Source organism: Eptesicus fuscus, chromosome 2, assembly GCF_027574615.1.
Source record: "Eptesicus fuscus isolate TK198812 chromosome 2, DD_ASM_mEF_20220401, whole genome shotgun sequence".
Classification (NCBI taxonomy): Eukaryota; Metazoa; Chordata; class Mammalia; order Chiroptera; family Vespertilionidae; genus Eptesicus; species Eptesicus fuscus.
In genome coordinates this window covers 84,124,565-84,412,922 of record NC_072474.1, presented here as the reverse complement: position 1 = coordinate 84,412,922, position 288,358 = coordinate 84,124,565, and the positions used below count along the sequence as shown (strand labels likewise).

At 40.2% G+C, this 288,358-nt stretch overlaps 6 protein-coding genes and 1 pseudogene across 6 annotated transcripts; 4 read left to right on the top strand and 3 right to left on the bottom strand.

Moving 5' to 3' along the window:
• The first annotated feature begins 11,275 nt into the window (after positions 1-11,275).
• On the top strand, positions 11,276-12,306 carry LOC103284975 (ER membrane protein complex subunit 3-like; annotated as a pseudogene).
• Positions 12,307-17,338: 5,032 nt separating this feature from the next.
• SRD5A3 (steroid 5 alpha-reductase 3) lies at positions 17,339-33,241 on the top strand. Its single transcript, XM_054728960.1, has 5 exons — positions 17,339-17,642; positions 24,490-24,632; positions 26,247-26,444; positions 29,965-30,099; positions 32,294-33,241. The coding sequence occupies exons 1-5, from the start codon at positions 17,422-17,424 to the stop codon at positions 32,551-32,553; spliced, it is 957 nt and encodes a 318-aa protein (XP_054584935.1). The 5' UTR covers positions 17,339-17,421; the 3' UTR covers positions 32,554-33,241.
• On the bottom strand, positions 31,481-31,806 carry LOC103284998 (10 kDa heat shock protein, mitochondrial-like). Its single transcript, XM_054724529.1, has one exon. It carries the CDS (start codon positions 31,784-31,786, stop codon positions 31,481-31,483), a length of 306 nt encoding a protein of 101 aa, XP_054580504.1. The 5' UTR covers positions 31,787-31,806.
• A 21,149-nt stretch (positions 33,242-54,390) lies between the features above and the next one.
• TMEM165 (transmembrane protein 165) lies at positions 54,391-77,158 on the top strand. The gene is made up of 6 exons (XM_054728950.1): positions 54,391-54,814; positions 63,126-63,351; positions 70,428-70,603; positions 71,135-71,314; positions 74,767-74,872; positions 76,043-77,158. Exons 1-6 carry the CDS (start codon positions 54,614-54,616, stop codon positions 76,117-76,119), a joined length of 966 nt encoding a protein of 321 aa, XP_054584925.1. The 5' UTR covers positions 54,391-54,613; the 3' UTR covers positions 76,120-77,158.
• A 3,791-nt stretch (positions 77,159-80,949) lies between these two features.
• CLOCK (clock circadian regulator) lies at positions 80,950-233,039 on the bottom strand. The gene is made up of 27 exons (XM_054728943.1): positions 232,971-233,039; positions 231,970-232,065; positions 193,789-193,916; positions 167,176-167,268; positions 160,969-161,058; positions 160,590-160,637; positions 159,391-159,447; positions 158,596-158,655; positions 153,791-153,939; positions 150,657-150,748; positions 144,002-144,091; positions 136,755-136,875; positions 132,945-133,058; positions 132,687-132,805; positions 130,656-130,738; positions 130,343-130,449; positions 120,292-120,439; positions 119,363-119,438; positions 114,668-114,809; positions 112,138-112,238; positions 111,669-111,758; positions 106,113-106,265; positions 91,748-91,957; positions 90,634-90,839; positions 88,495-88,759; positions 85,861-86,025; positions 80,950-85,310 (listed from the first exon to the last, which is right to left on the bottom strand). Exons 5-27 carry the CDS (start codon positions 161,013-161,015, stop codon positions 85,302-85,304), a joined length of 2,652 nt encoding a protein of 883 aa, XP_054584918.1. The 5' UTR covers positions 161,016-161,058; positions 167,176-167,268; positions 193,789-193,916; positions 231,970-232,065; positions 232,971-233,039; the 3' UTR covers positions 80,950-85,301.
• Positions 180,583-181,518, top strand: LOC129152018 (MOB-like protein phocein). The gene has a single exon (XM_054728945.1). The coding sequence runs from the start codon at positions 180,662-180,664 to the stop codon at positions 181,241-181,243; it is 582 nt and encodes a 193-aa protein (XP_054584920.1). The 5' UTR covers positions 180,583-180,661; the 3' UTR covers positions 181,244-181,518.
• Positions 233,040-244,278: 11,239 nt separating the features above from the next.
• PDCL2 (phosducin like 2) lies at positions 244,279-268,819 on the bottom strand. Its single transcript, XM_028143820.2, has 6 exons — positions 268,729-268,819; positions 263,099-263,219; positions 262,431-262,521; positions 257,637-257,780; positions 248,172-248,380; positions 244,279-244,471 (listed from the first exon to the last, which is right to left on the bottom strand). Exons 1-6 carry the CDS (start codon positions 268,732-268,734, stop codon positions 244,314-244,316), a joined length of 729 nt encoding a protein of 242 aa, XP_027999621.2. The 5' UTR covers positions 268,735-268,819; the 3' UTR covers positions 244,279-244,313.
• Between the last annotated feature and the right edge of the window lie 19,539 nt (positions 268,820-288,358).

Sequence of the window (288,358 nt, the reverse complement as noted above, 5' to 3'; positions counted from 1 at the left end):
ACTGTTGTTCATATGGAAAATAATACAATAATTAATAAATAATAATACAAAAATAAACTCTGTTTTGTATACTCACAACTATAAACCTACTTTAGTCCCACCCTGTGTAGCTATGTATATGTAATATATATTTTATTTTTATATATATACTAGGGGCCCCGTGCACGAATTCGTGCACCTTGAAAGGAACTGTGGGCAGCGAGGCTGCAGTGGGCACAGGGGTGGGTCTCGGCCCATCCTCCACACCTCTGCCCTGCCTCTCCCGCCATGGCCCCTAGTCCCCTGTCTGCTGGCAGCCCTGCTCCGCCGCCACCGCTCCCACATGCTGACAGCACCAGCCCCGCTCGCACCTGCTGACAGTGGGAGCGATTGGGGCCTGAGGGCATGGAGCAATTGGGGCCAGTGCCACAGCGGGTGCAAGGGGGGCTGGTGCCATCAGCAGGGAGCAAGCAGCAGCTGCTGCCCTGATCGCCCCTCAGGAGGAGGGGGAGGTGGAGAAGCCCTCAGGGGCGATCAGGGCTGGCAGCCGCTGCTCATATCCTCTGATGGCACAGAGCGATCGGGACTGGTGCTGGACTGGTGCTGGGCACCGGCAGCGGGTGCGAGCGGCAGTTCTGGCACTGGCTGCAGGTGCGAGCGGGGCCAGCATTGGCAGTAGAAGCCAGCAGCAGCTCCAGCTCCAGCAGCAAGTGCAAATGGGGCCATCGCCAGCAGGGGGTGCAAGAGGCAGCTGCCGGCCCCCATTGCCGGTCCGGAGTAGAGGGAGGTGGAGAAGCCCTGAGGGCTATCCGGCGGGCAGTCACCACTCACACCCGTTGACAGAGCCGAACGATCAGGGCCAGCGCTGGCAGCAGGTGCGAGCACCGGGCGGGACCACAGCACAGGAGCAAAGGATTTTCATTAACCACCAGAGGCTCGCCCCGATGACAGCAACCAGCTCCCCGCCTTGGTCTGGCGCCCCAGCTCACCTGCTCCACCATCCCACGGTGGCCAACACCCGCCATGGTGGTCAGCACACGTCATAGCAACTGGTTGTTCAGTTGTTCCGCCATTCAGTCTATTTGTATATCAGAGTTTTATATATACATATAGATCCTATTTATATACACATCTATTATATATATATGTGTATATATATATATGTATATATATATATCCTATTTACATATATACATCTTCTATTATATGTCAGGGTATAAAGGATAAATCAAATAAGGTAAAAATTACCCAAAGAAATACCTTGCATTGCCTTAATGTACAGTATATAATAAAGTACATATGCAAAATATAATTTTAAAATATAGTTGCTATTTCATTCATATCCTTAAATTTCTGTATATATATTTATATTCACTTCCATATACCATATATGTGTGTGTGTGTGTGTATATATATATACGTGTGTGTATATATATCTATATACACACATATACATATACCTATATACATTTGCATGTGCGTGTATACATCCATACAGTTTTTAGTACAGGGCAATCTGCTGCTAGCAACATCTCTAAAATTTTCATTTTCTTGCAATGAGAATGAGGCTGAGAAAGTTTAAGGAACTCACCCAGCCCCCACTACTAGAAAATATTAGCTCTGGCGTCTGAACCAAAATATTCTACAGCCAGAAGATCCTTGGACAGGTTGAAGGGAAGTGCTGATCCAAGGAAACAGAACATGATACTTCCCTTTTAAAGGGTTCTCTTGATATCACCTCAAGTAGAACAACCATTAATATGAGTTTCACACATACTTGTGTGACACTCTCCAGTCCCACAAAGGAGCTCAGCAATGAAGCCAAGTATAGTCTGTTTTCAAGGGCCTTCATTGCTCATTCCTCCAGGGTTGCACTAGTCTAAATGACACCTTACTGAGAATTAGAAAAGCTCTTGGGGACTTGAGGTGCTCCTGTGTCTTAGTGAGTTGGTGAGTGAAAACAGGGTGACCTCAGGGCCCACTTGCCACAAACCAGAGGCCTTTGCTAGTGCTAGGCAGACACTGACATTAAACTCACCACCCTCACCCCATTTCTTTCTCTTCCTCCTCCCTTTCAGATCATTTCCCCCTTTCTCTTCTCTCATTGTTTCTCCTCCTACACCCCCATCAGCTTTACAGTGGCCCTTCCAAGACCACGATCAGGCATGACATCTAGTTGGCTGGCTGATCATTATCCTGCCATGCTCACCCCCAGAATTTAGAGCTCCCTTCTGAGGCTATAATCCAGCACAAGCATCTTAGCCTCAAACATTGAGTCCTCCCATGAAAACACTGCAAAATTATAAGCAAAATAAGAATTTTTACCAGCTCTCCCAAAAGCAAGCCCCTGGCCTGTGCAACCAACCTCTATTCTTGATGCAATGCTTGGGTCCAGCTCAGCCAAGGAACCACTGCTTTCAGCCAATCAATCCAGAGATATAATGACATTTGTAAACAAAACCAATATTGGGAAATGAGTCTTTATGGTTAAAATAACTTCTGCCAGAAATCACAGGCCCAGCTCATCAAGCAGAGGGTTTAAGAAAGCACTTCCTATATAACAGCGCGAAGCCATCTGTTCTGAAGCAAACCATTTCCATCACCACTTAATGTTCAGAGTCAATTAAATAAGCTGTGGATTAAGATAGGAAAAAAAGTGGCAGCCAACAAATAATTTTCACAATAGAACTGAGATGAATCAGAGCATTTAATTCAACATTTATCCTAATCAACTGTGAAAAAATGATGCAGCCTCATACATTTATCTTAGCCATAATTAAGAATATTCTCTTGTGCTGCTAGAAGAATTTGGTGTGCCAAACAGCCAACTAACGCTCCCTTTGGCTGCACTGGGTAGTCGGAAGCAAGACGGTATCTGTGTCTCCCCAGCTGGCACCAATTAGGAGGTCCATAAAAGAGCCAGGGCACTGGGCAGGCACAGGCTCAGAGTAAACTTGGACACACTGTTCTCCAGCATTCAACCTCCCCACGAGGCTAGCCTTCTTCCCAGGCGTCTCGGGCCTCTCCTTAGGCCTGTGCTTTCTGACACCAGTTGTGGAGAGGGTTTGTGCTTCTACCAGTTGAGATTCTTGGGCCTTGTATCAATTAGGGGGTGTTCCTGAGCATGCTGGGAGACAATTATGCAAGTATGTGTAACACTCAATTGTGATACCCTATCACAATCTCTAGGGTAACCTTTTTTTATTTTTTTGTTTTTGGGTATGTGTTTTTAAAAATTTAAAAAGGGAACTTCCATTTGACCCAGTGATCCCACTTCTAGGACTATATCCCAAGAACACAGAAACACCAATCAGAAAGGATATATGCACCCCTATGTTCATAGCAGCACAATTCACCATAGCTAAGATTTGGAAACAGCCTAAGTGCCCATCAGCAGATGAGTGGATTAGAAAACTGTGGCACATCTACACAATGGAATACTACACTGCGGTAAAAAGGAAGGAATTCTTGCCATCTGCCACAGCATGGATGGAACTGGAGAGCATTATGCTAAGCGAAATAAGCCAGTCGGAGAAAGATAAATATCACATGATCTCACTCATTTGTGGAATATAATGAACATCATAAACTGATGAACAAAAATAGATACAGAGACAAAGAGGCATGGAACAGACTGTCAAACTTCAGCGCGAAGGCAGGGGAGGGTTGATGGGTGGGGGTAAGTGATCAACCAAAGGACTTGTATGCATGCCAATGGACACAGATACTAGGGGGGTGAGGGCATGTGCCGGGGAGTGGGGGAGGTTGGAGGGAGGTCAATGGGGCGGGAAAGGTGACATATGTACTACTATTTGTAATACTTTAAACAATAATAAAATAAATAAATATTAAATTCAAATAATTTTAGACGTAGAAATTATATTAAGTATTTTAATACAAATATAAAAAGTACTTTAATACAAATATGAAAGCATTAGGTTATGCCTCTCCTAATTATGATATGCATGCTCCACTCAAGCTTAGTTTAAGAACCTGTCTACCCTGAGGACACACAGCACTCATAGTCTGAAGTCCCACTCGGCCAAGATAGCCTCATAGGTTAATGAGCTTTTATAGACATGTAAAGAAGTGACCATCTAGACTAGGTTTAAACAATAGGACAAGTATAAAGATACCTTATATTCGAGATGAGCAACACAAGAACACAGTCATAAAATAATAGAGGAAATAAAGAGAAAATTATCTCTCAGAGTAGCTAGAAAATTAGATTGCAGACATTTGTAAAATCTGCATAAAATATAAATATGCTTATATCTGAAAACTTATTTTCTTTGAAACATACATTTTCACCTTATTAATAATGGTTGCCTCTGACTAGAAGATAGTTTTCTACATCTTTAAAACTTCTTCAAGTTTTAAATAATGCACCTATAGGGTTTTCCTAATCAAAAACACATATGGACTATTAAAATTCCACAGTGAAGATCCTTATATTTAAAAACAATTGACATATTAGGAATAAAATACATCTACAACAGGGAAATAAACAAGGGGAAAGTGAGCATGTGACCATTTTTCCAGCATCTCTGAAAGGGCTTCTAAATAGAGCGTAATATTGCAGAGGTGGGTCATGGATTGAGACACTATAAGAATGTCCAATGTAGGATCCAGAGCACTGGGAGAGTGAGTCTGCGTGTGGAACTCGGGACCTCACCACTATTCCAGGCCTTTCCTCCAGCCTGTATCTAGGGGTGCTGGGATGGAACAGTTCAGGGGAAGGGACTCCGCATTGTTTAACGAGAACATAAGAACTCCCTAAGGAGGCCACTTCTGCCATAAGAAGGAAGGTAGGGTAGAAATACAAATTAGAACAACAATGAAATGCCATTTTCCCCACCCCATCAGATTGGCAAAATGTTTAATGTTTGAAAATAATGAAGAAAATAATGGGTGTTGGTGAGGATTTAAAGAAATAGGTTTTCTTGTACAGTGCTGGCAGGAATGTAAGTTGGTGTACCCATTTGAGAGGGTAATTTGGATTACTGTACTTTCAATCCATTAACTATACACACATACACACACAACTCAACCATGTCAAGTACAGGGTTGATTATTGCAAGAGTCATATAAACAATACTTTTTACTCAACCTGTGATATCACAAAATCACAAAGATAAAGATCATGAAAATTACATTGTACACAACTGATAATCTGCCGGAATGAAGGAAGCCCAAGTAATTACATAAGAGAACTTTAGCTAGCTGCCTTTTGAGAACAGGCGTTTGGTGGAGGAGGGAAGCCAACCAACCAATTTTGTTATATCCAGAGTCATAATATTATAGTATCTACCCTAGAGAAACACTCACATCTAAGTACAAGATTGCCCATTGGAGCACCATTTGCAATAGGATGGAAACCACATGAAAGTCCATCAGTAGAAGAGTGTTTAAATTATAATGGCTTCATACCATGACGCAGTAAAAGAATGAGTCTGCTGTACGCGTCCAGACATGGGAATACCTCCAAGGTATGTTATTAAATACAAATTTTAAAAACAAGCTATAGAATGATAAACATAACTGATACCACTCATATAAAAATTAAATATATGTCCCTAGCCAGTTGCTCAGTGGTTAGAGTATTGGCCCTCGGACCAAATGGTTCTCAGGTTCGATTCCCAGTCAAGGGCATGTACGTTGGTTACAGGTTTGATCCCCAGCCCCTGTTGGGGCTTTTTCGGGAGGCAACCAATCAATGACTATTTCTCTTTCTCCCTCCCTCCCTCCCTTGCACTCTCTAAAAATCAATGAAAAATATATCTCAATAAATGTACATAAATTAATTTTTAAAGTTATTTTTAAAAGTGTCAGGTGCCACTTAACAATGGGGATACAGTCTGAAAAATGCATCACTAAGCAAATTTTTTATTGTGCAATCATGGAGTGTACTTATACAAACCTAGGTGGTATCAAGTCCACTGTACACCGAGGCTACATAGTATATAGCCGGCTGCTCTCAGACTACAAGCCTGTACATCATATTACTATACAAAACACCACAAGAGTAAATCAAGTACAAGAGAAATGATGCAATCAAGAAACACGGTAAACACAAGATACAGCATACTTATAAGTAGGAAAAGTACAGTCTAAAATAACTACAAAATGTATAGCCAATACATAAACCAGCCATTTATTATCATTAAAAAGTATCCTGTAGTGTATATAGTTGTATGTGTATATCTCTTCATATGCCTGGCAGCGCAGAATGTTTACCCCAGCATCACCTCAAACACATGAGTAATGCGTTGCTTTATGACATTACGACTTCACAACATGACTACAATGTCACTAGGTGACAGGAATTTTTCAGCTCCATTGCAATGTTACCGGACCACTCTCATCTATGCAGTCTATCATTGACCAACACCTCATTATACCGTGCATGTCTGTGTGCACTACAGTAATTGCAGTTACATCTGAGGCAGGGAATGGGATAAAGGGGATCAGATGAGCCTTTAACGTAACCTGTAATGTTCAATTTTTAGAACTTACAATGAAAATGTGTTTGTGTATAGCAGGTCCTCGCTTTATGTCATTTCATTCAGTGTGGTTTCATTATAACGTTTCTTGAGAGAGAAAAAAGATTCAATTCCCAGCCAAAGCCACTGTGTGTGTGGAATATGCATATTCTCCCATGTCTGCGTGGGCTTTCTCTCTGGGGACTCGGGTGTCTAAGCCCTTTCCCAAAGCTGCTCAAGTGAGGTGAGCTGGCGTGTCTGCGCTATCCCAGTCTGAGTGTGGGTGTGGGTGGCCCAGCGACGGAAGGGCGCCCTGTCCAGGGTTGGGTCTCACCCTGTGCCCTGAGCTGTAGGGATAGGCTCCAGCCACCTGCCACCCTGAACTGGAATAAATGGGTTGGGAAATAATCATTTTACTTGTTTCTATTAATCTTTTTGAAATACATGTGTAGATCACATTTATTTCAATGTTTAATATTAGAAGTGTTGGGGATCTTTATTTAGAAGTTTGGTGATGTTTTTTGTGACCAGAAATATACCCTAAGAACTTTACTCTTATTTATGCCAATCGGTCTATGGTAAAATTGATTTTGTTATATGTCATTTCACTTAAAGCTGCGGTTTCCAAGGACCTAATGAGGATGTTAAGTGAGGACTTACTGTATTTCTTATGCTATTAACATACACAATATTTTTAAGAGAAAGAGACTCTTAAGGAGGCAGGTACAAACCCACGCCGGCTGTGCTCACCCAGGAAACGCCATGATGTGCTCATGGGTTTACTTCTTTGGTGCTTTCCCTGAGGACTCTGGAAGAAGCCACATTTAGCAAAGAGTTCCCACTCTTGCTCCCCTGTGTTTTCATTTCCTTATAAATTTCTCCTGGTTGTTTAGTAAAGAAACCTTCATATCTCAAGAAAGAACAGAAGCGGGGGGGGGGGGTGGGGAGGGGAAGAGAGGGAGCAGGAGAGGAGGGTGAAGAGGAGGAGCATGAGGAAAGTAAGATGGGGAAAACTAGAGCGAAGACTCACCCCCACACCCTGTGAGAATAAAGGGCTCCTGCCTTGGAATCCTGCCCTGCCATGGACCAGCTGAGTGAACTTGAGCACATGTTTTCTTTTTCGGACTCTGGGTGCTCTCTTCTGCAGATGAGAGCATCAGGAAGAAAGCCTAGGTAAGCGGTCTAGCTTGGCGTCTGGTGCATAGCAGGGAGTAAGGAAATAGTGCTTCTGAAGGACTACCGGGAGCTGAGGCCGTGAGGGCAGGTGCCGGCCCTTCTACGCTGGAATATATTAACCCATCTGATGGAGGCCGGCCAAGTCCTCCCATCTGTTATGACAACGAGAAGGAGGGAAGGAGATTTCATCAGCGAACCTGAACCTGAGATCTGCAGAAATCCAGACATAACACTCCTCCGTTCCTTAGGTTATCGTTATCCCTGGACTTTGCATTTGCAGCACTCGATAACTTACACAGCACTTTCCTTTCCATTCCCTCATGCGATTCTCACAACAACTCGGTTAGGTTATCAGGGCAGATAGTGTTTGCATTTCCAGAGGAGGAAATGAAGATTCAGAGAAGCTAAGGGACTTGCCATGGTCCCTTAGGAGGAGGGCAGGGATGTAAACTCAGTTTCATCCTATCTAATAAAGAGGGAATATGCAAATTGACCATCATGCTGTCAAAGATGGCGACGCCCATAGCCACAAGATGGCGGCGCTCAGCCCCCCCCCCCCACCCCCCCCCCCCAGTCTTTTCAGCCCTGTGTGGGAGGGGGGGGTGGCAGGTGCGTGGTGTGGCCGGACCCACCCTCAGCCACCCAGGGCCGGCCTGAGGCACAGACAAGTCTCAGATGGCAACTGCCCAGCTGCCCAGAGCCACCCGAGGCTCAGGTAACCAGGGCCGGCCGAGGCTTGTGCTGCCGGCAGTGGCAGCAGCAGAGGTGTGATGGGGGCATCACCTTCCCCTGATTGCTGGGTCACCTCCTGCCCCGGAGGGCTCCCAGACTGTGAGAGGGGGCAGGCCGGGCTGAGGGACGCCCCCCTCCAGTGCATGAATTTTCATGCACTGGGCCTCTAGTGTGGTTATAAAGCCGGTACTATGTTCACTTCACCTCTGTACATCACTATTGGCCGCTCAGTAATATGAGCAAGGTGTGCAGAAATAGTGGGCCAGGGAGAGTGTCGGGGAATGGGGGAGGGGGCTGAAGGACCATCATTTCTTCATTGTCTCCCACCACCAGTTTACCACACATCACTATCTACTTTGAACCACTTCATAGAAAGGACAGCAGACACCAGCTTTCTCTGTGGGAAAACTCCCTGTCAGTTGAACCTTGTGTATAATCCAAAACCATCATGCTTAGATCTCCCTTATCTGCTTTGAGATACCATTCATGCCAGGCCATTGTCTGCCTTTCTCCTTGATAACGTTTTCCCTCTTTCTGCAAGTCTCCACTCTTTTTTCCAAACCTACGACACAGGGCAGAAGTTATACTCCATATTTGTTTGGGCACCGCTGTGTCCTTGGAGGATATTCTGAGATCATGTTCCATCATGAATCGTTTATCCACACACACACCCCCCTCCCCGCCAGATCCCCTTTTAGTGTCAGAAGCAGACTGTCCCTTAATCCTTGGAGGATTAAAATAGATTTTCCTTCTCCTTGTGTGTGAACTGTGACCACTTGGCTTAGAGGGCTCTGTTCCCAGCCAACAAGAAAAGAGGAATTTGATGAGGAAAAAATATTTGGGCTGGTTTTCAAGAACCCAGTGAAAAGTTTTAAGATTTGTACGTTCTCAGCTGCAGTCACATACCATCAAAGATAAAAAAAAAAAAAAAAAGACAAGAAAGGTCAGAAAAGATAAAGAGAAGAAGGGAAGGGAAGGGAAGGGAAGGGAAGGGAAGGGAAGGGAAGGGAAGGGAAGGGAAGGGAAGGGAAGGGAAGGGAAGGGAAGGGAAGGGAAGGGAAGGGAAGGGAAGGGAAGGGAAGGGAAGGGAAGGGAAGGGGAAAAGAACTCCTTTTATATCAGAAAATTCTGACATTTTAAAAACAATATATTTTGCAGGCTCGATCCTCAGTAGGGGGCGTGCAGGAAGCAGCCAATCAATTATTCTCTCTCATCATTGATGTTTCTATACCTCTCTCCCTCTCCTTTAATCTCTGAAGTCAATAAAAATAAATTTAAAAATAAATAAATAAACAAACAAAATAAAAAATAAAAACAATGTATTTTTTCCGCCTGTGCTGCCCATCCAAAACGGGGCCTATAAAAGTCAGCCTGGAGTCACGTTTCCGCACTGTCTCTGCTTCAATAATATGCTAAAGGAGTTATAAATCCTTTGTCTGAAGCAGGGGAAGGAAAGACAAATTTTTCATCCAGGCGACTTGGATAAGATAGGGAGCCAAATACCATAATGTCTTCATAAGCCCTTCAACAAGATTACTTAAGAGACTGGTTTTCACTGCCAAAGCAAAGTGGAGAACTAAAGCAGTTTGCTGCATAAATTAGATGAAGTTGGCCCAATTTCATTTTTAAAAATTGAGAATTTGGGGAGTTGGGGAAGTAGACTTTCTTTGCCTGGGGAGTAGCCTCGGTCTTCTGCTCCATTTATCACTGGATATCAAGTTCCTTTAAAAACTAAAATAAGCAGGTAGGGATAGCTTATTGATATTTCTATTTTATTGTTCAACAAAATTAACACTGCGTATTAACTATGTGCTAGAGACTTAATATATATCATCTCATTTAATTCTTGTGACACATCCTCAGAGGAAAAAAAAAACAACCCTTATTTTTATTTGAGGAAACAATCCAGGAGAGATTTACTAAATTACTCCAGATAATAGAGCCAGTGGTTAGCAGGAGAAAAAAAAAAAAAGAATTTGAACTCAATTCTACCTCTCTCTCATACACATGCACTATTTTGTATTGTATGCATCAAAAAGAGAGCACATAAAAACTGCTGGAAAATCCATGTGTGATACAATACAATGAATATACTTTTACAATGGTTATGTGCAAGGAATCTGTTATGCAAGTTGTCATGAAATCATGTCATGTATTCAACCTATACTTCCATGAAAAATATTCCCATTTCACTCTGTTCCATAGACGTATAAAATGGAATGTGGGTGACTTGGCTTAGGATGTCACTAGTCAAATGATAAGTCAGACCAAAAGTACCTGAGCTTTGGGCTCTCTGACCTTGTTTTAAATATGTTATGGCTTATCATTATTAAAAAACAACCCTGCCCTTGCCGGTTTGGCTCAGTGGATAGAGCATGGGCCTTTGGACCAAAGGGTCCCGGATCAATTCCAGTCAAGGGCATGTACCTTGGTTGCAGGCTCCTCCCCGGCCCAGGCCCTGGTTGAGCTCCTGCAGGGGGCAAACCAATCGATGTGTTTCTCTCACATCGATGTTTCTCTCTGCCTTTCCCTCTCTTTTCTACTCTCCCTAAAAATCAGTGGAAAAATATCCTCGGATGAGGGTTAACAAAAAAATAAAAATATATAAAATATATAAGACAACCCCCTCCTCCATCATGGATATTCTACACTTAGATATCACAGATCATAGTTTTTGTTGACTATTTTGTTGACTGACCAGCAAATTTTGCTTAAAGCAAAGGAAGGGTGATTAATCAATGCATTGTAATAGCTAAGGGAATGAACTTGAGGGCCCAACAGACTGGATGTGAATTCCCACTCTACCTCTTAATGGTCCTGTGCCCAGGACAAGTTCTTTAATATCTCAAGCATCCATTTCCTCACTTGAAATGTAGGGATAATAAAAGTATCTACCTGGGGTCAGTACGCCGGGCCTGAACCTGCAGTAGGGTCCCGCGCCAACCAGGCTGAGGGCGTGAGAAGGCTCGGAGGCGAACTCGAGTGGGAGCCCGGCACCCGTGGGAAGAGAAACCCAGCCACCCCTGGTCAGGAGCTGGCGCTTTGTGGAGATGGCGGGGCCGGAGCTGCTGCTGGACTCCAACATCCGCCTCTGGGTGGTCCCGCCCATGGTGACCACCACCTTCTTCGTGGGCATGATCCGCCACTACGTGTCCATCCTGCTGCAGAGCGACAAAAAGCTCACCCAGGAACAAGTCTCCGGCAGTCAAGTCCTACTTCGAAGCAGAGTCCTCAGGGAAAATGGAAAATACATTCCCAAACAGTCTTTCCTGACATGAACATATTACTTCAACAACCCGGAGGATGGATTTTTCAAAAAAAAACTAAAAGGAAGGTGGTGCCTCCTTCTCCCGTGACTGATCCCACTATGCTAACGGACACGATGAAAGGCAATGTAACAAACGCTCTCCCTGTGATTCCATTGGCGGTTGGATCAACATGACATTCTCAGGCTTTGTCACAACCAAGGTCCCGTGTCCACTGACCCTCCGTTTTAAGCCGGTGCTACAGCAAGGAATCGAACTACTCCCGTTAGATGCATCCCGGGTGAGTTCTGCATCCTGGTATTTCCTCAAGGTCTTTGGGCTTCGGAGCATTTACTCTCTGATTTTGGGCCAAGATCATGCCGCTGACCAATCACGGATGATGCAGGAGCCGATGACTGGAGCGGCCATGGCCACGCCCGCAGACACCAACAAAGCTTTCAAGACAGAGTGGGAAGCCTTGCAGCTGACAGATCACCAGTGGGCCCTAGATGATGTCGAAGAGGAACTCATGGCCAAAGACCTCCACTTCGAAGGCATGTTCAAAAAGGAACTACAGACCTCTATTTTTTGAAGACCAAGCAGGAATTAGCTGTCAGGAACTCGGAGTAGCGCTTAACCTTGTAACTTTCGTTTGAGCAGGAGCCTCTCGGAATAAAAAGGAGGATGCATGAGCTGGCGGATGTGCAGCAAGGATCAAAAAAAATGAAAAATAATAAAAGTATCTACCTCATCCGTTTACTGTGACGATAAGTGAACACATGCAAACACCTTGTTCATGATTCCTGACATATTTTAGTTATCATTAGAAGGCACACTCTGACAAAAGAAATCATATCAAGCTTTTTAAAGTTTGGTCAGTGCTCACACCTTAAAGCTAAGAAGAGTATTAAAATTATTCCTCCAGAAACCATAATCTCTAAGGAATAGTATGCCTGGAGTAGAGACAAAATTACAGAGATGAAACTGAGGTTTATTTTTATATTCATTTCTTTCAGAAAATTCAACACATAAACCACCAATACAAAGTACCAGTCATAAAACAATGTCTCACAAAGTGATTATTTGAGTCTGATATATACTGGTCAGCAATTTTCCTGTTTCCACTTTTGCTCTGCTGAATAACTAGTCACTATCCTGTGTCTAAAATTATTATATAATCAGAGATCAATATTATATAGCTTCTCCTTCCAAGAGTGGATAACAATGACTTTGTTCCTTCTATAATTTAATAATAATAATTTTGTTGGGCTTTAGTTATTGAACAAAGTTACAGAGAATATAATATACTTAACATTATTACATCCTGAAATCATAAACTAAGGGAGGGATGAATTAATAAAAGGAACTAAATGAAAAAAAAATAATGCTAAATGGCCTTTTGTACGGCTCTCACCCAAGCAAAAAATAAATTTTCAAGGATGAAACAAAGAACACTAGCGCCACCTGGAGGCAGGAGTCTATCTGAAATGTAAGCTATGAATTGGAGAATGTTATTAGCACTGAAATGAGCTGCAGAGATGGTGTATAAGTGGTAGGTAGCACCCATGTGGCTGCTGAGTATTTGAAATGTGGCTAGTCCAAATGGAGATGTGTGGCAAGTGTAAAACAGACCAGATTTCAAAGGCCTAATATGAAAAAATAATGTAAAATATCTTATTCATAATTTTTACATTGATGACATATTAAAATAATATTTTTATTATGAGGTTACATAAAATATATTATCCCAATTATTTTTAACTTTTTATCTTGATCTTTTCAATGTGGCTTTTGGAAATTTAAAGTTACATATGCAGCTCATATTTCCTTCCTATTGGGCAATGCTGATCTCGCCCTTGTCACTCACAGCCTGGGCCATGGACCAGCAGCCTGGGTTGCATTCACCACCTGAGAGCTTGTTAGAAATGCAGAATCTCAGGCCCCATCCCCAACCTACTGAATAGGAATCTGCATTTTAACAAAATCCCCAGGTGACTGATATATATATATATATTAAGTTTGAGATTTGCTGTGTCATCCAACCCCCTCATTTAACAAATCAATAAACTGAGGCCCAGAGTGGTAACTTGGCTTGTTCATGGTTATCTAGTTGGTTGCCCTAAAGCCTGATTCCCCAGTGGTCTTGAAACTTCCACATACCCCACCCTCTACTGCAGACCCTTCCATCTCGTGGAGTAAAAATAAAACAGACTGCTGCTTCACTAGCACGGAAATAAAACATGTTATTGTAAATAGATAAGAAAATAGTGTCCTCAGGGATACCTATAACAGAATTCTAGGGTATTCCTTAGCACTTGTGCAACCAAGTTACTCCACAAGAATGGAGAAAGCCTGTGCTTTCTAAACTATTCCTACAAATAACCTCCTTTGGTGGTTTAAAAAAAAAAAAAAAAAGGCAGGGTTTGATTCCTGGAATCAATAATGTGTCAATTGCTGAGTCAGTAAAAACAAGTTAGAGACTGATTCCTTCGGGATAAGTAAGAAGGTGAAAGAAGGAATTTCAGTTTTGTAACTCAGCTCCTTGTGGGTGGGTCTGATTCATTCTTTGCATGTCCAGCTCCTCACAATGTGTTTAGCACATAGAAGGCTTTGAATAAGTGTGTTGAATGCACAGATTAGTTTCCATAGATTAGGTTCTAAACCTCAGGAAATGTTCCCCCCTTTACATTGTGTGGTAACAATGTTAAGAAATTCAGGAAAACACTTAAGTATTTAACTATAGCTAAAATTAGTACTGCTTTAATGTTAAAATTTCTTTGGAATTAAGCACATTATTACGAAAAAATTCAAATAGATACTAATTTTGCTCATGAAAATAAAATCCATCACATAGAAAGAGGAGGTTCCAAGTAAATTAATATTGACAAAGAATTCCAAGGAGCAGAGGTTGTTAAAATAGTTTCACTCATTTTTGTAAAGATTTTTACTAAGACAGATTAAATCAAGCCTAATCAATTTCCAGTACACTGTACATATGGCCCAAATGTTTTCTCTCATAAAAAAAAATCACTTTTTTGTGTGCCAACTGAAAAATGTAGATTTAACGTAGGAAATTAATTTCTGTGTTATACGAATTGAATATACTAAGTAGACTAGGAAGCACATTATTGGAATTACTTTAAATGATGTAAGTCATATAGGAAGGAAAGTTTAACTCCCACTCTCTTCCTTTCAATTGTCCTATTTCCTCATGTTTTATCCATTACTCATTTCAGGTTTTGTTATTAACCTAAATAAAATAATAGGACATCAATCCTGCTTGTCATATGTAATATTGAACAATGACTGTTGCACATAATTATTAGAATGGTAATAATAAAAATAATAAGCCAGAATATTAACTTATATATCATTAATTTGGCAATGACATTATGTACTGCCTTACAACATTTCTTCTACTGATATCTTAAATAGATATGGAATGATTCACTCATTCAACAATATTTGTTGAGCACCTATATGCCAGGCACTGACAAAGGTACTAGAAAAACAATAACCAATAAACCAATCCCTGCCCTCCTGCCACATTCATTCTCATGGAAGAAACAAACAAGAAACACATAAATGATGAAATATATGGTACATCCGGTTCTGATGAGTGATGTGGAGAATATTAAGGAAGGAAATGCAAAGGAAGGCAAGACTATTTTATATAGGGTGGTCTCTCTTAATTCTGAGTGGGAGCCTGAAAAAAGGCAAGGGAGGAGGCCGTGCATATATCTGGGAGAGGGCTGCCTGGTCAAATGGAACGAAAGTACTCAGGCCCTCAGGCAGGGGCATGCTTAGCAGGTTGAAGAACACCACGGAGGCCAGTGTGCATGTGGGGAGTGGCGTGAACACAGGCAAGAGCAGGAGATGAAGTCTGAGAGGTAGAGGGGCCAGACCAGATAGGACCATGTACAACTTGGAATGGGCCTTTCAGTACAAGGAAAAGCCACTAGAGGGTTTAGCAGAGACGTGATACGATCTGACTTCTCCTTTGGAAGGAATCACTGTGGCTGCTGTGTTGGAAACAGACCGTGGGGACCAAGGCAGAAAGCAGGAGTTAGAAGGTTATTATAACAATCAAGACAGGTCATGGTGGCTTGGACCAGGATGATATGTTGGAGATAATGAAATGGTATCAAATTTAGACATATTTTGAAGGTAAAACTAGCAGGATTTGCAGGTGGGTGAGAAGCAGTGTCTGGGAAGACTTTGAGTTTTTTGAGCAATGGAGATATCAGTTCCTGGTGAAACTGAGACATGAGTAGATTTGGTTGAAGGGAGGAGCAAGAGAAGAAAGATCTGAGATTTCTTTTAGAGATGAATTTAAGATGGTTTTAAAGTATTCATTCTTGAAAAATTAGATAGAGTAGGACAGAGTTCAAGGGAAAGGTTGAGGTTGGCATCCTTATTTCAGTCCTTGAGACATGAGATCACCAGAGAAGTGAGTGGACATGGAGCCAAAAGGAGTTCAGGACACAACACTGAAAGCAGCTGACTGTGGTTTAACTGTTCAGATGCTTAGCGTTGTCATCCCCCAACCAAAACGTTAGTTCTCTGAGGCCATCCAACCCAGTCTATATAGTCCTCACGATACACTTTGCCAATGGTGGGTGTTCAATAAATATTTGGTAAATTAGTGAATAGAGACAGTACTTTAGTGGCAAGCCATGTTTGGAGGGATTACCAAGATAAAGAAAAAGCATGGAATGGCCATGTCTGGCACCTTTTCCAGTCCCCATCACTCACTCCTCCCTGTGGGAGAGAGAATGACTCACCTGCTCCATGAATTTGGGAAACAAAACTGAGTCTGGGAGGCTCAGCAGATTCTGGGCTCTAGCTTTTCCCAGAGGATAGGTCTGAAGTTCTAAGTAAGATTGCCATTTGGGCACTAGGAGAGGAAGAGGGGAGTATAAATTATCCCCCTTCAGATCTCAATGTGTTGTTATATGGTCTTTTATGACTGCTTTCTTATACTTGTACTGTTTTCAAGGGTCATCCATATTGCAGCATGCATCAGTCCTCCATTCCCTCTTATGACCAAATATTTTCCATTGTGAGGATATACCACATTTTGATTATAGACATTTGGGTTGTATCCACCTCTGGCTATTATGAATAATGCTGCTATGAACACCCATGGTCAAGCTTTTCTATGGACATATGTTTTCAATTCTTGTGGTTATATACCTGGGAGTGACATTATTCAATGGTACCGGTAGGTTCAACTTTCTGAGGAAATTCCTATTTTTCAAGATGGATGCTCCATTTTTATATTCCAACCAGAGATATATGAAGGTTCTGATTTCTCCACAACACTTGTTATGGACTATAGCCATCCTGCTGGCTGCGAAGTTGTATCTCATTGAAGTACAGATTTTTATTTTTCGGATGGGTCATGTTTGAGACTTTCTGATGTGTCTATGGACCATTTGTATCTCTTTCTTTATTCCTTCCACACAGACTGGCGTAGGTCCCATTCCAATTGTACTGGAGTGTTTCTGTGTTTTCCATGGAAAATAAAGCGGCGGCGAAGACTTGCCGGCACGTGGCCTAGTTAGTTTCGCTTACTCGGGTCGTATTCTGGCGTGGCATTCGGGCATCCCTGAGTCAGATGAGAGACAAACCCCGGGCTCCCGCGCGGCGGCGCAGGCACGTCCCGGAGGGTCAAAGCGCGTCCCCGCCTCGCGCCGCGTCACCGAAGTCCCGCCCGCCCGCCCGAGACCGGCGCGCGGCGCGCGAGGGGCCGGTCCCGCGCCCGCTGGAGGCGGGGGCCCTGGGAGCGCGGAAGCGGCCGGGCCATGGCTCCCTGGGCTGGGGCGGCGCTCTGGATGCTGAACCCCCTTCGCGTGGTGTGGCTCGCGCTGGCCGCCGCTTTCCTGCTGACGCTGCTGCTGCAGCTCGTGCCGCCTCGCCTGCTCCCCAGCTGCGCGCTCTTCCAGGACCTGATCCGCTACGGGAAGACCAAAGCGGGAGCGCCGCCACGCCCGGCCCTCTGCCGGAGCTTTGATGTCCCCAAGAGGTAACGGCGCGCCGGGCCTGAGTCCGGGGGGCCGGGGCGCGATCCCGGGGCGCCCGGCTCGCGCAGCCGGCAGGGGGCAGCAGAGGCGGGCGCGGGGCGGCGCGGCCCAGGCGCGGCCGGCCCCGGCTGGTGCTCCCACGCGGCGCCTTCGCCGGGTCTCCCCGCTGGCGCGCGCGTCCGCTTCGGGGCCCCGGGGGGCGAAACGTCCCCAACGTCCGCCGACGCCGGAGAGCTGAGCCACGTGCACTCTCAGGGGCGCAGGAACGTGAACTGGTGACCGCACGGAGTCCTTCCCTTGGGAGAAATGGCAACGCTTCTGCATTGAGGCCTGGCCACCAAGAGGCAAATGAAAGTCTTCTTTGTCTCCCGATTCCCCCCTTCCCGCTCCCCTGCACTCACTCCAGGGGCTTACAGTCTACTGGGGGTCCCCAGAACTCACCCGAAATGAAGGCAGGCCCGCCCTTTGCGCCTCTGTTTCCATTTTCTCCTCCGCCCTCGACCCTGGTAGCCTGGAGGAAGGGCGAGATGCTGGTCCCCACGCCTGGCGCCACCTGCTTCGGCTGCACCGACCCTCCTAACCCGCACCTGGGCAGGCGCCCCTGGAGACCATTGTCTGTGAGGGTACATGTTAGGCAAGCCCGATCCCGAAGCTCCGTTTGGCTTTTAATAGGTTTCCTAACCAAAATCAATGAAAGATTACAGGGTTAGGACTTCAATAGAATTCTTTCAGAAACTGCAAGAGTTATTATACTTTGATTTTTTTGGTTTGGGGTTTGTTTTTCTTTTTACTTTGAATTCAGGACATAGCTGGTAAGAGTCAGCCAAACATTTCTAGATGGTAGAGATTTAGAAGTTTTTTATATTACATTAAAAATATTGGAGGCCTCAAAACATTATTTTTCATCACTGCAAGGATGCTGTAGTTATTTCCCACTAGATCTTGTTATTTGTTACGTTAGTTGAGAAACACAATTGTTACTATATCAAAGACTTGTCTATTAGTAGTTGTGTTACCTATGTTTCCGTACATTTGGTTTCCTTGGTAACCCCCACGTATTTTATGCTTGTCATAACATTTTGAAAGGGGGCCTAGAGCCTTCATCATACTGCCAACGGAGCCAGTTCATGGAAGAAAAATGTTAAGAACCCCTGCTCTAGACTCTACACTTTCCATGCGTTAAATTTGTCTTGTCTGTAACCATATCCCTGATTCAACGCCTGAGAAATAATAAGGTCCTTGATCAATATCTTTTGAAAGATTTTTTTAAAAAAGGTTTTAGGTTGAATCGGATTATTAGTTAACTTGGGTGCTTGCTCTGAGAGTTACTTTAGATGAGAGAGATTTCTTCTCTTTCATTCATTTTTTTTTAAATATGTATTTTATTGATTTTTTACTGAGAGGAAGGGAGAAGGATAGAGAGTTAGAAACATCGATGAGTGAGAAACATCGATCAGCTGCCTCCTGCACACCCTCTACTGGGGATGTGCCCGAAACCAAGGTACATGCCCTTGACCGGAATCGAACCTGGGACCCTTCAGTCCGCAGGCCGACGCTCTATCCTCTGAGCCAAACCGGTTAGGGCTTTCATTCATTTTTGACTAGTATTTATAGAGAGCTACTATAGGCCAGGAGCTATTCTAGGCCCCTTGGAGCTTTTGTTCTTGTAAGACATACAGTAAATATGTAAACAAATCTTGTAAAACAAGCAAAATAATTTCAGGTGTTAATACTAGTAAGTGCTTCAGAGGAATCCAGCAGGGTTACTTGATCCAGAGCTGGACTGGTGGGGGCGGCAGCGACAAGGAGGGGTGGGGCAGGAGATGAGTTCACTGCTCAACAGAGCCTTACAGGCCTCCAAGGAGATTAGCTTTTATGCGGAGTGTACGGAAAGCTGGAAAGCCGCTTATGGCTTTAGGGTGAGGAAGGGAGCATGGCTTTGTGTGATTCATGTTTGTTTTTTCTTAATCCCTTCACCTTTCTCACCCAGTCCCCTAAACCCCCTCCCCTCTGACAGCTGTCAGTCTATTCTATGTCTCTATGAGTCTGTTTCTATTTTGTTAGTATATTTTGTTCATTAGATTCCACATATGAGTGAAATCATATGGTACTGTGCTTGTCTTTCTCTGACTGGCTTATTTCACTAGCATAATACTCTCCAAGTGTTAGAGAGTGGGAATTTTTGAGCATTCCAGAGAGGCCGTGGACTATGCCCCAGATAGAGATGTCACTGCTGACACCAGGCCAAGCCTTGAGATATGGTCTCATGGCCCCTTCCCAGCACATAGGCCTTCTTTCACAGAACACTGTCAGCTTTCTGGAGAACAGGATGACCCTGTGAATAACATGGTCGTCATTGGCATGATCCTGACGTTGCTTGGGAAAAACTGTTTTGTCTTGGGTTACTTGTTCTGCAAAAACCGGATGTGGTTAATGTGCTTAAAAGCGGTCCTACACAAAGAGTCGCTGCTGCTCTCTGGTCTCCCTGCGTGGAGAATGGCAGAGCAGTCACCAGGTCGTCTGGCCGCCCGGCTAATAAAGGCTCCCTAAATTTTAATTTGGTCTGGGCTCCAGTGGTCGTTTACTCGCATCCGCTCCACAACACAAGTCCATCCATGCTATCGCAAAAGGTTAAGATTTCCTTCTTTTCTACCGCTGGGTAGTAAATATTCCATTGTGTAAATGTACCACAGTTTTTTTATCCACTCATCTACTGATGGAAACTTGGGCTGCTTCCATGTCTTGTTTATTGTAAATAACGCTGCTACGAACATCAGGGTACATATATTCTTTTGAATTAGTGTTTCCAGTTTCTTCAGACATATTCCCAGAAGTGATCTATGTTTTGAAAGGATGACTAGCTGTTGTGTGGGAAAGACTGCATAAGAGGGTATTCGGGGTCCAGTCAAGAGATGGTATATGGATTGGAGTGTCAGCATAAATAGCTCCTGCTTGTCATGTAGGTGGAGATGACATTAAAGCACTTAGCCCAGAGCAGGGCCTTAGCCAGAGGAACATTAGTTTCCTTTCTTAGTCAATCCCTTAACCCCTCTCTGGGCCTGGCCTCAGTGCTGGCAGTCAGCAAATGTGTATTAAGTCAGATCATGTCTCCTAGCCCAAAACCATTCAGTGGCTTCCAACTCACAGGACGAGCCCAAGACCCTTGTCCCCACCACCTCACTGACTTTGTTTCTTGTAGTCTCTCCCCCCTCTCCCCGCTCCCCTCTTCCCGCCCCCGCCCCCGCCCCGTGGCTCCAGTCCAGTTTTATGGGCCTCTCTGCTAGTCCTCTCTCCACCTCAGGGCCTTTGCACTGCCTGTTTGCTCTAGCTGGGAAGCTTTGCCCCCAGATAGCGACATGGTTTATGCTCTCACTTCCTATAATTCTGCTCAAATACCTTTTCAATGAGGTGTGCCCTGCCCGTCCTGTTTAAACGTATATTCTATCATCCTAGCATCCCTTCTTCTCTTCCCGGCTTTAGTCTGTTCAGTAATAATTACCGCCTCCTGACATGCTGTAAAATTTACTTTGTGTGAGAGTATAAGCTCCATAGAGGCAGGAATTGTTGTCTCTTGTTTTCGTTGTTGTATCCCCAGAGCCTAGAGCAGCCCCTGGCTTATAATAAGCACGAAAATATGTGCTAAATCAAAGGAGTGCTTGCTCAGTGTTAAGCCCTGGGTTTACCATACGGATCCATGTTCCCAAGGGCTAGGAAAACAGTGCTTCCGTTAAGCAAAGTGCCAAGGGAGGAAAAAGAGGCTAGAGCTGGGTCTTTTACTAGTAAAAAAGCAAGACATACAACCTTATCAAAAGTAGAACATGTTTTCTCTAGAGGGACATCAGGCAAGCAAAACAAGCACTGGCGTGTACAAAATGCAGGGGTAAGAACAAGAGGCTGCCTGTGCATCGGGAACACCATGGCAGAAGTAGGGCACAGCAAGATGTGGCTTAGCAGCTTACACCAAACATGCTCGAGTGACTTGGTTGGCTTTAGACGAGGTTTGGATGGGTACGTGTAACGCAGGGCCAGGAGAGCGGGCTCAGGCCGGTCGGAACGGCATGAGTAGGAGTACAGCCGTGTGACTTCAGCTCCAGTCAGCAGGGCTGAGTCTGAGCAAACACTGCCGCTCACGGTGTGACTGTGGCTAAGGACCTTAACCTTCCTGAGCCGTAGTTTTCTCATCAGCCACATACACTGTATAGGATTGTTGTGAGGATGAAGTGAAATCATCGTAACGGGTGTCCCCCAGGCTAGACTATTCTCTGCCTGGTTTCCAGAGGGACGTTCTTTGGTTTTGTTTCCTAAACTTAAAGAATCGTGAAATGAGTGAGTGGTGCTCTTTCTTATTACGGTAAAATGTACTCGACATAATACTTTCCGTTTTAATCCCTGTTGAGAGTATGCCTTAGTGGCTTTAAACACATTCACATGTTTGTGCAACCATCACCACTATCAGTTTCCAGAACTTTTCTGTCAGCCAGAGGGATTTTTAAAAACACAAATTACTACTTCAGGTCACTCTACTCAAATTCGCTCACCCCTCCCCCCCCACACACACACTCTTAATGAAAGTCAGGGTCCTTACAAGACCCTGTAGCGTGCGTGCCCTCCCCCTCACCGTCTAGCCCTCTCCACACAGGTGTCCTTCACTGCTCCCCGGGGCCTGGATGGTTGTCATTTCCGCTGCCTAGAAAGTTCTTCCCCCTCAAATTCACAAGGGTTACTCATTCTAGCCAAGTGCCACTTTGAGAGAGGCCATCCCTGACCACCTGTCCAGGATGACCTCCCCTCGGTGCCACAGCCCGGCATTACCCAGATGTCCACAGGCTCATGTGTGGACTGACCACTGAAAGGTAAACTTCAAGGCAGGGACCTGGGCTGATCGCTCCCTGCTGCGTCCCCAGCTCCAGCAACGGTCCCTGGCATGTTTTAAGTGCTCGGTCAGTACTTGTGAAACAATGAAATAGGTAAAGCGGCTCTTCGGGAGCAGATCCCTCACCTTCAGGTGCTGCTGCCATCTGCTCTGCTCCTGCCTCAGACCAGACCTGGCCTCACTTCTAGGAAGTGTGTCTTTTTTCTTTTTTTTTTTTAATTTTTAGAGAGAAAGAGGAAGAGAGATAAAGAGAGGAAAACATCGATGTACTGTTCCACTCATGTATGCATTCGTCGGTTGCTTCTTTTATGTGCCCTGATTAGAGATTGAACCTGCAACCTTGATGTATTAGGACGACGACTAGGAAGTGTGTCTTAAGGAAAACACGGGAAGGCAACCAAAGGCCAGTGGCCTGCAGGGTGGAGGGGGTTGTGAAATTAACACTGATGCATGAACATTTGAAGAAACTAAGCTCATGAGCCTGGAGAAGACCCGAATTAGGAATAGGACGGCTCAGAGAGGGCAGATCCAGTGATATAGAATCTGTAACAGTCGTTGGGAGAATTAAGAGGGTTACTGTGGAATGATCGTATTAGGTCATTGTTCGTCAGACGGGGTCGTGGGCATGGTCTGGGTGCACTGTGAGTTCTGGTGCACAGAATATTCTGGATCATCTGGAAGAGGAGTCCCTGGGTTTATACTTAATCCTCCTGACTCCAGGTCATCTTACTTTGTCACAGTCTAATGAGACAAGAGGGAAGGGGGCTTACTATATACATGAGGCACTGAATACCAGGGAAGGCCAAATGACCTCCAGGCACCTTGCAAAGTCAGAATGATTCTGAATTGGTTTGGATAGAGAAAAATAGTAAGTGGACCGCCAAAGAAACCGTTAGGTCCTTGTGCCATATTAGGTGATTTCATTTCGGCAAACCAGCATCATCTTTCACATCCAATTAACATTGCTAATTGCAATTTTTATTGGTTTTGTGGTTTTATTTGTATTTCATGTGTAACTGTGTTGAGTGCAAAATAAGCGCTGTAGTTATAGGAGAGCTGTAACCCTCAGGAGTTGATACCTAGTTTTATGAGTTAATATTTATCATCTAAGTACTTTAGGTCAGCACAATTTAGAAGACTGAATCGGAAGACCTCTAAGGTTTCTTACAGCCCTGAGCGCCTGTAATTGTGTAAATCTTGTGTAACAGTTGTATGGCTATGGCAGTAACATTGCTCCAGATTTAGAAATCTCACAGATTTGGCTCGCATTTAGCACAGTCCAGGTTCTCTCTGCCAGGGCCTGGGACCCACTGGTTTGGAACTTGAGCCCAATCCAGTTACCCAGAGGTAAGAGAGCTTACTAACTGAACCTCAGTCTAAGCTTAACAGCGTCAATCATATTCTTGTTAACCTCAGGAGGCCTCTTTTTTCCTATGAGTTAACCAGTCCCATCCTTTGAAAGAAGTTTTGAGATCTGAACACCTGTAGGATTCAGGCTCTATTAAAAAGAGTAACTAGGCCGAAACCGGTTTGGCTCAGTGGATAGAGCGTCGGCCTGCGTACTCAAGGGTCCCAGGTTCGATTCTGGTCAAGGGCATGTACCTTGGTTGCGGGCACATCCCCAGTAGGGGGTGTGCAGGAGGCAGCTGATCGATGTTTCTCTCTCATCGATGTTTCTGACTCTCTATCCCTCTCTCTTCCTTTCTGTAAAAAATCAATAAAATATATTTAAAAAAAAAAGAGGAACTAGACTTTGAGGATGGGGGGAAAGAAGAGAAGGACACTAAAAAATAGTCTTACCAATGGACACAGACACTGGGATGGTGGGGGCTTGTTCGGGGTGGGAATGGCTCGGGGGTGGGGGGGCATCAGTGGGGGAAAAGGAGACATGTAAAACTTTAGACAATAACAATAGTCTTTCTGCGTAATAAAGGGGCTCTGTCCTGACAATTGCCTAACTTGTGTTCCCTCTGCAGGTACTTTTCTCACTTCTATGTCATCTCAGTGCTGTGGAACGGCTTCCTGCTTTGGTGCCTTACTCAATGCCTGTTCCTGGGAGCGCCTTTTCCAGACTGGCTGTACACTTTACTCAGAATCCTTGGGGCTGTGCAGTTCCGAGGTAATCACAGCCATTGCATCCTGTTCCTACCTTTCCTGCCTGCGGGAAGCTGTTCTTGGTATTTCACAGCCACTGAGAGCAAAAAGAGTTCTGCCTCCTTCCTACCCATCCCCGTGGGGATCCCCCCCCCCCCCCCCCCAGTCTTTCATTGAGATCTTGGCAGAGCTGAGTGTTAGCTCTTCATCCCTGACTCCACAGCCATTGCTGGCTGCTCTCCCTCTGATACTGTTTGTCCTGTTGGTAAATTTACATAGACGTCTTTAGACTTAGGAGAAAAGCTTTTAGGATTCCCTTGTGCTTGCCTGGAAACATTTATCATTTATACCGTCCAACCAAAACCGTGTCTCGGAACTCCAGAAACGTGCTAGAAAATTACTTTTTGATCACCGGTTACAAATGTTACAGCATACGGCTTTGGTTTCCTGATAAAATTGACTGTACATAGTTATTGGCCAAATGATTACAAAAAACAGACATTAAATTTGCCTCAGATAAAGAACAATTTTAAAATAAAGAGTTGAAGGTGAGAACAAAGTGGCGTCCGTGAATGTCAGGCCGAGGGGGAGGGGCAGGATTGGAAACATGGTTCTGGTGCCGTCTCTGCTCCGCAGCCACGCCACTGGCTCCCCGGGAACAATCCCTTTCTGTGTAACCAGAGGAACTTGTTGTCAGAAGGAAAAGCACATGCAGATCCTATTGGGGAGGGGAGCATACCTCACTGAATCCCGCTCCACACATTCAAACTCATCTCCTTGTTTTGTTTTGTTTTTCTGGTGGTATTTTTAAAACATATTTTTATTGATTTCAGAGAGGAAGGGAGAGGGAGAGAGAGAGATAGAAACATCAATGATGATAGAGAATCATTGATCGGCTGCCTCCTACACACCCCCAACTGGGGATCGAGCCCTCAACTTGGACACGTGCTCTGACCAGGAATCAAACCGTGACCTCCTGGTTCATAGGTTGACACTCAACCACTGAGCCACACCGGCTGGGTTTATGTCATTTTTAAAACCAGCATTTCTTCTGACTTCTTTTGGGGTAGAGGAGTGAAAGGCAGGTGGGAAGATAGATCTCAGGGACGACGGTCTCCTAAAAGTATAATTTCTTTTTTTTTTTTTAATATGGAAAGGAATGCGTAATGCTTCCTGTCTCAGTTCCTGTCCTCCTTTCTGCCTCTGCGGGTGCCTGGGTCTCTTGTCTCCCCGAGCCCCAGGGATCCCACCAGGTGGGGTTGCTCAGAGGTCACCCAGGAACTCTTCCTATCTTCATTACTATTAGTGCCTGGGACCCGAGACCCGCAGACCCTGTTTCTGAGCATAGGCCGGTGCCATCTCAAAGGCTTTCACAGGATGAAGCTGAGTCAAGAGACCTGAGTTTGCCCAGCTCTGTCACTAGCTTACTGTGTAACCGTGAGCCAAATATTTTGACTTCATATGGCCCACTTCCCCACTGCTAAAAAAAAAAAAAAAGAAGGGAAGTGTTAGCCTGGATGATTTCTAGGCCCTTTCCTAGCTCTACTTTTGTGTAACACTATGTGTAACCGTAGGAAAATATAATACTGGATTAACTCTGCAAAGAGAAATGCTGAATGTGTTGCTCTCTGAATTGTAGGGGGTGAGCTGGCGCTGTCTGCATTCTTAGTGCTAGTGTTTCTGTGGCTACACAGCTTGCGGAGACTCTTCGAGTGCCTCTATGTCAGTGTCTTTTCCAATGCTGTGATGCACATCGTGCAGTACTGCTTTGGACTCGTCTACTACGTCCTCGTCGGCCTAACTGTGCTGAGCCAAGTGCCGATGGACGGCAGGAACGGTGAGTGGTCCCTGGGCACTGTCACCTGAGTCACCGGGGGCCTGAGGTTCTCTTCAGGCACCATGGAGGTTTGAGGGCAGGAGACCTGCCCCATCCACAAGGTCTTCAGTAAAGACGGTGAAGGGCAACATCTTCAGGAGGGTCAGAAGAAATGGGACGTGAGGCAGTGAACTCAGGTGGAGTAAGTCTGGGGAGAGAGGAGGAGAGTGGTCCAGAGAGGAAGAGGGAGCAGGACCACCCACAAACAGGAGAAAGGGTCAGCAAAGACAGTTGCTTCCCCAGAGCCTCCGCCTCCCTGTTTGTGTGGGAAGGTAAGGGGTGAGGCTGGGGAAGGGGAAGTTGTGGCGTGGCGCAGGATTTAACCATAGAAAACCAGAGGAGGAGCGGGTGGCCTGACTCAGGGTGGATAGTGGTGATGTGAAGAGGGAGCAGGGAGCCATTTTTTTTGCCGTTGAGGTCTTGGGACTGTGCCATCACGCACAGCTTTTCTGTAAGCGAGGCCGCCGTGGGACAAGGACAGAAGAGTGCTGTGGTAAATCACAACTGCGTCTTAACAAGTCTGACCTCTTACTAACCAGGAAGAGGGAACCAAAACCATGACTTTTGTTTATGAGGAGGAAATGAAGCGGGTTTTATTTTGTGGGGAGGAGGTGAATATCTAACATATATGACTGTCATTTTTGTGAAAACAATACATGCTTACTATAAAGAATCAAGTTATTTGTGGTAACTGAAATGAATTTTTACTGAGGTTAAACTTCACCTTGCAGCCCAGGCACTGTAGGGTAGATCGCTCATGACTCTTGTCTCTCCGTCCAAGGCTTCATACCTTCATCCTCGTAAACTGAGACCAAGATCGAGACGTTTCCGATCCTCAGGGAGGGAGCTTTCTCCTCAGGTTTGATTTCAGTATCAGCGTGCCCCTCTCTCTTGCTGGAGTACAAGTCAAGGCCTCTATGGCTTGAGGAATGGTTTTCAAGTACATCTTATTGATGCTAGTTCTCAATTCATGAATTATTTATTGGCTTCAGCTCCTCAGCTAGCGTCTCTCCATCTAAGTCCTCTGAACGGAAGTATGTTCTTCCTCCCTGAGCTTTCTGTCGTGGGTATTCTTGTGCAGCCCGGTATCAAGGCTTGAGCTGTCATTCCTGGTGTACAGTATGGGTTTTCCACCCCAAGGAACTTGCCTGAGGACTTTGGTAACTCACCAGCCCTCAGTCTCTTAGTTCCCATTGGCAGCACCTATCTCTTCTGGAGTTTTCTCTGCTGGCTGGGCCCCACCTTCTGCCCTCCTGTGTAACTGGTGAAGAAAAGGCAGCCTGGCACCCACAAAAAGCTTTCCTGATACTCCCTTCTGCAGCAGTGTTTTGTTTCATCTATTGTCCTTCATATGGGACAATATGGGGAGAACCGATTTCAGGAATTCATTGAGAGAGAATACACTGGGGCATTTGCCAGCTGCGGGGTCCAATAGAAATGGGCTTGGGGTTAGATGGACCTGAATCTGAACCTGGCTTATTTAACTTCTCTTAGACTCGAAGCTTCATCTGTAATCAGGGATATTTACAGATTTCAGAGGGTTGGTGTGAAAGTGAAAAGAAAGAACATCTAAACTACCCAGATCTTCACACCTCCTTGTCTTCAAGTCTAGAGAATCTCCCCCAGTCACTCTCCCATCACACAGCTCTATTTTCCTTTCTTCAGAGTACCATCTCTACCTGAAATTACCTGGGCTATTGATTTGTTTACTCGATTCTAGAGGCAGCTGCCACTGGAATGTGAATTTATGAGGACTGGGATCTTGCCTGATGTATTCACTGTTTTATGCCTCACATCTACAACAGATCCAGGCTCAATCAACACTCAATAAGTAACTAATAAATAAACAAACGAATGATTAAATACTACACAGATAAGATGCTCAGTAAATATGAGCCTTCTACCTGCTTCCCCTTACCTGCATGATAATTCCAGCTTACTCTTACAAATCTCTTTTCCCTCACAGGCAGTTTCTCTGCATTTAGAATAGGTGACTGGATAGTGATGTGAATTCCCAGACACTTGCTTCAACGTTTAATTCTGTAGTGACTTGTTCTTAAAGCCCTTTTGATTAAAAACTGAATTTTTCAAATTTTGCTTACTTTTTACTTATAAAAAAATAACTTTTTAGTTATATGGCTAAACCTAGTGAATATTAAAAGACTCTAAGTAGATTGTGTATATAGAGCAAGGTTTAAAAAGAAATCAGCTCTAACCGGTTTGGCTCAGTGGTTAGAGCGTCAGCCTGCGGACTCAAGGGTCCCAGGTTTGATTCCGGTCAAGGGCATGTACCTTGGTTGCAGGCACATACTCAGTAGGGGGTGTGCAGGAGGCAGCTGATCGATGTTTCTCTCTCGTCGATGTTTCTAACTCTTTATCCCTCTCCCTTCCTCCCTGTAAAAAAATCAATAAAACATATTTTTAAAAAAGAAATCAACACAGGTAGACTTTGGTGGGCTTTCATTAGTCATTAGCTGTCATCTCTGAGTCCTACTTCCAGGTACCCACATGGAATAGCATGATCCTTGCTTCTCTTCCAGGTACCCACATGGAATAGCATGATCCTTGCTTCTCTTCCAGGTACCCACATGGAATAGCACGATCCTTGCTTCTCTTACCTGAATCAGCTTTGTAGGGGCTCCCTCTTGGCTCCAGAGCCTCAGGCGGGTTGGTCCCTGTTACCGATGGACAACTTTGTTTCTTGAGCCAGGTCCCTGACTAGCCCGACTGCTTCCTGCTGATCGTAGGGAAGTCCTTAATTTGTTGTTCTGCTGTCAGTACTTAAAGAGATCTACATTCTTCTCTTCTTCCACATAGCTGGAGAAGAAAGAAGAAGATAATGCTTGGAGTATTTCTTTTCCTAAAATGAAATCTCTCTGACTAGGTTCTGTCTAATCAGAAAGGGATGCTGTTTTGTTTTCCATCTTGGAGTTGACTTTTCTCCTCTTTGTGAGAAGCCCCCACCCTTAGCCTTCACTTGCAGTCGTTTTCTTGATTGACTGGAGCCCATCAAGTCAGCATTCTGCCTTCAGGATCTCCCTAAGGGCTTGGGATAGTAGCTAAGGGCTTGGGATAGTAGCTCCGGGAGAGGTTTCAGAAAGTGTCTTTCTGACAGTAGAATATAAGAAAGAAGGCATAAATCCAGGCTTAGAAATTAGCAGGGTTGTCTCACCACACGAGAATACATCACAAGAGTAGGAGATAGAGCTGAACTCTGTGCTTAAAGCATTTGAAGAAGGAACAAGAGAATGTATTGTTACAGAATTTCCTGCCAGGTGCCACTGAAGCTGCCCCTGGCTGAGGAACAAGTCTGCTTTGGTGTTCTTCCTCCTGTACTTGGGAAATTCGATCAGCATAATTTTATAGCCATGAGAAACAGAATAAGTGGATGAGTGTGTTCTGCTGACGGTGTGATTTTTCAATTCCCCGAGCCTGTGAAATTTTGCAGCGCTGGCTAATAACACAGTTCTTATTTCTGCAGTCTATGTGGTCGGGAAAAATCTCTTGATGCAAACTCGGTGGTTCCATATCCTCGGTATGATGATGTTCATCTGGTCATCGGTCCATCAGTATAAGTGCCACGTCATTCTCGGCAATCTCAGGAAAAATAAAGCCGGTAAGACATCTTTTCCAGCCACTGCATGTGGATTTTAACACTCAGAAGTTAATTGTCCATGTACTTTCATCCTTTTCCTTCCTGCCCTAATTAGGTGACTAATGGATCAAATATTCATTTTTTTGGTAAGACACCTCTCTGGGTCTTGATCTTCCCATCTGTGAAATGAGAGCATTAGACTGAGAGCTCTCTCTCTGGCCCCACTAGTCCTGGTATTTATGATTCTACTAGAGGGCTGGTGCACGAAATTCGTGCATGGCGGAAGAGGGAGGGATGTCCCTCAGCCCGGCCTGCACCCTCTCGCAATCCTGGACCACTGCCTCCTAACTGCTCGCCTGTCTGCCTGCCTCATCGCCCCTAACCACTCTGCCTTCCTGCCTCATTGCCCCTAACCCCTCTGCCTGATCGCTCCTAACCACTCGCCTGCCTGCGTGATCATCCCTAACCACCTCTGCCTGTCTGCCTCGTCGCCCTTAACCACTCACCTGTCTGCCTGATCGCTCCTAACTACTCTGCCTGCCTGCCTGATCGCCCCTAATCACTCTGCCTGCCTGCCTGATCACCCGTAACCCCTCTGCCTGCCTGCCTGATCACCCCTAACCATTCTGCCTGCCTGCCTGCCTGGTCACCCCTAACCTCCTCTGCCTTGGAGCCCACTGTGGTGGCTTCATCCAGAAGGACGTCCAGATGGTCATTTGGCTGTCTGGTCTAATTAACATATTATGCTTTTATTATTATAGATTCTGTGCCCACAATTTGGGGCCTGCACTGCATATATGTGTCTGACCAGTATGTGAGCACTAGTTTGACCATGATTGAGTTAGTATCATTCCAGTCAAAAAACTTGACTTTTTTATTAGCTTGTGTTGACTTATCACAGGTACAGTTTTTATTAGGCTTTTTGAAATATTAAAAATGGAATAGTATTATTCAGTGTTTACTGAGTGCTTATTTTGTGCTGGACCCTACTTGGAGTGTTTTACATATAGCTTCACATATGCTCACTTGAGGTGGGTACAGTCTTATCTTCATTTTACAGATGAGGAAACTGAGACACAGAGAGGTTAAGCAACTTATCTAAAGTCCCCCTGGCCATCACCTTGGGATTCCATAACATAACTTGGTGGCTGGTGGTAACATAGCCAGTAGCTGTAGAGCCAGGGTTTGGACTTGTGCAGTCTCACTCTGGAGTCTGAGCCCTTTTTTTTTTTTAATGTTTATGTCATTACAGTGAAACCAAATTTTAAGAGACACTGCATGCATTACTTTGGATATCATTAGTTAATTATAAAAGAGATACAGAAGTTATTTACGTGATGAAATATTTCAGAACGTCGGTGAAATGGGCAGCTTCACATGATACCATTTCAAGTGATTTATTTCAGGCTATGTACTTTCCAAGAATGTCACCATCTCTAAATAAGAAATAATCCTTGTTGTTTAGAACTACCGTGGTGCCTCCCCATTCTGGAAGAACTTTATCTCCAACTTTGACACAAACTGGTCGAATCTCTCCACCCTTTCTTTTGGAGCCTGATCCAATAGCCACTGCTGTTGCTTGCATTGCTTTTCCTTGAGATTTTTCTGGAAGCATAATGCCTCCTTTGGTTACAGTTTCTGCAGCACTCCTTTCAACTAATACTGGGTCAGAGCCGGGAAGAAACTCTCTGAATGCCTGGCCCGCCATGACTCCTGCTGCAGCAGTTCATACTCTGTGCAGGGCCCCAAGGAGACACCTACAGTCCGGCCCGCTGGACACTGAACTTGGGTAAAGGCTGCCCAGGTGCAGGCATGCGCCCCCACCACCAACTCCTCCCCGTGAGAGGAAGTCGGCGGCCACAGCTTCGGAGGGCTCTGCACAGGCTACTGACATGACGACTGGCAGGCAGAAGAGAAGAGGATCTTCCTCTAGGCTTTTTGGAGTCTGAGCTCTTAATTTCCAGCTTGGGGGGTTGTTGGCCTAACAGGTTCTCCTGTGCTTATTTACAGTTGATAGTGTGACCAGAGCATGTGGCTTTAATACATAGTAGATTGACAATGTAAGTGTGACAGGAGGGGGGTTTGCACGCAGGTCTGTCATACTCTTTTCTAATAGGAGTTTTTGTAAATGATTTGGGGGGGGGGGGCGGGTGATATGGTAAAACTTACTTTTCACGGCTTCAGACATTCAAGAAGTTTTCTTTTTTCATTTCAGGAGTGATCATTCACTGTAACCACCGGATCCCCTTTGGAGACTGGTTTGAATATGTTTCTTCCCCTAACTACTTAGCAGAGCTGATGATCTACATCTCCATGGCCGTCACCTTGGGATTCCATAACATAACTTGGTGGCTGGTGGTAACATATGTCTTCTTCAGCCAGGCTCTGGCTGCTTTCCTCAGCCACAAGTTTTACAAAAGCAAATTTGCCTCCTACCCGAAGCACAGGAAAGCTTTCCTTCCATTTCTGTTTTGAGTTAACGTCAGTCATGAAGAATGCAGGCCAGGTGACTGGTTCAATTCCTAAGGACAAGGACGTCTAGAGACCAAAGTGCAGTTTCGGCAGAACTGTTAGAAACTCTGTTTTTATACCCAGAGTCTTCACCGAATGAGCAAAGCAATATCCGTCAAGAAAATGAAACTTCAAAGAACTGCTTCTGGCAGACCCGGGTGTGCTGAGATGCTTTATAAAACCAACCAACTGCTAAAAACTGGATGAGGCTGCTTCAAAGCAAACTAACCCAGAATGTGCACACAGCTCCAAATATGCACCTACATCCGCAGAGAAAGAGATGAGGTCATCTGTGGCTTTGTCAGGGACAAATTAACTGGACATCATAATAAGTAATACAGTAAGTGCTCCGTGACTCCTGGTGGCATCTTAATAAAAGCGGAATAGCTTTTGAAAATAACAACAATGTACAATTCCACACCAAAAGATTCCAGGAACAATGAGTCCATTGTAGTTAATTTATACTTTCACATATTACCACAGAGATTTCCAGTATGGAATCATCACTAGTCATTTCCACTCCTCTCCTCCTCAAATCATAGCCCAACAGAAAGTCTGAAACCTCTCTTATTGAATACTTTTTGACATCCCTTTCAGGAGAATACCTTAAAAATGAAAGCATCTGAAAATAAAGTATTTTTGTATTCATGCATCAGAAGCCTTGAATGAAATTGAGTTACACTTCGGATTAGATAGTGCTGTAGCCTCATTCATATGTAGTTATTCAAATTGGATTAATGTCTGCCTGCGTTTATTTTAGCTAATAGAATGAATCTGAAGCTATTGAGGATTAAAGTTGACACTTAAAATAGCTTATGTTAAAATACCCACGGTTAAATCAAAGGGAAATAAATGCATTATGTGAAAGAAAAACAAACCTGAAAAATAATGCTGAGTGATGCAGCAAAATTTCACATTCATGCAACATAAGATGTACTGGCTTATTGACTGAGGTATTAACTTTATTCCTATTATGTAGATGTAATATTTCGGTCTACGCGGTACTAAAATTTTGCACTAATATACTAGTATACCTTGCTATGGAAGAAAGAACCTAATTAGGAATCAGGCACATTCCTAACATAGTCTACATATTTCCTCCCCTTACTTACCCCTCAAGTAGAAGACCAAAACTGTTAAACTGAGATTCTTTTGACTAAATTTTAACATATGCATGTCAAAGCATATTCTAAAGTTCTTACAATAATTCTGCTGTATATTTTTCCTCCCATCATTCAAATACCACTTCAATTAGTTGCTCAGTCTATTCGAATAAATGACATATTCATTTATTACTTAGATTTGCCATCTTCAGGACCAGGACTCAGGAACCAAACGTTCTACATTGGAAATGTAAAGCATGTTGTAGTTTGGCCTTAACGTCCACACCAATGGCATGGATAATTTTTAACAGCAAATGACTTGGGAGGAAATGTATTTTGATTTAGCATGCCATATTACACTAGGTCAGACTAGAATTTGGCCAAGGATCTGGAATTTCTCTGTACTTTTAACTAAAGTAATGAGCATCCCTGTGAAGAACCATTCTCGGGGCCTTGACTAAGTGTCCCCAGTCCCTGCCATCCTTGCTGTCCCTTGTACCCCCTTCCATGCCCCTTACTTTGCTTTTCCCTTTCTTGCTCAAACATTGCATTTCTGTGTGAAGACAAAAGAGGAAGTCATAATGTCCTCAGAGGGGTTCAAAACAAGCGTGGTCTTTGACAAAAGCTTAGCCACGGAGAATGATTGAGAATAGTGTGGCACTTGCAAGATCACAATCAGCACTGCTTTTTGTGTCAGTGAAAATTGTCCCTGTGCCTAAAGGGAGAGCACCAGAGAGCAGCAAATTCATCACACAGAGAATCCAGAAATCACTTGGGGGTGGGGACTCTTGATTTTCCTGCAAGCTTAGTTGAACAACCTCATTTCATTCTTTACTACGATTAAATTAGGGGGAAATGATACTGAACTACCTCATAACAGCATTCCCTGGGTTAACTACTGCCTATAAAAAGTGTGCAGAAAATAGCCTTTGTTAAGTCTCCAAGTTGTAGCTCATCCCCTATGCTAACACTTGCTTTCAGCAAGCAGGGATGATTTTATATCCACAAGACTGTTCTGTATTACTAGAGGCCCGGTACACGAAATTCGTGTGGGAGGTGGGGGGGTTGTTCCTCAGCCCAGCCTGCACCCTCTCCAATCTGGGATCCCTCTCACAATCCGGGACTGCTGGCTCCTAACCACTCACCTGCCTGCCTGCCTGGTCACTCCTAACCACTCCCCTCCCGGCCTGATTGACGCCTAACGGCTCCCCTGCCAGCCCGATTGCCCCCAACTGCCCTCCCCTGCTGGCCTATTCACCCCCCAAATGCCCTCCCATGCCAGCCTGATCACCCACAACTGCCCTCTCATTCCAGCCTGATCACCCACAACTGCCCTCCCATGCCAGCCTGATCACCCACAACTGCCCTCCCATGCCAGCCTGATCACCCACAACTGCCCTCCCCTGCCGGCCATCTTGTGGTGGCCATCTTCTGATGACGTCACGCAACGCCATCTAGGCTTTTATTATATAGGATGTAGGTGTTTTTTTTTTCAATTTATCTTTAATTATTGAAAATGTTACAGATGTCCCCTTTTTTCTCCATTGACCATCTCCCACCAGGCCTTCACCACACTGTTGTAAGTGTTCATGAGTTATGCATATATGCTTATAAGTTATTTGGTTAATCTCTCCCCATCCCCACCCTCGTATTATGTTTATAATTCAATGAGTGGTTATTGCTAGAATTCACCAAAGATAAAAGAGCTTTTGCAGAGCTTTAGCCAATTTTCTCAATGGTAAAGCGGCAGCCTGTGGACCGAGTTCAATTCCTGGTCAAGGGCATATTCCCCGGGTGCATGCAGGAGGCAACCAATCAATGTGTCTCTGTCACATCCATGTTTCTCTCTCTCTTCCCCTTCGCCCTCCCTTCCACTCTCTCTAGAAATCATTGGAGGAATATCCTCAGGTAAGGATTAAAAAGAAAAAAAAAAGAGCCTTTGCAGATATTTTATATGAAGCTTAATAGGTAGTCTAAAAATACTATAAACATTTGCATAATTAAAGTACCTGAAAACTCAAGAACCATTGATGAGTAATATAGCTCTAAATGAACTAATATGTTAAAGAATACCTTCAAATAGTAAAGGAGCTAGTAGACATTTTTTATACCTCTGTAAACAATTTCTGCCCAGTCTTTCACGTTACTTTTTGTACATTTCATGTCTCAGCTCTGGATTTTGTTTTGTGGTTGCCATTGCATATGTGTAAATGTCTCACACACACAAATAGTCCTTTCTCTTCTGATTGTCTTTTATCTTCATTCAACTGTACCTGTCCAGTCTTTTACTGCCTCCTCTTTTATGATTTTGTTAACATAAATTCTCTTTTTTATATTGTACATTCGCAACCAAATGGCAGTAGTTATTTTTTTAATATTTTTATTGATTCTTTTTTAGAGAGAGAGGAAGGGAGGGTGAGAGAGAGAAAATCGTTGATATGAGAGCAAAACATCCATTGGCTGCCTCCTACATACCTCCTACCTGCATATCTCCTACCTGCATACCTCCTACCAGGGATCCAGCCCGCAACTGTGTCATGTGCCCTGATAAAGAATTGAACAGACGACACCCAACCAACTGAGCAACACTGGCCAGGACTATAATTATAGTTATTTTTAATACATTTCCCCACCTTTAACCTTTATAACTGTTTAAAACCTTCTGAAGTAGAGTTGCAATTTCCTGCTTCTGTCAGTCATGGTACTCAAAGTTTTATATACTTTTTGTTTCTGGTAGATCAGCTCCTTTCAATATTTCTTATAGTGCAGGTCTTATGGTGGTAAGTTTTCTCAGCTTTTGTTTGTCTGGGAAAGCCTTTATTTCTCCATATCTAAAGGGTAACTTTGCTGGATATATTACCCATGGATGATGGCTCCTCTCCTATAAGAGTTTGAATATTTTCTTCCACTCTCTCTTGGCTTGTGATGTTTATATTGAAAAAATCTGATGAGAATCTAATAGGGCTTCCTTTGTAGGTTACAATCCCCACCCCCAACCCTCAGCTGCCTTGAGAATTCTTTGTCATTAATTTTTGACAGTTCGAATAAAATGTGTCTTGGGGAAAGTCTTTTTGTGTTGAAATTAGATGTCCAGTTAGCTTCCTCTGTCTTTCCATGGGTGTGGGAAGTTCTCATAGGTTCCCTGTTCCCTTCCTCTCTCTTCTTCTTCTGATATACCCTTATCCTTATGTTGCTGATTTTAATGGAGTCAGAGAGCTCTGGTAGAAGTCTTTCCTTTATTTTTCTTAACTCACTTCTTATTTTTTGCTTAACTCTCTTCTTCCTCTAGGTTTTGTTCTTAGAGCTCACTAATTCCTTCTCACATCTAGTCTGCTCTATTTCCAGTGCTCTCTAATGCATTTCTCATTTCATTTAATGAATTCTTAAACTCCAGGATTTAATTATTTTTTACATTTTCAGTCTCTTGGTAAAGTAATCCTTTTTGTTCATTAACTGAATTTCTGAGCTATTTGAGCTGCCCATCTGAGTTCTCTTATATCTCATTGAGCCTCTCCATAACTACAATTTTGAATTCTCTGTCATCTAAATCACAATATTCCAGGACTTTGGTTGCTGGAGACTTTTGCTTTTCTTCCTGTGCTCCCAAATGACCTTGGTTGTTCATGGTATCTGATGACTTGTTTCTCTGCCTGCACATTTGAGTTAATGATTTTTTTTTTCTTGTTTACTGTTTTGCTCTCAACAATGCAGCAACTTGATAGGTAGGGCACTTTCTTTTGTTTTCCAGTAGATGGTGTTATAGTGCAAGTTTTTGTTTTTTTCTTGGTTGTACTATTTGTGCCTGGAATCACAATGGATCTCTGCGTGGAACAGCTCATATCATGGTCCTCAAGTTCCATCTGAGCAAGCAAGTAAGGGTGTGCAAGACACATGACACAGTCTCTCCGTAACCTAATCTTGGAAGTGACATCTCATCCTTTGGCCATATTCTGTTTGTTATAAGGGAGTCAGTATGTTCAACCCATTAAAGCAAACTTTAGAGTTCAGGATTTTCATGCAATTCAGGATTACAGCAATTGGTATGGGACACAAAATAGGAATGGATATTCTTTCTTCTCTCCCAAATTCCAGAATCTACAATGCTGAAAGTAAAATTTGTTAGGAGATGAGTGTGTTCCATGAAATCAAACTCAAAAACTTAGAGATGGGAGAGACATTTTTTATCTTTTATAAATCTCCCTATTTCATTGTTCAATGGTTTTGTTTTTCCATTCCAGAATTCAAAAATGTATAGAATAAGTCCTATCCATAATGATTTTATATGCTTTACTATTTTCCCTTCTCAGAGCAGTTTTCCAGGTTGTCAATTTGTTAAATTGTGTTGTTCTTATTGTTGTTTTATATAAGAAGGACATAGGCTCTTAACTCAGATGAATGTTATTTGCATTTCCTGGATTGCATTCTCTGGAATGTCTATCAGGGTGTGGCAATTTAGTTGCAGAAGAGTGTGATACTATGAGGGTGTGTTGGAATGAATAAGTAAGATCTGAGTATGCCATTTTTTGGCATGCCTACTAATAATTTTTATTTATTCATAGGGTGTAGACTTCTCATCAAGATCAAAAGGCATTTTAGATATGGGTAGACCCTAAAACTGGCTAGTAGAGTTCACAAAGGGCATGGCTACCTACAGACTGAGCACTCACTGCAACTTGCCTTGCAATATCCAGGCCTACCTTTCATTTTCATGACTTGACAAGGACTGTGTCCTTTACCATAAAATTCAAACTTGTATATAGTAAGAATCAAGAAAGACCCCAAAGGAAAGTACTTAATGGCAACATAGCACCCTGATTTGCCTACTAAAGGAGACAGCTTTTAAGAAAATGTTATAGGCACTGTTATAAACCTTGATCCTTCCCTCATAATCTCTCACTTTCATACTGTATATTCTGATTAGATTTCCTAGTCAGCAGTCTTTCATAGTTTGGTCTTAGACAATATTTATAAAATTACCTTTGCAAACTCTTGGTGAAGAATAATGCCATCTCAATCTTAGATCTGGGAAAGAATTAAGTCCTCTTGGGAAACAAAGAGGGGGGGATGGAAATCAATCATGAGATTCTCTGTACATACAGGAAAGATTCCTACCGAACTCAGGAAGTTTACATACATGCACTCTTGTGGAGTGTACAGGAAATACAATGCTTACTCATGATGTTCCTCCCCCTGGTTCAGATGCTCAGATCAGATTTTTTTTTTTTTTTTGCACTGACTGAATCAGTTCAGTGCCTTATATTAGAAGAGCACCTACCTATTTCCAGCTGTGTACATGTTACTCCGCTGCAAACAGGAGAATAACTATCTATTCAAGCAAATTTACTTAACATCTACTATTTGCAAGCTCTGTGGTAAATGCAGGATTATGGAAGACAAGATTTTTGCTTTCAAGGAGCACACATTTAAGTATGAAGATAAGGCAGATTTCTCAAGAATCCATTGCCTTAATTTAAGATCATGGAAGGAATATATCAGTGCCATCATTTCCCCACCACCTCATGTCATGTAGATACAGCTCAAATCCTGATGCTTGATAGATTGTAGGACCACCCGCAGGGCCAGCTTCATGAGCACGCAACCTCTGCCCTTGCACAGGGCCCCACTCAGAAGGGCTCCATGCTTGATTTAATCCTATGCTGTTGCTGCCTTGGAAAATCTCAATAATTTTATTTTTGAATTTGTGTTTGGTAAGTGAAGTCCTGTGGGACCATGGAGCATGCATGTGAGCTGTGGGGACACAACGGGAGGTACCGCCTGCATGTGTGCAGAGGGCTTGGGCAGCACTGGTACCCCAGCATGCCCGCACATGCCTCAGAGCAGTTCAGGGTGCTGCTGGGCGGGCGCCTGGGCCACATTGCAGTGGTGATGGCGATGGCAGCAGTAGAAGCAGAGGCAGCAGCTATGGCAGTTCTAGCTCCAGAGACAGGAAGGGGCTCTGCCTGGGGACTGCCCAGCCCCTCAGTGGTGGGCCAGCTTGCCAATCCCTGTGTCATCTACACAAATATCAGCTCTCCAATCTGATGGGGACAGTAACTGCTGGCACTCAGGCAGCAAACTTTATAGGTAAATTAGAACAGAATAAGAATGTAAATATGAGCATTGCAATAAAACATTTGAAGGAGTTATTAGAATTTTCTTAAAAGGTTTAGGATCTCTAGTTTTGAAAACTGCTATAACCTTGCAACACAAATAACCACAGTTGTAAAAATAGAAATCAAATGTAATGATTATCGCATTCTATAGAAAATAACACTATTTTCATATGAAGATTTGAATTAACCAATTTTTTGTTGTTGTTGTTAATGAGGAAGATAATTAAAATTGTTTTCCCACTCTGGCTGGTGTGGCTCAGTTGGTTGAGCGTCATCCCGTGCACCAAAAGGTTGCCAGTTCAATTCCCGGTCACGGCACCTACACAGGTTGAGTGTTCGATCCCTGGTTGGGGTGTGTATGGAAGACAATGGATGGATGTTTCTCCCTCACTCGGGTTTTTCTCTCTCCCTCTTCCCCCGTCTCTCTCTCTCCCCATCTCCTTTTCTCTCTCTCTCTAAAAATCAACTAAAAACATTAAAATTTTTTTTTAATTGCTTTTCTTTGTAATTGAAGATACAATGACAGAAGGCATAAACAGGCCTTTTGAATTACACCCAAATCACGAAGCCACTTTCTGTTGACTGAGGAAAACACTAAAACACAATTGTATAAATTTATACTTAAAAATAAATTCAGATTTACATAAAACTAATTCATATGAAGAATTAAATCTGTTTAGAAAAATTAAAGTACTAAAGTTTGTATTTCAAAATAATGTATTAGAAATTGATCTTAGTATTGTCACAGCCTATAAAGATTCCTAACAATTGCATCAGCAGATTCTTTTCAAAATGAAAATGATCTAAATTTATTTGTGATTGTACATTTGCCACGAGTGACTGATGTAGCTTTCAGTCATATCTCCTGAAAAAGCAACTGCATGAAATGAATTTCTGATGTATTGAAAATTAAAATAAAATGAAATAAAATAATAAATCTTGATGAACTTTTAGACCAGTAAGCTAGAAAATTTTCATAATCAATCAAGATATCACATTAATAAACTATTATTGTTATTGTATCATGTAGAAGTAACAGCAAAGATATCATTTTTGCAATTTTTAAGTTCATTGAGTTACTCATGTATTACTATTATCCCTATTACATTGGTACCTCTGACTGCACTTTTTTTTCCTTCTTTATAAACATTTTCATTTTGTACTGGGCCCAGCAAATTATGTAGCCAGCCTGACCCACAGGTAAGAGTATTGACAAATTTCTGTCCTAAGGTATTATGGAAGACAACAGTTCATAGTTATGAATGCTTAACGAGTGTAGAAAAGGGCCCTAGCTGGTTTGGCTCAGTGGATAGAGCATGGGCCTATGGATAAAGGGTCCTGTGTTCGATTCCGGTCAAGGGTACATACCTGGGCTGTGGGCTTGATCCCCAGTAGAGGGCGTGCAGGAGGCAGCTGATCAATGATTCACTCTCATCATTGATGTTTCTATCTCCCTCTCCCTTCATCTCTGAAATCAATAAAAATATATTTTTTTAAAAAGTAAAAAAGAGCAAGAAAATGCATGTTCTTGGTGTGTTCCATTCAAAATGTTATAACTAGTAGGCATTTAATCTATGTGAAAACAGTGTAATAATATGGGTTCGAGTGCAGAATTTGGCATAAGGAAAAATCTGTATGTGATCCAAAATGGGTGTTATAAAAAAAGCACTTTGGGACAATGCCTCCACTGGGCTGGCATCTCATTAAAATTATGGTTTTTGCCATCTAAAGAACGAGTTTAACAGGAATAATTCAAATGAGGGTCAAACTCAGGTACATTATAAACAGTAAGCCTGTCAGACTGTCCTTCTATCAGCATTCTGTGACTTTCAAGTACGGAAAGCTATTTTTCCAAAGAAACAGCAGCACAATATGGACCCTGTTCTATTCTTAGTTCCTTCAGAACTGCCAACTCCCAATAAACTTTGCGCAGAAACAAAATCACAACAGAGATGACTGACGTTTGAAAATGAAACATCCAGGGAAAGCACTTAAACCCAATTTGCTTCCCATAAGGCTAAAAGAAATTCACTTAATTATAATTGTTTTTATTTTTGTATGATGATTATTATGTAAAACAAATGTATTGCAGGAATTGAGACACATAAAGAAGATGCATATTTATGCAAAAATAATTTTAGTTCTATCTTCTTGACTTAATGTAAGTATGGATTTCTAAGGGATATAATTTTGTGTCAGTGCTTTTAATGAGCCCACTTTAGCCACATTTCTAGTACTAATATTATTACAACAGATGGAGAAAAGTTACAAGCATGTACACAATTACAGTGAAAGACATCCTAAACAATGTTTTTAAAATTAGGAAAAACAACTGCAATACATGTAAGAATAGAATGAAAAAAATAAATATCCATAATATATAAAGCCCTCTTACAAATCAGTGACATTTTTGGCAACATGTCTCCGTTTTCTAGGCTGCCTGTATGTAATTTAACATTGAAAGAGAAAAACAAGTGAAGAGGAACTGAATGAGGAGAGAGTAGAAAGGCATTGCTCTGTCTGGGTGGTACTGGGTGAACGGAATGGAATGACTGGGGATTATAGGCTGGCAGAGCCATGAGCATTTATTAGCCCCAGCTCCCTCCCTTCCCAGCCAGTCCTCCCATCTGTGCCTCTCTGTATCACTACCTAGCACCAGAAGTTTGGGTTTTAAAGTGAAAATAACTTAATGAGTTAGAACAGGGTCAAAGAGAAAAGTGTCTTGTTTATCAGAGACTAGCTATTTATCCAGGTGCAGTATCCCAGGAAGGGTGGGACGTAGCATGTTTGCTGAAGCTTATTGTTCCCATGCACATGTGATTCCAGTTGTATGGAGGGTGTACGATTAGGGTATTCTTATATTGTAGATCTGTAAATAACTATGTATGCATGTGAAAGTTGGACAGCAAAGAAGGCTGACAGGAAAAAAATTGGTTCATTTGAAGTATGTTGTTGGAGGAGAGCTCTATGGATACCCAGACCGCAAGAAAGATGAAGTCAAGCCATGGCCAGTTTAGCTCAGTGGATAGAGCGTCGGCCTACAGACTGAAGGGTTTGATTCCGGTCAAGGGCACATGCCCAGGTTGCAGGCTCCATTCCCAGTAGGAGGCGTGTAGGATGCAGCCGATCAATGATTCCCTCTCATCATTGATGTTTCTCTCACTCTCTCTCCCTCTCCCTGCCTCTCTGAAATCAATAAAAATATATTTTAAAAAAAGATGAAGTTAATGGGGGGTGGCAATGGTAAGATATGTACACATATAATACCTTAATAAAAAAAATTGAAAAAAAAAAAAAAGATGAAGTTAAGCCTAAAACATCACTGGAGGCAAAAATGACAAAAGTGAAGCTATCCTACTTTGGGCACATGAAGAGAAAGCAGGGTTCTTTGAAAAAGACAATAATGCTGGGGAAATAGAAGGCAGCAGGGAAAGAGGAACACAGAATATGAGAAAGATTGGCTCCATAAAAGAGGCCATAGGCATGATTTTACAGGAGCTGGGTAAGATTTTTAAGGACAGGACATTGTGGACATCACTCATTCACATGGTTGCTAGGAGTCAGAGCTGACTCAATGGCATGTCACACACACACACACACACACACACACACACACACACTCACATTCATACTCACACACACACAGAGGTCTGAAAAGGACCAAGCTCCTTACTCCAGCACCTAGAGAAAGAATAGCAAACTGACAGACGGCAGGCCAGACCCAACTTGGGTAGGTGTTGTTTTACCAGCACAGTTTTATAAAATTTCGAAATAGAGACTATGATGGTTAACTTGATTTCTCAATTTTTCTAAGCTATGTTGCTTATTTGTTCAAATACTAATCTAGATGTTGCTGTGAAGATATTTATAGATGTGATTAACATCTATGATTAGTTTACTTTAAAGGAGATTACCTTCAATAATTTTGGTGGGCTTCATCCAATAAGTTGAAGGCCTTGAGAACAAAATCTGAGGTTTCCTGAGGAAGAAGGAATTCTACCCCAGGACTGTAATATAAAAATATTGCCTGAGTTTCTAGCCTGCTGGTCTGACTTGAAATAGACTTATCAGCCCTAACAATCACCTGAGCCAATTCCTTAAAATAACTCTATATATGTATTCACACATATACTTACATATGCACATATGTATATATGCACACACACACACACAAAATATATATATATATATCTCCATCCTGCAAGGGAAGTTGGGAAATGTCACAGCAGTTAGCTGTGGCCATGCAGCTAGGTTGTGGCCAATGTATATATATAAAAGCCCAGCAATCGGAACGGCGGAACGACCAGAACAACCAGAACAACCGGTGGCACTACGGCAGCCAACCAGCCTGATCTGGCCCTGATCGGCCCCCAACACCCTGATCGGGGGTGGGGCTGGCTGGCCAACCACCTGTGGTCCCTCCCCATGGCTGGCCCCGCCCCCGAATAACCCCCCCTCCCCCAATCGGGGTGGGGGGCTGGCTGGCCAATTGCCTGGGACCCTTCCCCTCCCCCCCCGCCAGCCTGGCCCAATGGGCCCCCATTGGGGTGGGCCAGCTGGACCCCACCCGTGTACGAATTCATGCACCATTCCTCTAGTATGAAATAAACAGATGTGTTTTGTGGACGTTTCCCTGTTCTTGTTTCAGCCAGTCCTGCCTGGAACAGGCTGTTAGAGCTCTCACAGCCTTATGTCGTGAAGATAAAGGCCACACCCTAAGAATGATAGAACAGAGAGCTGGAAGGAACCTGGATGCTTGATCACTGTGGAGCTGCAGGATTTGTTCTGAAATGCCTCTCTTGAAAGAAAAACATCTTATCAAATTTATGCTAGATGCTGTTTGGGATTTTCTGTTACATTTAGTGAAATATAGTCCTAATTTTAAAATTAGGAAAATTCACATAAAACTTTAGATCTCTTATTTCTTCCTTGACAATTTAGAATGTCTGGTAAACTTGGGGAGCACCCTGCAGCTGGGGCTGGGGTACCAGGGAGAAGCGGAAGGAGTGCAGATGCTGGGGATGGGGTGGGAGACCCAGTGCCCCGCCTCGTTCATGGCGGGGGAAGGGTAATGGGCAGCTTTTCTTCTTTTTCCCGAAACCCCTGGTGGGCCTCCCTGAGGAAAGGCCTCCACAACTCTAGTCTCAAGTTTAGGTCTGTGAAGACTGCCCCCTATTGGGGCTGCATGGTGGCTTCCCTCTCCTGACCCTCCCCCACGTGCCAGAATTGAGTTCCCATTCAGAAAAATCCCCTCCCACTTCCTGGAGACCCTCTCCTGCCACCCCTTTCCTTCCTCTCTCCAGCCCCTCCCCCAAAGTTCCCCAGGAGAAGATATTTGAAGGCACCTGCCTGGTGTTGGCCAGGCCTGTGGGGGAGCAGTGGGGAGCACACTGGTCTCTCCCAGCCCCACCAGAACTCACTCTGGGCTCTGGGAACCGGCCTCATATATCAGCCTCATTCTCCCCTGCCTGCCCAGACTAGCTATGGCCCCCTTCCCACTGACCCCTTCTCCCTTCCTAAGCCACCTCATCCACATCATCATGATGGCCAATCCTTCATAGAGGCCCCTTTGTTTGGGAGCAGGCCTAGGGACTTCCATACCAGTCTTCATCCCACCCCTTGCCAAAATGGGAGAGATTCCTCTGGGGGTGAGCACCATCAGCCCGGTCAGCTGGGAGGGATATGTGTACTTCCCCAGTGCTCTGCCAGCTGCAGGAAGCCCCCTGGAGTAGCCCTGCCAAGAATCGGCCCAGCGCCCAGCCCTCTGTGCACCTTTTTGGAAGACTGGGACACCAGCTGCCCGGTTCCATTCTCCAGCTCCTCAGAGGCTCCTGGCTTCTCCGGGATGGCAGAGGCCCTGCCCTGCTCAGGATGGACCACTTTTCTGCAGAACATGGGAAACTCCCCACCTCACCTGCCGTTCGGAGCCCCGCAGAGCTGCACCCCGCTTCCCATCTAACCTCATTCTGGGCAGAGACCGTCAGCATGGCCCCAGTGGTGTGCAACCCCACCTCTCAGACATCTCCGGAGGGCTCTCGGACTGCGAGAGGGCGCAGGCCAGGCTGAGGGACACCCCACCCCCCACCCCCCACTGAGTGCATGAATCTCATGCACCAGGCCTCTAGTAGATATATGAACAGATGCTCAACATCATTAATGATTAGAGAAATGCAAATTAAAACCACAATGAGACATCACCTCACACCTGTTAGAATGGCTACAATCAATAAATCAACAAACAACAAGTGTTGGCAAGGATGTGGAGAAAAGGGAACCTTCGTGCACTATTAGTGGGAATATAGATTGGTGCAGCACTGTTGGAACTGCCTTATGACCCAGCAATTCTACTTCTCTGCTCCTTTGCCGTCAAGGACCCTCAACTTTTGCTTGCTTTAGACTGGGCCAGAGACCCTAATCAGGTTGTTTTCTTTATGGAAATTCCTAGAGGCATTTGAGCTTCCATCCCTGACGTGGATGCTGGGTTGTTACATCTACAAACAGTGCGTGCGATAGGCCCTTGTGCAAATTTATTTCGTCCCCCTTAGGCTGTGTCTCTTCGGCGGCGGGGGGGGGGGGGGGGGGGGGGGGGGGGGGGGAGGGGGGGGGAGTGGGACAGAACGGGGAAAATCTCTTTGCATCATTCTCAGCAAGGGTATCTCCAGATTGGCGTAGTCTCCTAAGGAAGATGTTTCTGACACTGGTGGAGGCAGCGCTGTTCCTCTACCCTTTGAGACACCACGTCAGTCACAGGCCTGCAGCCTGCCTGTGGGAAGAGGGAGGGCAGATCTCAGTGTCCACAGACTTTTCATGGCGGGGAAGCTCTACCCCCAAGGCATGGGAGGAGGAAAACGGAGGGTCTCCCACACCAGAGCTGCAACTTTTCTCATTTTGTTACGTGGAGTTTGGGGCGAGCAGACTCTCCTTGTTGTGGGTTCTTGTCCTACGAAGTTGGAAGGATAAAATTTAAGGACTAAAAGATTTTAAATAAAAATGTGGAAGTTTATTACAAGCGTATACAAACTCCCCCTAGCGGGGAGAGGGGAGCAAATGGGAAAAACCTGCTCTCTCTCTACTGGGAAAAAATCAGTTCAGTTCCTGAGTTTCTTTGTCTATGGGTTTATAAAGGCTGGCTGTTCTTTGTCTCTTCATGACCCTTTCTAATGGGACCTTCCCTTAATTTATGTCCCCCGTCTCTCCTAATTGGTCACTCTCCTGCAGAATTTCTGTTTCAAAGTTCAAAGCCCACCCATGCCCCCACCCCCCTCTTTCCCTTATATTGTAACATTCCTCTATCCTTTGTGAATGTATGTCTTCATCCCTCATGGGCCCCCTTTCCCTGATATTGCCTTTCCTCTCTCTAAACTTTTCAATTTTAAAGACCTTCATCTATTTTAATGAATTTGTATTCCTCTAGTCCACATGATTTTGACCCAATTCCTCACTAATACTCAAGCCTTGCTTTAGTGAAAGAGCATCACTCCCTCCCAATTTCCAACCAGCTCTCTGCCCTGAATCACATCACCAGACTTCTTGCACTGATTTGATAATGGAGAGAATAGCCTAAGAGGGTTTCCTTTCATCTGTGGGAGGGGCTTAGAGGAGGTACTCTGAGTTGAAGGATTCTTGGTGAGTTAAAGACCAATTCTTGTCTTTGGCTACGAATGAACTCACTAGGATGTGAGCAAAAACAAAAATGAACTCTCTCTCTCAGAATTAGTTACATGACAAAGAAGGTGTAGAAAACCCTTCCAGCCCTGGCTGGTGTGGCTCAGTGGTTGAGCATCATCCGTGCATGAAAGGTCATCCATTCGATTCCCAGTCAAGATACAAGCCCAGGTTGTGGGTTCGATCCGATATTTCTCTCTCTCTCGTGGATTTTCTTTTCTCTTTCTCCCTCTTCCTTCCTCTCTAAAATCAATAAAAACATATTTTAAAAAAAATAAAAGAAAACCCTTCCAAGCTGCTCAGGCCTTTTGCGAGGAAGGTATGTGTGTGGAAAGAGGCTGACCCTAAAGGGGAAGGTATGACAAGATCTGAAACCTGTGTGTTTGAACCAGACTATCTCTATATCTAGATTCATCTTTGTCTTTTTTTTTTTAATTGAATTTTTTTTGGTGACATTGGTTAATAAAATTATATAGGCTTCAGGTATAAAATTCTATAATACATCATCTGTATACTGTATTGTATGCTCACCACCTCAAGTCTAGTTTTCTGCCATCACCATTTATCGCCCCTTTACTCTCTTCTAACCCCCCCCCAGTCCCCTTTCACTCTTGTAATCACCATACCGTTGTCTGTGTCTATGAAAATTCTCTAAAGAGGACATACAGATAGCCAATCCTATATAATAAAAGGGTAATATGCAAATTGACCGAAAGGCAGAACAACCGGTCGCTATGACGTGCACTGACCACCTGGGGGCAGATGCTCAATGCAGGAGCTGCCCCCTAGTGGTCAGTGTGCGCCCACAGGGGGAGTGCCACTCAGCCAGAAGCCCAGAAGCCGGGCTCATGGCTGGTGAGCACAGCAGCGGTGGTGGTGGCGGGAGCCTCTCCCACCTCTGCAGCAGCACTAAGGATGTCCAACTGAGGCTTAGGCCCATTCCCTAAGCCATCAGTCAGACATCTCCGGAGGGCTCTCGGACTGCGAGAGGGCACAGGCCAGACTGAGGGACGCCCCCAAGTGCACAAATCTCATGCACCAGGCCTCTAGTAGATATATGAAAAGATGCTCAACATCATTAATCAGGGGTCCTCAAACTTTTTAAACAGGGGGCCTGTTCACTGTCCCTCAGACTGTTGGAGGGCCGGACTATAGTTTAAAAAAAACCATGAACAAGTTCCTATGCACACTGCACATATCTTATTTTGAAATAAAAAAACAAAACGGCAAAAACACCCGCATGTGGCCCGCGGGCCGTAGTTTGAGGACGCCTGTCATTAATGATTAGAGAAATACAAATTAAAACCACAATGAGACATCACCTTACACCTGTTAGAATGGCTACAATCAATAAATCAACAAACAACAAGTGTTGGCAAGGATGTGGAGAAAAGGGAACCTTCGTGCACTATTAGTGGGAATATAGATTGGTGCAGCACTGTGGAAAGCAGTATGATATTACCTGAAAATATTAAAAATGGAACTGCCTTATGACCCAGCAATTCTACCTCTGGGAATATATCCAAAGAAACCCGAAACTCTAATTCAAAAGAATATATGCACCCCTATGTTCATTGAAGCATTATTTACAATAGTCCAAGTGTCCATCAGTAGATGAGTGGATAAAAAAGCTATGGTACATTTACACAATAAAATACTACTTGGTTGTAAGAAGCAAGGAAATCTTACCTTTTGTGACAGCATGGATGGACTTGTAGAGTATTATGCTAAGTGAAATAAGCCAGTCAGAGAAAGACAAGTATGATTTCACTTATATGTGGTATCTAATAAACAAAACAAACTAACAAACAAAACAGAAGCAGACTCATAGATGCAGAGAACAGTCTGACAACTGTCAGAGGGTTAGAGGGTTGGGGGCTGGGTGAAAAAGGTGAAGGGATTAAGCAAAGGGAAAAAAAACCAATTGTCTTTTCTTTTTATTCTCAAAATTTCATTAAACTAATGACTAGTATTTTCCATGGCTAGACACTGTTTTAAGCCTTGGGAATACAGTGAGCAAAACAGGTAATATTTCTGCCCTGAAGGAGCTTACATTTCAATTGCTGGATACAGATAATAAATATAACAAGTAAACAATTACATAATCAAGATAATTTCAGATAGTGATAAGTGTTATAAAAAAAAGCTTTAAAATGTTTTGTTTAAAAAGGTGAGATAGATAGTGACAAGGCGAGGAGGTCTACTTTATTTTTTTCTTTATTGATTAATGTATTACATATGTGTCCTTATCCCCCCATTGCACCCCCCCCCACCCGCCCAATCATGCCCTCACCCTCACCCTCACCTCCTGTTGTCTGCGTTCTGCTTATATGCATGCATACAAGTTCTTTGATTGATCTCTCTCCCTTACCCCCACTCTCCCCTGAGGGGGTCTACTTTAGATGGACGGGCAGGAAGATCTCTCTTAAGGAGGTGAAATTTACCCTCAATGATCAGAAGACCTGGAAAAGGAATGTTCTAAGAAGAGAAACAGAAGGTACAAAGGTCCTGAGGAAACAAGCTTGCTTGGGCCTGGCACGTGAGGTAGAGAAAACCAAGAGATGAAGTCACACGTAAGATGGAGGTTGGATCATACAGAACTTTAACCCAGAGATAGATAGGGACGTTGGACTTTAGTCTAAGGGCTTTTAGAAGCCATTAGATAATGTTAAGCAGGAGAATAAAATGGTTTACTTTAATTTTGAAAGCTCACACTGGCTGTTGGTTAGATTAGAGATTGGGAAGAGTGGAAGCAGGGAGGACCTTTAGGAGTCTATTTTAACAGTCCAGGTGAGAGATGACACCTAGCTTGGGTAAGGTGGTAACAGCAGAGATAGAGAGAGGTGAGCAGATTCAGGGTCTATCTTAAGAGGCTGAGCCAACAGAACCTGCTGGTGGATTGGATGTGGGGTAGGAGAAAATAAGAGGGATCGAATAGGGTTGCTAGTTCCATTCACTGAGATGGAAGCCTGAGGAAGGAACCAGTTTTTGGAGGGGAATCAGAGACCTATTTTGTTTGAAATGCCTGTGAGACATCCAGGTGGAAACGGCAAGCAAATAGTTGGACAAATGAGAATTCTTGGAGCCCAGATTTAGATTCCTTTTTGAATTTTCTTCCCACTGTAGATGCCCAGAAAAGTCCAAGAATGGGCCTGAGAGGGCAGATTCCCCCTTCCCCCTGGACCAGCAGAGGTCCTCTCCATGAGGCCAGGTGCCCACCATCTAAGGGTTTTAGTGCGCCTGTGGGTAGCGGTATGCTTCGGTGCACATAGCAGAAGTGCTTTAAGAGTTGAGAAGGTCAAGCAGGTTGCAAGTTGCTATTTGTCATTAACATACATTTCAATGTGCCAAGTGCCTTCTCTTTAATTATGAATGACCTTCAGTTGACTCTTAGTATATAAAGTTTCTGGTTTCTGCTTTCCCCTCTCCATTCTCATCATCCCTGTCCTGGCTTCTTTAACCAGCCTTTACTCTGCGGACTGTGTAAAGTGAAAAGCTTCAGTCCACCTTTTGATGTTTGGAGGGGAGAGAGGTGCAGGGAGAGGTCTCTAAGAAAGCTCAGGAAATAGCTTGCCTCTTTTCTCCTTCTGAGAAGTTGGGGAAGAGAATAGTGAGAGAGACAGGAAGCCAGGTTGGAAGGAATAACTTCAGTTGTATTTTAATAAAAATCAAAAGCAAGCTGCCCTGCGCTGGGAGCAGGCAGCCCCCAGGGAGAGCGGAGGAGACTGTTTTTCCCTGTGGGCTGCACCTCCTGAGAGGAAAGAGGCGGCACAGCCCAGCCTAGTATGCTCAGCTCCTCTACCCAGCTTCACTTGACATCACCAGAGGTGAAATGGTTAAGGCTCCGAGAGAGGACAGAAAGGACCCAGGAAGCGGAGACCGGGCCTTCTCCTCTACTTTAGAAAACGAAAATGTTCACCGTTAATTGGCTGGATTTAAATAATTGGATTTTCAGTAAGTAGGGCGCAGTTAAGTTCAACAAACAGATATCAAGCACAATTCTGCCACTTACTAGTTCTGTGATTTTGGGAAACTCACCTGACCTAAGTCTCAAATTTCTCATTTGTAAAGATGAGGATAACAGTACCTACCTTGTGAGATCATTCAGGTAACGCATTCGGTGCACTGCCTGGATCAGGACGGGCACTCAGTCAAGAGTGCCGGCTGCTATTCCTACTGTAATGGTGGCTATCACTATTTCCAGGTTAGGAAATCTAGGTGCTAGGGATATAAAGATAAAAGATATAATCTTACTACCTAAAAGCTTAAGACTCAGTCAAGAGGTAGGAATAATAAACATTAAAATACAATGTAATGCACATGTAGTAGGGTTTCTTACCAGAAGGGTGCCTGTAAGTGGTTACATTTTAGTGAGACTATGTATCTATGTAGGCCAGGACAAAAAAAAAAAAAAATCGTCTTGGAATTGTAGAGCCTTCCATAACCTTATTGGGTGGGGGTCAAGTGAGTAGTTGAAACTGTTCACCAAGAAAGGTATCAGGACATGCCTATGATTTTGTTTGTTTGTTTTTGGTGTTTTTTTGTTGTTGTTTTGTGTTTTTTGTTTGTTTTTGTTAATCCTCACCCAAGGACATTTTCCCATTGATTTTTAAAAAGAGTAGAAGGGAGGGGAAGAGACACAGAGAGAGACACATCAATTGTGTTGCCTTCCGCATGCAGCCTGCAACCAAGGGCCCTGACAGGAATCGAACCCGGGCTGAACCTCAGTCCTCGGGCCGATGCTCCATCCACTGAGCTAAACCAGCTAGGGCTGTTTTGTTTTGTTTTTTTAAAAGGAGTTAGTCACCAGGGAGGAATAGAATAATGATGGCTTCAAATCCTCAAAAGAGTGAAAGCTAGAACCAGCCCTGGTTTAGCACTTCTGAGCACAGAAAGAGCTGATCACTTTCGAATCTGACACCTGGAGCCTAGACTGGCAGCACCTGAGGGCCCTTGGATCAGGGTGACGTGGGGACAGACTGGAAAGACTCCACTCCTGACCTTGCACTGACCGCACTGGGCGGGTTCCCCGTGGGTACAATGCTTTATCTGTTTACATCTTCTGCTAAGCTGCCTTGCTGCCTTTTCCCGGAGCCACCTCACACGGCTGGCCAGTGCACAGGCAACCTATTCTTGTGGAAGTAACCAGGAGGCCTCTTACGCAGTTTGGGGGGCAACTGTCGTGCCTCCCAGTTCATCTCTCGAGTGCACATGTTTGGATCCTCGCAGACCAGTCATAGGAAACCCTAAGGTCCAGACTGTCCTCCCTCCAACTCCTTCTCTGTAACCCTATGCCCTTGCTGCCTCATCTGCTGAGGTGACGGGGAATTTGGCCAGGAGCACTTCCTGTTGGAGAGCTCTGGGGTGGGGGTGGACCATCCGCAGAAAAATATGCCAAGCATCTTCCAGGAATCAGGGACACATGGCCGATTTTGCCGCATCTACCCTTCTGCCTCAGCCATGAGACTGACCTACTAGATTCTCTTTCAGGTACCTCTTAAGCACAGCGAATCCTGTATGCGCAGAGGAGGAGGGGGAGGGAGGGCAGTCTGGACTTCAGGGTTTCCTATGACTGGTCTGTGAGGGCTCAAACATTTGCACTCTAGAGATGAACTGGGAGGCACGACAGTTGTCCCCCAAACCGTGTAAGAGGCATCCTGGTTACTTTCACAGTAACAGACGCAGGCATACGCCACAGGAGCAGGAAGCAACGAGTGATGAATTCTGCAAGAAGAGGCATGGGCCTGAACAGGGTTTGGAAGAATCAGTAGTTTACAGTGATAGAATGGAGGAAGTGCATTACAGATGGAAGAACAGCATGGACCAAGTTTTACTAACCCGCGACATAACATGGTTCCTCAGTGAACTCAAAGTACCTTTGTCCATTTTGCCACAGTTTTGGTGGATTCATTTTTTTCCTTCTTTTTTTTAAATTTTACTTTATTGTCTAAAGTATTACAATACATAGTAGTACATATATCTCCTTTTTTCCACCACCCCATTGACTTTCCCCCAGGTGGATTCATTTCTTGTTCCAGTATTTAGTGATAAGCTTCCTCAGTTCTTCACCAAGTACAAGTTTAATACATGTCAAGTATTTAGAAGAGTGCCTGGCACATGGTTAGCACTTTCTCAGTGAAACTTCTTATAACTACATAGCTCAACTTTTTAAAAGTATAAAATATATTAAAAAAAATTCTCCAGCCCAACCTACCATCCTTTCCTGTTTTCTACTCCTGTCCTCCTTCATCTCCATCCTTCAAACATCCCAAACAATTCCTGTCAAAAGCCAAACATTTTAAGAGGCCAGTCTAAAATAGGTGCAACACAAACCATCCAAAAACGGCAAGGCGTTGCAGGGCAAGGGCCACGTTCGATGTTTTGGGTCTGGGTGTGATTAACTGGCAAACAAATAGTATCTAAAACAAGGCTTGACATTTTTCGTCGGTTCCAGACGAAGTCCTATTTCAGAGGTTTGTATAAATAATCGCTTCCTGGCCCAAGTCGGAGGCGACCTCGGGAATCAGCGAGGGAGTGCGGAACCGGGCCAGGTGTGGCGGTTCTCCCAGCCAGTGCCACGTAACCAGGGCGCTGGGGCCGATGTGACATCTAGGAAAGGTAAAGAGAAAGGAAAGGCCGGCCTGGGTGTCGGGGCCGCAGACTCAGGAGCGGGCCGAGGTCAGGAGCCGCGCAGCCCCGGGTCGGTGGGCACCGAGGGAGGAAGAGGGTCTAGAGTGGGGCGCCAGGAGGATGCGAGGAGAGGACAGGAACGTGGCGAAGGTACCTGCCAGGGGCGCCGGGTCCAATGGGAAGAGCGCGCGAGCCGCACCTCAACCTGCCTGACGACGTCACGACGCCGAGGCGGACGCCGGGCCAATGGGAGGCCGTCACGGGCAGGGGGCGGGGCCCGGAGGAATCGGGGCCGGGGCGCCCTGAGACAGTTGGCGGAGTCGGGTGGCCACCGCCGGGAGAGGGAAGCGCGAGCGGGCGGCCGTGGACGCCACCGCCACCTCCCGCATGGTGCCGAGCCATCCCTAGGCGGCGGCGGCGGCGAGGCCTGCGGGGCGGCGCCGCGGAGGGGGTCGGGGTCGCGGCTTCCCGTCGCCCACACTTCCTCCTGCGGCGGCCGTCTCGGCGGGCGGGATGGCGGCGGCCCCGGGGAGCGGCCGCGCCTCTGCGCGCCGGCGGCTTCTGCTCCTGCTACTTCCGCTGCTGTGGGCCCCGGCCGGGGTCCGGGCTGCCCCGGACGAAGACAGCCTCCGGAACCAGGAGCCGCCGGCGCCCGCTCAGCAGCTGCAGCCCCAGCCCGTGGCCGCGCAGGGCCCCGAGCCGCCGCGGGCCGAGGTGAGCCGGACGGGCCGGGGCGGGCGAGGCTGCGGGTACCAGGCTCGCGGCCGCCGGGAGCGCCGCCCTCGGCCCGGGGCTGCCGGCGGGGGGGGAGGGGAGCCCGGCCTGGCTCCCGGGGGTGGGAGACGGCGGGGCGCCTTCCCGGGGTCAGGCCCGGGCCCCGCCCGGCTCCGTGTGCGGCGGGGGGAAGGGACGGAGCCCGCGGGGATCCCGTGGTTCGGGGGACCGGGATGCTGCTGAGGAGTGGGAGTCTGGTCGGTCCGCTGGCTTTTCCTTCTCGGAACCGCTGATCCCGAACGGCGGACCCCGGTTCAGCGCTGCAGGGCTTGTGCTTTTGTCTGTCTTTTGACACATGCACCTGGATTGTTGCGGCGGGACTCTCACTTTTTTAACGACGTGCTCTTGCTTGTGGGAAGGAGCCCTGAGGCTCGCGGCGGGATGAGCGGCGCTGGGCCGGAGCACCGAGCGCTGCAGCGGGGTGGGTGCCGCGGCTAGACGTGGACGTGTACCGGACTTGTCCTTGGGCCCTCCCCGAAGAGGTATTAATTAATGCCTTAATTTATGCTCCTAGACCCGCTTAGTCCCTTGTATTCACATTTAAAATTTCCTCCACACATCTGCCCTGGGCTTCCTCCTTCCTCCTTTCCCGTTTGAATTCCTGAATTCAGGTCTTCTGTCCTGTGACTGGCACTCAAACCCCCCACCCCCACCCCCACCCCTCTCACCCGAGGCTCTGTGGAGCCGGTCGTCGCCACCCAGCGACTCTTCCTAAACTTTGAGTTGTGTTTTACTTCTCGGAAAGCTTCCCCGCGTTGCCCCTGCCTGCCTGCTGATTGCAGTCCAGCCTCTTCAGCAGGATGTTCAGGTTTCTTCAGGATCTGGCTCCAGCCCCCCTCCGGGCTTTTTAGTCACCGCTCCCTGGCTCACGTGCTTGCCTCCAGCCCGAGACCTTGCCATGTGCGCTCGGTGGCAAGTCTCTCCAACAAAGGGTCTCTCTCCCTGGGCAGGCTGCGGTGAGCTTGTAGCCCACCGGTCAGCGCCTTTCCACCTTCCAGGAGCCAGCAGCTACCTCCTCTCTGGGAGGACTTCCCTGCCTCGTTCAAAGGGATGTCTCTCTTGCTCGTCACTCCTGGGCTTAGCTGACCCTGTTTGCCATTTCCAGTTCTGGAATGGAACTGAAATGCTGATTCATGACATTTATTCTTATAGAGTTTATCATTTAGCCTCCTGTCATTTAACTCATCGGGAGTTTCTTTTTTTTTTTTTCCCCCTCAAACATTAATTATTAAGTAGTAACTTTGCGAGTGAGATATTTTGAATGTAATTTTCTAGGCCTTTCATTAGTTTTAGTCAGACAATGTTTAGTCAAACATGTGTTCATTTGAACTCTAAATGACTAAATACAAGTTAAATTTGTATCTAATTATAAGAAGTCATACAATTTCTAATTATAATGAGATACAAAATAATACCCTTTAGACAATGTGGGTGAAAAATCTAGTCTTATAAAATAAAGTCATCAGTATCTAGTGAGCATATTTAAGTGGCCTTAAGGATCCTTGTCTTTAAAATTGTGGATGTGGAGGCAAGGGGCAGGCACAATATATGATTTTTGCCTTCAATATGTTGATATATTCTTAGTGGTTATTTTTTGATAGGAATATATTCTAATTTCTATATCATAGTAGAATCCAGTTGTTTTAATTATATTTTCATGTAATTTTTGATAGGCTCAACTATTTTCTCTACTTACAGTACTACAGCATGTTAGAAGACATTTTTTAAAGGTTGGCTATTTAAACTTACCCTTTTCATGCCACTGTGAGAGTGGATTTCTGAAAATGGAGGGGGGTGGGATCTCTCCTTTACTGGTCATCATTCAAGTGTAAGATGTATTATTAAAATGCAGTTATATCTTACAGGGTGCTTTGAAGCAAGATAACTGAATTTCTAACAGCTTTCTACTTTGGGTATTTTTTTTCCTCTGTGATCAGATAAAAGTTGGGGGAGTTCACTCTGAACTTAGAATTAAACCCCAATATACAAATGAAAAGAAGTACGGTTGATCATTTGTATTCACTTATGCAGTTAATGCTTCTAGGGACTTACTCAGTTTTTTCTTATTCCTTCCCTAGGCTGAGTACATAATATAAGAAGCATTAAGTCCTTTTAGTTGAGGGAGGTTAGATAGATTTAATAAAGGTAATTTTTAATTTGCTGCATATTCTGGAAGTCCCAAGAACTGTTCTGGTTAAGTAGCACTGTTGATAAAGCCTATTATCTGACCCAGTACAAATTCTTGATATTTACTGTTTTTTGGCATTTCTTTTATTATCTTTTAACTGTGAGAAAGCCTTCCATACAATATTTGAACTTTTTTTCATTTTCATTAAGTTAACAGTTCTGCTTCCTGCAGTCCAGTCTCCCATTTCTAGCCTCTTTATAGCTAAGATTGAGGCCATGAGATGTGAGAATGCTTTTCTTGCTCAGGATTGCTGTGTCAGTGTGAAGTGAACATTATGTTGCCAAATTCATTGCCTGGTGTTCTACCATCAAAGCAATTCATTAAAATCAGTGAAACACTTAATACCATTCAAATGTCCAAATTTATAAATCCATTAAAAACAATATTCATAAAAATAAAGTTGTTAAAACATTCATTAAAATAAAAATGTATTTGTTAAATCTATGTTATTCTAGTATGAATTAACAAGTAACATTAATAAAAAATAAAATATTTAAAAAACAGACTAAACCATCCATAAAAAGAAATGATAGTGAAAAATTATTTTTATTTTTAAAAATATATTTTTATTTATTTCAGAGAGAAGAAGGGAGAGGGGGAGAGAGATAGAAACATCAATATGAGAGAATCATTGATCTGCTACCTCCTGCACGCCTCCTACTGGGGATTGAGCCTGCAACCCCGCATGTGCCCTGACTGAGAATGGAACCCTGACCTCCTGGTTCATACGACATTCAACCAATGAGCCACACCAGCCAGACCAATAGTGAAAATTTATAATAAAATATAATCTTTATTGTAATGCAATTTTTTAAAACCAGGTTTATCCATGGTGTCCTTGTTGAAGTTGAGTGTATATTTTTGTGCACACTTTCGAACTTCTGAAAAAGGTTTTCTGGCTTCTTATAATGAAATACTAGTAATGGCTAGGAGACAGTTTTAAACCAATTCTAAGCATTTCCTTCTGACTCTTTTATCTTTAAATAATCTAACCTCTTGTGTGGTAACTTTTGTTGAGCACTTTTTGTTTTGTTTTTTTGCAGGGATATCATTCTTTTTTCTAAGAAAGTATCTTCATCTTCCCTAGTATTTTGTGTAGATGAAGATTCTGATGCAGGTATCTTGTTTTGTTTCAGTAGTCAAACGTGTTCATTTGAACTCTAGAACTAGAAGGAATTATTTTTTCATTGTTGACTGTCATTTTCTTCCTTAAGATCATGAAAGTAGAAAAGAATACTTTCTGAGTGAGCATATATTTTTCTTTTTACAGTTTTTCAATTTGGAACTGATTTTAACTTTGAGTAAAGACAAGTCAATTTCTAATTATAATTTGTTGACCCTGCTTTCAAGATGTAAATGTTTTGGGTTTCAGACCCAAATTAAAATAATGAAATAATGATATTTGTACTAAGGAAAACACTGTATTTCATTACTTACTATTTCATTACACTATAATGAAGAGTGGAGTATCAGAATTGAAATGATAGTCACTGCATCTGACTTGTACATATCTGTTATTTGCTTCTCTGCCCATACCTTCTGCCTTTAGACTGGACAGAACTATCATCCTTTCCACACCTTTTCTCTGTGTCCATGTGCCTATTCTCTGACCTCCAATATTTTTCTTCCTCAATATCTTTATCTTTTTATTGGTTCCTTTCCGTCTGCATACACATGCTCATAGGTTCTTTCCTACTTGGGGAAAGAAAGAAGGAGGCCATTAAGTCAGTGATGGGCAACCTTTTGAGCTTGGTGTGTCAAACTTCGCCAAAAAAACAAACATAACTCGGGTAGTGTGCCACTTTGAGGAAAAAACATTATTTCGCGATATTTATAGTTTAAATAACATAAATGTTTCATCCTCGGCATGCGGCCGCCTCAGCGGCCACGTGTCATCAGAAATGGCACTGACACGCGTGTCAGAGGTTCGCCATCACTGATTTAAGTCATCCTGACTGCATTATAAGCATACCTCGGTTCATTGCGCTTCGCTTTGTTGCGCTTCACAGGTGTTGCGTTCTTTACAAATTCGAGGCAAGACCCTCCACCAGCAGAAAAATTACGACTTGCTTTATTGCGAGGCTCGCTTTATTGTGGTAGTCTGGAACTGAACCCACAGTATCTCTGAGGTATGCCTGTAGTTTCTGTTCTTCAGTTTTATCAACCAAATTTCTATCTAGGATATTAGCTGCTTTTTTACTTTGCTTTAGTCTTCCATTATCTGGCTTGAGCCCCTGTCTTTTTATTCTTTTTTTTTTAGTCCTCACCTGAGGATATGTTTTTACTGATTTTAGAGGGGGAAAGGGAAGGGATAGAGAGAAAAAAAATCATCTATGTGAGAGAGAAACATTGATTGGTTGCCTCCCATACGTGCCCCATCCGGGGATCAAGTCCACAACCTGGGTATGTGCTCTGACCAGGAATCAAACCTGCAACCTTTTGGTGTATGAGACAGTGCTCCACAGCTGAGCCACCCAGCTAGGGCTGAGCCCCTGTCTTTTTAATGAAATTTCATTTTTGAAGTATAACTTTACCTTACCTAATTGCTAAATGCAGGGCTCTTTTTCAGTTCTAATTTTGACACTGTTCTCTCTCTACTTTTTGAAGAGTTGGACCCCATCTTTGCTGTGTGAACTTGGAAAAATTATTTAACACTATTGGTCCTCAGTTACTCCTCTTGTGTTAAGTTGGGATAACAGTTCTTAAGGTTTTTGAGTATTTGAATAATGTATATGAAAATACCTGGCATCTAATTAGTTAGTAGCTCAGTGAATGGTGTTTGTCCCTGTCTTGACCATCTGTGGCGATCTCTGGCCTGGCTTTCTAAATATCTAAGACAGTTTTTGTTTTCTGTCTCTTCTCCCCCCTCCTCTTACCCCCTTTTCCCTAAAAATAGACATTCCCTAAGGCTTTTCAACTTAATTTCTAGGCCTTTTCCCATGGGAATTTCATCTACTTGAAAAGCTCTAACTGATAAATTTAGGCTCCCAGATACATGCCCTGAGGCTAAACTCAGGGGTCCCAATTGTATGACTTCTTGGAAACCTTCATTTGAAATGCTTTTTTATCACCTCAAATTGAATGTGTCTGAAACCAAACCCCTTATTTTTATTCCTCTTTCCCACATACCTTGTAGGAATACTAGTATTTCTTAGTCAACCAGATAGAAAACCTTAACCATCATCTTTGATTCTCCCCTCTTTTTAAAGTTCTGTTGATTTTCTTTCCATAATGTAGAGAATTTTTTTTCTTTCCCTATTATTAACATTGGTTTTAAGCAGCTGACTTCCTAATTAATTGGTCTGGTGGCTGGTATTTTTAGCCCTGATGTATAAGTCACAGTGCTTTAATTATGTTTGTGTCTTCTACTCAACAACTTTTAAAAGCTTCTTGCTTGCCTCTAAGCTGGGCCACAACCATACAGGATTTTTAGTCTGGGCCCTATTTATCTTGTTACTCCAACCATTCATCTGATGGTTTGCTTCCTCTTCTCAGAACATGCCAGTATTCTTTCACATTGTCAGTCCAGTGAAGGAGGTAAATGCATGTACTCCGCTGCATTTTCAAGTTTGCCTTTGCATGAGTGATAGTACTGAATTCTGCTGAGACTTTGAAGGAGCCTTATAAAATGAACCTCAGAACCAACTTCCCTCATCAGTCAGAGATTGCCCCACAGTTGTTAACTCTATACTTGTGGGTAGTGAATGTGTAAGTGCAGAGCACTTTCTGGTTGGACCTATTTGAAGACTTAGAGCCTACAAGGAGTTGGTTTCTCTCTATATATAGATAATAGATAGATAGATAGATAGATAGATATAGATATAATCTTATTCTCTTCTCCCTTTGTAACCATCAGCTTGTTCTCAATCTATAGGTCTGTTTTCTGTTTTGTTTTGTTTTAGATTCCATAAGTAAGTGAAATCATACAGTATTTGTCTGACTTATTTCATTTAGCATAATATTGTCAAGGCCCATCCATGTGGTCACAAATGACAAGATTTCATAATGTGCCTGTGCATGTGCATGTGCATGCATGAATCATATCTTTGATTAATTTTTTAGCTTGTATCTGTCCAGTTTTCCCAGCACCACTTACTAAAGAGACTGTCTTTACCCCATTGTATATTATTGCCTCCCTTGTTATAGAATAAGTGAGGATTTATTTCTGGTTGATGCCATTGGTGTGTGTGTGTGTGTGTGTGTGTGTGTGTGTGTGTGATTATACCAGTACTATATTGTCTTGATTATTGTAGCTTCTTTGATTCTCCCCTCTTTTTAAAGTTTTGTTGATTTTCTTTCCATAATGTAGAGAATTTCTTTTCTTTCCCTATTATTAACATTGGTTTGATATCAAGAACTGTGATCCCTACTTTGTTCTTTCTCAAGATTCCTTTGGCTGTTCAGGGATTTTTGTGGTTTCATATAAATTTTTGGATTAGTTTTTCTTAAAATGTGGTGCCTCAGAACTGGTACTAGTATGAATTAACAAGTAAAATTAATAAAAAAATAAAATATTTAAAATGTGGTGCCCCCAAACCAGTACACAACTTTGGGTAAAGAATGAGCATCATAGAATGATGGACATGTCAGTAACTCTTTAAAGCAGCGGTCGCCAACCTTTTGGACCTCACAGACCACCAGTTGGCGACCGCTGCATTAAAGTGTTTAAAGTGCTTGTTGCCCTTTTGGAGCTTTGTCACATTTTCAACTTAAATGTCAATCAAAGCATTGTTTTGTCTTTTTATCAGGACATATTATCTCTTAGGATATTTTTAGCCATTAGTGTAGGACCATCGACATATCCAGCTATATTAGATCTCATCTTAGCTACAGTCAACTCTTGCTCCAGCCTATTGAGAGCTTTCTGAATCTTACTCTTTCCTCTAAAGTGTTAATGAAATTTATCTCAGCTTCCTGTTATTTGGATGTTTGATAAGCATACCTTGGTCTTTCACACCTGTTACAAATAAAAAGCTAAGAACTTAATCTCAGCTCACAAATTCTTAGAAAAGAAGGTAATTTCAATGTGTGGATATAGTTGGTCTACACTTATTTAAAAACTAGAGGCCCGGTGCATGAAATTTGTGTGTGGGTAAAGTCGCTAGGCCTGTCCTGCAATCAGGGCCATCTTCCCCAGCTGGCCCCAGCTGGCCCCGACCCCCGCCACCCACCCCGGTTCCCTGTTCATCATCTGCTGTTCTGTGCTTGGCGGCTGGGGGAAGGGACTGAGAGGTCGGCTGTTCCCTCCCGCTTGCTGGCCCTGCCCCGTCCCCGAAGCAGGTGGCCATCAGGCAATTGGAGCCTGCAGGCCAGGGAAAAGAACCAAGAGGTGGTCAGTGCACCTCATAGTGACTGGTCCAGCGGTTGTTCTGGTCGTTCTGCTGTTAGGGTCAATTTGCATATTATCCTTTTATTATATAGCAGTGATGGGCAACCTTTTGAGCTTGGTGTGTCAAAATTTGCCAAAAAACTGAGCATAACTCGGGTAATGTGTCACTTTGAGGAAAAAACTAACTCCAAGACTCTAGTCGCAAATGTTTCATCCTCAGGAGCAGCAAATGTTTCATCCTCAGCATGCGGCCGCTGTCATCAGAAATGGCTACGCGTGTCAGTGCTGACACACGTGTCATAGGTTCGCCATCACTATTATATAGGATAGAGGCCTGGTGCACAGGTGGGGGCTGGCTGGCCTGCCTTGAAGGGGGTCCCCGATAAGGGTGGGGGTCTCTGCTGGGGCGGGGCCAGCCTGGGTGACCGGCCGCCGGTGGTTTGCAGGCCAGCCAAGCCCCTGGCTTTGTCAGGAAGGACGTCTGGAAGACGTCTGTTCTAATTGGCATATTACCCTTTTATTAGTATAGATTGTTTTGTAGAATTGTACTTGGATCTGCATTGTAGCAATCATCAATTAGAGATTTCTGTTATTACTAATGGCTTTCAAAATGATTACACAGTAAATAAGTCTAATGACCATGACAGAAAAAATATCTTAATTCACATACAAAATAATTGTAAATAATGACTTCTTTAAAAAAATAGCTGATGTATATATTTTTTTTATTTCAGAAAGGACTCACACCAGCTGTCCCAGTTCATACCAATAAAGAAGATACAGACACCCAAACTAATTTGGGGTTTATCCATGCATTTGTTGCTGCCATATCAGTTATCATTGTATCTGAACTGGGTGATAAGACATTTTTTATAGCAGCCATTATGGCAATGCGCTATAACCGTTTGACAGTGTTGGCTGGTGCTATGCTTGCCTTGGGCTTAATGACGTGCTTATCAGGTAAGTAAGTGTGCTTTTCCTTCTAGTAAGTTTATTGGTTTTAAGCAACAGCATGGTGTTTGGTATTGAGTCACTGAATCATTCAATTAATCATGGAATTTGGTTCATATTCCAGAGTTGTATAAAAAGAAAATGGTTTTAGTTCCTAAATTCCTGAAAACTATACTGCATTTTTAAAATTAAATGTTCAGCTATTCAATTAAGATACATATTCCTCATTTATTCATTGGATTGGAATCCTTACTTTTGTTGTGTATTCTTGCTTTTTTTCCCCTTTTCAGTCCAGATAAGCTTATTTATGTCTAATATCTTACAAGTAGAACTCAAGCAGCCACAGAGAATTGCATATTCTCCTGTTGAAGGACATTTGATATCAATAACTGAGGAATCACTCTTGGTTTATTGTGTTCTATTAAGCTATTGTTACCCATTATAGTAAAGGAATGAAATGTTCTTAGATTCCTAGTTTGTGCTGCTATTACATAGGCTTGCTTTTCAAAGAATTAGCCCATGAGAAAGTAAGCTTACCATTCAATAATTAGACATAATTTAGTCTCTGATTCAGAAGCAACCTTGAGCCACGTAGTTGGGTAGAAATAGTAAGCTTCCTCCTTAGAGTCAGACTTGCGCCAGGGTCTGACTGTGCCATTTATTAGTGTAATGGTAAGTTACTGCACCTCTTTAAGTTTCAGGTTCCCCATCTGTAAAATGGAAATATCTACCTACCTTATAGGGTCACAAGTGCTCAGTCATTCACCCTGTTCTTTCTTCAGCAATTTCCATTTCTGGCTGCTTAGATGCTGGTAGTAGTTTACGTCTTTTAAAACATGAGTATTTTAATGATTAAATTAATTTGACTACTTTTCATATTTTAGAAATTAGCATTAGCGTTATTTGTATTTCACAATAAAAACAGTTTTCTCTTCCAAAGTAAATTTTGATTATAGGAAATAGGAAAAGTGGGGAGAGTTGTAAATGGTAAAGTTACTTGTTTGGAATGAGTTTCAATAAATTAGAGAATTTTATTTTTGAAGCTTTGAGCTTCGAGATAACTAGAAGGCTATCCTCTCTGCCCATTCCCTCATCGGAAGCTGGCTCCATCAATTCCCCCAACATCTTTGTGTTCATATCCATTTCCTCAGCTGTAAGTGGGGTTCGTCTCTCCTGTCCTGACCCTCGGCCCACCTCCCTCTAGCTGCTGGTGCTGTCTGACAGCTCTTCTTACCTGTACTATTGAAAGGATAGGTTTTATTTGTGGTCTTCAAACCTTTTCCTCGTTTATCTAAAATAATTTTGAAAAAGTATATACCTCCTGTCACATTGAAGTGATCTAAGACTTGTCATATTAAGCTTAAGGAGTTGCGGAGATCTAATTTCTGGTATAGTATACAAAAACTGTATGGCATTCTTTTAAAACGGGCTGAGGGATGTTATGTCTCCCCCCTCCCCCCACCCCACCCTGTGCATGAATTTTGTGCATCAGGCCTCTAGTGTATTTCACTTAGCATAATACTTTCCAGGTCCTTCCATGCTATCTCAAAGGATAAGAGATCCCTGTTTACAGCTGCATAGTATACCATGGTGTAAATGTACCACAGCTTTTGTATACTAATATATACCATATATATATTTTTATTGATTTCAGAAAGGAAGGGAGAGGGAGAGGAGAGAGAGATAGAAACATCAATGATGAGAGAGAATCATTGATTGGCTGCCTCCTGCACACGCCACTCTGGGGACTGAGCCCATAACCTGGGTATGTGCCCTGACCAGGAATCTAACCAGGACCTCCTGGTTCATAGGTCGATGCTCAACCATTGAGCCATGACGGCCGGGCACCACAGCTTTTTTATCCATTCATCTACTCATGGGCACTTGGGCTGTTTCTAAATCTTGGCTGTTGTAAATTGTGCTGCTATGAACATAGGGGTGCATATATTCTTTTTGATGGCCAAGAGACATATGAAAAAAAACGCTCAAAGTCATTAATCATCAGAGAGATGCAAATTAAATTGACAATAAGGTATCACCTCACACCTGTCAGAATGGCTACTATCAACAAATCAACAAATGACAAGTGCTGTGGAGGATGTGGAGAAAAGGGAACTGCTGGTGGGAATGCAGACTGGTGCAAGCTACTATGGAAGACAGTATGGAGTTTCCTCAAAAAATTAAAAATAGAACTGCCATTTGACACAGTGATCCAATTTCTATAAATATATCCTAAGAAACTCAAAACACCAATAAGAGATTATGCATTCTTGACTAGAACTCTACATAGCTGAGGTTTGACCCTATAAGAGCATCTTATCTGGCCCTCGTTATGTTAGTTTTATTCACTCAGTTAAGATTTCTTTATTTCTTCCTTTGCAACTAATATGTAATCTTTAGGGAAACATTTTAAGACTGCAACTACCTTATTCCCCTCAGTTTAGCATCAGTTGATGACTCCTTACATGATTTAAATCTTCCCCTGATGCTTGCAAAATGGGCTTTCTAACTCCAGTACCCCACCACACTTACCAGTGAGCCCTGCATACTACTTTACAAAGAGCTCTTCCTCCTCTCCCATTGGTTTGTCTTCAGTATAAACTCATGAATTTCTTTTTCCAGTGGTTTATAATTAACTAGAGGCCTGGTGCACAAATTTGTGCATGGCTGTGTGTGTCCCTCAGCCCAGCCTGCACCCTCTCCAATCTGGGACCCCTCTCACAATCCAGGACTGCTGGCTCCCAACCACTCGCCTGCCTGTCTTCCTGATTGCCCCTAACCGCTTCTGCCTGCCAGCCTGATCACCCCCTAACCACTCCCCTGCCAGCCTGATTGATGCCTAACTGCTCCCCTGCCAGCCTGATTGCCCCTAACTGCCCTCCCCTGCAGGCCTGGTCACCCCTAACTGCCCTCCCCTGCAGGCCTGATCCCTCCCAACTGCCCTCCCCTGCTGGCCATCTTGTGGCAGCCATCTTGTGACCACATGGGGGCAGCCATCTTGTGTGTTGGAGCGACGGTCAATTTGCATATTACTCTTATTAGATAGGATAGAGGTCTGGTGCACGGGTGGGGGCCAGCTGGTTTGCCCTGAAGGGTGTCCTGGATCAGGGTGGGGGTTCCTTTGGGGCGTGGGGCAGCCTGGGCAAGGGGCCTGTGGTGGTTTGCAGGCCGGTCACGCCCCCCGGAGACCCAAGCGGAGGCCCTGGTATCTGGGATTTATTTATCTTATATAATTGAAACTTTGTAGCCTTGAGCCGAGGCCTGGGCCGGCCAGGGTGTACAGGAAGCTTGGCTTCCTCCATTGCCGGGGAAACCCAAGCCTCCTATTTGCTCTGTGGCTGCAGCCATTATTTGGGGGATTTATTTATCTTCTACTAGAGGCCTGGTGCACAAAATTCGTGCACTGGGGGGGGAGTGTCCCTCAGCCCAACCTGCACCCTCTCCAATCTGGGACCCCTCTGGGGATGTCCGACTGCCTGTTTAGGCCCTTTCACAATTCAGGACTGCTGGCTCCCAACTGCTCGCCTGCCTGCCTGATTGCCCCTAACCACTTCTGCCTTCAAGCCTGATCACCCCCTAACCACTCCCCTGCAAGACTGATCGATGCCTAACTGTTCTCTTGTCAGCCCGATCATCCTCAGCTGCCCTCCCCTGACAACCCGGTCATCCCCAAATGCCCTCCCCTGCATATTCCCTCTTTATTAGATAGGGTTTTTTTCTTTAATATATTGGACAGCCCTAACTGGTTTGGCTAGGTGGATGGAGCATTGGCCTGCAGAATCAAGGGTCCTAGATTCGATTCCGGTCAAGGGCCTGTACCTTGGTTGGGGGCACATACCCATTGGGGAGTGTGCAGGAGGCAGCTGATCAATGTTTCTCTCTCATAGATGTTTCTAGCTCTATCCCTTTCCCTTCCTCTCTGTAAAAAATCAATAAAATATATTTTTTAAAAAAGAAACATTTAAGATTCCTCCATATCTGCCTGGCTGGTGTGACTCAGTGATTGAGACCCCAGGCTGCCGCCGCTGGGAGGGGATCATGCTGTGGGGGTGCACGCCCCTGCCAGGCTGAGACCCCAGCCCAGGCTGTCGCCCCTGGCAGGGGATTGCGCCGTGGGTAGTGAATTTGTTTTTGTTTTTTATGAAGGGTCAGGAGGGCCTCTGGGCAGCATTCCACCAGGCCGCTTACTCTGCAGGCTCTCAGCGGCAGCCCTCCCTGAGACTGGGGGACTCTGGCGGGGCTGAGAGGACTGGGCGCTGCCATCTTGTGGCTATGGGTGCCACCATTTTTGTGGAGTGATGGTTAATTTGCATACTGCTCTTATTAGATAGGATATTTGAAACTTTGTAGCCTTGAGCGGAGGCCTGGGCCAGCCAGGGTGTTCAGGAAGCTTGGCTTCCTCCATTGCCGAGGAAACCCAAGCCTCCTGTTCGCTCCGTGGCTGCAGCCATCTTGGTTGGGTTAATTTGCATACTCACTCCTGATTGGCTGGTCGGCATGGCTTGGTATAGCAGAGGTACAGTCAATTTGCATATTACTCTTTTATTAGATAGGCTTACTTAACTATATTGTTGCTTAAATCATCCCAGATTTGGTGGCTGAGGCCCCTCCAGGCGGGCTCCTGTGTCCTTATGACATGCTCCCATTGTTTATTTTGTTCTTACTTTCTAGTATAACACAATAGTGCAGGCTCATCTTGTATCTTCTCTGCCCAGTGTTGGAATTAGCCATTTCTCTGAGGAGCCTTTCAGTGGGGAATGGTATTAGAAACCAAGATCTGGGGGTAGCAGGGCCTGACAGCAGGGCTAGGACCTAACCCATGTCTGTTGGCTCCAGCTCCAGTGAGATCTTGAGGTATCTCCAGCAGTGAGGACAGGGTCCTGCCCCAAGAGAGAGGAGCTTGTCACTGACATTGTCCAAATTTGCCCGTGTATGGTGATAATAAAAAGGTTGACCTTTATTTGTCTATTTTATCATTGGTTTTGATTCTCAAAAGACAACGCTTCCCCATGGCCTGCATTAAGCAAACCGCTCCTACTGCTCCCCACCAGCCATGGGAAGCCACAGTGGGCAGACGTGTTCTGGCCACCTTCAGGCGCTGGTTGCTACAGGTGTTTTGTAAGGTCTGTGACTAGAGGGCCTAACTCATTCCCTTTCTCAGACAGCTCCAATATGTTTATGGCTTTAGTTACTTACCCCAAAGTCACCATTTATCAAGGTGGAGATGAGGCAGAGCTACACAGAATGCAAACCCAGGGATGAGATGCCAGTAAGAGGAGAGATTTAAAAAAACCCCACAAGATCTGGGTGAAAAATGGTTCTGTTACTGAGATGTCTTTGCTTCCTGGCCTTTTATTGGACAGAGCTAGAAAATACATCTCCGTGTGTGTGTACTAACACATACATAATTCAAATATAGATGTACACATCAGCATAGGTTTGCTACATTTCTAAACATGATTTAATTTTTTTTTCAATTTTGTAATATAATGAAATAGGGTCTAGTTCACCTATGACAGTGGTCGGCAAACCGCGGCTCGTGAACCACATGCGGCTCTTTGGCTCCTTGAGTGTGGCTCTTCCACAAAATACCATGTGCGGGCGCGCACGTACAGTGCGATTGAAACTTCATGGCCCATGCGCAGAAGTCTGTTTTCGGCCTGGGCGAGTCTATTTTGAAGAAGTGGCGTTAGAAGAAGTGGGGGTGTCGGTCGCATGTGGCTCGTGAGCCGCGGTCTGCTGACCACTGACCTATGTAGTTGTATACCTGTTGAGGCAAATTTGTAAGTGTTGTACCCATTTTATAAAGGAAGAGTAATTATATTTATTATATATATGGAAATGTCCTTTGGCCCTTGCATATTTTCTTTCCCCCCTTCCATATTTTTAAAATTTTAATTACTGAACTGATACTAATGTATTTCCCAGTTAGGATTTGGGTTAGTTTTTGTTTGTTCATTTGTTTTTTTAAATGGTTTGAAAGAGAGAGGAAGAGGAAGTGGGGGGTAGAGGGGTGGGAGGGTGGGGGAGAAACATCAACTTGCTGTTCCACCCATGTATGCATTCGTTGGTTGACGCCTGCATGTGCCCAGATTGGCAATCAAACCTGCAATCCTGGCGCATTGTGACAAGTCTTCAACCAACTGAACCACCCGTCCAGGGCAGGATTTGGGTTCTTGTAGGTCCAAGTATAGTTTTTGTATAACTTATATAATTGTCCTCTTAACAATGGAAAAGAATGGAACTGAATAAGTTTGAGTTTATTGTAAATGTTATTTTAATATAATGTATAAGGAATTCATTTTCTTTCATAAGATTTATTTTAAATAGCTACAAAGGAGCAGAGTTTAAATCATACCATATGAGAATCTTGTTATAGTTTTTCAATATATAAGTTTATAATTTAACCTTTTGCACTCGGAGTGTGACTCGACACCGTTAGCATTAGAATAAAGGAATAAAGAAAAAAGCAAGCGAGTGCAAAGGGTTAAAGATTTGCGATGAAGAAATATCACTTCCGTGGGAACTTGGTGTAGCTTCCAGGTTATAAGATTTTGGGATCCTTAGAGGACAGCAAAGTTAACCTTCTACCTAAAGTACTAAACATATCTAGAGAGTTCTGTGGAACATGTGCCATCTTCAGTTGAAATGCTGATTTCTTTTTTTTTTTTTAAATATATTGATTTCAGAGAGGAAAGGGGAGGGAGAAGATAGTAACATCAATGATGAGAGAATTGTTGATTGTCCGCCTCCTGCATGCCCCCTACTGAGGATCAAGCCCACAACCCCAGGCATGTTCCCTGACGGGGAATTGACCCCTGACCTCCTGGTTCATAGGTCGATGCTTAACCACTGATCCATGCTGGCTGGGCAAGGAACACTGATTTCTAGATAAACTATCTTAGGTCCCTGGCTAGACCTCAGGGTTCAATATTGGTGAAGGGAAAGAAGTGGATTTAAGGTTATTATGCATTAGATTAGCTTCTAATACAAACCACTATTCTTTTAAAGCAGGAGTAAATTATGGTTTCTGAAGGTTGTGATATTTGCTAATTAACCAGATATACCATGGTATTTTCTTCCAGTTTTGTTTGGCTATGCCACCACAGTCATCCCCAGGGTGTATACCTACTATGTTTCAACCGCATTATTTGCCATTTTTGGCATTCGAATGCTTCGGGAAGGCTTAAAGATGAGTCCAGATGAAGGTCAAGAGGAACTGGAAGAAGTTCAAGCAGAATTAAAGAAAAAAGATGAAGAAGTAAGTCGTAGCACTGTTAAATATCTGGACCAAAAAGGCACTCAACTAAGAAGAAACACTGTCCAGAGGTTTTCCAGTGGTCATCCATAGCTGTGTGATGTGTGGGTTTCACAAAAATAGCTTATTTTGCTTAGTTTTCATTCTTACACCTGGGTGTGATGAGACTCTCTCTGGGTTAGTGTGAATGTGGTAAAGAGAAGAGGTGGGGCTGAATACTAAACGTATGGAATCAGGTTCCTTAATTATAAACTTCCGAAAAAGCAGGAACTGCTTTTCCCTACAGTATCTAAGCTAGCAAAGGATCAGTAAACACTGTTTGATTTGTTGGGGGAGGAATGCAAGCATTGAAAATATGGTATTTGTTGCTGTGTGAGACAGTAATTCAAAAGATAAGTTTGGGGTCACATAACTTTAGTTTCTTGGAGAATATTCCATAGAATTTAAACACTTTTTAAAGAAAGATTAAGTAATTTTGTTCAGTTTTATTTGCTTCATGGGATCAACTTTTTTTGTGTGTGTTTTTTAATTTAGTTTCAACGAACTAAACTCTTAAATGGACCAGGAGATGTTGAAACCGGTACAAGCACGATACCTCAGAAAAAGTGGCTGCATTTTATTTCACCCATCTTTGTACAAGCACTTACATTAACATTCTTAGCAGAGTGGGGCGATCGCTCTCAACTAACTACCATTGTTTTGGCAGCTAGAGAGGTAAGTGAGCATAACTAATGTTATTTCACTCCAGAGGACACTGGACAGAGTCAGGGGTTATTTCATATGCTAGAGTATTTATTTTAGCCAGTAATCCTGCTGCTCTTTAAAAGTGACCTCCCAGTTTCTCCAGTCAGTGAGATGGTATTCTTATGTGCAAACTTAATTGCTCTCTTTTGATTCATCTTCAGTTTTGCCAGAATGATGCTGTGACAGTTGGCTTGGCTTGGCTTTCTTCTCTCAGAACTTTCCTTTGTATAGTAGCTGAGAATATAAGTTGATATAATTTTTGAAGGTCAGTTTGGCCTTAAATACCTAAAACTATAAAAGTGGGTATCTTTGGGTTCTTCCGTTCCTTGTGCAGAGATGACTTAGAAAATTTAAGTCTTAGTCCTAGGATGATAAGCCCAAAAAGACCTCAGATCATCTGTTTCTAGCCTTTGCTGTTGATGAACCACCTGAAGCCCAGAGATGGGGTGAGTTGTCAGAGGACATGCACTAGTGGGTAGCAGGGAAGCAGGGACAGGGTCTAGAGCCAAGGCAGGTCTGTCTTCTAGCCTTTCCTACCATGTCTTGTTCATTGTTATCAAAAGCTACTTACTTAAAAGATACCTGGTTTTAAAAAAATTTTAATCTCTCTTTTGAGGGTAATAGTAAAGTTTTACATGAAGTTAATACTAATATTCAGATTTATTATCAGCTGAGGAGATGGTTGTGGAATTTTCAGAATGTGCTCCTGCTACTTTTCAGGCTTTTCTTGTTATTAACTAATATTGTTTATCTGTTAAATTGCATTGCTTTGTCGGATTTTTGTGTGGTTTTCAAAAATGTTTTTATTGATTTTAGGGAAAGAGGAAGGGAGAGGGAGAGATAGAAACATCAATGAGAGAAAAACATCCATCAGTGCCTCCTGCATGGCCCTCACTGGGCAATCAAGCCCACAACCGGGGCATGTGCTCTGACGGAATCAAATGGGCGGCACTCAGACACTGGGTCACGCCAGCAGAGCTAAATTACATTATTTTTATCTGATGGTAGGATTTAGATAACTAGCTTGATTACAATGTTTTTCATTCCTAGGAAATACCATACAAGAACAGCTTCCTTAACAAAGACTGCAATTAAGATAGAGAACAGGAGTTGAAGGCCCGGACTGAGATAGTTGGGGCAGGGCCATTTTGTCAGAGGAGCTTCAAAAATGCTGTATTTGGGGGGAAATAATAGAATTTGGCTTTTCGTTTGATTCCTATATTTTAAAACAAACTTTCTTTAAAAATGTCACTTTATTGGCTTTGCCCTATCATTTTCTTGATTTCCAGCCTCTTTTATTGGCTTTCAGATCACAGAACTGGGACTTGAAAGTAAGTGACCACTTTGTTGTGGAGGTGGAAGTCCTGTGGGTGGGCTATCAGAGGACAGAATCATTGCATTTTTCTGAACACTACCATCTGAATGGCACAGTGGCTTGTGAAAGGCTAAGGATTCCGTCTGTATGAGTTACCTTGGTCTAGTGGTGTGGCACATGCTGACTGGGTTTGAGTCTCTTGCTGTAAGATCCCATTTCCACAGCACCTCCTTGTGACCTATTTTGTGGGTTGTTCTGTGAAACAGTATAATGCATGTAGGGTCCCCAACACAGTGAGCACTCAATATTAGCCACCTTCTACACTACCAGCACCATGGGGATACATGTTTTTGTCCCCTTAACTTTTTTTTTTTGGTAATTTTTTGTATAAACCATGTAGTCTAGTTCAGTCCATTTAAGTCTGAACTTCATTTCTGTTTCCAACATAATTTAGTGTTCCCACATTGGATTCCACAGAATCCTAGTGTCCTTTGATATGTTAATGGGTACTAAGCAAAAAATAAAAAATAAAAATGAGAAGGTTCCAGGGTCAACTAAATTTGGCAGTAATACATCCTGGTTTTTTGTTTTGAAGATTGAGTATACAAAATAACATACTGAAAAATCCTTTGTTAAAGGAACTATTTAATCCAGTGATTTTTCAAATATAATTTTTAAAAATATATTTTTACTGATTTCAGAGAGTACGGGAGAGGGACAGAGAGAGAGAAACATCAATGATGAGAATCACAGATTGGCTGCCTCCTGCACGCCCCACACTGGCGATTGAGCCCACAACCTGAGCATGTACCCTAACTGGGAATTGAACTGGGACCTCCTGGTTCATAGATCGACGCTCAACCACTGAGTCACGCCAGTTGGGCCAAATATCGCTTTCAAATAGAATGAAAGCGTCTTCTGGCTTACCAGTTTTAGAAGTTGTACTACACACTTTGGGAAATGCAGTCCCACTCTCCTGTTCTCAGTAGGTGTTTCAAAATGTCTCCATTTCCTTAGTTTCTGCACATACACTGCATACTCCTCAGCAGCCTCACTTTCCACTTCAGAGAGAAGCAGAAATCATTCTACTACATTCCCACCCATCCCCAGGCAGTCCTTTACCTCCTGGGATTCTAGCCCCCATGTCTCCACGTACAGTTTAAATCTTTGCCTTTCTCCCAACCAAATTTTTGAACATTTTAGCCTGCAGATGTTTTCTCATCTAAAAAAGTTTACCCCCTTCCTCAGTTCTACTTCTCTTCCAGATACCACCTTCTTCCTCTCTCCCCCCGTCTCAACGTGCTTGACTGATGGGAACAGGGTTTGGTTCTACTTCCTTACTTACAAAACCCAATGAACTCTAGTTGGGGCCTCACAGGTAATGTTGATATAGTGCTTGGAGTTCATTGTAGCACTCGACAGGCCCCACTTTGCTCATCTTCAGAGGCTATTTGCTTGGCCATCTTTTTCAGTGTCTTTTGAGTGCCTCTTCCTGTGTCATCCCTTCAGTCTTGCTAACATCCTCTGCATTCTCCCAGCGTTTTTACATTCAATCCCATAGCTTATTCACCATTGAACTTAACTGACTCTTGACATTCTCCACGTGTCATCCATAAACCCCTTCTCCATTGCTTCCCTACCTTTTTAATCACTTTGGTATTATTTATCCACAGAACTGTAACTGAGACACTTGGGTGCCATGCCTGAGGACACAGTGGAGAATAGGGCACAGGGTCTCTGTTCTTAGGAAGCATGGTCAGACTATACTGTAAAGGTTACCAAGTTTCCTCACAAACAGATGTTGCCTTCTGGAAGAGAAGTCTCCCTAACACTGAGCTAACTATTGCCTGTGAATTAAGTTTAACAACAGCTGAAAGGTTGGATTAGGGTTTTGATTTTGCACATTTTTTTTCTTTTACCTCTAGTCCTAGTATAATTGAAACATATTTCTTCAAGCAGCTATTACAGTTTCATGAATCTACATCATAATTCTTAGAATGGTTTTGTGCTTTTTTGAGTTGTTTTTGACCTCCATTTCAGTGCTTAGTTACCTTTCTCAGGTAACAGTTTCAACCCTGGTTTTAAATTAATGTTACTTTGCTTCCAGGACCCCTATGGTGTAGCTGTTGGAGGGACAGTGGGACACTGCTTATGCACTGGATTGGCTGTAATTGGAGGAAGAATGATAGCACAAAAAATCTCTGTCAGAACTGGTACGTTTTGTTTTTCTTTTAATTACAAAGAAAATGCCATGTCTTAATTCTTGGAATCACTGGGAGAGCTCAGAAAGGAAAGGGGCAGTTCATTTTAATTATTTAAATGTTTTTACTTCTGAAGTAGACTTGGTCTTTGTAATACAAATCTCTTAAGAGGTCCATTGTGTTGCCCCTACTTTTGCAAACATGGACTGTTTGTCACATGTGAAGATGTAAAATACAAATTCATCCATAAGCATTACTGGATTCTTGGTAGCTTTTTGTTAAGATTAATTTGCAGTAAAACAGTCATCATGTGGAAATAGGAGAACCTTTGGGCCTAAAAATATGTCTTACAAGATTGGGAGCCATAGGTAAAGACTGTATTTACTGATTGTGTTGAAAATTTCATACATACTTGGTAGGCCCAAAAGATGGTTCTTTGCTAGCCAGTTGTTGTTGGATGTGCTCTTTTATAACTGGGTTTTAAGATGAATTGTTGCTTGTCAATACAATTCTGGCATTTCTCAAAGCAGTGCTGGAGAAGACACTAATTCTTACTATTCAAAGTCAGGCATGTTAAGTGTTTCTTTGCTGTGGAAATGGGGTCTAAGCCAGTGGTTCCCAATGTGGGGCACACACCCCACAGGGGGGCAATTTGATTTTTAAGGGGGGCAATTCGAGAATGAGTTATTAACAGTGAATTTTTTTGCATTTCTTATGGTTCTAGGGGCCTCATATACAGTATATACATATATAGTGACATATTTATGCATTTCAGTTCTGTTTTGGAATTTTATTTGCTATTTTTTCATATCACTTCATATTATTTTTTTTTAACAATTTCTTAGTGATTTCTTCCTCAGTACTTCAGCTGTCCTTTTTTTTTCTCTTTCATGAATGCCATGTTCTTTGGAAGCATGTTTAGACCAAGTTAATGGCCTTTTAGGCTTCCTCCATGTGAATAGGAGTTCACTTTTTGAATAATAAGAATTATGTGTCACAGGGGGGCATCAGGATTTTAGAGATGCTTAGGTGGGGCATGGCCAAAAGAAGGTTGGGAACCACTGGTCTAAGCTTTCTAATTTGTTTTTAAGGTTAATATACTTGACTGGAAAAATAATGGGCAACATCTTTGCTTCCTCAGAGGAATTTTGCATTATTTAACTTTTTTCTCTTCTCTTACAGTGACAATCATAGGAGGCATCGTATTTTTGGCATTCGCATTTTCTGCACTATTTATAAGTCCTGATTCTGGTTTTTAACAAGCTCTTTATTCATGTAACTCTTGTGTTTATGTACATAGTGTACATTGAAACTAACAGTGATGGAAAATACTGTATTTTATAGCAATGAGTTATTATGATGTCCAAAAGAAATAATCATTGATTCTATTTGCAACATGGATTTTTAAAAAGAAACCTGACGTCTAAGTGTGGATTTTTCTTTTCTCTAGGATAATCATGTTAATATGGTCTTTGTTTTAAGGACTCTTTTTGCTTTTGGTGGGGGGCAGTATATACAGAACCATTGTGTAGTGGGGTCTATCATTTGATTTCCTTTTTCAGCACTGACTAGTTTGTAAGGAATATATACATTTTTTTCCTAAATCACTGAGGTGCTTTAAGATATTTATCTTAGAATTTTTCCTCCAAGCCAGTAAGCAGCCATTTAATCCTAAGTCTTTTCAAAATTAAGTTGTTTAAAGAAGAAAAAAAAAAGAGAGCAAGAAAAGTGTATTAATTAGCTCTTCCACAGGTTCCATATCCAGTGATTCAACCAACCACTGATCAAAAATACTTGAAAAAATGTTACATTGTTGCTGATGTATATTCTGTAGTTAGGCCTACAATGATAGGTTGTGTCTATACTGAATATGTACAGACTTTTCCTGTCATTATTCCCTAAATATAGTATATCAACTATTTACATAGCATTTATATTGTATGAGGTATTATAATCTAGAAATGATCTAAAGGAGATATGAGTAGGTTACATGAAAATACTCCACCATTTTGTATAAGAGACTTGAGCATCCCTGGGGTTGAGGGGAGGGGTCCTGGAACCAAATCCCTCAGACACCAAAGGACAACTGTACTGTTATTTCAATAATATGACAAGAATTGTTTGCCAGGCCATTCTTCCTTTTTTTAAAATTGGGTAGAAAACCCAATATAAAGGAGTCAATATTTGACAATGTGGAATTACCAAATTAAAGGAGAATACTATGAGTGTATTCATATTTTTTCTATATTGAATAAACAATGTAACAGATAAAATGTAAATAAAAGTGGTATGACCAGTGCTTGTTTTCCCTTTTGTTATACAAGTTTATAACTTTCTAGTTGATCTAAGTATTGGGAATTATAGACCAGTTTCAAAAGTTGATATAAAGTAACAGGCCACACATGGTTCTAAAGTACTCTTACTTAACCCTCACATAGTTCTATGAGATGAAAGGAGTTCACCCAAGGTTACATGATAGACTAGGGAGTCAAATCAGTTTAATTCTAGAACCCTTAATCATGGCTCTCTAATTGTCACGTATTTTCTAACTTGACTACTAACTCTGTTCCATCCAAGCAGCAGAACTGCTTTCTCCCAGCCTGATGTGTTATATTACTAGAGGCCCAGTGTATGAAAATTCATGCACGGGGGGGGGGGGGGGGGTCCCTCAGCCCGGCCTGCCCCCTCACAGTCTGGGAGCCCTCAGGGGTGGGAAGCGACCCAGCAATCAGGGGAAGGTGACGCCCCCATCACACCTCTGCTGCTGCCACTGCTGGCAGCGCAAGCCTTGGGTGGCCCTGGGAGGCTGGGGGACTGGGGGACTCTGGAGGCAGGCGCATGGAGTGGCCAGGCCTGCCTGTCTCTCCCCCCCCCCCCCCCATGGGGCTGAGGGGACTGTGTGCTACCATCTTTGAGGGTGGGGCAGTCAATTAGCATATTCCCTCTTTATTGGCTGTGGGCACTGCCATCTTTGTGATGGTGTGAGGGTCAATTAGCATATTCCCTCTTTATTAGTTAGGATATGCAATAACGTTGCCATTAATCGCCTCTTTAAACCCAAAGGACAGTTCTAGAGAAACTCCCACATATTCCTTGTGTGACTTGAGCTACTACAAAAGTCCACAGTAGATAGTACATTTGTAACTTGAAGAGATTTAGAAAGAATCTAATCTTGCATATAATAGAATCACCCAGCAGTAGCAGTGTCAATGCAGCAACCATTCTGCACTTGTAACTTTGTGGGGAAGACAGCTAACTGCTACTGGGAAGAGAGCTAAAAGTAGCTGCCAGCTAAAAAGTAGCAGTAGCACATACTGATGAAAAAGCCATGTTTTGAAACTTTATGGTAGGTAGAGAACTCCTTACAAAGGTAGAAAATAATGTCCGCTAATTAGACTAAAGTACTATAAAGGAATTTCAGGTTGTCCCTCGACAGTCCCATCATCCTCTGCAGTAGATACCCCTAATACTGCCTTAGATCATTATAAACAGAACAAGTGAGGAATTATGATCTTTTCTAAGAACAGAAAGATAATCCCTTGTTAGCTTGTATCATCATAGCCCAAATTTGGCAATGCAGGCAGCCTGGTTTTAGGATTAGCTTAACATGTGAATAACAGCATAGCTTTCTGAGGCACCACAATCTTGTAACAGGACATTACTGAATTTGGTAGCTCAGATCTAAGCTGCAAAGTAGAAATCAATGTAGGTAGACTCCATTGCTGAATAAAAGAAAAATTTCATTGGTAGTGATTTTAAAATATTTAATACTCTTCTCTTTAAAATCCAAAATAATGTAATTTTTACAAGTTAAGTGCCACATAAAGCAGGTGTTATTTTTTGAGAAATGCAGGTGATACTGAAAACAGTACTGAGGTATTTTTTTATTTTTAAGATTGAATAAGGAAACAAAGTCTGGACCTAATTTTTTTACATTTACAAAAAAAAAAAAAAAACCACAACAACAACAATGCTACTGCTTGGCTCTTTTGCTGTAATTTTCGGTTCTGAATACATTACAAGAATATGAGAAAGAGCATTATAATAGTACATGTAGTTTTAAAAACTGCACATCATAACCTGGAAAAATGATCATGTAGAGAGGCCTGAGTGAAGGTAGACTAGTAACACATTTTTACCTCTGAAAGGGTAGCTTTGAAAAATGAGTGTAAACAATTGTAACACCAAATTAAAATGGCAATATTAAATGGGTGACAGAATGATCCACATTTTATATAATATTTCCACAGATAGGTTCAGCACCGTTGAAACCATTCATTATCCCTTCTTGCTTCTGTGAAATTTAGGATTTGAGCTAAAGACAATACCTGGAAAATGTCAGTCTTGTTTTTTATAAATCAATTTGGATTTCAGTTCAATGTTTGCTGTAGGAAAAAGAGGTATTCTATGTCAATATCAGCCATTAATAGCTCCACCCTTTCAGAAGTAAGAATGTTAGGCTACAATCTAAATTGTATTTAAAACCAAGAACCAAGCAGTAAGGACAGCAATGTAGCACACAGAACATTAGAAAGAATTCGGTGTATGTTTTTACAGCTACCAACTGGTGTTAACAATTAAAAACTTACAAAGATAAAACTTTTTTGCACTAACTGGTTTCAATACAGCATTGAATTTAACTCATCTTTGGGCTTCAATCTTTACACAGTAAATATGCAAGTGCCATACAGAGATCCTTTCCCAACTTACACCACAGTAAGATAGTTTTCAAAATTATTTTAGAAAGGTCTAAGTTGCAGCTGTTCATAGCTATTGAAAAAGTGAAAGGACATTTCCTGGCCAATTTCTTTTTTTTGCTTGATGATGATTGTCTAGCTATATAATACATCAACTTGAAGATAATATAGCTTTTCCTACATATTTTAACACCAGTTCTGGCACAACCATTGCCAGCAGTGAATTTGTACCAGTACAGGCCAACTCAAAAACATCTATTATGAAACATCTGAATGTTTGTTTTTAAAGCGATGTCACAGTTTGTTTCCTCAGAAATTTAAAAGCATACATTTGAAAACATCACATCTTCAATTGAACTCTCGGAGTTAAGGAACATATTTTACATCATTAAGTCCAGCTTGCTTTAATGACCATTCATCTAAGGGATCCCAAAAGTTAGACAATATCTCCTGTACCTGACCTGTGGGAACCTAGGGAATTCTGTTCCAATACATTCCAGCCAGAAGTATCCTCAAATGTTCAAACACTGCTTTACTGAGCAGTGCTGTGCATGGAGGTTTTGTTAGTTTTCAAAGGACCAAGCAACATTACACTATAGACAGCAAACATTTTTTCGTAGAAGAGTTTGCAGTGTGGATACATTTTCCCACCCGTATTAGACTTTAAATGGACTTTCATATAGATATGATAGTAGGGGCCATTCGAAGATGCTGACAATTTTACTAACATTTCCCAAGTGGGCAAAACAGGCAATGTGTGCCATTGGTTCTGTCATACTGGCCTTTGGCTGTAATCATATAAAAAGTGTCCCCCAAATGGAAAAGGCAGGACGTAAAACTAGAAAAAGGTTGGAGCTCTATGAAGCAAATTTGAAAGGAGTTACCTTTCCTTTTCTCTTAAGTTGAGCACAGGAGGGCAGTGCGGAGGCACCTGGATGGGGGCCCTCCCACTGCTGTCCTGCAGTAGAACAGATTTGGATGCCCATGTAGAGTCCTCTGAGGGCTAGAGACTGTGCCCACATTAGAAGAGCCAGTTCTCTAGTATAAAGAGTACAAGGCAAAACAAAACAAACCACAAATTAAATACATGACAATGAAATCACTGATAGAAAACAGAACACACAGATATTTAAAAATATAAATAAATACGTTTAGCCATTTTTATTCAAGAAATCCAGAGAACTGCTTACAAAGCAATTTCTTCTTTAAAATCACTCTAAATTCTTCCGTAAATACTCACTATTTTGATTGTCACTTAACACAGCACCTCAGTGTTTGCTGGTGGTGGTGATGGAATTTCACTTAATCTCTTCATAAACTATATTCTATTTCTTAAAGGTCGTTTCCTTAGGAAAACCGAGGCAGCTTACAAAATATGTTAAATACTCAAAACAACCTGCAAAGTATTTTATTTAAGAAAAACAAGGAATGTAGTGTTAAATTATGACATGTGGGGGAAATATGCAAAACAATCACATGGGAAGAAAGTGTTTTAATCTTTAAATATCCACTTTTGTTTAATTTCTTGTGAGCTGTTCAATACTGTTAAATATCCTGAATTATAAACCAACAAAATTCATCCCCAGTGTTTCCACAGAAGTCATTAAAATAAGACCAAATTACACATTTTTCTTTTCTTCAACCAAAGTAGTCCTTTTTGTGCAAAAATATTACAAGAGCAATTCAAATGGGAACGCTGAAATGACATGCCAACATTTCAGAGCACATTGAAAACACCCAGAATAATTCTTGAAATGACTGTAGTCTAAAATATTACTAACAATCACTTTTAGGTTAGTTCTATACATTTATTCACACTGATGCAATTTTCCTAGACTTCTGAAAATAAACAGGCTCTTTTGGTGTCCACACAATAGGCAAGATAGGTTTACAATAGTGTCTAAATGGAACTAGCAACAATCTCAACTCCACCACATTCAAAACAAAAGTCAAGTACATTTGGCTACCTTGAAATCACTCCCATAAACCTACTACGGTTCACTGGATCTAAACATTTCTCAGAAATGGGTCATTTTAAAATTTCACCTAAGTGATGATTTGGGGATCCTTTAGAAATGGTAATGCCTAAGATAAACTTTATCAAAATGAATAATTGCAATAAAGTGCTTGTTATATTTAAAAATGATGCTTTTAGACTGTGGTATGTTGATTTAAGTGTGTGCTATTCCTACGTAAAGGATCCCCAGGCATGAGAGTGGGTCTTCTCACCTGTCTCAGAAAGCAGCAGCACTATCTTTTGGTAGGCTGACAGTAGGCACATTACCCATGCGGACGAGGCTATACTAGTGCTATGGCAAAGGGGGAGGAACTTAGAAAAGGTGGGAGGCATGTGGAGGGTGGTTCCTACTATATTCATAGTTATATATACAAATATATTAAATATGCTATAAAAATAGTCGACTCTTTTCCTTTGCAATTACTTCAGAAGCTCCTTTCAGAAGAATGCTCACCCAACCCAAACAAACTTAACAGGTTCTCTTTCTCGAATCACTATTAAAATGGCAGGAGCCGTTGTGCTGTTTCTTTTCCAATCGGTTTACTTCTGGCTAGACTCACTCAGCAATAGTAATATCCAGTGTTTACACCTTCCAACATTGACTCCCAAGGGGCTATGAACAGGGACACAGATATTGGAAAGGTTATAGATTTGAATGAGTTTAACACAAATGTTCATCAACAAACTTTCAATCACCAAAAAAACATAAAGAAAAAATGAATACTACCAGAGTAAAATGCTATTTGCATTCCACTTTTTAAAAAGTTTACCGCAATGTAGTGGAAACATTTTAAAATACGTTGAGTAATATCCAGTTAAAAAGTACTTTCACCTATCTGTAGGACCCCTATCTAAGGCTTCTTGAACAAGGATTCATCTCCCCTTCTTTACAGAGCTGCACTGCTTCAGTGCACTTAACTAACGGCAAGCAGACTGCTGTAAGGCAATGACCAGCAACTACAGCACTTCGGAAGAATCCAAATTACCATTTCACTCTTCCACACAGTATTCTATAACCTTTCAAAAACACTGGCATTGTCCTATTACTAGTACATTCCTAAGCCAGATTTAAGTGACAAAGCAGAGCACAGGACTCAAATTACCCCCGTAAGTCGAAGTTTGGAGACTGAACTGTAGGACTTACTGAATGCTACCCCCATCCGCTATATCTGCTTTTCTGCACATATTTTCCACTAAAAAAATAGAGTACTTTTGAGTGTAGACACTCGGGGTTGCCATACTCCAGCAGCAATTTTACTAGTCCTTGTAGTCTTCACTTGTTAAAACTATACTGACTCACGCAGTGCCTCAGCAAGCCAAAACAAGATAACAACTGCACAACAGCTAACAATTTGCCTGATCTTCAATAGTTTCTTATCTAAAAAGTGCCACCCAGAACAAAATGTGTTTTTTAAAAGAAAAAATGACTGAGAGTAAAGCAGGGGAAAGATGATTTTTAAGTAGTTAGAAGGTGTTCCTATTTTCTGTTTTTGTTTTTTTTATGACTTAGATTTAGTATTTTAATCAACAACTCTGGCTACAGAAATGAAGGAAGAACAGGCAACTGCTGAATCTTCATCAGAATGTCAAGTCTCCATTCATGGGGGAGGGGGCAGGGACAGGTCTGCAATCCAAGTCCAAGAGAAGCAGGAGGAACAGTTAAAGGAGCTAAGAGGCAGCTGGTGCTTACTAGCTCTTCTGACACAACAATGTCTGCTGACAGCAGAGGAAAGCAGCTAGTTGCTTCTTTAAATTTAGTAATCAATTCTAAGCAGAAAAAAGTGAACTGTCAGAAACAACAGTAATTATAAATGCAAAATAGTGCCTAGGCTTTGCTTTTGTTAATCTAAGTACACAGTACTCATGGTCCACCATCTTTCTTTTAAGTGTGATATTTGGAGGATATACCTTAATATAATAGTTTTTCATATATTTTATTAGCTAAATCCATTATCACTAGATATCACCAATGAATGAAAGAGGCACAACTCACTATATGGAATGGCATGATAAGGTTAACATAGGCAATTTGAAAGGGGAGATAATTAATACTGTTGCCATATTTACAACATCAATTTTGGTGTTGTATATAGGCTCAAGTACACACATATTCTGACAACTATCCTTGACATTCATGAGTCAGAAATCTCTTCTGGATGATCATTTAGCTAGGAGAGGAGCTCCTTGATATGTTAATTATTGATTGGTATCTAATGACACTTCTTTTATAGAAGGGTAGGTACCAACTTTCTTTGGTTGATTTTGTTTTCAACATTTTCTAATTTAAGTGTGGCCAGGTATAGTTTTCTACAGAAAAACAATATATCCCTTAAGGATAATAGCAAAGCTGAGGACAGAAAAGTCTGAAGAACTGTCTTAGAGTTCCTCTGACTCCTTTATCTAGCAATTCTGTATTAGGTTATTTTCATTGCTCAAAACCTTTTCTGTTGAACAACCTCAATTCTGTTATACATTTTCTTTTCAGGTCAATTTTTATTTATTACAGCTTGCTGTCTTCCCTTTCCACAGTAATAATTTTTGATATTCTAGTAAGATATTTTCCTTTGCTCTACAGTTGTAAATTTAATTATTAGTACCATAGAATATATAAAATGCTTTTATGAATATAATTTTTGTTGGAATTTATTACCTTTGGAATATGATATTGCCAAATGAAATCTTAGTTCATGTTTAGAAAGCATGTGAGTTCCAATATTCTAATGTAGTGAAGGCAAAGCAGATTCCTACACCTTTTTCTTTGTAAGAATCATACTGAGCAAATATTTACTGGTGATTCTTCAATGACTACTTATTTCAGTTTTAAAGGAAGATGCTGATTTAGGAAAAACAATTTGCAATTACACTGATGACTGATAGTGTTAGTATGTCATCTTTTATTTCTAAATTATTTGTATTTCCAGCCAAGAGATTCAAAGCAGTCTTCATAGGAACTTAGGAGAATAATGGCACGGACACTCACATGCTATTAAAAATGTACTAAGGTTTCAAAACTGCTACTGAAACCAGACAATGAGTTCAAGATGGTGAGTTATCACCTGAATCAAAATCAAGGCACTATGGGTTTCTTCCCCCTCAAATAACCCTGAATCATTTCTGACTAAAAGAAACATTGAAATTGTGAAGGATAATAAAAAGATTCCAACAAATCCTAAAGGTTAAAATTCCCACCAGTGAGAATGTTAAAAAGTGCCTAAAATGTTTTGCGTGCAAATTTTACTCCTATAACTGAAACATTCATGAAATTTCTTTCAGGCTTATTACAAACCATTTACTCAACTATTTCCAACTATGAACCATATCAAAATATGTGATCAAAACTCCCAACCTTCTAAAATAAAGCAGTGCAAATCCTATTTTCAAACATTATTGAAAAATAATGAAATGAAGGATACTTCTGAGTAACTTGAAAATCCTGTTATTTCAATCATTTAACCTGAAAAAAATCCATTCCCAGCAGCACATCATACCTCACTGAACAAACTGTGACATCACAGCCAAGTATGAACAAAAGACTTGTGCCCCGGAAAAGTGAATAGAACACTATCGTGTTGTAAACAAAAGGGAAAACAAAGGATGTATTAGTTTTGCACATGGCATCAGAATCTAAGGAAATGTATTCATACCTTTAAGGAGGAGATAATGCTTTCATGCAGCATACAAAATGTTTTGCTCTCTTTCCTTTTATCCAGACATATACATAATATTTTTACAGCATCTGTACATAGGATTTGAATCCACACAACATTCTGAAATTGCGATTCCATCATTATCTGAGAAGGGAGAGGGGCTTGGGAAGAGGGACTACTGGGTCGACTGCACTGTCTTCATGGCATCATTGTAAGCAAACCCCTGATGTGGCAGTGGTGTGTCCTCTGTAACACTTGAAAACAGGCACAGAACCACTAAAAGTTACTAACATTGTTAGTGCCTTTCTGATTCACTGGAGGTCATATTTCTTTAGCTGAGCTTCTACATTTGGCAATATACTCTTTTTTTCATCAAAAAATATCTGGGCAATTAAAACACTGTCAGAATTGGCTATGGCCCTATGGTCATTTCCTGCTGGCGGGTATTTAATGTACATCTGCAGCACTAGGCAGCATTTTCCCTGCTAACTAATTCGAGGAATTAGAATACTCAATACTGCATATCTCATGAATCTACTAGAACTTTTCCTCCTAATCCTCAGATCATCTGAGCAACTCTTTTGGGCCAACCCTTCCTCCCCTGAGTCAGAGAGGAGACGTGTGCTACTGCGGTTGAACCTTGGAAGGATCCGTCAAAGTGTCAGTCCTGTGCCGACTCAGTTGCTGTTGCTGCTGAGACTGGTGTTGCTGGTGATGTGATTGAGGGAAAGTGCTCTGTTGTAGTGGAAACGCAGCAGAGAGGATAAGCTGAGTTGAAGGGTTCCCGTGAAGCAACCTAGAAGTCTAACAACAAATGGATTATGCAACATTGCTTTACCCCCACTATTTTGTGTACATTAAGATTTCCTTAAGTTTTCCACTTTTCATTGGGACAATGAAAAGGCAGTCACCACCACTACAAATGAAGGACACTTGCAAGCATACGGATAGATCCTGAACCTTAAGAACCATTAAGCTTTGCCAAGGATCTGGACAATTTGCTTTCTGTCTTTGTCATTAAGAAACCTTTTTTTTTTTTTTTTTTTTTTTAAAGAGAGAAAAGAAATATCAATTTGTTGTTTTACTTATTTATGCATTCATTGGTTGATTCTTATATGTGCTCTGACCGGGAATTGAACCTACAACTTTGGGGTATTGGGACAACGCTCTAACCAATTGAGCTACCTGGCCAGAGCACATTAACAAAAGCTTTTGTAAGATAAAGAACCCAGTACATTCATGAGCCCTACAGGGTTACAACAGAGGTACATTTTAGAACTAGGTATTATATGTGAGAAAAGCCAAATTGTATAGTATTTACTATCTACATATGAGTGTATCTCTGAAGGGTATTGCTGATCTTACTTTGAAATGCTTTTTTCAGAAGTGGGGAATAAGAGAATGTTCATTCTTTTAAGGGCCCTCAATCTGATAGACTTAGAAGACCGAGGTCTTAAGGCAAGACCTCTCCTTTTTTAAGCTTTTACTTAATTCTCCTTGGTTATCTATCCCCATAATAATACTTTATAACTTGCTATAAATTCTAATTAATAATGTATTTACAACAGTAAGTGAGCAGTCATTAATAGCTGCAGTATAGGTTTAAGGAACTATGTATGACTTGAGAGAGACTTAGGTAACTATCTGTTTAGTTTCCACATCACAAGGTTAGGAATTTTATTTGAACTCCTAGGGTGAGAAGTTAAAAGTGTATTTATGCCTGAGTAGACAATATAATATTAAATCTTCTAATTATACCATATATTGTATAACTCTAAAATTGATTTGTGCCTGGCCTACATGGATTGGTCTCTAGCACAATCCTAGACTAGCCTATATTCAAAATGGATCCCCTCAGCCAGCAGAGAAAAGGCTGGACTTCCAGATGTTATCATCTGCTGTGCACCCCCCAGTGAGAGTGCTAGAAACTTTTCCTGATTTCCTTGCTGAGGATACTGCATCCTTTAGAGAAGTAGATCCTATCTAATACACCCCTATGAGATGTGTGTCTGCATTTTGGTCAGTGTGTTTATCACTGGTAGTCATACACAATAGCTAATTTATATGCCTTATGCTATGGTCAGTGATTTACATGCATCATCCATAGCACCTCCATATTCAGATGAGGAAAATGAAGTTTAGCAAGTTAAGTAACCTGCCAAAGGTCACGCAGTTAGTGCAGAAGTGACTGAATCCCAAGGCAGCAGGACTTAAGAGCCCAAGTTCTTAACTATGACATATACTGCTTCCATAATATTTCTCTTCTAATACTAATGTATAACCTAAAAATCATTATAAAACTTAATCTTAAAAAATAATTTAAGATAATGCCTAATTTTTTAAAAATCCGACTTGATGCCCCTGCCTGGTAAAGAGTAGTTTGATGGGCTGCTAAAGATAAGAGATGAAAGAAAGGTGCCTTTCCTTGAATTCCAGAAACTCTAGCCAGAGAGGGCGCTATATAAAGTGTCTTGATATGGGCAGGTAGTAGCCCCTTATTCTATCCAGCAGTTTAAATAATTGGGTATGTCCATGGCAGGGCTAAATCTTTGAAGGACTGAACAGGGAAAAACATATAGCCAACCAGACAAACTTTGTCTTACAGAAATTTAACTTGTACAGTTAGCTCCTATGCATTTTTTCAGATCACTTACAAAAGTGTTCACTTAACGCCTCATCCTATCTAATAATAGAGTAACATGTAAATTACCATCACTCCGCTACGCCCACGATTGGGTGGCGGGAGGCTGGGGGGCGGGACTCGGGGTGGCTTATCCGGCCATTGAGAGGCACGGATCCACTGCCACTGAGGGGGGCTACCCTGCTGTTGAGAGGTGCAGGGGGCGGGAGTCCCGCCCCCTGCGCCTCTCAACTGCCAGATCCGCGGCCGCTGAGGGGGCCTGCCGCAGACACCCAGCTGCGCCTCTCAACGGCAGGGTAGCCAGGTGTCCGCGGCAGCCCCCCTCAGCGGCCATTGAGAGGCGCAGGGGGCGGGAGTCCTGCCCCCTGCGCCTCTCAACAGCAGGGTAGCCCCCTCAGCAGCCGCGGACCATCAAAAGTGGGGGAGCTGGGTGCTTGTCTGCTCCGGCACCAGGCGTTTCAGAAGCCTCCGCTGAGCCGGAGGCTTCTTAAAGGCCTGGTGCACCAGTGGACAGGCACCAAGCTCCACCGCGAAAAGCGAAAGCGTGTAGGGGACCCTACACGTGCATGATTCAATCATGCACTGGGCCTCTAGTTTCATTATACAAAAGTAAGTAGGTTTGGGAGAATTACCTGTAAAAACTGCTGTGGTGGTTGGGTCAGCTGAGCCTGAGACGGTTGCTGAGCTGATGTGAGCTGCTGCTCCTGGGAACTCTGCTGCTGCTGCTGCTGCTGCTGCTGCGTGACTGACAATGTCTGTGACTGCTGCTGTTGTGCAGCAAAAGTAGGGTAGGCAGTCACCACCTGACCCATAAGCATAGTGCTAGGTACCATGACTGCCCCACAAGCTACGGGAGCGGTTACTAATTTGGTCACAAGTTGCTGACCTTGAGAAAATCTGTAAGAGGAAGAAAAGGGGAATTAGAAATACAAAAAACATGCATTACAAAAGGCAGTGGCTGAATACTTCTCTAAGATAATACCCAATGATATTGCCAACTTAGTTTTTTAAAGCTGTATGTTTCAATTTTGTTTCATGTTTTTACAGATCCGTTTTGAGATACCAGTAAAACAAAATGTGTATATAGCCTGGCCGGTGTTGCTTAGTGGTTGAGCTTTGACCTATGAACCAGGAGGTCACAGTTGATTCCCTGGCAGGGCACATGCCAGGGTTTCAGGCTCGACCCCCATTGGGGGCATCCAGGAGACAGCCGATCAATGATTCTCTCTCAACATTGATGTTTCTATCTCTCTCTCCCTCTCCCTTCTTCTCTCTGAAATCAATAAAAACATATTTTAAAAAAAGTTTTAAGACTACAGAGATTCTAATATTAAAAGCTTACAAATATAAGAAAATGGCATTTCTTCAAAAACTTTGTTTCTAAGTCAGCTATTGCCACTAAAAGATATCGTAGATTACTTTCTTGAATTGCCCACAAAAGTTTTGTGTAGTATATGTTTAAACACTTGAGGTTTGAAATCAAACATTGAGGCTTGAATTCAGAACACCTTCTTCATCTCCCCTTTAACTAGCTACAGGCTCTTGACCAAAGTATTATAAACTCACTTTTTTTCTTACCTACAAATTAAAATACCCTAAACACATTTTTAAAAAGTAAGAATTAAATGAAATAATGTTTTGAGCGCTTAGTATAGTACTAAACAAACTCAAGAAAGGCAAGCTACTTTTATTTCAAAACAAATTATGGTAGTATACACCCTAACCCTTATTACTATATGAAAACTCACCAGTATCTGTATTAAAATAATACAAGTTTCAGTGACACAAAGCCTGTCATAAAAGTCATATAAAAGTGTGCTGCAGAATTTGGCTTCTACAATATTTGGTAGCACATTTATGGACAGGAAACAAAATCTATTGCTACCTTTTTATTACAAAGTCCTTAAACAATGAATATATTATGTGTTATTTCAAATTCAAGAATATTGGCTGGCCCTGGCCAGTGTGGTTTGTTTGGTTGGAGCGCCATCCTGTACACCAAAAGGTGGTGGGTTCAATTTCCAGTCAGGGAACATACTTATGTTGTGGTTCAATGCCCACTGGGGGCATGTGCAGAAGGCAGCCGATTGATGTTTCTCTCTCTCTTTTTTTTTTTTCTTCTCTCTCCTCCTTCCCCCTTCCTCTCTCTGGAATCAATAAAAAAAAAAAAAAAAAGAGCCTGAACCGGTCTGGCTCAGTGGATAGAGCGTCGGCCTGCAGACTGAAGGGTTCCCAGGTTCGATTCCGGTCAAGGGCATGTACCTTGGTTGTGGGCACATACCCAGTAGGGAGTGTGCAGGAGGCAGCTGATCGATGTTTCTCATTGATGTTTCTAACTCTATCCCTCTCCCCTCCTCTCTGTAAAAAATCAATAATATAAAAATATATATATATATATATATATATAACTAAATATATAAATAAATAAAAGAATACTGTCTGGAATAACAAACTAAAATCATGTTTTTAAAAAGAAAATTATTGCCGAAACCGATTTGGCTCAGTGGATAGAGCATCGGCCTGCGGACTCAAGGGTCCCATGTTCGATTCAGGTCAAGGGCATGTACCTTGGTTGTGGGCACATCCCCGGTAGGGGGTGTGCAAGAGGCAACTGATCGATGTTTCTCTCTCATCGATGTTTCTAACTCTCTATCCCTCTCTCTTCCTCTCTGTAAAAAATCAATAAAACATATTTTTTTAAAAAGAAAAAAAAATTATTTTTAATCAATTAAGTTACAACTTTGGGATGACTAATGAACTCTGATAACTACCTTATCTGTCTGTCCTGAGTGAATGTAGTAACTGCAGCACTCTGGGTACTGTTTTGTGGCATACTAGACGGGATCTGGACCATGCTTCCGGCTGCCGGCTGAGAAATCACCATAGTGTTATACAGGGGGGCTGTAAGAGTGCTCTGGGTCTGACTCGGAAGAGATGTTTGTTGGCTATGCCCGCTTAAGACATTTTGTTGACTCTGCTGGAAAAGAAGAGATTATAATGACAGATTAACTGAAAAAATTTACATCAGGAAGTATGCTTCTAGATCAGTGGTTCTCAACCTTTCTAATGCCGCAACCCTTTAATACAGTTCCTCATGTTGTGGTGACCCCCAACCATAAAATTATTTTCGTTGCTACTTCATAACTGTAATTTTGCTACTGTTAATGAATCATAATGTAAATATCTGTTTTCCGATGGTCTTAGGCGACCCTGCTAGCGGTTCTCAACCTGTGGGTCGCGGCATTAGAAAGGTTGAGAACCACTGTTCTAGATCATCCTAGTAATAGTTGACATTACAGAAAAAGAAGTGGCAGGATATATTACTCTGAGAGAAATCTGACCACAAAGTAATGACTTATAGTAACTGAGAATGGATTAGTCTTCAATATCTTGCTGGAATGTAAGCTATGATCTTAGAAAAAGAGCATGATCTTAACAGGGATAATATAAAGTAAACATAAAGACTTTATATTAAATACTCCAAATGAATGATCAACATTAGACATTTTTCTATACTTTATTTGTAGCCCTGGGATTTACAGTTACAGATGTACATCAATTACCAAAATTTCCTGGAATACTGATTAAAGCATTACTGCCCCAACAATTTATTTTTCATGTATGGTAACATGTTTCCTGGTCAGTTTCCTTTGCAAGTCAAACCTTTTTAACCTACAAATTTTTAAATGTCAAAATAGTGCAAGTATTTAACAACCAACACTTTTTAACAAAATATTTTAATAATGACTTCTCAATATTATATTTTTTAATTATTATTAAATTCTAAATATAGTATTGTTCAAGATAGAGCTTTATTTTAGTTGCAGCATAATAAACATTTTAATTGTTGAACACTCCATAGCCTGTAGCAGTAGATAACATTACCTGACTTGATGAACTTTGTAAAGTCTGCTGTTGTATCATGTGCTGAGTTGTGCCAATGTGTCCAGTATTCATTCCACTTTGAATTTGGTTAGTTTGAACAACCTGGCTTTGCATATTTATAGGTGTGAGTTGCTGGATATTAGATGAATTTCCAGAAGAAAGTTGAACAGAACCAAAATTCAAACCAGGAGTTGACTGTTGTAAAAACATCTTAAAAAATAACGATTACATTAAAATGAGCTTTGCAGATTAAAAACAAAGATGAATGAACACATTAAAAAGAAAAAGGAAAAACAAGTTATGAATTAAAGTTTCAAAAGCAAGTAACAAGACTAAGACATTCTGAATGAACAATTAGCAATAAATAATTACCAAATAAAACATACCTCATAATCATTCCTCCAGTCATCCTAACCATATCATGTTTCAAATGGTTAGAATGCAGCTCTACATCACTTATTTATAATTTATGGCATTAGATGAAAGTAGTTTTCACTTAAAGTTTCCCTTTATCAAAGTCCCAGTCTCTGACAGAAATAACTTGAGAATGGCTAAACAAATCAGACTATGAAATTATTCCTACTGGAATTTTATTAAAACAATGATGGATGACTATAAGTTCTGTACCAACAAGTACCTAAATGTCTGTAAAACAATTTTTATATTATAAATTAAAGCTTATTAAAAACTGAACTGCTAAAGAGGACTCCAATCTGGAGAAACAAGGATGCTGATGGAAATACTCTTAGGAATGAATTTTTTAATGACTATAATAAGTGCAATCATACTGAATAGGTAACCAATGAGTATTTACTGAACTATACTGATGAAATGTATCTCTTGCATGTCTTTTAAAAAGATAATTTTCAGTTACAGCTATCATACAATATTATATTAGTTTCAGCTGTACAACATTTATATAACTTAAAAGTGATCACCCCAATAAGTCTAGTTCCCATCTGACACCATGCATAGTTATCACAATATTCTTATTATTTTTAATCCTCACCCAGGGATATGCTTGTTCGTTTTAATGAATTGATTTTAGAGAGGGAGAGAGAGAGAGAGAGGAACATCAGTGTGAGAGAGAAACACTGATTGGTTACCTTCTGTACTCACCCCAACCAGGTATCAAATCCGCCACCTGGGTATGTGCTCTGAACAGAAATCAAACCTGCGACCCTTTGGTACATAGGACAATGATCCAACCAACCACACTGTCCTGGGCTACAATATTATTGACTAAATTCCCTATGCAAAACTTTACATACCTATGACTATTCTATAACAACAAATCTGTACTTCTCAACTCCTTCACTTTTTTCACCCATACTCTCTAACTCCCTCCCATCTGGCAACCATCAAAATGTTCTCTGTATCTATAAGTTTGTTTCTGTTGTGTTTGGATATTTATTTAGGTTTATAGTTTCTACACATAAGTGAAATCATACTGATCTATCTCTGTCTGGCTTATTTTACTGGGCACAATACTCTCTAGGTCCATCCATGTTTTTTGCAGATGATAAGTTTCATTCTTTTCTTATGGCTGAGTCGTGTTCCATTGTATATATGTGCCACTTCTTCTTTATCCATTCACCTATGGATGGCCACTTAGGATGCATTCATATCGTGGCTATTTTAAACAACACTGCAGTGAACATATGGATGCAGATCTTTTCTATTTAGTGTTTTGGGTTTCCCCAATAAATACCCAGAAGCAGGTATTTATCCTTTTGTCCCTTGTTATAGCTTTTGTATCCAAGGCTGTTTTGTCTGGTGTAAGTATTTCTACTCCAACTTTTTATTTTTCCATTCCTATTTTCATGAAATATCTTTTTCCATCCCTTTACTTTCAGTCTGTGTGTCTTTTGATCTGAAGTGAGTCTCTTCTAGACAGCATATGTAAGGGTCCTGTTTTCTTATCCATTCAGCCACACTATGTCTTTTAATTGGAGCATTTAATCCATTTACATTTAGAGTATTATCTATCTATATAAAACCGTAATATGCAAATAGACCGAATGGTGGAACAACCGGTCTCTAGAATGTGCGCTGACCACCAGGGGGTGCACACAGAACATGGTGGGGATTGGCAGCAGGTGGCAGAGTGCAGAAAATGGTGGGTGTCAGCCGTGGTAGGATGGTGGAGGTGAATGGGGGCGCCAGACCAAGGCGGGCGCCGGTTGCTGTCATTGGGGCGAGTCTCTGGTGGTTACTGAAAATTCTTTGCTCCCTCATGCCACAGTCCCGCCCGGCACTCACACCCACTGTTGGCCCCTGCCCCAATCGCTCAGCACCATCAGCAGGTGCGAGCGGCAGCTGCCAGCCCCAATTGCCCCTCAGGGCTTTTCCACCTCCCCCTGCTCGTGAGGGGCAATCAGGGCAGCAGCCGCTGCTTGCACCTGCTGACGTCGACAGCCCCAATCGTTCTGCACTGTCAGTGGGTGCGAGCGGGACCAGCGCCATCAGCGCGTGGGAGCAACAGCAGCGGGAGCCAGGCTACTGGCAGACGGGGGATCGGGGGCTGTGGCGGGAGGGGCTAGGCGGGGGCGCAGAGGATTGGCTGAGACTTGCACCTGTGCCGACCACAGCCTCGCGGCCCACAGTTCCTTTCAAGGTGCACAAATTCATGCACTGGGCCCATAGTCCTATCTAATAAAGAGGGAATATGCTAATTGACCCTCACGCCATCGCAAAGATGGAGGCACCCATGGCCAATAAGGAGGGAATATGCTAATTGACTGCCCTTCCTTCAAAGATGGAGGCGCCCACAGCCACAAAATGGCGGCGCCCAGTCCCCTCAGTCCTACTGGGGCGCTTGCCTCCAGAGTCCACCAGTCCCCTCAGCCCCCTAGCCGCCCAGGGCTGGCCCGAAGCTCAGGCAAGCCTTGGATGGAGGCTGCCCAGCTGCCCAGGGCCGGCCCGAGGCTCAGGTAAGCAGGGCCGGCCGAGGCTTGTGCTGCCAGCAGTGGCAGCAGCAGAGGTGTGATGGGACGTCACCTTCCCCTGATCGCCAGGTTGCCTCCCACTCTTGAGGGCTCCCAGAATGTGAGAAAGGGCAGGCCGGGCTGAGGGACACCGCCCTCCAGTGAATGAATTTTCATACACTGGGCCTCTAGTTGATAAATGTAGTTATTGCCATTTTGTTATTCATATTTTTGATCTTTTTGCTTCTTTTTAAAGAAGTCTCTTTAACATTTCCTGTAATACTGTTTTGTTTTTTAACTATTTATTGTTGAAAGTATTACATATATGTCACCTTTTACCCCCATTGTCCTCTCCCAGCCTGCCCCTGACACCCAGCCCTGGCCTTCACCACCCCCCTACCATTGTCTGCATCTATTGGTTATACTTATATGCATACAAGTTCTTTGTTTGATCTCTTATCCCCTCTTCACCCCCTCCCCCACCATCCCTCTGAGGTTTGATGATCTATTGGATGGTTCTGTGTCTCTGGATCTATTCTTGTTCATCAGTTTATATTGTTCATTATATTCTACAAAGGACTGAGATTTGATACTTAATCTTTCTCTGACTGGCTTATTTTGCTTAGCATAATGCTCTCCAGGTCCATCCATGCTGTTGCAAATGGTAAGAGTTCTTATGTTTTTTATAGCAGCGTAGTATTCCATTGTGTAGATGTACCACAGCTTTTTAACCCACTCATCTGCTGATGGGCACTTAGGCTGTTTCCAAATCTTAGCTATTGTTAATTGTGCTGCTATGAAAATAGGAGTGCATATATCCTTTCTGGTTGGTGTTTCTGATTTTTGGGATATATTCCTAGGAGTGGGATTACTGGGTCAAATGGGAGTTTCATTTTTAATTTTTTTAGGAAACTCCATACGCTTTTCCACAGTGGCTGCACCAGTCTGCATTCCCACCAGCAGTGTACAACGGTTCCCTTTGCTCCCCATCCTCACCAGCACTTGTCATTTGTTGATGATAGCCATTCAGACAGGTGTGAAATGGTACCTCATTGTTGTTTTGATTTGCATCTCTTGGATAATTAGTGACTTTGAACGTATTTTTATATGTCTCTTGGCCTTCTGTATGTTCACTTTCGAAAAGTATCTACATAGGTCTTTTACCCATTTTTTGATTGGGTTGTTTGTCTTTTGTTAAGTTGCTAACTTTGGAGATTAAACCCTTATCAGATGTCACATTGGCAAATATGTCCTCCAATGCAGTGAGCTTTCTTGTTGTTTTGTTGATGGGTTCTTTTGCTGTGCAGAAGCATTTATTTTGATGTAGTACCATTTATTTTCTCCTTTGTTTCCATTGTCCTAGGAGACGTGTCAGTAAACATATTGCTATAATCTAAACCTGATATTTTGCTGTCTATGTATTCTTCTAAGATTTTTATGGTAGATTTTTATGGTTTCCCGTCTTATGTTTAAGTCCTTTACCATTTTGAGTTTGTTTTTGTATATGGTGCAAGTTGGTGGTCTAGTTTCATTTTTTTTACATGTATCTGTCCAATTTTCCCAACACCATTTATTGAAAAGACTGTCTTGACTCCATTGTATGCTCTTCCCTCTTTGTCAAATATATGTATTTTTTTAATTAAAAAATATTTTTATGGATTTCAGAGAGGAAGGGAGAGGGAGAGATAGAAACATCAATGATGAGAGAGAATCATTGATCGGCTGCCTCCTGCATATCCCCTACTGGGGATCGAGCCCACAAACTGGGCATGTGCCCTGACCGGGAATCAAACCCAGGACCCTTCAGTCCACAGGCCGACACTCTTATCCACTGAGCCAAACCAGCTAGGGCTTGTCAAATATTAATTGAGCATAATGGTTTGGGGGTTGATTTCTGGGTTCTCTGTTCTGCTCCATTGGTCTACATGTCTGTTCTTGTGCCAGTACCACGCAGTTTTGAGAATAGTGGCTTTGTAATATAACTTGATATCTGGTATGTGAACCCTCCAACTTTGTTCCTTTTTTTCTCAGGATTGCTGTGGCTATTCAGGGTCTTTTTTTTTATTCCATATAAATTTTTGGAGAGTTTGTCCTAGGTTTGTGAAATATGCCGTTGGTATTTTTAGGATATTAGGCTTTTATTATATAGGATGGCCATCATTTTTTACAACAGCCACAACACAAAAACAGGTTTCTTCCTCATAATTCATATGCTTATTAAGCAGCGTCTGTTCATCTCTAAAGATTCTGAGGAGAGGACAAGTTCTCATGAGTCCTAGAATGGCTAAAGAAAGTATACCTCCATTATCAATATATAAAGAGAGGATGCTAATGGATGGGCATTGTGATATTTAAACGAATCACAACCAAAATACAGAACCAGAGATGATGTTCAGATGAACATTTACTCATGAAAACAAGTGGAGGAAATAAGATAAATAAAATAAACTAGGTATCAACCAACAGTTTTGCTTGTCATTTTTGTCAGTCTTCAAACATTTCAGCAAAAGTGTGAAATAACATCTGCTGGAATGCCATTGGCATTTTAATGGAGATTGCATTGAAGCTATAGATTGCTTTAGGTAGTATGGACATTTTAATGATGTTGATTCTACCAATCCATGAACACGGTATATTCTTCCACTTGTTTATGTCTTCCTCTATCTCTTTTTTTTTTTTTTTTTACTATTTCTCTACTTCTTCCTGTTTCTTTTTTTTTTTTTTAATTTCTTTATTGATTAAGGTGTCACATATTTGTCCTCATCCCCCCATTCCCATCCCACCCCTCTCCCCACGCATGCCCCAATCCCCTGTTGAACTTAACCGTTGGATAGGCTTATATGCATGCATACAGGTCCTTTGGTTGAACTCTCCCCCTCCCCCCCACCCTCCCCCTACCCTCCCCTATCCTCCCTCTGAGGCCCGATAGTCCGATCGATGCCTACTTGCTTCTGGTTCTGTTCTTGTTCCTCAGTCTATGTTGTTCATCATTTCCCCTAGATGAGCGAGATCATATGTCACTAGATATATACTAATAAGAACTGAATGTGAGAAGAGCAATAATAGTTATGCTGACAGGCAAATGAATCAATCTGTAGCGAGCTTCCCCCTGGACCAACAGTTCTTTTGAGACCCAATTTCAATGTCCAGTAGTTCCTTATGTGTACATGTCAGCACTGACCCCTCAGCTCTGGATGGTGGACAAATGGTGGTAATGGAGGTCCGACTCCCTCTGGTTTGGTCTCGGCCGAACCCAGGGGCACGGCTTCACCCGGACTAAGGGGCACGTGGCCTCACCCATACCCAAGGGGCGCGTGGTCTCACCCGGGCCTGGGACCCAGCCTCACCCGGATGGATCCAGGGGCGCACGGCCTCACCCGGACCCAGGATCTGGCTTCACCCGTACCCAGGGACGCTTGGCCTCTCCCAGACCCAGGGGCACGTGGCCTCACCCGGGCCTAGGTGCACGAGGCCTCATCCGGATCCAGGGACACATGATCGCACCCGGACCCAGGGACTCTTGGCCTCTCCCAGACCCAGGGCCACTTGGGCTCACCCGGGCCTAGGTGCACGTGGCCTCACCCGGATCCAGGGACACATGGTCTCACCCGGACCCAGGGATGCTTGGCCTCTCCCAGACCCAGGGCCACTTGGGCTCACCCGGGCCTAGGTGCACGCGGCCTCACCCGGATCCAGGGACACATGGTCTCACCCGGACCGAGGGACGCTTGGCCTCTCCCAGACCCAGGGCCACTTGGGTTCACCCGGGCCTAGGTGCACGAGGCCTCATCCGGATCCAGGGACACATGGTCTCTCCCGGACCCAGGGACGCTTGGCCTCTCCCAGACCCAGGGCCACTTGGGCTCACCCGGGCCTAGGTGCACGAGGCCTCATCCGGATCCAGGGACGCAAGGTCTCACCCGGACCCAGGGACGCTTGGCCTCTCCCAGACCCAGGGGCACGTGGCCTCACCCGGGCCTAGGTGCACGAGGCCTCACCCGGATCCAGGGACACGTGGTCTCACCCGGACCCAGGGACGCTTGGCCTCTTCCAGACCCAGGGCCACTTGGGCTCACCCGGGCCTAGGTGCACGAGGCCTCACCCGGATCCAGGGACACATGGTCTCACCCGGACCCAGGGACGCTTGGCCTCTCCCAGACCCAGGGGCACGTGGCCTCACCCGGGCCTAGGTGCACGAGGCCTCATCCGGCTCCAGGGACACATGGTCGCACCCGGACCCAGGGACGCTTGGCCTCTCCCAGACCCAGGGCCACTTGGGCTCACCCGGGTCTAGGTGCACGCGGCCTCACCCGGATCCAGGGACACATGGTCTCACCCGGACCCTGGGACGCTTGGCCTCTCAGACCCCGGGGCACGTGACCTCACCCATGCCTAGGTGCACGAGGTCTCACCCGGATCAGGGACACACGTTCTCACCCGGACCCAGGGACGCCTGGCCTCCCCCAGACCCAGGGGCACGTGGCCTCACCTGGGCCTAGGCGCACGAGGCCTCACCCGGATCCAGGGACACATGGTCTCACCCGGACCCAGGGACGCTTGGCCTCTCCCAGACCCAGGGCCACTTGGGCTCACCGGGCCTAGGTGCACGAGGCCTCATCCGGATCCAGGGACGCATGGTCTCACCCGGACCCAGGGACGCTTGGCCTCTCCCAGACCCAGGGCCACTTGGGCTCACCTGGGCCTAGGTGCACGAGGCCTCATCCGGATCCAGGGACACATGGTCTCACCCGGACCCAGGGACGCTTGGCCTCTCCCAGACCCAGGGCCACTTGGGCTCACCCGGGCCCAGGTGCACGAGGCCTCACCCGGTTCCAGGGACACATGGTCTCACCCGGACCCAGGGACGCTTGGCCTCTCCCAGACCCAGGGCCACTTGGGCTCACCCGGGCCTAGGTGCACGAGGCCTCACCCGGATCCAGGGACACATGGTCTCACCCGGACCCAGGGACGCTTGGCCTCTCCCAGACCCAGGGCCACTTGGGCTCACCCGGGCCTAGGTGCACGAGGCCTCACCCGGATCCTGGGACACATGGTCTCACCCGGACCCAGGGACGCTTGGCCTCTCCCAGACCCAGGGCCACTTGGGCTCACCCGGGCCTAGGTGCACGAGGCCTCATCCGGATCCAGGGACGCATGGTCTCACCCGGACCCAGGGACGCTTGGCCTCTCCCAGACCCAGGGGCACGTGGCCTCACCCGGTCCTAGGTGCACGAGGCCTCACCCGGATCCAGGGACACATGGTCTCACCCGGACCCAGGGACGCTTGGCCTCTCCCAGACCCAGGGCCACTTGGGCTCACCCGGGCCTAGGTGCACGCGGCCTCACCCGGATCCAGGGACACATGGTCTCGCCTGGACCCAGGGGTGTGTGGGCTCTCCCAGACCCAGGGGCGCTTGGCCTCGCCTGTGCACGGGATCCAGCGTCATCCGGGTCCAGGGGCACTGGCCTCACCCGGACCCGGAGTCCGGCCTCACCTGGACCCAGGGGCATGTGGCCTCACCTAGACCCAGGGACGTGAGGCCTCACTTATACCCAGAGGCGTGTGACCACACCCGAGCCCAGAGGCGCGCAACACCCGGGTCTCAGCGGGGCCCCGTCTTCCCGATCCCAATTCCTGCCGGTCAATCCCCCCTTAGCACTTCCCCTGGCCATCCTTCCAGAGCTCCAATATGGCTGCTGCAGAACTCGTCGGGTGGCGGCTCGGCGAAGCTCCGGTGCACCCGGTGCATGGCGGTGGGCCAGTCTGGCGTCGCTGCGTCGGCCCTTGGGTCTGCATCGGTGGCCGGTCGCCGAGCATGCGCACCTGGCCGCTTCCGGGGCGTTGAGATTCTTGACGGACTCGGAGGTCAGCAAGCGCGGAGTCTCCCACCCCATGTCTCATAGGGGCTCGTCTGTCCGTGCTTGGCTGCCAGTGGAGCCGTCCCCTCAGCCGGAGACCGCCGGGGGAACTGCGCCGAGCACGTTCCAGGCCGCTGTTGTATCGCCTGAGCCATAGTTCTTTTGTGTCGCCTGAGCCGTAGTTCTTAAAGTGTGGTCTTTGGGTCACCGGCATCAGCATCATCCCACATACCCCTCTTTTATTCTAGTTGTAGAGCATCTACTCAGTCAGTCCTATGGTGGTCTTGGATGGTGTCTGCTCTGCTCTCTTGTCGTAGTCTCAAAGTTGTTGTGGTAGGCAACAATCAGGCTTCCGCCCTATGCCTCCATCTTGGTCCTCCTTTGTATAGTTAAGTCTTGATTGTTGTTGGTGTCACTGGGGGGGCTCTCTTTGTCTATAAAGGAAGAGTTGCTGTGCAGGAGACACGTTTATGGGCCGGGTCTTGGTGCAGCAAAGCTTTGGCGCTCACTGAATATTCCCGTTGAATGTGTCCCTTATGCACATGGTTGAAATCTGGTGTCATCTCCCACAGACCACTAGATGCCCTTGTTTCTGGGTCTCCAATGGGGTGTAGATCAGCTACTGCCTTAGGCACTCAGCAAGGATTACAGCAAAAACTGTAGTTTCTTCCTCCTGTCTGAGTGGCCCTGGAGCAGTCCGACTAGAACAGCAGTTCATCTGGTCCGCTGCCAGAGGGCAGGCCACCCACATGCATAAGCCGTTGCTTGGGGCGCAGGTGTGCCTGCAAGACTTGCGGGGCAGGTCTTCAAAACATGCGGGGCGGGTCCCAGGGCGGGGCGGGGTCTCAGGGCGCCAACAGGCCATGGTGCGGCGAGCCGCGATGGCTGTGAGTCTGGTCCTTCTGCCTTCCACGTATCTAAGTCCCCTCGTTCCGCACTCCAGCGCAGCAAACACTGATTGCTGGGCGCACCTCCGCAAGAGTCCCGCCTCTCCCCGCAGGCATCTGGGTCTCCCGGGGTTCGCCAGAAGATGGATTTCAGGGTGATGGAGAGCTAATCTCCCCTAGGTTTGGAACAAAAGCCCCTTTCCCCCGCCACCAGCCAGACCCACGCACCTCCACACCTCATCCCCTCCGATTTCGCTGGGTGCGAGGCAACAGAACAGCCTTTAACCTCCGCCGCCATCTTTTTCAAACTTCCCAATTTGTACTTCTTTTTTTTTTTTTTTTTTTTAAATATATATATATATATATATATATATATATATATATATATATATATTTTATTGATTTTTTTTTACAGAGAGGAAGGGAGAGGGATAGAGAGTCAGAAACATTGATGAGAGAGAAACACAGGTCAGCTGCTTCCTTTCACACCCCCTACTGGGGATGTGCCTGCAACCAAGGTACATGCCCTTGACCGGAATCGAACCTGGGACCCTTGAGTCCGCAGGCTGACGCTCTATCCACTGAGCCAAACCGGTTTTGGCCAATTTGTACTTCTTAATCCCTTCATTTCAGTCAACTCTACTGAAGTCTAGCGCCGCCAGGAGGTGCACGGAAAGGGCGCCCGGGCCTCCGTCCGGTGCGCGGTGCGCGCGTTCCGCGGAACTAGGCGCGCGAGGGCCGCGCGGCTGGGACGGGCGCTGGGCGGCCGATGAGCTCCAGGCGCCGCCATCGCCGCGTTCCGGACGTCGCCGCCGCGGCGTCCCCCCAATTTGTACTTCTTAATCTCTTGAATTCAGTCAACTCTACTGAAGTCTAGCGCCGCCGGGAGGTGCACGGAGAGGGCGCCCGGGCCTCCGTCCGGTGTGCGGGGCGCGCGGCCCGTGGCACCAGGCGCGCGGGGGCTGCGCGGCGGGGACGGGTGCTGGGAGGCTGCCGGGCTCCGGGCACCGCCGCTGCGGCGGCGTCCCCAGCGTCCCGGGCCGGGCGGCCTGCGGGGGCGGCGGAGTTGCGAAAGTGAGTGAGTTTCCCAGGGTTTCGCCCGGAATGGGGTTCAGTGCAATCGGAGCCGGTGCTCAGCGCACTCCGGAGCCTTTATCTCCTTCCTGCCAGTGAACTCCGGCCAGGTCATCAGCCGCCCCTTCCTCTCCGGTTCCATCCTCCCCGCAGGCGCGTGTGCTCGTGTCTCCGCCCGTTTCTCCATACCTCAGGCTTTTACGGCTTCCCCGACTGTCCCCGTGGCCTTCTCCTTTCCCCCAGCTGTGGGCATTTCAGTCCACCAACTTTCCTGTGGTTCTGGACGATGTCCGTTCTGACCTCTAGTTGTATTTTTGAAATTGTTGTGCCCGGCTGCAGGTTAGGTGTTTAACCTATGCCGCCATCTTGGTTTCTCCCTCTATCTCTTTTTTTCAACGTCCTGTAGTTTTCCGGGTACAGGTCTTTTACCTCCTTAGTTAAGTTTATTCTGAGGTATCTTAATTTTTTTGGTGCAATGGTAAATGGGATTGTTTTTTTAGTTTCTCTTTCTGTGAGTTCATTATTGGTGTATAAAAATGCCATAGATTTCTGGGTGATAATTTTGTATCCTGCTACATTGCCAAATTCATTTATTAAATCAAGTATTTTTTTGATGGAGTCTTTAGGGTTTTCTATGTACAATATGATGTCATCTGCAAATAATGACAGTTTTACTTCTTCTTTTCCAATTTGGATGCCTTTTATTTCTTCTTCTTGTCTAATTGCTATGGCTAAGTACTTACAGTATTATGTTGAACAGGAGTGGTGAAAGTGGGAATCCCTGTCTTGTTCCTGTTCTTAGGTGAAATGGTTTTTGTTTTTGTCCATTGAGTATGATATTATCTGTAGGTTTGTCATATAAGGCTTTTATTATGTTGAGGTATGATCCCTCCATTCCCACTTTGCTGAGATTTTTTTTATCAAGAAAGGGTGTTGGATTTTGTCGAATGCTTTTTCTGCATCCACTGATATGATTAAGTGATTTCTGTCTCTCAATTTGTTTATATGATGTATTACTTTTATTGATTTGTGGATATTTTACCAGGCTTGCATCCCCAGTAAAAATCCCATTTGGTCATGGTGTATGTGTAATTCTGGTTTTATTTTTAACATAGACTCCTTTAGCTTTCTCTTGTCTGAGAAGCTCTTTATGCTTCAATTCTAAATGATAACATTGCTGGGTAGAGTAACTGTGGTTGTAGGTCCTTGTTTATTCATCACTTTGCATATTTTGTGCCAACCCCTTCTCACTTTCAAAGACTCTGTTAAGAAATCATTTGATAGTCTTATGGGAGCTCCTTTCTAGATAAATACTTATCTCTTGCTACTTTTAAGATTCTCTCTTCAGCTTTAACCTTTGGCATTTTAATTATGATATGTCTTAGTGTAGGTAACTTTGAGTTCATTTTTTTTTTTAACTCTCTGCACTTCCTGGACTTGTATGTCTATTTCCTTCATCAGATTAGGGAAGTTTTTTTTCATATTAGTTTTCAATTCCTCTCTTTCTTCTCCTTTAGTTACACCTATGATGCGAATGTTAGGACACTTGATATTGTCCCAGAAGCCCCTTAAACTATCCTCATATTTTTGGATTCTTTTTTCTTTTTGTTCTGTTGCATGTCCTCTGTTAGCTTATCTTTCAAATCACTGACTCAATCCTCTGCTTCATCTTATCTGTTGATTCTCTCTAATGTATTCTTCATTCAGTCTTGTTTTCTATCTCCATTTATTTTAAAAAATCCTCACTGGAGGATATGTTTATTAATTTGAGAAATATTGATGTAAGAGAGAAAGATTGATCGGTTGCCTCCCATACATGCCCCTACTAGGGATTGAACTCCAACGTAGGTAAGTGCCCTGACCAAGAATCAAACTGGCAACCTTTTGGTATATGGAACGACACTCCAACCAACTGAGCCACCAATCCAGGGCTCTATCTCCATTTTTATATTTCCTGCCTCTATGTCGAAGTTCTCTCTGCAATCTTTGAGCACTTTTATAACTAGTGTTTCAGATTCTGCACCTAGTAAACTGCTAATCTCCATTTTGTTTAGTTCTTTTCCTGGAGTTTTGTTCTGTTCTTTCATTTGGGTCATTTGTCTCCTCATTCCAGCTGCCTCTTTGTGTTTGTTTCTAGGTATCAGGTAGAGCTGCTACATATCCTGGTCTTGGTTGAGGGGCCTTATGTAGTAGGTGTCCTGTGGGGCCCAATGGTGCACTCTCCCTAGTCACCTGAGCTGAGTGCTCCAGGTGTGTGGGCTGTGTGTGCCCTTCTGTTAATAGTTGAGTCTTGATTGCTGGTGGTACCTCAATGGACAAGACTAACCCTCAAGCTAATAAGACTGTGAGGACTGGCCATGACTACAGTGGAGGAGCTGTTGTGCAGGGGATGACCCTATGGTGTAGGACCCACTTTAGGAGGGCTCTGGTACCTGGTGAGTCTGCCCTTTGAGTTATTTGTGGAGGTGCTTGGGTGGTGCTCTGGTGTAGACTGACATGGCCACCAGGTATGTTGGTTCTGGGGCCTCTTTGCAGGTGCAGGCCAAGGTTAGCTGCTGTCTATCCCCTGCCCAGGGCCACGTGGTATCAGCTACAAAGTAATCTGCAGATGGCTACCACTTGTGCTGGGTTTGGAAGTGCTTGGGAGAGGCTAAGCTGCTAACTGAGGCCAGCTGCCACTAGTGCTGGGCTTGTGGCTACTTAGCAAGAAGTATGGGGCATGCTGAGGCAAGATGCTGCTTGTTTGGGGTTTGTCAACCTTAGAGAGATTTTAGGAAAATCTCTCCGCAGCATGAGCCATCTATATTGAAAAGCCACTGGAAACAGCTTGGGTGGGTAGGGGTCTCAGGGAATCACCAGGGCAGGGAGAACAGTGATAGGTTGAAGGAGGCTCAAGATATGGTGCGTGCTTGCACCTGCAGGGAGAGAGTTCAGCAAACAATGGCTTCTGCCAGCCCTTCTCTCTGGGAGAAAGCTGCCCCTCCAGTCCTCATCCTAACCTAAAGCCAGACATTTCAGTTCCTCTCTGTACATCCCTGGCATTTTTTGAGCTGCTGCCCCAGTGCTGAAGCTCAGAGGGCGTAAGACCCTGTGCGCGGACACTGTAAGAGGAAGGAGTGGGACTCCAACAGCTCTCTCTCTTACTCATCCATAATCTGTGCTGGTTTTCACAGTCAGAAGCTAGGGGGACTTCTCTTCCTAACAGTGAAACCCTGGGTTGGGGGGGCCTGGCATAAGGCTGGGACCCTTTGCTCCTCAGGGACATCTCTGCAACTGAGATATCCCTGCACATTCTCAACCACCAAACATGGATGTAGGACCAGCTCCTTTCACATCTCTGCCCCTCCTACCAATCTCAACATGGCTTCTTCTGTATATTCTTAGTTATAGAACTTCGGTTCAGCTAGACTTCAGGTAGTTTTCCATGATGGCTGTTCTGGAGTTTAGTTGTAATTTTGATGTGGTCATGGAAGGAGGTGAATACAGCATTTACCTATTCTGCCATCTTGACCAGAAGCCTCTCTTGCATATCATTTTTAATTAAGAATAGTCTATTTCCCTAAAATATTAAAATGTGATTGGCATGTTTTGTTTAAATCAAATATAGTAATATCTTACCTGCAGTCCTTGACCATGGACCATTTGAAGTTGTTCTTGAATTTTTCTTAGTTCTTCTTGTTGCCGATGAATATTTGCCTCTATCATTCGTGTCCGTTGTTCCAATTGGTCTTTCAGATGCTGCATGGCTCCTAATTGTGCTGAAAACTGAAACTGAAGTATCATAAATGAAGAAAGTGTAAGATATTTTAGAATTATTTATTCCTCATAACTGTGCAATGAGAAAAGCAAGCAGTATATCATGAGCTAAGAATGTCTTGCCAGTTATCAATGGATGCTAATTTACCCATCTTTGCTTGCCTTTGTCATACTGGAGCTGGACTCTACAAATAGTTCTCCTTTGCCAGCAGGCACAAACTGAGCGACACCAGTTTATGGTGCTGGAGGATACTACAAAGGAAGGTGCTTATCTTTCTGGTTCTGGTGCTCTTCGCTCTTGCTCTTCTGCCAGTGGATAGCTTCCTACTAGGTCTCATCCATGCTAGCAGGTGGTTCTCCAGCAAGTCTCACTAGGATCCAAGTGGTCAGCTCCTCAGTAAATTTTACTGGTACCCCAGCAGGTGGCTTCCTTTTCTCCAGCCCTAGCCTGTGGCACCTCAGTGAACTTCTCTACCATCCAGTGGCAACAGCCACACCTCCCCCAGTGGGATCTGAGTCTCAGCCTGGCCTGGAAGAGAAGTTTAGGGGGTGTTGAGGAAGTCTTCCAAGTTGTTCCTTCCTTGGGTACTCTCCATTTCACTATGGTTAGAATTGCTCTCAATATGTTATCTCTGTAGTCTTAAGAATTTAGTAGTTAATCCCTGTTACTAGTTAACAATCTCTCTCTCTTTCTTGCTATATTTATATATATCAAAGCCTAAGCGACTGAACAACTGGTCGCTATGATGCGCATTGACCACCAGGGGGCAGACGCTCAACACAGGAGCTGCCCCTTGGTGGTAAGTGTGCTCCCACAGTGGGAGCGCTGCTCAGCTGACAGACGGGCGCCACACACAGGGCTCATGGCTGGCCGCTGCAGCCCAGAGACCACAGCAGAGTGGCAGCGAGCCTACCGCTGACGCAGCGAGGTTGGGATAAGCAGGAGTGGCAAGAGGTGTTGGACTGCCAGTTTCTGCCCAATCCCTGCAGGCTATGCCGAGGGACCCCACCGGTGCAGGAATCCGTGCACTGGGCCCCTAGTGTTTTATATAATACCTGTTCATATTTTTGACTCCTGAATGCATCTTGACTGATTAAAAAGTACACAGTAACGTTAAAAAAACTGAGATCATATTGTCGATCCATCACTTGTTAGAACAAATTCCTTAACTTGATTTCTACCCTTTAACAATGGAAAAAGTAGCCTGCACCTAGAGTTATTCATATCAAATTCTGACATCCCCAGAATGTCCTCTTTGTGCACATCATTAGGAACTTACAAAAATCTGACAGGTAACCAACCATAATATTTTTCTCATATTTTCAACTGAAACTGTTCTCGAGTTAAGTACAAAACATAAGCTTTTAAAGACTGAACAATTATAAATTAATGAATACATACATGAATGAAAAAAAAGTTATTCTATTAACAGGGCTTTCAGTCTTATTTCTCTATGTTTTACCTGAGTCATAAGCAGTTTTTATTTACCACTGCTTGAAATATAGCCATATTTGGCGATTCACTACTTAAGTCTACGCTTAATTATTTTAATTACACTCATTTAATTTTTCCATGAAGATTCAGCACAGGATACAGTATAAGAGCAGGAAGAATTTTATTTTATTGGAAATCTGTCTGCGTCTTAAAATAGTCTTCCACAGTGAACTGCAACTAAAGGTGAGAAATGCCCCCAAAAGCTTGTAGTCAACTTCCAAAGTTTGCATTGAGGATACAGAATATTACTTTTCAAAGTATACAACCCTTAACTTCTGAAGTCAATAATAACCAGACCATATCAAATATTAGATTACATATGGTGTTAGAAAATACTACAAATGTAGTACCTCAACTCCCTCATTCCTTTATTTTTTTAAATATTATTCAAAATGTTATATACAAATATATCTTATCCTAAGTAAATTTATCTATACCTTTGGATAATTACATTGCACCACTTATAGAACTTCTATTAAGTACACATAAGAAAATAGAAACAAATAAAATCATAGAACTAAGAGGCAAAGTATCTTTATGAACAAAAAATATGAGATTTGAACACTTAACATATTTGACATAGCAAATATTCTTTACTTCATGAAAATATCCCTTTAAAATGTTAAATGCTTATTTAGTATCTTGAGATTAATGAACTAATTATATTGGAAGTATGTCTAAAGTTTTACATAAAAATTCTGTTAACCTTCAGAATAAAAAGCATTTGAGGACTCGATGTTAAAAACTGTGAGAAGTGCATATAATATTTAATAACACAGTGCTATTATAAACACCTTACACGATCATATGTTGCTAAAAGTCAAAATTATGATGTTTAGGAAATTTAATGCATTGTCAATATATATGTATAAGTATTAATCCTACATAAAAAAAGCCTAATATGCTAAGTGTCTGATCATCTGTTCAACCAATCAAAGCATAATATGCTAATGATATGCTAAGGCTGCTCAACAGCTCGCTATGATGTGCACTGACCACCAGGGGGAAAGACACTCTGACTGGTAGGATGGGGTCTGGCCGATAGGGACTGAGTGAGATGGGCCGGACACACTCTGGAGCCCTCCCGCAGTCCCTCCCTGGCTGGCCAACCTTCCGCGTCCCCTTCCTGGCCCTGATAGTGCACTGGTGGGGTCCCTTGGCCTGACCTGTACCCTCTCTCAATCTGGGACCCCTCAGGGGATGTCAGAGAGCCGGTTTCAGCCCTATCCTGCAGGCCAGGCTGAGGGACCCCACTGATGCATGAATTCGTTCATTGGGCCTCTAGTAAATAAATACCATATAAGGCAAAGGTATTTTTAAAAAAATACTGTTTTTATCTATCACTAGGAGCCCAGCACGCAGTGCCGCCCACCCTCGAGTCGCAGCAGCCACAGCCGCTGCCAGTCCCGCCCTGCCTTGCTCCCCGGTAACCACAGCAGCTGCTGCTGGTCCGGCCCTGCCTCCCTCTCCAGCCCTTGAAGCAGCCGCGGCCACTGCTGATCAGGCCCTCCCCCAACGCAGGCACGTGGAGGCCCCTGCTGCCCCGCCCCGATGCTGCGCACGCAACCTCCTCCTGTCTGGTCAACACATTACGGCGTCCTGGTTAATTAGCATATTTCTCTATTATATATATATATATATATGTATGCATATATATATATATGTATATATATGTATGTATGTATATATATATGTATGTATGTGTATGTATGTGTGTGTGTGTATGTATGTGTGTGTGTATGTATGTGTGTGTGTGTGTATATATATATATATATATATACATACATACATACACATATACACTAGAGGCCCAGTGCACGAAATTCGTGCACGGAGGGGGGTTGTCCCTCAGCCCAGCCTGTACCCTCTCCAATATGGGATCCCTCGAGGGATGTCCGACTGCCCGTTTAGGCCTGATCCCGGTGGGCAGTCGGATCCCTAAATTGGCAGTCGGACATCCCTCTCACAATCCAGGACTGCTGGCTCCCAACTGCTTGCCTGCCTGCCTTCCTGATTGCCCCTAACCGCTTCTGCCTGCCAGCCTGATCACCCCTAACCACTCTGCTGCCAGCCTGTTTGCCCCCAACTTCCCTCCCCTGCCGGCCTGGTCACCCCTAACTGCCCTCTCCTGCAGGGTTGATCACCTCCAACTGCCCTCCCTTGCAGGCTTGGTCCCTCTCAACTGCCCTCCCTTGCAGGCCGGGTGCCTCCCAACTGCCCTCTCCTGCTGGCCATCTTGTGGTGTCCATCTTGTGTCCACATGGGGGCAGGATCTTTGACCACATGGGGGCAGCTATATTGTGTGTTGCAGTGATGATCAATCTGCATATTACTCTTTTATTAGATAGGATAGAGGCCTGGTGCACGGGTGGGGGCCGGCTGGTTTGCCCTGAAGGGTGTCCCGGATCAGGGTGGGGGTTCCCTTGGGGCGTGGGGCAGCCTGAGCGAGGGGCCTGTGGTGGTTTGCAGGCCGGCCACACCCCCTGGCAACCCAAGCAGAGGCCCTGGTATCTGGAATTTATTTTCCTTCTACAATTGAAACTTTGTAGCCTGGAGCGGAGCCAAGCCTGGGTTCCCTCCGTGGCCGGCAGTCATTTCTGTTGGGGTTATAATTGAAACTTTGTTGCCTTAAGCGGGTGGGCCCGGCCAGGGTGTGCAGAAAGCTTTGCTTCCCCTGTTGCCGGCGGCAACCCTGGCCTGCTCTCTTAAGCTCTATTCTGCCGCCATTTGTTTGAATTTGTTTACATTCTATAATTGAAACTTTGTAGCTTGAGTGGAGGCTTAGGCCTGCAACAGCTCGCGAAAAGCTTGGCTTGCTCTGTTACCTGGGAAACCTTGCTCTCTGTGGCTGTAGCCATCTTGGTTTGGGTTAATTTGCATACTCACTCTGATTGGATGGTGGGCGTGGCTTGTGGGTGTGTTGGAGGTATGGTTAATTTGCATATTTGTCTATTATTAGATAGGATATATATTAATATCATACTTTCCGGTGTATAAGACGACTTTTTAACCCAGGAAAATCTTCTATACGCCCAGTCGTCTTATACGCCGGAAAATATGGTAGATTATTTGAAGTTAAGACATTGTTAAGCCAAGGTATATTTAATGCCAAACAAACCAGTTAAGAAAATTCTGGATTATTTTTACTACTAGTCAGTAATTTTTTTTAATATGTCTGAGGCACTGAATGAGTAAGGAATCATAAATTAGACTCTGGGAATTTATAATAAAAAGTAATTTCTTGTCACTTTTGTAATACTTCTCCTTTGTCTTGCTAACTTCTACTAGTATATTTAGGCCTCCTTCAGGACTCAGCTTAAGCAAAAATTCTTCCAGAATGTTTTCCTTTACTTCCTCAGGCTGCATTGTATCCATCTAATGTGCACACATATCAGGCTATATATCCTGAATACAGACTATGTATTGAACTGTAGTTCTCATCATTATAAAAAATTATTTTAGTATAGATATTACATATTTTTTACTGCCACCACCTGCAAAATGATACATATAAGAAATTCAATAAATGTTCTATTTGTGAACAAATGAATACATTAAAATTACTTGATTCTTCCAATATCCTTAGAAAGAACAAAATGTACAGCTATATTTAATCTGTAACACATTTCTGTCTGAAGTGTTTCTCAATGGAGGTGTTATAGCATATTAAGCAGGTAATTCTTTGTTGTACAAAACTGTCATGAATCTTGAAAGATAATTAGCATCCCTGGTCCTTGCTTACTAAACTAAGGGCCAGTGGTACCCCCCCCCCCAAAAAAAATGACAATCAATAATATCCCCAGATATTCTACATGCCCACAGTTGAGATTACTGCATCTGTAAGAATATTTTTAAAATCTATACTAACTTAAAAACAATTTATTATTTCAAAACACTCAACTGAAACAAACAAACAAAAATACCTGGGACATGCCTTGTGGAACTGGTAAATTTGTGGCTTGAGACATCACTGGCTGTGTTAATGATTGACCAATAGACTGGGAATTTATCGACTAGAAGCAAAATAGAAAACAACACTGGAGTGATGATCATTCCCATACATGAATATTTCCACCAGAAACATCACCATAGTATCTTTATAACTGAATTACAATTTGCCTCACACTTTTTTAGGTGAGTACAGGCATGCCTTCCCCTCTACATTGAAAATGCCTAATCCCTACTCATGTTTTTATCTTCCAAGGCATCTGCCACATTACTCTACATAGGCTCTCAATAAAAGCTGACTAGATTTAATTGAAAGTCATTATAGTATTTAACCTCAGATGAACTATTTTAATCTTTATAGAATGGGAAAATGAACCAATGAGTTTCTAAAGACTTCCCCTTTTAATAAACCTATATTCAGAAGAATACTAACAAAAGAGTTACCTGACTACTAAATGATGACCTCCTTTGTGCCATCTTTTCATGAGCTGGTAAATGCTGTCTGGGAGGAGTGCTAGTATCCGTTGGGATCTTTGTTGGTGTTGCTGAGATTAGTCAACAAAAACAGAAGAGTGTTAGTACTTTATAAAATACGATTCAAAAATGAATCTTAAAGTATACTTCAGTCAATAAAAATAAGGTTTTTGAGTTCCTTTTCTAAATTATTCAATAAAAGTGAAATCTATAACAATAAGATGATTCTTTTTAATTATTCCTTTTTTAAGGACAAAGAAAGGTTTGAAATAGAAAAACTTCAAATATAATAATGATTATGACTCCTACAACTCAATAGTAAAAAAAATGAATTCAACTGAAAAATGGCCTAAGAAATTGAATAGACATTTCTCTAAATAAGACATACAAAAGACCAACCAGTATATGAAAAAATGCTCAACATCACAATCATGAGAGAAATGCAAATCAAAACCATATAAGATATTACCTCACACCAGTCAGGATGGCTAGTAACTAAAAAAACAAAACACAAAAAGACAAGTGTTTGCAAGAATGTGAAGTAACTAGAATTCTTGCACACTGTTAGTAGGGATACAAAACAGTACAGCAATTGGAAAACAGGGTGGAGGTTTCGCAAAAACATTCAAAACAGAACTACCATATATGATCCACCAATCCCACTTGTGAGTATTTATCTAAAATAAGGAAAAAAAACTAGGATCTTAAAAAATATTAGCACTCCTATGTTCACTGCACATTACTCATAATAGTCAAGAAGTTGAAACAAGCTAAATGTCCATTTACAGATGAATGGATAAACAAAATGTCGTATATACAGCAGTGGGCAAAAGTAGGTTTACAGTTGTTCATATGGAAAATAATACAATAATTAATAAATAATAATCCTATATAATAAAGAGGTAATATGCAAACTGACCATCACTCCAACACACAAGATGGCCACCCCCATGTGGTCAAAGATGGTTGCCCCCATGTGGACACAAGATGGCCACCACAAAATGGCCAGCAGGAGTGGGCAGTTGTGGGCGATCAGGCCAGCAGGGGAGGGTAGTTGGGAGGGACCAGGCCTGCAAGGGAGGGCAGTTGGGGGCAATCAGGCCTGCAGGGGAGGGCCGTTAGGAGCGACCAGGCTGGCAAGGGAGGGCAGTGGGCAGTTAGGGGTGACCGGGCCAGCAGGGGAGAGCAGTTAGGGGTGACCAGGCCAGCAGGGGAAGGCAGTTAGGGGCAATCGGGCCGGCAGGGGAGCATTTAGGTGTTGATCAGGCTGGCACAGGAGTGTTTAGGGGCAATCAGGCAGGCAGGCAGGCAGGCAGGCAGGCGAGCGGTTAGGAGACAGCAGTCCTGGATTGTGAGAGGGATGTCTGACTGCCCATTTAGGCCTGATCCCAGTAGCCTGGTGAGAGGGATGTCCGACTGCCCATTTAGGATATCCCTCAAGGGGTCCCAGATTGGAGAGGGTGCAGGCTGGGCTGAGAGATACCCCCCATGCACGAATTTCATGCACCGGGCCTCTAGTACAAAAATAAACCTGTTTCACGTACTCACAACTGTAAACCTACTTTTTCCCACCACTGTATTATAAACAATGGAATACTATTTAATCTTAAAAAAGAAGGAAATTATATAATATGCAACAACTGAATGAACCTTGAGGACATTAGGCTAAGCGAAATAAGCAATGACAGAAAGATGAGGAGTGCATGACTCCATTATCTGAGATATTTAAAACAGTCAAATTTGTTGAATCAAAGAGAATGGTGATTGCCAAGAGCTGGGCACAGGGAAAGTGGGGAGTTACTAATCACGGAGCATAAAATTACAGTTAAGCATGATGAATAAGCTCTAGAGATCTGCAGTACAGCATTGTACCTATAGTCAACAGTAACATTGTACACTAAAAAATTTAACAGGGTAGATCTCATTTTAAGTGTTCTTACCACAATAAAATAATATTTTTTTAAAAGAAACAGCTATAGTGGGGAAATTTTTCCCCCTAAGATTTCAGAAATCCTATGTTTAACCTCTGATGTTCTACTGACAATTTTGAGTAGTTCACCACTACCCTCTTTTCTCCTTACTGGTATATATAGTTTTAATACCATGAGATATTAAAAATTACTCTTTAAAAAAAAGATTACCAATAATAATTATGCAAGTCTTCATAAAGACTCTTTAAAAAACTTCCAAAAATCAAATTTGAAGAATACTTACTGGCTTTACCAGTAAAACAAAAAAAAGGAATAAATAGTTTTGATTTCTTTTTGAGGGAATTAAAAACAACAATACCAACATTATTGTATATTATTTTACAGGTTACTTCATAAACTTAATTCTTTGTTAAATGTGAGCAATGTGCCTCTTACTCACTGGGAAGTTTAATATATTTCGAAATGTAAAAACTATTTTAAAGTACCATTTGATTAACAATACTGATACTAGTAACATAATTTAGAACACTCTCTTTAAAGGAAGTCTGCTTTCAAGCTAGAGTACTCACAGGATGGGTCTGAGACTGCAGTGTGAGATGATTTTCTTGAACTACGGGAGGAAGCAGAAGGGGTTGGGCTGTGATCAAACCTTTCCAATGCTTCCTTGAGACTGACTGTGTTTATACGGTTATCAGACCCAGAATCTTGGCTCTAAGGAGAAAGAGTAAAAGAAATGTTTTCTTGTGGTTCAGTTCAGAGACCCCCAAATTATCAATACTGCTTACCAAGCCTTCTCCCACAAAATCAGTTTTCACTCATAACAAACCAATGATATTTGTGTAATAAGTAAAGAAATGAAAATTTATTTTTTATAGCCAGATGGTTTTGGCTTCATTCTCGATTTAAAGAAACAACAGATGCAAAATAATGAAGGTGGACTCTTGCCATATACTATATGCAAAAACAAACTCAAAATGGATCAAAGACCTACCTAATCCTAAGAGCTAAAAACTATGTTCAAAAGGAGCAAAGCTTTATGACCTTGAATTGGCCAATAACTTCTTATATCTGACATTAAATGCACAAGCAACAAAAGTGCACCTGAGGAAAGTATACCAGAGTGGAAAGGCAACCCATGGAATGAGATAAAACATTTGCAAATCATATACCTGACAAGAAATTAATACCCAGAATTCAACAGCAAAACAAAATTCAACAGCAAAACAAAACAAAAAAACACAAACAAACAAAAAAAACCACCAAATAATCCAGTTAAGAAACTAGTTAAGGATCTTGTAGACATTTCTCCAAAGAAGATATAGAGATGATCAATAAAGAAATGAAAAGATGCTCAATATCAACAATTATTAGGGAAATACAAATCAAAACCACAATAATATATTACTTCACATCCATCAGAATGGCTATTATAAGGCGGGGGGGGGGCGGGGGACAGAAAATAACCAGTGTTGGTGAGAATATGAAGAAATTGGAATTCTTGTGCACTGCTGATGGGAATGCAAACGAATGCAGCTACTATGGAAAACAATAAGATGGTTGCTTAAAAATTAAACACAGAGCCCAGCTGGAGTGGCTCAATTGGTTGGAGCATCATCCGTGCATTGAAAGGTTGCCAGTTCAATTCCCAGTCAGAGCACATAACAGGGTTTTGGGTTCGATCCCCATCCGGGTGCATACAGAAGGCAACTGATCAATGTTTCTCTCACATTGATGTCTCTGTCTGTCTGTCTCTCTCTCCCCTCCCCCCTTCCTCTCTCTAAGCATATCCTTGGGTGAGGATAAATAAATAAATAAGATAATTTGCCCAGCCAGTTTAGCTCAGTGGCTGAGCGTCAACCCATGAACCAGGAGGTCACAGTTGGATTCCCAGTCAGGGCACCTGAGGAACTGTGGGCTCAATCCCCAGTAGGGGGGTGCAGGATGAAGCCAATATATGATTCTCTCCCATCACTGATGTTTCTCTCTCCCCCTCTCCCCTCCTCTCTCTGAAAAAAAACACATACCTTTAATAAACCAACAAACACAGAATTACCATATGATCCAACAATTCCACTTCTAAGTATATGCTCAAAAAATTGAAAGCAGAGGCTCAAATATTTGTACACCCATGTTCATAGCTGCATTCTTCACAATAGCCAAAAGATAGATGCAACCCAATGTCTAATGATAAACAAGTGGATAACAAAAATTTGGCATATACTGGTACCACACAATGAAATATTATTCAGGAAATTCTGTCACATGCTACAACATGGTTAAACCTTGAGGACATTATGCCAAGTCAAATAAACCAGTCACATGAGGACAATTACTGTATGATTCCACCTGTATGTTGTGCCTAAGGGAGTCAAATTAATAGAGTCAAAAAGTAGACTGGTGGTGGCCAGAGGCTTCAGAAGGAGGGAATGGGGAGTTACGGTTTAATGAGTATGAATATGGAGTTTCGGTTTCGGAAGAAGTTTTGGTGGCTAGTGGTGATGACTGTACACCAGTGTGAATGTATTTAATGCCACTGAACTGTACACTTAATGCCACCGGATAAAATGGTAAATTTTGTTATGTATATTTTATCACATTAAAGCAATAAAAAAGTGTAAAAAATAAACATAAGAATAAAGATGGCACTTTATAGACAAGGTGCTATAAGCATCTTTGTAAATTCAGCATTTGATTACTCAAAATCTTTCTCTTAACTCCAACACTGACTTTTCTACAGAATTTCAATATCCATGTGGATGATTCATCCAAAAGTCTGTCCTGGCCTCTCAGCTTTCTAGGAACTCCTCATCTGCAATAATGTTTTCCTCTACTCCACCTTAGGTGTAATCCCTACACCTCCTAGGACAACTTAGCTTTCTGGTTTTACTCCTACCTCACCGCTATTTCACACTCAAACATTAATAATTAGCATTTGCTTGTTAACTCTCTCTACACCCATCCCCTTGGTTATCAAATTTAGACTCATGACTTTAAAACCACCCCACACTCAAGTTTCTCAAAAATATATCTCAAATGGACCTAACTCCCAGTGGAACATGGTGGTAACAATAAACATGGTGAGAAAGTGGACGGAGTATGTTTTGGAAGTAGGGCTAGTTGAATTTACTAGGATTGGACACTCGCATGAGGGAAAATGAAGAAGCAAAGGGGAACAATCTGTACTACTTTAGTTTCTATAATGGTCCTCATTTCCAGGAACCCTAGATTTAAAGCACTTTTCTCAGAAAATTTATTTTATTAGAACATCCTGGATATTCTTCCTCTACATATACAAAGCTTCTTTAAAACATTCTTTCATGTGGGATCCATGAGAGCAGAGAACTTGTCTGTTATTCACTGCTGCATTCTTAGCATATAGAGCCATATCTGGTACTTCCTGGCACACAGAAGGTACTTAATAAGGTTTACTGAATGACTGAACAATATCCCCCATACTGTCTCTGGCACACTGCCTGTTTAATACATTTTTTATATAGATTCTTGACTCTCCTCATTCCACTTATTTCTGCAAGTCGAAAATACCTGTGGTAGGCAATTTCTGACATACCTCATAATGATTCCTACTTTCCTGGTATTCACCCCCTTATATAATCCCTCCCCTTGAGTGTAGGCTAGACCTGGTGATTTGCTTCTCATGTACGAACAGCAAGAGTGATGTGTTATCACTTCTGTGATTAGGTTACCAAAGATTTTGACTTTCATCTTGCTGGTTTTCTCTTCCTGGATCTTCTTGCACACTTGCTCTGATGGAAAGGGCCACCTGGAAAGGAACTGAGGGTGACCTCTGGCCATCAGTCAGTAAGGAATCAAGAACTCAGTCCAAATGCCCATGAGGAATCAGATCCTTCCAACAATCAAAGCAAGCCTGAGGTAGGTTCTGCCCCAGGTGAACGTTGGATAACTGTGGCCTCCACACATCTGATTACACCTTGTAAGAGACCCAGGCTGATACTTTGACTGCAGCCTCCTGACCAATTCTGAATCAGAGGCCCCAACTAAACTGTGCCTGGACTCTTAACCACAGAAACTAGGAGTGAATAACTATTATTTTACATCATTAAGTTTGTTACAGAGGCATAGGTAACTAATACACTACAATTCTACATGATACAATGAAGAGAAACCAGAGTTCAAGTTCTGACCATAACTTCCCAGCTATCTGTCTTTTTATTTATATTTTTATTAAAAAAATATATATATATATTTTATTGATTTCAGAGAGGAAGGGAGAAGGAGAGAGAGACAGAAACATCAATGATGAGAGAGAATCATCTATTGCAGTGGTTCTCAACCTTTCTAATGCTGCGACCCTTTAATACAGTTCCTCATGTTGTGGTGACCCCCATCCATAAAATTATTTTTGTTGCTACTTCATAACTGTAATTTTGCTACTGTTATGAATCATAATGTAAATATCTGTGTTTTCCGATGGTCTTAGGCCACAGGTTGAGAACTGCTGCTGTAGAGCCTAAGAACATCGGAAAACACAGATATTTACATTATGATTCGTAACAGTAGCAAAATTACAGTAATGAAATAGCAACAAAAATAATTTTATGGTTGGGGGTCACCACAACATGAGGAACTTTATTAAAGGGTCACGGCATTAGAAAGGTTGAGAACCACTGTTCTAAGGAGATAGAATAGGGAGCCAGTCACCTTAATTTATGTGGAGCCTGGGTTGCTATTTTCTCAATGATGAGAATCACTGATCAGCTGCCTCCTGCATACCGCCTACTGGAGATCAAGCCCACAACCCAAGCATGTGCCCTGACCAGGAATCTAACTGTGACCTTCTAGTTCATAGGTCGATGCTCAATCACTAAGACAAACCAGCTGGGAACCAGCCATGTGTCTTTAGCGGAGGTTTCCCCCCACTCTTAAAGCCCCAGTTTCAATATTTTGAAAGTGGGGATACTGCCTACCATATAAGGATGTTTGAGGAGTAAAAGGTATTTTGTAATTCATAAAAAAAACCTACCCAGAGCCTAACGTATTATAGACAATAAATGGTAGTTTAAATGTGAGATCTTACATGTCACTCATCCAATTATCACTAAACAGCAGGCCCTTCAAATCTTTTTTAGAAGCAGATGTTGTTTTAAAATATTAAAGTAAAAATGTATAACCCTGTCACAAGTGAGAAAATAAAATATATGAAAAATAATTTTCCTATAAATTAGTGAATCTTATCTTTCATTGCAAAGAAATAATTTTTTTTTTTAAATCTGCAAGATACATACTTTGTCAGCAGCTATCTCAGGAAGAGACTCTTCAATGCCAAGTTCTCGTCGTCTTTCAGCCCTAACTTCTGCATAACTACAAATGAAAAAATATATAATTTTAGTGTTTGGTCGTTAGTTTAAAATAATGCACAGGTGTACTCATTCAGTGTTTGCTATGTGTCTGTCTTGCTCATTACAAATTCCAGACTATTTTCCATGCACTATACGAACCTACAACATATATACAATTAAAAGACAATGTACAATATCTTAATTAAAATCGCATTTTTCTAGGTATCTCAATTGAATTTTTCTAGGTATCTAATGCAAATGATCTGTAAATGCAGTTGTTAAATTCAAAAATATTAAATTTTAAAAAAAGAGTATGCTTGTCTACTCAGTTTTCTTTTTCTTGTTTAATATATTTTTATTGATTTTAGAGAGGAAGGGAGAGGGGAGAGAGATAGAAACATCAATGATGAGAGATAATCACTGACTGGCTGCCTCCTGCATGCCCCCTACTGGGAATTGAGCCCGCAACCTTGGCATGTGCCCTTGACCAGACTTGAACCTGGGACCCTTCAGTCCGCAGGCTGACTGACGCTCTATCCACTGAGCCCAACGAACCAGGGCTCAGTTTTCCTTTTATACAACTGACTTTGGTACAAAAAAAAAAAAATAGTTACAACTTCTGCTCTAAACCATAAAATTTATGTCAAGAATTATATATATATGTACATATACACACATATATATATGTGCATATGTCTATATATGCCTGCACTCTCTTTTGATATAATGTAAGTAAATTTAATAATATATTGAAAGTGTGTGTCAAAAATAAGGAAAATCACTTAGTAATTTATTAACAAGTCATGCATATAAATTGCATTGTCAGTATCATCATGGATGTTACTATAGTTGAGAAATTTTATAAAATAATTTACCTTACTACAGTGTGAGTACAAACAATAAACTCTGGCCTTGAATTCCACTGGTGATAAGTGATATAGTAATGAGTTTGAAGCCAAATCCACTGTTGTCCTTTGGTCAGGAACCTGTAATAACATGATTTGCCTTTCCCATACTGCATCACTAAGAAGAGAAAAAAATTTTTGATTCAGATTATAAGTTATGAATCTGTTTTTTAGCAAAAGCTATCATTTATATCTATACAGTATATACAATTCTTCTGGCTTTTTAATAACATATCTATCAATTATAAGAAAATGCTATTCTATAGAGATAGCTTAAAGTCTCAAGCAATTAATCTTCCACAGTGTCCAACTTAGAGCCAATTACAGCTGATCTTAGATACTTTTCATATACAATAAACTTCCAAATACTCAAGAATAAAGTATTCACATATTGACTTCCTCCTGGCCTAATATACCAAGGATAACAATAAGTAATCACACCTGTACTCTGGTAGGTGTAACATCTTTGAAGCATTTAATTCTAAACCCTAACTAACCAAAATCAGACTAACTTAATTATTTGAACTGATAAGTACAGTATTCCCCAAAATAGTTTCCATAGATTTTAAGTTCTGCAGCTTTTTAACTGATATTAAGCCAAAAAGGGGGAGAGGTTGTGGTTAAATTAACTTGGAAAACTGTGTTAAATAGATTTAATTTTTTTAATATTTTACTTTTTATTTTTATTGAATTTACTGGGGTATTATCCTATCTAATAATAGACAAATATGCAAATTGACCATACCTCCGACACACCCACAAGCCACGCCCACAAGCCATGCCCGCCATCCAATCAGAGCGAGTATGCAAATTAACCCAAACAAAGATGGCTACAGCCACAGAGAGCAAGGTTTCCTAGGTAACAGAGGAAGCCAAGCTTTCCGCCTGCCCTGGCCAGGCCTAAGCCTCCACTCAAGCTACAAAGTTTCAATTATAGAAGGTAAATTCAAACAAATGGCGGCAGAATGGAGCTTGAGAGAGCAGGCCAGGGTTGCTGCCAGCAACAGGGGAAGCAAAGCTTTCCGCACACCCTGGCCGTGCCCACCCACTTAAGGCAACAAAGTTTCAATTATAACCCCAACAGAAATGGCTGCCGGCCCTGGAGGGAGCCCCAGGCTTGGCTCCACTCCAGGCTACAAAGTTTCAATTGTAGAAGGAAAATAAATTCCAGATACCAGGGCATCCACTTGGGTTGCCAGGGGGCATGGCCGGTCTGCATACCACCACAGGCCCCTCGCTCAGGCCGCCCCATACCCCAAGGGAACCCCCACCTGATCCGGGACGCCCTTCAGGGCAAACCAGCTGGCCCCCACCCCTGTACCAGGCCTCTATCCTATCTAATAAAAGAATAATATGCAGATTGATCATTACTGCAACACACAATATAGCTGCCCCCATGTGGTCAAAGATCCTGCCCCCATGTGGACACAAGATGGCCACCATAAGATGGCCAGCAGGAGAGGGCAGTTGGGAGGCACCCGGCCTGCAAGGGAGGGCAGTTGAGAGGGACCAAGCCTGCAAGGGAGGGCAGTTGGAGGTGATCAACCCTGCAGGAGAGGGCAGTTAGGGGTGACCAGGCCAGCAGAGGAGGGAAGTTGGGGGCAAACAGGCTGGCAGCAGAGTGGTCAGGGGGTGATAGGCTGGCAGGCAGAAGCGGTTAGGGGCAATCAGGAAGGCAGGCAGGCAAGCAGTTGGCAGGCAAGCAGTTGGGAGCCAGCAGTCCTGGATTGTGAGAGGGATGTCCCATATTGGAGAGGGTACAGGCTGGGCTGAGGGACAACCCCCCTCCATGCACGAATTTCATGCACCGGGCCTCTAGTTGGTTAATAAAATTACATACGTTTCACGTGTCCAATTCTATAATACACCATCTGTATATTGTACTGTGTGTTTGCCACCCCAAGTCAAATCTCCTTTCATCACCATTTATTCTCCCTTTACCTCCTCTACCTTCTCCTACCCTCCTTTACCTCCGGTAATCACCATACTGATGTCTGTGTCTATGAGGGGGTTTTATTTACGTGTTTTTTTGTTTTGTTTTATTTTGTTGCTTAATCCCTTCACCTTTTTCACCCAGTCCCCCAACACCCTCCCCCTTTGACAGCTGTCAGTCTGTTCCATGCAACATGAGCCTTTCTCTATTTTGTTTATTTTGTTCATTAGAGTAGACATATAAATGAAATCATATGGTACTTATCTCTCTCTGATTTATTTCACTAGCATAATATTCTTCAGGACCATCCGTGCTCTAGCAAAAGGTAAGATTTTCTTGTGTTGTTTTCTTCCTGCAGCCAAGTAGTATTCCATTGTGTAAATGTACCACAGCTTTTTTTAAAAACTCCTACTATTATGTAATGTTTATGATTTCAGATATAATGAAAACCTATTATGTTAAATGGGATTTGCAAGGTGTTCCACTCAGTTTGTCAATCAATGGAACTTACACAACTTTGACAGAGTAAATTGTATTCACGAACTGTTACCATATTTTTAGGAAAATACTAGCATTCTAGCTTCCTGTGTTCAATGCAACTTTCTGGTGTTGTTTTTTAAATATATTTTTTTTTTTATGGAATGTATTAGGGTAACATGGTTAATAAAGTTATATAGTTCTCAGGTGTACATCACCATTTATCCTCCCTATACCTTCTTCTACATCCCCCCATCCTCTTTTCCCTCTGGCAATTACCACTCTGCTATCTGTGTCTATTAATCTCTCTCTTTTTTAAATTAATCCCTTCAACTCGCCCCTCCAACCCAGCTCCCTCTGACAGCTGTCAGTTTGGTCTCTATGAGTCTGTTTCTATTTTGTTAATTTATTTTGTTCGTTAGCTTCTACATTTGAGTGAAATCATATGGTACTTGTCTTTCTCTGATTGGCTTATTTCATTTAGCATAATGCTCTCCAAGTCCATCCATGCTGTCGAAAAGAGCAAACTTTCCTTCTTTTTTTTTACAGCCAAGTAGTATTCCACTGTGTAAATGAAATGTTCCATGGTGTTTTAATCCATTCTACTGATGGGAAATTGGGCTGCTTCCAAATCTTAGATATCCTATATAATAAAGAGCTAACATGCAAATAGCATCACACTCTTGCGCCAGGGCCAGGGAACCTGAGGCCGCGCACTCCCCCGCCCCCCGCCGTGGCACCAGGGCCAGGGGACCTGAGGCTGAGTACCCCGCCCGGCTGGGGACCCTGCGGGGCTTGATGGGGGTGGGTCTGCCTGGGTCTGGCATGATTTTGAGGCGTGGGTGGGCAGGGACTGGACTCTGGGTCCCGCGGCACGCCCCAGACTCTGACAGGAGATTTTCATATACATTTTACTAATTTTCTTTCATCCCTGACACTTCTATTATAGAGAAAGGGCAAATAGCAATATTAAAATATTTTCTCTAATTAATTCCCTTTTAATGTGCACGAATTTCGTGCCCCGGGCCACTAGTTGTAAATAACACTGTAGTGATCATACGGTAAGGGTGCATGTATTCTTTCCAATCAGTGTTTTGTGTTTCTGCGGATATATTCCCAGAAGTGAAATCACTGGGTCATAAGGCAGTTTCATTTTTAATTTTTTGAGGAAACTCCATACTGTTTTCCACAGTGGCTGCACCAATCTGCATTCCCACCAACAGTGCACAAGGGTTCCCTTTTCTCCACATTCTCACCAAAACTTGTTTGCTGATTTGTTGATGATAGCCATTCTGACAGTGTGTGGTTTTAATTTACATTTCTCTGATGATCTTTTCATATGTCTATTGGCCATCTGTATGTCCTCTTTTGAGAAGTGTCCATTCATGTCCTTTGCCCATATTTTAAACTGGATTGTCTTTTTTGGTGTTGAGTTTTATAAGTTCTTTATAAATTTTGGATATTTACCCCTTATCACATGAGTCACTGGCAAATATGTTCTCAGTGAGTTGTCTTTTCATTTAGTTGATGGTTTCCTTTGTGCAAAAACATTTTAGTTTGATGTATTCCCATTTGTTTATTTTTTCTTGTTTCCTTTGCCCGAGGAGATATATAAAAAAAATACTGCTATGAGAAATGTCCAAAATTTTACTGCTTATGTGTGTTTTTTTAGGATTTTCATGGTTTTGAGTCTAACATTTACAAGTCTTTAACCCATTTTGAGTTTATTCTTGTGCACAGTGTAAGAAAATGGTCTAGTTTCATCTTTTTGCATGTATCTGTCCAATTTTCCCAACAGCAACTATGGAATAGACTATCTTTAGTTCCTGATATGTTTTTGCCTCCTTTGTCAAATATTGAGTATAAAAGTGTGGGTTTATTTCTGGGTCCTCTATTCTGTACCATTAATCTATATGTCTGTTTTTATGTTAGCATCATGCTGTTTTGATTGCTATGGCCTTGTAGTATAGTTTGGTACTAGGCACCATGATTCCTCCAACTTCATTCTTCTTTCTCAAGATTGCTGTGGCTATCCAGGGTCTTTTGTTGCTCCACATACATTTTTGGAATATTTTTCTAGTTCTGTGAAATATACCATTAGTATATTGATAAGAATTACATTGAATCTATAGATTGCTTTCGGTTGTATGGACATTTTAATGATGATAATTCTTTCTTTGAAAAGGATGACATATGCTTCCACTTATTTGTGTCTTCTTCAATTTCTTTCTTCAGTGTCATAATTTTCCAAGTACAGGTCTCTTACCTCCATTAAATTTATTCCTAGGCATTTTTTTTAAAGCAACTGTGAATGGGATTGTTTTCTTAGTTTCTCTTTCTGATAGTTCAGTATTGGTGTATAGCAATTCAACTGATTTCTGGATATTTATTTTATATCATGCTTCTTTATTAAATTCACTTATTAGTTCTAGTTAATTTTTGTGTGTGGAATCTACTTTAGGGTTCTGTATATGACAGTATCATATCATCTGGTGACAGTTTTATTTATTCCTTTCCAATTTGGATGCCTTTTTTCTTCTTCTTGTCTGATTGCTGTGGCTAAGACTTCTAGTACTATCTATATTAATAAAAGCCTAAGTGTTGTCTCGCCCTCACGTCATCACAAGATGGCTGCCACAAGGTGGCCAGCAAGGGAGGGCAGTTGGGGGCAATGGCCAGCAGGGGAGGGCAGTTGGGGGCAATGGCCAGCAGGGGAGGGCAGTTGGGGGCAAAAGGGCTGGCAGGGGAAGGCAGTTGTGGGCAATCGGGCCAGCAGGGGAGGAAAGTTGTGGGCAATCGGGCTGGCAGAGGAGGGCAGTTGTGAGTGATCGGGCCAGCAGGGGAGGGCAGTTGTGGGCCATCGAGCTGGCAGGTTAGGGCAGTTGGGGGTGATCAGGCTGGCAGGGGAGCAGTTAGGCATTAATCAGGCTGGTAGAGGAGTGGTTAAGGGTGATCAGGCTGTCAGGTAGAAGTGATTAGGGGCAATCAGGCAGGCAGGCAGGCAGGCAGGCAGGCAGGCGAGCAGTTAGGACCCAGCAATCCCGGATTGTGAGAGGGATGTCCAACTGTCAGTTTAGGCCCAATGGCAGTCGGACATCCTCTGAGGAGTCCCAGATTGGAGAGGGTGCAGACTGGGCTGAGGGACACCCCCCCAGTGCACGAATTTCATGCACCGGGCCTCTAGTGTTAAATAAGAGTAATGAAAGTGGACATCCCTTATTCCTGATCTTAAAGGAAATACTTGTAGTTTTTCCCACTGGGCATGATGTTGGATGTGGGTTTGTCATATGTGGCCTTTATTACGTTGAGATGTTCCCTCTACTCCCTCTTTGCTGAGTTTTTAAATAAAAAATGGACTCTAGCCGTTTTTGCTCAGTAGGTAAGAGTGTCAGCCTGGGGACTGAAGGGTCCCAGGTTTGATTCCAGTCAAGGGCACATGCCCAGTAAGGGGCATGCAGTAGGCAGCCAATCAATGATTCTCTCTCATCATTGATGTTTCTCTCTCTCTCTCCCCTCTCCTTTCCTCTCTGAAACCAATAAAGATATTTAAAAAAAATAAAAAATGGGTGCTGGATTTCATAAAATGACTTTTTTTTCCATCTATTGATATGATCATGTAGTTTTTATCCTTCATTTTTTTATGTGGTGTATAACATTTATTGATTTGCAGATATTTGTACCAACCTACATCCCCAAAATAAATCCCACTTAATGGTGCATGATCTTTTCAATGTATTGCTAAATCCAGTTTGCTAATATTTTGTCGAGGATTTTAGCATCTATGTTCATCAGGGAATTGACCTATAATTTTTCTTCTTTGTAGTGTCTTTATCTGGTTTTGAAGTTAGGATAATGTTGGCCTCTTACAATGAGCTTGGGAGTCTTTCCTCATCTAGAATTCTCTGGAATGGTTTGAGAAGGAAAGGAGTTAGTTCTTAGAATGTTTGGTAAAAATAACCTATAAAACCACCTAGTCCAGGACTTTTGATAACTAGAGGCCCGATGCACAAAATTCATGCACGGGATGGGGGGTTCCCTCAGCCCAGCTTGTACCCTCTCCAATCCGGGACCCCATGGGGGCAGTCGGACACCCCTCTCACAATCCAGGACCACTGGCTCCTAACTGCTCACCTGCCTGCCTGCCTGATCGCCCCTAACTGCCCCCCTGCCAGCCTGATCACCCCCCTAACCACCTCTGCCTGCCGGCATGATCGCCCCTAACTGCCCCCCCTGTCAGCCTGATCACCCCCCTAACCACCTCTGCCTGCCGGCATGATCGCCCCCAACTGCCCCCCTCTGCCAGCCTGGTTGCCCCCAACTGCCCCCTTCTGCCTGCCTGGTTGCCCCTAACTGCCCCCCCCCCCGCTGGCCTGGTAGCCCCCAACTGCCCCCCTGCCAGCCTGGTAGCCCCCAACTGCCCCCCCACCGGCCTGGTCGCCCCCAATTGTCCCCCCTGCTGGCCTGGTCACCCCATGCAGCCTGTTCAGTCATTTGGTCATCCATCACTAACCCCCTTGCCAGCCTGGTTGCCCCACACAGCCTCCTATTCAGTCATTTGGCCATCCCTCACTAACCGCCCTGCCGGCCTGGTCATCCCACACAGCCTGCTGTTTGGTCGTCTGTCTGATAGTTTAGGTCGTGACGGCCCCTGGCTTTTTATGTATTAGGATTTATTATTATTATTATTATTATTATTATTATTATTGCTTCAACTTCACTAGTTGTAATCTGTCTCTTCAGATTTTCTGGTTCTTCCTGATTCCATTTTGGAAGACTATGTTTCTAGGAATTTATCCATTTCATCCAGGTTGTTGAATTTGTTAGCATACAATTACTCATAATATTTTCTTACATTCCTCTGCATTTTTTTGGTATCAGTATACTTCTCTTTCATTTCTGATCTTATTTTGGTCCTCTCTCTTTTTTACTTGATGAGCCTGGCTGAAGTTTGTCAATCTTGTTTATCTTTTCAAAGAACCAGCTCTTGATTTCATTGATCTTTTATACTTTTTTTTTTTTTAGACTCTATTTTATGTATTTGTGCCCTGATTTATTATTTCCTTCCTTCTACTCAGTTTGGGCTTTGCTAGTTGTTCTTTTTCTAGTTTCTTTTGTTTGAGATTTTTCTTGTTTCTTGAGATAGATCTGTAATGCTATGGAATTCCCTCTTAGGGCTGCTTTTGCTGTGTCCCATAGATTTTAGGTTGTTGTGCTCTCATTTTTGTTTTTTTTAAGATATTTTTAAATTTTTTTTCTTGATCCTATTTGTTAACCCATTCATTGTTTAGTAACATATTATTTAGCTTCCATGTCTTCGTGTGTTTCTCAGTTCTTTTCTTGTGACTGATTTCTAATTTCATACCATTACAGTCAAAGAAGATGCTTGATATGATTTCAATCTTCTTAAATTTATGGAAACCTGTTTTGTGTCCTAACATGTGGTCTATCCTGGCACCTTTTCCATGGGCACTTGAAAAGAATGTATACTCTGTGGCTTTGGGGTGAAATGCTCTGAAGATATCAATTAAGATCCATCTGATCTATGGTGACAGGAAAAAAAAGAAATCCACCTGCTGTTTCCTTGTTGGTTTTCTGTCTGGAAGATCTATCCATTGATGTCAATGGGGTGTTAAAGTCCCCTACTATGATTGTATTGTTGTTGATCTCTCCCTTTATGTCCATCAAGATTAACTTTACATATTTAGGTGTTCCTATGTTTTGTGCATAAATGTTCACAAGGATTCCATCCTCTTGTTGGACTGCTCCCTTTATCATATGTAGTGTCCTTCTTAGTCTCTTACTATAGACTTTGCTTTAAATTCTATTTTGTCCGATATAAGTATTGCTTTTTTTCATTTCCATTTGCATGAAATATCTTTTCATCCCTTTATTTGTAGTCTGTTTATATCTTTTGTTTGGAGAGTATTTCCCTAAATTTTAAATTCTACAGCCTTATAACAGACTAGAGGCCCAGTGCATGATTGAATCATGCACGTGTAAGGTCCCCTACACGCTTTCGCTTTCGATCGCGGGGGAGCTGGGTGCCTGTCTGCTGGTGCACCAGGCCTTTCGAAAGGCCTGGTGCCGGAGCATACAGGCACCCAGCTCCCACGCTTTCGCTTTCGATCGCAGGGGAGCTGGGTGCCTGTCCGCTGGTGCACAAGGCCTTTCAGAAGCCTCTGGCTCGGTGGAGCCTTCTGAAAGGCCTGGTGCCGGAGCTGACAGGCACCCAGCTCCCCCGCTTTCGATGGTCCGCGGCAGGACGTGAGCTCGCTGGCCCAGATGCCCCTTCTGACCGCAGCACAGCCATGGCGCAGACGCTGAGCTCTTGCCGCTGCTGGCGACGCAAGCTCAGCGTCCTGCTGGCCCAATCGGCTACCCCGGCCACCCCGAGTCCCGCCCCCTGCACCTCCTGCTGGCCCAATCGTGGGTGTAGCGGAATTACCATTTTATTAGGTAGGATAGTAAACAAAAAAAGAGGGGGTTTTATGGTTAAATTAATTTGAGAAACTTTGTTAAATAGGTTTAATCTTCTTAAAACCTTAAGTATGTTAATGTATGTTAAGATTCGGGGAAGGGGGAGGATTGATTATGAAGGATTTCCTAGACTTCCTTGACCATAAAATCCATTTTGAATGGACTGGCATTCAATGGACCAAACCTTAGGAAGTGCTGGTCAAGCATCAATATCTATTTTTTTGGTTTACGTTATCATGAGTTGAGTGCCCATATCGCTTGAAGTGAATAATGTTTTGTGATGAAATTACTTTACCCTAAAAATCTTCCATGTAGTTGTTATCATAAAACATGCTTAATTTTCACACAGAGACGTTTATTAGACCTGCCTAAGACATCATGAAAGTATCTTAAATATCTAATTTAAGTTTTAGAGGATATCCAAGATGGTAGGGTTTGGAGAAGAGGATAAGGAAAGCAAAAAAAACTTATCATTGAAACAAACCTCTGAAACAAAGTATAAATAGCATGTGATCCAGGGATAGGTCTAGATTGTAATCCTGTTGCTACCACCAATGAGGTACCAGATTGTGGGCAAATTATTTGGCCTTGCTGTGCCTGTTTATTCCTAGATAATAGTAGAAACTACTTTCTAGAAATGTGGTGATGAATAAATTGTTTAGCATGGTGCAGGGCACAGTGATAATGCTTTTGCTGTTAATAACAATAATGACAAGTAACATTAAGCATTCACTATGAACTTTCTGAAAGAATCTTTAGATGTGTACCTACCTCCTGGGTATATTTATATGCCTATAAGTCAAAATTTATGATTTAGTGTTCTAATATTTTGACATACTATTTCAATTTTCAAAGGAATCTACTTCTCTTACTCCAGATATAGCATGTATATACTTCAGAACAAGGTTTATTAGACATCATTTTATAAAACTGTGCTTACTATTACAAACTGAAATATGTAAATAGGAACAAATTTAATTTAAACTTGATCTATTATCCCTATTGGATTAGTTATATTTCAAAAATACAAAAATGTTTATATGTCTGTATTTTACCACCTTCTATTAATACAATAGTTACTTATATGATTAAAAACACTTATTATTATCACCAGAACGATTAAAGTCTACTTACAGTGTTCATGACATTTTGCCAAATTTTCTAGGTCATCCACATGATAGTAATCATAGCCTGATGTTCCCAGAACTTCAAATGGCAAATATCCTATTATGGGTGGTGCCCTAAATTACATATAAAGCAATATTATAACTTTTTCCATAATGAGGACTATTCCAACTAAAAATCAATTTTAAGGGAACCTTTATATATTTGAAAAAATAGATAATGAACTTGATCATCCAAATTAGAAAAAGTTTATTTTGGAAATCCATTAATTTAAACAATTATATGACTGTTCCCTTTTTATAAAATTTAAAAATGAAGTTACCTGTGATCTAGAAATAGAAATTTCCATTCTAAACTATGTCTAGATGTAAACTCTTCATTGGGTTCTTCAACAGTGCACATTTCCTATAAATAAATTAATAATTACAATTCAGAAATACTTTTCTGCCTTTTGAAGAATCCTAAATATTGTTAGCCATAAAAGTCATTATTAGACAACTTTTCTAACAATTTTTTAACACATTTTAATTTTCTAGTACTAAAGAATATGGCAATAAACAAATGCAGGCTTCTAGAGGAGTACTTCTTACTCTACACGTTTCTCCATTCACTCACATGCCTATAAACCCTAATTCTGAATTCAGACCTTTCTCCTGACTACAGTGCCATATTTCTGTGTGGATGTCCCCACACATCACAATCTCAGTATTTCCTAAAATGAACAGTTTTGCTCTTATTCCTCATATCCAGTTAAAACAATTTTCTATATCGTCACCTTTTAATCTAAATGCCTACTACTAAATTCTTTCAAATTCACCTTCTACCTTTAAAAAAATCGATTTGATCCCATCCATCTTCAGTGTCTTAGTTTAGACTCTAGGCCCTCATCACACTGGTTCACATTATTGCCATAGTGTCTCCCCAAACAACTCTCTGGGTTCTTCAACCCATCTTCTATTCTGGCTATAATTTATAATTACCTTACTAATACTCAAATATGATCATATAACTTTCCTGCTTAAAACCTTAATGATTCCTCATTCTATTAGGATAAAGTTTAAACTCTTCAGCATGGAGAGATAAAAAAAAGAAACATATTTCAGTTCTGGCCTTTGATTATTTTCTATCATCTCCCAACATCCCTACTCCTTCCACACACAATAACCCTAGACTCTATCCATATTCAACAATGTATTCTAACCTGCCTCTGTGTCCTTGAATGACCTTCTATAGCACAATGCAATGATTAAAGAGTTTGGGCTTTGAGAGAAAAAGAATTAGAGTCAATCTCATTTCTACCACTTAATAACTTCAACTTTGGGCAAATAAGTTCCTTAAGCCTGTTTCCTTATATATAAAATGGGGATCACACTAGCATCTACCTTAAAGGGTTGTTATAAGAATTAAATTAGATAATGCACATAAAGTATACAGTATGTAAGAAGAACTAAATATTTTCCACTGCTATAATTTCCTAAGATCAAAACAAGAAGAGCAAAACTGTTTAAGATCTTCTAATTGCTAATTCAGTACCTGTCCTACAATATGGCATCTTCCTAAATTTAAAATTTTAGCCTGGTTTACTTTCAGCCTCTTTCTTTTAGTGGCTGAATTACTTCACCTTCCACTTCTCTACTAATCATCTGCTTGTGAGGTCCGAACAATAAAAATACATTCTTTTTTTTTTAACTTTATTTTAAAATATATTTATTGATTTTTTACAGAGAGGAAGGGAGAGGGATAGAGAATCAGAAACATCGATGAGAGAGAAGCATCGATCAGCTGCCTCCTGCACACTCCCTACTGGGTATGTGCCCGCAACCAAGGTACATGCCCTTGACCAGAATCGAACCTAGGACCCTTGAGTCCACAGGCTGACGCTCTATCCACTGAGACAAACCGGTTAGGGCTAAAAATATATTCTTTAATTAAATTTTAAAATTGAAAAGATAAATTGCATGCAGTAAAAAGCCACTTGTATATTTCTAAAGAAAATTTCAAAAACAATCTTGGCCTTTCTTCTTTAATGTAGTTGTGAACTACACAAAAAAAAATCTTAAAAAAATTTTGCACAAAAGCAGGACACCAGTGATATACAGTATAACTGTATATCTGCAAAGGATATATGTTTCAAAATGAATTCTAAATTTAATGAGTACCTTGATAACTCATTATGTGCTTAAAAAGTACAGTATTATGATGATGTATATTTCAAAACTCATGGCCATCACTGCCTTTAATATTTGTAGAAAGTTTCAGTTATTCTAGAAACAGCAAAAAAAAAAATTACATAAAGACTATTCGGCAAAATATGAATACAAATCCTCTTTAGGAAATAAAATTCAAAACATACCTTGATGAACTGAGGTGTAGCTAATCTGACAGTAGCTACAAAACAAACTCTATCTTCATAAGAAGGTCTGTGTGTGCGTTGTATAGTTCCTTCAAAACCATTGTGTGCTGAAGTGGATACTAAAACAATAAAGACATATATATATCATCACTTACCCTAGTAAAATCAAGTTATTATTGATGTTCAAATATCTATGTTTGTGAGAGCTTGAAACAATACCAGATTAAAATACATTGTAAGAAAAGCATTTTAACTCACCACTGTTTAAAGATTTGAAATTTCCTATAAATTTCACATATTCATAGGTAGATGGCTCTTTTGGGTCTATTGTTCCTCGAAGCATATGACAACAGAATTCTAACTGATTTTTTGCTGAAGTGGGAGAAAAAATATATTTGTGATTTAGCATGAGTGATATATTACATGAAAAGAATATAAAAGTTGTATAAGCTTACAATATTATCCCTAACAACAGTCCTCAATTACATTTTTATTTAGTCCATAAAAAGTAGAATACCTATAGGAGATGATCTTAACACAGAAAATAGATGATCTATCCTTAATAGAGAAAACTGATCTTCTGATATAAGCAACTCCATATTTCCCCATTTTTATCTGTCCTTCCTACTCATTCTTCACTCTAATTTCAAATAACAGTTTTGCTTCCCATTTTAAAGTTAATGCTTCTATGTCTACTGTGAACAGTCTTTCCTATGTTCTTTAGGACCAGGGCCACACCTTTATTCATTCCTTTAGCATCCACACCTTCTCTTCGAGTCATTTGTGTCTACTTGTAAATCTGCTTAGGTCTCCCCATCTCAGACAAACAAAAGGTTTTTCATACTACCCTTTTTAAAATATTTATTTATTTATTATTATTATTATTATTTATTTATTTATTTATTTCAGAGAGGAAGGGAGAGGGATAGAGAGATAGAAACATCAGTGATGAGAGAGAATCACTGATTGGCTGCCTCTTGCACGCTCCCCACCGGGGATCAAGCCTGCAACCTGGGCATGTGCCCTTGACCAGAATTGAACCTGGGACCCTTCAGTCCACAGGCCGACACTCTATCCACTAAGCCAAACCAGCTAGGGCCATGCTACTCTTTATAGCATCATAGAAATTGCCTTCCTTTTCATTATGTGCTTTAAGTTCCATACACATATTCATTTACCTTAACTTTATGCATTGTGGCTTTCATCCTTATAACCTTGATAGCAGGGGTGAGAAACCTTTTTTTCTGCCAATAACCATTTGAATATTTATAACATCATTCGCAAGGCCATACAAAATTCCCAACTTAAAATTCGCCTGCTATATTTGTTCAAACATTTAAATAACTCACCCCTAATGCCCTGGCTGGGCCAGACCAAATGATTTTGTGGGCCTTATATGGAAAATAAGGGAATACTACTGTACTGTTAACTTCAATGGGCTTTCCTCATTATTACCACCTCTTCTTAAAACTCACATTTCATTCCCACAGACTGAAACTTTACCTTCCTCCCTTATTGAATATTTCTATATTTCTTCTAATCAGTCTTCTACAAACATTTTTTGATCTTGATCTACTATTATCCTTTATAAATTTATCTGCATTTAGTCAACTTAATTACTCCTAAATCTCTCTCTCTCCCCAACTCTAACATTTTGTATAAGACGAAGTCTTAGGTCACTATGTGCTTTCAGGACATTTCTACTCGATTGTCCCATCAATAACTCAAACTAAAAATATTTCAAAGTGAATTTATCCCTCTCTCTTCCTAAGCCAGCTATCCTTCCCCTCTGTCTTATGTGCCCCTATTTCCCAAGATAGAAATGGTATCAATTTGGTCTCTCCTCTTCCACAAGCCCTCAAACTAGTCTGTCACTAAGACCTGCTATTTATTTCATCAAAAAAGCTCTCATAAGTTATTTTTCCAAATGAGCATCCAATACCACCAACTTAGTATAGATGCAAATCATCTAGGTAACTACAAAAATGTATCCTATATGCCTCCATACTCTTGCCACTAGGATTTAACTTTCCCTACTACTGTTAACTAATGTTACTTTCACAGTTATTATTTCAGCATTCAAGGACTAGTAATGCCTTCTTCGTTCACAGCATCAAACTCACATTCTTCTGTTATTATCATGAATGACTTCATTATCTACCATAACAGGTTCAAGATCTAACCACCTTCTTCCTAAAACCTCCACGGATGAACCTTAGCCGCTTGGTCTCCTGCCTAACACCAAGTCCCATTGAGTTTATCTACTCAACACTCACATACAGGCTTTCTTCTCCATCCTTACTTCTATTGCTAGTATTCTGTAGTTTTTATTTTTACCTCCAGTCTAATCCTTTTAAAAATTTTCCACCTGAGATTTTGTCCAAACCAAAAATCCACCTTTTTTCCGGGTCCGCACTACATAAAAAAATAAAAATCAAGCGAGTTTGAATTAAAGATTAGGCCCCATTTCCTTTTCTAGATACAAATAACACCACTGGTACCCCCTCACGTTCATTAAGGCTCAAATGACCTACTTGCAGAATGCTAAATTTTCTTGTTTTAAATCATGTTTAATCTTCTGGCATAAAACACTTTTTTCTTGGAAAATAACTTTTTGTATATCGATTGTTTAACTAGGGGGTCAGTAAGTCTTTTAATTAAGGCTTTTCTCTATCTAAACATATTGTTGCCATCCACCCTCCAATCTTAGATGCAGAAGCCTAATGTCTGTCTTTCTGCCAGAGGCTTTCATTCAGTTCTCCTACCAACTCTGCCCTTATGAAGGCCTCTATAGTGACCCTTTCTTTGTCAGCTTCTAGGTCACAGGATTCTACCTTTCTAATTCTTCTCTCCTTGCTCTATATACTCATCTCAAGCAATACAATTCAATCCATGACTTCAAATACTATTTATAGGCATATAACTAACTAATCTACATCATTATATCTAGCACAAATCTTTCTCCTAGGTGAAAAACTAGAGTGGTCTATTGGTAATGTCATAAGAACTTAATTTTTAAATAATTATAAATAGGCTTCAAATGGACTCTCCTGGTCTCTAGTTCATCTCATCTCTTTCTGACAGGCCACTCATTCACATCAAAGATATACATTCATACATACTTACACATATGTATGTGTGTGTGTGTGTATGTATATCTCAATTCTTGGACTGTTAGTTTTCTATAGAATTTGGGAGTTCAAAATACTAAGAACTTTTCAAATGATTAATAATATCAGAATTAACAGAAATGTCCAAATTAACCCTTTGCACTCGCTTGCTTTTTTCTCGATTCCTTTATTCTAATGCTAATCGTGTCTAGTCACACTCGACATCCGAGTGCAAAAGGTTAATATCAGTATGACCAGAAAAGTCAAAACTGAAAAATGAAAAAAGTGATTTAAAAAAATATTTAATAACTAATAACCAAATATAGTCTTGTGATCATCTCAGATTTTACATAGAGAAAAATTTAGTGAAGAAAATGAGGTATTCTGGTCAAATTAATTTGCCAATGAACCTAGAAGAAATGTCTGATTATACCATAATATTTTTAGTTTTCAAAAACAGGAACTATTTTTCACTGTTCTTGGCACTTCTCTGATATTGCACAAGTGCCTGGCATGTAACATATATCCAATAAATGATTTTTTAATTAGTAAAGCAAACAATTTTCTTTAGTTACTATTTCTTAAAAATACAGAAGTTATTGTTGTCCAACTGGTTGATTATAGTGAAAATGAGAATATTTAATTTTCTCAATACATAAGATTTTATATAAAAATAAAAACATATTCCAAAGTTCCATTTTTGTGTAAAATACAGTTTTATGACATAACTATTATAACAAAAAAGATGGGATTTCCCAATATATTCTAGAATAGAGTTCAGACTTTAAAATACAGTCTTAATTCCGTATTATATACATTTTTTTAAAATTTAAAAGTGATCTAATAAGGTTTGTGAAATGATGCTATGTGTTTAGTCAAACATGTCTGTGTTTGTTACAAAAGCAAAGTATAACATGACCAAATATATTTAGCTTTTTCCTTAACAGCTACTACTTACATTTTAAATATTCCGGGGTTAATGAGTCACTTTCCAGCAGATGGGTAGATAGTATTTTATAAATCTCTGAATGTTCCCCCTCTGGGATGAAATTAAATATACTTTGATCCACAAGATCAGACTGAAAAAAAAATTCAATAAAATAAAATAACTTTAGTGATTCAAGAGACATGTATTTTAAAAGGATATAATAACTTTTAAAACATCAGGTGAACATATGATTAACTTCTGATTATTTGTAGAAACTAACAAACATCAAGTTACAGAGCACAACATAAAGAACAAGAGAAGCCTGGCTGGTATGGCTCAGTGGTTGAGCGTCGACCTATGAACCAGGAGGTCAGGGTTCTATTCCCAGGCAGGGCACATGCCCAGGTTGCAGGTTCAATCCCCCGTGTTGGGTGTGCAAGAAGTAGCTGATCAATGATTCTCTCTCATCATTGATGTTTCTCTCACTCTCTCCCTCTCCCTTGCTCTCTGAAATAAAAAAATAATAATAATTTAAAAACAAAATAAAGAAAAGTGGAAGACGATAACATGACCTCCATGTCTCTGTGTCTTCATCAGATCCATGATCGATATGATCTTGAAAAGTCTGATAAATGATTTGCGAAGGTGAGTTTCAACAAATTTGAACATTTAAAATATAACAGAACTAAGAAAGTTGATTAGGAAAATCTTTGGCTACAAGACACAGCCCTACGGTATACCCAAACCTCTGGTAATTTATGGTGGTATTTACTACAACAAGGACCAAAGGACTAGCCACAGGCTAAGCAAAGAGGAGATTTGACTTTGGTGTCATTTCTATTGTCTAATGTGTTTTTTCCTTTTTACTTCATCTTTTCCAGCCATCCATCCTGTTCCCATTGTCAAAAAGCCCTGCTGTTAGCTAACCCTCCTCCCCGAAAGCAAGTAATATGTCAAACATTATAATCCTTGGTCAAATATGGCTTTAATAATGATTCATTAATCAAATGTAATTTGACAAACAGGTTGCCTACAATGTGCCATGGCTACGGGAATCAAATACGAATAAGACAGTTCCTATCCTAAGAACCACTGACAACAAAACGAATCAGTGACTTCACATTTTCTACCAAATCCAAACTATTTTACTTGGTTTCTCCATATTTTCAAACTGCTCTGTGGAATCCTGGAGATACTGAAGGGGTGTCTCAAGGACTGTGGAGCTATGTTAAGGGTGAAAAGGAGCTGTGAAGGCAGTGCTAAGGCTCCTTTGCCTCTGTATTCACAAAAGCAGTTCCACTTTTATTTGGGTTTATATTTTAAACATTGTAAAGATTTTGTTTGAAGAAAGAACTTCATGGTTTAAAAACAAAAACCCTCACAACACAAGAGAGCCACTGGGAAGGTGGGAAGTGCTTTTACTGTACCCTCCGTAAAAGCCATACATTCACATTCTTTTCTCTAGCCCTCAAAGTCTGCTCTATAAATTGGAATAGCCTTCCTCTCTTCCTCCACATATTTGTATCTTCCACCTTTCAAAAGACGAGTTCAAATTATTTCCTTCAAAAAAGTATTCTCTTAACACCATAATTCAGAGTAAACAAAATTTCTTCACTACTTATTACTCTTATCATTCATTTCCCATAAAAAATTTCTGTTAATTGTATTTTAATGTCTATGTCTTACTGCCTGCTGCCCATCCTATATAATAAAAGCCTAATATGCTAAATGTCCAGTCGACCTGTTGGCCGTTCAACCAATCAAAGCGTAATATACTAATGATATGCTAAGGCCACTCAACCACTTTCTATGATGTGTACTGACCACCAGGGGGCAGACAGTCGACCAGTCGCTATGACGTGCACTGACCACCAGGGGGCAAACGCTCCGACCAATAGGTTAGCTTGCTGCTGGGGTTGGGCCAATTGGGACTGAGCAAAATGGGCCGGATATGCCCTACAGCCCTCCCATATCTCTCCCCAGCCCCGATGGTGCACCTGTGGAGTCCCTCGGCCTGGCCTGTGCCCTCTTGCAATCTGGGACCCTCAGGGGATGTCGGAGAGCTGGTTTCAGCCCGATCCTACAGACTGGACCAAGGAACCCCCACTGGTGCACAAATTCGTGCACTGAGCCTCTATTAAGTAAATAAAAGCCCCCTATCTCTTATATATTTTCCTCCTCCCTTCAAATTAAGACACATTAAAGTTGTGCATTGCATATACCAGTTACTAGTATAATACATGATTCTAGATTAAGGAGTTATTTGATAAAGGCTTACAGATAACCACACTAAAAATATATCTGCATTTTTACAAGGTTTTTTTTCTGAAAGTCTGAAAAGCCTCTAGAACAGAAGTTACTAGGTGTATTGGCTAAGAATGCGGATTTTGTAATCAAAGAAAACACAATAATTTCAAGAGAAACATCAAAAGTGCTTTTTCAAAGTAATGTCCATCGCTAGCTACACATTTCCCCCATCTTTTAGGTAATCTGTGGATACCATCCCAATAGAACTTTCCTTGTTTTGAGGCAAACCATTCAGAGACCCAATTTTCCACTTCTTCGTACGTTTTGAAGTGCTGCTCAAAAAGTGCATGTGCCATCAATCAGAACAAGTGCTAATCTGAAGGAGCAAGGTCTGGTGAATACAACGGGTGGGTTAATACTTCCCAGGCAAGATCTTTTAACGTGTCTTTAACTGGTTTTGAAGTGTGTGATGGTGGGTCATCATGAAGCAAAATTACTTTGCCATGTCTTCCGGCACATTCTGGTCATTCATGATCAAAGTATTGTTCAAATTGATTGTTCTTGATAGCGATCAGTATTAACAGTTTCACCTGGTTTTAGAATATCATAATACACCATGCCTTCCTGATCCCACCAAACGCAGAGCACTGTCTTCTTTCCGAAGTGATTTGGCCTTGCAGTACGTGTTGATGGTTGACCTGGATCAACCCATGATTTTGTGCATCTGGGCTTCTCAAAATAAATCCACTTTTCATCGCCAAGTCACAACTCGATGCAAGAAAGACTTGCTTTCGTGCCGTTGAAGCAACATTTTACTGATGATTTTTCGGTTTTCCATTTGTCTTTCGTTCAGTTGACGTGGCACCCATTTTCCTTCCTTTAAAATCTTTCCCATTGCTTGTAAATGTTCAGAAATGGTTTGCTGAGCAACATTTAATCTTTCTGCAAGTTGTTTTTGAGTTTGACGCGCATCTTCATCCAATAATGCTTGTAATTGTTGGTCTTCAAACTTTTTCAGTTGACCTAGACGTTGTCTTTCACATTGAAATCATCACTTTTAAAGCGTTTAAACCAGCGTTCACAAGTATCTTGAGATGGAGCATGTTCACCATAAGCTTCCTGAAGTATTCAGCAGCACTTTTCTTCAAAATAAAGTAATGAATTAAAACTTCCCGCAAATGCTCTTTTTTTGGCACGAAATTCAACATTTTTTTAAAAATATATTTTATTGATTTTTTACAGAGAGGAAGAGAGAGGGATAGAGAGTTAGAAACATCGATGAGAGAGAAACATCGATCAGCTGCCTCTTGCACACCCCCTAATGGGGATGTGCCCGCAACCAAGGTACATGCCCTTGACCGGAATCGAACCTGGAACCCTTGAGTCCGCAGGCCGACGCTCTATCCACTGAGCCAAACCGGTTTCGGCCGAAATTCAACATTTTTAAGTGTAAAAATATCTACGATGTTAACACCTTCAGAAAATTTGACAATATGAAGTTTTGAAGCTTGTTGTCACTATAACTAAATAGCATACATAACAAATCGCATATATATCAACATATGTGAAACTCAATCTATTGAAAAAAAATCCGCATTATTAACCGCTACACCTAGTATGCACTAAAAATTCAGGCATGAATAACAAAAATGCTAGAAAATTGCTTTTTATTGACAAAACAGACGCATTGATATTAATGTAAAGAATAGTTTAAACAGAAATAAAACTATTTGAAATACTAAAACTTTCATTTTGAGAATGATTATAGTTTTCTATTATTTACTCTCATTGACAATTTCTTTTACTATTTCAGGAAATTATAAACTGACCTATGTTATCCTTGCTTTTCCAGCTATAAACAGATAGGTGTTTCATATTCACAGAGAAAAGAATATGAATGAGTAGCACAGAGTGGTATGACCACAAGCACTGTTTCCCCTGAAACCTGATACTATGAAGGATCAGTTAGCAGGTGACTAACTAATGTATCAAACTTTCCATTAATCACCACATTTAAAATCTCTAAATGAAGCTAATCATACTTAATATCACCATACCATTTACTCAGTTCCCAAACACAATTCAAAGAAAATTAAAAAGGCAGCTATCCTGACCCTTTTATCTCCTTCAAGCATTTTCATAAAGAAGAAATGTAAATTCTGCTAAGTTAGTTATGTGACATATATCAATAGCTTTTCTGTTTTTTCTACATTTTGTGGAAACTATAAAATGTTACCAATTATCTTTTCCCTCAGGTCTTGGAAGTTCCACAAAAATGTTGTACAGTTAAGTCCAATTTCTCTACTTTCATGTTTCTTACTGATAATATAAAGGGGATGGGCTAAGGATGTCTAAAATCTCTTCTGGCACTGAGGTGTCATGAGTCTAATTTTGTCACAGAAAGCCAGTTTGGGAGACAAAAAAAATCGGTAAGTTTTCTTTCCAATCTCAAAAGAATAAAGCATTTATGCCCAATTATTAGCCACAAATAGGTTAAAATGTGCCTAATTTAATAAGCATGAAGTGACAAAGAAAACATTTTTTTTTTTTGCAGGATCTATAGAATCAGTCTTGTAATTTTAAGTCATATTGACCACTAATTTAAGATGGCAAGTTTTAATTTCTCAATGGAACTAAATTATAAACATTAAAGCCTAATTTAGGAATTTGCTAATGTGTCTTCCCTTCTGGCAACAGCCAAAATTCTATTTTAGATAATAGGTGTATACATTAAAACACAATGAAAGAGGCATCATTATTTTAAACCTTTTGTTTAGCATCTGTTACAGTTTAAATATTAAGGACAACCAAAACAGAAAGTCACATATTTTTTCCTTATGTTTGATCCTATTATTTTATTTTCTCAAAAAACGTGTTTCTCTTTTTGCGCCCCCCCCCCCGCCCCTGCAAGCCATAGAGTAATATACAATTCAGCATTATCAGTGATGTGAAAAAAAGTGTCCACAGTAACTGGTGAGCAGCAAAAACATATTAACAAAGGATACTATTAACTTAGTATGGAATGAAATGGGTTTACTAGAGCAGCAGCAGCAATTTCCTCTGCCCCAAAATTCACCTACCAATCTATATGCTTTGGCTAATACAAACAATGAAAAATATCAAGATAATGTTAATAACATAGGAAACTGGGTATGGGGCACATGGGAACGCTCTGTACTATTTTCTTGATTTTTCTGTAATCTAAAAACAGTTATAAAATAAAAAGGTTTTTAAAAATCCAGGATGGAATGAAAAGGTAAAGACGGTTTTCACGAGGAGGAAATGTTAATGACAAAATGCTTGGATCCCAACTAGATCTATCACATGTTATCTATTTCAAAAACCAATTAAACTTCACCTCACTAAAGATTCAACACCAGTGTGCCATTAGGAAAGATTTTTTAAAACAGCTACATCAAATAGCCTACTCATTTTTATACATTCAATAAAATATTACCAAATGCCTCTCTAAGAAACTAGCTAGCCCATGTGGATATAAAGTCCCTGCATTTAAGAAGCTACACCTACCATGATTACCCAAATAAACAGAAAATTACAATTCACTCTAAGTGTCATGATGGCAGTGCATATAAGGTAACATGAGCAGAGAGAGGAAGGGCATCCAATTCTGAATGGAGTTCAAGGAAAGTGCCCAGGAAGGAGGCTTTTAAAAAGTGTTACCACATATATTACATAAGATGCTGATTATGAATAAATTTAAAATTTTAATTTAAAAAATTACAGTTTCTATAAATACATAATGAAAATAAAACGTATACAATTGTATATGGTTTAAAAGCATATAATAATACCTTTTTAAAATTAATCTTATTTTAATCATTATCTTAATCCTACAATGGGTTTCTTTCTCTAGCTTTTTTCACATGTAATTAAAAAAAAAAAAAAGAATAGCCCAGAAAATTCAGCTAATCAATCTGTCCTTTTCTCTGCCTATACTAGTTTACTTATGTGTTCTATAATCTGTTTCCTCTCAAACAATTTTTAGATGTTGGTTTAATTACCTACTATTTGAGCTTACTGTTAATGAAAGCCCCTAGAAAAGAAAAGCAGGCAAGCCAAGTCATTTTCTGGTGTGAGACACAGAAATCAGCAAATTATTTAATGTCTGGCCTTCAGTAAGAAATTACCCTTCTAAATCTGGTCTTTTAAGTGTAGTGTCCATTCTTTATATAGAGTATGAGGTGGCAGAGTAATCAGAGGGAGGAAGATACTGCTTATCAGTATCTCTTAAAAGAGACCTTTACAATACAGATACTTTGTATTTATAATAAATTAAGAGTAATTTATAAGTAACTTCAGAATATTTATACCACAAGCCCTATCTTAGATAAGAACATTACATATTAAATAAAAATTTCAAATTCATTAAAACCATCAGCTGCAGCAGAGCATCTAACATCGTGTCTCATAGAGAGTTGATATTCAATAAATATACTTGGAGTAAAACAACAACACATTAATTCTGGTGTTCACCATCTTTATCAAAATCATACAATGTAATTATTTTCTAATTCTGTACCCTTAAGGTCATACTGATAACACATTGAATATGGCCACTTAGGCTTTATCAATTCAAGCCACAGAGCACAAAAGTTCTGTATCTATTATTTTTAGTGTGTTCTTTTAAGTTATTCTTTTGAAAAAATTATTTGCATTCCTCTAGCTATAACACGAATATCTCAGTAGAAATTTAGTTGTTCTCAAGATATTCTCAGTGATTCAGCAACGTCTTCACCAGGCTGAATAAAGAGAAACACTGAAAACTTAGCATTAGAAAAAAAGAGAACAGCAAGAACAGAGGTTAAAGTGGCCTCTGAATAGTTACTACAGATTACAGAGGCATGACTGACCTGAGAAAAAACAGCCATGTTAAAACAAAGTTGTATTTTCAGTTCTCCTCCACACTCTCCTTATTGCTTAACGTTGCCCTGGAGGTACATTTCCTAGTACTTTATAATGTTTAAAATAGGCATTAAATAAGAAAGAGATCACAGGATTTTTATACTTACTGGTAAATGTTCAAGTAATGAAGTTACACTCTCAGACACATATATTATGCTTCCATCTGTCATGATTGCTAAAAAAAACCCATCAAGAGCCTGAAATTAAACATAACAGTTAGTTAAATGAAAAGAATAAAGAGTTTTCTAGCACAAAAATAAAAATCTAACTTACTAAATGACAAAAGACATAAGGTGGAAATTTCCAGAGCACTATCAAAATGCTAGCTTTCCCCCTTCACAATACTGTAGTATAGTATATATCTTTGTGCATTTTTAAAATGCTTTTGGGGAAAAAAATCACTCTTTAGCTATTGGATAGTTGATTTCTAAACTATAGACTTAATGTTCTACCTTTATCATTCATATATTGTATACAGATGGCCTTATTTGAAGATGCTAATATCTCTAAAGCACACACACCATTAATAATGTCTTTGGCACACAAAAGAACACATTATCTCCTTTTGTATATATCAACTGAGAGGTGTATGAACTGTAGGGAGATACATGAGGAATTTAGTGAAAGGGAAATAAATCTGAAAAAGGAGGCTAAGAACAGATCATGAAAGGCCATGAATTGCCAAGTTAAAACATAAGGACTTAGGTCTTATGTTCAATAGTAGTCTGGAAGCAGTGTGTAAATAGATTCAGAGGGGGAAAATAATTAAGATAGGAAAATCTCAATGACTTTAGAATAGTCAGGGAAGTTGATGAGAATCTGAATGAAATTAAGTGCGGTAAGAATAGAGAAGAAAGAACTTAGATATCGAGAAATGTGAAGTTAAGAATTCAGGAGAGAAGCCATGAAGGGATACAATATTTAATAATAAAGCGATCCTATATTTTATATATTATAAAGTATTTTCATTTGAGAATCTTAGGTACAGAAGTGACTGCTAAAGATATGAGATCTGCAGATCTGCATTCCAGACAAATCGTTGGGGAATTATCTACATGTGGGGATTCGAAGGACAAGTACCAGAGAAAATGACAGACAGAATACAACTGTCGACAAGGAAATCAATAGAAGAGAATGTTACAAGGTGAGAAGGAAGATGGATGGTTCAGTGTGAAATGAGATCAAACAGGATACGAAATGAGAAATAAATTTGGTGACTTTCAAAAGAAATGCCAATAGGAAGATCGGTCAAACTACAATGAATTTAGAGATGAGTGGGTGATCAGAGGCACTTATAAACCACTCTACCAAGAACTTTAGAATGGAAGAAAAGACAGACAAAAGTTTTAAGGGAAGCAAGTATCAAGGGAAGGCAATTTTTAAAAAAGTAACAAGTATATTTGCAGGCTGAGGGAAAGGAAAATCCAGTGGAAAAGATGCTGAAGATATATAGCACAAAAGATACAAAGAGAGGTTCCTCTTCTATTAAAAGAGTTATCACACGAAATTTGGATTTCTTATTTAATTATAGGGATCTCTCAAAGGATAGCAATCTCTGTTAAGAGCCATACATATATCCTACAGCACTGTATCTGCAGGACCTAGCATATGTATAGCACACAGCAGATAAGAAATACTTGTATTTAATTTCCGGAGTGGGGAGTTAGAGCAACCTCCCTCCATTTCTAAGTAACTGTTGAAGTATACACTGAATGCATGAAAAAAGGCATCCCACCACCCCTTCTATTGGGGGAGAGATTTGGATATTAAAAAGAACTTATTTTGAGTAGATGACTACCTTCTAAAATGGCTAAAAGAAACCCATTCTTAGCTAATGTAGAAGGGCTAAAAACCTTCTAATTTTTGCCATTTCATGAAATTATTTTTACAAAAACTCCTTAGTATAGTGCCAGTATTATTATTTCATAAAGAAAAGGTCAAAATGATGTTATTAAGAACCAGCTTTTCTCATATGAAGCTAGAATATATCATCTTTGAAAGCAAATTAATATTTACTATGATGATCTGTATTTGCTATTAGGATATTTGTTACGAATCGGGGTGCAATTCTATTGTGTAAAGGGAAATGAACTGAAATCAGAACCCTTCATGACTTCATCGCACTCCGAGGACCATAGGCTGTCCTTACATTTTTCAAAGCAGGCAAAGGTTAAGCAGAGAAAAGCCTCTACTAGCCTCTTGCCAAATTCTTAATACAAGTAAAGACCAGGGCCCAGACTTCTTTTGAGTGATGGATGTAATTTCCCAAGCAGGTAGGTGGGTACACCAAAAGCTAAAGGGGCCTTGAAGATGAAGATCAGAGAGATATGGACACTTCCTCCCAAGAGTGAAGCCTGTGAAACTTATCCCTCTTCCACACTGTATGATATAAGGGGAAGGCTCATTAGTTAAAACTCCTTGTCTTCCTATTTCATACCTAATTGAACCACAATAAAAGGACTATGTAAATCTTTGTCAGTGAGTGTTTAATCTGGGGAAGACTGGAATGGAAGTTCTAGGGAAGGGACTAGAACCTCCTTGTGGATTTGCATCTAAAGTGAAGTTGACAGGGCACTCACTAGCTCTTCCCTTGTAGACTACCAGAGAGAGCTGTCGGCTTCCAAGGGAAAGAACAACATACTAAGAGGTAACTTCACCTAAAGATGACTTTGCATAGAGGACAGCCTAAATTGCCCCAATTTCCTTGACTATTCTCTACCTTAAGGTTGCAAGGAATATTTCTCACAACAGATTAAAGAGACGAATGGCAATGGAGAAATGGAGAGAGAAACAGCCAACACATAGGTTATATGTTCATTTTAATATCTCAGTCTTAATTCTTCCATTAATTAGCTATCTGACCTTGGACAAGCTGCAACTTCTCTGGGCCTCATACCACAAAATGAAGAAGTTGAGATGAATGATCGAATTGCTCCCACTAGCAGCTCATAACCTACATCTGAAATTCTGCTGAAAAGGGTATCTGGACTGCCTATCTGTAATCTGATCAAAGTGACTAGCCAATAGTAACACATCTAGGTTAGTTAGACCCAGGTTGCAATACACACACATATTTATAGTATATTAATGTTAGAATACATATTTACTTGACAGTTGTAAATAATCACTAAAATAAAAAAGATGTTTGACATATTAAAAATAGTAAATATAAAATTTTTCAGGAATGTAATCCTAAAAACTGTGAGGATAATCATGAGAAAACTAATTTATATATGATTGTTTTCTGTTGTATATAACATTATAATCTCTGAAATCTTTGATTTTTTTTTAATACAAAGTATATACTAAATGTGTCGTGTATATACTAAATGTATCCTTAATAAAGATCTGTCCATTGTGAAGAAAAATTTGAAGACAAAGCTTTTGTGTATAGCTTATTACTGAACAGGTAGTTTATCTTCATTAAGATTATTGATACATGAGTGTAGATATTACACAACTTTTTTTGGTGGTGTTGTTAATCCTCACCCAAGGTTATTTTTCCATTGATTTTTAGGAAGAGTGGAAGAGAGAGGGAAAGGCAGAGAGAAACACTGATGTGAGAGAAACACATCGATTAGTTGCCTCCTGCATGTGACCTGACCAGGGCCCAGGCCAGGTGGGTAGCCTGCAACCAAGGTATGTGCCCTTGACTAGAATCGAACCCGAGACCCTTTGGTCCACAGGTTAGATGCTCTATCGACTGAGCCAAACAGGCTAGGGCTTAAAATTAACTTTATTAATTTTAAGAAATTTTTCATACTAATGAAGCAAGGTAAATAGTTAATGATTACCACATATTTTATTAAAAACTAGAGGACTGGTGCACAGATTCGGGCACTGGTGGGGGCGTGGCCTGTGGGGATCGGCCTGCTGTGGGAGTGCCACTCATCCCGGTCAGCTGAGCGGGAGCGCACTGACCACCAGGGGGCAGCTCCTGCATTGAGCGTCTGCCCCCTGGTGGTCAGTGCGCGTCATAGCGACTGGTCGACTGGTTTTTCTGGTCGTTCTACCATTTGGTCGCTGGGCTTTTATTATATAGGATTGCACTGAGAATATAATCATAAAATTAAAATTAGATTTTGCTGCCTGTGGATTCCTCTAAGATCTTATGATACAGCTCCTAAGGCAATGGAAACTAAAGAGAAAATAAACAAATGGGACTACATCAAAATAAAAAGCTTGTGCACAGCAAAAGAAACCATCAACAAAACAACAAGAAAGCTCACTGCATGGGAGAACATATTTGTCAACGTTATCTCCGATAAGGGTTTAATCTCCAACATTTACAGGGAACTCATGCAACTTAACAAAAGGAAGATAAACAACCCAATCAAAAAATGGGCAATGGACCTAAATAGACACTTTTCAAAAGAAGACATAAGGAAGGCCAAGAGACACATGAAAACATGCTCAAAGTTACTAATCATCCAAGAGGTGCAAATCAAAACGACAATGAGGACCATCTCACACCTGTCAGAATGGCTATCATCAACAAATCAACAAATTACAAGTGCTGGTGAGGATGACGAGAAAAAGGAACCCTCGTGCACTGCTGGTGGGAATGCAGACTGGTGCAGCCACTGTGGAGAACAGTATGGAGTTTCCTCAAAAACCTAAAAATGAAACTCCCATTTGACCCAGGGATCCCACTTCTAGGAATATATCCCAAGAAACTAGAAACACCAATCAGAAAGAATATATGCACTCCTATGTTCATAGCAGCACAATTTACAATAGCTAAGATTTGGAAACAGCCTAAGTGTCCATCAGCAGATGAGTGGATTAGAAAACTGTGGTACATCCACACAATGGAGTACTATGCTGCTGTAAAAAGGAAGGGACTCCTACAATTTGCAACAGGGTGGATGGAACTGGAGAGCATTATGCTAAGTGAAATAAAGTCAGTTGGAGAAAGATAAATATCACATGATCTCTCTCTCATTTGTGGAATATAATGAACAACATAAACTGATGAACAAAAACAGATCCAGAGAAGCATCGATCAGACTGTCAAACCTCAGAGGGAAGGCAGGGGAGGGTGGGGTAAGGGGGATAGATCAATCAAAGGACTTGTATGTATGCATATAAGCATAACCAATGGACACAGACACCAGGGGGGTGAGGGCATGAGCAGGGGTGTGGGGAGGCAATAGGGGGATAAGGACACATATGTAATACCTTAATCAATAAAGAAATAAAATTTTTAATTAAAAAAATTAAATTAAATGAGTTATTTCCTTTCTCTGTTGTAGATGTTAGCTGTGTGCACCCTTTCATAAACATAATATTTATTACCTAAAGAGATAATCTTAGATAACATCAAACTACTTTTTAGAAAAAATATTTAACAAAATCAGAAACTATTTTCTGGTTTATAACTCAAGTGTCCACTAATTTAAAGAGCTAGCTGCTGGTTACTAAGCTGCAAGTTTGGCGCCATGGTTAGCTTCCAGTGAAAGAAGTTTCACAGGAGCTGAGGCCATGGGAGCAGAGGCCAGTCTACCTGCAAAAATTCCCAGCTGAGCTACTTACTTTTGGACAAGTTTCATAATCTCTTTGTTCCTCAATTGCCTCCTACGGCAGTTAGAAAGGGATACTAATAGTGTCTACTTCATAAGAGTATTGTGAGGATTCACTGAGTTAATATGTGAAAAGTGATGAGTTTTATTCCAGATTTTTAAGTGAAGGTTTAAATATGTACAATATATTTATATTCCAACAAATTTCCATGTTAACATTTCTGTTGAATATACAAAGATTTAATCTAGCAATTAACTGTTCCTCATTAACTTGCAAATACTTTATGTTGCTTAGATTTTAGTCACTATACAAAGACACAATATATAGCCATTACATAAACAGGGTGGGGCAAAAGTAGGTTTATAGTTATTCATATAAGGAATACAATAATTAATAAATGACAATTCAAGAATAAATTGTTTCCCATACTCACAACTGTAAACCTACTTTTGCACCTTCCTGTACATACCTGACATAGCTAAACACTTAAAGTGTAAAAGAATAAATCCAAACCAGCAGGATAAGAGATGTAATTATTTAACAACGCCTACATCCCCATCTCAATCACTTTCCTCTAATCTATGTTATTTCCTGTTATGTACCTACTTTTCTTGTCCTTTACTGCCCACCTATACTGCCTCTGTTTCCTACTTATGGTAAGTTTTCATGGAAATTTGATACTGAACTCTGTGTACTTTGTGTCCATAGATGATACCTACATTATCTACACACATAAAAAAGTTTCTACTTGAATTAAGAAGAGTTGCCTTTCAATGTACATTTCATTTGTTTTACATTTCAAAATACTCATGTATTATCATTTTATGTTATTTTGGGGTATATTTTAATTTGTTAAAAAAACTACTGACAAGTAGGATACATTTCATAATATTTAATATGTGATGAATAAAATATATTTGTCTTCATTTGAATGTTGCTAGTGTCATCTCAGGTAGAGAATTTGGTAGCTATAGTTTTCTAACTTTTATTAATCTACTCAAAAATTCACTTAATACTGAAAATATGAAAATTTTGTCATTCCTTTACTAGATAGTACTCTTTGCTTACAATACTTGCATTGATTAATTTTAATTGAAGATAAGTTTATTGATTTACACTGAATTAAGTATTTTCAACATTAAATTAATATTGTTTAAATTATACTAAAATTAGTCACTTCTGATTTGTTTTGTTTTTTTGAGAAAAATAAAACTTTTCAAAAATTAAATCTGGACATACCTCTAACATTAATTGTGTAAACTCTTCATTACTAAGGAATGTAGGTTTCCAGTCCTGTCGAATTTCACTAGCATCTGACTGTGCAGTGATTTCTGTAAACAGATTATTTGACACATTAGTGGCATACTCTTACTGCAGGGTGGGCGACTGGGGCAGTACAAAAGTCCTACGACTGCCTTCTCTTTCCCCACTCTAATTAAAGATGAGAACCTTAGACAATAACGTTATTGGTCTAGGTAGGTATCAGGAGGTCAAAGTTTTGGTATGATGAAATATTTGAGCTACTATAGCAAATTATCTCCTTAGGATTTGGTCTTTGGTCTCTTGGAAATACCAGTCTCTTTGGATTTTCTCTGGGGACCTGTGATAGCCTGTGTTGCTTCCTGCTTGACACAATGACCGAACAAAATTCAGAATATACAGATAGATCAAGCATTAGGAAGATATTCTTTTTCCTCTTCCTTTCCTTGCCATTCAAGTGGTAGACCTAGAGCAGATATAAGGACATGAGCCTGTAGGAAAACAGCCCAGGAGGTCAGTAAGCCTGCTTTTAACAAAGAGGACTTTCAGCCTTTCTATTGCCAAGTATAAAGATTGCTCCCAATCTGAGGTGCTCTATTCTTAATTAATCAATGAGATTAAATTAAGATTTGGGGCAAAAAAACTTTATAGTAATAACCCCACATGCTTAGTGTCCCCTGGCATGTTTTCTTAGAGGTAGGGAGCTGGTGAAAAAATTTTGAGATTCTTGGATTGGGACAATATTTTAACAAAATTATTAGTTTGTTTTGCAATATACTACTTGCTAATGGATTTAGTTATGAGAAAGTTATTCATAAATGGTGAAACATGAACTATTTAGCTAACAAATGTTTTTCCATCTTTAAATGCAGACGTAGCTTTAAAAACCAGGCAAAATAAAAATCTATGTCACAAATTTTACTCTTCAAAATATATTCTACTTTGAATCAAAAAGTATGGACTAAGTTGTTTAGATTTTTCTATGAGCAGATATATACACTGTTCCAAAGTATTAATACATAGTTTGAATAGTTACAAAGGCAGTGCTTATTAAAATACATTTCGTTTTCAAAATAGAGCTATCAGCTGTTACAAATGTGTATACATTTTTTTGGGACACCTTGTGTAAATATATTAAATTGTCACCAAAAATCTGCTATATTAAAAATGCCTGCACTAGAATATGAAGAGTAACTAAAAAGTCTAGCTACTAATTCTATGGAATATAATGATACTTTTTCAAATTCACATCGATTATAAACATTCTGAAAAAAAAAAAAAAGAGTTAAATGCACAAGCAAATCCCACAAGTTTAGTTAAGCACAACTTATTTTAGGCTAATAATTAAATGAGAACTCTCTTCCAATTTCACGTAAATTTTATTTTTGTGAGAATCTTATACCCAATTTTGAAAAAACAAAAACCTGATCTACTTAATGCCAAAATTAATCCTCTACTGTCAGAGGGAAATGCGTGCATGCGTATTACTTCATTTCATTCAACAATCATTTATTGAACTACAATGCCTGAGGGGCTCAGTGTGCTATTTAATAAGGGACACTGAGGTAGTGAGAATACTATTTGTAAAGGCAAAATATAATGACAAAAGTGGTAATAAAAATGAAGACAATTTTGACACATTTACAGAAGAATCAAGAGAATTTGGCAACTGTAATACAGTACTATGGAAACTGAAAAAAAATGCAAGTCTTTTCAGGTTTGAGTCCTGGGTGAGTGAAAGGATGGTGGTATAAAAATAAAAAAAGAAAAGTTGAGCAAAAGAGGTGATTGGACAAAATAAAAATGAATTGTTTTAGATGCGCTGAGTTTGAGGACATGCAAAAGAAAGATCCAGAAGTTATCTGGAAATAAAAGACTGAAAAGTTAGCATCTAAAATACAGACTTAGTAGTTTAATAGAGAGACAACAGCTGAAGCTATGGAATGAGATAACCAAGGGAAAGAGTGTAGAGAAAGCAAGAACACAAAAGATAAGACCCTCAGAAATGTCACATTTAAAGAGCAGAAAAAGAAAGAGAATGAAGAAGTTAGGGTTAGTCAGGAAGAGGGAGGTGAATGAAGAAGTGCAGTATAACACAGGCCAAGGGAAAAGCCAGTGGAGAATGGATTAAAATTTCCAGTGCTTCAGACATGCAGAAGAGAATGATGTTTAAGAAAAAGCTATTGCTTTATTGGTGGCAGGGGAGATGGGGGTTAATAGCATTAGTGAAATTAACAAAAATAATTTCAGGTCGGTGGAGCATGAAGCAGGCTACTAATGCATTACTGAGTGAGCCAGGGAGAAGTAAAAAGAGGCACTAATTACAAATTCTCCTTCTGAGTTTTGCAGTTTAATTTACATCTGAAAAAGAAAATGTCCTTTTACAACTTTTTCACGTATTATCTCTGTTACTAATATACTTAATATTCTTTAAATTTTCTTTTCATGATTTATGTAGTCAAAATGATTTTAATTAAGAAATAATCACTTTAATTTAAACATAATGTTTATTTCCTAGATATACACTGAAACAATCTTTTAAAATGATATAAAAGGCCCTTACAACCTGGCTCTTTCAAATATGCCCATAATTTTCAAACTCAAACTATGCTCCAGTTACACTGAACTTGCCTTGCTTCTCTGCTTTTGCACATGCTATTTACTCTCTGTGAAAAGATGTTTTCATTACTTAATCTAAAAGGAACACTCAGTTGAAAAGATCAACTATTTTTAAGTCTTCCCTGACACATTCTTTCCTGTGTTTTCCTAACAAGTTTAAGGTTTACAAGCACTCGACCTTTTATAATTATATGCAATGAAATTAGCTGTTTAGATGTTTGCCTCTCTTGGCTTGAGTTATTTGAGGGCCAGGACTGTTACCCTGCACTATGAAAATGTAGGATATACTGGGCACTAAATAAATGTTTGTTGAATGAAAGAAAAAACATACCAGGAAATCTTTTAAAAAGCAATTGATTTCTTCCTCTTAAAAAAGGTTAGGAAGCATCCACTCTTAAGCATCACTGACAAGATTCTACCACATTATGCTTTAAGGGAGATTCTGTTATTAAAAAAAAAATACAAAAGACCATTTAACGAAGTTAAAAATTTACCTTTATGTTTTCGTAAAAAATCAATGCTCTTCTGCAGAACAGTAGATTTGTCCATCTTTCTAGCATTACCAGGAAGCATAGATCCCAATTCTTTAATGAGAACATTAAACTGATCTCTACGTTTCTTTTCAGATTTGTTTCTAGATACTCTGATGAAACAAAAAAATTAAAGTAGTTTTCAAACAATCCATTTAATTACACAAATAGTTTAATATTATGCTCAATTTGGACACAACCACACCCATTTTCTTCTGTTAATGTAGATGGTAATAAATATTTATCTCCTAGTTTACCAACAATATACAGTTAATATGAGCAATAATTTTTCTTCCTGCTTATCAATAAAGAAACTTTTACACCCGATCGGCATGGCCCAGTGGTTGAGCGTCCACCTATGAACCAGGAGGTCCCGAGTTCGATTCCGGATCAGGGCATATGCCTGGGTTTCAGACTCGATCCCCAGGAGGGGGCGTGCAGGAGGCAGCCAATCAATGATTCTCTCTCATCATTGATGTTTCTACCTCTCTTTCCCTCTCCCTTCCTCTCTGAAATCAATAAAGATATATTTAAAAAAACCAAACTTTTACATATTAAGCTTTTGGCATACATGTTTTTATGAAAATGCTAATAAGACCAACGGCATTCAAATCTCAGGTTTTATTTATTCTAATATGTACCAAGAATCTATAGTTTCCTTATAACATTATTATGAAAGTACATATAATGTATAAATACAAATTATTAAAAATTATTTTTTAAATTTATTAAATAATTTACTGGGGTGACATTGGTTAATAGGATCATATAGGTTTCAAGTGTACAGTTCTATGATACAAGATCTGTATATTGCTCTTTTTTTCCCCCCCCAAACCATCTTCCATCTTATCCATCACCTGTAAGCTTTAAATTACAAACAAATCTAAAAATGAAAATCTCCCTACCCTGAGGCTTACCCCCACACACATTCTTCTTTATTCCTATATCCCAGCTTCTAACACAGAGCTGTAATTATTTGTTTACATATCTGTCTCTCCATTAGGCTGTGGCTCCTTGATAAGATGGCCCAAATTTTTCCATCTAAGCAGTTAAGAATAACACCTAACATACAGAAAGCACTCAAAATATATTCTAAACTAATGAATAATTACCACTATTCTCTGTGAAGCAGTAACCAGTAAACAAATACTTAGTTGCACAGAGACCTCTTGAGACAAGTAAATAGAGTACAATTATTTGTAGAGCAATTAATCATTCTACAATACCTCTAATTATATGCTTTGTGAAGTCACAATTTAGAATTCAGTTTTTGTTTAAGTAAAGTATACTACTTTCCCAAAATGTCAGAGGATACCTTATTTTATTTTTTCCCTTAAAGAACAAGCATTTATTCTATATTAGTACTGGGGAAAATCCAATTGTTCAACTCTCTTATGAAACATTATAGATATTACCTGACACTGAATGTTGCTATAATGACAGAGACTTTGCTAATAAGGGCTAGGTATACTGGGGAAAGATATCCCTTCCCAGAAATACATCTAATTCCTTTGGAAACTATGTATTATAGAATTGTACACTTGAAACCTATATAATTTTATTAACCAATGTAACCCCAATAAATTTAATAACATTTTAAAAATTCGCCTAATTCCTATGGAAACTCAGAGGAACCAAGGATAGCATCCAACTGTGCTGAACTGAGTCCTGAAGACTATGTGAGAAAGAGATGGTAGCGGGGTATGTGCAGAGCATTCTAGGCATAGGAAACTTGTAAAGAAATGAAAACCTATCACAACTAGTTCAGTGTGGCTAATGGGACCAGTGTATAGGTCCAAGTATGCTAGAGTTAGGGGGTAAGATGAGAGTATTAAGTACTGAAAAAAAAATAATGTAGTTTTATGCTACATAAAAAGATTTTCATTTAATCCTGAGAGCCATGGGAAGGCACTGAAAGATATTAAGCAAATAAATGGCACGAATGGAATTGCTTGTTAATAAGACTACTCTGGCATCAGACTGAAGGAAGGATCAATGCTTGGTGAAATAAATTCACACTAAACAAATACAACTGAAAACTTACCATACACCAAACAAGACTGAAAGCCAGATTACCATTTAGGAGGCAACTGCAATATCCTAACCTATGAACCATAGCAGGGGCACTGTTAACAGAGCAGTGTGGTTTTGAGGGTCAAGAGGCAGAACTACTAATTCTTGGTAAATCAGATTTGGTTTGGAGTGGAGAAGCAAAATGGGAAATCTAAGAGGATTCCCAACTTACTGATAATGCTGTTTATCTATGTGAAATATAACATGTGATACTGGTTTTGGTGAACAGATGGCTTGGGGAGAATTTAGATATGGTAAAATGGCCGATTTGATATTTTAAAAGAAATAGACAAGAGGTAGTTAGATATATGAATCTAGTTCTATTCCTCTAGAAAAAAGAAATAAGCATTTGAGAATTAGTATATATGAAATATCTAAACACATGGGGAGGGGGTAAAATAGCAACCAATATTTGTTATATATTTATGTGCCAGGTGCTAGTAAACATCTATGCAATCTCATTTAATTCCTACGAGGTAGACTATTATTTTCTTTTTTACAGGTGTGACAACTCAGGTACATAGAAAAACATAACCAGAAATCATACAGCTACCATGAAGTACAAATTTGAATCAGGCATTTTAATTCCAGGGGAAAAAAATATATAGAAAGCAAATATCTTTGCCAACTCTACCAGTGGATCACACCCATTAAAGCAAACTTTACTTCCATATTACATTCAAGTTGGAAATAATTAGTCCTTGAAATGACCTCACTGATAACAGATCACAGGTGTTCCATTTGCGGGGTAAGTATAAAACTCCGTGTGTTCTTTAGCTCATCATTGTTTTCACTCAAGAGTTCAATGTGGTCCTATTTAATTCTGATAGCATCATTACAAGATTCCTTCTGTTTCTCTGAGGTTTCCATAACAACAATATTGTTGGTTTACAAAAAAACATGATTAAATCTTCAGAGTCTTTGCAAATAGAATACCCTTAGCTCACCTTATCCATCTATAAACTTGGCCATTGGTCCAGGTCAATTCCTTAAAGTTTTGCCTCTTACTTCAGGTAAGACTGATTATTCCCAGCTTAGAGACTTTTATCTCTATCCTGGTGATTCTATAATAACTTCTCTCCACTAGATTGAGGTTAAGGGGTAGGGCCTGTCCTAGATTCTTTCAGCATCAAATACAGGTCTTTTTATTTCCTTGAATAAAGTTACAGCTTTCCTCAAAATTTTCTTAGATCTATTTTAATCATTCATTAAAGTATTTATCAATTTATTTGGTTATGAATATTCTTCTCATCCCAGTACCTTTTATTTTGCTAAATAAAGACATTTGGGGAACTATTACATGTTTATATTTTGTATCTGTGTATAATGCTACAACACCTCTACTCTTGTTACACACTCACTGCTCACTCTCAATGACTACCAACTTGGCTGTACTGCTACCTGGACTCTCCCTTCTAATACTAATAGAGGCCCAGTGCATGAAATTTGTGCAGGGGGGGGAATGTCCCTCAGCACGGCCTGCACCCTCTCCAATCCGGGAACCCTCGGGGGATATCCGACTACCGGCAGTCAGACATCCCTCTCACAATCCAGGACCATGGCTCCTAACCATTCACCTGCCTGCCTACCTAATGTCCCCAACTGCCCTCCCCTGCTGGCCTGGTTGCCCCCAACTACCCTCCCGTGCCGGCCTGGTCGCCCCCAACTGCCGTCCCCTGCAGGCCAGTTCGCCCCCAACTGCCCTCCCCTGCCAGTCTGGTCACCCCCAACTGCCTTCCCCTCCCCTGCCTGGTCACCCCCAACTGCCCTCCCCTGCCAGCCTGGTCGCCCCCAACTGCACTCCCCTGCAGGCCGGTTCACTCCCAACTGCCCTCCCCTGCCAGCCTGGTTGCCCCCAACTGCCCTCCTCTGCTGGCCTGATCTCCCCTAACTGCCTCTGCTTCGGCCCCCACCACCATGGCTTTGTCCGGAAGGAAGTCGGATGTCCAGAAGACGGCAGGTCGATCTGGTCTAATTACCATATTACCCTTTTATTAGTATAGATAATTAACTGTCAAGACCCCTATTTAAGGTCAAAGCCCTGACTGTAACCACCATGGCTCTAGATCCCATTCCCTCACTAATTGATATTTCTCCAACAATTCTTCCCTACCTCTCTCTATCATCTACTTTCCCTTCTACTAGAGACTGGAGGCATGCCAAAGGACACTTTTCAATGGCCGAAGCTGGAATAATTTGAGTAACAAAACAAAATAGCACTAAAGTAGAACCTAAGTATAAAATAAATATATGAGTCCATACAGATATACATAAATAGGAAAGAAAAAATTTTTTACAGAAGAATTCCAAATATGTGATGGTGGAACTTAATTTCCCCAACCCCTACTCTGAAGGTGGGCTATACTTGCTTCCAAGAATAGCGTAGGTTAAGAGAAAAATAGTAACTACAATGGTGAATCCAGGCAAACCCTATTTTAACCAAGTGATGAAGGTTGACATCCCCAGTGATGATGTAGAGATACTATGCATCCATAATATGATTTGATGAGAAGAGCACACTTAGAAGATAAATTTATTTAACTTATAAACTGGATTCTGATATTCTAAGCTCTTCCACCTAATGAATACTAAATTCTTAAGGCAGATAGGTTTTGAAAATCACTGATTTACTATTTTTACTTTTACATTTATTTAGTATTTATTTATTTACTATTTTACATCTTAAGTTGAACTACCTTTTTGCTTTGTCCTTGTCATCTTCTTCCACCAACCCATCAAAAATACTACCATCATCTCTAAAAGAAAAAAGAAAGTGAATAGAAAAAATAAGAGCACAGTCATTAAGCATCAGCAACACTAAAATGAATGTGAATCAAATCAGTTATAAGGTAAAGGACTGCACAAATTTAAACTCCATAACTACTAACCTGTTTTCTAATAAATATTAAAAAATTAAAATATAGCCATTTTTATTACATTTTTAAAACTTTATTACAAATGTGAATTTTAAAACTACACACTTAGCTATACTGTACACAACATACTATACCAGAATTTAATTTAACTGGAATTAAAATATCTTGTAACCAGTGAAAACTTATAGAAAAGTCAATGTATTTGCCATTATAAAAAAGGATTCACTTGGAACTATTTTTAATTATAATAGCATAGTTACAAAACATATTTTCTGAGATATTCACTTTATAAAATCATAAATAACTCATCACAATATTTAGCATAATAACTTAAACCACTGCTTTAAGATATCTAGCACAATATCCAGCATCATAGCACAAGATCTAGCATAAATTTTCACTTATTACTGATTCATTTGACAAATATTTATTAACATTCATAAGCCAGGCTCTCTTCTGAATATGGTTACAGAGCAGTTAACCAGATGTATAGGTCACTGCTCTCTTACAGCCTATTTTCTAGCAGAAAGAAAAAAATCAACACAAAAAATGTATGACACGTTTTCTGTTGTTTTTTTTTTTAAACGAATGATGTTTTAGTAACTTGGTGGTTACTTTAGCTTGAAGGGTTCAGGAAGGATTTGTTGAGATGGGGAACATTTGAGCTGAGATCTAAGTAAGAAGAAAAAGTTGGTTATTGGAAGATCTAGGTGAAGAGTATTCTAACATGAAATCAAGAATATTGGTGCATAACCCCTTAACCTAAGGAGCAATATTAAACAGTTTCAGGTGATTTATGAACTTTTACAATTCATTATTCATTCCTTTAACCAGACCTTACTGTGGCCTATGAAGGTCTGTAAAGTGTCTGTCAGATGGAAGTCCATGTATGGACTTTTGGGGTTCCATGCAAGCAGTGAAATTTATGAAAAATTCTATATGCATATGCATTTTATTGAAAGGAGAGTCTGTAACTTTCATCATGTTCAGAAAGATAATGAACTAATATTAAGAACCCTGCTTTAAGTCTGAACACACAGATTTCATCCCTAGATGTGATATTGTCTAGAACAGAAATTGGCAATCATTCAGAAGTATAATGCCCAAATCATATTTAATCTCTCACAAGCAGTGAAGAAACATCCTTTCTGGGGAAACAACAAACAGATCCCACCTGAAAGTACGGCATAGCCCAAATCTATGGCAGTGGTGTAAGCAGCCCTCTCTAAGGAAACTCCTTGCCTCTTAGGTCTTAAGTTTTGGGAGAGTATGCATCTTCACTGTTTATCTCATAGAAAAGGGAAGGGAAAAGGGCTGTCCCCAAATGTCAAAAGTCACATATGAAGCATCACACAGTACATTATAATAAAAGCACAGGAACGTTAGTGTCAGACAGACCAACACAGGTCATTATTCCTGCTCATCACTTACTATGTAACTTTAAACACATTATTTAATCTCTCTAACCTATAGTTTCCTCACCTGTAAAATCTCATGAAAATATTGTGAATTTAAATAATATATAAAAAGTATTCTGCACATTAGCTAGCTTGACAAAGAGAAGTTGCTTTAAAAAGGTTAATGTAACTTCATCTAATTTAAGCACCATTCACTATTTATCAATATTTTATGTGCCACTAAGAAAAAAAATGCTACCAATTAAACTATGGTAAGCCAATTGTAAGACGAATTCCAATATTAAAAAGATGTTAAGATGTTAAAAAAATATTAAAATCAAAGAAACAAGGAAGTTTATCCTTTTCCCAAGATATAAAGATTATAATTTCAACTAATGAAATCCTAGTTATAGTTACCTTTTATCAGTCACAAATGCTAAAATGCTTAATGGAATGGAGTGAGCACTAATAAATAAGGCAAAAAAGAAAAAGGGATAAAGAGAGAGATGATTCCAGAAGATACCAAGGAAGCATTTGCAATTGTCACAATTTCTTTCAGAGCCGCTCAACCAAATACTCAAATACTGAAAATTATAGCTCAAAGACACAAACCATACACACCTGACTTTGGCTCTTACTATTGCACTATGCTGCCTAAATACAGAAATTAAATGTAACGATAATTATGTTTAAGCAAAAAACTTGTATCAGGTTTGATTTGATATAGACCATTACTCTAATAGTGAGTTTTAAAATAGCTTTATATAATTCAAAATAAAAGTCTCTAACAACATACCTGTCAATAATCGAGCTCATTTTACTACAGCTTACGGTAAACAACATAACATATTACGTTTTCGTCTTGTGGTAGACATTTGTACTTCTCCTTGGGTGGAAAAAAAACACACACAATCATCAGTTTTCTAAAAATCTTATTCTACAAACATAGTAATATTAAAAAACATTACATGTTATTATAGAGACTTCAAAATATTTTTGTTTGTACTAAAGGCTAGAACATTTTAAAGCAAATAGCTTTAGCTGGGGCACATTTCAGGCTTTTTTTCCCTTCTAAAAAAAAGGTCTACAGGAAAAAAAATGAGGTTCACAATTCATTTTCTTTCTACTATAAAATAATCAAAATTTAAGAGCTATACTTAATACTCAGTATGTATTTTAGACTAGTTACTACAAATAGGCTGTAATAACACCATCTAATCAACAATAAACATTTGTTGCGAGCTTATTTTTGGTTACACATTATGGTAAGCTTTGGGAATACAAGGATGAAAGACAGAGTCCCTATAGGCAAAAATTTGGAATTGAATAGGGAGTTATATACCTAAATAATTATAATAAAAGAAATAATGATGGTATAGAGGAAGGAGTGAGAGGAAATACTCTTCACAATAAGTTTGCCAAGTAGTCTTCATTGTTGTTACTGAAAATATGGTCCAGAGACCATCAGCATCAACCACACCTGTGAGCTTGTCATGATAGAATCTCGGGCCCACCCAAGTCCTTCTGAATCAGAATGATATTTTAACAAAGTCCCCATGATATTTCTATCACCATTTAAGTTTGAGAAATAACAGACTAGAGGGCAGTAAGAGGTAATAGCTGAAATGACTTAAAGCCATAGGAATAGCAATTTGCAAAGGGATAGGTAGCATCATATTTGAGGCACTTAAAAGGGTTAGTATTTTATTTAGAGAAAAATTTAGCCTTGTTACAACTTACAGTTTTAATAACTACAGATAAAGGGAGAACAGGACTGGTAGTGGTGAGAGCAAGTAGAGAACAGTCTTCTTATAAAGTCTTACACCCACATTGAAGAAATTAAAATTCACTGCTTTAAAACAGAATTACAAGACTAAATTTGTCTCTCTACATTCTATACAGTTTTTCTAAAGTGTAAGGAAGGCTTAATCCATACAAGATACTTTGTCCTATAGTCATGAGTTAAAGATAAAAACCACCTTAATACTAATAAATATACTAACAGTTTTGAGGCATAAAAAAAGTCTACTTTTACTATATTTTTATTTAAAATTTAGAAAGTAGTGTAAATTAATCTGTAACTCTAACTAAACCAAAGAAGATTAAAGGTATTCTAAGAACATGGATTCTAAAATATTTTGTCATTTTCAAATGTACACTCATGAGAGGAAGAGAATAACCCTTGATAAGTGATGCTACACTGCCTGTGTGGTTATGGCTGCAGGAATGAGACTGAAGGGCTAAGACTTCTTTAAAAAAAAAAAAAAAAAGCACCAGCGGACAGGCACCCAGCTCCACCACAAAAAGCGAAGTAGGGGACCCTACACGTGCATGATTCAATCATGCACTGGGCCTCTAGTCATGGTAATAACAGAGAATGGTTCTATCACTAGAACAAAAAGAACAGTACCAAAGTAAGAGCCAATTTGGGTGAATTAAAAAGGAATAGTTTCAGTTTTAAGTTAAAAAGCCAGATCTGAGCCTTATGTGGCACTCAAAAGGTAAGAGAGGACAAACTAGAAAATGAAAAAAGGACTCCAAAACTTACGGCTTACATTAGGAAGGGCCATGCTGACTATAAGAAGAATGAATACAAAATGGTTTAGAAGATACAAATCAATGCTACATTAGTTTACTATTGTTAATAATATTCTTTCAAATATTACTTGCTGTCTAGCTAATTGAACAGCATAAAGACTGTACGTCTAACACTGTAGTCGAAGATCTTTTCCATCCAATTGACAGACATGCTGTATTTAAGGGAAAAGTTGGGGGGAAGGGGGAGTGAAATAGGCCTAAGCACCTTGGAGCAATGTTAGAAGATTCCTCTTGACTTCTTTAAATGGTGTCAAACGAATTTTACGAAAACAAAGTAGTAATAGGGGAACAAAGCAGATATGGGGAATAGTCCAAGTTCTTGTGTGACAACTACCCTAGGACTCATACTTTCAATACAAAAAAACAAAACAAACAAACCAAAAAACTAGCCAGTCACACATGCCCATGAGAATTCAGTTTTAGAAGACATGCAATGTTTCTACATACATAAGAAATTTCAAGTATATAGTCTGATATAGATGAAGTTTTATTATTAAGTCTTTTTTCTTAAATATTAACATTAATAGGCCAGTATGATATGCAATAATATGTCTTTGAAAGGATCAGTTAATGTCATTGGAATCCAAAGTTCACAAATCCTATATAGTAAAAGCCTAATATGCTAAGTGTCCAACCATTCGACCAGTTGCTATGACACACACTGACCACCAGGGGGCAGATGCTCTGACCAGTAGGTTAGCTTGCTACTGGGGTGTGGCTGATTGGCCTGGGTGAGACAGACTGGACAGACCCTGGAGCCCTCCCGCAGTCCCTTCCTGGCCCCTATCCCATTTGCTTCTCCAAACTAAACTCCATATGTTCTTTTCCCCCTTGCTTTACTCCAGCCCCATTTGCTCCTTCTGTTCCTCAGGAATTCCATGGTCTTTTTTCTTTCTTTCTTTCTTTCTTTCTTTCTTGATTAAGGTATTACATATGTGTCCTTATCCACCACTAACCCCCCTCCCCCACCCCGCTCATGCCCTCACCCTCCTTGTGTCTGTGTCCATTGGTTAGGCTTATATGCATGCATACAAATCCTTTGGTTGATCTCTCTCCCTTACCCCCACCCTTCCCTACCTTACCTCTGAGGTTTAAGCATCTGATCGATGCTTCTCTGTCTCTGGATCTGTTTTTGTTCATCAGTTTATGTTGTTCATTATATTCCACAAATGAGTGAGATCATGTGATATTTATCGTTCTCTGACGGACTGATTTCACTTTGCATAATGCTCTCCAGGTCCATCCATGCTGTTGCAAAGGGTAGGAGTTCCTTCCTTTTTACAGCAGCATAGTATTCCATTGTGTAGATGTACCACAGTTTTCTAATCCACTCATTAGCTGATGGGCACTTAAGCTGTTTCCAAATCTTAGCTATTGTAAATTGTGCTGCTATGAACATAGGGGTGCATATATCCTTTCTGATTTGTGTTTCTAGTTTCTTGGGATATATTTCTAGAAGTGGGATCACTGGGTCAAATGGGAGTTTCGGTGAAGATATTGCTTCGGCATATGTCTGAGATTTTGCTGCCTATGGATTCCTCTAAGATTTTTATGATTTCCCATCTTATATTTGTCCTTTATCCATTTTTAGTTTATTTTTGTGTATGGTGTAAGTTGGTGGTCTAGTTTCATTTTTTTGCATGTATCTGTCCAATTTTCCCAACACCATTTATTGAAGAGACTGTCTTGACTCCATTGTATGCTCTTGCTTCCTTTGTCAAATATTAATTGAGCACAGTGGTTTGGGTTGATTTCTGGGTTCTTTATTCTATTCCATTGGTCTATATGTCTGTTCTTGTGCCAGTACCAGGCAGTTTTGAGTGGCTTTGTAATACAGCTTAATACCTGGTATTGAGATCCCTCCTACTTTGTTCTTCTTTCTCAGGATTGCTATTCGGAGTCTTTTTTTATTCCCAATATCATTTTTGTTTCACTGCCTCCTCCTATAATAACTGCCCAAAGAAGGGGATCTCTCTCAGATCTTCACATTCTTGCCATTCTGATCACAACTGAAACATTTTTCTTCATTGAAGGCTTCTCTAATTACGTAATGAAAGCAGTCACCAGTCTCTATTATCCATTTTAATTCTCTGCACAGAACTACAATTTTTTTTAATTTACTATTTGTCCTCCCTTCTTTTAGAATGCAATCCTCCTGAGAGCAGGAATAATTTCTGCCTTGATCATCACAGTATACAAATAGTATCTGAACATAGCTGGCACAATAAATTTTGTAGGATAAATTAATACAACAGGAAAAATTTTTTTTTTTTTTTTTTTAATGAATCTTTATTGTTCAGATTACAATTGTTTCTCCTTTTTCCCCACATATCTCCCCACCACCCAGTTCCTACCCCTCCCTCTTCCCTTACCTACCCCCTCCCCCCCGCTGTCCTTATCCATAGGTGTATGATTTTTTGTCCAGTCTCTTCCTATACTCCCCACACAGACACCCCTTTCCCCCTGAGAATTATCAATCCACTCCCATTCTATGCCTGATTCTATTAAGTTCACCAGTTTATTCTGTTCCTCAGATTTTTAATTCACTTGACTTTTAGATTCACTTGTTGATAGATATGTATTTGTTGTTCATAATTTTTATCTTTCTTCTTCTTTTTCCCTCTTTTTAAAGAATACCTTTCAGCATTTCATATAATGCTGGTTTGGTGGTGATGAACTCCTTTAGCTTTTTCTTATCTGTAAAGCTCTTTATCTGCCCTTCAATTCTGAATGATAACTTTGCTGGGTAGAGTAGTCTTGGTTGTAGGTTCCTGCTATTCATCACTTTGAATATTTCTTGCCACTCCCGTCTGGCCTGCATGGTTTCTGTTGAGAAATTAGCTGATAATCGTATGGGGGCTCCCTTGTAGGTAACTAACTGTTTTTCTCTTGCTGCTTGTAAGATTCTCTCTTTGTCTTTTGCTCTTGGCATTTTAATTATGATGTGTCTTGGTGTGGTCCTCTTTGGATTCCTTTTGTTTGGGGTTCTGTGTGCTTCCTGGACTTGTAAGTCTATTTCTTTCATCAGGTGGGGGAAGTTTTCGTTCATTATTTCTTCAAATAGGTTTTCAGCATCTTGCTCTCTCTCTCTTCTTCTGGTACCCCCATAATTCTGATGTTGGTTCGCTTGAAGTTGTCCCAGAGGCTTCTTACACTATCTTCAACTTTCTGAATTCTCTTCTCTTCATGCTTCTCTGGAGGAGTGTCCTTGGCCTCTTTGTATTCCAAATCTTTGAGTTGATTCTTGCAATCCTCTAGTCTGCTTTTGGGTCTCTGTATAATATTTTTTATCTCAGTCAGTGTATGTTTAATTTCTAGTTGGACCTCATTGAATTTATCGGCCTTTTCCATGAAATTCTTGAAAAACCTTATAACCGTGGTTTTGAACTCTATGTCCAGTCGCTTGTTCTCCTCCATTTCTTTGGTTTGTGATCTGTTTCCTTGCCTTCTCATATTCTCTGCTTCCCTAAGTTGGTAGGATAGTTGTGTGTACTAGGTGTCCTATTGGTTCAACGGGTCAGCCTCCCAGTTACTTGAGGTGGACACTCTTGGTGTACCCTTGTGTACTGTGTGTCCCCCAGCAGGAGCTACAGCAAGGGCTAGTTTTCTCCTCCTTTGCTTGGGCGGTTTTGGAGCAGTCTGACTGGAGCTGCAGTTGGTTAAGCTGCTCCAGAACAGGCCATTTATATGCAAAAGCCGCTGTGTGGAGCCTGGGCGGGTTTGTAGAATGTGCGGGGCGGGGCCTCAGGGCAGGGCGGGGCCTCAGGGCGGGGCCTCAGGGCTGGGTGGGGTCTCAGGGCGTCACTAGGCTGGGGCGTGGCCAACGGGGATGGCTGCCTCAGCCGTCTCTGCCTTTCCACGTTTCCAAGTCCCTGCGCCCCGAGCTCCAGCGCAGTAAACAATGATTGCTGGGCGCACCACTGCAAAAGTCACTCTCACTTTCCGACCCGATGGCCGAGAGTCCAGTTTCTCCCCGTAGGTGCCTGGGTCCCCAGAGTCTCCCCAGAAACTGGATTTCAGAGTGATCGGGAGCTTGTCTCCCTGCGGGTTGAAGAAAAGCCGCGCACCCAGCCGCCCGCCGCCAGCCCGATTCGCGAGCCTTCGTACCTCAGCTTTTCAGCGATTGTGCTTCTTTCTCTTCTTAGTTGTAAATCTTCCACTCAGCCAGCTTTCCCGTGGTTCTGGGTGGTAGACGTTTTTGTCTTTTAGTTGTATTTTTTAAATTGTTGTGTGAGACAGCAGATTAGTTGTTTAACTATGCCGCCATCTTGGTTCCTCTCAGGAAAAATTTTTAAGTAAAACTTTCTTCAAACTATTGTGTCAAGATAGCTTATGGATTCTGAAATATACTTTTCTGGAAAAGTGTCATTCCAAAGTGCATTCTAAGATACAATCCTATCATTACCTTTTGTATTTTGGGGGATCTTTTGAACTGATTCTTCAGAAAACTATAGGTTCAATGTATTCTTCAATATGGCTGACCATCAGTCTCAAAATTCTGTTTAAACAAAAAAAAAAGTAACTGTTAGATTTATTCAACTTTTAAAATTTTGAAATATAATAAAATTTAGAACTTTGTCACAAAATGTACATAACAAATGCTAAACTCTATAAACTTATTCTAAAAAGAAATAATTTTAAAATAAATTAAAACAATCACTTTAAATTTTAGTGCAGAAGTCAAATGACAAAAGTATAAAAATAACTAACTATAAAAATGTTATGGATACACTATATAATTTGTGGCATTGATGCCAATGTATGGGGGGTGGAGAAAAGAAAGAGTAGAATTATTGAAGTTATCAGCTTAAAAGAGATGGTTAAAACTATAAGATGTTTTATGTAAGACCCATGGTAAGCGCACGCACACGCACACACACACACACACACACACACACACAGTCAATGACACATAAAGGAAAACAGTAAGAGAGAAAAAAATGACAAAAAGCTACAAGACACAAAAATAATGAACAAAATGGCAATAGTGAGTCCTTCTCTATCTGTAATTACTTTATACGCAAAGGAACTGAAGTTACCAATCAAAAGATATGGGTGCAGCTGCCCTGGCCAGTGTTGTACAGTGCACAAATCATCATCCTGTGCACCAAATGGTCATGGGTTTCATTCCAGGTCAGGGTACATACCCTGGTTTCAGGTTCCATCCTTAGTAGGGGGATGAGGCAACTGACCGATGTTTCTCTCTCTTTCTCTCCCTCTCCCTTCCTCTGTCTCTAGAATCAATGAAAAATATAACCTCAGGTGAGGATTACAAAAATAAAAAAAGAGAGAGAGAGAGAGAGAGAGAGAGAAAGAGAGGAAAACATAACACAAAAAAACAAGATCCATTTCTATACTATCTACAAGAGACTCCACTTTAGATTTCAGGACCCACAGAGGTGTGAAAGTTAAAGATTGGAAAAAAGATAGTCCAAGTAAATGGTAACTAAGAAAGCAGGAGTGGCCATACTTATATAAGACAAAATAGACTTTAAGACAGAAACTGGGAGGGAAGGTGGGTGGGAGGTAATCAACCAAAGATCTTGTCTGTATATATGTATAACCCATGGACACAGACAGTAGGGTACTGAGGCCTGGGGCGGGCTGGAGGGGGTCAATGGGGGAAAAGGGGACATATGTAATACTTTCAACAATAAAGAATTATTTTTTTAAAAATTTTTAAGTAAATTATTTTTTAAAAAAACTATCACAAGAAACAAAAATAAAGCATTATATATTAACCCTTTGCACTCGCTTGCTTTTTTCTCGATTCCTTTATTCTAATGCTAACCGTGTCGAGTCACACTTGACATCTGAGTGCAAAAGGTTAATAAAGGGTCAATTTGTCTGGAATGTATAATTATAATAATAAAAGTACAATATGCTAATTAGACTGGACGTCCTTCCAGACACCTCTCCGGAAGACCTTCCAGAGCTGCGAGGGAAGCCTGTATCCCGGGTGCCTGCTGGAGGCTGGAGGGAAGCCTGGGTCCTGAGTGCCAGAGGGAAGCTGGTGCCGGCAGCTGGGAGAAGAAAGGCCTATTCTTGCACGAATTTCGTGCATCAAGCTTCTAGTAAATATATATAAACCCCACATCAGAGCACCTAAATATTTGATACAAACATTGACAAACTGAATAAAGAAACAGAGAGTAACACGATAATAGATTTTAATACCCAAGTTTCAATAATGGATAGAACATCCAGACAGAAGATCAATAAGGAAACAGATGGCTTGAATACTGTAGACCACATGAACTTAACAGACATATACAGAATATCCCACGCCATAGCAGAATATATTCTTCTCTAATATACATAAAACATTCTCCAGGACAGATCACATATTAGGTCACAAAACAAGTCATGACAAATTTAAAAAGCTTGAAATCATATCGAATATCTTTTTCTGACAACAACAGAATAAAACTAGGAATCAGTAACATAAGGAAAACTGGAAAATTCACACACGTGTATAAATTGAAAAACACCCCTTGAACAACCAATGAGTCAAAGAACAAATCAAAAGGGAAATTAGAAAGTATCTTGAGACAGAAACATAATATATCAAAACTTACAGAATGAAGCAAGGGCAGTACTAAGAGGGAAGTTTATAGTGGTGGTAAATACATTAAAAAAAAAAAAAAGACCTCAAATAAAGCCCTAACTTTACACCTCGAAAAACTAAAAAAGAACTAAACCCCAAGTTAGAAGAAAATAAAAAATATTAAAGAAACAAACAAAATAAAGACTAGAAAAGCAACAGAAAAAAGTTTTTAGAAAAAAACAACAACAAAAAGAGGAAACATTATAACTGATACCACAGAAATACAGTATCATAAAAGACTATTATGAACAATTAGATGCCAACAAATTCAATAACCAAGAGGAAATAAATCCTAAAACATACAACTACCAAGACTAAATCATGAAGAAACAGGAAATCCGAACACACCTTTAACTAATACGAATATTGAATCAGTAATAAAAGCCTCCCAACAAAGTAAAGCCAGAACCAAACAGGTTCACTGGTGAATTCTACAAACATTTTAAAAAGAATTTAATTATCATCAATCCTTCTCAAACTCTTCCCAAAATTGAGGAGGGAATACAACCAAACTCATTTTATGAAGCCAACATTACCTGATACCAAAGCTAGACAGACTCCACCAAGTAAAGAAAACTATAGGCCAATATCTCTGATGAATACAGATGCAAAAATCCTCAACAAAATATTAAACCAAATTCAACAACACATTACAATCAAGTGAGATTTATCCTTGGGATGCAAGGATGGCTCAATATATAAATATCTGTAAAACTGTAAAAAATAAAGATAAATTTTAAAAATCAATCAATTAACAAAAAAAGGATAAAAATCACACGATTATCTCAATGCAGAAAAAGCATGTGACAGAACTGAATACCCTTTCATGATAAAAACACTATACAAATTAGGAATAGATAGAAGTTCTCAAGATAACGAAGTCCATATATGAAAAGTCTACAGCTAAGATCATGCTCAAAAATGAAAAGTTGAAAGCTTTTTCTTTAAAATGAGGAACAAGGCAAGGATACCCATTCTCACCACTTCTATTCAACACAGTACTGAAAGTCCTAACTAGAGCAATTAGGCAAAAAATAAAAGGCATCCAAATCAGAAAGTCTCAGTCTCAAAGAGTCAAAATAGTCATGAGAAAGAGAACTAGAGGCCTCTCACACTTCCTGACTTGAAAAAATTACAAAGCCACAGTAATCAAAACAGTATGGTACTGGCATAAAGGCAGACATATAGATCAATGGAACAGAATAGAGAGCCCAGAAATAAACCCATGTATATATCTCTATATATAAAAAGCGAAGCAACTGAAATGCAAAATGACCGGTTGCTATGACGCGCACTACAGCAGCCAACCGGCCTGATCGGAGCCCCGATCGCGCCGCCCCCCCCACCTGTGGCCCCTCCCCGCAGCTGGCCCCACTCCAGATCGGACCCCCCACCCTAATCGGGGGTGGGGCTGGCCAGCCAACCACCCGCATCCCCTCCCCCCTGCTGGCCCAGACCCAATCAGCTCCCATCAGGGCAGGCCGGCCAGACCCCACCTATGCACGAATTCATGCACCTGGCCTCTAGTAGTCAAATACTAGTAATCTTCAACAAGGGTGCCTAGACTACATAAGAGAAAGGATAGTCTCTTCAATAAATGGTGCTGGGAAAACAGAATATTCATGCAAATAAATAAAACTGGACCCTTATCTTACACTACACTCATATACACAAAATCAAATCAAAATGGATTAAAGACTTATGTGTAAGACCTAAACCTATAAAACTCTTAGAAAACACAGGAGAAAAGTTTCAAGTCACTGGATTTGGCAACAATTTCTTGAATATGACATAAAAAGGAAATACAAGCAAAAACTGACAAATGGGACTATAGCATACCAGAAAACTTTTGCACAGCAAAGGAAATCAACAAAATGAAAAGGCAATTTAATGAATGGCAGAAAACATCTGCAAATCATTTATCTGATAAGGAATTAATGTCCAAAATATATTAGGAACTCCTACAACTCAGCAGAAAAATCATTTAACCCAATTTAAAAAATGGGCAAAGGACTTAAATAGCCATTTCTCCTAAGAAGACATACAAATGGCCCACAGGTATGCAAAAAGGTGCTCAACATCACTAATTACTAGAAAACTGTAAATCAAAACTACAAGGAGATATCATAACACATCTGTTAGGATGGCCATTATAAAAACAAAAAAATCAAAGATTAACAAGTACTGGCAATGATATGAAGAAATTAGAACCCTGTCCACTGTTGGTGGAACTGTAAAATGATGTGGCCACTATAAAAAATAAGATAAAGGTTTCTCAAAAAATTAAAAATAGAAATACCATATGATCCAGAAATCCCACCTCTGGGTATTTATTCAAAAGAAATGAGAATAGAGCCTAAATAGATCGTTGTACTTCCATGTTCAGTGTAGCATATTCACAATAGCCAAGAGGTGGAAACAACCTAAAAGTCCACCCATGGATTAAATGGTATATACATACAATGTACTATATGCAGCCTTTAAAAATGAGATCCTGTCCTATGTGATAACATGGATGAACCTTGAGAACACTTGCTAAGTGAAATAAATTAGTTACAGAAGGACAAATAATACATAATTCCATTTACATGAGGTATCTAAAGTAGTTGAATTCATAGAATCAGAAAGTAGAATGATGGCTGCCAGGGCCTTGGGGGTGAGAGGGAGATAGGGAGTGGCTATTCAATAGATATAAAGCTTCCGCTATAGGTGTGTATTTTCCTCTGACTTCTTTCAGGATTTTTTTCATCTTTGATTTTCTATAGTTTGAAAATGACATGCCTAAGTGTCATTTGGGGCGGGGAGGAGCGGCATTTATCTGCTTGGTGAACTCTGAGCTTTCTGGATCTGTGGTTTAGTGTCTGTATAAATTTGGAGAAATCCTCAATCATTATTGTTTCAAATATTTCTTCTGCTTCTTTCTCGTACTTCTCCTTCTGGTATTCCCATTACATGTATGTTACACCTTTTGTAGCTGTCCCATCCTTGGATATTCTGTATTTTTCAGTCTTTTTCTCTTTGCTTTTCAGTTTTTGAGGATTCCACTGAGATATCCTCTAGCTCAGAGATTCTTTCCTCAGCTGTGTCCAGTTTACTAGTAAGCCCATCAAAGTAATTCTTCATTTCTGTTAGTTTTTATCTCTAATATTCCTTTTGGTTCTTTCATAGGATTTCCATCTCTCTGCTTACATTAGCCATCTGTCTTGCATGCTGTCTATTTTACCCATTAGAGTCCTCAGCATACTAATCCTAGTGTTTTAAATTCCTGGTCTGATAATTCCAACATCCTTGCCATGTCCGGTTCCGATGCTTGCTCTATCTCTTCAAACTGTGTTCTTTGCCTTTTGATATGGCTTGGACATGATGTACTTGATAAAAGGAATTGCTATAAATAGGCCTTTAGTATGATAGTGGTGAGATGCAGGGAGAGGGGGAGCATTGTACAGACCTATCAGTAGGTCCAATCTTTTAGTGAACCTGTGCCTCTGAACTATGAACTTCATAAGAGCTTCATATCTCAGCTTCTTATCTCAGTTTTTTTTCCTCCCTCCTTAGAAGGGATAGAATGGTGAGACTGGGCTAGAGTTGGGTATTTCCCTTTTCCCACATACAGACTAAAGGGGCTGGGAATTTCCCTTCCTCCAGGTCATTTAGGCTCTAATAATACCCAAGCAGTTTAGACTCTGGTTTTAGTTCCCTCTGAGTGAAGGCCTTGTTAAAAAGAATAGAGTCTCGTGGTCTATTTCAAAAGTGTTCCTTCTTTCCTCCCTCTGCTGGAAGCAAGCATGGATTTTTCTCTAATATTTAATGTGGGAATCTGGTCAAGTTCCAGGAAGTAAATCTCACAATATTTGCAGGCCCCTTTATGACCAGGTCCCCCTGGAGTCTTTAACTGTTAAAGTTGTCCATAAGCTTCCAGCAATTTGTTAATTATAGTTCAGGTTTCCTACCCAGCACAGTTCCTTAAGGTGATTTCAACCAGTGAGTCTGTTCTGGGAAGCTGTTCCTCCTTATATTTGTCTGTCTGACTCTCCCCTCTTGGTGGCAGTGGTTTGCACTGTGTCTTTCCCTCTCCTATGGATTTAAGAAGAGTTGTTGATTTATAGGCACTTAATAATGTGAAGGAATTAGTTAACAACAAAGGATTTCTAGGGCCTTTCTTATAACAGACCATGATAAAGACTAATGAATGACATGATATAACTGCAAAGGAACTGCCATAGTACTTATTATTTATATTTGCTAGATTTCCTATGAATTAGTCCTCGATAGTTTCAAACATACCATTTCTTATAATGAAGCACTCAGGAAGTCTAATAAAAATAAAACTTTAATCAAATGATGACTTTAAGAATTCTAACAAAAGTATATGAATTACTTTCATCGATGCCTCTGTATCAGATAATACAGAAAAGGTCATGACCCAACAGAGAATGATGACCCTATTTATAGAATATTTAAGGAACTGACTATTCAGATTATAGATGCTTCACATTTTGTTTCTTCCCCCACCTCCTTATTGTGTGTGTGTGTGTGTGTGTGTGTGTGTGTGTGTGTGTGTGTCTAATTTAGTTTTTATTTTCAACTTTGAGAAGGAAAATTAGGGCGAATTTTACTAAATTAAAATTTTTGGTGTGAAAAGAACTTCAGAAGCCTGTCAATTTCAATTCGCAATGTTCTTTCACTAACAAAAGTTTGGTGAGATATGTAAAAACTTGAAAGTAGTTATGTCTTCTGACCCAGTAATTTCACTTTGAGAAATAAAGTAAATAATCAGAAATGTATCCAAAGTTTTATAGTCATTGCATTCTTATTTAAAATAGTAAACCTAGAAAAAAATTTAACCGTCCAATAGCAGTAACAGTAGCATCAAAATATATCAAACATAAATCCAAATATGCCAAAAGTAACAACTGTGGTTATTCCTAAGTAATTATTTTAGCTTATGAATTTTTTTAAATTTCTTTATTGATTAAGGTGTCACATATTTGTCCTCATCCCCCCATTCCCATCCCACACCCCTCCCCACGGATGCCCCAACCCCCTGTTGAACTTAACCATTGGTTAGGCTCATATGCATGCACACAAGTCCTTTGGTTGATCTCTCCTCCCTCCGCCCACCCTCCCCTATCCTCCTCTGAGGCCCGATAGTCCGATCGATGCCTCCTTGTTTCTGGTTCTGTTCTTGTTCATCAGTCTATGTTGTTCATCATTTCCCCTAGATGAGCGAGATCATGTGTCACTAGAGATATACTTATAAGAACTGAATGTGATACGAGCAATAATAGTTATGCTGACAGGCAAATGAATCAGTAGTTATGCTGACAGGCAAATGAATCAGTCTGTAGTGAGTTTCTTTCTGGACCAACAGTTCTTTTGAGACCCAATATCAATGTCCACCAGTTTCTTATGTGTACATGTCGGCACTGACCCCTCAGCTCTGGATGGTGGACAAATGGTGGTAATGCAGGTCCGACTCCCTCTGGTTTGGTCTCGGCCAGACCCAGGGCACGGCTTCACCTGGACTCAGGGGCACGTGGCCTCACCCGGACCCAGGTGCGCACGGCCTCACCCGGACCCGGGACCCAGCCTCACCCGGATCCAGGGGCACATGGCCTCACCCGGACCCGGGATCCAGCTTCACCCGGACCCAGGGGCGCGTGGCCTCACCCGGACCCAGGTGCGCGCGGCCTCACCCGGACCCGGGACCCAGCCTCACCCGGATCCAGGGGCACACGACCTCATCCGGACCCAGGATCCAGCTTCACCCGGACCCAGGGGCGCGAGGCCTCACCCGGACCCAAGGGTGCGTGGCCTCACCCAGGCCCAGGTGCGTAGCTTATGAATTTTTTAAAAACTTTTTCTTTCGTACTTTCTAAAGTTCCTTCCATAAACATGCATTATTTTTATAATCAGAAAAACTTAATTGCTGCCTTTTTTCTTCCTTTTCTTTTAATTGTTTAATAAAAGAGCACTGGCAACCTAGCTGGTTTGGCTCAGTGGACAGAGCTTTGGCCTGCTGACCAAAAGGTCTCAGGTTCGATTCCAGTCAAGGGCAGATGCCTGGGTTTCGGCCTCGATCCCCAGGAGGCAGCCAATCAGTGATTCTCTCTCATCATTGTTGTTTCTATCTCTGCTCCCTTCCTCTCTGAAATCAATAAAAATATATTTTTTTTAAAAAGCACTGGCTATACATAAGGAACATAAAGTACATGCTTCTCCATTCCACAGAATGAAAACTGAATAACAAAGTAACACACTCCCATTATAAAACATAAATAAGAGATTTTTTTCTTATACTAATATAGCATTCACATAACTTAAACTTTAAATTGCACTTATTAATAATTTTTAAATTATTATTAAAATGGTTAACTCTGGAATCTGGGTTTTTATAAAACGGAAACCACAACTAATCTTTTTCTAACCTAATAACCTGTTGACCCACTGACCTACTTTCTAATTTAGGTTAAATCTGGTATCACAGATATTTCTGGGACTGATAGATCTATTAGCATTAATTAAAAGCAGTGCTAAATTTAATTAATATAATACAAAACCTAATCAACAATCCTTAACTATATTTATCACCATTTATAAAAAATTCTAATTTGCTTCTGCAGACTATTAAGTGTTTGTAGTATAACTAAAAATATAATTATTTCTGAGAACAATTTTAACTTGTGAAGATCTAAATACACTTAAAATTAATTGTTTAATATATGAGTAAAGATGAAGTTAAACAGTAATTCTCAATTCAATACTAAATGAGAACATTAGCCTACCTCTACAGTGGATGTAAAATATTAGCATGATGAAAATCATTCTTGACTCCATAGCAATTTTTAAGACTAACTTAAATTAAAAATTGAAGAACAAGAAACACAACCCATACCAAAGTCTCATGGAACAAAGTCTCATGAAGAAGGCTCTACAAACACATCAAATGATACCAGAACTGTAGCCTGTCAAATGTCTAGATGCAAGGTAAAATTTTGAAGCCTCATTTAATAAACAAAAACTGAAAAATTAATACAGTTCTCTTAGTGGCATATAAGACTATTACAATGACTCAACTAAAGTATTTCTTCAAATAATGCCTGAGCTCCCAATTCATGTAACGGACTGATCTGGTCCACCAAAACACATGAACATCTCATTCCTTTTTCAGAGATGAGACTGAGGCTTGAGCCTGTCCCCAGCCTCAAATGAGCCCTACAGAAGGTTCAGGGAGAGCCCAAGCCTGAGAGTAAGAGTGAACTTCACAATGAACCTGGTACCATTACCCTGAATCTACACCACCACAAAACTACATCCCGAACCAGGCCTCTATGCTAATATCAGCAGGAAGAAAGGAAAGAACCTCTGATAGAATAATGGCCCCACTAAAAGGACCATGCCCTAATCCCTGAAACCTGGGAATATGTTACTTTATATGGCAAAACAGGATCTGCAGATGTGATTAAGCTTAAAGATCTTGAGGAGATTATCCTGGATCGTCTGGGTCAGCAGTCGCCAACCGGTGGTCCACAGACCACTGGTGGTCCGTGAGGTCCGAAAGGTTGGTGACTGCTGGTCTGGGTGGTCCAATGTAATCACACGAGTCTTTAAAAGTAGAGGGCCTTTCCTGGGAGATATATGAGACAGAAGGAGGGTCGGAAAGATGCAATGATGCTGGTTTTGAAAGTGAAAGACGGTGGCCACAAGCCAAGGATCTTGGGCAGCCCCTCAAAGATTGAAAACACAAGGAAACAGATTCTCCCCTGAAGTCTCCAATAAGAAATGCAGCCCTGGTAACACCTTGATTTTACCCCAGTGAGACCCATGTACATCTTGAGCTGTAGGACAGTAAGCTAATAAATCTGTACTGTTTGTGATAACTGGAAAAACAGCAACAGAAATTTAATACAGGTCCAAAATCTCTGGCAAATCTTGATTAAATCTGCCTTTCCCAAATCCTCTCTCTCAATATTTACAATAAACTGCCTAGAAAACCATCAAGACCAATCCCATTATGCCCTACTTTCCTTTTATATCAGTCACCAGGAGGGCCCCAAGACTCCCAGGTCATTCCTCATCACCTGGACTCTTGTCCTTATATACTCCGTATATCCCTATATACTCTGTATATCCCTAAATTGGCCCATTTCCCCTTCCTTTCTAGATTTCCAAAATCCTTTAACTGTGCCCTCTGGAACTCACAGTATGTCATTAGCAAAATATACTATTTCTGCAATAGTATTGCTACACACTCTCTTCACCTTTCTTGCACAAATGGAAATCTCACTCTCCTCTACTTCTGCTCTAGTTCCATCCTTTCAAATGATGGCTTTTTTTCTCTCTGCTATGTCCCATATGACTAGGCCCTGGTGGTAAGATAGACTTCCTTATTCCTCATTATCACTTCTAAGTTATTCTTTCTCCCCTCCCTAAAATTTCCAGCTTTGACTCTCATATCTCCAAGACTTATCAGCTATCATCCTCTCCTTGTTGTAACTGTTCATAAATCCCAGAACAAGCCCTTTTATTCCCCAAAGGCTGTTACTCTCTCCAACACCTCTTTTGTCACTGTTTTTGGATTTTTAATATCTACATAAATGATCCTCCCAACATCTTGACCAGTCAGTTCCTTGTCCTCTTCTCCACCAGCAATCCTGTGCTCCATCCTATCTCCTATTCATTCCCCTGGAGTTACTCTAGAACTCACTATTACCAATAATCACAAACACCTCTCCATCAGTTTCAAGCACCTTTCCTCATACAAGCTAATATAACATGTAATCAGCTTGATTCAAAACCACAAAAATAAAACAAGACTTTTTTTAAACTGGCAATATAGCTCTAATTTCTTTATGTTCATGTCTTTTGCTAAGCAAGTGTTTTAAAAATATATTTTTACTGATTTCAGAGAGGGAGGGAGAGGGAGAGAGAGAAACATCAACAATGAGAATCACTGATTGGCTGCCTCCTGCAAGCCCCCTACTGGAGATCGAACCAGCAACCCTGGCATGTGCCCTGATTGGAAACAGAACTGTGACCTACTGGTTTATAGGGTGACGCTCAACCACTGAGCAACACGAGCCGGGCTGGACTTTTTTTTTTTTTAAACCTGTCCTAGCCTTCTAATCTTTGCAGGGCCCTCACAGTTTCTCATCCCATAAAAGGCACAAAGGAGCAAGGTAAGTTGATCTGATATGATCAGGGAATAATATCAGATAGTAACAGTCTCTGTTGGTCAGGTTGCTCAACACTTAATCAGAGATTCTTAATTCTTTTTCATGTTTTTCTAAATGCTACTCTTCCTTTTTGCCATATAGTGTTTATAATGCAGACCAGAGGCCAGGTGCACAAAATTCGTGCATGGGGGAGTGTGGGTATCTCTCAGCCCAGCCTGCACCCTCTCCAATCTGGGATCCCTCTCACAATCCAGGACTGCTGGCTCCCAACTGCTCACCTGCCTGCCTGCCTGACTGCCCCTAACCACTTCTGCCTGTCAGCCTGATCACCCCCTAACCACTCCCCTGCCAGCCTGATCAATGCCTAACTGCTCCCCTGCCGGCCTGATTGCCGCTAACTGCCCTCCCCTGCAGGCCTGGTCACCCCTAACTCCCCACCCCTGCTGGCCCAATTGCCCCTAACTGCCCTTCCCTGCCAGCCTGGTCCCCCACAACTACCCTCCCCTGCAGGACTGGTCCCCCCCAACTACCCTCCCCTGCCAGCCTGGTCACCCCTAACTGCCCTCCCCTGCAGGCCTGGCCCCCCCCCAACTGCTCTCCCTACTAGCCTGGTCGCCCCTAACTGCCCTCCCCTGCAGGCCTGATCACCCCCAACTGCCCTCCCTTGCAGGCCTGGTCCCTCCCAACTGCCCTCCCCTGCTGGCCTGATTGCCCACAACTGCCCTCCCCTGCCAGGCCATCTTGTGGTGGCCATCTTGTGTCCACATGGGAATGGCCATCTTTGACCACATGGGTGTGGCCATCTTTTGTGTTGGAGTGATGGTCAATTTGCATATTACCTCTTTATTATATACAATAAGCCATTCCATGGCAAAATGCAATGGCTGCTTACAATTCTAATATAGCTGAAGTCGTGCTCACATAAACTTTTTATAATTTCGAATATAGCATTTTACTAACATAGACACAAATAATACAAATATTGAAGAACATGTGGAGGGGAATCAAGGCTTTTGGAGATCACTTGTTTTGTCATATTACAAGGCACCAATTTTTCTTTCAAGCTTCATCTCTCATTGTACCCTCATTGTACACATACTACCTATTTTCTAGCCACACTAAACTTGTACTTATCACCCTTCCCATGAAGTAGAAAATAAAGGTCCCTGGTAAACAAAGGTCTGCCCATTAGTGCTCAACATATTATCAACACAAATGACTTCTTAATACACTAGAGGACCGGTGCACAAAATTCGTGCACTTGGGGGGGAGGGCGTCCCTCATCCCGGCCTGCACCCTCTCACAGTCTGGGAGCCCTCGGGGGATGTCTGACTGATAGCTTAAGGCTTGCTCCCCCCAGTCGGCAGTTGGAATCCTTAGTGCTGGTGTGGAGGCAGGAGAGGCTCCCACCACCATTGCTATACTTGCCAGCTGTGAGTCCAGCTTCTGGCTGAGTGGCGCTACCCCTGTGGGAGCACACTGACCACCATGGGGCAGCTCCTGCATTGAGCATCTGCCCCCTGGTGGTCAATGCATATCATAGCAACTGGTCGATCCATCATTGGGTCAATTTGCATATTAGCCTTTTATTAAACAGGATTAGAATTGATCTTCTCAGGAAATCACATTGTCATTCACATCAGGATTCAATTAATCAATATGTAAAATTCATATTGTTAGTGGAAAACTAAACAGAGACACTTTGTATTAGTTCCCAATGGCTGGTATAACAAATTACTACCAACTTAATGGAAAGAAACAACACAAATTTATTATTTCCCAGTTCCGGAGGTCAGAGTCCAACACTGGTCTCACTGGGCTAAACTCAAGGTGCTTGTAGAGTTGCATTCCTTTCTGGAAACTTCAGCAAAAAATCTGTTTCCTTGCCTTTTCAAGCTTCTAGAGGTGCCCCTCCTCAATCTTCAAAGCTAGCAGCAGGCCACGCCCTTCTCTGGCTGCCATCTCTTCTGTCTCCCACATACCTCATAAAGACCCTGTGAGACTCTGGCACTATGGTCATGGCAGAGGGGACGGCAGTGCTGAGGTGGTACAGGCCGAGCACCAAGGCGCAGGATTTCTATAATTGGCCTGATGAATCCTTTGATGAAATGGACAGTACACTAGCTGTGCAGCAGTATATTCAACAGAACATAAGAGCAGATTGTTCCAATATTGACAAAATTCTTGAACCACCTGAAGGCCAAGATGAAGGTGTATGGAAGTATGAACATTTAAGGCAATTCTGTCTTGAGCTCAATGGACTTGCTGTCAAACTTCAGAGCGAATGCCATCCAGACACATGTACTCAGATGACAGCGACTGAGCAGTGGATTTTTCTTTGTGCAGCTCATAAAACTCCAAAAGAGTGTCCTGCTATAGACTATACTAGACACACACTTGATGGTGCTGCATGTCTTCTGAATAGCAATAAATATTTTCCCAGCAGGGTTAGCATAAAGGAATCATCTGTAGCAAAACTAGGATCAGTATGTCGTAGGATTTACAGAATATTTTCACATGCTTATTTTCATCATCGGCAGATATTTGATGAATATGAAAATGAAACATTTTTGTGTCATCGGTTTACTAAATTTGTGATGAAATATAATTTGATGTCCAAGGATAACCTGATTGTACCAATTTTAGAAGAGGAAGTTCAGAATTCAGTTTCTGGGGAAAGTGAAGCATGAAGGGAATCATATAGAAAAAAAATGTACTGATCACATAATTAACATTAATTATGTACTGTATATATATCATTTTAGACACATCAATCATGTATCCATATTATAGCCTCTTTGTTTAGTATAGGTTTTTGTATGCTGAGTGTTGCCTTTTAAAATGGGAAATACTTTTTAAGTTATTCATGAGCTGTATATTCACCGGTGTGGCACTCATGGTTTTTAAATAAGATTAGTATTATCTGTTTATAATGCCTGTTAATAAAATAATTTACAGTTTGGTAAAAAAAAAAAAAAAAGACCCTGTGATTACACTGGGCCCACCCAGAGAATCCAAAATAATCTTCCCATTTTAAGGTCAGCTGATTAGCAACCTTAATTCCTCTTTTCCATGTAACACAACAGTGACAGATTCTGGAAATTAGGACATAAACATCTTTGAATGGCCATTATCTGCCTACCATTTACCATGACCCAAGAACTCTCCCTTTGGTGAAGACAAAATAAAGTATCTTGTGGGGAAGATCAGAGAATAATTTGATCTATCAATAGATAAAAGAATATGCCACCCATGCCAGTAAGCTTGTAACTTCTGAACTATTTTTTTTCCTTTCATATTTCTTCAAGGGAATTGAAAAAAATAATGTGAATGATAATTCCAGAAACTTGAGTTCAATTGCAACTGAAGTCTAAATTTATTGCTATATGGCAGCAATAAGCTATATGGATGTTTTACTGAATGGCAAAACATTTGTTTAATTTAATGTCCAAATGACTATTACAGCATACTTCCCTTTGGACCACTATTTAATGTGCTAGAGAATATACAAAAATGTTGTAACTTATAAATGTCAAACAGATATCCAAACAAGATTAATTAAGTCATAGCCATTGTGGAGCAGTCTATTTTATTTTTTAAAATATATTTTATTGATTTTAGAGAGGAAGGGAGAGGGAGAGAGAGATAGAAACATCAATGATGAGAGAGAATCATTGATCAGCTGCCTCCTGCACACACCCTATTGGGGATCGAGCCCACAACCCAGGCATGTGCCCTTGGCCAGAATCGAACCCAGGACCTTTCAGTCCGCAGGTCGACACTCTATCCACTGAGCCAAACCAGCTAGGGCAAGCAGTCTATTTTAAAAAGACAAGTGTTTGTAAATTTCTGAGATGGATCTCCAGAAAAAATAAGGGGAAGGTGGAATGAATATGAAGTATTCATAGTCACAGAATTTCATTAGTACTATAAATCTCCAGGGACCTGTTAAGAAATTTGATAATTAAGTAGTATTATGAAAATACTAGGCTTAGGATAGCTCTTTAGATATCTAGTAATTTATAACTAATATGTATTAATAAAATAATTTTTGGTATTTTATATAGCTTTGTCAATCAGACCACCAGATCCATATAAAGTACCATTAAAACATATTAATTTTTGAGTATTCCTCTAACTTTTGCAGTATAATCCCTTCATAAAATGACAGTTGGTCTGACCTATTTAATTTGGGTAAACTGCCAGGTTGCTTTTGTGCAGCCAAATAGGCCAAACAAGTTCCCGACCAACTGAAAACTAGTTCAATTAAGTTCAGATGCATCTTGAACCACAGATTCAGAAAACAACAGTATAGCATTTCCTCTTCACCAAAGTTATCATTTTATCTATGTTTATATTTAAGATAAGTTTTATTTCCTTTAAATTCTGCAATATATGATATATATCTATGCTATCCACTTCTACTTATCTCTCTATCCCTATTTATTTTCAAAGCTTTCAAATATTTGTGGGAATGTTTATCCCTTAATTGACTATTATTTTTAACCCACTGACTGATGTGCTTGATCCTTACCTGAAATGACAATGTCTAGAAAAATGGCAGGCCAAGACCCTATCTGGATTGGTGGAGTAACAAGGGAGATGGGCTCAAATGGCACAGACACCTCTTCTTGCAGCATGCAAGTATGTAGTAGTAATTATGGATAAAAGAGGAGGTGTAAATGGCACAAAAATTCACAGCCAGAAAGGCCTATGGCTTCACAGGGCACAGCCTAGACTTTTAACAAGTATTATAGAACAGAGATATACCCTTGATACAGAAGACACAGGATTTGAGATTTCTACTGATTTGTCTTCAAGTCTGCTACTAAGCCCATGCAGTAAATATGTATTTCATATACAACTGTATTTTTCAGTTCTGAAATTTCCATTTGATTTTTTTTTCTAGTTTTTAGAGATCTTTACATTCATATCAAGAGTGTTCACTTTTATCTCACTGAACATGGATATAACAGTTGCTTTAAAGTATTTTTCTGATGCCTGGCCACCACGGCTCAGTGGCTGAATGTCAATCCAAGAACCAGGAGGTCATGGTTCCATTCCTGGTCAGAGCACATACCTGGGGTGGGGGCTTGATCCCCAGTGTGAGACATGCAGGAGGCAGTTGATCAATGATTCTCCCTCATTACTGAAGCTTCTATCTCTCTCTCTCTCTCTCCCCTTCCTCTCTAAAAATCAATAAAAACATTTTTTTAAATAAAAGTATTTTTCTGATGATTCCATCATCAGGACCGTGTCAGGGTTGGCATCTGTTCATCATCTTTTCCCATAAAAAATGGTCAGATTTCCCTTTTTCTTTTATGTCAAGTAATTTTAGATTATATCCTAGACCAGTGGTTGGCAAACTCATTAGCCAAGAGAGCCAAATATCAACAGTACAACGATTGAAATTTCTTTTGAGAGCCAAATTTTTTTAACTTAAACTTCTTCTAACGCCACTTCTTCAAAATAGACTCGCCCAGGCCGTGGTATTTTGTGAAAGAGCCACACTCAAGGGGCCAAAGAGCCGCATGTGGCTCGCAAGCCTCAGTTTGCTGACCACGGTCCTAGACATTCTGAAAATTAGGTTATAAAAATCTAGATTCTATTAACATCTTCTGAAGAATCTGATTTTTTTTTTTTTAAGTTTAGACTGGAAGTACTATATTGCCTTCTGTGGGTGGTAGTTCCAAGGTCAGTTCAATTTTCAAAGTCTTTAGCATGTTATTTGGGCTTATCCTCTGTGTGCATCATCACTCAGAGGCAAATCTGAGATTTGAACAGTAGTTTATATAACTAGTATAGTTCAATTCTCTTAGTCTTTGCTTTAGGTCGGTTCTGTGCATGTGTAGCTCATGTGTGAGGTGGACTTCTGTGGATTCATACTCACCATGAGGGAATATCTTCTCATATCAGCTCTCTTTTCTCTGAGATTCCCCCAGCATGCTCTGTTTACAGGGGCCTCATTCCCAATTCCTCTGGCCAGAGAAATTATTTTCTCTCAGAGTTTTAAATAGTTGTGCCACCATGGCAATGCAACATTGCTTACAGGTGGAGATGGTCTCAGGGTAGACTTGAGAGAGCAAAAGAAAAGATCCCTTTTCCTTGTCCTCTGTCTAGAAATAGGGGTTTTTCTTGGAGTTTTTGATAATTGCTATACTAATTTGTGTAGTTCTACAATTTAGCCCATTTGGTCAAAGCTGGGACATAGATAAAAAAGGTACACTCACCATTACACAGACTATTCTTCAAGTTATGACTTCCTTTCTCAATTTGCCTACTACTATTAACTTTCAGAGTCTTTAGATGGTTTTTGTATTCTATTGACAGTTTATTAAATTTATTGGGTTGACACTGGTTAGTAAAATTATATAGATTTCAAGTGTACAATTCTATAATACATCATCTGTATATCACAGTGTGTATTTACCACCCCAAGTCAAATTTCCTTCTGTTACCATGTATTTGACCCCCTTTGCTACCTACCCCCCACCCCACTTCTCCTCTAGTAACTCCTGACAGTTTTTAGTTCCAATCAGTCAGAGAGAGAGGCTTACTCCATTTTGGCTATGCACTGAATTATGTCCATTTCCCAACACACTTACCTAATGGCTTTAGTAGTCCTTGACTAATCACTATCTAGATTCATAATTTTACTACAGGGTGCGTTGTGGTGAGTTTCTAATCCTATCATTCTCCCAGCATTTCTTACTAGCTGTGATTCTTCTATAATGGTAAAACCTTTCCTCCTAACTATTTAGTTACCTTGAAATATAATTTGTGCAGAAAAAGAATAAATGGTTGATTCTTTCATTTACCAATAGTTTGCAGAGTAATGAACTGGTTACCTACGAAGGTATTTTTTTAAAAGTATTATTATGAACTTTTGGATTATTATATAAATGTATATTTCAACCTACTGCAGTCATTACATTTTTAAAAACCTATTTTTGCCCTAGCCCAGTGGTAGGCAAACTCATTAGTCAAGAGAGCCAAATATCAACAGTACAATGATTGAAATTTCTTTTGAGAGCCAAATTTTTTAAACTTAAACTTCTTCTAACGCCACTTCTTCAAAATAGACTCGCCCAGGCCGTGGTATTTTGTGGAAGAGCCACACTCAAGGGGCCAAAGAGCTGCATGTGGCTCGCGAGCCACAGTTTGCCGACCACAGCCCTAGCTGGTTTGGCTCAGAGGATAGAGCATTGGCCTATCATTGGACTGAAGGGTCCCAGGTTCGATTCTAGTCAAGGGCACATACCTCAGTTGCAGGCTCAATTCCCAGCCCTGGTCGGGGCACATGTGGGAGGCAACCAACCAATGTGTCTCTCTCACATCGATGTTTTTCTCTCTCTGTCTCTCTAAAAATCCATTTTCTCTAAAAATCAATAGAAAAATATCCTCAGGTGAGGATTAACAAAAAGAAAAACAAACAAAAAGAAAACCAACCATACCTGTTTTTACTGAAAATTTCAAACATACAAAAAAATACAAGAGAATAAAATTATTAATCTATATACCCATCACCCATTTTCAACAATTATCAAACCATGGTCAATATTATTTCATTTATTCTGTCCCTTTCCCATTCCTTACTATCTCCCTTTGCATTATTAAAAGCAAATCTCAAGAACTATATCCTTTCATCTGTATATACTCCAGTATGATCTACAAATTATAAGGACTTTTAAAAAACATAACCACAGTTATCACTATCATACCTTTAAAATTTAACAAAAGATGTACAAGAAGTCTACACATAACAAAACATTTCTGAGAGAAAACGTTAAAGGCCTAAATATATCCAGTTATATACCATGATGATTAATGTATTAAAAGTCTCAATACTGAAAGATGTCAATATACCCAAATTGATCTATAGATTCAATATTAAGCTAGTTAATAATAATAACATAATAAATAAAAACATTAAACAAGTTTAGTATTAAGCAGGGTTTGGTTGTTTATTGGGAAACTAATAGTCTGAGTATAAAATTTTTACTGAAATTTAAAGTACCAAAAAGAACTAACACAATTTTGAAGAACAAAGCAGAAAGATTTAAAGCTACACAAATTAAAAGAGTATTGTACTGGCACAAGAACAAACAGACCAATGGAACAGAGTAGAGTCCGAAAAGTGACCCACAAATTATTGGAGTCACCTGATTTACAATAAAGGGACTATTGTATTATATTAGGGAAAGAACAGTCTTTTCAATAAATAATGCTTGACCAAATGGATTTCCATATGGAAAATAAAATGAACCAGGAATCCTACCATATACCATGCATAAACCTAAATATAAAAAATTAAAACTATTAAGTTTGTAGAAGAAAACACAGGATATTTTCTTGGTTTGGGAATAGGTAAAGATTTCATAAAACACACAAAAAACACTAACCGTAAAAGAATACTTTGTTAAAATGGCCTTTTTTTAAATAAAGAAATTATATTAATCAAGACATGCTATTCTATTAAGAGTGAAGAAATAGAAGAGTTTTAATACTTAATCCAACAAAAAAACTTATTCTATAAACAGATAAAGAACTCCTAAAAAGACAGATAATCCAATAGAAAAATGGGCAAATGACATGAACAGGCATTTCTCAAGAAGATATCCAAATGGTCAGTAAGTATATAAACATCTACTAAGCCTTTGTAGGTATCAGGGAGTTATGGATTAAAACTACAAAAATTTTACTACATACTAGTATATAGCAGAAGAGATAATATTAAAAACACTAGTAATTTCAAGTATTGGGAGGATATAGATCAATAAGAACTCTTGTATACTGCTGGTGACAATGTAAATTGATTCAACCCCTTTGGAAAATTAGAAGGATCTACTAAAGGTAAATAGGGAAATACTCTAACCCAGCAATTTCACTCTTGGATATTTAGCCAACAGAAATGCACATATGTGTACACCAAAAGACACACAAGAATATTTACAGCACCATCTAATAAAGAGAGAGATGCTAATTGACCCTCATGCCTTCGCAAAGATACTGGCACCCACAGCCAATAAGGAGGGAATATGCTAATTGACTGCCCCTCCCTCAAAGATTGCGGCGCCCACATCCAATGAGGAGGGAATACACTAATTGACTGCCCACCCTCAAAGATGAAGGCGCCCACAGCTAATAAGGAGGGAATATGCTAATCAATTGCCACTTCCTCAAAGATGGTGCCCACAGCCAATAAGGAGGGAATATGCTAATTGACTGCCATGCCCTCAAAGCCCTCAAAGATGGCAGCACACACAGCCAATAAGGAGGGAATATGGTAATTGACTGCCATGCCCTCAAAGAGGGCGGTGCCCACAACCAAAAGATGGTGGCACCCAGTTCCCTCAGCACCGCCTTGCCACATGCCTGCCTCCGGAGTCCCCCAGTCCCCTCAGCCCCCCAGCCACCCAGGGGCGGCTGAGGTGCAGGCAAGCCTCGGATGGTGGCTGCCCAGCCGCCCAGAGCCACCCGAGGCTCAGGTAACCAGGGCCGGCCAAGGCTTGTGCTGCTGGCAGTGGCAGCAGCAGAGGTGTGATGGGGGCGTCGCCTCCCCCCCCCGAGGGCTCCCAGACTGTGAGAGGGGGCAGGCTGGGCTGAGGGACACCCCCTCCCCCTCCAGAGCATGAATTTTCATGCACCAGGCCTCTAGTTGTTTATAAGAGTCCAAAACTGACAATTATCTAAATGTTCATCAACAGTAGAATGAAGAAATAAACTGTGGTGTATACATACAAATGATGTTATTACAAAGCAATGAAAAAGGTAAAATTATTGCTATATGAATCAACATGGATGACTGTATAAACAAGATTATCAAATAGAGACAGATATGAAGTGCAAAAACAGACAATACTATTGAATAGATAATACTAATGAACTCTGAATAAGTTACCTGTCAGAGAGCATGCTGTCAGGAGGCATGAAGAAGGCTCCTGGATTGATAAAAATGTTCTATATCTTGATCTTGGTATTGGTTAAAGAATAATGACTTCATAAAATTTCATCAAAATGACACTCAGCATTTATGCACTTCAGAATTGCATGTTTTCATTCAAAGTTGGCATTATTATCAGTCCCTTGATTTTTAATTTTTAATTTTTTGGTTATTTTGCTTGTTGGTAAAATGAAGTGTCTAATAGAAATAGGTTTCTACTTCAGTATGCCTTTTAGTTGGGTTACAAAAAGTCACATTTACTTCCTTTTTCAATATAATTACTGAAGAATTGTCTTGATGTGGATCCTTTTGATATTATAAGAGCAATAAAAAGTCTAGCCTGAAGTTAAAACTATCCCATATTCACAAACCAGAAAATTCTAAGATAGTATTTTTTCTTAAAGTAAATACAATTGATGAATTTTTCTATATTAAGGTCCAGTTCACTAGTTCCTACAGTTTGTATCTGGCAAAAAGAGGTAAGAAAACTCGAGCTTCTGAGGTTTAGCATCTAATCTAAGTTTTAACTGGAATTGAAAAGAGCAAATCAAGGCAAGGTGTCATCATAAGGTTGTTATGGAAATAAAACAAACCATTAAATGTGAAGTGCTTAGAACATGATGCAAAGCACAAAATACATGCTAAAAAATAACTGCAATTATTAATACCATTTTGAGAAACACTATAATATGTCCTTATTCTTGAATTTCCTTTAAGATATAATAAATTAAATTTAATGAATAAAACCAGATACACTTTTAAAAACAAAATGTATTTATGGGATTAAGGGAACATTTAATAGATTTTTAATGAAAGAAGCTGAAGTGAAGAAAAGTACAGGATAGATGAAAATTAAATAGACTATACCTAAAATTTTTTGAAGTTCTATATTATACTAATTGCCATTTAACTATGATCTTATGATTAAAATAACTGATGAGATAATCTGTAAGAATACTGTTACTATATAAGTATATACTATCTAATAAGAGTAATATGCAAATTAACCATCACTCCGCTACACCCACCAGCCACACCCACCAGCCAATCAGAGCAAGTATGCAAATTAACCCCAACCAAGATGGCTGCGGCCACAGAGAGCAGGAGGGAGGCTTGGGTTTCCCTGGGAATGGAGGAAGCCAAGCTTTCCACACACCCTGGCGGGCCCAGGCCTCCACTCAAGGGTACAAAGTCCCAACAGAAATGGCTGCCACTACGGAGCAAGCAGGAGGCTTGGCTCCACTCCAGGCTACAAAGTTTCAATTGTAGAAGATAAATTCCAGATACCAGGGCCTCCACTTGGGTCGCCAGGGGGTGTGGCTGGCCTGCAAACCACCATAGGCCTCTCGCCCAGGCTGCCCCACGCCCCAAGGGAACCTCCACCCTGATCCGGGACACCCTTCAGGGCAAACCAGCTGGCCCCCACCCATGCACCAGGCCTCTATCCTATCTAATATTTTAATATATTTTTATTGATTTTTACAGAGAGGAAGGAAGAGGGATAGAGAGCTAGAAACATCGATGAGAAACATCGACCAACTGCCTCCTGCACAACCCCCCACCGGGGATGTGCCCGCAACCAATGTACATGCCCTTGACCGGAATCGAACCTGGGACCTTTCAGTCCGCAGACCGATGCTCTATCCACTGAGCCAAACCGGTTTTGGCTATCCTATCTAATAAAAGAGTAATATGCAGATTGACCATCACTCCAACACACAAGATGGCTGCCCCCATGTGGACACAAGATGGCCACCACAAGATGGCCAGCAGTGGAGGGCAGCTGGGAGGGACCAGGCCTGCAAGGGAGGGCAGTTGGGGGCGATCAAGCCTACAGGGGAGGGCAGTTGGGGGCGATCAAGCCTGCAGGGGAGGGCAGTTAGGGGTGACCAGGCTGGCAGAGGAGGGAAGTTGGGGGCAAAGAGGCTGGCAGGGGATCAGTTAGACATCAATCAGGCTGGCATGGGAGTGGTTAGGGGGTGATCAGGCTGGCAGGCAGAAGCGGTTAGGGGCAATCAGGAAGGCAGGCAGGCGAGCAGTTGGGAGCCAGCAGTCCTAGATTGTGAGAGGGCAGTCGGACATCCCTCGAGGGGTCCCAGATTGGAGGCTGGGCTGAGGGACACCCCCCCACCCCGTGCACGAATTTCGTGCACTGGGTCTCTAGTGCATGCGTGTGTGTGTGTGTGTGTGTGTGTGTGTGTGTGTGTATGTGTATATATGTATTTTTTTTTAAATATAGTTTTATTGATTTCAGAGAGGAAGGGAGATGAGAGAGAGAGAGAGAGAGAGAAACATCAATTATGAGAGAGAATTGTGGATCGGCTGCCTCCTGCACGCCCCACACTGGGGATCAAGCCCGCAATCTGGGCATGTGCCCTTGACCGGGAATCGAACCATGACCTCCTGGTTCATAGGTCGACGCTCAACCACTGAGCCACGCCGGCTGGGCTATTAAGTATATTTTTAATGGAAGTAAATAATTCAAAAGCAATAGTACTTGGACATAATTTCCAAGGGTTTCTTTGGTAACTGCTAAAGACATTTCTTTAAACTTTTTACTTGGGAAATAATTTCAAATTCCAGAAAAGTAATAAAAATAGTTCAAAGAACTCCTATATATACTTTATCCAGATTGACCAATTTTTAACATTTGCATCATTTTCTTTATCATATATAAGCATATCTTTTGATCCATTTGAGAGTAAGTTGTATTCAGCATGCCCTTTTACGTCTAAGTACTTCAATGTGTACCTCCTACGAACAAAGACACTCTCTTAAATAACCATAGCATAGTTACTTCAGGAAATCTAAAAATTGTAAAATATTTTTAAATTGTAAAATATTTTAATTAATGCCTATTGTCCAATTTTTAATTGATCAAATGAAGTCCTTTATGGTTTTCTTCCACCTCCAGTAGAGGATCCAGTCTAGAGTCATATACTACACATTTAGCTGTCATATCTCCCTGATCTCCTTTAATTTAGAACAGTTGTCTTCAGCTAAATACCTTTTAAATTATCTTATCTTTACAAGATATTCTGCAAGGTAAGATTTTAAAAGTTGGGTAATCTTGAGCAAAATATATAGGAAAGCTTCATTAAAAAAAAAAAAAAGAGGTTCAGCCCTGGCTTGGTGGCTCAGTTGGTTGGAGCATCACTCCATATACCAAAGCTTGTGGTTAGGGCACAGGGGTTCAATCCCTGGTTGGGACAGGTATAGGAGGCAACCAATTAATGTTTCTCTCTCGCATCAATGTTTCTCTCTCTCTCTCTTTCCCCATTCCTCTCTTTCTAAAATCAATAAACATATCCTCGGGTGAGGATTAATAAAAAAAGAGGTTCAGTGGAAGAGTAGAAAAAAAGGTTCAGAAGATTTAGATGAGAGTATATGTCTTTCTATCCAAGAGTGCTTTTAGTAGGTATATATTTTAAAGCTTTACAATGAGGAGACTTGTAGTTTTCTTTGAAATTGGTATTTCTTGGATTAGTGGTTCACCTGGTCTCTTAAGATTTCAAAAAAAATAACAACATATAATCAACTTAGACAAATAAATCTGGCCAATGATTTGATGACTATCTGTAAAGAATGAATCCAAAGAAAAATCACTGTTTTCGACAAAATTCTCTCCTATAGTTAATAAAATCACCCAATCCCAATAGGCAAACCTTAAAAAAAAACGAAAAAAAAAACAAAACCCTAGAATCATTGTGATCATGTATAGACAGTTATTGGAGTACAACAGATTTTGTTCTTTCACTCAACAAACGTTGACTGTGTGCCAACTATGTACCATGCCTATAACAGCTACAGGGGGATCTAGTGGTTAAAAAAATAGGCAAAATACCTATCCTTAGGAAACTTACAATTTAGTAAGTCTTAACAGTTATTATTTTCCCCTATTTTGAAAATGAAGCAACTAGGATTCAGAGCGGTAAATATTTCCAAAGTCACAAAACTATGAAGTGCTCTAGAGGAACAAGAAAGATAATACTAAAATCACAGTCTTTTGTCTCCTAATATAAAACTTAACCAGTCTCTATCTCTGCAGAAGAGCTCCTTAAGATTATCCTCGAAGGCTATTCATAGACTCCAAAAGGGACGATGTACCTCCATCTCCAACACTGAGTGAGTCACCAAGTTTCCAAATACATTAGTACTTTCACTTAAAAATAATAGGAAATCTCCATATATTAGGAAAAAAGAAACTGTATAAAAGGTATAAATAATCTTTTAAAAACTTACGATATTATGGTATCATTAAACCCTGGCAAAAACTGAGAGTACTATACTAATTTTCTCTCTCTCTCTTTCTCTCCCTTCATTTTAGAAGAAAAGTAACAGAATAGATTTCTCTTTATTTTCTATTTTAAAACACCAACACATGCCAATGTAATGAGAAGATATTACACTTTCCAGGATAAAGGTATAAATAATATAAATAAGTCATTGAAAGTTGATATTGATTCTCACCTCCCTCTAATATCCTCCCACTGATCTCTTAAAACTTAGCATCCAATCTAAAAAAATACTTCTCTAACCACGTAGAGCAGAAGTCAGCTACTTACTCTGCAAAGGGTCACATAGTAAATATTTTTGGCTTCCTGGGCCTAAGGTTTCTGATGTAACTACTTAACTCTGCCACTATAGCTTGGAAACAGCCATACACAATATGTAAAAAAAATAGCTGTCTTCCAATAAAAGCTTTATTCACAGATGCTGACATCTGACTTTCATATAGTTTCCATGTCACAAAGTAGTATTCTTCTTTTAAGATTTTTTTTCTCAATATTTAAAAAAGGAAACATTATTCTTAGTTCACGGGCCACACAAAAACAGGCAGCAGGCTGGATTGGTCATGTGTACACACCCCTGATGGAAAGACTTGCTTGTAAGCTGGAGCTGCAGTAGGTGACTGGGTCCCTTTTTACCATATCAACTGATTCTTTATATCTAAACCTAAAATCTGACAGGAAATAATTCTTATTCTACTTTTTAGTTATTTGTGAATTACCTTTCTTTATCTCAGAAAAATAGACAAAAAGTTATAAATCTTACTTTTGAGCAGTAAGTTTGAAAAATTCCAGGAAATGCTGAAAATACTTTACATATAGAATGAATAACTTTTCACTCCTCATAAGAATGAAAATTCTAAGGTAATTAAAAGCTATCAAAGAAGGTAACAGATCATGCCTAAATATTTTTATAATACTTTGTCCTATGCTCCTTGCCAGATTTCAAACCTCACTATACTCAATAATTATGGAAAATAAAAAATAAAAAAAGATGGCATACCTCAGCTCAAAATGAAGGTTGAAGGTATCTAGTGTAACTCACCAAGTTCTAAAGAGTCATCTAAGAGGAATGCAGAATTTTCCAAAGGCATCTTACACTGTGACAGATCAGCTTCTAAGTTTCGGCAGCTTTACAAGAAAAATAAATAAATAAATAAAACTTGTGTAAAATAAAGGCAGCTGTAGAAATAATGCTAACCAAATTCTAAGTATACTCCAGTATTTTTTTCCCCATCCATGTATACAATATTAATTGGGGTCTCATATGTGCCAGGAATTGGGGTGTAGCAATGAACATGTCAGATCCCATCACACTCAGGGAGCTGTCTGTAGGGCAATGCTAAATGGGATAAAAGGCTTTAAGAATCATGATGGTGTGAAAAGAAAGCATGGCAGATATGCAAACCAGTCTGGTGGAAATCGGTTAAAGAAGGCCTCCTTATGGAGGGGCATTTAATACAAGCAGGAGTAGGATCCAACCAAATAAAGTAAGGGGGAGGGGAGAGAAAGAACATATTTCAGCCAAAGAACAGCATGTTCAAAGGGCCAGAGAAATATGGCGTTAGTGTGGAAGAAAAAGAAGTCCAGTATGGGTGCTCAGAGTAAGAAAAGGGATGAGAGAAGGCATCTCTGAGATGAGATGGGCAAGGGAGGAAAGTAAGAGGTGAAGCAGTCATACAGGGCTGAAAAGCAGAGCCTATTTTAAACCCTTACACTTGACAACATATTTGCCATTCTGAAGCTCATCCCAGCCCCATAGCCTCAAGGCTTTGAGAAGGAAGCTGAGGTCAAGACCTTGTGGAGGATCCTTTCAGGGCCTGAGGAAAGACTGCCCTGAGACAATAAAGCCAACCTCCCTATGCATGGATGAATTTATCAACTGACCATCAGGGGCCCTCCTGCAGCATGATGGGGAAAAATCAGTCTCAGCATCATTTCCAATGACTAATTAAAAGTTACCAAGCACTTCACTATGTGTGAAGCCCTGTTCTACGTGCTTTATACTTATTAACTAATTCAATCTTCATAACAATATTCCTATGAGGTAAGTACTATTGCCTGGTATTTCCAGTATGATTTTATGAAATAGTCTAAACATTACCATTAATTTTTATTAATCAAAATAAAAATTATCAGAAATATTAACACATTTTACCACAATATAAAAGCATTTTAATTACCTTTCTATCAGAAAAATACTATTATAACTATCAATTAACAAAAATTAAAAGACTTTACAACTTATTAGTTTGGTTATTTCTTTTTTTTAACTAGAGCTTCTATTAAAGAAGAGAGGTAGAGAAAGTCTGTTCCTTGCTCCTTCAATAACTCACTATGATAGTTTCTACAAACCCAATGGTGAGGGAAACACCAAATTCCTGCCCTAGTGGAGTTTTAGTCACTGAAATATAATGAAGATAGATACCGTGTGGCAATTATATATTTGCAACATATCCTGTTTTTTTAATGAAGAACCAAAAAAGCAGATAAAATGTGATGCAACAAAACAAAAAAAATCAAAACCTGAAGGGAGTGGACTGGGAATAAATAAAAAAATCACCTGTTAAAGGTGGACAAAGAAGGAGGATAAAAAAACTGCTCCAGTGAGGAACATACTAAGGAAGAATGGAAAAGAATCTTTGCTCAAAAAACACAGAGAAATTGTAGTAATCAATGCACTATAATGAAGGTCCTTAAAGTAATTAAAACAGTTAAGAAAACAAAAAGCAGATGAATTTTACACAGAAGATTCAAGACTATAATGTAATGATGAGTGATTAAACCTTAATCCAGCAGTCTTCACATGGGACCAGATGATTTTAAGGGGATCAATTTTCAGATCTTTAATTTCCATAGTTATCAACCAGTTACTATAATAAATATCAAGGTCAGAGCATCACGCTGGTCTCTCCTTTCCTACACTTTATTTTATAATCATCTTTCTTCCCTTTCACAAGATATATAATGCTCACACATCTAAAAATCTCACTATAATGCACTTCCCTGAGATGCAGAAACATCCAGAACACCAAAGAAATAATTTGAAATATTGATTTGTGGAAGAAGGATAACCTTTAATGGAATCGCCAAGGTGGTTAATAAAATAATTAAAATGCTTTTATATTGTGGTAAAATGTGTTAATATTTCTGATAATTTTTATTTTGATTAATAAAAATTAATGGTAATGTTTAGACTATTTTTTATTTCTAATGTTTAGACTAATGTTTCTTTGTCCCATACATTTTTGTTAAGGGCAATCCCTGATATTAAAAATGAGATATTTTGGCCCCAATATAAATTTTTCATTAAGAAACTGACCTGAGAGAATACCAATAAAAACAGTGATGATAAATATTGAAGACAGCTACAACTCAGTTCACCCAATTAAAAAGTTTATGGCCAGACACCTTACATAAGTTATCTAGAGTTATTTAGAATTCAAGATCTGGGAAGCATATTGAATTAGAACTCAAGATCTGCACTTTACCCATTATCAGAGAAATGAGAAAGAAGTTAGTATAATATACCAATCACCTTTGCATGATTTCAAAGAGTTGAAAAGAGACCTATCTTCAAGCAAAAGTAATATACACCAAAGTTAAATATTTTACATTTTCTTAAACATTTATTGAGAAACATTTTTATTAACTTTTGCCAAAAGAATACTGGACACAGTAAATCCATGGTTGTTTTTTTTGCCTGGACAATTATTACTCTGCTCAGCTTTTCATTCCTACATGGACTTTATCTATCTATCTACCTACCTACCTACCTACCTATCTATCTAAAAGCCTAATATGCAAATTGTCCCTGTAGGAGTTCGACCGAGAGACCGATCGCTCGCTATGATGTGCACTGACCACCAGGTGGCAGCGCGGCATGAAGGAAGGCCCCAACTGGCAGCAGGCAGCTGGGGAAGGGAGGCCCCAGCAAGAAGCCAGAAGGAAGGCCCCAGCCAGCAGCCGGAAGGTCCCGATCAGCCCTGATTGCCGGCCAAGCCTAGGGACCCTACCCATGCACAAATTTTGTGCACCGGGCCTGTAGTTAGATATAATTTGGAAGGAATATACTGTAACTTCTACTGTAAATGATATACTTAACAAAATTATCAATAAATCTTTTATAAACCTCACACTTACTAATGGCCAAACATCTCTTTTTATTTTTAATTTCCATTGGAACCAGTCTCATTCTAATATGTGTAATACTCATCCATGAACACATAAATTCTATGGAAAAAGTGGTCTTCTCTGAAGAGATATATTTACCATATGTTTAGTAACTGTTTATAATAAAACAAATCAATAACATATTTGTGATGTACTCATAGTAATTATAATTTAGAAGAAAATGTTTTAACATTTAGACCATTATGTTCACAGTTAATGAACACTTTAAATTTCTATTTATATTCATTTTCTTTATATCCAGAAGCATTTTTTCAAGTGCTGAAAGAAAAGAAGTACCAACCCAGAATCCTATATCCAGATAAAATATCCTTCAGGACAGAGGGAAATGAAAACATTCACAGATGAAGGAAAACTAAGAACATGCCACCAGTAGACCTACCCTCAAAGAATGACTAATAAAAGTTCTTCAAACACAAAGGAAATGATAAAAGAAGGAATACTGGAAAATCAGAAAGGAAGAATGGAAAGAATAAGAACATGGATAAATACAATAGACCTTCCTTCTCTTCTTAAGTCTTCTATATTATCTTTGATGGTTAAAGCAAAAAAAATATAACACTGTAATATGGTTCTCATTGTATGAAAAGAAAATATAAAAAGCAATCATACTAGAAATGGGAGGGGGGGCAAAGTGGACTTGACCAGTAGACTGTGATAAGCTATCCTATATAATAAAAGGGTAATATGCAAATTGACCCTAACAGAGGAACAACCAGAATGACCACTTGACCAGTCACTATGAGGCGCACTGGCCACCTCTCCATCCCTTTCCCTGGCCAGCAGGCTCCCATTGCCCAATGGCAAACAGGGAACTGGGAGTGGGTGGTAGGGAATGCGGGCAATGCCAGGCCAAGGCCCCCACCCCACCAGTCGTCCCACACACAGAGGGTGACCGCAGCAGGGGCAGGGCCTGCGAGTGGGCAGTAACGGCCAACTACTTGGTCCTTCCCCACAGCAGGCAGGCTCCAATTGCCTAATGGCGAACGGGGAACCGGAGATGGGTAGCGGTGGGGGGTGGGGCCGGCTGTGGGCAGCCAGGGAAGATGGCCCTGATGACAGGCCAGGCCTAGGGACCATACCTGCACATGATTTTCCTGCGCCAGGCTTCTAGTATATACATAATCCCTAGAGTAAATATAAAACAGCTATTCAAAGAAATAGAGGAGTCAAAATATCCTATATAATAAAACCCTAATACGCAAATCAACCAAACAGCGGAACGACCAGACACTATGATGCGCACTGACAACCAGGAGGCAGACACTCAACGCAGGAGCTGCCCCCTGGTGGTCAGTGCGCTCCCACAGAGGGAGCACCGCTCATCCAGAAGCTGGGCTCATGGCTGGCGAGCACAGCAGCGGTGGTGGGATCCTCGCCCGCTTCCATGGCAGTGCTAAGGAGCAGCAAAGCAGGTGGGTGGTAATGAGTGAGGGGTCCCAGACTGCGAAAGGGATCCCGGACTGCGAGAGGGCACAGGCTGGGCTGAGGGACACAACCCCCTCCAGTGCACAAATTTCATGCACCGGGCCTCTAGTTGTAAATAAATTGAGAGAGATTTCTAAAAAATGGTCAACTAACCCACAGGCTTCTCTTTACCTCTCCTACTACTATTGAAAAAGGATTTAAAGTACAAGCCACTATACTCCCAGGAAGGACAGGTGTTGCTCAAGTTTGAACACACTGATGAGTCACATACTCTAGGGGTAGAATTTTCAAAGTACTTACACTATTAGCTTTGACATTACTCTCATACATTGCTGGTGGGAGTAGAAATTGGTATAATTTTATGAAGAACAATATATCAACATCCCAACAAAATTATAAATGTTCTTACCCTTTGGTCCAGCAATATAATGAGTTATAATCAACATTCTAAAAATGAACAGGATAGGAAAAAATCTCAGAGTACAGGGCACCTAGTAATGGTAAGGGTATTTCCTAAAACTATTGTTTCAGGTTTGTGTTGATGAATGTGTATATATATGTACTGGGTCACAACATAATATATACATATATATATATATTTTTTAATTTAATAAATCTTTATTGTTCAGATTATTACAATTGCTCTTTTTTCCCCCCATAGCTCCCCTTCACCTGGTTCCTACCCCACCCTCTGCCCTTACCTCCCCCGCACTGTCCTCATCCATAGGTGTATGATTTTTGTCCAGTCTCTTCCCGCACCCCCACACCCCTTTCCCCCTGAGAATTGTCAGTCCACTCCCTTTCTATGCCCCTGATTCTATTATATTCACCAGTTTATTCTGTTGATCAGATTTTTAATTCACTTGATTTTTAGATTCACTTGTTGACAGATATGTATTTGTTGTTCATAATTTTTATCTTTACCTTTTTCTTCTTCTTCCTCTTCTTAAAGAGTACCTTTCAGCATTTCATATAATACTGGTTTGGCAGTGATGAACTCCTTTAGCTTTTTCTTATATGTGAAGCTCTTTATCTGACCTTCAATTCTGAATGATAGCTTTGCTGGGTAGAGTAATCTTGGTTGTAGGGTCTTGCTATTCATCACTTTGAGTATTTCTTGCCACTCCCGTCTGATCTGCATAGTTTCTGTTGAGAAATCAGCTGACAATCGTATGGGTGCTCCCTTGTAGGTAATTAGCTGTTTTTCTCTTGCTGCTTTTAATATTCTCTCTTTGTCTTTTGCTCTTGGCATTTTAATTATGATGTATCTTGGTGTGGTCCTCTTTGGATTCCTTTTGTTTGGAATTGTGCGCTTCCTGTACTTGTAGGTCTATTTCTTTCACCATGTGGGGGAAGTTTTCAGTCATTATTTCTTCAAATAGCTTTTCATTATCTTGCTCTCCTCTTCTTCTGGCACCCCCATAATTCGGATGTTGGTATGCTTGAGGTTGTCCCAGAGACTCCTTACACTATCTTCAAATTTTTGGATTCTTTTTCTTTTTGCTTTTCTGGTTGAGTGTTTTTTTGCTTCTTTGTATTTCAAATCTTTGACTTCTTTTTTTTTTGTTTGTTTAAATTTCTTTATTAAGCTATCACATATTTGTCCTCACCCCCCCATTCCCATCCCACACCCCACCCCACGCATGCCCCCAGCCCCCTGTTGTCCTTAACCACTGGTTAGGCTCATATGCATGCATACAAGTCCTTTGGTTGATCTCTCCCCTTTATCCCCACACTTCCCTACCCTCCCTCTGAGGCCCGACAGTCTGATCCATGCCTCCTTGTTTCTGGTTGACTTGATTCTTGCGTTCCTCTAGTCTGCTGTTGGGTCTCTGTATAATATATTTTATTTCAGTCAGTGTATGTTTAATTTCTAGTTGGTCCTTTTTCATATCCTCGAGGGTAAAATTTATCGGCCTTTTCTAGGAAATTCTTGAAAAATCTTATAACCATGGTTTTGAACACTATCTCCAGTCATTTGCTTTCCTCCATTTCTTTCGTTTGTGATCTGTTTCTTTGTCTCCGCATTTTCACTGCTTCCCTAAGTTGGTAGAGTAGCTTTGTGTGCTAGGTGTCCTATATGGCCCAGTGGCTCAGCCTCCCCAGTTACCTGAGGTGGACACTCTTGGTGCACCCCTTTGTGGACTGTGTGTACAGCCTTCTTGTAGTTAAGTCTTGATTGTTGTTGGTATCACTGGGAGGAATTGACCTCCAGGCCAATTGGCTGTGAGGATCAGCTGTGTCTACGCCGGGAGAACTTCTGTGCTGGAGACAGCCTTATGAGACAAGACTTGCAAAACTGCAAAAGCCTCTGTGCTCAGCTTGGGTGGGGCAGAGTCTCAGGGCTGAACAGACAGTCTTGGCTTCCCATCAGCCCTGCCCTATGAGGCCCCTGGGTCTCAGTGTCCCTCAGTAATCGCTGCAAGCACCTCTGAGAGAAAGCCGCCCTCAAGTTTCGCCCGCTGCCAGACAGTCCAGTTTCTCCCCCAATGAATCTGGATTCCCAGATTCTCTCCCGGGACTGGAGTTCAGCGCAGTCAGGAGCTTCCTTCTCCCTCCCGCTAGAGAAAGCCAGTGGCACACTCAGCAGTCAGTCCTCTTTGCGCGCACTCACACACGTGCCTCCAGACCTCTGCCTTTCGCGGCTCCCCTGAGTTTCCATGCGCTCCTCCCTTTTCCCGACAGTCCAGACTCCCCCCATATGAGTCTGGGTCCCCAGGGTCTCGCCCGGAACTGAGGTTCAGAGCAGTCAGAACTGGGGTTCAGTGCAGTCGGGAGCTTCTGTCTCCCTCCCGCTAGAGAAAGCCAGCCAGGTACTCAGCCTCCCGTTCTCTCCACATGCGCGTGTCTCCGTACCTCAGCCTTTTGCAGCTCCTCTGAGTCTCCATGTGCCCCTCTCTTCCCTTCTGGTTGTAGAATTTCCACTCAGCCAGCTTTCCTGTGGTTCTGAATGATGTCTGTTCTTTTAGTTGTAGTTTTGAAATTGTTGTGCGAGGCAACAGTTTAGGTGTTCACCTATGTCGCCATCTTGGTTTCTCCCCATAAAATATATTTTTGACTATAGGTTGTGGTCAGTGAAGTTTGGAAGCCATTGTTTCAGCTCATAAAGCAAGCCTGGGACAAAGGGACAGCTAACACTTTGGGAAGGGAGGGTTCAATTCCAAGATGTGAAGAAGTGAAAGCGAAGTAGGCATAAAAAGTGACAAAGCAAACACAAGGTAGTATGCTATCAAAGTCCACAAAGCCATGAAAAAACATGGCCTATCTGGGGGGTGACTGCAAGGGAGAAGAGGACAGGAGAGAATTTATCTGAGAGAAGAATAGAAGTACAAAAAAGGAATAAATCTACCAAAAAAAAAAAATGATTATGAAGAGGTGAAATGTCAGTACATTATGAAGAACAGAAAACAGACCCAAGTGTATTAACAGGCTCAAAAGAACTAAGGAAAGCACAACCCAAAATTCACACATAAAGGGATACAGTGGAGATCTGACTCAATGGTCCTGAGACTCTAGCCTCAGAGTTAGGAGATAAAGAGGCTGAAAACAGGTGATCTAGAAAAAAGCTTCACCCTTCCCTTCTCTGCACCCCTTCCCTAGCTAAGGGCCCACCTTTATCCGTAGGCCCCAAACTGCAACACTTTTCTATAGAAATCTAACACACTGCTAAAAAAGAAACTGGGTCTTCTGGCATGGCTGTTAGTATCCATATAGCACGACAATCAGAAAGCTCCTGAGATTAACAACAGGTTCTGTACTCTTATGCTCTAAACCTAAACTTGCCAGCAGACAAGATGCTTCATCTATGCCCAAAGAATTACCAGTCTTTCCAATAAGAGATGGCAATTAGAAAACAAATCTATCTATACAACAAGAAAGGAAACACAAAGATCTAATCTAATCTAATAATAGACAAATATGCAAATTGACCGCACCTTCGCTACACCTAAGCCACGCCCACCAGCCAAACCACGCCCACCAACCAATCAGGACGAGTATGCAAATTACCCCAACAAAGATGGCGGCTAATTTGCATATCAAGACAGCGTCCAAAGAAGCCAAGAGCTGCAGAAGGGAGTAAAGCTTTGAAGAAGCAAGCAAGCCAGGGGGGAGGAGAAGGGCGGGGCGGAGGCGGGGCCAGGGGCGAAGGGAAACGCAGGCGGGTTGGAGGAGAAGGCGGGGCAGGTGACAAGGGCGGGGCAGAGGCGGGGCTGGGGGCGAAGTGAAAGCGGGCGGGCTGGAGAAGGCGGGGCAGGGGACAAGGGCGGGGCGGAGGTGGGGCCGGGGCTGGGGCCGAAGGGAAACGCGGGCGGGCTGGATGGCGGCCCACATAGCACCAAAGATGGCGGCCCACATAGCTACAAAGATGGCGGCCCACATAGCACCAGGGTGGGACGCTAGCGTCGTCACCACGGTGACGACGCTAGCGTCCCACTCACAGGCCGCCGAGGGAGGAAGAGCTGCAGACAGATCGCTGGGCTGCTGGGCTGGGGGCACGCTCAGAGCCTCCGCCTGTGCAGCTTGGAACATGCCCCCGGCCCAGCAGACAGAAGCCCAGCTGACAGAAAACAGGCAGTGGGCCGGGGGTGAGCTCTGAGCTGCCGCAGTGTGACTTGGGACACGCCAAACAGACAGACGCTGGGTCGGGGGCTGCTCAGAGCTGGCGCTGAGCGGCTTGGGACATGCCCCCGACCCAGTAGATGGAAGCCCAGCTGACAGAACTGGGCCGTTGGGCCAGGGGCTGCTCAGAGCCAGGGCTGCTTGGCGGCCCACCTAGCACCAGGGTGGGACGCTAGCGTCATCACCATGGTGACGACGCTAGCGTCCCACTCACAGGCCACAGAGGGAGGAAGAGCTGCAGACAGAACGCTGGGCTGCTGGGCTGGGGGCATGCTCAGAGCCGCCACCCGCGCAGCTTGGAACACCCCCTGGACCAGCAGACAGAAGCCCAGCTGACAGAACCGGGCCGCTGGGCCAGGGGCTGCTCAAAGCCGGCACTGCGCGACTTGGGACACGCCCCCGGCCCAGCAGACAGAAGCCCAGCTGACAGAAAGTGGGCGGTGGGCCGGGGTTGAGCTCTGAGCCACCACAGCACGACTTGGGACACGCCAAGCGGACAGACGCTGGGCCGGGGCTGCGGACAGACGCTGGGCCGGGGGCTGCTCAGAGCCACCGCTGCGTGGCTTGGGACACGCCCCCGGCCCAGCAGATAGAAGCCCAGCTGACAGAAAGCGGGCGGTGGGCTGGGGGTGAGCTCTGAGCCGCCGCAGCGCAACTTGGGACACGCCAAGCGGACAGACGCTGGGCCGGGGAGCGATGCTGCGCAGCTTGGGACACGCCTCTGGCCCAGCAGACAGAAGCGCAGCTGACAGAAAGCAGGGCCGCTGGGCTCGGGGGGCGCAGCTTGGGGCATGCCCCCAGCCCAGTGGACGGAAGCCCTGCAGACACAATGAAGGGGGTCCTCTGTGCATGAGCTGCAGAAGAAACACCTTTTCTGAAGGCTCATTGGCTAAGCTCCCTGTAAGCTGCCTCTCACAGTGGTCTTGGTAACTTGAGTAATAAGAACCTAAGAAGGTGTTCTAAGGTTTTTCCACCACACTCCTGGAGGAAAAACAAAGGTCCGCTGCTGGAGGACTAAGAAATGTCATAACCTGCCCTAGTCAGTTTGGCTCAGTGAATAGAGGCTTGGTCTGCCCACCACAGGGTCCAGGTTTGATTCTGATCAATGGCATGTACCTAGGTTGCAGGCTCCTCCCTAGCCAGGGCCCAGGTCAGGGCTCATGCAGGAGGCAACCAATCAAAGTGTCCCTCTCACATTGATGTTTCTCTCTGTCTTTCCCTCTCTCTTCCAAAGCTCGGTAAAAATCAATGGAAACATATCCTCAGGTGAGGATAAAAAAGAAAGAAAGAAAAGAAATGTCATATCCTATGAAAGACACATCTTAAAAGTGCCTAAAGAAAGCTGTCATTTTTTCAAGGTGAAGGGACTGGAGTGTTGGTGAAAACATCTTGGCGGCTGTGACAGTGGCAGCAGCAGCGGGGTGATGGGGCTGGTGCCTTCCCCTGATCAACCCAGTCACCTCCCGCAGGGGAAGGCCAGACTGAGGCTTAGGCCCGCTCCCCATCAGTAGGACATCTCCTGAGGGCTCCCAGTCTGTCAGAGGGGGCAGGCTTGGCTGAAGGACTCCCCTCCCCCCCCCGCCAGTGCACGAATTTCGTGCACTGGGCCTCTAGTCTAAAATAATCAAGATAATCCTTTAGCAATAAACATGAATCAGCCCTAGCCCATTTGGCCTAGTGGTTGGGGCATCAGTCCATGATCTCAAGGGTTGAGGGTTCAATTCCCTTTAGGGGCACGTGCCTCAGTTGTGTGCTTGATTCTCTCTCACATCGATGTTTTTCTCTCTCTGTCTCTCCCCCTCCCTTCCACTCTCTTTAAAAATCAATGGAAAAAAATATCTTAGGTGAGGATTAACAAAAGAATAGTAATAAAATAAATATGAACCGAAAATAATGATCCTCAAATATTTAAGGAAAAAAAAGTAGCCAGAAAAAGAGCATTAAGGAGATCAACTAACCCTAGAAGAATCAAATATGTTATTCAGGGTACAGAAAAAAGACAAAACCAAAACAAAAGATCCTTAGGAACTCCTGAAGAAACTGCATTCAATTAAAAAAAAGGGATGTATATTTATTTAACAAACAATAATATAGACTTCACAGCACTAAGAACTGTTGCAAATGTTTTACAAATGTAAAGTCAGACTATATAATGTTTATACACTGAGTGGCCAGATTATTATGCGTTCAGAGATCATAATAATCTGGCCACTCAAGTGTATTCAAATTAATTTAAAGCAAAATCTCGAAGAGATATTTGCACACTCATGTGTGTTGCAGCATTATTCAGAAGAGCCAAGATGAAAACTACCAAAATGTCCACTGACAGATGAATGGATAAAGAAAATATAGGCTACATAAATAATCAAATATTATACCACCTTAAAAAAAGGAAATCCTGTCACATACTATAAAATGGATGAACCTCAAGAACATTATGCTAAGCAAAATAAGCTTAAGGAAAAATGCTACATGATTCTATTTACATAAGGTATCTAAAGTGGTCATTATCATTAAAACAAAATCATAGAAAGCAGAAAGGTAAATGCAAAAGGCTAGGGACAGGAGGGAGAGAGAATTTGTGTTTAATGAGTATAAAGTTCTACTTTTGCAAGATGAAAAAGTTCTAAAGATCTGTTATATAACGATGTGAATACACTTAACACTACTTAAACACTACTGAACAGTATACTTAAAAATGATTGAGATGTTATTTAATGTTGTTTTTCTAACAATTTTTAAAAATAAAAGCAGAAATATATTTATAATTAAGTGGTTAAATATAAAAAATGCAAACATGATTATAAGTGTTTGCTTCCTGCTAATGACTACTATTGCTCAGATAGTTATGGAGCACTTCCATCATCACAGTAAGTTCTATTAGACAACAATGGTATAGAGAAATCCTAGTGCAACAGAACTAGGAAAATTACAAAAAGAGGAAAACAAAAAGCTTGCCTACCTTGTAAATTATTGTGTTTGTTCTCTACTTCCGTTTTCTATTTTTCATTCCACTTGGTATTTCTTTGCTAATACACCGTTTGTGTTTATTAAATGCAAAGCATATTTTTTTCTGGTTTCCTTTCATTTCCTAAAATATGCTTTATTCTGAGACATTTGTCTTTTGCATGTTACATTTCTGTCCATTTCCTTTGGCAGAAGTTACTTAGGGCTGTGCAAAGTTCTGGTTTTTAATTATGTCAATTGTACATCATTTTTTAAGTGGAAACTTATATTAGTTTCCTAGTGCTGCCAAAACAAAGAAACACAAACTGCGTGGCTCAAAACACAAATACTCTCCCACAGTTGAGGTATGAGCTGCTATAACCAATTTATAGAGAGCTGTTATCATGAAAGGATGTTTAACTGTCAAATGCTTTGTTTGCATTTATTCAATAATTGACCATGTAATTTTTATCTTTCATTCTATTAATGTAGTGTATTAATTTGACTCATGCATCTCAGGGATAAATCCTACTTGATCACACGCAGTGTATGATCCTTTTAGTGAGCTGTTGAATTCAGTTTGCGAGTAATTTTTGTTGTTAATTCTTGCACCTATATACATCAGGAATATTAGCCTATAGTTTTCTTATATTAATCTGGCTTTGGTAGCAGGGTAATGCTGGTCTCATATGTTTCCAAGTGCTCCTTCAATTTTCTGGATGGGTTTAAGGAGGACTGGTGTTAACTACTCTAAATGTTTGGTAAAGCCCTAACCGGTTTGGCTCAGTGGATAGAGCATCGGCCTGTCAAGGGCATGTACCTTGGTTGCAGGCACATACCCAGTAGGGAGTGAGCAGGAGGCAGCTGATCTATGTTTCTCTCTCATCGATGTTTCTAACACTCTATCCCTCTCCCCTCCTCTCTGTAAAAAATCAATAAAATATTAAAAAAAAAAAAAAAAAAACGTTTGGTAGACTTCATCAGTGAAACCATCTATCTGGTCCTGGGCTTTTCTTTTTTTGAGAGGCTTTTGATTAGTTCCCATGTCCTGATTATTGGTCTATTTAAATTTTCTATTTCTTCATAATTGTCTTAGTAGATTGTACATTTCTAGAAATTTATAGTTCTAGTTTAAGCAATTTCTTGGCATATAAATTGTTCACGGTAGTCTCTTATGATGCCTTGTATTTCTGTTGTGTCCATGGTAATGTCTCTTCTTTCATTTCTGATTTATTTATGAGACTTTTTTTTCTTAGTCTAGCTTTTAATGGTCTGTCAATTTTATCTTTTCAAAAAACCAGCTGGTAGTTCCACTGATATTTTATGTTGTTTTCCTGCTATTTCATTTATTTCTGCTCTGATCTTTATTTCCTTCCTTCTGCTAACTTTGGGCTTAGGATGTTTTTTCTAGTTCCTTGAAGTGCAGTTACGTAGGTTATTTGTCATCTTTCTTTTTTTATTCTAGGCATTTACTGCTTTAAACTTCCTTCTTAAAACTGCTTTTGCACCCTGGCCGGTGCTCAATGGTTAGAGCACCAGCCTGAGCACTGAAGGGTTGCAGGTTCGATTCTTGGTCAAGGGCACAGGAGGCAACCAATCAATACATTGATGTTTCTGCTGTTTCCGTTTTTGTTTCAAGGTATTTTTTTCTCTTTTGATTTCTTCTTTAACTAACTGATAGTTTAGTTGAGGAGTGCATTATTTAACTTCCACATATTTGTGAATTTTCCAGTTTTCCTCCTGTTATTGATTGGTCGTATCATATTGTGGCTCAAAAAGATATTTGGTATGCTATTATTCTTAAATTTGCTAAGGCTTGTTTTATGACCTAACACATGACCTATCCTGGAAAGAGTTGTGGGTACGCTTGAGAAGAATGTGTACACTATGCTGATGTTGGGTGGAATGTTTTGTATTTATCTGCTAGGTCAATTTCATCCAAAGTATATTTCATGTCCAGTATTTCCTGAGTTTCTGTCTAGATCAGTGGTTCCCAACCTTTTTTCGGCCCCACCTAAGCATCTCTAAAATCCTGATGCCCCGCGTGACATATAATTATTATTCAAAAAGTGAACTCCTATTCACATGGAGGAAGCCTAAAAGGCCATTAACTTAGTCTAAACAAGCTTCCAAAAAACATATCCATGAAAGAGAAAAATAAAAGAACGAAAGGAAGAAATCACTAAGAAATTGTTAAAAATATGAAGTGATATGAAAAAATAGCAAATTTCAAAACATGTAATAGAGAACTGAAATGCACAAATATGTCAAAATATATATTTATATACTGTATATGAGGCCCCTAGAACCCTAAGAAATGCAAAAAATTCACTGTTAATAACTCATTCTCGAATTGCCCCCCTTAAAAGTCAAATTGCCCCGCCTGTGGGGCATGTGCCCCACAGTGGGAACCACTGATCTAGATGATCTATCCATTGCTGAAAAGTGGGGGTATTTTAGTTCCCAACTATTCTATATTTGTTCTATTACTTTTTGCTTAATATATTTAGATGCTCCAAAGTTAGGTGCATATGTATTTACAATTGTATATCCTCTTGATGAATTGACCCCTTTTTGTTATATAACTAGAGGCCCGATGCACGAAAATTCATGAAAGAGTAGGCCTGCGGGCACTGGCTTCCCTCTGGCACCTGAGACCCGGGTTTCCCTCCTCCAGCTGCCGGCAGGCACCCAGAACCTGGGCTGCTTCCCTCCTCTGGCCGCCCACAGGCACCTGGGACCCGGGCTACTTCCCTCTTCCGGCCACCTGCAGGCACCCGGGACCCTGGCCGGCTTAACCTCCGGCCCCAGCTTTGTCAGGAGACATCCGGAATGACATCCGGAAGACATCTGGTCTAATTAGCATATTACCCTTTTATTATTATAGACGATCTTTATTTGTTGTTATAGTTTTTTACTTAACGTCTATTTAATAGCTACCCGGTTTGCATTTGTGTAGAATATCTTTTCCCATCCCTTCACTTTCAGCCTACATGTGTCCTAAAAGTGAAGTGAGTCTTGTGGTCTCCATATAGTTGGGTCTTTTTATTTTTAGTCATTTCAGCTGCTCTATTACTTTTTATTGGAATTCTTAATTCATTTACATTTAAATAATTATTGATAGGTAAAAACCTACTAACATTTTACTGTTTTGTAGTCCCCATGTTCCTTTCTTTCTCTTTTACTGTCTTTGTGAATGATGATTTTCTGCAGTGGTATACTTTGATGTCTAATCTTCTTTTATCTTCTATGTATGTACTGCAGGTTTTGCTTTGTGGTTACCATGAGGCTTACATTTAAAATCTTATAGCCATAGCCGGTTTGGCATAGTGGATAGATTATAGGCCTGCAGACTGAAGGGTCCCGGGTTTGATTCCAGTCAAGGGGGCATGCATGAGGCAGCTGATCAATGATTCTCTATCATTGATGCTTCTATCTCTCTCTCCCTCTCCCTTCCTCTCTGAAAAAATATTTTAAAAATCTTATAGATATAAGTCTATTTTGAACTAACAACTTAGATCACATACAAAAACTCTACTCTTTTACTTCCTATATTTTGTTTGTGATGTCATACCTCTTTTAATATTGTGTATCCATTAACAAATTATTGTAGCTATAGCTACTTAATACTTTTGTCCTTTAAGCCTTCATACTAGAATTATGTGATTAACATACTACCATATTATATTAGATTTTGAATTTGATTATACACTTACCTTTAAAAGTATGTTTATATTTTCATGTCTTTGTGTTACTAATTAGCATCCTTTCATTTCAACTTGAGGGACTCCTTTCAGCACTTTTTATAAGGCAGGTCTAGTGGTGATAAACTCACTTAGCTTTTGTTTGGGAAAGTCTTTCTCTCTCCATTCAAAACAATTTTGCTGTGTAAAGCACTTGGCTGGCAGTTTTTTCTTTCAGCATCCTTTCTCCTGGCCCAGCAGTCGTCAACCAGTGGTCCGCAGACCACTGGTGGTCCATGAGGTCCGAAAGATTGGCGACCACTGTCCTGGCCTATACAGTGTCTGAGAAATCTGCTGATAACCTTATGGGGGTTCCTTTACATGTAAGGAATTTTTTTCTCTTGCTGCTTTTTAAATGTTTTTTATTTTTTTAATTTTAGACAGTTTTATTACAATATGTCTTGAAGAAGATAATTTTCAGCTGACATTTTGAGGTGACCAAATTTTGAGCTTCATGAATTTGGATGTTCAACTCTCTCCCTGTATTTGGGAAGTTTTCAACCATCTTATCTTTAAATTTGCATTCTGCTCCTTTCTCCTTATCTTCCCCTTCTAGAATTCCAATAATGAGTAGACTGTTTCTTTTAATGGTATCCCATAATTCACATAGGGTTTTTCACTTTCTCGTTCTCTTTTCATTTTGTACTTCTGATTGGATAATTTCAAATGAACTGTCTTCCCATTCAAGAATTCTCTTTTCTGCTTGGTTAAGTTTACAACTGAAGTTCTACTGAAATCTTCCTTCATTTCAGTCATTGTATTCACCAAGTCTAAGACTTCCGTTTTTGTTTCTCTTTAATAGTTTTTATTTCTTTGTTGGACCTTCTCCTTTTGTTTTTTGAGGTTCACTGAGTTTAAGAAAATTATAAATTCTTTGGCAGACAGTTCACAGACCTCTATTTCTTTAGTGTATTTTATTAAAAGTTTTGTTAGTTTCCTTTGGTGGTGTCATGTTTCCTTGATTACTCATAATCCTACAGTCTTGTGTTAGTATTTGCACATTTGAGAAAGCAAGCACCTCTTTGTTTTTACAACATGCTTCAGCAAGGCAAAGTCCTTCACCAGTCAAGCCCGTCCAGGGATTCTGAGTGGGTCATTAGCTTGTTTCTGAGAGCAAGTTTGCTGCTGGACCAACTGGGCATGCAGGTGTGGTGTCTGGGTGAGCAGGTGGGCAGGTCTGGTACCTGGGTCCAAGAGGAGGAGGTCCTGGAGCCTGTGTTCACTGGCTCAGGCCTAGGGCTTGAATCTGTAGTGATGGGCATGGAACCTGGTTCTGCATAGGTGGACCTGGATCCTGGGTCCACAGAGACCAACCGGGTACTGAGTATCAATGGGATAGGTCCAGCATCTGGGTCCATGGAGGCTGATCCAGTACTGGGATGAACCAGGAGACTGGTTTCATGGGAGTTGGCCTAGTGCTAGCATAAGCCTAGTACCTCTGGCTGTGGGAGTAGGCTAACCTGGGGCCCTAAGGGCTGGGTTTGGCACCCAGTAAGGCCATAAGCCTGGGTCCATCAGAGCTGGTCTCAAGGCTGGCACATTGGGGGCTGGCTTGGGGCTGAGGTTAGGCCAGGAGCCTAGGTCCATAGGAGCAAGTCTGGAGGCCAGCTTGAAGATGGGGGTTGGTCAAGAACCTAGGGCAATAGTAGTCATCCTGGCACTGGGCCCAGCCAGGAGCCTGGGTTCACAGACAGATTGGGAACTAGGGCAACGGGAGCCATCTAGGGTCATGAGAACCAGTTGGCGCTGGTATATGCCAGGAACCTGGGTTCACAGAAACCCACCATTAGTCTGATGCCATGAGAGCCAGTAGGCGGTGAGGTGAGCCAGGAGCTTAGGTTTTCAGGCGCCTTCTGGGAGCCTGGGTTCACAAAGCCTGTCAAGAGCCTGGGGCACAGGAGCCAGCTAGCACTAAGAAGGATCAGGGTCTGAGTTCACAGGGGCCCTCTGGGAAGCTGCTCAGAACCCCAGAAGTTGCCTGGGGCCACTGTAGCTGGCAGATACTGGGGTGAGATGGAGCCTGGGCTCACAGGACCTAACCTGACATTTTGGTAGAGATAAGAGTTAGAAATTCCTATGCTCCCATTTTGCTCCAATGATGAAATCTTATATATTCCAATGATAATATTGTGTCAACCTCTAATCTTTAATAATTAAGAGTTTTAGAGATTTAAAAACTAAGTTTTGAACACATCGTTTAAAATTTATTGCTTAAATAAAATGGTTTAATCAACTAAAATTGTTAATAGCTTTAATTTTCTTAAGTGGTTGGTTAGTAAGCTAGTATAAGTGAGAATTCTCAATTGGCACAAATTAGAGTATTTATATTTGGGCAACTAGGTTATAATTTATGATTTAGTATTCCAGTGGTATGCAAGTTAATCTCAAACGCCTTAAGAAGTTAAGGATCTAACTGGATTATATACAACTAAATGTTCTTTTAGATAGACAGGAAGATAAATTTTCAGCCTATTATTATATGCAGTAATGTTAAAATACTTGCTAAATATATGATATATGAATAGAGTATAAAATATATGCATACATGGATACATCAATTGTTTCTGCATTTAGTTATGTTCAAAAACTAATTACTGACTATATACTATGTCCAGGTACTATTTGGAGTACTAGGATTGTATCACTGAACAAAAAATTTCTACCATTTGAAACTTATCACTATAGTAGAAACATAGTATTTTCTTTTTCTTTTTTTAATATATATTTTGTTGATTTTTTATACAGAGGAAGGGAGAGGGATAGAGAGTTAGAAAAATTGATGAGAGAGTAACATCGATCAGCTGCCTCCTGCACACTCCCTACTGGGTATGTGCCCGCAACCAAGGTACATGCCCTTGACCGGAATCGAACATGGGACCCTTGAGTCCGCAGGCCGATGCTCTATCCACTGAGCCAAACTGGTTAGGGTAGAAACATAACATTTTCATTTTTATCCTTATAGTATCTACAGAAAGTATTCACAAGTCACATATTTAGGGAATTCCAAAACCTCAGGGCTTTCAACAAAAGGTAGCAAAGGGTAGAGGGAGTCCTAAGGACAAAGAGATGCCCTCTTCTAATCACATACAGGCATATGGCTTGATTACAGTCAAGAGAATAGAATAAGCAATTGTTTCAGGTTGGGTATGGTTCCAATTGTGCTTCATCAGACTATTGCTGCACATTGTAAACCATAATTATCCAAGTAATTCTTTTAGTGCTGGTAATCATAGGTTAAGTGGCAAACAAATTTAAAGGTCATTTCATCACTATTGAATTTTTTAAAACATGCATTAATGTTTGAGGACACAAACAAAAAAAAATATCAAGGATTTATGGAAAAACAGTTTTAGAATTATCTTGAAGTCAAAAACAAGTATCCAATCTGCTAACCTTCGGCAAGCATTTTGTAATTGACTTAAGAATAATCATAAAGACCTTTAGTCATTAAAATGATTTAAATTACATTCCAAGGCAGAAAAATATACTAATATATTTCTAAAATATTTAACTTTTAAATTTTAAAAAAAGTATTGAAACCAAGACTTTTAGATCATTGTAAGTACAAATTAGGAACACCATATTCCCTGAATCTTAATTGGGGGCTTATTTTTGGCCTTTTTGATAATTGCTATATAATGCTATTCCTCTAAACTAAGTGTTTTGATTTAATCCCTATATGCTTAATTTTCTTAGTCATGTATAAAGTTTACTTGAATCATGCAAGTAAATGAGAGAAACATCGATCAGCTGCCTCCTGCACACCCCCTACTGGGTATGTGCCCGCAACCAAGGTACATGCCCTTGACCGGAATCGAACCTGGGACCCTTGAGTCCGCAGGCCGATGGTTAGGGTAGAAACCATCAATATACTGAGAATTTCAGAGTGTTAAGCTGTAAAAAGTGGTGTGGCCAGTCTATTTGGGAAACTGGAAAACAAGTATTGTACTCATTCAATAAATGACATTGTGTACTAGTTTGCCCATATGCTTTCAAGTAATATTCTCAGACAACAGGGCAAAACCTCTTTCTCTTTTGCCCTAACCCTTATCTAGACTTCCTCTCTCATAGTGACTCTGAAATACGATGCAATAATATTTCTTAAAGTAGATAATAACTATAGCAACAGGTTATGAGTAAGTAATGCAATATAAAGTGGCATCTTAAATAACTAGTACCTTCATTATATAAGCAGCAAAATTTCATAACTGATATATGTCCTTGTTAAAAATTACTCTTTACTTTATTTAAAATATTCCCTAGAAATTACCAGAGGGTGTAAGTATATGTTTTGATGTTTATTTCCTGACCTGCTTAAGGGCCGTTTTGTTGTTTGAAATATGTTTATTTAGATTAAAATCTTAAGATGCTCCCAACATTTTATATGAACCTTTTATTCAATACTTAAATTAAATATTTTTATCAAAGATTAGTATATGACCAACATCACAGAGAATTAACTGCATGCTTCCCTCATTTATAAGTAGAAGTGAAGACTTGGCTACTACTGCCTGAAAAAATTTGTTTTAATACTTTCAGTATAAATAAACTGTAATCAAATCTAAAGTAAACTAGTAAATTTTTTTACTTTATGCAATGGAATAAAAATTACACTTATTTATTAGATTAGAAACTGTTGTGCAAAAACAATTTCTAGGATGCTTTTACTTTGTTTATATCGCATCAACTTCTTAAAAGTTACATATTATTCTATATAATAAAAGGCTAATATGCAAATCGACCGAAAGGTGTTATGACCAGTCGCTATGACACACACTGACCATCAGGGGGCAGATGTTCAATGCAGGAGCTGGTGTGCTCCCACAGGGGGAGTGCCGCTAAGCCAGAAGCCGGGCTCACAACTGGTTAGTTCAGCGGTGATGACAGGAGCCTCTCCCACCTCTGCGGCAGCACTAAGGATATCCGACTGACGGCTTAGGCCCACTCCCCACATGCCTAAGCCATCAGTCGGACATCCCGCAAGGGCTCTCAGACTGCGAGAGGGTGCAGGCTTGGCTGAAGGACCCCTTTCACGAGTGCACAAATTTCATGCACCGGGCCTTTAGTTTACATAATAAATACACAAGGTTTTAAAAGAAATAGTGCTAAAGGCTTATAATGGAAAGCCAGCCTGTCCAACTGTCCCTACCTGCAGTCCTGCTACCAAGAAGCAATTACTTACACCTATTTGTTAGTGTATTTTTTTTATATTTATCTCCATAATTAGAGACAACATGTCTGTCTCTGTCTCTCTCCCTCTTGATTAATTTCTAATTATGTCTACTGACTCCTAGGTAGGAAAGAGAAGATTTTAGTTTACTTACACTGTCTTCAATCTGCTCTCTTCTCTTTTCATTCCAGTGGCAATCAGTCTAATTTAGCACTTGATATGTGACTAGCAAGACTAAGAAACTGAATTTTGAATTTTATTCAACTTTAAAATAAATTGTTAGATGTGGCTAGTGGTTATTATAAAGGCAACTCTAAATTACTCCTGCCTTTAAAAACATACTGAAGATTTCTTTATGATCTAGCATTACAAGCAACTGTGTATGTTCTTGGAAAGAAGGTGTTGTCTCTACTAGTATTTTTAAGGTAGGATTCAATTTATCCATCAAACTCTGCTTATTAATTGGGATATTTATCTGTTCCATAGCCTTAATTTTTTTGTTCATTTGCTAAACTATGATCTAAGAGAGGGCCATTAAATTCTTCTATCAGTAAGGTTTTTCTGAGTAAGTCTCCAGTATCTTTTATGCCTTTTGAGTATTAATGCTCTATCCTTTTATAATAGAGGCCCAGTGCACGAAATTCGTGCACTTGGGGGAGGGGCCCCTCAGCCCGGCCTGCGCCCTCTTGCAGTCCAGGAGCCCTTGGGGGATGTTCAACTGACAACTTAAGCCCGCTCCTTGCAGTGCTGTTGCAGAGGCGGGAGAGGCTCCCGCCACCACTGCTGCACTCGCCAGCTGTGAGTCCAGCTTCTGACTGAGCAACGCTCCCCCTGTGGGAGCGCACTGACCACCGGGGCAGCTCCTGCATTGAGCATCTGCCCCCTGATGGTCAGTGCATGTTATAGCTACCGGTTGTTCCACCGTCAGGGCAAAACTGGCTCTAAGACATCCCCTGAAGGGTCCCAGATTGCAAGAGGATGCAGGCCAGGCTGAGGGACCCCACCGGTGCACAATTGGGGCCGGGCAGGGACATGGAAGGTTGGTCAGCCGGGGAGGGACCACAGGAGGGCTCCAGGGCATGTCTGGCCTGTCATAAGTACTTGCTTCATGAACAGAATAAAGTCCACTACTAAAAGTATATTCCAAGGTTAGAAAAGCATTGCTAAGAGAAATTAAAGGCTTAAATGAATGCAGACACTTACTATGTTTGTGGATCAAAACACTGAGCATTAAGATGTCAATTCTCCCTCAAATAATCGATAGGTTCAATACAATCAATCACAATCCCAGGAACCATCTATCTATAATAAAAAAAAGCGTAATATGAAGCTAGGGCCGCAAGAAAGTCCGGGTCCTGGGTGCCAGAGAGAAGCTGGTGATGGCAGCTGAAGGAAGGAAGGCCTACTCTTACATCGGGCCTCTAGCTTTTATATAAAGTGACAAATTAATCTTAAAATTTATATTAAATAAAGGAAACCTAAAAAGCCAAAACAATTTTAAAAAGAAGCACAAAGTTGGGTAACTTCCACTACCAGATTTAAAGCTAAAGTGACCAAGACATTAAGGTATTGATGTAAGGACGGACATCCAGTTCATTACATAAAATAGAAAATAGAGAGTTCAAAAGAAGACCTACACATGCATGGTTGATTTTTTATAAAAGTGATAAGGTAATTTAGTGGAGAAAGTATAGTCTTTTTTCAACAAATGGTGCTGAGACAACTATATATCTATGTGGAAAAAAAGTATTTTTTAAAGAATCGCAATCCTTTCTTAATACCCCATATAAAAATTAATTTGAAATGAGTCATATAGACTTAAAGAAGTTAAAACTATAAAACTTCTATAATAAAACCTAAGAAAAATATTTGCGGTAGGCAAATATTGCCTAGGACACAAAAAATAAGCATAAAAGAACTAATAAACTAGGTTACATGAAAATTAAAAACTTTTCAAAGACACCATTAAAAAATAAAACAGGGATGCCATAGTTTGGAAGGTAATTTTCACAATTCAAATAGCTGATAAAGGCCTCATACCAGAATGTATTAAAGAAAAAAAAACCTCGTATCTCAATATTTTTTAAAAAACCACACAATTTCTTTATTGGGCAAAGGATTTGAGCAGACACTTCACAAAAGAAAGTATTTAAATGACCAATTTAACAGAACACAGATTAGTGAAAGAACTTCCAGGGTAATAGAAAGTTTCTGTATCTTGACTGTGGTAGTGTTTATAAGAATGTATGTTTGTCAAAACTCAGTCTGTATATTTACAGGGGGTGACTTTTAGCATATGTAAATTATCCTCAATAAATATGATTTTTAAAAAGTATACTAGGTCAAAAACTAAAATCCAACTATTTAAAACCTAAGAGAAAAATACCAATACAAAATAGCTCATGAAAATTGAGTATTCTGAGCAGCTTTCAAAAAACAACAGGGAACTGTCCACATCCAAGTAGGATAGAATAGTTAGCAGAAGGCTAATAATCTCGCTGAGAACTAAAAAAAAAAACTAAATGAATTATAAATATCATATTTTTAAAGATAGCAGAGAGATGTGGAAGCATGGGGAACGAGAAGGTCTAAACTCCAGGGAAGGGGAAATCTTTTAAAGGTGTTTAGATGATCTGCGATTGTCTTTCCCCAGGGATTATTTCCACATCATGAGCACAGGCTGGAGGTTGAGAACTGAGACTTGGCTTGTACAGAACATTGCTGCTAGGAAGGAAGAAGCCAGGAGATCTTTTGTTCACACAGGACAGGAGAAACAAAGTTAGGAGATTGAAGGGGCTTCAAGTTCAAGGCTAGCATCACTCAAAGAACATTTGCTTAATTTTAAACCTGTGTAGGATAAGAAGCTAAGTAATTAATTGAAAAACTTTGTAAAACCAAGTAAATGTTCCCGCCTTTGGCACTGCTAGTGAGATAAAGACCATAAAGCTTTGAACTGAAAGTCCTGGAAAACTACAACCTACAAATAAGGCAAAGTAGAGGAAGAGTACCACCAAACCACTAAAATAGCAACCCAGGCTCCACATAAATTAAGGTGACTGGCTCCCTATTCTATCTCCTTAGAACAGTGGTTCTCAACCTTTCTAACGCCGCGACCCTTTAATACAGTTCCTCATGTTGTGGTGACCGCCAACCATAAAATTATTTTCGTTGCTACTTCATAACTATAATTTTGCTACTGTTAATGAATCGTAATGTAAATATCTGTGTTTCCGATGGTCTTAGGCTCTACAGCAGCGGTTCTCAACCTGTGTGTCAAGAACCGCTAGCAGGGTCGCCTAAGACCATCGGAAAACACAGATATTTACATTACGATTCATAACAGCAGCAAAATTATAGTTATGAAGTAGCAACGAAAATAATTTTATGGTTGGGGGTCACCACAACATGAGGAACTGTATTAAAGGGTCGCGGCGTTAGAAAGGTTGAGAGCCACTGCCTTAGAAGAAAAGGTGAAACCCCCCTGGCAGAACCTATTTGGCAATGCTTGCATTACTTTGTTTTTTTAATCCACAATGTCTGACAGTCAATCAAAAACTACAAAGCATAAACAAAACAACTTGACATACCTGACATTTATAGAACACTCCACCCCAAAACAACAGAATACACATTCTTTTCAAGTACATATAGAACATTTACTAAGATAGGCCATAGTCTGGGCCATAAAACAAATCTCAAAAAATCTAAAAGGTTCCAAGTTATATCAAGTATGTTCTTCTTTCATCACAACTGAATGAACTTAAAAATAACAAAAAGATCTCTGTGAAGTCCTCAAAAATTTTGAAACTAAATAACACACTTCTAAATAATTTATAGACCAAAGAGGACATTAAAAAGGATATAAGAAAGCATTTTGAACTGGATAAAATTATAGATTAAAACTTGCAAGTAGTACTTAGAAGAAAGCTCATAGCACACATATATGGGGCAAGGGACAGGAGAATCACAAATCAATGACCTCAGTTTCTAATTTAATAGAAAAAGAAAACAAACAAAACCCCAAAGTAAGGTGGAAAAAAAATGGAAATAAAAATCAGAAGAAACAGTATGGAGATTACTAAAAAAATTAAAAATAGAACTGTCTTTTGACGCAGCTATCCCTCTTCTGGGAATATATCCTAAGAATCCTGAAACACCAATCAGAAATAATATATGCACCCCTATGCTCATAGCAGCATTATCCTATCTAATAATAGAGTAATATGCAAATAACCATCACTCCGCTACGCCCATGATTGGGCCGGTGGGAGGCTGGGGGCGGGACTCGGGGTGGCCTCTCAACAGCCGGATCAGCCGCCGCTGAGGGGAGACCCCTCAGCGTTCGCGGGTTGGGGTGGCGGCGGCGGCGCCTCCATGCACCTGCACTGGGGGAGGGCCTGGTCAGCAGCCGCTGAGGCTGCTTCAAGGGTCAAAGAGGGAGGCAGGGCCAGACCCCAGCAGCCGCAGCTGCTGTGGGGCCCAGGGAGCCAGGCAGAGCTGGACAGGCAACCTCAGGGTGGGCCTGGGGGTGGGTCCAGCAGCGCAGCTTGACAGCAGACAGCAGGGCCTGCTTGGCTGTTGCCGCGGCGACCCAGAAGCAGACAAGCGCAGCTGCAGGCAGCACCCAGCAGGGCTTGCTTGCCCATCGCTATGGTGTGGAGCAGGCAAGCCCCGCAGAGAGCAGAGAACCACAGGGAGCGGGCCTAAGCCGTCAGCAGGACATGCCCTGAGGACTCTCGAATTGGAGAGGGTACAGGTCGGGCTGAGGGACCCCCGTGCATGAATTTCATGCACCGGGCCTCTAGTTTATAATAACCAAGATCTGGAAACAGCCCAAGTGCCCATCAGTAGATGAATGGATAAGCAAAGCTGTTGTACATTTACACAATGGAATATTAAGTGGTTGTAAAAAAGAAGGAAATCTTACACTTGGTGACAGTATGGATAGACCTGGAGATTATAATGCTAAACCAAATAAACCAATCAGAGAAGATTACCATATGATCTCACTTATATGTGGAATCTAATGAACAAAATAAACTGACAAAATAAATAGAACCAGAGGCATGAACATATGGAACAGACCAACAAATGACAGAGGGGAGGGGGTTTGGGGGAACCCAATAAAAGAAGGTAAAGAGATCAACCATAGAACATATATGCATAGCCCATGGACACAGAAAACAGTATGGTGAAGACGGGGATAGAGGGCTGGGTAGATGTAGGCAAAGGAGGGGGAAATGGGGGACATCTGTAATAGTGTCAAAAATAAATAAATAAATAAACAAACAAACAAAATAAATAAATAAATAATTTTAAAAGATGGAAGAAGGGGCCTCGAGCCAAGGAAAGCATGTGGCCACTAGGAGCTGGAAAAGGCAAGAAGGAAAAAATAATCAGGGCAAAAATAAGTAAATAAAAAAAAATAAAATAAAAAACAGATTTATTATCTGTTAAACCAATTCTTTGAGAACCTTAATAAAGTTGATAAATCTTTAGTTAGACTGATCAGGGGAAAAGAAGACATAAATTAGCAATATTAGGAGTGATATTGACTCTCTTTAGATTATACAAATAATAGGCTCATTACAGATTCTAAAGCTATTTAAAGGATAATAAAAGAATATTATAAACAATGTTATCAATAAAGTCAATTACTTAGATAAAATGGGCACATTTCTTGAAAAACTTAGCAAACATGTGAAGAGATAAAACCATACAACCAGAAAAGAAACCATCAACAAAATAAGAAAGCCCACTGTATGGGAGAACATATTTGCAAATGTTATCACTGATAAAGGTTTAATCTCCAACATTTACAGGGAACGCATACACCTTAATAAAAGGAAGATAAATGATCCAATAAAAAAATGGGCAACGGATCTAAATAGAAACTTTTCGAAAGAAGACAGAAGGAAGGCCAAGAGACATATGAAAACATGCTCAAAGTCACTAATTATCCGAGAGATGCAAATCAAAACGACAGTGCAGTACCATCTCACACCTGTCAGAATGGCTATCATCAACAAATGACAAGTGTTGGAGAGGATGCAGAGAAAAAGGAACCCTCGTGCACTGCTGGTGGGAATGCAGACTGGTGCAGCCACTGTGGAGAACAGTATGGAGTTTCCTCAAAAAACTAAATGGAACTCCCATTTGACCCAGTGATCCCACTTCTAGGAATATATCCCAAGAAATCAGAAACACCAATCAGAAAGGATATATGCACCCCTATGTTCATAGCAGCACAATTCACCATAGCTAAGATTTGGAAACAGCCTAGGTGCCCATCAGCAGATGAGTGGATTAGAAAACTATGGTACATCTACACAATGAAATACTACGCTGCTATAAAAAAGAAATTCCTACCATTTGCAGCAGCATGGATGGAACTGGAGAACTTTATGCTAAGTGAAATAAGCCAGGCAATGAAAGAAAAATACCACATGATCTCACTCATTTGTGGAAAATAAAGAACATTATAACCTGATGAACAAAAAGATACAGAGGCAGTAAAGCATCGAACAGATTGTCAGATTACAGCGGGAAGGCTGGGGAGTGTTGGGAAGAAGGGGAAAGAGATCAACCGAAGGACTTGTATGCATGCATATAAGCACAAGCAATGGACACAAGACACTGGGGGGGGGGGGGGGATGAGGGCATGCGACAGGGGGTAGGGGAGGCTGGGGGAAGGTCAATGGGAAAAAAAGGAGATATATATACTATTATATGTAATACTTTAAACAATAAAATAAAATTAAAAAAACAAAACAAACAAAAAAAAACACATACAACCACATGACCAATAACCAATAGAAAAACTATGTAAGTAAACCAATGGATAATACAGATACTGAAATTAATAAAGAAGCATTTAAATAACTATAATCAATATGTTCAAGAGAAATTGAGTCTATTTAAAAACCTTTCAAATAAGATTAAGTAGATATTCTAGAACTCAAAGTTACAATGTAATATTAAGAACACAATAGATAGGCTTGGACAAAAAAGACAATTTTGGTGTACTGGAAAATAGGTCATTAGAAGATACCCAAACTAAAGTATAGGAGGAAAAAAAAATTCTTAAGAGACATGTGGAACATGATCATTGGATGTAACAATTTTTTTAAATTAGAACACATAAAGGAGAAAAAGTAGAAGCAATAATTGAAGAAGTAATGATTGAGAACTGTACAAAACTAAAAAGCATCAAGCTATAGATTCAAAAACCTCTATGAATATAAAGCAAAATATTTACAAACCACACCTCAACACATCATACTCAAACTACCAAAAAAAAAAAAAAGACAAAAGAGAAAGTCTTAAAAGTTGCCAAAGAAACACAAAAGACATTATTCTCAGCAAGACTACAAGTTGATATATTACTTTCAGTAAAACTGGTAACTAACTTCAACAGAAAGCCAGAAGACAATGAAACGTTTTTAAAATGAAGAAAGATAGTAACTACCAACTTAGAATTCTATACCCAGTGAAAATATTATTCAAAAAAGGTGAAATTAAGCAATTTTCAGACAAACAAAAAATGAAAATATTTATTGTCAGTAGGTAGGCCAGTATTAAAATACATACTAAAGGAAGCTATCCAGAAAAAAGGAAAATTATCCCAGACAGAAACACAGAAATTCAAGAAGGAAGAGCCCAGGAAAGGGTAAATATGAACAAAAATTACCTATTCAAAACCAAACTAATAATTTTTTCTAGAGTTTAAAATATCTATATATATTAAAGGCTAATATGCCAAGTGTCCCCTCAGGAGTTTGACCAGGAGTCTGGGAATTCCATCACTTGCTATGATGTGCACTGACCACAAGGGGGCAGCACAGAATGAAGGAAGGTCCCAGCCGGCAGCCGGGGAAGGAAGGCCCTAATCGGCCCTGATCACCAGCCAAGCCTAGGGATCCTACCCATGCTCGAATTTTGTGCACCAGGCCTCTAGTGTATAAATAAAATGCAGAATGATAATGCAAAAAGACTGGAGTAGGAGTTAAAGTTTAAGGAATTGGCATTATTGGGGAATGGTACAAGTAGTAATTTACATTATACTATTAATGCTTTGTAATCTGGAATCACCACTAAAGATATAGAGATATATAACTAACAAGCTAATAGTGGAAAAAATGGAATAAAAATAATTTTATTAACACAAATAAAAAAAACCAGGAAGCATAAAAGGGAATGCAAAACAGATGACTCAAAGAGAAATCAAAATGAATGGTAGTTACAAACTCAACTATTATAAGCAAAAATGTAAATGAACTAAATACTCAAAAGTAAAGACTAAAACTAGATAAAAACAATGAATAACTCTATTTAGTCATAAGCAAAAACATCCAGAAAACATGAGAGAAAACTAGTTTACAAAACTGCATATATTCCACTTGCTGTAAAGCTATAACATGTGCATACACATACAAATGCCTTAGAATATGCTAAAGAATATATTAATAGAATTTATTCCTAAGATTTTAAGTTATGTTTTTCATAGATTATTTTTGTGGGTTTTGGTACTGTAATTCTTTTCCAAGGAGCAAGACTCATTTTCATAAAAACCACGAAACTATTTTTCAAAAGAAAAAATCAAATTAAAAATTTTAATAATGATCAGCTTGCACAAAGTAACAGACTTACAGAAAAATAGAATATGATCAAGTTTAAAAAGAAGACAAACAATACAAACATATTTCACACAATAAACTCTACTAGTGAAACTGAGACCTTTATAATTACAACTACATTATATTGTCACCATTTCTGATGGAGACAAAAAATATAAGAGTTGGAAATAGCTTTTTCCATTAACTAATGTTCCTTTCATATCGCCTCTTGCTTCTAATAAATATTTGTGGAATTTCTGTTAAACAATATAAGTTAAAATTGTAAAAATAAAAGTTAAATCCGAACAGTTTTCATTTTAATTTGGGGGAGGGGGGACCTAAATAACTTCGAATATCATTTCAATTAAAATTTCAGTTTCAACAGTCATCAGTTTTGTGAAACAAAACTTTACTTGGCAAAGGGTTTTCAAAAAAACATACAATACCATGCATCATGGAAACATGTTCTAGGAACTTTATTATAGTAAGTCACATAAAAAGGTCAAGTACTCCCAAACTCTCTCTATAAATACAAAACTCTAAGCCAACTTACTTAAATACATTTAAATTGTGGCAACCCCTCAAACCAGATATTTTAACAATCTGGTCAGGTCTTTGAGAATACAAGGAATAATAAATATCTAAAAATTCCCTAGTTTCATGACGAAAGATAAAGCAAAAGGCAGTCACTATCAAAAGTAATCATAAAAACCTGAGAAAATGTGTAACTTCCAAAAATAGACAAGACATTAAAACTATTGCACTAAACTTTAAGACTGTATGGTATCTTGGAAAGAGTTAACATATTTTTTCTCCCCCATTTAAACTGAAGGATACAGATACCTAGAAACTGAATAAAATAGCACCGAAATCCTGTTATAAAGCTGATGTCAATTCTTTGGATGACACAGGATTCTTTCTTGGTATTTAGATTTTCCTTTTAAGGAAGTGTTTTGAAGCAATCAAAAACCTCTCTACTGAACTTAAACTACTGTAAAAAATGGGATAGCTCAAATTTTTAATGCAGACTGCTTTATAGACTCCTACATTACTTAGAAGGCTTGTCCAAGAGCACTGCTATCTAAATGATTTATGCTTCTGAAATGCAAGGTTAATTTAATATAATTCAAAGTAAAACATACTTCAGAAAGAAAATACACCATTATAAAAAAATCTGAGATTCATTATTATGAATCATTATTTAATAATTTATTATATAATTGTGGCTTTTTTAAAAAAAGCACAAAATTTGTTTAATCTGAGACTAATATATAGTATCATTCTAGTTGAATTCTAATTCTTTTGAATATTATCATGTTGAAATTTTTATCAAGTATCAACTCTACATGATGACTAATGCTGTCACTTCTAAAAGTGACATCATTATTTTAACCTCTTGCACTCGGATGTCGAGTGTGACTCAACACGGTTAGCATTGGTAGCAGCTCTTTTTATACTCTTTGAATGTATCAATAATTTGAAATATAAAAAAATCGAAATAAATAAGTTTGTATGAAAAGAAACTCAGTTTTTTATTCTACTGCCGTGCTTTATAAAATCTGGGGTATTTAAAAAATTAAATCCCGAGTAGAATAAAGGAATCGAGAAAAAAGCAAGCGAGTTGCAAAGGGTTAAAAGTTAAAAAAAAAAAATTAAGTGTTCAACAGAAAAAGACCAGTAAATTACACAGAGACTACAAGCTATTAAAATTAATCATGTTGTAGAAAAATATTACCATAAAAATGTTCATGATTCACTGTTAAGTGAATAGAGTACTTTGCACTACAACAGATGTATTATGAGCCCATTTTGTAACATTATGTGTCTACCAGTGGCCTGGTGCACAGATTCGTGCACCAGTGGGTTCCCTCAGCCTGGCCTGCGCCCTCTCACAATCCCTGCAGGCCCAATCTAGACAGGAGGGAGCCCAATCCCCACAAGCTCGACTAGACAGGAGGGAGCCCGATCCTGTGCGTTGAGCATCTATCCCCTGATGGTCAGTGCGCATCATAGCGACCAGTGGACCGGTCGTTCTGTCGCTTAGGCTTTTATATATATACTAGAGGCCCAGTGCACGAAATTCGTGCACGGAGGGGGGTTGTCCCTCAGCCCAGCCTGTACCCTCTCCAATCTGGGACCCCTCAAGGGATGTCCGACTGCCCGTTTAAATGGGCAGTCGGACATCCCTTTCACAATCCAGGACTGCTGGCTCCCAACTGCTTGCCTGCCTGCCTTCCTGATTGCCCCTAACCGCTTCTGCCTGCCAGCCTGATCACCCCCTAACCACTCTGCTGCCAGCCTGTTAGCCCCCAACTTCCCTCCTCTGCCGGCCTGGTCACCCCCAACTTCCCTCCTCTGCCGGCCTGGTTACCCCTAACTGCCCTCTCCTGCAGGGTTGATCACTTCCAACTGCCCTCCCTTGCAGGCCGGGTGCCTCCCAACTGCCCTCTCCTGCTGGCCATCTTGTGGTGGCCATCTTGTGTCCACATGGGGGCAGGATCTTTGACCACATGGGGGCAGCGATACTGTGTGTTGCAGTGATGATCAATCTGCAGATTACTCTTTTATTAGATAGGATAGAGGCCTGGTACAGGGGTGGGGGCCAGCTGGTTTGCCCTTAAGGGTGTCCCGGATCAAGTGGGGGTTCCCTTGGGGTGTGGGGCGGCCTGAGCGAGGGGCCTGTGGTGGTTTGCAGGCCGGCCACGCCCCCTGGCAACCCAAGCAGAGGCCCTGGTATCTGGAATTTATTTTCCTTCTACAATTGAAACTTTGTAGCCTGGAGCAGAGCCAAGCCTGCAGCTCCCTCCATGGCGGCAGCCATTTTTGTGGCAGTTAATTCACCTTCTACAATTGAAACTTTGTAGCCTTAAGTGGGTGAGCCCGGCCAGGATGTGCGGAAAGCTTTGCTTCCCCTGTTGCTGGCGGCAACCCTGGCCTGCTCTCTCCAGTTCCAATCTGCCGCCATTTATTTGAATTTGTTTACCTTCTATAATTGAAACTTTGTAGCTTGAGTGGAGGCTTTGGCCTGGCCAGGGCAGGCAGAAAGCTTGGCTTCCTCTGTTACCTAGGAAACCTTGCTCTCTGTGGCTGTAGCCATCTTGGTTTGGGTTAATTTGCATACTCGCTCTGATTGGATGGTGGGCGTGGCTTGTGGGTGTGTCGGAGGTGTGGTCAATTTGCATATTTGTCTATTATTAGATAAGATATATATAGATAAGTGTACATACACTTATATAATGGTTAAATAAAATGCAGGAAGAAAATATTCTAGAAGGTTAACAATAGCATCTCTTTGTGGTGGGATTTCCACTGTTATTTTAAAATTTTAATTCATGCTTTTTGTGTGTGTTTCCCAGGTTTCTACATTAGGGTTGCACTATTTTTATAAGGGGGAGGGAGTTAAAAAGAAAGGCAAGTATTCACATTAATGGCATATTTTTTAAAAGTATTTCTATTGATTTTGAGAGAGAGAAGGGAGAGGGAGTGGGAGAGAAGAGGAGAGGGGCAAAGAGAAACATCGATGTGAGAGCAAAACACCCATTCATTGCCTCCTTTTGGGGATCAAGCCTGCAACCCAGGCATGTGCTCTGATGGGGAATGGAACTGGCAACCTTTCTGTGAACAGAATGATGCCCAACCGAGCCACATGGGACCAGGGCAAAGCCATATTTTAATAAAAATGATAAATTCTTAGTCTAGGCATATGGTTTAACCCTCATTAATACAACACCCATTTCTGGTTGTTTGTGTCTTTTTTAATCATTAGTCAACCTATATTTTCATCTTCTATTTGGGGTAAGAATTAAAATTGTTAAGTACCTGATTAAATTTAAGTACCTGATTAAGTGCCTCTTTGAAAAAGATGGGAATTTTTGTCATACTATTTGAGTTTATTGATGTAAAAATAAAATAAAATATTTCTTAAAAATAAAAGGTAAATGACATTCTAAACAATATCCTATAAGTCAAAAGCAATTCATAAAAATTTATTTTTAACAGCCTTGGCTGGTAGCTCAGTTGTTTGGAGTATCTTCCTGTACACCAAAAGATTGCGGGTTCGATTCCCGGTCAGGGCACATACCTAGGTTGCAGGTTTGATTTCCAGTCAGGGCACAGATGGGAGGCAACTGATTCATGTTTCTCTCTAACAGATTTTGCTCTCTCTGTCCTTTCTCTCCCTCTAAAATAAAAAACATATCTCGGGTGAGGATTTAAAAAATTTTATTTTTTACAAGTAGTTTCTGTAGATTTCTAACACTTAAAATAAGCAGAACCAATCTTTGTGAAATACACACCTAAAACAAATAATAACTCAGAATTGAAACTATACTTATGAGGATGCATTTATATTAATTTAACATTTGAATAATCGAAAACATAGAGCAAAACAGGAATATCTTATCCATGTGATTTACAGAAGTTTCACCTAACAGAGCTATAAAAATGACTAACAAATGGTTGTAAAGCAACTATAAATACTAATGCCATTATAATAATTATAGTTAATTAGTAAGATTTAATTGCTCTGACACTTAAAAGTATTCTATAAATAATTCATACAACTCCATCTAGAATTTTATACTCAGAAAAGGAGAAAAAGCAATGTTCACTGGTGCAGTGGCTACAAAAAACTACACTTAAAGATTTTACTTTAGGCATCTGAGAACTGGAAGGAAATAGACACAAACGATAACGGATAGTTTTGCTATAATGTGGAACGATGATTGACTTTTTACCATGTTGTTTGCCCTCATAGTTTAAAATATTTAAAATAAAATAAATATTTTATTTGACACAGCACTGGAAGTTAAAATGTAAGGGAGAAGGTACATTAAATATGTGCTTTGACAAAAGGAAATATGATAGGAAGAAACAATTTACTTTTAATACTAACACTGCCAGTAATATTAGATGACAGACAATAGTTGACTGACAGAATTAACTTCCTAATTTAGTATTTCTAACAATCCTGAAATCTAAGAGAGGCTGTATAATCATCAAACAAAGCATCAAATGGCTCTTTCCAGTGGGACAGAATAAAAACAAACCAACAAACAAAATAAAATCAGTCACATAAATGCCTGCTAGAAGGATGCAACTTAACACCTTACTTCCTCACTCCTTAAGAGCTAAGATTTGAGCTTTTAAAATATGTCCTTTCCTTCTGTAACTATTTAAAAGGTTGAGAGATATACTCTCCCTCCAAACCACGTCCCCCCAAATAAAAGATGGAAAAAGTCTCACCTTTACAAATCTTGTATATGTTTTTCATTTGGAATCTATCATATGCTATATTGTGTTATAATCAATATGTACATGCTCACTTAACCCTACTAGATTTCAAACCCACTGAGGACAGAGTCAATTATACCCTTCTTTCTATGTATCTCACATAACTTAGTAAAGAGTCTTGATTAATACTCTGAACTTTCTGCAGACCCTGTCACCTAAAAAGAATTAAAGCTTAGTAATTCATTGTAGCTTGTTTTAAAAACAAAAACCTTCTGGAACTATAAAAATAAAGTAGTGTTCTCTCTGCAGGGAAAATAGTGGCTAGGTAGGGGTATGCATACTACTTGTCTGCCGTTAAGCACAAACTTCCCAAAGACCTCTTCTTCCCTTTCCCCTTCAAAGGCCGGATTCCTTCCATCCAAGTCAACAATGTGTCTTAGTTAAGGACAGAGTCTGCCCCAGAGCACTTCAGAGGACCTGGAGAGGCTGATGTAATCTTGGGACTATCTAGTGGTCTACAAGTACAGGAGAATGAAATCAAAGTTTAACCTGTGAGCTCTTGGCCAGGTGAAAACCCTAGAAGGTAGACTCTAGAATCCTATAAAAACTATGGAATCCAAGCCCTTCTCCTAAATTCCATCTACACCAAAGCTCATATCAGTGACCTCACTGCAAACTCTGCCAATGCACCCCAAATCAACTCCTCGCAAGTAAAAAGATGTGTATGTCCTAAGGTGTAAATCAGGCGTCCTCAAACTACAGCCCGCGGGCCACATGCGGGTGTTTTTGCCGTCCTCAAACTACAGCCCGCGGGCCACATGCGGGTGTTTTTGCGCAGTGTGCATAGGAATTTGTTCATAGTTTTTTTTTTAAACTCTAGTCCGGGCCTCCAACGGTCTGAGCGACAGTGAACTGGCCCCCTGTTTAAAAAGTTTGAGGACCCCTGGTGTAAATCATATGTGAAACTTTCTGACATACTCCAAATCATTTCCCTGTCCTGTGGGTAGTAGCATAGCCCACAGAAGAGACATAAATGGGCAGACCAATTATTAATCAAGACAATTCAAATTTGAAGTCTATATTTGAAAATGCACAATAAAAAATATATTAGAAGGGCCCTGGCCAGTGTGGCTCATTTGGTTGGAGCGTCCCATACACCGAAAGGTTTTGGGTTCAAATCCCAGTCAGGGCACACATACCTAGGTGTGGGTTTCAGAGAGGCAACCAATCCATGTTTCTCTCTCACATGGGATGTTTCTTTCTCTCCTTTTCTCCCTCCCCCCTCCCTCCTTCTAAAATCAATGAACATATCCCTGGGTGAGGATTAAAATATATATAAAAATATATATATATATATATATACACACACACACATATATATATATGGTTATATAACAGTGTAAACAGCAGTTATCTCTGGGGAGGGATGTGAGAAGTAGAACTGTGCAAAGAAGGTTTTCATTCATTATACAGGGGTGGGCAAAAGTACATCTACAGTTGTCCATATGGAAAATAATACAAAAACAAATGAATAATACAAGAGTAAACTGCGTTTCTCTTCCTCAATCATAAACCTACTTTTGCCCACCCATGTATTACACTATTGTTTTAATTTTTCAAGAGTATCAACTTATATAATATTAAAATTCTGAAATGTTAATTTTATTTTTTCAAAAAGATTAAATAGCTCTACATGGAATTCAAAAGAAAAAATAAATACCATTTTGGACTACTAGAGACCTACAGATCAAACAGAAATAACAATTATCCTATCCTATAAGATAAAGGGAATATTGGTAAAGAAACAGAAAAGCTCATAGCAACTGTCACCCACTATTCAACATTCATTACTTTGATTATACAATATTAGCCACCAGAGTGAGCTGAGTATCCTCCCCTCAAAATTATGTCCATTCTCTCTAACAACAAATCCTCTCTTCAAACTTAAGCTAATTTGAAAGGTTCGTCTGGCAGAGCTAAAAATAAAAAAACCCTTAATACAATGTTTACAACAGTAAGTCATAAAAATTTTGTTTTTTTGCACCACCAGAACACTGTCTCAGTTTTAGTTTTAGTTTTTATTAAGAATTACACACACACACACACAAATTTATATTTTACTGGGGCTCATGTCTTCTTTCCTTAAGATAAAAATGTTTCCCAAACTGAAAAGCAAACTACACTGGACAATCAGTTCTATTATTTTGAGTATTCATCTTTTCCAACTGTTTTGTCATGACAACTATTGAGTTAAAAAAAAATAAAAGTAAAATTTTATACAACTGTGACTCCTGAAAAGAGGGGGGACAAAAAACTAATCTGAAAACAGCATAATCCAGCCATAATGCCAAATGTAAATGTCATATATTTTAGCAAAGCAAAATGTGATTAAACATCTTTAAAAGTTAAATTTGTGACTTCAACATCTTAAAAACTAATGTATAAATAGCCAAACATATTCTAAACTTTTTCAATTTGGCTTATTTTCCTAAAAAAAAAAAATACTAAAAGCAGTCATATTTGAAAATGGCCAAAATCATCATAAATTAGGGAAGAGAGACAAAAGCAGACAAAAACCACCGAGGAAATTATTTTGGAGGACAGGATTTTTGTTTCGTCTGGTTTATGAACCCATAATATAGTCACAAATATTTTTAAAACAGTGTACATCTCATTGCTCATCCTCCCCTCATCAGGCTACTGCTCCTGCCTCTCCCCCATCGTTATTAGTTTTAAGTCCCTTCCCCAGAGTTCCTTTACGCTTAGGAAAGCAAGCACAGTGCATATGCATCTTCCACCCCGCCCTTAACACACCAAGTAGCGTATCATTCACCCTGTCCTACACCTTGTTGTGTTTACACACACACACACACACACACACTTTACAACATACTTTGGAAATCTTTCCATGTCGGTACACAGAAAGCTTCCTTATCCTTCCTTTCACAGCTAATCATGACCAGTTCCACCACAACTTTCACCATCTTTCTTCAGGCTAACTAACCTTCAATGGGGTTCCATTCAGTCAACAACTGAACGCCTGAGTTAGTAAGATTTTAAAACGAACCAGATTTGAGGTGTCCCAAAGGATAACTTTCAAAGAAAGCAACTCATTATCTAAACGATATCCTTTTTAGAATGTTTGTTTTTCAACCAGACGGAGGGAAAACATTCCACTATTTTTCTCCTCTGAACGCTTAAAACTACAAATTAGAAATGCAATCTTCAAGTGAAATTACCTTTTTTTTTGGGAGGGGGGCTGACTTGGGGTATCGGCGGGCGTAATAGTCAACAGTGACAGTAAAAGTTCCTTTATTTCTTGTGCTTTTCTTTTACTGTAAAAGAAGAATTTGATTGTTTAAAAAGCCTTATAGTCGCAAAACGCGGCAGACTCATCCCAAGAAACCACCACCTGATTCGATCCTTCACCTGCCCGGTCCGAGGCCTAGCCTCTTCCCTTTAGGGACGGACTCCCGACGGCGAAAACACCCCGGAATAACAGCCCCGCGGCGCCGCGGGTCGGAGATTTCACCGGGGCCGGGGCGCCCGACCCGCCGCAGGGACGCCCGCCGGCATCGCGGGCGGGACGCGCGGAGAGGCGCGGGGTCGGGGGAGGAAGACCCCGCGCCGCCTCGGGAGCCCTCGAACCCGTGCAGTCGCTCCGGGCCGGACGCCCGGCGACCGGCCGCTCCCCAGGGTCCGAGTCCGGAACCACGACCACTAACGGGACCGGCCCAAGGGCGGCGACACCGGCCGCTCGGACCGCGGCGCGCGGGTCGGGCGCCGGGAGGGCGGGGGTTCCTCCGGAGGAGCTGGCCGCCCCGGCGCCCCATTGGGCGCCGCTCCAAACGTGCCCAAGTTGTGACAGGAATAAAGTGGGTCACAAGGCCTAGCGGGTCCCCGGCAACAGCCCCGGCGGCACTGCGTCTCCGGCTTCCCCGGCGGCTCGGCCGCTGGAACCGGTCCCAGCCCCGCTGGGCGCACCCGCCACCCGGCCCCGCCGGGCACCCCAATCTCGCCCCTGCCCCGCAGGTAACCCCAGCTGCCCCGGAGGGCCCCGCAGACAGGGCGGGCCTCCGCCCCAACTCCCAGGAAAAAAAAAACACACACACACACACTCTGCCGCGACAGTCAAAACTTGAGCTGCAGCTCCCGCCTTCCTCTCCCGGGGCCGCCGCCCCCCAACCCCACACACACACACACACCGCGCCCCGCGCCCTCCCCTGCCCCGCGCCCTCACCGTGTGGCTGGCCGCGGCTCCGGCTTCTGCCCTCCCCCACCTGGGAGTCCGGCCGCGCGGACACGGAACCACCGACCCGGCAGCCTTCGGCACACTCCGCGGCTCCCGGCGCGGGCCGCACCTGGGGCTGTGAGTGGCGTCCCCAACCCACCCCCAATCTAGTCACCGCTACGGCCGCCCGCTCCTCCTCCCCCTCCCGGCCTTCCCCTCCTCCACCGGCACCGGGAGCGCGCATGCGCCGCCCAGGCCAGCCAGCCCGCGGACGTCAGGCCCCGGGCCCACCCGTTGGGGCGCCACTCACCGGGAGCGCGCACGCCTCGGCGGCCAGATTGCCTCCGCGCTCTCGCTCGCGGGGGTTTCCTTCTCCGAGCCGGGAGCCGCCAGCTGGGTCTGTGATTGCGCTCCCTCCCGGCGCATGCGTGGTCGGTGGCCCCCGCGGGCTCCGAGGGCCAGCGCTGGGCGTCCGCTCCTCCCCTCACTCTCGCTTTCCCCGGCGCGACTCGGGGCGCTGGCGACTGGCGCCGTTCGGCATCGCGGAGACGCGGAGGCGGGGGGATCCCGGGCTGCGGAGGAGACTCCCGGTCCCTTAGGGACGCTTGGGTGCGCGGTCCGCGACCGCCGCCGGGGACGGAGGAAAGCCGGGACCTTCCTGGCGCCCTGTTCCCTGCGCACCAGTTACTGGAAAGCCGGGGAGGGGCGGGGCCTGGTCGGTGGAGGGTGCGGCCGGTTGGGGAGCGTCACGTTAGGTCGCGGCGACTCTGGCTTCCACCCTGGATGCCGGGAGCGCGAAGGAGGAGAAAGGGCTTCCTGCCTGATGGAGGATCCGGAGGCCAAAGAGGGGACCCTCTCTCCCTTAAGACGGCAATTACTTTGCCAGGGCCAGGGAAGATTTATTTCCCCCTCCAGCGGCCTCACTCCTGGAGCTGGGAGAGGGGGGCTGAGGAGATTGCATGGACTTCTAAAGACACAGCCTTTCCCCCTCTCCTGGGGCAGCAAGTCTTGGGTCGCTTCTTCTTAGCGGGTGGGCCTGGGGAGATGGGACCGAAGCCCTTGGCTGGAGGGAGGCAAAAGAAGGTCAACACGCGTGCATTTGGAGTTTTTCACCTGGCCTTTAATCCTAACCCTCACCCTTGTTTTGCTTCTGTAACTTGTTTCCTAATCCCAGGTGGCCCAGCTGGCTCACTTCTACCTCTGTGCCTTTCTAAATAAACTTTTGCTTGTATTTGAGTCTTGGCTCTGAATTCTGTCTTAGCCATAACTCAAGTATGGAGATCTGTCACTGGTGATCATGAATCCTAACTGATACTGGTAGCAAAAAAGGAAGCACCCTACCTTATCAAGAGGGTTTAAATGCCTTTCCTAGGATGTGTGGAGTCTGGATTTTATCCTAGAGAAAGTGATCCCTCCTCATATTCTGCATCATCTTGAGCACATATCTTCAAAAATACCTTTGCCCTTTTTAATGGCTTCATCGTCCTCTTAGTCACCAGGATCAAATCATGTTCATCTTTTACTCCTTCCTCTCTCACTTTCTGTATTTAATCATTTACCAAGACCTGTTGATAATCCTCTTTTTTTTTTTTCTGCCAGTCCTCTGCTACTAATTGAACATTTCCCATGATTCAGTTCTCAACCATATCCTTTCTCCCCATATTCTCTCCAAGAATAAAACTGTCATGTTTGTAATAACTTTTCCAACTTCCAGATTCCACTTTTCCCTAAAACCAAAATCCTGCCTCATAGTCCCATAGATCCTAAATTTGTTCCCCCCCCCCCCAATAAATCCTTTCCTTAAACACAATTCATGTAATTAAAATATTCGGTTCATTCCTTCTTGTATGCCTTGTTATTATTTAAACTGAGCACTTAAAACTCCCTTCCCAGCTGATTACCCCAGATGATGTCTTCTTGATAGAGGCAATATAGCATATTGTGTGATGAGAAGCAAGTGGGACAGCTGATCAGGATTTATTGGATGCAAAATGGTGACAGATTAGGTGGAAGGAAACTACATAATGATAAAGGGAGCAATCCAACAGGAGGGTATACTCCTGCAAACATTTATGCATTCAACATAGGAGCACCTAAATATGTAAAGCAAATCTTGACATAAAAGGAGAGATTGAGAGTAATACAGTTATAGTAGGGGATTTTAACACTCCATTGACATCAATGGATAGATATTTTAGACAGAAAATCAATAAGGAGATAGTGGCTTTAAATGACACACTAGATCAAATGGATTTAATTGATATGTTCAGAGCATTTCACCCAAAGCAGCAGAATATACTTTCTTTTCAAGTGCCATGGAATGTTTTCTAGGATAGATTACATGTTAGGACACAAAACAAGTTCTCAATGCATTTAAGAAGACTGATAACATAACAAGCATCTTCTCTAACCACAATGCTATGAAACTTTATACCAATCACAAGAAGAAAACGGAAAAAAGGTCAAATAACAAGATACTAAGCAATGATGGATTAACAATGACATCAAGGAGATAGCCAAAATGAGGAGACAAAGAAACAACCCCCAAATGAAAGAACTAGAGAATTCTCCAGAAGAAGAGATAAATGAAGCAGAGATAAGAAATTTATCTGAAACAGAGTTCAGAGTAATGATGGTAAAGATGTTCAACAGCATGAAAAAAGATATAGTAACTATGAAAAACAGAACAGTCTGAGATTTTAAAAAAAAATGACATAACACAAATAAAGAACACATTGGGAAACCATGAACCAAACAACAAGAAAGCCCACTGCATGGAAGAACATATTTGCCAATGTTATCTTCGATAAGGGTTTAATCTCCAAAATTTACAGGGAACTCATACAACTTAACAAAAGGAAGATAATCCAATAAAAATGGGAAAAGGACCTAAATGGACACTTTTCGAAAGAGGACATACAGAAGGCCAAGAGACATATGAAAACATGCTCAAAGTCACTAATCATCCAAGAGATGCAAATCAAAACGACAATGAGGCACCATCTCACAACTGTCAGAATGGCTATCATCAATAAATCAACAAACGACAGTGCTGTAGAGGATGCAGAGAAAAAGGAACCCTCATGCACTGCTGTTGGGAATGCAGACTGGTGCAGCCACTGTAGAAAACATTATGGAGTTTCCTCAAAAAATTAAAAATGCAACTCCCTAATAATCCCACTTCTAGGAATATATCCCAAGAAATCAGAAACATCAACCAGAAAGGATATACGTACCCCTATGTTCATAGCAGCACAATTTACCATAGCTAAAATTTGGAAACAGCCTAACACCCATCAGCAGATGAGTGGATTAGAAAACTGTGGTACATCTACACAATGGAATACTATGCTGCTGTAAAAAAGAAGGAACTCTTACCATTTGGAAAAGCATGGATGGACCTGGAGAGCATTATGCTAAGTGAAATAAGCCAGTCGGAGAAAGATAAATATCACATGATCTCACTCATTTGTGGACTATAATGAGCATAAACTGATGAACAAAAATAGAGTCAGAGAAAAAAATATTTTAGAATATAATAGAAGTAATCCTGTTATTTGCAGATTTTTAATATTTCCTACATCTTTTGTGATACTATTTTAGTACAGTTTTGATAATATTATTATATTTAAAATCTTTTTTCTTGAAATATTAATGTTTGTTGCATGTAATATTACATTTAAATCTTTTTTCTTGAAATATTAATGCTTATTGTATGTAAATGGCTAATTATTTTGTATCTACAATCTGATAATAGATTTATTTGTATTGAAAAAAAAAATGACATCAAGGAAGACATCAAAAATACCCTGAACCCAATGATAATGAGAACACAACAACCCAAAATCTGTGGGACAGGGGAAAGCAGTCCTAAGAGTGAAATTCATAGCATTACAGGCCTATCTCAAGAAACAAGAAAAAGCTCAAATAAAAAATCTAATTTTAGACTTAAAGGAACTAGAAAAAGAATAGCTAACAAAGACCAGAGTGAGTCGAAGGAAGAAAATAATAAAGATCAGAGCAGAAATAAACAAAATAGAGCCTAAAAAGCAATACAAAAGATCATGACACCAAGAGCTGGTTCTTTGAAAAGGTAAGACTGACAAACCTTTAAACAGACTCATCAAGAAAAATGAAAAAGAACCCAAATAAGTAAAATCAGAAATGAGAGAAGAAAGAAATACAAAGTATTGTAAAAAAATGTTACAAATAACTATGCTAACAAATTGGACAATGTGGACAAAATGGATAAATTCCTAGAAACATACAATCTTCCAAAACTACATCAGGCAGAATCAGAGAATCTGAATAGACAGATTACAACTAGTGAAATTGAAGTAGTAATCAAAAAACTCCCAACAAACAAAAGCCCTGGACCAGATGGCTTTACAGGTTATTTTTACCAAACATTTTCAAACTGTTCCAAAAATTTCAAGAGGAGGGAAGACTCCCAAGCTCATTTTACTAGGCCAACATTATCCTAATTCCAAAACCAGATAAAGACACAAGAAAGAAAGAAAATTATAAGCCAGTATCCCTAATAAATATAGATGCTAAAATCCTCAACAAAATATTAGCAAACCAGCAATACATTAAAAAGATAATACACCATGATCAAGTGGGATTTATTCCAGGGATGGAAGGTTGGTACAATATCTACAAAACAATAAACTTGATACATTACATAAACAAAATGAAGAATAAAAACCATATGATCATATCAATAAATGCAGAAAAAGCATTTGATAAAATCCAACATCCATTTATGATAAAAACTCTAAGCCAAGCATGTCAAACTCAAAGGCTAACACGAGCCAAATAAACAAGGTTTAAGTTTATGTGGACCGCAAAAAAACAAAAGCTTCAATTTTCATAGAAACATAGGTTTATTTCTATAGAGACATGCTGAATACAAAGGGCTGAAATAAATGAGTAATTGTTACCATAAAATAATAGAACATTTTAATAAAAATTAATGTTTTCTTGAACATTAACTTACCAGACACTGAATAACTGCACAAATTAATAAGTGTAACACCAATAAACCTATTTTTCTTGTTATCCAAAAGTGAAATATTTCCTGTTGCGCACACCAAACAAGTCAGTCTAAGACTAATGACGTGGCAATCGGCTGCTAAAATACTCGCTGCTAGTATTAGTGGAGAGAAATGGTGCGCCTGCACATAACGCATGTAAGGGAAATGAATGCAACATGATTATAGTAATCAGTCATTAGCTAACATTGTAGTTTTTTATTAATAATTATGTATAACAGGATATTGTAAAAATTAAGTTAAGAAATTTTTATTAAAACGTTTCTTACATACCGTTATATTGGCTGGGCCCCAAAAATATCATTGTGGGCCGCATGCATACCACGGGCCAAAGTTTGACATGCTTGCTCTAAGCAAAGTGGGAATAGAGGGAACATATCTCAACAAAATAAAGGCCATTTGTGACAAACCCACAGCCAACATCATACTCAATGGGCAAAACTACAAGCATTCCACTTAAGATGGGGAACAAGACAGAGATGTCTGCTTTCATCACTCTTATTCAACATAGCACTGGAAGTCCTAGACACAGCAATCAGACAAGAAGAAGAAACAAAAAGTTAAAAAGGAAGAAGTAAAATTGTCATTAATTGCAAATGACATGATACTGTGTATGAGAATCCTAAAGATTCTACCAAAAAAACTACTAGAACTGATCAATGAATTCAGTAAAGTAGCTGGATACAAAATAAATATTCAGAAATTAGTTGAATTTTTATACAACAATAATAAACTATCAGAAAAGTAAACTAAAACAACAACCAATTCCATTAACAATTGCTTAAAAAAAGAATAAAATAACTAGGAAAAATTTTAACCAAACACATAAAAGACCTGTATTTGGAAAAGTATATGACACTGAATAAGGAAACTGAAGAAGATACAAATAAGTGGAAGCATATACTGTACTCATGGATAGGAAGAATTAACATCATTAAAATGTCCATACTACCCAAGGCAATTTACAGATTCAATGCAAGTTCTATCAAGAAACCAATGGCATATGTACAGAACTAGAACAAATATTCCAAAATTCAAAAAGATCTCAAATAGCAACAGCAATCTTGAAAAAAGAACAAAGTTGGAGGAATCACACTACCTGATATCAAACTATATTGCAAGGCCATAGTAATCAAAACAGCATGGCACTGGCTTAAAAACAGACATATAGATCAATGGAACAGAATAGAGGGCCCAGAAATAAACCCACACCTTAATAGTCAATTAATATTTGAGAAAGGCAGCAAAAACATAAAATGGGATAAAGATAGTCTATTCAATAAATACAAAGGTGTTGGGAAAATTAGACAGACACATGCAAATAAATGAAGCTAGACCACCTTCTTACACTGCACACCAGAATAAACTCAAAATGAATTAAAGGTTAGACTCGAAACCATAAAAATCCTAGAAGAAAACATAGGCAGTAAAATCTCGGACACTTCTTGAAGTAATATTTTTTCTGATATATCTCCTCAGACAAGAGAAACAAAAGAAAAAATAAACAAATGGGACTATATCAAACTAAAAATTTTTGGCATAGCAAAAAAACCCATCAACAAAATGAAAAGACAACAAACTGAATGGGAGAACATATTCACTGATACATCTGACGAGTGGTTAATATCCAAAATTTATGAAGAACTTATAAAACTCAATACCAAATAAACAATCTAATTAAAAAATGGGCAAAGGACCTGAATAGATACTTCTCCAAAGAGGACATACAGATTGCCAATAGACATATGAAAAGATAGGGAGCAGCAGACAATAAGGGGTGGGGGTGAAGGGGATTGAGCAAAAAATAAAAAAAAGAATTCATAGACATGGACAACAGTGTGGAGATTGTGGGGGATGAGGGAAAGGGGTGGGTGGAGGTGGAAGAGGGTATAGGGAGAATAAATGGTGATGGAAATAATAAATAAAATAAATCCCAGCCCCACCACTTACTAGTAATATCTACATGACTTTGAACAAGTTATTTCTGTTCTTCAGCTCCCTCATCTGTAAAATGAAGATAATAATGGTCCCATCTGATAGGATAATTGAGAGGAGATATAGTAGATAGATGACACATACAGGGGTGTGTATGTATGTGTGTGTGTGTAATTATACCCAGTACATAAGAAATCCCAAGTTAGTGTTGGCTATTATTAATGATGTTCCTTTTTGTATAATTCTTACATCTCTTTTGCTCAAATTTTCCTAGTTCCCTATGTCCTATCTGTCACAAAGTTCTTTCTGTACATTCATAGTACTTCTCTCGTCCATCCTTTCACTGACATTCACAATTTTACCACTACATATTAAGGAAAATGGAACATAGGAAGTTTAAGATATGCATATTAGGGAATATAAGGTTTCTTTTTAGAAAAACCTTCATGGTTTGCTCAATTACTCATATTCTTTCTAGATCCTGAGAAACTGGAGGGAACTGTAGGGAGAAACTGGTATCTCATCCACTGACAGATTTGCTAATATAACCTGCACCTACATAAACAGGAGGATAGAGACTGGAGAGAAACATCTGGTTAAGGTATAGGTTGAGTAAAGCAATGGACACTCCTATAATTTGGCATGGCAAGAATGTGTATGTTTCTCCTGAGTCCACTGATGCTGTGTAGAAAAGTGCTGTTCAGGTTTGACACCTAAGGGGGGAAGAAATTCTAGCAGCGAGAGGCTGGATATACTTCTGACAGTGGGAACTGAGAGAGACTGAAAGAGAGAAAGCTGCAGGCTGATCTCCCATGTCAAAGAACTGTGCAGTGGAGAGCCTGCCTCAGAGTTTCTAGAACTCTTGTGCCCATTAATGAGTGACCATTAAGATGCAACACGGATAGTACTTAACCAGCAGAGAAAAATGTATCCCTTTCTTCCCAATTTACCTTCCAGTCCCACCCCACACCAGAGAGAAAGGGCCTTGAAAAGAGAGGGAAATAATTGATTAAAAACAAACCGTACCTTCTGTCTTCAGAGTTCCCGAGTCACAGTTCAGTCAGAGAACACTTGCCTTGGAACTGAGATTGGATTTTAAACCAAACATACTTTTATTTTTTGTTAATCCTCACCCGAGGATATTTTTCCATTGATTTTTAGAGACAGTGGAAGGGAGAGAGGGAGACAGAGAGAGAGAAACATCGATGTGAGAGAGACACATTTATTGATTGCCTCCCACATGCATCCTGACCAGGGACAGGGATCAAGCCTGCAACCCAGGTATGTGCCCTTGACTGGAATCGAACCAGGGGCCCTTCAGTCTGCAGGCCAACGCTCTAACCACTGAGGCACACCGACTAAAGCAAACCAGACACACTTTTAATAACCAAGAGTGTGGAGGAAAAGATTAAAGAATATGTTCAAGATGTCTTTAAGGAATTTGCTACTCAATGCTGCTTAATCACCTAAGGATCTCATTAAAACAAAATTTCCAATTCAGTGAGTGTGGGATGGGGCCAGAGAATCTGCATCTCTAACAAGCTCCCTGGGGATGCTTCTGATGCCAGGACCACACTCTGACAAACAAGGCACTGTAAAGTAAGGAAGGGAGTTTCAAAAGAGCACAGTTGGCAGCAAGGAATAGAGAAAAAAAATATTAGGTTGGAACATATGAAATATCCATTTTTGTAGGTCGAAAACAGTTGAATATTGGCAACTAAAAAAAAAATCTTGTCCAGGTGGGGTGGTTCAGTGGTGGAGCGTCGACATATGAACCAGGAGGTCACAGTTCGATTCCTGGTCAGGGCACATGCCCTGGGTTTCAGGCTCAATCCCCAATAGGGGGTGTGCAAGAGGCAGAGATCAATGATTCTCTCTCATCATTGATGTTTCTACCTCTCCCTCTCCCTTCCTCTCTGAAATCAATACAAGCATTTTTTAAAATCTTTTGTTTGTATCCCATCAAATAAAAAATTCATAAAATGGGAAACACAATATTGGAATTAAGTAATGCCTCTACATTCTAACAAATATTTATGCCCTATTTAAATTAGTATAAATGAAGCATAAGGAAGTAGTACTGACCTGTGTATGCAGGCAGGAGTACTTGCCAGAAGTGTGTGTGTGTGTGTGTGTGTGCGCGCGCGCGCACTTTTAAAAATGGCTAGGGCTGGAATTACAGCCAGCCACCTTTAACAGGCTATATTTTTAGGATTTTTACAAATGTTAAAGTTTTCATGAACTGTGATTGTGGATAAAAACTTACTGCCACCTGCTGGATTTGAGTTAAGAGTTAAAAGGGAAATATGCATCTTTTTAATTCAGATATCTTAAATACAATTTATTAATATTTGCTCTGTTCATTTTTATTTTAAAAAGCAAATAGATATATACTTACTAGAAAAGGACTAAATTTAGGGGGACTTTCTCCATTTGATTTCAATTGAAGGGGAAAATAATATTCATATTTATATGCATTAGATGGCATTAAAGTTTCATTTTAAGTGTATGATTATATGGCTTTTCCTTTCATTTCCACAATGGTTTTATATTGAATAGAAATGTATCCATTTATTTGTTAAAGAGAACTTCAGGAATTGGATCAGTATAGGTAATCATTTATCTTATACAAGCGTGCAGAATGCTGAAATAAAGACCATCACGTGCAACTCACAACTTTCCTTCACAACTTCCCTTCATCCCAAGCTGTATATTTTCAAGAGCCCTTCTTTGCTATCTTAGAAGGGGTCTTCCTAATTCTTTCCAAAGTTAGACTATTTGGTGTTACCCTACCTGCTGAAATGAATTATAATTACTCAAATCTGTATTTAACTTTTCTTCCAGTTCATCATTCTGTGCAGCCTCTGTGATCCCTACATACCCCCAAGAGCAGCAGTGAGCCTTTTCTCAACTCCTTGTTAAACTGTCTCACTTCTCTCAAATCTATTTTTGTAATCTAATCATTTCAAGTTAGTCTAGATTCTCTCACAACTGTAATCAGAATGATGGGTCATCAAAATAAACAAAGTAAAAAAATAAAATCTGTTATTGAACTACTACATGCTGGATTTACCACCCTTTTCTCTAAAAATGGTGTTCATGCTCTGGCCAGTGTTCCTTAGTGGTTAGAGCATTGGTCCACACACTGAAGGGTCACAGGTTCAATTCCCAGTTAAGGGCATGTACCTCGGTTGCAGGTTCAATCCCTGGCCCTGTTTGGGGCCTGCGCAGAAGGCAACCAATTGATGTGTCTCTCTCACATCAATGTTTCTCTCTCTCTCTCTCTCTCTCTCTCTCTCTCTCTCTCTCTCTCTCTCTCTCTCTGTCTCTCTCTTCTCCCTACCTCCTTTCCACTATCTCTAAAAAATCAATGGGAAATATATCCTCAGGTGAGGATTAACAAAAATAATAAGTAAAAATAAATAAAAATGGTGTTCATTATTAAAACAAAATAAAACCTCCTGCAGACCTTCTGCAGTATCCTAATATTGTGTTTTCTGTTGATGATTTATTCTGGTATTACTATTAAAACATAGGTAAACTTCACAATATGTTTTTATCACTTCTGATTTAGAAACTTATAGTTCTAATGATTCTATAGTCTATTAATGACAGTATTTATTCATTTTCTAATTTAATAATAGAACTATTAAAACAGTAATAATAAGTGGATGTTTCTTATGTACTTTTTAGAATTGTTTACATTGCATTTTTAAATATATTTTTATTGATTTCAAAGAGGGAGAGGGAGAGATAGAAACATCAATGATAAGAGAGAATCATTGATCAGCTGCCTCCTGCACGCCCCCTACTGGGGATCGAACCCGCAACCCCGGCATGTGCCCTTGACCAGAATCAAACCTGGGACCCTTCAGTCCGCAGGCTGACGCTCTATCCACTGAGCCAAACCGGCTAGGGCTAAATTGCATTTTTATATTGAGTGGTTAATTTTTTTAATAAGTGAGAAATTTCAAAGAAAAAGCATATGGTCACATTTTAAGTATTTATACTCAAGGCCCCTAAATAATAGACTTTAAAATTTATTAATATAAATTAAATGAAATTTCATGGTTCTCTTTCATCATTTTCATTCATAGGACTTGTAATATCATCATTTTTGTCCAAAATGGTTCAGAAAAAGGATAAACCAGAGAAAAATAACTTAAGGATTCAGTATACATTCTGGTTTTGTTAGAGGCAATTTCTGAAATACCTGAAAGTTTTTTAAATGATGTCTAAGCTATAATTCTAACATGAAACTGACAATAAATCTATAAATTTTCTGATCTCTGATTATAAAGGCAGTGACAAATAAAACATTCAGTACATAAACACTTTAAATCTATTTATTAACTATTTCCCTCTATTTGGTATTGTCATCATCACTGTTTGAACTATCATTGTCATCATAAATAGAAGTGTTTCTTATTGAAGATACCATCACATCTATAATGCCTTTTTTGGGGTTTTCTTCCAAATCAGTCTGTATTGCTCCAACTTCTGCTAACTTCCATTCAAGTTCTGCAATAATAACCCATCATTAAATTAGATTAAAATCTTAGAAAAATGAAAAGAATTTCTCATCTATATGAAAAGAGTTGATTCTAATAAAATTAATGTGAAAAGGGTATATTTTTTGCTGCAATATATATATCTTATTTAAAAATGAATTGATACACCATAAATTCTTATTTTGACACTCACCAAAATAGTCACCTGGAAAACCCTTTTTTTTGTGACAAAGTACAGAAGGCTTGGTCACATTTAAATCACTGAGAACTAGAGAGAAATACTATTGGAAAGGGTATTTTTAGAAATGGATGACAATGAAAGCACTACAATATCAAAATATGCATTGGATAGAGCAAACTTATACTTAAAGGGAGAAATTTTTGTTAAAATTTTTATTTTAAAATGATTAAAAATAAGTTGTTTGAAAGTTCATATCAAGAAGCTAGGAAAAGAACAATAAAGTAAACCCAAGAAAATCAGAAAGAAAACACTCAACAAAAGTAGGAAAACAAATAAGTAGAGGTGACCAACAAAATAAAAAGCTGGTGGCTTGAAAAGACTAATAGACACACCTCACACAAAAATGGTGATAAGGGGGAAAAAACCCAAATAATATCAAGAATTGACATGGGACATAACAAAGTAAAGATTTTAAATCTCTGAGACTGCTTATGAAAAAACTAATGCCAATACATTTGAAAACTATAATGAGAAAATTTCAACAAAATATAAAATACCAAAATATATCCAAGAGAAAAACTGAAAAGAATTGACTTGATAACCACAAACTCCCTCATTCCTTCAAATTCATCATTTTGTCAATTTTATTCCTAAGTACTGAGTAGAAGAACAGAATATGAGGAAAATTACAAAATACACTTTTAAGGAAAATTACAAAATATATTACATTACAATATACAATATATACATATTATATTTATGAGGAAAATTATAAAAGACCAAAATAAGTGACAAGAGATATCTCATTCGTGGATAGGAATATCCACTGTTATTAGGATATGAAGTCTCCAACAAATAATAAATAATCAACAGGATTTTTCCCAGAACTTGCCTGATTCTAACATTTATATGAAATTTTGAAAAAGACTTGCCCTACTAGAGACAACTAGATTGTTATAAAGCTATAGTTATAAAGCTAAGACCATGCTATATTGATTCAGACATAAGCAAATAGTAGAGACGTCAGAAAAAAACTGAAGTATTTTTGAACCATAAAAAATAATATAGGAAACATTTAAAATCAGTGGGGAAAATACCTCACACACATTAAGATGGCTACAATAAAAATAAATAAATAAACAAATAAACCAGAAAATAGCAAGTGTTGGTAAGAATGTGGGACATTGGAATTCTTGTACATTGTTGGTGGGAGTATAAAATGGTGCAGCTAGTATGGAAAACAGTATGCTATTGCTCAGAAAAATTATAACAGAATTACCATATGACTCAGCGATTCTACTTGCAAGTATATACCCAAAAGAATTGAAAACAGGGACTAAAACTGATTATTTGTACATCATGTTCATAGCAGCATCATTCTCAATAACCAAAAGATAAAAGCAACCCAAGTGTCCATCAACAGATAAGTGGGTAAGCAAAATATGGTATAAAAATACAATGGAGTATTATGCAGCCTTAAAAAGGAAGGAAATTCTGATACATGCTATAACATGGATGAACATTGAGGACATTATGCTATGTGAAATAAGTTAATCACAAAAGGACAAATACTGTATGATGCACTTATACGAGGTACTGAGAGTAGTCAAATTCAAAGTCAGGAATTAGAATGGTAGTGGCCAGGGGCTAAAGGGAGAGGGGAGTGGGGAGTTATTGTTTAATTGGTATAGAGTTTTAGTTATGCAAGATGAAAGTGTTCTAGAGATGGATAATGGTGGATAATGGTGGTGGTAGCACAATAATGTGAATGCACACAATGCCACTGAACTCTATACTTGAAAATGGTTATATAACTTATTTATTTACAAAATGAAGTCCTGGATATGTAATGTATATCATGGTAACTGTAGTTAATAATACTGCATTATATATTTAAAAATGTTTAAGATGGTAAATTTCATATTATGTATATTTTATGACAATTTAAAAATATTTTTTAAATATTTTTATTGCTTTCAGAGAGGAAGGGAGAGAAATAAAGAGATAGAAACATCAATGATGAGAGAGAATCATTGATCGGCTGTCTCCCGCACGCCCCCTACTGGGGATCGAACCCGCAACCCGGACATGTGCCCTTGACTGAAATTGAACCAGGGACCCTTCAGTCAGCAGGCTGACGCTCTATCCACTGAGCCAAACCAGCCAGGGCTAAAAATATTTTTAATATACTAGTAAAAAAGCCTGGACCAGGTAACATATTATTCATGATAGTGATTGCCTCTAGGGAGGAAGGGAGGGAATGGTACTAGGAATGGAAATACAGGTAACTTGACCTATATCTGTAAATTTTATTTCAGCAATTTAACAAAATAGCCGAAGCGAACATGAACAAATGTTCACATGGTACTAGGAATGGAAATAAATGGTACTAGGAATGGAAATACAGGTAACTTGACCTATATCTGTAAATTTTATTTCAGCAATTTAACAAAATAGCCGAAGCGAACATGAACAAATGTTCACATTTGTTATTTTTGGTAATTATATGAATGAGTGTTATATTATTGTTTTTCCTGGTATTTAAAAAAAATTAGATAAAGGAATGCGGTCCAAGCTGGAAAAACCAGGGTGATAAAACAAAGAGGGTCCTAGAGACTAGGAGAAGGAAAGGGGGTAATCCTGGAACAATTAAAGTATTGGAGGCCTCGGTAAGGCTAAAAACAGTTTTAAGGGAACTGAAGAGTGGATAAACTAGCTGTTAAAAACAACTATTCACAATGGCTTTAACACAATGGTAAGAGAAAAAGATTTGTATAATATGAAATTAATGCAGTTCCAAGTAATGACTTGATGAAGGATATGGCCTCAGAACTAAGTCAGGAAGTAAAAATCAGTAAAGAAGTTAGAAATATCAAGAACTATGTTATGTACTGTGAAAAAAAAATAGGATATATGGCCCTTGTACTTATTAGGGAGACAAAATTCAAAGGGAATTAACCAACAAAATCAGATAGTATATGGATAAGTGAAAAGTAAGTTGTATAGAGAATATACGCAATAGAAATTCAATAGAGAACAGGAAGACAGATTATGAATTGGTCCAAAATCATATCATCGGATAAATGGAAAACTAGGAGACCCATGAGGGAGTAGGATTTGGAAGCAAGAATAAAGAAGAGGAGGTAATTTGGGGCACAGGGAAAGAGTATGAAACAAAGTATAAAGGAACAAATGAGTGTGTCTGGGGTAGTGGCTGAAGACCAGCCTGGCCGCGCAGAAACTAGAAAGCACTGAGAAATACTGTTAGGTAAGTGGGCTGAAATTCTCAGGCAGAAGATTCCGAATTTTTAACTTATTTGAGACAAGGAACCAATAAGGACTTAAGGAATTGGGTGTTATGCTAAGAGTATTATTGTAGGAAATTAATCTGGAGGAATACAAGCAGAGACTGGAAGAAAAGGAAAGCAATCTTATGTTTTATGGAAATAAACTTTCATGATATTTGTTCATTTAGTGAAGTTTCACCTCTTTTTTTTTTTCAAACAAATTTTAAAAATAATATAATTACCTTCTAGCTTGAGATTTATTCCTCCACATTCTATAATTCCAATGAATTTGCCTTCTATCTGACCGTTTTTATAAACAAAAATTGTTGGTAAACAATTATCATGGTAGTGTTGAATACAGCTATCCACGATGGCTTTAACAAATTTAGTTTCTGGAAACTTTCTTGCTAGAAGACCAAGATGCTGATTAACCAACAAACACATTGGTATGCTAAAAAGAAAAACAGTACATACAATATCTTTAAAAAACAAACTACTCATCTCAGTCTAATAAAATAAGTGAAACATCTCCATAACAACAATATATATTTAGATATTCTTTTAATAAGCCCATATCAGTATTGTCCTCTATTGTTACCTTCAGTCCTCTGATTTTCATTACAAACACCATTATAGCCTGGGAATAAAGCTAGCTACCATGGGGATTTGATGCCTAACTAAGGCTAACCACATCTGACTTAGCATCAGTTTAATCAAGCTAGTTCCTACTTTATATGATACTAGAGGCCCAGTGCACGGATTCATGCACCGGTGGGGTCCCTCAGCCTGGCCTGTGCCCTCTCACAATCTGGGTCCCCTCAGGGGATGTTGGACTGCCGGTTTTGGCCTGATCCCTGCAGGGATGTAGTAGTGCACAAAGCGGCAGGTGGCTGGGGAGGAGCCCGAGCCCAAGCCAGGTGCAGTACCACTGGCCCCACTGTGCCTGCCGCCGCCCAGCAGTGCTGCCGTGGAGGCGGGAAAGGCTCGCATTGCCGTAGCTGCACGTGCCAGCTGTGAGCCTGGCATCTGGCACCCGTTAGTCAGCTGTGCTCCCGCTATGGGAGCACACTGACCACCAGGGGGCAGCTCTTGCATTGAGTGTCTGCCCCCTGGTGGTCAGTGCACGTCATGGTGACCGGTCGCCCTGTCGTCCGGTTGCTTAGGCTTTTTTATATATATAGATAAGAGAGAGAAAAAACTGACACTTCTAGGGAACCCATAGCAGTTCAGAGTTGAAACAAAGGAATTCCAACTCTTGTCACCATCACAGGTTTATTTTCACATGAGATTATCAAATCCAAAATTTCTTATCTCCAACTTCCTTGTTTTTCTTGACTCTAACAAACATCACCCACACTTTTCCTTGACATCCCACTCCATGCCACATTCTGTTCTCCTTAATCCAGAACTATTCCTCATTAGAAATTTAAAATTGATTGGAAGTGTAACCAAATCCTGTGATTTTTCCTGCTTTATCACTTATCTCCCTTTACCTCCATTTATCCCTTTTCTCCCAGTCTATCAGTCACTCACAGCTTTATTAAAATGTTTCAAAGCTAGTCCTCTATTCATCCCATACTCCTTGCATTTCCTATGGGACTTTTCTCTGTTATTCTGCTTCCCTCCTTTCTCAATCTTTCCTTCTCCACTTTACATAAACACATTCAAGTCAGTAAATTTTTTAAAATTCCCTTATAACTCTCTGTCAGTACATTTTTTAAAATTCCCTTATAACTCCCCTTCTAATAACTACTTTCTCTCCTTCTGTTCACAGCCCAGATGAAAAAGAAAATAAAAATCTCTATGTTCTGTTCACTTCCATTCTTGAAAGGTCCTCTTATTTTGGCTCCTGTGAAAATACTTTCTATTGATTTCCTTTTTACTTCTTTGACTACCTTCTCCTATCTATGCCTCAAACATGTATGTTCCTTGGGATTGTGTTCTGAACCCTCTTATCAGTTCAGACACATTCTCTGGGCAATCTTATCCAATTTGATATAAACAGTTAATGGACTTCATTTCCCCTCCTCTCTTAACAACTAAAACAAAAATCTCATCTTTCGTTTCTATTTTCTTTTAATAAACCTAAATTTGCTAGAAGTGTAGTTTTCCTTTTTGTCTTTGTACTCATTTTCCCATCATTCATATGGAGTATATTTGAAATAGTGTATGAGAAAAAGATTAGTGTGAACTGTGTTGATCAGGGAAAGCTCCTTTGAACAGACAAAATTAGTTTTTTCTTTTGGACTGCCTTTGCATGTCTTTTCAAAATATATATTTTTTAAAAATATTCAAGGTTTAATTGGTCTCTTTCATGATACCATAGAAGCATCCTATTTCCCTTTAGTATTTTCAACTCCTAAAACCTGTCACACCCATAGTCTAAGCTCACTTACTGAGTGACTCATGCCAGGGCATGCTGCATGCTCCAGGCAGATGAAAATTCTTTTAGACTTTTGTGTGCTTTTCCTGTTTGTGGGACAAGAAAAATCATTGTAGTTCTTGTGAAAACCAAATGCATGCTTTAGGAAACTTGATAAAAGTTACTAAGAAAAAAATGATGGTTAGATGTGGGCCAGACAAATGTAAATGATCAGAGAAAAATACAGATTTCTGCAAATTGCTTTACATGCATTTGAGTTCTTGCTCCCTTTAAACAAACCCTGATAATGGAAATCAATGAAAATGCACTAAGTTCTAATCAACATCTGGGAGAGGAATTTTATATATTATTCTCAATATATTTTTACTAAACTTGTTTCACAAATTTCAACAAAGTGGGTACAGAAAAAAAATGTATGTCAACATTATAAAGGCAATATATGACGAGCCCACAGCTAACATCCTACTCAATGGTGAAAAGCTGAAAGCCTCTCCTGTAAGATCAGGAATAAGACAAGGATGCCCACTCTCACCACTTTTAATCACTGGAGTATTAGAAGTCCTAACCAGAGCAACTAGGCAAGAAAAAGAAATAGAAGGCAACCAAAATGGAACAAAATAGGAGTGTCACTACTTGCAGGTGATATGATATTATATGTAGAAAAACCAAAAGACTCCATCAAAAAACTATTAGAACTAAAAAAGAAATTCAGTAAAGTTGAAGGATACAAAATCAATATATAAAAATATGTTGCATTTCTATACACTAACAAACTATCAGAAAGATAAAGAAAACAATCCCTTATACAATTGTATTAAAAAATACCTAGAAATAAGTTTAACCAATGAGGAAAAAGACCTATATATTGAAAACTACATTAATGAAGGAAATTGAAGAAAAAAGCAAATAAATGGAAAGATAGTCCATGCTAATGGATTGGAAAAATCAATTTTGTTAAAATGTCCATGCTACCCAATGCAATATACAGATTCAGTGCAATCCCTATCAAAATTCCAATGACATTTTTCAAAGAAATAGAACAAATAATCCTAAAATTTGTATAGAACCACAAAAAATACCTGAATAGCCAAAGCAATCTTGAGAAAGAACAAAGCAAGAGGCATCACACTCCCTGATTTAAAACTATACCACAGAGCTATAGTAATTAAAATAATGTGGTATTGGCATAAAAACTGACACAGTGGAGCAGAATAGAGAGCCCAGAATTAAACCCATACATATATGGTCTATTATTTTATGACAAAAGAGCCAGCCAAGAACATACAATGGGGAAAGGACAATCTGTTCAATAAAAAGTGCTGGGGAAACTGGACAGCCATATGCAAAAGAATGACATTTGACCACTATCTTAAACCTTAGACAAAAATTAACTCAAAATGGATTAAAGACTTGAACATAGGACCTGAAACCATAGAACTCCGAGAGAAAAACATAGGCAGTAAGCTCTTTGACATAGGTCCTGGCAATTATTTTTTTAACCTGAAACCAGAAGCAAAAGCAACAAAAACACAAATAAATAAATGGGACTACATTCTACTAAAAAGCAAAGCAAAAGGACCATCAACAAAATGAAAAGTCAATCAACTGAATAGGAGAAAATATTTGTAATTCATATATCTGATAAGGGGCTAATATCCAAATATATATATTACAATTCAATAGCAAAAAACAACAACAATCAAATAAAAAATGGGTCAAAGATCTAAATAGATATTTTCCCAAAGACGACATACAGATGGCCAACAAGCACATGAAAAGATGTTCGACATCATTAGTTATCAGGGAAATGCAAATCAAAACCACAATGAGTAATCACTTCACACCTGCTAGACTGTTATAAAAATGACAAGAAATAACAAGTGTTGACAAGGATGTGGAGAAAAGAAAACCATGTTTGTGGGAATGTAATTTGATGCAGTCACTATGGAAAACAGTATGGAGGTTCTTCATAAATTAGAAATAGAACTACCATATGATTCAGCAATTCCACTTCTGGGTTTTTTTGTTTGTTTGTTTGTTTTTTTAAAAATATATTTTACTGATTTTTTACAGAGAGGAAGAGAGAGGAATAGAGAGTTAGAAACATCGATGAGAGAGAAACATCAATCAGCTGCCTCTTGCACACCCCCTACTGGGGACATGCCCGCAACCAAGGCACATGCCCTTGACTGGAATCGAATCCGGGACCCTTGAGTCCGCAGGCCGACACTCTATCCACTGAGCCAAACCGGTTTCGGCCACTTCTGGGTTTTTAACTAGAGAAAATGAAAACACTAGTTTTTTTAAAAAATGTACCCCTATGTTCATTGAAGTATTATTTACAATAGCCAAGATACAGAAACAACCTAAGTGTCCATCAGTTCATGAACGGATAAAGAAACTGTGGTATATATAGTATATGCAATGTAATACTAGTCAGCCATAAAAAAAGAATGAAATATTTCCATTTGCAACAACATGGACAAACCTTGAAGGCTTTATGCTATACGAAAGACAGACAAGTACCTTAAGATCTCTCTTAAATGTGGAATCTAAAAACAAAACAACAAAAAGCAGCTCATAGCCTGGCCGCGTGGCTCAGCAGTTCAGCATGGACCTAGGAACCAGGAGGTCAGGGTCCGGTTCCCGGTCAAGGGCACATGCCTGGGTTGCAGGCTGGATCCCAGTGTGGGGTGTGCAGGAGGCAGCTGATCCGGGATGCTCTCTCCTCATGGATGTTTCTCTCTCTCTCTCCCTTCCTCTCTGAAATCAATAAAAACATACATTAAAAAAAAAAAAAAAAGCAGCTCACAGATACAAAAAACAGATTGGTAGTTGCCAGAATGGAGGATGGAGGTTGGGAGAAATGGGTGGAGGTCAAAAGGTTAAAAAATAGGTCAAAACAGAGAATTACACACACACACACACACACACACACACACACACACACACACACAAAAATCTTTATCTTCATCTGACATATACAAACATACATTCATTGACTAATCTTTATACTGGCCCATGGGCTGCTCATTGGAGTCCCCCTTAGCTTTTCTCATCTAAACTACACCATAATGCATTGTCTTCTGTATTTTCTTAAGTCTTGCACCCTGGCCAAAAATCTCCCTTTCTTCTACAACATCTAATGTTGATTTGATTGATTCTCCCTCCTTATCTCACACCTAGCCTCTCCTTTCTCCACTGCCTCACTCCTTTTCTTTCTTATCTGAGCTGTGCCAGATTGACCTGAATGGTCTGTTTCCAGGCTTGGTTCTCCAAATTCATCCCTGACCCTGCTGACAAAGGGAGCTCAGTATGAAAATCTCTTCGTGTAACAACTGCCCTTCCCTCAAGCTTAAAATCCTTCAACAGCTCTCACTGCCTTCATGATAAAGTCTGGGCTCCTAGTGTAGCTCTCAAGGTTCTCCATGTTCTGGATTCTGCCTCTCTCTCCAGCATTATTCTCTGCCCGCTATCCTATTACTTAAAGCACTCCAAAGCAAGATGATGTCTCTTATTTATGTACCTTTGTTCAAGCTGTACACTCCACCTAAAATACCCAATTCAGCCTGTCTACTTCCTCCAACTCTGTAAACTTGGGGGATCTTTTCTCATTTGTGGAGGACAGCACCAGGGTAGAACTTAACTACTCCCTCTTCAGTGCCCTCACTCTACTCTATAGAATTTAACCACAGCACACAAAAGACTTTATTACCACATTTAATTGTCTCTTCTCTAGTGTACTGAAATTTCTTTAACGGCAGAGATAGATGTCTTATATATATACCTTTGCATCTCTAACACCTACAAAATCTTCAGAAATACCCTTAAAATAATTAATGTTATATATCAATTTAGGAGCAAGAAGTTAACAAGTTAAATGACTATATGTTTCATTTATACTTCAGAATTCTTTTGATAATTATAACCTGCTACAAATGTAGACAATGTTTTATTTTAGTGAGTGGCCTACTAAAAGTAACATTAGAAATGCATGTACTGCCTAACTTAAATATTAATTTTCCAAACAAAACAATGCCATAAATTGACTTTATAAGTTTCAGTTTTCCTCAAATAGGTGAACTTAATCCACTAATATCAAATTTAGATTATTTTTTCTCATTACTATCAGAAGGAGAGCTGAGTCAGTGGTATAGTAAACACTTAGGAAGTGAGTGGTGTGAATGGCAGAAGGCAGGTGGGCACTGGTGGTGGCAGTGAAGAGTATGGAATTAAGGGAGTATGGCATAACAGACTGTGGTGCAAGGAGAAAGTAGCTCCTTGAAGACAGTTATGACAGCAAGTGGTAGGGGAACAAATGTGGATTTGGGGTTTGGAGGCCAGAATTAAACTCCATGAGAATTATAAAATATTAAGGAGACCTCTAACATCAGAAAAAAAGAGCATAGCCCTAACTGGTTTGGCTCAGTGGATAGAGCGTCGGCCTGTGTACTGAAGGGTCCCAGGTTCGATTCCAGTCAAGGGCATGTGCCTTGGTTGTGGGGACATCCCCAGTAGGGGGTGTGCAGGAGGCAGCTGATTGATGTTTCTCTCTCATCGATGTTTCTAACTCTCTCTCTCTCTCCCTTCCTCTCTGTAAAAAAATCAATAAAATATACTTTAAAAAAAAGAAAGAAAACAAGAGCATAGTTATTGTATGCGAGATTCAAAATATGCAGTTAGGTATAAGAATAATATAGAAGTTTCTCCTCCTACCCTGCCAAAATCATAATTTGGACACAGATATAAGATTTAATAAAATCAGAAGCAAAGCTAATTTTAAGCTGAGCCACTAGGATCACAGGCCCAGGGTTAGTTAGATGCCTCTAAGGTACTCTATGTAGGCTGAGTCTTCACTTGGATAAAGAATGGGCCCAGTTCTAGAAATTAAGTGAAAAAAAAGTATTAAAATTATAAAACTTAGGAACCTAGTTAAAAAACAAACTCTTACCCTCCTATAGTTACAAAAGGCAGCTAGAAATACGATCTTAATAGTTACACTTCATTTTATAATATTAAATTATAACTATTATAAAAAATATTATGCCCTAGCTGGTTTGGCTCAGTGGATAAAGCATGGGCCTGTGGACTGAAGGGTCCCAGGCTCAATTCCAGTCAAGGGCAAATTCCCCGGGTTGCGGGCTCAATTCCCAGTTGGGGACCTGCAGGAGGCAGCTGATCAATGATTCTCTCTCATCATTGATGTTTCTATCTCTCTCTCCCTCTCTCTTCCTCTCTGAAATCAATAAAAATATATTTTAAAAGAATATTATAGTATATAAGTAAATATTATAACTAGACTTTATAAAGAATATTTGTAACACAGATAAATCTTTTCCATTTTACAAATTTGATTATAGATTAACTAGAGGCCTAGTGCAGGAAATTTGTGCACTTGGGGGAGTTCCCTCAGCCCAGACTGCACCCTCTCGCAGTCCGGGAGCCCTCAGGGGATGTCCTACTGATGGCAGTAGGACACCCTTAGCCCTGCCAAGGAAGCGGGAGAGGCTCCCACCACCGCCGATGCGCTCGCCAGCCATGAGCCTGGCTTCCGGCTGAGTGACACTCCCCCTGTGGGAGCACACTGACCACCAGGGGGCAGCTCCTGTGTTGCACATCTGTCCCCTGTTGGTCAGTGCATGCCATAGCGACTGGTTGAGAGGCCTTAGCATATCATTAGCATATTTCGCTTTGATTTTGTTGAATGGATGACTGGACAACCGGGCACTTAGCATATTAGGCTTTTATTATATAGGACTTTCTTATGTTTTATACTGACACATGAATGCATTCTCTTAATGTCAAGAAAACTAATATTTTATGTAACTTTATTAGATTGCCCAAAAGAACCTTCTGAGCTCACAAATATTTGAAATATTATAAAAATGGATCCTTACACTTTAAGTCCATCAAAGCACATGGCAGTTTGAAAAACCTGACACTAAAACTCATTCAACCTCTTCTATGAGTTTTTGAAAATTATTGGTCAAAACCAGTAATTTATCTAGAAATAACCATTAAAGTAATTTTATACCAGGGTATGGTAATTCAGAACCAACATCTATTCTGCTTATCATAATGGGTCTCGGGAGAAACATTCGGTGTACCAGTTCAGTATATAACACTTATGACACACAAATCTTAGTACTGTAAATGTTGTTATTTCATATACTTATTTGTGAAGACCCCACATCAGCAAATCTCCAAATTGGGTTAGCCAGATAAGTGGAATAGGATAAATGAAAAGTGATTATTTTAAAACTATTAAAAAATTATTTACCAGGCATTTTAGTTACAGTAAAATTAATGTCTTCTTTTATGGGGTATGATTCCTATCACAAATTGTCTGAGGAGCTGGTGAGCTGGTAAACAGCAGGGCTCTAATTTGCTCTGTATAGTATTTCTCTGAGGACCTGAAAAAAGATGTTTTTTATTCAGAGAATGAAATAAGGACAACAAGGGCCTCCGTTCCTGGATCGGGTTAGAGCCCAAGCAGAGGGCTTGGGACCTAACACTAGAGGTGCTGTTTCTATGAGAGATTTGTGAAGCTGGGAGATTGTAGCTCCTCTTTGGCACAGACTTGGGGAAAGTCCACTCTTCCCAATTATCATTATACCAGGCTGATGAGACAGGGGGTCATATGGATTATATTTAATACAACTAGGTACTCTAAAATTAACTGGGGGGAATAGGGACACGCAAGGAAATTGTTCTGTTAAAAGAGATGAGATATATGATATATTCAAATGCACTGCCTGAGTCTTGATTGGATTCAATTAAAAATATATGTATTTATAAAAGACATTTTGAAATCAGTTGGGAGAATTTGAGTAAGGGCTGGGTATTAGATGCTATTAGAAATTATTGTTAATTTTGCTAGGTGAGAAAATGGTATTGTGGTTATACAGAAAAATGCCCTTATATTTTGAAAATTCATGCTAAAGTACTTAAAAGTGTCATGGTATGTGTAACTTACTTTTAAATCATTCTGTAAATACACACAAATGACACAAATATGGCAAAATGTTAACTGTTGAATCTACCTGGCCAGTATTTAGGGAGTTTATATCTATTCTATATGTTTAAAATTTTCCATAAAGTTTTATTTAAATTAACTGCTAAAGAATGCTTATTTTTTCTAAAATGTATGACAAGTTCACCTAATTTAATCCCTACAGCCAATGACTCTATACATATATGTATGTGTATATACATGTATGTCCTTTTGTGAGTAGTCTTTGTTATATGCTTTATAAACCCTTAAAACCAGAGATATGTATCTTAAAACATTAGTATATTAATATTTTACAAAAAAGGTAATTACCTTGACCTGTATAGATGAATTATAACCCATACATCTTTGTCTGCATTTGTGACTTCATTCACATATTGATTTCCAGAAATTTCTATTAACTCCCCAAATTTTTGTTTTTTCTTAAGAGCTTTCCATTCCTGTAACCGCTTTTCTCTAATTAAAAAAATAAAATTACATAACAAAATTGTTATATTCTTAAGGTCATTCCCATCTATAGTAACAATTTAGGGTAATGAATGTAATACTAGTACATATCAAACACTTGAAAAAATTACAGAATAACTATTAATGGTGTTATAATGCCAATTTATCTGTTTATATGGAAATCTGTGTTGTCATTGGTATTGCAAGTAAGAAGTTAGCTACTGACTTCTAAATTTATTTTTATTTAAGACTAGGTCTTAATCATAGCTATAAGGAGTTTATTTAGACACTGAACCAACAAATTCTCCTATACAGGTTAAATACTTGTATATAATAATCATAACAATGGCTAACATTTATGGAGTGCTTATTATGTTGCCAGGCACTATTTTAAGTGCATTAAATTAACTTAGCCTTGCAAAAAACTGTGTAAAGTTAATATTATTATTATCCCCATCTATGCGCTCTCAACTATCATGCTAAACTGACCTTCAGTCTAAAGCCTTTGTGAATATGTATAATTACTTGTTATAAAATTTATTGCAGGTAGAGAAGTGATAAAGAATGATGAGTTTGAACTCTACGGTGAGACTAGGCTGGGTTTAAATACCAGTTCCTAGTTACTAGCAGCAAGAATTTGGGCAAGTTATTTGATTTCTCTAAGCTTCTGTATGAGAATAATACTGATATCTACTTGCATGGGGTTGTTGGGAATTGAATGAAATAATACAGGTAAATGTCTTAGGATGGTGCCTAGCACAGAGTGAGCATTCCATGTTACCTAGTTATTCGTCCATAGGGAGCCTTAAAGCTTTCTTAATCAATTCTCAAAATTTACATACTTTGATTCAGTTGTTGAATGCTTGGATTCATGAAGCAGATCTAAATGTTTTCTGATGCATGTGCAAATGTCTTAAAAGTTACCGATTCTATATCCCTAAGTTATCTTGGGGATACTTTCTTCCCTTCTTTCTGTGTATTAACTATATTTTCTTGTTTTCTGTATTCTCGCCTTGCGATCCTGGACAGACTGCCCCTCCCAGGTCTAGCTAATTCCGAAAGATAGCAACCTCCTGCTGGAGAGCAAATTCCTCAAATGCAAACCAACCAGTCCAGAGCCCTGTCCCTCAATCACCTCTTTTATTAAACTGAGCCACTACCCCTCTGCCCTAATGATCCCTGGGCCAGATACCAGACAACTAGAGACAGCACTGTAGCCCACAGCCTGCCAAAATTATTCCAACTAGCCAATCCTAAATCTGCTTACCCTGCTTCGCTTGTCTTTCCCATGGAAACCACAGGGAAGGCTGGTGCCCATGTTATCCCTCCACTCCTGCCTCTCAGCCAACTCCAGTGCTTCCCCGTGCCCCTGTATTGCGGTGCCTGCCCCCTGCTCTTGAGAACTCTGAGTGAAAAACTCTTTTCAATGGCAATTATCTCCTGATCTGTTGGCGTCACTCTACATGAATAGATACAAAATCCTGGGTATATTTTAAAACCCTCTGTCCTTATTTTACTAATTAGAAACATGTTAGGTGAAACCACTCTACATAACAATCCAAGCAAAATGAAGCCTAGAGGAGAATGCCAAGAATAACGACCCACATGGAGGGAGGGCCCCTCTCACAATTTTTCAAACTGAAGTCCTTCCATTTCCCCTCTACTGACCCAGACATTCAGAATGTAGTTACTCCAAAGATCTTTTGGGAGCTGATTCTTGTTGGCACTGAGTATTTAATATCAGATTCCTCAATTGGATCTCACTGGCTTAGTATCTTTCAAAAATTTCGAAAAGCTTGAGTTCCCTACTTAATGGTGCAACTATCAACTATATCTCTTCCTCCTCCCCTCTCCCACCTCTCTTCCTCATTGTTCTTTGTTATTTCAATGGAATTAGGCAGGGAGAGACAGAAAGACCTGGGTTAGCTTTGCCATCAGGAAGTAGTTTAGTGCTCAAGTAGACTGCATTTTACACCCAACAACACATCAGATGGGACTCAGCTGAAGAAAGTCCTTGCTATTTTAAGCAGCAAGAAGCTTAATCTGTGAAATTAAGTTATTTACAAACTCAGTGGAAAGGAGGAGGCTCTAAACTGGGCTATCAAAATGACTCCCTGAGCAACGTTGCAAAATTGGTCTGCCAAGGGAACAGGTTTCTCTGCTGCAATCCAGAAACTTGGGAAATTTGGAACTACTGTTCCAATTGTGCCCTAGAATCTAATTCCTCTGGGGATCAGAAAACTGCTGTAACAACTGTTCTTTCTAGGAACCTATTTCCTTAGCAGTTACTGAGAGAAAATTACAAAAGACACATCTGACAAAGGACTGTTATCCTTACTGTATGAAAACTCAAAAACGCAACAATAAGAAAACAATCTGAAAATGAAAATGGGCCAAAGGCCTAATAGACACTTCACCAAAGAAGATATAGAGATGACAAACAAGCCTATGAAAGGGTGCTCCACATCTATGCCTTAGGAAAATGCAAATAAATCAAGAAACCACTACACATCTTAAGAGAATGGCCAAAATCTGGAACACTGACACCACCGAATGCCAGAGAGGATGTGAAGCAGGGGGAGTTCTCATTCACTGGTGGTAGGAATGCAACATGGTACAGCTTTTGGAAGACAGATTGAATGGGCCGCACTTTCCCATTTCTTTGTGATTCTTTTGTTGAAACTGAACATTTGATTCATATAATGTTATAACTCTGGAAATCAGATTCTCCTCCTTTCCCATGGTTTGTTTTATTATTATTGTAAGGTGTCTCTAGCCAGGGATCAGCCTGAGATGAAACCATAACGTCTTCTGTGAGCCTTCATCTTTTCCAAGGCATTTAAATTCCCCCATATATATGGTTGTTTTTTAATGTCCATAAAAAATAGAGGTGGCTCCCTTAAATGCTCTGGAATCCCCCTGAGCCAATGGGGTTGACACAATGATACCCATACTCTGTGCCTGTATCTCTGCATTCAGAAGCAGCACTCCACAATCAGAACACCAAGTCCTTATTGCCCACCCTGCTCCAGCAAGCTTTACCAGAAATAAAGGTTGCTGTCCAAACAGGTGCCTGCCATGGAACTAGAGAGTGAGAGATGGATAGCTGTTACCAACTAAGGACTGAAATCAGCCACTACCAACTGCAATTTACCAGCCAAGTTTTATCCTGGAAGCTGCAAGTGTCCAAATAGATTCCAGAGTTCCAAAGCTGTCACTTCAGACATTTTCAGCCAATGCAATTGTTGTCTAGGTAAAGAGATGGATTTCTGGAGTTTTTATTTGGCCATCTTTCCTGACATTAACTGGGTCAGTTTTTTGAAAGTTCCTCCAATTTTGGTTTCTGATGTATTCTTATTAGATTGAGATGATTAATTATTAAGAAGGACACCGCAGAGGTGCTGTGTCATCTTCAGCACATCATATGGAGTTACTTAATGTCAACATGTATTATTGGTGATTTTAACCTTGATCATTTCCCGAAGATGGAGTCTGCCAAAACTCTACATTGTAAACTTACTATTTCCTTATAGTTATAATATTTGGAGGGAGAGATACTTTGAGATTATGCAAATACCATGCTTCTACTTAAAATTTCATCCACTCGTTTTAGCATCTATCAGCAGATCTTGCCCATCGAGAATTATTGCTATGGTGATCTGATGGTGATTTTTCTATTTTCCTCATCCCATATACACTTATTAATTGGAATTCTTTAGTGAGGGAGAAGTGTTATTTCTTTTGAATTTGTTCATGTATTCAGGTAATTACTTATATCATTATGAACTAATGGATATTTATTTCATTATTTATTTTATAATCTAATATTATATCTTTTTGTTGCAACTCTGGTCATTGAGAGATCTTTTAGTTTGGCTTCTATGCCTTAAACTTTTTCTTTAGCACTTCTTTACTTGCTGGCACAATAAGATACTCAAGACTTATATTGTACTTTCGCAACTCACATTGTGGAATAAAGCAGTTTTCCAAGGAACACTAGTTCAATTTTTATGAGTGCCAGGTATGCTCACTGTGACTTGACATTGCTGCTTCTAACACAATTTACTGTGTGTTTTTTTGTTGTTTGTTTGTTTTTTAATGTTAAAACAACATTGCATTCCTAGGACTACTTGTCCAAAGTTCATTATTCTATTTTAAAAATGGATAGACTTAATTTGCAAATATTTTGTTTAAATTTTTGTGCCTGCATTCATAAGTGATATCTTCCTCTGGCATAACATTTTAATAATCTTGTCTGTTTTTAGTATCAAGATAAGTTGGGAAATGTATGCACCTACTCTAATTTCTGAGAGAATTCATGACTGGCAATTAATTATTAAATTATAGAAATCATTGACAGACATCATGATAGAAGGAACATCATAGCCCTCTATTTATTGGCTGCTTATTGATAATTTCCACTTTACTCATATATCATTTGATGAAGTCCTATGGTACATTATTGGATAGTTTTTAATTTAAGCAAAAGCAAAAGAATTTCAGGAAAAATTCTACTTTATATAAGTTAGTTTTAAAATCTTAAAAATTAGTTTTATTATTTTTTAATCTATTCTGTAGACAAAATAGGGCTTTATCTTAGTTTCATTTCTACAATTCTTCATTTCAAAACTCATAAATTACCCCAATGAATCACTGTACCTATATGTTTCAATAGCTCTCATATCTTCATCATCAAATTCATCTTCAGCCTCCTTCAACTGTGCAAGAGTCATCTTTTCATATGGTTTAACTAAAACAATATAAATTTTAGGCAGTTGAGTTGTTTAAATATTAATTTTACTTTATAGTCACATATCTAGAAAAAAGATATATTAGATAAATTAAGATCAAAACTGTCTTTAAAGTTGCAGTGTTTGCAATATACAAAGCTATTTTGTGGTTGATTGCTTTAGTTTTGTTTAAATATTATTACTCCCTCAGAGTCACAGAACTACCAGGCTACATTTAAAAGTAGGTGTAAAAATAAATTAGACCTCAGAAATTTAGATTTTCCCATGTTCCAGGAAATCTTGACAAGTAATATATACTACATAGAATGATCAAAATATAAGGTAATCACAAGGTAAAAAATATGATGGAGAGGAAAAAAAAGCTCACTAGGTTAGATACTAGGACATTTCAGCTCTGTTATTAACTAGCATGTGAATTTTTAACACGTGAATTAGGAATTTTAGGTATCTCAAAAGTATGGTGGGACATATTAAATGATTTCTAATGTCCTCTCTCCCTTGAGGTTCACGAAATACACTATCACTAACATAACTGTATTACCCTCTTCATCCAGCCCACCAAATGCATAACTATACCCATTGCTTCTTTCTGTAAACGTAAAACCATTTCTTCAATTTCATCTTTTGGCTCTTCTTTTGGAGGAAGAATGCCAAAATCTCTTAAAATTTCATTCCATTCTGTATCTTCATTTGGATCCTATGTAAAAATAGAAAATCTATTAACATAGTTGTGTATTTTATTATGTGTAAAATTGATATGTAGCATTTCCAACTATGCAATGAACTCTACAGGTAAACATATAACTAGTTTCAAAGAATAAAACAAAGCAGCCTACTTTTTCCCATTTCCCAGAACTAATGGAACTACATACTTTGATTAAACAGGATACATTCTCTACCCTCAAAATTACACTGAGGTATTCAATAAAAACAAACAAGCAACAATTTAGAACACATCTGAAATATTAATGAAGTAAACTCAAAAAGTGAAGGGATATTCTCTGGTGAATATAGCACCATGAACAATTCACACCATGAACAAATACTGTTTTGTTTCTATTTCTACATACACATTCAAGACCTCCAGGTGAACTCGCTTCTCTTTTCAGCTATGCAGTTTCTTAGGACCCATATTCCCTGGTTAAATCTTAGAAGAGGTCAGGAATCTTTTTATAGTTCCATTTCCATCTAATCACAATTTCTTTCTATGAAAGTTAGCCTTTTTTTCTTTATTATTTAGGATTTGATTTTTTTCCTGCTTTTCCAGAAGTTGTCAATCATATATTAACTATTGTTTCTCTAGTTTGCCATCCTTTTTTTTTTCCCCCTGATATTTCCAAAAGAAGGGAGTGAATACTGTGGCAAACAAAGTATAAGATCACCTGAATGAATTCCACCTTCTGCTATTCACATCCCTGAATAATCTCCTCTCCTTGATGATGGGTGGGAACTGTGCCATGCTGTTAACCAATAGAATATGGCAAAAGTGAAGGAATGCCATTTCTGTGATTGAATTCCAGAGATTGTAACTTCTATCTTGCCAGCACTCTCTATCACTTGCTGGCTTTGATGAAGCAATTTGCCATTGCTGAACACTACTGTAGATTTTATAAACACTGTCCCACAAGCCCACCCCTCCTTCCTTCCAACAGGGTCAGAAATAGGACACTGAAGCTGCCAGTGCTGCTCCATGAACAGGGATGCAGGCTGGACTGATTGGAAATATTTGAGAGAAACTGGCTGGTTAAGGTTTAGATTACCATAATAGTGCCTGTCAGGAGGGAGTATGTGGTGCTCTGAGGAATAGGAGCAATAAGAAATCAAAGAGCATAAGGGATTGCCATGGCAATGTGGTTTTGGCTATGCATGTTGGAGCAGAAGTCAGATTAATGAAGTTTGTGGTATTCGTTTTTTAAAAAGAGGGTATTTAACATGGAAAGGGTGTAGAACTGAGGACTCAATAGTTTGACTTTGGAAATTTGTTTTTGGTTCCACTGACCCTACCTGGCAAAAAGGGCTCTCTCTAGCATTGAATTGATGGAAGAAATGAAACTCATGCTTTGCATCCGTACAATCTGAAAATATTTCCAAAGTATAGGAACAGGCTGGCTCCACACTACCACAGAAAGCTTGTACTAAAGTGGCAGTGGTGCCCTAGCTGGTTTGGCTCAGTGGATAGAGCGTCGGCCTGCAGACTGAAGGGTCCCAGGTTCAATTCCGGCCAAGGGCACATGCCCGGGTTGTGGGCTCGATCCCCAGTAGGGGGCGTGCAGGAGGCAGCCGATCAATGATTCTCTCTCATCATTGATGTTTTATCTCTCTATCCCTCTCCCTTTCTCTCTGAAATCAATAAAGAAATATTTAAAATAATAACAATAATAATAATAATAAAGTGGCAGTGGCACCTACTACTTATAATGGTTCCTGTGGACCTGTGTCCTTGTATAGGATTTTAGTTCCTCAACAAAGAATTACAGCAGTGTACTCTGAAGACCATCAAGTAGATCTGAGAGGACTGCAGCACCCTCTGAGTATGTAGTCCTAGGGAGATAGGCTCCTCTATGCTGCAACAGGCCAGTAGTTGATTGGGATGTAAACTGCACACTCAAAACTGAGCTGCAGTGAGAGGAAATCTATTGCCAAGCTCCCAGATATTGTTCTCATCAGAAAAAAAATCCTCCTGGACCATATCTTTCTATTTCTGACAGGGAATTCAGCTCCATTATAATCTTATGTGACCACCATCATTTATGCAGTCCATTGTTGACCCAAAAGGTCATTTTGTAGCGCATGTCTATATTTGTCCTTTTGTTACTAGCTTATTTCACTTCACATAATTTTTTCAAAGATCATCCATGTTGAAGCATGTATCAAAATTTCCTTCTGTTCTAGGGCTGAATAATATTCCATTGTGTATTCACACCATAGATTGTTTTTCTAGTTATCCAATGATGGACATTTGGGCTGTTCCCACCTGGCTAATGTGAATAATGCTGCTATGAACATATGCGTAAAATATCTTTTTGAGTTCCTGCTTTCAGTTCTTTTGAGAGTATACCTAGGAGTGGGATTGCTGGTTCATATAATAATACTATGTATAATTTTTAAAGGAATGACTGTTTTCCATAGCAGTTACACCGTTTTTCAATCCTACCAGCAATGCACAAGGGTTCCAATTCCTCCATAGTCTCATCAACACCTGTCATTTTCTGTTTTCAATAATAGTTTTTCGAATGGGTGTGGCTTCTCGTTGTGGTTTTTATTTACATTTCTATAATGATTAATGATATTGAGCATCTTTTTATGTGTATATTAGCCATTGTATATGTTCTTTGGAGAGAGGTCTATTCAAGTTCTTTGTCCATTTTATATTTAAAATTTTAAATTAAGACTTAATATTTTAGGGCAGTTTTAGATTCACAGCAAAATTGAGGGAAAGGTACAGAGATTTTCCGTATACTTTCTGCCCCACAAATGCATAGCCTCCCCCGTTATCAATATCCACCACCCGAGTTTAAGCAAATTCTTCATTTAAAGCCAAAATAAAACAGCAACAATTTTTTTATTAGGACTTTATTTTTTTTTAGCAGTTTTAGGTTCACAGCAAAATTGAGGGGAAGGTACAAGATTTCTAATATGCATCCTGCTCCCACACATGCATAGCCTCCCCCAGTAGTAACATCCTCTACCAGAATGACCTATTTGTTACACCTGATGAAACTTCATTGACATATCATAATCACTCAAAGTCCATACTGTACATTATGCTTCACTCTTGATGTACATTTTCGTGTCTGGATAAAAATGCATGATGACACGTGCCAATCACTGTGATATAATAGAGTGACTTAGAGCACTAAAAAGCCCATGTGCATCACCTATTCATCCCTCCACCTCCCAAGCACTGGCGACTACTGAACTTTTTAATTGTCTCCATAGTTTTGCCATTTCCAGAATGGCTTCTTTCACTTAGTAATGTGTATTTAAGTTTCCTCCATGTCTTTTCATGGCTTGATCATTTCTTTTTAGTGCTGAATAATATTTCATTATCTGGATGTACCACAGTTTGTTTACCCATTCACTTACTGAAGGACATATTAGTTGCTTCCAAGTTTTGACAATGATGATGTAAAGCTGCTATAAACACCCGTGTGCAGGTTTTTGTGTGAACAGTAAGTTTTCAACTCCTTTGAGTAAATACCAAGGAATGTGATTGTTAGATCAAATGGTAAGAATATGTTAAGTCTTGTAAGAACCGTCCAAACTGTCTCCCAAAGGCTGCGCCATTTTGCATTCCTACCAGCAATGAAAGAGAGCGAGTTCCTGATGCTTCCATATTCTCGTTAGCACGTGGTAATGTCAATGTTCCAGGTTTTGGCCACTCTAATAGGTGTAGTGGTCTCTTGTTTGAATTTGCATTTCCCTGATGACATAGATGTGAAGCATCTTTTTATATGCTTATTTTTAATTGGTTTATCTTTTTGGTGTTGAATATTAGTTCTTTATATATTCTGGATATTAATTTTTATCAAATATATATTTTGAAAACATTTTCTCCCACTCTGTGGTTTGCATTTTCATTTTATCAATAGTATTTTTTTGTGCATAAAAGTCTAAATTTTGATGAAATCTAATTTAACTTTTTATTTTATTGCCTGTGTTTTTACTGTCAGATTCAAGAAACCATTGCCAATCTAATATAGCAATTTCCCCCTATATTTTCTCCTAAGTGTCTTAAAGTTTTAGTTCTCACTTCTAGGTCTTTGATCCTTTTCAGTTAATGTTTGCTTATAACGTGAGTTAGGAGTCCAACTTCATCCTTCTGCATGTGAATACTGGTTTCCCAACACCATTTGTCCAAGAGACTATCCTTTCACTTAAATGATCTTTGCACTGTTATTGAAAATCATTTGACTGTATTTGTGAGGGCTTCTTTCTGTGCATTCTGTTTTATCCCATTGGTCTGTCTTTCTGCCAGTACCACACTATGTATTTTTTTAACCACACTGTTTTGATTACTGTAACTTTGTAGTATATTTGAAATTAGAAAGTGTGTGCCTTTGTTCATTTTTTCAAGACTGTTTTGGCTATTTTGGGTCTCTTAAGATTTCATCTGAATTTTAGGACGGGTTTTTCTAGTTTTACAAAAACTATTATTGGGATTTCGATAGAGATTACACTGGATTTGTAGATGGCTTTGGGAAGTTTTGACATCTTAACAATATTATGTCTTCCGATTTACAAAGGTGTGATGTTTTTCTAGTTATTTGTGTCTTCTTCCTTTCTAGCAATGTTTTGTAGTGGTCAGTGTACAATTCTTTTGCCTCCTTGATTACATTTATTCCTAAGTACTTTATTCTTTTTGATGTGATCCTACATGGAATTATTTTCTTAATTTCCTTTTGGTTACTTACTACAGTGTCTAGAAATGTCTTCGTACACTGGATAAAATGTACTTGCTAGAAACCTATAATTAACACCTAAGGGCAACCCATTAAATTTACATGTCGTTTATGTTTAAAATATCCTAATAAATTACATGGTATATCTGAATGCCAAAATTAAATATGTAAAACAAGAAAAATCACAGTAGTTTTAATTTGGAGAAGCAGGTGGGAAGAAGCTGTCTCTCCAAGTCAGAAAGTGAGAATTTGACTCTAAGACACAAGAGCACAGGCACCTGGCTTCTAAGGGGGCTTTAGACAGAGAGGAGCAGCCGCGGAGCCTAAGGATGAATGGGAGCCTAGCAGAGCTTTTGGGACCAGGTAGGAGGAACTTCGGGGGGCACCTGGTCTTTTTCAAGATAGGTGCAACCAGTATTTCCGTTCTGCTTGTTTTTTTAAGGTAGTGGGGCAGAATATTTAGGTTGAATTACACTTGGGCTAAAGTTGCTGGTCTCTTTCTTAAGTCAGAAATCGTGCAGCAGTGAGGTTTCCAAGATTCAGATGTGAAACACAATCTCAACGAACCCACCCCCCAGCGACAAATCTTGGGGGGTGGAGGGAGGGGGGTGGGGAGAATGGTACTCTCCTAGAGTTCATGTGGATGTCTCTCAAATCTTGAGACTCACGCAAAATTCAGCTCTCACCAAAAATACACGTTAGACCCCGGCCCCGGGCGCCGCCCTCCCCTCGGGCGCTCAGCCTCAGGCCCCGTGGGGAGCTCGGCCCGGGTGCCCCGGAGTGGCCGGTGGCGGGGACTCCGACCTGCATGACGTTCAGCCTCGACCTTCAGGTGACGGCGTCCTCAGACCCCCGGCGAGGGACTCCTGACTCGGACGCCTGCTCCGGGGGGGGGGGGGGCTGGGGGCGAAGAGAGCCCGCAGCCGGGACAGCGGTTTCCGCCGCCACCCCGAGCGGGAGGGGGCCGGGAGCGCTCCTGGGCACGTGGACTCGTTGACTCACGCGCCTCCAGCGCAGCCGTGTTGCCAGGCAACGCGGAGGCGTGGTCTGGGGGGGGGGTGGGCACTGACGCACCGGGTGCTGGGGCATTCATCCCAGGCTGTGCCTTCCCCCTTCACCGCGGGGTCCTGAGGGCTGGCGTTCCTCCCACCTTTCCGCACACCGCCGGAATTACATTCTTTTTGATGTGATCATACATGGAATTATTTTCTTAATTTCCTTTTGGTTACTTACTACAGTGTCTAGAAATGTCTTCGTACACTGGATAAAATGTACTTGCTAGAAACCTATAATTAACACCTAAGGGCTATCCATTAAATTTACATGTAGTTTATGTTTAAAATATCCTATATACAAACACCACAAAATCTAGGCATGGTTTCTGAGCCCTCCGACACCCTTCAGTCCCCGAGTCATGTCTTCATGGAGTATTAATAAAATCCTGGGATGGGGACCCTTCCGAGGAGACGTTCTTAACTAAGAGCCCATAGTCTGTATTTGGATGGATTTTAGGGGCTACCTAGCCCCCAAGCCCCAGTTGTACACAATTTGTGTTGTATGTGTACAATTTGGGGGGGGGGGGGGAAGGGTGGGTGCAGAGTTAAGGACCAGAGCTTTCATCCGATTCCCAAATGGCTCTTCACCCCCATCTTAAAAACGCACAGGATTAGGAGACAGAAGGTTTGGCTTGAGGTAGGACACCTAGATAGTTGGGTTCCTTGGTGTTTAGGTTAAGGAAATGTTTACTAGGAGCTGCCAGGATCATGGGGTAAACATTTGATGTTATTGCCTAATAAGCTTATATATAAACTAGTAGCCCTGGGCACAAATCCATGGGCCAGTAGCTCGTTGCTGCCCTCCTGTAGCTCCCCCTACCCCTCTCCGCCCCCCACTCATACCTTGCTGCCCTGCCCCCTCCTGTAGCTCCCTCCGCGCCCCACCCCACCCCAAGCTTGCTACCCTGCCCCCTCCTGTAGCTCGCTGCCCCACCCTCCTGCTGATCCGTGATCTGGTCATTACGTGGTCGGTCATTAGGCTTCACAGCGTAACAACCATTTGCATATTACATCTCTATTTATTATATAGGATGGTGACAGAGATAGTCTGATAAGATTTGGAGAAAAGAAAAAAAGATGTTTTTAAGGACACAATCTTAAACTGGGGTAGTATAACATCTGTAGTGCTCAGTTATTACTTAATAAAAGCCCTATACTCCCTGTAGCCTATGTGTTTTGTGGTGTTTGTATAGAAGATATTAATGTGTTAAATATAAAATATTTTAAAACATCCCACAATTTTTGTAACTATGTTTTGGTATTTCTTCTTATTTTAATATCATGTGAGCCCTAAAACATGTAAATGGCCTAAGTCTCTGAGAGGCCCTGGGAACTGCTGGTTAAATTAGTGTTCCACTCCCCCCCCCTCTTTTTTTTTAAATATATTTTTTATTGCTTTCAGAGAGGAAGGGAGAGGGAGAGAGAGATAGAAACATCAATGTTGAGAGAGAATCATTGATTGGCTGCCTCCTACATGTCCATTACTGGGGATCAAATAAGCAATCTGAGCATGTGGCTTGACCGAATTGAACCCAGGACCCTTCAGTTCACAGGCTGGTGCTCTATCCACTGAGCAAAACCAGCTAGGGCCCACTCCGTTTTCTTATTTTAACAATCCAAAATTCATGCTAGTTGATTACTATGCATAGCACTACCTCTGCATCTGTTGCTTTACAGCAGGAGGCCCTCTCCACTTTCAAGTCCCCAACTTGTCAAAGCAAATCATTTTTCAAAGATGAATGTACCTTTTGTCCTATTCTGCTCCGTTCTTTACCTATGTACTTCACACAGATTGAGAAGAAGTGAAATTCAGGGACTTTACTAGTATAAGGTATAATTTAAACAGTGGTCAACATTAACCAAGATACTCTGCTCTGATGAATATAATACCTAATCCTATCCAGTCAGAGCCACCCTTCCGTCATCAGCCAGCAACCTGCTTGGTGGAGTAGGTGGTTATGCAAGAGTCAGGTTTAAAAAGGAAAAACCCAAGGGAACCTGAAGGGAGATAATCTCAACATCTATCTGAGGTTAATTCTGTGTCCACCAAACACTGATTTGATGTAAAAAGTTCTAACAGATATTCATGATCCTCTACTAGGAAGACTGTTTTTTTTTCTGATAATGGACAAGACTGGTTGCCTTTTAGATGTTGCAAGATAAAATAATTTATATTAAGATAAAGTGAACGCCGAAACCGGTTTGGCTCAGTGGATAGAGCGTCGGTCTGCGGACTGAAAGGTCTCAGGTTCGATTCCGGTCAAGGGCATGTACATTGGTTGTGGGCACATCCCCAGTAGGGGGTGTGCAGGAGGCAGCTGGTCGATGTTTCTCTCTCATCGATGTTTCTAGCTCTCTATCCCTCTCCCTTCCTCTCTGTAAAAAATCAATAAAATATATATTTTTAAAAAAAGATAAAGTGAATACTACTAGTTGGTAGAAAAAGCTAGTCCATCGAAGTGTTTGTAGCAATCAGATGTCAATTTTACATAATATAAATCAGAACTTGCTTATTGGACTATTGGATGGATCATGGCCAAATTCCCCAATAGGTTTAGTTGGTATTCCTCCAGCAGGTTTATTTGGTATTCACAGTCTAAGATTGTTAGTTATTAGGCATTCTGGTATTTATAAGAGCTGGTGAATTTGTTACTGACAAAATCCCAATAGGATAAACTAAAATAGCTCATTAAAACTCAACTCTTTGAGTGCTTTTAATAAAAATAACAAAAGGGCATGTGTATCAGTACTGTCAAAAGCTGCAGGGATCAAAGGAACATCATTTTTACAGCTTTCTTGTACACTATTTATCATTACAACACTTAAGAAAAGATATTTTAAGATGCTCTTTTAATTTTCAACAAATTAGACATTTGTAACTCCACCGACTTTTACTGAGAATGTTTACAACACAGATATTCTCAAACATGTTAAACTTAGCAAGGATTGCTTTTGAGGAAGAAAACACACAAAATCTCAGTATATTTTGTATTCCATGGAATTGCTTCTGTGGAAAATAGTTGGTATTCTGTAAAAAGAGAAAAATTGAATTTAGATTCAAGTATACATGAGTATGTAAATGTGTATATAATGTTTGTATATAGATGTTCCTATAAATATTTTGTCATGTATGATAAAACTGACACCTGAGGTATTTCTCAGCGTTTCTTCAGTTTGTATATTTTTAGCTATCATTTAATCTTTCTTTGCTGGAACATTTACTCTGTATGTTTATATTTCCCAAAAATTTCCAGTATATAAAAGTGTTTTCCTAAAGCTCACTGATATCAACAAAGTTTATGAATAAAATATTTCAAAAGTTGCACGGTTATTTCTCATGTATTTATTTCCTTATGTATTTGCAGTTAAATCTTCCCATTATATGTGTAACTGCTTTATAAGTAAATATAAGTCATCAGGACAATGCTTAAAACCTCAGATAATCACATAAGAAAAACAAAGAAAAAGTAATTATTGAACTGTTTTTTTATTGACAAAATAAAATGAAATCCTGAGTGAATTAGTCTGTGTAAAGCCGAATTTTGGAAGCAATCCAGATAAAGCTATTTTTCTCAGCTTCAGAGAGAATATTTTACTAAATTGATCAAATAATAGAATAAATTCTATTTCACATTTGTGTGCATGCTAATACTTAGTTTGATGTTACAATAACAGACTTTTTCCATTAAGTATTAGACTATTTTTTGTTCACATTATGTAAATGCCTCTACATTTGAAAAGTATTATGAAAGACTAGTAGCCCTGCGCACGAATCCGTGTGCCAGTAGCTCTCTGCGGGGCTTGGCCACTCTGTGCCCGCTGCCCAGAGGCTCTCTGTGGCCCAGAGGCCCATCCGCACCTAGGCCTGGCCGGAGTCCCCCCACCGCTCTGTGCCCACTGCCTAGAGACCCTCTGTGGCCTGGGTGGAACGCTTGCCTCGTCACCACAGCGATGAAGCAAGCATTCCACCAGGCTACTCACGCTGCCCGCTCTCAGCAGCCACCTGCCCCAGGACTGGGAGACTTCGGCAGGGCTGAGAGGACTGGGCGCCGCCATCTTGTGGCTATGGGCACCGCCATCTTTGTGATAGAGTGATGGTTAATTTGCATATTATCCTTTTATTAGATAGGATAGTTTCTTTTCCATAACTCTTTGTTCTTATTTCCTTGAAAAAAGAAAAAATAAGAATATGTTGGCTCATATTTCTGATATGAACAGGCCTTTGTTGAAATAGGAGTTAATGCCAGAAATAGTTTGAAAATCTATATTCCTAACTATGCCCCGTGATCATGTTAAAATTTTTTCTTTACTTTTCTCATATTTATGTTTTATTTTTTTCTTGTCCAACTGAATTGACTAATGCATAAGAACCACATTAAATAAAAGGTAACAGAGCATCCTTGCTTTATTCCTGACATTAATGAAAATGTTCTGAAGTGTTTTACTATCAAGCCTGTACTAACTTTGTTTGAAACCATTATATATATATAATATGAAAACTCATTTATTTTTTCTGTTAATACATCAGAAATTGATGTGGAATTTTACCAAAAGCATCTATTGAGATAATCATATAATTTTCTTCTAATTGTGAAAATATTTTAATAGACTCCATAGAGTCAAACCATACTGAGTTGCTGGAACAAACTTCGGATCATGAAATTCTTTAAATATACTGCTGAATATGGTTCACTAATATTCCTTTTCAATTTTGCATTAAAATTTATAAATAACTTTGACCTTCAGTTTCCTTTTTTTAGAAAAATAAATCTTTATTGTTGAAAGTATTACATATGTCCCCTTATTTCTCCCATTAACCCGCCCCCTACCCCAGGCCTTCACCACCCACATTTTCCTTTTCTATACTACTTTTGTAAGATTTGGGTATAAGCTTCATTAAAAAAAATATGATTGACTTTATAAAAATTATTTTGAGATTTTTCTTTCTTCTCTGAGCTGGAAAAATTCAAAATCTGTTGGCCTAGAACTTTTTGAGGGGAGAGTTTCTGGATAATGTTTTCAATTTTTTTCCATGGCCATTAGTCTGTTTAGATTTTCTTTCTTTCTTCTAAAGTGAATTTTGGTAACACCTACTTTACTGACAACCCTTTATTTTATGTAGGTTTCTAAATAGATAGGCACAGAGATTTGTCAAGTACTCTTTTATAATATCCATTTCTTCCATATCTGTTTTAATTTTTCTCTTTTCACTTGTAGTTTTGTATATTCATGGTTTCTCTCTTTTTCTTAATTAGGCTAGGCTAATTAAACTAGCTTATTTTATTTTTGAAAGTAATAAGATAATTTGCTTTATTTACCTATTCTTCCACTTTACACTTTATTAATTTGATCTTTCATTTATAGTTTTATTTAGTTTGCTTTCCTTTCCCAACTTGTTCTTTTTTAACTTATTGAGTTAAATCCTTAATTCACTCATTCTTTCTTGCTTGAGAGTGTTTGAAGTCTTGAATTTTCCACCAAATATGGCTTTGGCAGAGTCCCATAAGTTTTAATATTCATTGTTTTCATTATCTTTATTTTCTAAATATTGTATAATTTGTGTTGATATCTTCTTTCGTTAGAAGTAGTGCATTTTTATTTTGGGGATTTTTTTTGAGAAAATATTAAGAATTTTAGAATTCTGAATCTAAATATGTATTAAGGGTTGAGATAAATGATATGGATGAAATATTTGCAAAAATATGTTCAGCATAGAATCTGCATTTAGGATTACAAAAGTAGTAGTAGAACATACTTTTATTTCTGTGGTATAAATTTATCAATCTGCATTTGGGTTGATTTCAAAAGTCATAGCATAATAAGATATTAGGATTACCGTATTTATTTAACAGGTAGGGCAATTCAATAGCTTCTAAGTGTCTACTGTATCTCCAGCATTGGAGTGGGAACTGGGAGTCCCAAAGCAAAAGTCATGCTTTCATGTCTTTCACATTTTGTTATTCTGTAGAAAAACTATACTTGAAAAATAAAAATGATTTAAAAAAGAATCTTTGAATATGAATCATTTGGACGACAGAAGTACATTTATTCTGTAAGTTCTGACCCATTACATTGAATACTAATTGCCAAAATAAGAACACAATCCCTTACAAGTACTTGCACAACAAATGGTGGTGAGGTCACTGTTTACAAAATCAACGATAATGAATATTGTGGCACAGCCTGAGGAATACACGACATGGATAAAGCAAATTTGGCCCTAAAATACTGACATTTTCCATCATATAGCCCTCACAGAGCCTATAAGTATAGTACTTATGTAGGAATATTAATGTATACATGCAATCAAATAATGGAAATATATTGCAAATAGTTTAATTTGTGGATATCTGAAAACAACAGAAATTTTCCAACTAGGTTGAATTGTGAAACACATACCATTTTAAATGTAACCTTCTGATCTTCTTCCATTGCGTGGCTAGAAAATAACAAATTAGCAACAAATCAATGTAACTAAGGAAGGAAGCTAATTTTATAGAAAGCAGCCTAATAATGATCTTGATGCATGATATTATTTTTTCCTCTATGTAGTCTTGTTCCTTCCTTCAATTAATTCTCCTATTGGTTGTTAGAATTAGTTCTCAAAACGCAAATTTTACCATATGGTTCCCCTTATTTCCACATTAAAGTTGAAATTCCTTAGCTAAATATGTTATTGGCTATTTTCCATTAATTCTTCTAACTCAGCCCTTAAAGCCTCTCTGGATCTCCTTCACTCCATAGCCTGGGTTGCATGCCTTTCTTTTAGAACCATAGCCCCTGGATTGAAGGTGCATTTAATATAGTATTTTGTATGTACTTATTTATTAATTTCCTGTATTAGGCTGTAAATGCCTAGAGATAAGAATATAATCATATCTGGCTTTATATTCTTAGCCTTTGATAGATTGTCCAGCACCCAATAGATATTCAATAATTAGCTGCTGAATGAATGAATGAAAATTTTCTGGTAATGTATTAGGGATACAACCATTTTAGAAAGTATAGCTGCTTAGGAAGAAACTCATACTTAATAGACAATTTGGACATACAAAATACTAACTACAATGACAAAGATTTGTCTGTTTATACCCTCTATTGTAGTTGATTCTTTTACTTTTAAAAGTGGATGAAAATAGTCATAAATCTCCCAATCTACTGAATAAAACATTTAGTAAATGAGTCCTTAGAACTTAAGGAGTAATACATCTTTAAGACACTCATTTCCTGCGCATGAAATTTTATGGAACTAAACTGAGAAATAGGTGAATGTTGCCTGGGGCATTTACAAGCATGAGTAGTGGATTAGAGGCCACATATGCCATAGTATTAAAGCAATAGAGAAGTTGTTAAAAGAAGCAAATCTCAGACTATGACACTTGATGTCAAATATCTATAAATAAACTTCAAAACTCAATTAAAACTTATGAGTTAATGCAAATAAATGCACAGTGAGAGTATTTTTCAATTTTGGTATTAATTGATTTAAAAAAAAAATCAGTACGTGCATACCCTGAATAAAAAGTATCTGCGACTATGGCTTGCAATAGGACCTTGAAATTCTCCCTGGAAGACAAAATGAGGACATTCCAAATCAAATAACAAAAGAAATAAGTGCAAATTCCTCTTGAGAGTCTAGTGAAGCTCAAAGTTATTTACCACTATCCTCATTAAACAAAGAGGGAATCAAAGACTTGAGTATATAATTCATAACAATAGTTAATCTTTGTGTATATATACTTGAAGAATTTTCAACAACTAGCAGTAAGTACAACAGAATGTTGTATTTTAAAATAATTTCCTTACTAATATAAAGATTCTATTTTCAGGAATTTTGTCACAATGTATATTCGTCAATAAGTAGAAAGAGAAATGACAGACACTTTATAATGAACTGTACTTAAAATCTCCTTTCAGCATTTTGATAGAACAAAATAATTTCTTTAAAATACATATTGTATGTGCTAACACAACAACAAGGAAAAATATAAAATAGAATTGTCAGAGCTAAAATACACACTATTGCTATAGGAATTTATACAGAAATTGAGGGTAAACTATATTTATTCAATGAGCCTTCAGAAGAGATTTTCCTAATATAATTCTATTTATAAAAATGGTAATAAAAAATCAAATAGGAATAAATCAATTATTCATAATAGGTATATTGAGAAGTGTTTCTTTTCTTAAAACATTTCCTTTTAAACTTAATGGAAAAAATATTTAACATTTTATGGTTTCCATAAAATTAGTTTTCATAGCTTCCTATTTTCATCAACTACTTACTATAAAAGTATCAGTATGGCATTCACTAGGAAATGTGTCAACAAGACCTTTTTTTAATTATTCCATAATATAAATAAATTCATATTTTTAAATTCTATGAAATAGCTCTGACAACTATTAAAATCCTGAAATCCCTGCTTTACAACAAACATATCTTACATTTTCAATATTTTATATCTAATTCTCATCTTGACTAAATCCACTCAAAATACTTAAAAGATTGAATTTTTTCTATTAAAAAAAGTACACATTGAAACTATACATTTATACTGTTATATTTTTTAAAAGGGCAAAATGTAACTTAAAATGTGCTAAAATTTAAAACTCTCAAATCCAAACATACAGGTTGTTTTAGTCTTATCATTGAAGAAAGAGCAGTATATAAAATAATTTGGGAGGTAGGGGTAAAGAGATATGGGGATGGAAGTGAGGATGTCTAGCAATCAAATTTTAAGAAAAGTGTTGGAATGTACTAGGATCTGAAAACTCATTTTCTTTAAGAACCCAAAGTACTTCACTTAAAAAATATGTTTTAAAATTAGGCGACTTAGGCCCAGTAAAGCTAACACTACTGTAATTTTTTTCTATTTATGTCTTACATTTTTGTCTTTCATAGGTTCCTAGGAAACTTACCTTGCTGCAATATAGGAGTTATATTTGTCCAACAGAATATACTACCAAGTCACAGTTTATATTTTTAGATTGTTGTCTGGAAATATAGTCTGAAGTGATATTGTAAACTCATAATTTGCTGATATATTTTAAGAAACTGAATCTTTAAATTGAAATCTTAGACTATTCATAAGTTAAGCAAACTTCAGGGAGTAGAAGTTAATTTTTAAAAGCACCTCTTACTTCTAGAAAGCTTGATAACAATTGATTTGATTCTTTTCATACTGGAAATTCTGTAATAAAGGCTATTACAGTTCCTCTTACATTTCTATTTAAGCAGGTGGCAGCTACTATCTTCCTTGATGGAATCTTAGTTTAAGAAAGTGAAGTGACCATAAAACTAAATTTTGAGAACTGTATTTGCCTAAACTGTATGGATGTTTAAAAAGTATTTGAAGACTTTCAGTAGTACATTTAAGAAGAATAAAATTAAGATGGCATTTAAATTAAGGGAACATATAAAATAAAATAATAGAAGTATCCAAGACTAGACTATAAGGAAATGGCATAGTGAAAAAAAAAATTTGCCAAGACTAGAAGTGAGAAGAATCTATTGGAATTTCTAGATTGATCACTTACTAGAATGATCTTGGGAAACACCTTTATCTGTTCCAAATTGTTTTCCCTTTAGTAAACTGAGGATAACAGTACTTATATAAGTGCCAACAGAGTTACCAAAAGAATAAAATAAGAGGAGACTAAAGACTACAATGCATTTTAACAATGTAAGGCATGACTTAAAAATAATACCTAGAAACTTCCATCATTGAAAGAGATAACATTCTTTTTAAATAACAATATAAACTCCTCAATTTCTAGTTTAAAAAGCTGTTAACAAAGCTATATTTATCTTAAACACAGATACTGATTTAGGGCCATATTTTTGTTAATTGTGGGAAAAACAAAACACACCTACAATTAGTTCCTGATGTATTTATTTCTTGAGCCTAACGTGTTACTTTTACTAACACTTTAGAAAGATTGCCATCCCAGTCAGTAGCCAACTTGTATACAGAGGGGCAGTAAATTGTATTTTTTTTTTTCTGTTCCCTGTCTACTGACTAGTCACAGTGGATGTGTCCTTTCTTTTTTTAAAAATTGATGAGAGAGAGAGAGAGAGAGAGAGAGAGAGAGAGAGAGATCAACTTGTTCCACTTATTTAGGCATTCATTGGTTGATTCTTGTATGTGCCCTAACCTGGGACCAAACCCGCAACCTGGGTATACCAGGACCACACTCTAACCAACTGGGCTCCCTGGCCAGGGCCTGGCTGTGTCCTCTCTAAACCCAGAATAGGCTTCCTCGCTGGGAGGGTCATGATCCTTGGAAGGGAATCTAATCCCAGCTTTCCTCACTGCGCATAGCTTGAGATAGAAGGGCCATACTAGGGGCAAGGAAAATACCTGTTTTCTTTCTGAGTGTGAGAACATTTAGGCAAACAGATGCTCTTCCTGGGCATTTCTGTGTGGTTTATCCTGAAGAAGAGGATCTTTATAAATCACCACAGCTGGGAATTATCAGAAGGGCTGCCCTGCACAGAGTGGCAAAGCGAGCATGCAGTTGTGTTACATACGTTCGATTTGAATCTCTTCATTCTTCTCTCATGCAGTTGAGGAACGAGCTGCAGCAACGGATGCACGACAGACGACTGAGAGACACGAACACACACACAATGAGCACAAAGGCCTCTCAGCCCTGGGCATAAAGACGGTTTCCTATTTGTCTGTTTTTACCCACTATACTTGCTTCAGACAAAACAGAACAAGAAAGATGTTATCTAAGACGGCCTTTTGTGAGCATTTCAAAGAACTGTGGAGGATACGCCAAGAGATGTAATAAAATTTGGTAGCTCTATGCTAGGATCTTTGCCATGATGTTGATGAAGCACTTTCCTGAAGGCTTCAGCCCACCATCACCTGCCAAGAAGTAGAACGCCCGCCTGCATCTTTGACAAAGAGCAGCGTCTGCTTCCAGACTTAGTGATCTGGGGCAGATGAAAACAACTCTGGGAGAATCAGTTTTTGATTATAGAAACGTTTCTCTAGAAGATTATACTGTTCACACATCTAGTAATCTCATTTATAAATGATATAGTTTATTGAAAATTCAACATATGGAACAAGATGATGGGGGACACAAAAAAATGACACAATGTGTTGTTGATAGCAAAAAATATGACTAAGATACACTTTCTCGAAATGTAAAGATGCCAAGCAGAAGGAAATGAAAGCACATCGGAGACATGTGGTTACCTGCTTCAGTCTCATTTTAAAAACATGGCTTGAATTGAGCCTTCTCACAAATATTAAAATCACTTATCAAATGGATTGCTTTAGGCCCTATAGAAGGCTATCTGTTAACCAATTCAACTTGTCTTTGGTTTTTAAAGCCAGTATAACCTAACTTTCAACTCCTAATTTGTAAGAATACTCAAGGTGATAAACATTTAAAACTGAGTTTAAGATTACAGTTCCCTTTCTACAGGTATATACATGTTTAAAATACACTATGCTCCTCATTCCCTAAATTGGTCCATAGTTGTGAGTCACACTTAGAAAGAATATTATAGTCAAATTATTATTAAGTATTCTAACTGGAACGCCAAAGTAGGTTCATTAGCATTTTTAAAATCCATGCATAAGAAGAAAAACTACCACTAAACCACAAAACTTAGAAGTGAACTGAATTCAAGTTATTGGTATCCGGCAAATCTTAGTAAATTCTCATTCTAAATGTCTAATTACAAATAAGGAGATCTTAGGAATAGAAGTAGATATATCTAGTTATATTTAATTATATTTTTGACAATTATATTTTAATATTATTCTCAAAATGCTTTTGAATAAAACTATTTCTCCCTTGTACTAATCACCATCTAAAATAATATGTTTTACTTGGTTTTGCCTTTAGAATGTAAGTTCCATGACAGCAGAGATTTCTTTTTTAATTTTTAATTTTATTTACTGCTTTATTTCTAGTACCTAGAATTGTGATTAGCACATAGCAGATACTCAGTAAATAATTGTTGACTGACTGAATGAATGATTTTAATATATATGCAATTATTGAGATATAAAATAAATTAAATGTATAATAAATATTGAATGCTATTTGTTCAGGTATGTATAAACTTTTAAAGTAAAAAAATGAATTTTGCTCTAGTTCTATTAAATAAACTGCAAAAACAGGTTTAGAAAAATATACCAATGATTACTAATAAGAAGTAATTCTACTTACCACAACATTTGAGTTGCCCAACTTCCCTGTCTTCGAATAATGAAATAAGAACTGTTAAAAAATAAGTAGTGAGCTTTACTATAGATGATTAGTACTTTCCTTTATTATTTTAATGTATATATTTATGGAAATCACTTTACCCTTTTGTTATTAACTTTTTCATCTGTTTTCTGTTGAAAAAAGACATACAAATATCATTATATTATGCATAACATAAAATTATAATGTATGTTATATATAATATGTTATATAGTACAAAATTGTCACATAAGTTTTAAAACATATGACAAGTTACATAAAAAATATAAGACTTAAATTGATTAAACATACATTGCTCTAAAAAATGAGAAATTAAAGACTGTTCATAAATAAAGTGTACAAGATCTTTACTACAGCATTATTCATAAGAGTAAAAAACTGGAAACATCCTGCAAGTTCAACATTGGGAAGGATATGATTATGTCTAAAATATTCAGTGAAATAGACAAGAAGGAGTCACATGAAAATACTTGTAGTTGTTATCACCAAGTAATAAGATTATGTTATTTTTGCTTTCTTCCATAAACTTTTCTATATTCCTCTTTCCCTCCACAAATCTGTTTTTAAGAATGAATCATATCATTCCTTTTTGTTGTTGTTCTTTTTTGTCCTCATTTGCTTTTAATATTAAAGGAAACTCATGGATAAACACCATTGTCATTTCTTTTATTTTAATTAGAAGAAAAAATTTTGGAAAATGACCATTAATAACACTGGAAACAAATACAGTCATAAACAGTTTCAATAAATATTTACGCTTTCAAAATATCAAGGTTTCTCTGATTTATTGTATGTGAAAGGCATGACAGTCAGAATGTACCAATAATCGTGGTTAAATTAGAATTATTAGTGAAAAATAAAATTCTAAACTTGAGGCTGTTATCCTTAATAAGATAGTTTTAAAATAAGCTCATCGGTAAGATATAGAATATAAAATAAGGTTTGGTACATTATGCTATTATTCAATTTCCCACCTATTCTCATTTCAAAACTAAAAGTTCTCCCAGAAGAATCAAGTAATTTTAATAAGAAACCAAGACAGTAAGAATATAATTTTCAAACTGACATTGACAATATAGTTTGATTTTTTTTTTTTTTTTTTTTTTTGCATTCTTAACATCCTTCTCTCTAACAAAGATTCATCTGTTCTCCAATTGTAATGTGAGTCAGGGAGAGAAAAGAAGCCAAATGACCCCACATTTCTCTCATCAGAGGTAGAACACATACTTGAGGGAGACATATAACTTTTCAATCCATGACTGTAAACTTCATTGATAAGATCTTAAATCCTCAGACATCAGAGAAACTGAAGTATTTGTTTCTCATCCAAAACCAGCTTATCGTCTTCAAGCTCCTCTTGGCTTGTTTCCTAAATAGGGTATTTCCTTCTAGTAGGAATTCCAAAATATCACTGAGCAATTTTTGGCCTACAAATGAAATACTATTTCAACCTTACCTGGGGCTTTGGTAGAGTCCCCATAATTGTGAAGCAAAGCTCCTCCAATGCATTGGATGCCTAATGGAAATGAGAAGGTACACAGGCTATGCGTCTGTTTTAATAACATTTGCATAGAAGACATAACTGCAGAATATTGGGAGCACAAGGATATTCCAACTACCCAGACTAGAATCCTTCTGGTGGCCCATTGAAACTCTGTCGGAATCCCTTGATTTTTCTCACGACAAAAACTTGGCCCTTAAACATAAAACCTTCCTTCCAATTAGAAAAAAGGAAATTATGTATAATATATATGCACTGATTAAGGCTTCCACTGTGGTCCAAATACATAGTCCTCAGTACCTGCTAAGACTTCATGGAGTTCCATGACTGACAGTAATGATGGCAGCGCCAAAAGAGGGATTATGGTTCCCGATTTGTAGCAAAGTCTGAATCTACAGGCCAAAGCTGTGAGCCTCGCTGAACATTACTCATTATTGGCTAAGGTGGAAGTCCTTCGATCGCTCGAAAACAATGGGAGTTGGAGGGGAAGGAGCGGGCAATGGGGCACCTAACCTGAGTTACCACCCTCCCAGGCTGCTGACTGCACACCCCAGGATCAGGTTTTTCAAAGCATCTGAGAACAGAAGTAGGGCAGGGCTCCCTGTGGTTAGCAGCCAGCTGGGTGTGGTGACGAGTAGCACAAATGGACAAGCAGAGGCGAAACCTACTTTGCACAGAATTTAGCACAGTAGTACCATAAACAATTGATGACTTAATAAAAATGCACATTGGAAATAATGAGGATCTGGAACCAGGGGGGTGATATAATTAGTGGTTAAAAACACGGCCTATGGAGTTGAGCAGCCTGCAGCGCTATAGCAATACAAATTCCATTTCTACTCTTTGTTAGCTGTGCTACGTTGGGCTGGCTACCTAACCTCTCGCAGCTCCAGTTTCTTCAGCCATAAATCAGGGATGACAACATCACTGCAGGGAGTTCTTGGAAGGATTAAATGTCAGTAAAGCTCTTAGTACAGTGCCAGGTATCTAGCAGTTAGTTAACAATGGCAGCATTAAAAAAATATGTGAAGCTTGATTTTCAGCTGTATTTACTCATAATTTAGAAGACATGTCAAAAGGATTATTTGGGGCCACCAGTATCCTCAACTTTTGAACAACAGTGAATGGGTAATATGGTTGGTTTTAGTGAGGGATATAGTTGTAATCATGAAACAGCTTCTTTGAGCATCCTTCCTAGCATCAGAGGTCTGCTTTGTTCTCTTCCATTTGTTTGTCTGCCATGCAAATTGTTGGGGTATTTATTAATAATACTAGTGACCCGGTGCACGAAACTCGTGCACATTAAAAGGGGATTAATTAGAAGAAATAATTTATTATTGCTATTTGCCCTTTCTCTATAATAGAAGTGTCAGAGATTAAAGAAAATTAGTAAAATGCATATGAAAACCTTCCTCCTGTCAGAGTCTGGGGCTCACCACGGGACCCAGAGTCAAGTCCCCACCCACCCATATGCACCTCAAAATCGCATGAGACCCAGACCCAGCCACCCCCCCGCCCCGCCATCATTGGGCTAGATCCAGACCCTGCCAGTCCCACCCTTGTCAAGCCCTGACAGCTAGGGGGCGTGCCTTGAGGTCCTCCGTCAAGCCCTACCAGGTGGGGGACATGGCCTGAGATCCCCCGTCAAGCCCCGCCAGGCAGGGGGGGCGCAGCCTCAGGTCCCCCGGCCCAGCACCGGGAAGGGGGCACAGCCTCAGGTCCTCCATCAAGCCCCGCTGGGTGGGGGGCATGGCCTGAGGTCCCCCGGCCTGGCACTGGGGCAGGGGGAGCAGCCTGAGGTCCCCTAGCCCAGCACCTTGATGGGAAGCACATCTTGAGGTCCCCTGTCAAGCCCCACGGGGGCAGGGGAGGGCATAGCCTCAGGTCCCTGCTGATTGCTCGTTAAGGCTCCTTATGGGAACTTGGCCTCAGCTGTGGGTGCAGCCATCTTTGTGATGGAGTGATGGTCAATTAGCATATTCCCTCTTTATTAGATAGGATTAAATGGCTCGTGTTTATATAGTGCTTCAATAAATTACAAAACACTTTCACATACATAATTCTTATTCTGTCCTTATAATCCAGCTGTGAGGTATATAAGACAGGAAGTGTTAGTCTCACATGTAGAAGTAAGGTTCTAAGAGACTGTCACCTGCCCAAAACCACACATGGCTAGTAGTTGATAGAGTGTGGCCTGGGGACTAAGTCTTCTGACCTTTAGATATTCCCGTGTTGCGTTGGTATTGACTGTTAAATCTATGGTTGGGAGTTGGATGCGAAGAAAAATAGTGTGAACACTGAGACATCCTTTCTCACTTTTTCTCTTCAGGGATGGGGACACAGGTCCCCCCATAAAAATCTGGAAATAAATCCCTGAAAGTTCTTTTTATGGCCCATCTAGAAATGCTACAAAATACAAAACAATGACAAAACTGTCCAGTGATGTCATTTATCAAAGATGCATCTCTTAATTTGAAGAAGAATAAATTCTGACACATGAGTGTCTCCTTAGAAAACATACTCTAAACTGAATTAGGCTTTGCAACAAGTTTGACAGAAAAAGTTTCAAAACAAACCTTACGCTTTCTCCACCAACTCTTTATGCAAAGCCATTATTTAATGAGCTACAATATTCTCTAAGGATCTATTTTAGACTCAATTTTTAATATTTTATTGTTTTATATGTGGACCTTAAAGATCCTTTATTTCCTATTTGGTAAAAATGTTTTGAAGCACTATTCAGATAATCACATAAAAATAAAATAATAGTTAATGTGAAAATTAATGATTTTTAAAAATTGTATCAGGTAATGTAAAAGATTCCATAATAAATTAACCAACGTCTCCTCAAAATGTACTCGCTATCCAAATCCAACAAAAGCCTAGTTTAACTTGATGGGGTTTAGATGAGTGCTTTAAAATTTGTCTTTTTAGTACTGCAGAAATAAAAGTGATTCTGAGGGTGTTCCTTAATTTTAAATTGTATGCTGTATCCATCATGTGTTATATATCTATCAACTCTCCTAAAGTGATTTGAATCATTATTCATAAACAGATCACCTACAGTGGTCGGCAAACTCATTAGTCAACAGAGCCAAATATCAACAGTACAACGATTGAAATTTCTTTTGAGAGCCAAATTTTTTAAACTTAAACTTCTTCTGATGCCACTTCTTCAAAATAGACTCGCCCAGGCCGTGGTATTTTGTGGAAGAGCCACACTCAAGGGGCCAAAGAGCCGCATGTGGATCGCGAGCCGCAGTTTGCCGACCACGGACCTATTACAATCCTGGTCTTGCTTTACCACCTAATGCCTCTAACTTCCTGCAGGTGATCCTCTGCAGACCAAGGAATGGCTTGAGGCAGAAGAAATACAGCATTATATAGGGCTGCTGTCTCTACACTGGCCAGGATGACATTCTGGAAGGACTGTGAAGGACGTGGAATCTTGGCCAGACTATTTGGAGATATGCCCATGGTATGCCCTTAGTTAAGCACTAAACCGATTACTCTGAAAGGGTCAAACCAGACTTCTGCTGAGCCCTCTTCTCCATCTGGAAGACTAGTGATACTGATTTAAGAAGTCAAGACACTTAAGGCTAACTCTGCTGTACTTTAACTCAGAGCTGAGACAGAAGCAGTAGTGCCCAAAGACAGTGTACGGAAGACACACATCCCACTCCTCATGTTTCCATGTACAGGAGTTAGACTAACACTCCTCGCTCCCCACCCCCTCTTAACTCTTTCCCATGGGGAGAGGAGTGAGTGATCCGAGAGGTGATTGAGAGGAGGAAACTGGGCATGTTCCATTCAGCCCTTTCCTCCTAGGGAGCCAGCTCTTTGGCCAGCTGTTCTTGTCAGGTCTCTGTCCTGTGGCAGAAAATCTGAATCTGGCGGGAGGCCCACGTCACTGTCTAACCCAGTTTAATTCTGGGGATAGTTTTAGCAAACACTCTTGGTATCAGCTCTAAGGCCACATTCACACATTGACTTTTCAGTTACAATAATACTTTGATCACCATAAGTCTGATTCTATAAGTTTCTCCCTCCATGGGTTTCAAACTCAATTGAGGGACAGAATATCAGCCCCCAAATACAGCAACAGGCTCATTATTTTAATTAGCATTTTAATTTCCAAAATGTGTGAATATTATCTGCATATATATTTTTCTTAGAGATAAAAGTCCTAGCACTTTACAACATAAGCTCTTAGCTCTCAATATTACCTGCAGATGATGTAATAATTTCTAATATGTTTACATCTATACTAATAAAAGAGTAATATGCTAATTATACTGGGAGACCTTCCGGACAAAGCCGGGGGCTTGGCTGGCCTGCAAACCACCCCCAAACGGCCATCAGCCCCTCGCCCAGCTGGCCATGCCCCCCAGTGGGGACCCCAACCCTGAAGGGGATGTGGCCAGCCTGAAAATGGCCCTCAGCCACTCACCAGGCTGGCCACTCCCCCCAGCGGGGACCCCCACCCCAATGTGGGTGTGGCCAGCCTGCAAACTGCCCCAGGCCCCTCAGCCAGGCTGGCCCCACCCCCCAAGGGGACCCCCACCCTGATCCGGGACCCCTTTCAAGGCAGAGCTGGCCCCCACCCATGCACCAGGCCTCTATCTATACTAATAAAAGGGTAATATGCTAATTAGACCGCGAGACCTTCTGGACGTCCTTCTGGACAAAGCCATGTTGGCAGGGCTGAGGCAGAGGCATTTAGGGGAGATCAGGCCAGGAGGGAAGGGCAGTTGGGGGCGAGGAGGCCAGCGGGCGGGGGGGCAGTTGGGGGAGAGCAGGCCGGCAGTGGAGGGCAGTTGAGGGCGATCAGGCTGGCAAGGGGGGGCAGTTGGGGGCAAGTAGATTGGCAGGGGGGGTAGTTGGGGGCAATCAGGCTGGCAGCGGGTCAGTTGGGGGCGAGCAGGCCGGTGGGGGGGGCAGTTGGGGGCGAGCAGGCTGGCAGGGGGGGACAGTTGGGGGCGAGCATGCCAGCAGGGGGAGTAATTGAGGGTGATCAGGCCAGCAAGGGTGGGGAACAGTTGGGGGCAAGCAGGCCGGCAGGCAGAGTGGTTAGGGGCGATCAGGCAGGTAGGCAGGTGAGCGATTAGGAGCCAGTGGTCCCAGATTGGAGAGGGTGCAGGCCGGGCTGAGGGACACCCCCCCCCCATGTGCATGAATTTCGTGCACTGAGCCACTAGTGTTTTAATAAGTCCACAAAGTCAGGACAGATCCAAAGGGGAAAATGGAGCATTCAGCACTACACAAATGCCTACATCATTACAAAACACCTCCCACTGGAATTACCTGAGGCTGAGAACCAATGGACAGGAAAGATGAACAAGCAGCATCTATCTGTAGAAAACAAAAATGCCAGTTACATCTTGGAGATAGCCAGAAAATAGCAGAAAATGGAAAGCAGATTTTGCAAAGTCAGGTTACCTATGCAATGGTAATCGAAGTTCCATGACAGCTTAGGACTCTTGGATTTGGGGGAGAGGAGCCTCTTAAACTTTCTAAGGAAGTCCTGCAATTGGGATTTCCCAAAAATTCACCTCCAGTCACAGGGGTCCTATGTCCATAGGGATCATTAGAGCGTATAAAGATGCTTCCAACACTGAGGGGAAAATACTTCCTGTATTCTTCA

Excerpts from the sequence above, each read along its gene's own strand:
- SRD5A3 (XM_054728960.1), top strand. The coding sequence starts at position 17,422 with ATGGCTCCCTGGGCTGGGGCGGCGCTCTGGATGCTGAACCCCCTTCGC. Across the intron at positions 17,643-24,489 it reads AGCTTTGATGTCCCCAAGAG|GTACTTTTCTCACTTCTATG; the intron begins GTAACGGCGCGC and ends TTCCCTCTGCAG. Across the intron at positions 26,445-29,964 it reads GCCGATGGACGGCAGGAACG|TCTATGTGGTCGGGAAAAAT; the intron begins GTGAGTGGTCCC and ends TTATTTCTGCAG.
- LOC103284998 (XM_054724529.1), bottom strand. The coding sequence starts at position 31,786 with ATGGCGGGCCAGGCATTCAGAGAGTTTCTTCCCGGCTCTGACCCAGTA.
- TMEM165 (XM_054728950.1), top strand. The coding sequence starts at position 54,614 with ATGGCGGCGGCCCCGGGGAGCGGCCGCGCCTCTGCGCGCCGGCGGCTT. Across the intron at positions 54,815-63,125 it reads CCGAGCCGCCGCGGGCCGAG|AAAGGACTCACACCAGCTGT; the intron begins GTGAGCCGGACG and ends TTTTTATTTCAG. Across the intron at positions 71,315-74,766 it reads TTGTTTTGGCAGCTAGAGAG|GACCCCTATGGTGTAGCTGT; the intron begins GTAAGTGAGCAT and ends CTTTGCTTCCAG.
- CLOCK (XM_054728943.1), bottom strand. The coding sequence starts at position 161,015 with ATGTTGTTTACCGTAAGCTGTAGTAAAATGAGCTCGATTATTGACAG. Across the intron at positions 136,876-144,001 it reads CATTACTTGAACATTTACCA|TCTGATCTTGTGGATCAAAG; the intron begins GTAAGTATAAAA and ends TTTTTTTTTCAG. Across the intron at positions 111,759-112,137 it reads GGTCATCATTTAGTAGTCAG|TCGATAAATTCCCAGTCTAT; the intron begins GTAACTCTTTTG and ends TTTTGCTTCTAG.
- LOC129152018 (XM_054728945.1), top strand. The coding sequence starts at position 180,662 with ATGGACAGTACACTAGCTGTGCAGCAGTATATTCAACAGAACATAAGA.
- PDCL2 (XM_028143820.2), bottom strand. Across the intron at positions 262,522-263,098 it reads TTTACAGAAAGAAGCAATGG|TTAAACCATATGAAAAGATG; the intron begins GTATAGTTATGC and ends ATATTGTTTTAG. Across the intron at positions 257,781-262,430 it reads AGAGCTATTGAAACATATAG|AGAAAAGCGGTTACAGGAAT; the intron begins GTACAGTGATTC and ends TTTTTTAATTAG.